A 282,072-nucleotide genomic window follows, 5' to 3' on the forward strand; every position below is an offset into this window, starting at 1 on the left:
CATCCTGGGGTGTAAAGCGGCTTGCAGAGTCCTTGCTCTCTGCCTTCTTTTCCAGGAGCAAGGGGCAGTGGCAGGAAACTGCCATGATGGCCAGCGTGGTTTCAACAGTTCTCTTGCCTGCCTTCCTTCCTTCCTTCCTTCCTTCCCTTCTTTCTTTCTTTCCTTCTTTCTTCCTTTCAATTTTATTTTTAAGTAATCTCGACACCCAGCATCAGGCTTGAACTCACAACCCCGAGATCAAGATTCCCATGCTCCACTGACTGAGCCAGCCAGGCACCCTCAACAGCTTCTTGACAGCTACAGCTGGGTCCCTGTTTCTGAAAGGACCCCACATAAAGTGCAGTGGACTGGGATTCCTGGGTGGCGCAGCGGTTTAGCGCCTGCCTTTGGCCCAGGGCGTGATCCTGGAGACCCGGGATCGAATCCCACGTCGAGCTCCCTGCATGGAGCCTGCTTCTCCCTCTGCCTGTGTCTCTGCCTCTCTCTCTCTGTGTCTCTCATGAATAAATAAATCTTTAAAAAAAAAAAAAGTGCAGTGGACTCCAAGAGAGCAGAGAAAGAAGACCTGGCCCCACAGTCCTTCCCTCTGAAGGTGCTTTGAGGAGATTTCTTCCCACCATGAGAAAGGAAGACAGTGGGCTAAGGGCTACTAGAAGCTGACAATCATCCCACATGGGGGTTCCTATGTATAAACATAAAGCGGGTAACTTCCTGGCCGTCTCCCTCAAGTGACTGCATTTTTGACAACTCTTTGTGCTCCAAGCATTTTTGATCATTGATTTTCAGGCTCGATTCAGAGTTTTTTTTGAACCTTGAGCCTGTTCTGGGAATTTGTGTTTTCTTGTCATTGTTTTTGTTCATTTGGAAAATTAACTTAAAATCATCATAGTAATTTTCAGTCAAATATGTCTGCTTTACTTATTTGGAATATTTTCATGAATTTTTATTTTTTTAAAATTTTTTTAAATTTTATTTATTTATTCATAGAGATGCAGAGAGAGAGAGAGAGAGAGAGAGAGAGAGAGGCAGAGACACAGGCAGAGGGAGAAGCAGGCTCCATGCAGGGAGCCTGACGTGGGACTCGATCCAGGGTCTCCAGGATCACGCCCTGGGCTGCAGGCGGCGCTAAACCGCTGCGCCACCGGGGCTGCCCCCTTTTTTTAATTTTTTAAAAAAGATTTTATTTATTTATTCATGAGAGACACACACACAGAGAGAGGCAGAGACACAGGCAGAGGGAGAAGCAGGCTCCAGGCAGGGAGCCCGACGTGGGACTCAATCCCGGGTCTCCAGGATCACACCCCAGGCTGTAGGCGGCTCTAAACCACTGTGCTACCAGGGCTGCCCTTTTCATGAATTTTTAAATTTTGTATCCAGAGACACCTGGCTGGCTCAGCAGTTGAGCATCTGCCTTTGGCTCAGGGCATGATCCTGGAGTCCTGGGATTGAGTCCCACATCGGGCTCCCTGCAAGGAGCCTACTTCTCCTTCTGCCTTGCCTCCTTCTGCGATTATCTGCCTCTCTCTGTGTGTTTCTCATGAATGAATAAATAAAAATTAAAAAAAAAACATTTTGTATCCAATTTTAAGTTGGCTAGTAGCAAATTGGTTTAAAAATGAACAGACAACCACTGGTTCACACATTAATTTATCCTAGGTTATATTATAACTTTTTACAATTTATCTTAGTAGAACTCTTTTTCTTTTTCTTTTAGTAGGCTATGCACCCAACAGGAGACTTGAACTGACAACCCTGAAATCAAGAGTGGCATGTTCTCTCGACTGAGCCACCCAAGCACCCCAACTCTTTTCAATTTTTTATTTTTATTTTTTTTTATTTATTTATTTTTTAATTTTTATTTATTTATGATAGTCACAGAGAGAGAAAGAGAGAGAGGCAGAGACACAGGCAGAGGGAGAAGCAGGCTCCATGCACCGGGAGCCCGACGTGGGATTCGATCCCGGGTCTCCAGGATCGCGCCCTGGGCCAAAGGCAGGCGCCCAACCGCTGCGCCACCCAGGGATCCCTCTTTTCAATTTTTTAAAAGAAGATTTTATTTATTTATTCATGAGAGACACAGAGAGAGGCAGAGACACAGGCAGAGAGAGAAGCAGGCTCCCTGCCAGGAGCCCTATTGGGAACTCCATCCCAGGACCCTGGGATCATGACCTGAGCCAAAGGCAGCTGCTCAGCTGCTGAGCCACCCAGGCATCCCATTTTTTTCCATTTTTAAAAAACTTTTTATGGGACTCCTGGGTGACTCAGCGGTTGAACATCAGCCTTCTGATCAGGGCGTGATCCTGGAGTCCTGGGATCCAGTCCCACATCCTACTTCTTCCTGTGCTTGTGTCACTGCCTCTCTCTCTGTCTCTCATTAATAAATAAATAAATAAAATTTAAAACTTTTTATTCGGAAATTATTCTACCCCCCCCCCCCAAAAAAAAAGTACGGGGATGTTCCATATATCTTCACTCAGTTTTCCCCAATGGTCACTTCTTGCATAACATCATGTTATTTTGCCTTTCCCAGTCTAAATTTATTTTTGGCTAATGATGTTTACCTATTTAGGTAGAGTTTTCTTATATTTAAACAACATTGATAAGGAAAAAATAAAGCTACTGATAGAGACAAAGATGTGAATGGTCACATTTTTGCTTGGATATTTCTTTCTTTTTTTTTTTTTGCTTGGATATTTCTGATTGAAATATTACAAGTTTGACTATCAATATATCATTGGACTGAGAAATGAAAGATGAGAAATGTTTAGCCAGATTCAGGGTGCTTAACCAGAGTCCACGCCGGGGTTGGGGGGATGAGGGCGGAGTGTGTCCATAAACCTCTTGGAATTTGATGCAAGTCCTTCTGAGTATGTGAGGGTTTCTAGAGAGACCTTCCCATCAGACCCTTGGAAAGGTCACAGACCTGGGGTGCAGATGCGCCCTAAGCAAACCTTCAGGGAACCCTCCACGTCGCTGCAGCTCCCACACTCTCCCACAGGTGGCGCTCTGCCTTTGGGATGACGTCACTGGCTGTTAGGGCAACCAGGGCAGGAAAAGCCACAGAGGCTGTGGTGGAAATAGACTTTCTTGACCAGTTTGTCCTTTCAACTCATTTGGCTTTGCCCATACTACTTCCCCACTCTCTCACACAAGGGAGAGGCGGTGAGAAGACAGGAGCAGCTTCCTCATTATTCCAAAAAGCTGTGGCCCTCGTCAGAAGCTAACCCCTCAGGAGTGGCCGTTTGCAAACGCTAGTTCTAAGACCAGGGGAGCCTGGGATTGCTATTCTACCGATTTGCAATGAAATATTAATGTAGCAAGCTTTTCATTAAGCCAAATTTATGCAATCTAAATATAATCCTTTATTCTGAAACTATGTCCCTGTTTTTGGTTGGGAGAGGGAGGGGGTGTCCTAAAAAGACTAACGGTGCTGGTGCAGCCTATGCTCCTTAAGGTCTCCAGTTGGCCAGATAAACACTGGCCACCCCAGATAGGCCCCCCAGATTCTTTCTGCACTTTCACTGCTTTGGGGGATCCTTTCTGCCAATGGTGGTTTTGGAGGAGTTGGGCAGTGCAGTCCTTGCCATACACCCTCTGGCCCTAGCCTTGCCCCACTCAGGCCCCGGGGCCTGCTGACCTGTGCCAGAGCACCCCCCCTCAACAGCCCCGTTTCTCTTTATTACCTGCCTCTCCATTGTCTGCGATTATCTGCAATAATTAACCAATTACCCTTAAAGACAGTCATACTTTTCCATCAGCAAACATCGATGTTCTTTTCTTGGGTCTTTTAATGAGGCAATATTAAGGAGACACTTATTTACATAAAGCCAAATGGTCCCCTAAAGGAGGAACCTTAAAAGGAGGGTTGGGTTCAACTTTAAAGTTTTAAAATCTTGGGATGTCTGGGTGGCTCAGTTGGCTGAGCTTCTGATTTATGCTCAGGTCATGATCTTGGGGATCTGGGATTGAGCCCCGTGGGGGACTCCCTGCTGAGCAGGGAGTCTCTTGTCCCTCTGCCCCTCCCCTGCTGGTGTGCTCTCTCTCTTTCTCTCTCTCAAAATAAATACATCTTTAAAAAAAGTTTTAAAATCTTAACTGGGGGCTGGAAGCTGGGGCTAATGGTCAAGAAAGGATTTGGGAGGACTTTTTCCCACTTGAAACAAGAAGTGGTGCTTTAAAAGGCAAGATGCCCAGGGGGCCTGGTACAGTGTGGCCTGCCCCCACCCAAGCTAATGAGATCTAAAAGTATCAGTGTGATGAGCTCAGCCCTACAAGTGAAATCATTCAGAAGTCCAGTCCTCCCCTCTGTTCCTGCCTGACCACAGCTTAATCCCCCTATTCCCCCAGCCACCTCTGGGGACCTCCAGAGCTAATCACTTTAGGGAGTTTGATTGAAATGGGCTCCTCACCCTCAGTTGTTCATAAGAGCTTTATCCTGGGCAAAGGCTGACCCAGAATGAAAGGAGTCATCTCCTAAGTCAGGAGACCAGAGGTGCTGGCTGAGGTAGGATCTAGGCTGATAGAGATAACTCTCTTACCGTTGTTAAAGGGGGGCAGGGGCAATTTTATCTCTTCACAAGTGCCCCTCTCTTGATGGTTCAGACCGTACCTGATGGCTATTTGCACTTGACTTGTTGGTGGGTAAAACAATAGCAAGAAGCAGTTTCCTTCAAAGTTAGAAAAAAACAAAAACAAAAACACCTTAAAGTCTGCTCCTGCTGGGTTTATAAAGAGCTGTTTTCTTCCTGAGCTCTATGATGTGGTGGCTCTAATCTGAAATTTCTTTTTAATCATAGCAGGAGTCCCAATTAGCGTGTTGGGTAATCTTTCAAGTAGAACTGGGAGTTCCATGACCATAGAGAGCAGAGGAAATATTATGTGTGAAGACCCCAAGGAGCAGGGCAGAGAAGGCAGAGCTGTCAGGCCTGTGCACGTACATGTGTGGGAATACATGTGTGTCTTTGCATGCTGGCCTCCCACTCACAAGACCAGGTATGTGTACCCCGGGTCTCTTGAATCCCAACACTGGACCAGGACAGAGTGAATGTGAGGAATGTTGCCCTTAGTACAGGTACACCCCTCCCCCTTGCCCCATCCCTGAGCCAGTGTGCAAACACACAGTACTGGTGCACACACCTACCCTTCCACCTGAGGGTACAGGGCAAACCAACTCCATCAGCAGCACAGAGTTTGGGGTGTCCCTCCTCCATCAGTGAGACGGCCGTACCCCTGACTCAGCTGACACCAGGGTGCAGCTCTGACCTGGAACTCTCAGTGACCTACTTTCCTTTGTTGTTGTTTTTGGAAGCGCTGATGTCAATGCAGAATTCAGCAGAGAGGCCAAGTGAGAAAAAAAAGAGAGAAGATGGGGGGGGGAGGAGAAGGGAGAGAATAAAGTGGAGGAGTGGGAAGGGGGGAGCAGTTGCACGGCAGATAGCTCTCACGGTGGCAAGTACCCGTGCTAAACGCATATTATTACATCCCCACGGGGCCTGCCCGATATAGCTGGGATCCGTCTGGGCCCTGCTGCTTTGGGCCAAGTAAACAGGGACAGGGCTTGCTTCAGCTTCCTCTCCCCATCCTGGACACACAAGGGGTGGAAGTGATGCCCAGGCAGGCATGCCCGGATCTGTTTTCCTTCAGGTGCCCAGAGGCGCTGGTTTGCAGACGCCGGGCCACAGTCACCCTGACGCGGGGGACTTGGTGCCGGCTCTGCACTCTTGCTGGTGCTGGAGGAAATTGGCCTTTGGGGACCTGGCAGGCAGTTTCCTCTGTTCGGCTGCTCCTTGGTAACGCACATGACAGAGCTCCGCCAGCCACTGTCTACTCTCACCTCCCATTCTCAGGCGCCCCAGAGAGCTGCTGGGCTGGGGACAGAGTCCTGGACAGCCCGGCGCAGGGCAGCAGAATTGCAGAGGCTTTATTCCCAGGCGCTGCCCCTCCTGGGCCTGAATCTCATCCTTTCCTCGTTTCCTGACTTCCCTATCCTACAGTCAAGGGTGAGCTCCTGGCTGGGGTGACAAAAACTCCTGCCCTTCCCACCCATTTGCAAACCCCAGCTGCTGTCCCACTGCCTCAGCCTGGCTACTGAGCAGAACCCAGGACCCAAGCATCTGGCTACTTCTCCTTCTGTCTCCCTTCCTCGTGACACTTGGGCAACATATCCCTAATGAGAAAATAATTTCAGATCCACATTTTCATGAAGCCTCAGGCTATAAGCCTCACGATTCCCCATACACAACCCATTTCCCCCTTCCAAGTGCTCATCCGTGTGCCCAAGGGAGTCCATTTAGGCGGGGCTGGGGGCCGGGCGGGCCGGGTCAGATCCTCCTGCCGCTGGCTCAAACCCTCGGTTCCCCAGACAAGCTTTGGCTCATGGTTACCGTTGTCCTCTCCTGCTCCATAAACTCATACATTTTTCAGGCAAAGAAGTATACGGAGGAGACAAAGTCCTCATATGCTGAAATTAGCCCCCGAAAAATAGGTTACCTGACAATTACTTGCTTCTAAGTGGAGCATGATCTAGTGGCGGAGACACGCGACGCGCTGCTGGGACTACAGTCTTCCACTCCCAGCACACCGCCTCTTAGCCTCTCGGCCCCCCGCTTCGGAGGAAGGATAATAACTCTGCCCCCTCCGCCCTCCGTGGGCGCCGGCCCGCGTCATGAATCACCGTCGGAAGCGCTTGGAAGGGGCCAGGCTTGGGATGCCGTGTAAATACACAGCATCAGCAGCCACCTCTCGGATCTACATGGAGCTGATTTATTTACTTCCCGCAAAAGAGACAACAATCATCATATTTACACTTCGTGCTGCAGCTTCCTGCCTCTCCCTCCAGCGCCCTTCCCTCTGCCATCCGCTGACAACTCCATCACACGTGTCGCCTTCCAGGGGGAAAAGACCTCCTCTCTCCCAGCATCTCTCCCATTCTGGGGATCACCACCCTTGCCCCCCAGATCACAATCTGCTGCCACAACATGTGCCACCCTACTGTCTGCGTGAGGCCACGGCAGGTGCCCGGAAGGAGGGAGGAATGGGTTCCGTGGGCAAGAGAGTCTTCCTTGGAAGTCAAACACTGCTGATGATTAAGAAGCGGAGCAGAGGTGCGTGCATGAAAGCGGTTTAAATGCTGCATCATTTGGAGAGTGCCCTGGTGCCCATGCCCCTCACCACCGCACAGGGCCACAGACTGGCGGCAGCCCCACTGCGGCAGGTACTCTGTCCCGCTGAGGAGAGGGGACGGGTCACGGCGGGCCTTTCAGCTGTTGCTGCTGGGGGTGACTTTGATTTTTGCCTCCCCTTCTGACTTTTGACAGCTCCCTTCATTTTTAGCAGCATTGAGTGCTTGGTGCTTTCACACAGGCAGAAAAGAATATTAAAAGGAAGGGAAAAAGAAGAAGAGCAAAAGGTTTGAAGGGTTTATATTTGTTCCGAGAATTAGAAAGGCCACTACTCCTCAGACATCCGGGCCTGGCTGGGAGAATCCACAAGGACCAGAATGTTTGACATTCTGTAGCGACAGGGTCCAAGGCGAGAGCTCCTTGGGCACCACCTGCCAGGAGACAGGATAAATGTATCTTCTCTCCTCAGAGCACAGCCCAGGGACTGATTCCCCAATACTGATATGTGAAGGAGATGTCACCAGAGGTCCCCTAAAGAATGATGTCTCTATTTCCATGCTAATCCTGGGCTGCACATAGAAGAAACGTGTCTTCTAGAAAAGCAGGATGGGCCATCCTAGCTCAGAGAAGCATACCCAGCAGTTCTGGTATTCTCTCTGGGAGAAGGCAGGAGCCAGGGTGGGGGCTTGCTGTGGGTGGGCTGGAGGGGCCCAGCATTCCCACCCCTCCTGCGGGGTCAGCCTCCAGACCCCTTACTGGCAGATCTGCGGCTCCTAGAAAACCCACTGGCTCTCACGCTCATCTCCAAAAGAATGTCACTGCCAGGCTTTCCAGCCTATCTCCCTAGTGCTTTGGAGATCAAAAATCCCAAACTCGTTAGCTAAAAACTTTGCTGAGGGAACAATACCCACCAAGGTGCAGGATGTGGTGCCAACTCTTCTCATTAAAGTGTCTTTCAACATGAAAACTCACTGCCAATGACAATGGGCACTTGGCTGCTGCCAGTTCAGAATAAGATGCTGAAGAAAAAGAGGGGGAAACAGCTGTGTACAGGTCAGAACAGATTACATTTATGGCTGGCAGACTGCAGCTGAGAGCTGTTTATGGCATGCTCAGTGCTCCTTTTTTTTTTTTTTTTTTAGGTGATTTTTCAAAAAATGTTCTTCCGGTTGGCAATGTGCCTTTTTTGCATGGGGCATAGGCCTTGTGCTAATGGCCCCGTGTTCCTTCATGCTGTGGCTCAGACATCATTAAGCAATAAAACCCCAGCCATTAAGAATACAACAGCATTGTACCTGACTGTGGAAGAAAGCAGATGCCAGGAGACATTTGGGGGGAGATAAGGGGTGGTACTGAGCTAAGGAGCCTAACAGCACAGCCCCGGCAAAGAGGGATCACAGTTGGTCACAGAATGCAATGGAAATGAGTGACCCCATGGCTCTCCTCACAGTCCCAGCTGAAAGGGCGGGAGAGAACTCAAGATGGCAGAGCAATCGCTGTACAAGTTTCCTAAGGCTGCCGAACACACAAGCACAAACTTGCTTGGTTAAAAACAACAGCAATTTATTCTGTCCAGCCTGGAGGTCAGAAGTCTGAAATCAAGGTGTCAATAGCTTCGCTTCCTTCTGGAGGCTCAGAGGGCGTGTCAGTTCCACGCCTCTCAGTTTCTGGTGGCTCTTGGCAATCCTCGGCGTTCCTTGGCTTGTAGAGGCATAGCTCCAGTCTCTGTCTTCACATCACCTCCTCTGAGTGTCTTGTCTCCTCTTCTAAGGACACTTGTCACTGGATTTCAGGTCCACTCGCATTCAGGATCATCTCACCTAGAGACGCTTAACACATTACATCTGCAAAGACCCTTTTTCCAATAAGGTCCCATTCACAGGTTCCTTTAGACATATCTTTTGGGGAGCTGCCATTTGACCCACTATGACAGGCAAAGCCATCTAGACAACTGCTCCTGGGACAGAGTCTTCTCTTTAGGACTAGTCCATCTCCTACTGGACCCAATGCCTGCCCCTGTGATTATGCTTCTGTAACAAAGCCACTGGGAGTCTGAGCCTTTCCTCAAACCAGGCTACATTTTTTTTCCCTTTTTTTTCAGGCCTCTCTTCTCAAAACCATTTCCCCATCTCAGAGTGCCACTCAGCCCTGAAAACCTTGTCTCTGAGGCAGCTTCTAAGATGGCAGGCCACAGCAGAGCATCTTGTCCACAAGGCATCCCAGGGAACCAGAAGGAAAGTGTTGGACCAAACACTGTAGCCAGGATGCACCTGTTCACCAACTGTCCTCACCTGAAGCTCTGTGTTGCAAGGGCCAAGCACAGGGCTCCTCTCCTACAGGGGCTTTGCAAATGTTTACCAGCCTTTTAATTGAAAAGAAGTGGAAGCTCATTATATTCTAAAGTGACCTATTATGCCATTGGTCGGCTCTAATAATTAGAAAACGTTTCCTTCAGTTGAGTCAAAACTGACCTACCTATAATGCCATCCACACCCACTGTCCCAGATTTGCCTTCAGGAACTCTAGAGATGAAGGTCACCACCGGGCTCTTGGAAGCTGCTTCATTCTAATCAGTTGAGGGGATGAAAATATCTCCCTAGAGGTCACAGGTCATTGGCAGCTGGGCCAGATGGACCAGAGGAATTTCAGTGCTTCCACAAGCATGGGTAGCAACCAGCACTGCAGGATTTGAATTTAAACCATTGTCCGTTAGGTGTTTATGTATATTATTTCTAATCCTCATGACAGGCCTGAAAGGCATGCATTATTATCAACTGTGCTTTGTATGCAAGGAATGAGTTCTGAGGTCAGGTAAGGAGAAGATGTGGGGTTTGAACCCAGATCTGTCTGACCACAGAGCCCTCCCCACCACCTCCCTGCTGCTTGCCCTCCAGCATGAAGGAACAGTCCACTTCCTCTGCCTGGGGGCTGGAAGATAGAGGAAAGGATGAAAGTCCTCCAAGGAGGGTTAGGATGAAGCAGAAACTCCAATTTCCCATCTAAACCAAGCAATAATGTTTTATTTCAATTTCCCTGAACATAGAAAAAAAAAAAAAAGCAGCCATCTTTTTTTTAAAGCACAACTGGTGCTCGAGAAATGTCAAGTATTACATTTTAGCAGACGTGTACAGAACAATCAAAATGTTGAACATCCCCAAACAGATGCAAAACTTCACCAAAGTATCTTGCAGAGGCGCATCACCGAGGTTTGAAAAGAGCAGCTTATATTGCCAGCCCAGCTGACTTTTCTAGAGTATGAGCTCCATAACTCCAAAGACTGGGTCACACAGAAGAGAAAATATAATAATAAATATTATTGTACCAGGCAGCCTGGGTGGCTCGGCAGTTTAGTGCCACCTTCAGCCCAGGGCGTGATCCTGGGGTCCCTGGATCGAGTCCCACGTCGGAATCCCTGTGTGGAACCTGCTTCTCCCTCTGCCTGTGTCTCTGCCTCTCTCTCTCTCTCTCTGTGTCTCTCATGAATAAATAAATAAAATCTTAATTATTATTATACCTTTATGGAATGTTTTATGCTTTCACTTTCCCACAGACCATTGCATTTGATTGTCACTTCTGCCCTATGAGGCGGGGTCGGGGGTAGATGTTACCCTCACTGCAAAGGTAGGGGACACCAGGAGTCTGCCTGGGGCGGGGAACCCCAGAGGAAGGCAGGCTGGTAACCAGGGCACCTCTTTCTCTACTATCCTCTTTGCAGGAGTTGCATGGTCCCCTTGCAAGCTTCAGAGTCCCAGAAAAGATATGACAATTTGGGATCCCACCGAAGAGTTGGGGTGGGAGGAGATGAGAGAGAAAAGAAGATCCAAGGCAAGACCCAGGAAGAGAAGCAGTGGTCACAGAAGCTAGGGCAGGGTCAAGTCACAGACCTGATCGCAGCATCCACCAGGGATAAGGGAGATGAGTGGCAAGCTCCTTCAAGGAGATGGCACTGTAAGTCTTTTGAAATCCAGTGTTCTGCCCACTTGTAAGACCTTTCCCTTGGGACCATGAGGTTGCCCTCAACCATGAGAGATCTCGAAGGCTGGCAGCAATGAGTCCCCTCCAGTGTGTCTGTGGCCAGAAGAGATCTTAGATGCAGGTGCTTTTCTGAGGTCATATTGTCTAATGAATTAAGGTTAACAGCTGAACAGTGAAAGAAAGGCCACTGAACTTTACTCTGCTACCACTTTGCCTCTAAGTAAATACTTTAGGGATTGCTTCACTTAGTCATCAAATGCCAGTGTTTTCACTGAACAAGCTGACAGCAGCCAACAGGCTTTCAGAATATACGAGTGGACCCATACCTTCTTGAGAGGGTCAGACTGGTCTTTGCCTCATGCAAATCCCCAGGACCCAGGAAAGGTAAATAGTCACACTTAAAAAATGCTGTTGACTTAATTATTTCCACCAAGAAGGGCACTGACTCCTGCAGCAAAGGAACCCTAAGCACTGGGCCCCTTTACCTGGTGGCCTAGGAGAGCCTTTCCTGCAGAAGAACTCGCTGTAGCCCACACTTCTATTTTGGGGGGCCACTCTGCTCAGATACATGGAAAAAGGAAGAGTTGAGTTTTACATGGTCATTTTTGTTCCAGTAATGAAAGCCTTGAAATGATCACAAAAGGAAAATAGGAAAATATGCCTCCTAAAAAGAGCTGAGGCAAATTATTATAGCAACTGAATCCTAAAAGGAATTTTCAAGTAAAAATATGGCTCATGTGAAGTTGTTATGGCAACTGACATTTAAAAGTAACTGGATTTGGGCAAGTTTCTTCCTCCACCCTCTCTGCAAAGTCTTGCAGGAACTTCATGCTAAAATTATGCTTTAATTTTAATTAGTCAAATAGGTCATAAATATAGCTTATTCCCAAATCCTTACAATTTCGACCCTGCAAGCAGCTGATCTGCTAATGAGAAAATATTTCTACAAAAACCCACTTACCATTAAAACATCCTATCCAATATTTTTTCTAATACAATTTATCAATTTAAACACATTGCATAATGTGATATTCTGTAGCATTCCATTAAAATGATAAATAGTACTGTGTGTGTTGGGGAGGGGGGGAAAACCAAGAGATTAAACATATTGCAAGTGGTGTAGTAAACGTATTTAAATAACCTGGGCCATACCAAGAAAAGCATACTGCTCTCATCCTCAAACACAGTCTAAACTCAGCCGCAGATTTCTGACTATAAGGGTATTAATAGGACAGAAGAAGGGGGGCAACAAGAAATGACAGGCAACTTCAGAAGAAATAAAATTTCTATTAGGCTTTGTTATAAGATTACATCAAAGCAATTCATATGTTTTAATCTGGGGAGAGAAAAAGCAACTACTTGGGGTTTCTGCCTGGGGGCTGCCTCTGTGTGTTGAACCAGACAGTTTGCATAATGAACAATTTTCATTCAATCAGGATCTCAGCAGAGATAGCTCCCACTCAAAGGTCCTAGGCACTGGCTCATAGTTTCTATTCTCTCAGCTCCCCCTGCTGGAGAAACAACGTTGCACAGGGAGCAAAGGATGCAGGGCGGCGCTCCGGAGCCGCTGCCCTACATTCAGGTCCATGAAGTTAGGAGGGCGGACTTAAACCTCTCCTCGCAGGGCCCAAAGGGCCTCGAGGGAACCTCTGTACCGTGCGGAGGAGCCCCCTCTAACAATGCCTGTAGGAGGAGGGAGGCTCCAGGGCTGTGGCGTGAAAACCTGGCCCTTTGCTACTCTGTACTGATTTAGGCATTTTAGAAACTGCTCTTGACGTTCTGGGCCAAACATCGGGGACACCGAAGTTGCTGGAAGGCAATTTGCTCTGAATGGACTGGTGGACATGGTCGCAGGCTTAAAATAGCACATGTGGTTCTTACAAATCTTTCAAGTCGGCCCGCTGTCCGGGTCTTCGTAAAATAAAATGAAGACGGGGGGGGGAAAAACAACAACGACGACCACAACCCCAACAACCAAAACACAAAGCCTCAACCCAGATGGAATTGCCTTTTCATGCTCAATGGAAAACTTAAAAGCTGAACGAATCGTTTTTGAAAAACTGGCACAGACAACGTAGGCTCGGAGGGAGGAGGGTCCCGGGGGAGCGGGCGGAGCCGCGACCCCAGGCTGCGGCCCAAACCCGGTTATGCGATCTGGGGGGCGGGGGGGGGGGCTTGGGGGGCTTAGAGCGCAGCCCCCCCCCCCCCCCCCCCCCCCCCCGGCCCGCTCCGGCCCGGGCAGCCTGGGGTCGCGGGGAGGGGGAGGGGACGGGGGGGGGGAGCCACGCGAATTCGCGTGACACTGTTTTCGAAAACCTGGGATGATCATTTAAATGTCTAAAATATGCACATGGTAATTCAAAACTAATTACCCTGAGCACATTTGAAACATTTATGCTGTCGTCTGTGGAGCCTGCGGACTGATTGTGCGCCACAGCTCACTCCGCTGTTTCTATAAACTGCTCCAGCGATTTTAACTTCCAGGCTAAATCCGGCAGCCCCAGGCCCTGCCTCCCGCCCCTGGTGGGTGGAGGGACCCCTGCCTGGACTTCCAGGAGGGGAGGCTGAGCCCCGTTCCCGGGAGAGCCCTTCGTCATGGTCTTGTAGTTCCGGCTGCCCAATCACTGCCCTCCTCGCTGTTCCTAATTGTCATTCCCATTATTGAATTTAGGTTAAAATGACCTCTGCCCCACCTAGGCCTTTTCTCCATTTCCCCTTCCTCCACCTCGGCCTGTGGCCTCCGCTTCCGAACTGGCACCAAAAAGTTGCCTTGACATTGGACCTGGCTACTTCTCCATCTGGGGGTGAACAGGAGGACGTCTCCAGGAAGGCGAGTGGGTTGGAAGGTGGCCACATGCACCAACTCTGCTGCGAGCAGGAGTGAAGTGGGCCAACGTGAACCAACAGCAGCCACTGCCAACCTGTCTAGTTGTAGCCGAGGGCATTCGCGTTCACAGGTCACGCGCACGTGCACACACACGCCGTACACCTGCGCACACGCCTCGGACACAGAGCAAGCCCTGCTTACACACTGGATTCATTAGACCTGGGCAGATCCTGAAGCAAATTCATCTACCCATTTTCCAGAATAAAATGAGCTCTCTTCCATTGACTGGGGGCATGAAAACCAGCATGCCGGCTAAGAGACTGCCGAGGGCGGGTGCTGTAGCCGAAATAACTTCGACTTCCCAAGTTTATCCAAGGAGACTGACCTTGGGCCGGGGAGCTGGAATTGGAAGAGGCACAATTCTAAAGTCAAGCAATGAGCGCTGGCTTATACATATGCTCCAGGAAACAGATGAGTGACGGCCAGCTCCCTGTTAGCACTTTGAAGATGCCAGTGGCAGATTTTAGACATTTAGGAATACGAATCTGGGTTAGATTCCCACAGCCGGCTGAAGGTTGATAGAGTGATATTACCGGGTTTAACTAGAGCCATTAAGAGACTTTTCATTATCCCCACACCACCGCCACCAAAGTTATCACATGAGCCACAATGCAAGAGAGAATTTTCATTCCATCAACAAGAGAGGGAGCCAGTCTATCTTTGTCCAGAGAAAATGAGCAGCCCAGCATGAAGCTTGTGAGGAATTGAGTGTACAACACTCCAATAACATCCCCTGCAGGATTTCCTCAGCTCTTTAGTTGGCTAAGCAGAGCAGGCTGCACTGGAGCAATCCTTCCCTGGACCTGGCTCGCCAGAACCCCAGCTCTAGAAGCAACGGGAAGGTCAATTAAAGACAAAGGACACTCGCTGAGACCTGCATTCCACAGGGCTTACGCCTTAAGCTCCAAGAAAATCAAGGTGCACTTTGATGTTCAGCAGTTTCGTTTATTATTTCTCTACAGAAGTCTACCACTCGAACCAAACTCATTTCATTAGCATCTCACCTGTGCCAGGTTCACCTTCCCCTCCTCCCGTGGCTCTGCAGACTGCCAGTCCTTTACCTGGAAGTGTACCTCTCTTCTCCCTGCCAGTCCGGTGTCCTCACCTTTACAATGACAGCTCGCCTCTACCAGACTCTCTTCTCCTCTCCACCACCGTAGACTCAAGTCTGCTCAGTGTTATTTTGCTTGTTTATAAAAAAGTGTGCCTCCATTTTATGGGCCTTCCCATCATGGATTAAAATTTAGAGAGAAAGGACCGTGTCTTCTATTTCCTTTGCATTTCTGGTGGCAACTCAATGGTAGGGTTTTCATGTTAGAGACACCCACGCTAGATATACCGACTGACCTAGGAGTTTTATAGCTGGAGTTGGAAGGCCCATAAGATGACCCAGCACACCCCCGCACGCCAAGCAAAAATTGCGCCCCTCATTCAGATGTTCTCAGCATCCTATCACTTGCCCCAAGCCAGATTTATTGCTCCCGCTGTAAAGTGTATCTTCTCTAAGCCTCACTTAAAAGCTACCACTTGGCAGAAGATCAAGTTACAAGTGCAGGATAGCAGGTGATGGGGAGGGGAGGAGGAGGTGGGGGAATAATTGAAGCTCTGAGAACTACCAGCTCAATATTTAGCCTAACTGGTAATTTGCTGTGACAATGATGCCTGAACAGAACACAACTACTATGCAAGAATGTTGCTCTCCAATTAAGAGGGCTCTGCTTTTCCTAGCCACCCGAGATTTAATCACACACAAAATGAGACTTGGTGGCTCCAGGAGCTAAAGATTCCATTAGAAGGCACGGGCGGCACCGGCTGAGCCGTGCGGGTGGGGAGGCCTGCTAACACCTTCGATTCTCCCTCAGGCCGAGGGCAGAGCAGCTCTGGCCTCTCCCCACCCAAGACCCATCTGACTGACAGGCATCTTCCTTGAAAGCCTGTGCGTGCCTCTACTGCAAATCACCGCACTGCAATCCAACCAGGAAGGCTTGGCGTGGGTTTGATCCTGAAAGAGTAACTTTAATAAAGATTTTCATAAGAATGAAATGGACTATGTCCATGTCCGTGGACTATGGGTCTGCCTCTTAAAGATGGAGAGCAAGACAAAAACAGGGACAAAACCCCCACCCCCACCCTCCAACCACAGGCAGAAAGACAGGAATATTATTAAAATCATTGCTATAAAGAAAGATGTTGCCATCTTCTAAATTGACTGCTGGATTCATAGAATGTGGCTAAGCAAGACAAACAGTTTTCTGCTTAATTAGTGGCTCCTTTGTGGAAGGTTTGCTGCCTGGAGAGAACCCATTTCGGGGAGGAGAGCTCATTTACAGGGATGTACCTTCTAAAGCTATTCAAATTTTAAATAAACAGTGGAGAAGGAAATTGTGGCTTTGGTGGTGGGAGAAGGGGTGCTATGGAGACGGAACAGCTTCTACAAAAGACAGGCTTTGAATTGCAAGCCTAAGTGCTGGGGAGATCAGCTTTCCTAGGCAAACATATAAGCCTCTAAAATTTTAGGCCAACAGAAATGACCTCTGCACCATGGCTGACTGAAGATATAAATAAACTTCAACATGAACAGCAGTGTCAACTGTGAGAGGAGAGATGAGAGTCCAATTGGGGCTTCTTTTTAAAAAGTCCTGGTTGTTCTGACTTCGTTTCCGGGCAGGGCATTCATGAGCACAAAGCTACTGCTCCCTGCCGCGAGCTCCCCTGCTTGACCAGGCACTGGCCTCTGAGCAACCTAACCACCGAAAGGAAGCTGCACCACACGAGTTATATATAGGCTGAGTTATCTACATTTTACAAGCACCAAGCATGTTATCTGAGGCAGCCGTCATTTTTAATGACAGCACAAACTTCCAATTACCAACTGGGTGATACCCTAGGGAGCAGGTACAGTTTTAGAAGAATGGCTCACAACTATTAAAAGTTTACATGGGTGCTCAGTGGTTGAGCATCTGACTCCACAGGGGTCATGATCCTGCAGTCCTGGGATCGAGTCCCACATCAGGTTCCCTGCATAGAGCCTGTTTTCTTTTTTTTTTTTTTTTTTTTTTTTTTTTAAATTTTTATTTATTTATGATAGTCACAGAGAGAGAGAGAGAGAGAGGCAGAGACACAGGCAGAGGGAGAAGCAGGCTCCATGCACCGGGAGCCCGATGTGGGATTCGATCCCGGGTCTCCAGGATCGCGCCCTAGGCCGAAGGCAGGCGCCAAACCGCTGCGCCACCTAGGGATCCCATAGAGCCTGTTTTCCCTCTGCCTCTGTCTCTGCCTCTCTCTTTTTCTCTCTGTGTGTCTCTCATGAATAAATAAAATCTTAAAAAAAATAAAAAGTTTACATGATTACTTCTGAATTGGATATAAGTATTTCTCACAGGGTGGGTGGGATGAAGTTTTTCCACGTGGTCTATAGTCAAGGCTGAAGAAAAGAAGACTGCTTTCTTGAAAATTATACATTTCCTTATACATTTCAGGGATTTATCAACAGCTAAGAGGTAGGGAGTGCAAGGGGACAAGCTTTAAGAGCATGGCAGGGATCCCTGGGTGGCGCAGTGGTTTAGTGCCTGCCTTTGGCCCAGGGCGCGATCCTGGAGACCCGGGATCGAATCCCACATCGGGCTCCCGGTGCATGGAGCCTGCTTCTCCCTCTGCCTCTCTCTTTCTATCTCTGTGTGACTATCATAAATAAAAATTAAAAAAAAAAAGTTTAATTTTATTTTTGTTAAGATATAATTGGCATGTAACATTGTCTTTATTTTAGAGTTACACATACTTTCTAATTGTTATCATAAACTCAGCTTTTTTTTTTTTTTTTTTTTTTTTTTTTTTTTTTTTTTTATAAACTCAGCTTTTGATGGGCAGGAACACTTACCCTTTGTGGCACTGTGAAAAGGTCTGCCTTTTTTTCTTGCTGTGTTAGCTTTTCTGATGACTTTGTACCTTAGTCCAGTGATAACTCCTCTAACCGTGTGTGCCATCCAAGGCTGGCAGGTGATTTGAGCAGGTCCTAGAATCCTCTGGAGCAAAAGCAGGTAGATGAATGTAGGAAGGAGAGGGAGAAAGGAAGTCTCCGAAGCCATAGGTGGCTCTACCCTACCTACCACATGGATGGGGATGGGACAGCAACTCTGAAGAGGCGGAGATCCTCCAGTTTTCTGCTAGTGTGGCAGAAATGGCCTCGAGAATACATTGGACTTGTTTCATAAATCAGTATGTGCCAGTGATTCTCCATCCAAAGCTATTAGTTAATGATTATTAAAGCTTTTAATTATATTTGTGATGGTGGCTTTGTTGTCAAGAAGAGTATGTGGGGCAGCCCCAGTGGCTCAGTGGTTTAGCGCCGCCTTTGGCCCAGGGTGTGATCCTGGAGACCCGGGATGGAGTCCCACGTCAGGCTCCCTGCATGGAGCCTGCTTCTCCCTCTGCCTGTGTCTCTGCCTTTGTGTGTGTGTGTGTGTGTGTGAAATAAAATCTTAAAAATGTATATAACACTTGTCTTCTTTGATTGCCCATTCTACCCTCCTTATACGTGATTTGAAATCAAGATACCTTGTCCCCAAGAACTGTGATCTATCTGGAGCAAGGCTTGGGGCAAAGTAGTAATATCACAAGTCAAATTAAAATTCAGTAAATGAATGGGCGCCTAGCTGGCTCAGTTGAGAGAGTGTGCTACTCTTGATCTCTCAGGGCTGTGTTCAAGCCCCACGTTGGATATAGCGATAACTTGAGATTTAAAAAAAAAAATCAGTAAACGAAGAGATTGCTGGAGACTGGAGTCTTAGGAAAGATTTCACAAAGAATTGAGTGATTTGACATTCGCAAATTGGAGTCTTTCTTTAGATCAGGGCCATCTAATCCACGTAGAATAGCGAGTGCACCATCAGGTAGTGGCCAACAATTCTGGGTCACTGCAGATGAAGCTGTGTAGATGCCATGAGAGGAAGATGGCACCAAAGGGGACGACATTCCTTCTAAGTAATATCTGACTGCTGTGATGGAAGGAGATTTACATTTTAAATTGCCAGATTCCGGACTCTTGCATGGGGCCTGCCCTAAGAGTTTGGGATTTGCCAGTAACTTGAGTACTTAAGACTTGGAACCAACTTCCTGGCCAGTGTTACAGCCTTTCAGTTTTGCCATGCTCTTTTTTTTTTTTTTTTAATTTATTTATTTATTTATGATAGGCACACAGTGAGAGAGAGAGAGGCAGAGACATAGGCAGAGGGAGAAGCAGGCTCCATGCACCGGGAGCCCGATGTGGGATTCGATCCCGGGTCTCCAGGATCGCGCCCTGGGCCAAAGGCAGGCGCCAAACCGCTGCGCCACCCAGGGATCCCAACAAAAATAAAATTAAAAAAAACCTGGAGTTAACCAGCAAGTGAATTAGCTCAATAAACCTATACATCCGTATCACCATATACCAATTAAAATTATGCACATCTATTTTTACTGAAATAGAAAAATGTCCATAAGAAAATTTTACAGAAGTGTGCATAGTATAATCCTTTTTTAAAATTTTTTAAATTTATTTATGATAGTCACACAGAGAGAGAGAGAGAGAGAGAGAGGCAGAGACACAGGCAGAGGGAGAAGCAGGCTCCATGCACTGGGAGCCCGACGTGGGATTCGATCCCGGGTCTCCAGGATCGCGCCCTGGGTCAGAGGCAGGCGCCAAACCGCTGCGCCACCCAGGGATCCCGTATTTTTTTTTTTTTTTAATTTTTATTTATGATAGTCACAGAGAGAGAGAGAGAGAGAGAGGCAGAGACATAGGCAGAGGGAGAAGCAGGCTCCATGCACTGGGAGCCGGATGTGGGATTTGATCCCGGGTCTCCAGGATCGCGCCCTGGGCCAAAGGCAGGCGCTAAACCGCTGCGCCACCCAGGGATCCCCTATGATCCTATTTCAATTAAAACTACATTTATATGCATATATATGCACAGAAAAGTCAGCTCTACAAGTGGTTTGTGGAATTATGGATAATTTTTTATCTGTAGGTTATTTTTCCACAAAAACATGGATTACTTAAGTAATAATCAATGGTCCAAAGAGACCCTAGTTCTTTCCTTTTCAACAGACATTAACAATACTTACCAGCTTAATAACAAATATACTTAGTTGAGGTTTTTTCAACAAAAATAAAACATCTAAAGTCTATCCTTTTTGAGAAAAGCTGATTATTTCCAAGTGTTTATAAAAGCCAGAACACTACCAAGAGTGGATTATGAGACTAAGAGCTAACAAAACACATTTTATGGTGGTGGTGGTGGGGGTGGGGAGTGGGGTAGAAATTGAGATAAGGAAACAATCAATTTACTAGTGGAGTGGTGGCCTTCTAACAAGTGAAAAAGAGTCTCAACAACCTGTTTCGTTTTCTATAAATAACCTTAGAAGGCATATTGCCAAAGAAACACAAGTCAATATAAACCTTTATACACTGGGCTGCCAAACTTCACTTTTAGACAGTATATTAATTATGTAGTCAATAACCATGGGTTTCATTAGTGTATTAAATACCACGATCAATAGTATTTATACTTTTCCAAGACAGGCCACTCTGGGGGGCAAAAAAAGTGGGGGAGGGGGAAAATTTTGACCATGCAGTTTAGAAAGGAACAGCACACCAGAGATTAGCAAGGCTTCATGGAAAGCATAAAACACTGAAAATATGGACAGAAATCAGATTACCCTTTTTTTCCTTGCCTCTTTCACAATGAGATTGGAGGAACTCCAAGAACCATTTAAAATGAAGACAAAATGATTAGATTTTTTCCTAATTGCTTAATGCTGATGTCATGGTATCTGCAAAATAAACATTGATCTTGAAGTGAAAGATGAGAAATAAAACAACACGAACAGCCTTTCGAGGTAAACCAGATCCAAGAGAATTCCAAGAACTGTGGGCCTGAATCTATTTTGGCCATCCTTAGGGATCTCATCTCTTAAAAGCCTAACAGTAGAGCCAATTTCTGAGGTTCCTCTACTGGTGATCTGATTTTTGGTAGAGAAATCTGCTAAATATCCTCCCTTTGGGGAGCAGCCCTCCCCCCAACACCCCTGTAGGTTTGCTGGTTTCATCACGTGGTCACTGAAAACTGGTGACCACCGGACCCGTACAGCTGTGTCGAGGTGTGTCAGGGCGACACTGTGACCTGTGTTCTTCACAGGGCTGAGACGTTGTGAACGGAGGTGATGCAGAGAGTAGTGGGTGTGAGACTGGGTACTGGGCTGAAAGATTACCGCTTCTAACCCTCAATTCGTCAATCCAGAATTGTGCTGAGGACTGTAATTTCCTAGTCAGTGCTTGATAAGCAAGGTCAGACAAGAAAGAGCTTCCATAAAAATGGTTGAGGCCTTAGCCAAAGCAGCTAGTGCAGCCTGATGACCATCTTCAGAGCCTAGAATGTGTCCAAACCATCAGCAGGCCTGAGAAAGACCGGCTGTGTTGTGAGGAACAGGAGTCATCCTGCCTAAAGCTGGCTGCTTCCTCCCGGAAAGAGGACAGGTCATGACGAGAGGGACAGGACACCATAGTGCCTCGGCTCCACCAACGGCCACCATATGCCATACTTGCATGGATTAAAAACCAGGTCCTCCCACTGCAGGCTGACTGCAACATTGCCTGGATGCTTGGGGAGAGATGTGCAGCAAATGCCAAGTGGTGGGTCGCAGCAACCAGAAAGATAATTAATATGATTAGGAACACACAGGGCAAGCATGCTCTTGCTGACTTAAAAGCCTAGTAGCATAATTACTGTTTTCTTACTAGCTCACTGTCTGTACACATTTCAAAGCCTGGTTGGTGTTAGACTGCTGTGTAAACATCAATAAAATCCCAAAGTGCCAGATCATCAGCATTCTTGGTCACAATGGCTTTTTGTTTTTAGTGTTTTTGTTCTTTTAAAGATGCATTTGAGGGTTGCAAACATTAGGATGAATGATCTCTATGACTTGGACTAATCTTTGAGTCTGTAATGAGTTAACATCTCCCCCAAGTGAACATTTATTATGAAGGCTAATTAATTGCTTCCCAGTTACAAGAACCCTTTGCATTCAAAGAAAGTAGAAAGTAGGATTCACACACAGAGAACATTCTGTTTATTTAAACAAAGCAGAGGAAACAAAGGGCTCCTTCCTTCAAAATCCCTTCTATTTAACATAGCTTCAATCAAGAAATGAAACATATAAATGCAAGAAATATGTACAGGTAGAAAAAAATGTGCATTCACCAGCCAAAATGCAACATTAATTGAAACGAAAACTAAAACAATGCTTTGTAGTTGCCCGGATGTCCCTGTGGGACAGCAAGTCAATGCTTATCAGCCTTCCTCAGACGAGACAATTTTGATTAATATCAGACCCATCTGACTTAGTCTATTAAACCCTGAAGGAGGGATATTCTTCAGATATAAAAGATAAGTTTTTTGATTAATAATTCTACCCTATTGCCATCCAAGTATTTACAACTATGTGGCACCTCTAGAAAGAGCGAAACTTTGAATTCTAGAAAGACACACTTACTGAAGTACAGGTTCTGCACGACCAATTTTGGGCTCTCCCTCCTGAGAAGGAACCCAGGTCTCAAGGGTGTCATCACTGGAGAAGCTAGTTACATAATTTATTTCACCGTCTGCAAAGTTAGGGTCAATTACTTGTGACATAATTTCTGATTGAAGATAATGAAATCTTAGTAAAACTGACAAAAGCCTGAAGACAGAGGGAGAGAATGGCACTACACTATCCACCAGCTGACCTGCCAGGTCTGACAGTTTACCCGACAGTCGCCTGAGCACATTTCTCTTTGCCTGTGTCAACAGGTACCAGTGGGCTCCAAGCTGCACTGATGGGAGGAAAGCGCTTTGTCCCCTGTGGAGAGGCCCTCTGCTCCACTGTGTAGCTAACGTGGAAATGTCCCACAGGAGTGGGAAAGAATCGGTTTCATTTCAGCTCTGTTTTTTCAAACTTCTGCCCCATCAGCTCTGGTCTTCTCACATTAGTGCGTTTCTCCTGATGTTCATGATCAGCCTTCTACCATATTCTCTGTAGTCCACGGGCTTCACGTCCATCACAGTGGCCTTAATTCGAGACTCATCCTTTGAGAAGAGAAAAGCAGTTTGTGAATGGAGGAAAGCCTGTGGCATGGAGCAGTGGTGCTAACCCCCTTTGCTTTAGAGGTTTCAATGATCTCAGCGAGAGAAAACACAAAGACATGCTGGATTTAGTGTTTAGTAATTCCAATACAGAAAAAAATCATGAGTGAAAGCCAAGTTCAGAACTTCTGGAGCTGGGAGAGAGGACAGAAGCCTCTCTTCATTCAGCAGAGTCCCCTTTTTGTCCTTCCCTCATGCTCCCAGGTCTCAGAAACCTCAAATCCAAATGGGATGGGCCTTAGCAGGTTTATTTTCTTTGCAGAGGGGGGAAATAGGAGCCCAGAGAAGATAAGTGACTTGCCTAAAAGCCACACAGCTAATTCTGAAAACAAAAGTAGAGGAGGAAGACTTGGTCTGGGTGCCATCCCAGCTCTGTGGGAGACCACCTCTGCACCTCACCTTCCCTGTCCACATCATGAGAGGACTGCATGACCTTTCGAGCTGTCCCCTGCTCCCACCTCAACATGACACTCTAGCACAGACACTTGACTTGACACTACCTCATTCAAGGTCTACAGAAACAAACAAACCTGGCAGGAACTAAGGTTAAAGTGTAATGATAAAACAGAATGAGGAGACCCTAAAACAAGCAGAGAGGTTTTCAGAACTCTCCCTCTTTGCTCATTCATCAGGACTGAACAGTGCCTTTATTTTAGAGGCAGGATGAGGTGATGCCCAGAAAAAGTGCACAGTCTAATTCAGGGGTTCACGCACTGTCATGTATATGTGCTCAGTAATTACGACAAAGTGCCATTTCTAAGAATGGAAAAGAGCAAATCTCTGAAGCTGGGGGCTGGAATCTTAGTTCTGCCATTTGCTGGCATATGCAAAGTACTTATTCTCTACATGCCTCCATGTTTTCAGTGGTAAAATGGGGCTAACAGTCATTCCTCCATATGGGTTACTGCCAGGATCAAGTGAGATAGTAGATGTAAAGGGCATAGAATAGTAACTGGCAGACAGTAAGTGCTCAATAAATGCAGTTACTGTAGGACTATACAATTATATGATGCTATAGGCAACTTGAATAAGTTTTAAGGTTATTTTAACTTTGTTCGGTCTTTGTTTTGTATATGAACCCTAGGGCCTAAACCTCACAGGAGTCCACCAAACATCTGACCATTCTTTGTCACTACACCAACAAAACCCCCAGGTTGTAACCGAAGAACCATGCAGCATTTCCCTCTAGATGCTTGACACTAAACAAAATACTTGACCTCTCTAGGTTCGTTTCCTCAGTGCTGGGAAGATTCAATGAGTAATAAATGCAGGGCGGTAAGCACACTGTAAGCAATTAAGTGACAGCTAACACTGTACTGTTGCTGTGAGTGACAAATAGTAGCTTCCCACTGCTAACCCTTCTGCAACCCAGCAGACCCCACTTACGTTGTAGGTCTCTAGTTTCACCCTGATCCTGAATGTGAAAGATCGGAAGTTGGCATTCTGGAAAACTTCCTCAAATGCTTGCTCGTTCTGCAAAAACAAATGTAGAACTTTAGGCATGGAAGCTACCAGACCATTTGAAAATATCCACTAAGATTCTTTTTTAAAAAGATTTTTATTGGGATCCCTGGGTGGCGCAGCAGTTTGGCGCCTGCCTTTGGCCCAGGGCGCGATCCTGGGGACCTGGGATCGAATCCCACGTCGGGTTCCCGGTGCATGGAGCCTGCTTTTCCCTCTGCCTGTTTCTCTGCCTCTCTCTCTCTCTGTGTGACTATCACAAATAAATAAAAATTAAATAATAAATAAAACATTTAAAAAAAATAAAAAGATTTTTATTTATTCTGAGAGACAGGCAGAGACATAGGCAGAGGAGAAGAGGCTCCCTGTGGGGAGCCTGATGCGGGATTTGATCCCCCGGACTCCAGCGGACTCCGGGATCATAACCTGAGCCAAAGGCAGATGCTCAACCACTAAGCCACCAAGGTGCCCCCCTCCATTAAGACTTTTGAAGGGGCACCTGGCTGGCTCAGTCAGATCATGCAACACTTTTTCTTTTTAAAAATATATATTTTATTTATTCATGAGAGACACAGAGATAGATGCAGAGACACAGGCAGAGGAAGAAGCAGGCCCCTTGTAGGGAGCCCGATGCAGGACTTGATTCCCAGATCTGGAGATTATGCGGAGCTGAAGGCAGATGCTAAACTGTTGAGCCACCTAGGCATCCCAAGCATGCAACTCTTGATCTCGAGATTGTAGGTTTGAGCCCCATGTGGGGTGTAAGATTACTTAAAAATAAAATCTTTAAAAAGGAAAAAAAAGATTTTTGGAAAGTCTTTTGGGGGGTTCCTGGGGGGCTCAGATGGTTAATCGTCTGCCTTTAGCTTGGGTCATGATCCCCGGTTCCTGGGATCAAGCTCTACATTGGCTTCCCTCCCCAGTGGGGAGCCTGCTGCTCCCTCTCCCTCTGCTGTTCCCTTTCTTTCTGCTGCTCCACCTGCTTGTGCACGCACTCTGTCAAACAAATAAACAAACAAATAAATCAATCTTTGAGAGACACAGAGAAGACAGAGACATAGGTAGAGGGAGAAGTAGGCTCCTCACAGGGAACCCAATGCTGGACTCAATCCCGGAACCCCAGGATCACGCCTTGAGTTTTTTTTTTTTTTTTTTTTAATTTATTTATGATAGGCACACACAAAGAGAGAGAGAGAGAGACAGAGACAGAGGCAGAGGGAGAAGCAGGCTCCATGCACCAGGAGCCCGATGTGAGACTCGATCCCAGGTCTCCAGGATCCCGCCCTGGGCCAAAGGCAGGCGCTAAACCGCTGTGCCACCCAGGGATCCCATGCCCTGAGTTTTCAAAGGCAGACTCTCAACTGCTGAGCCACCCAGGCGTCCCAATAAAAAAATAATCTAAAAAAACAAAAAAAAACCCAAAAACAAAAAAACCCACCAAAAAAATTTTTTTAAAACATTTAAAAAAAATTTTTATTTATTTATGATAGTCACACAGAGAGAGAGAGAGAGAGGGAGAGAGAGGCAGAGACATAGGCAGAGGGAGAAGCAGGCTCCATGCACCAGGAGCCCGATGTGGGATTCGATCCCGGGTCTCCAGGATCGCGCCCTGGGCCAAAGGCAGGCGCTAAACCGCTGCACCACCCAGGGATCCCCCCAAAAAACTTTTGAGAAAAATCTCTCTCAAAAATTTATTGTCCCTAGTGGTTTAAATTAGTTGGGAATGACTAATCTACAAATGACATTTCATTACATAAAACTGTTTAGGTAGAATTTTATTTAAAAATGAAAATACTATACCTATTCCCAGTCAAATTCACAGAGACAGAAAGTAGAATGGTTGCTAGGAGAAGGGGAAGGGGTAACGGAGATTTAGTATTTTTTTTTTAATTTTAAAAGATTTTATTTATTTATTCATGAGAAACACACAGAGAGAGAGAGGGAGAGAGAGAGAGAGGCACAGGCACAGGCAGAGGGAGAAGCAGGCTCCATGTAGGGAGCCCAACATGGGACTGGATCCCAGGTCTCCAGGATCACACCCCAGCCTGAGGGTGGCGCTAAACCTCTGAGCCACCTGGGCTGGGCTGCCCGAGATTTAGTACTTAATGAGCATACTGAATTTAGACTTCGAAATAGTTAAAATGGTAAATTTTATGTTATGTATATTTCACCATAATAATAACTTAAACCACAAAACACATTCCTAAACTTTAAAATTCTGTGATGGAATAGATCTGAGGGATCCCTGGGTGGCGCAGCGGTTTGGTGCCTGCCTTTGGCCCAGGGCGCGATCCTGAAGACCCGGGATCGAATCCCACGTCGGGCTACCGGTGCATGGAGCCTGCTTCTCCCTCTGCCTGTGTCTCTGCCTCTCTCTCTCTCTCTCTGTGTGTATCATAAATAAATAAAAATTTATTAAAAGAAAAAAAAAGGAATAGATCTGAGGCTCAGCATCTTCATCATAAATTAAGAACTGAGAGAGGGGTACCTGGCTGACTCAGTAGGGGGAGCATGTGACTCTTGATCTCAGGGTGGTGAGTTTGAGCTCCACGCCAGATATAGAGATTTGCTTAAAAATAAAATCTTGGGATCCCTGGGTGGCTTTTTAAAGATTTTATTTATTCAAGAGAGACACAGAGAGAGGCAGAGACAGGCAGAGGGAGAAGCAGGCTCCCTGTGAGGAGCCTGATGCAGGACTTGATCCCAGGACCCTGGGATCACAACTTGAGCCTAAGGCAGATGCTCAACCACTGAGCCACCCAGAGGTCTCCTTTTTTTACCTTTTTTTTTTTAATATATATTTTAAAATATTTTATTTATGTATTCATAGAGACACAGAGAGAGAGAGAGGCAAAGACACAGGCAGAGGGAGAAGCAGGCTCCATGCAGAGAGCCCGACGTGGGACTCGATCCAGGGTCTCCAGGATCACACCCTGGGCTGCAGGCGGCGCTAAACCGCTGCGCCACCGGGGCTGCCCTACCTTTTTTTTTTTAAAAGTAATCTCTACACCCAGTGTAGGGCTTGAATTCATGACCCCAAAATCAAGAGTCACATATTCCACCAAATGAGCCAGCCAAGTGTCAAACTAATTAAGCTCTTTTATAAGAAAATTAAAAAATCTGGTAGAATTTTTTTAAAAAAATGTATTATTTATTTTAGATAGAAAGAGCATGAGTAGGGGATGGGGTGGGGAGACAGAGGGAGAAGCAGACTCCCCACTGAGCAGGGAGCCTGATGTGGGTCTCGATCCCAGGACACTGGGATCATGACCTGAGCCAAGGCAGATGCTTAGCTGAGTCACCCAGGGGCCCCAGAGACAGTATTTTATATAAATATGCATAAAATAAATTTGTAATAACTTTATATAAAATTAATAGTTCATGTCAGCCAAGTATTGTCTTTTCAAGCCACATGGAACATGAAAATGGCTTTGTTACACAGAACTTTTATGTAAAAGTTACTTCAGATACACCCATAAAGTCCTCTGGGCTTTCAGATGTGTAAATAAAACAATGTGTTAAATCTTAAGAAAATTATACCAGTTGCCATTATTCTTCAAGATTAAAGAAAGCATGAAGCACATACTCCAAGAATACCATGGTTCCTGAAGGAAGAGTTTCTGTATGTCCTCATTCACCAGCAGTAAAAATAGTCAAATGTAGTAAGTTCATAAAAAACCCTGAAAAGCTGCCTTGAGCCTTAAAATCTGATATGAAAATAAAGAACCAGGCAAAACAGATAAAAGATAACCATCATACTTTAAAGTCAATTCCAGTTATTTCTATAAAAGGGCTTGTTGGCATTATTTTCAGAGATCTTGTAATTTTAAAAAGGTGTGTGTGTGTGTGTGTATGTGTGTGTGTGTTTCAGGGTGGGGGAAGCCAAATGGACAAACTGAAGACAACACACCAAATAAACGACAAATGTTTGTTTCTTAGTGGTGTGTGTGTGTTTTTTCCTTAGTTTTTATAAGTTTTCTAACCAATGTGGAGGAAGTAGGGGAAAGATCTATAGGATAGATGCTAATTTGTGTGGCCCAGAAAACACAGCTTTCATTGACCATCTTTCTTTTTTTTTTAATTTTTTAAAATTTTTATTTATTTATGATAGTCACAGAGAGAGAGAGAGAGAGAGAGAGAGAGGCAGAGACATAGGCAGAGGGAGAAGCAGGCTCCATGCACCGGGAGCCCGATGTGGGATTCGATCCCGGGTCTCCAGAATCGCGCGCTGGGCCAAAGGCAGGCGCCAAACCACTGCGCCACCCAGGGATCCCTCATTGACCATCTTTATACATTTTTCTTTTTTTTTTAAATGTTTTTTCCTTCTTTAATTTATTGATGTGGTGAGTTATATTGATTGACTTTTTTTTTTTTTTTAAGATTTTATTTATTTATTCATGATAGACACACAGAGAGGGAAAGAGAGGCAGAGACATAGGCAGAGGGAGAAGCAGGCTCCATGCAGGGAGCCTGATGTGGGACTCAATCCTGGGTCTCCAGGATCCGGCCCTGGGCTGAAGGCGGCACTAAACTGCTGAGCCACCCGGGCTGCCCTTCATACATTTTTCTTTTTTTTTTTTAGTAGGTACTATTCTTTTTTTTTTTTTTTAATTTTTTTTTAAAATTTTATTTATTTATGATAGTCACAGAGAGAGAGAGAGAGAGAGAGAGAGGCAGAGACACAGGCAGAGGGAGAAGCAGGCTCCATGCACCGGGAGCCCGACGTGGGATTCGATCCCGGGTCTCCAGGATTGCGCCCTGGGCCAAAGGCAGGCGCTAAACTGCTGCGCCACCCAGGGATCCCCCTTTATACATTCTTCTTAAACAATTTTACTTATTTGAGAGAGAGTGAGAGAGCTCAAGCATGGGCACAAGCACAGGGAGGGGCAGAGAGGGAAAAGCAGGATCCCCAATGAGCAGGGAGCCCCCCAGAAACCTGAGATCATGCATGACCTCAGCCAAAGGCAGATGCTTAACCAAATGAGCCACCCAGGCGCCCCCATCTTTACACTTTTTATTTGAGTATCTTTCCTACATTTATAATACAATATAATAAATTACATAATTAGTAATTTATTCCCTACATATGTGAAAATACAAATTCATAAAAATGAAATGGATAAAGTTATCTTATGAAAGTTACTTTGTGGGACACCTGGGTGGCTCAGCAGTTGAGTGTCTGCCTTCGGCTCAGGGCGTGATCCTGGAGCACCGGGATGGAGTCCCACATCGGGCTCCCTGCGTGGAGCCTGCTTCTCCCTCTGCCTATGTCTCTGCCTCTCTCTCTCTCTGTCTCTAATGAATAAATAAATAAAATCTTAAAAAAAAAAAAAAAGTTATTTCTTAAGAGAGAAATCTCTGCATCTGAAGAGCCGGAGTAGCAAGTACCTGTATGTGAATTTAAACCAGGATTTGGGCAGCCCCAGTGACGCAGTTTAGTGCCGCCTGCAGCCTGGGGCGTGATCCTGGAGACCGGGGATCGAGTCCCACATCGGGCTCCCTGCATGGAGCCTGCTTCTCCCTCTGCCTGTGTCTCTGCCTCTCTCTCTGTGTGTGTCTCTATGAATAAGTAAATAAAATCTTAAAAAAAACCCACAAGATTTGACTCAACTTTACAGGAAGGTGTTTATTATGTTAAAAGGGCACATCTGTACTTCAGAAGATACCTTCCAGATCTCAAGTGATTGTAGGCACATCAACTTTAGTGTACTAACCGTACAGGAGAAATGAGTGGTTTATACTTGCAAAGTGCTATTTTTAAAGCACTTTTTTTTTTTTAAAGCAGGCTCCACGCCCCAACATGGGGCCTAAACTCACAACCCTGAGATTAAGAGTTGCATGCTCTACCAAGTGAGTCAGCCAGGTGCACCTAAAGCACTTTTCTATACATTACTTGATTACTCATTGTTAGCACACCCAAAGTGGACAAAATTTGACAGAATCAGATGAACCTTCAAATAAGCATCAGACCGAGAAACTATACACAACACCCAAAAGAAATTTTAAAAAATTACAGAGCCAAAAAGGGCGTTATTGGCAACTGTTATAGTAATAATAAAAGATGAGGCCAACCTTCTCTTTTAATTCCCCAAGATAAGCAGTATTTTGTCCAATGATGGCCTCTGCAGACTCCTGGAAACAAGTGACCCACTGATTCTCTTGAAAATCAGCAATATTTACCTAAAAAACACATTATATATTAATTTAGCCAAGAAATAATAAAGGAAGACATACTCAGAAGACTGGAAGATTAATTTTTCCATTCACTAAAATAATCCCCAGGGAAAAACCATTACCACTCTGTATGCCATATTATTCCCAAACAATGTGGAAAGGATCGCAGAGATAAGTTTAAAGTGTACTGCAAAGGCATGATATGCTGTGAATATGTGATTTCAGATCTCAGTTGAGATAACAATCCAACTAAACTTCCTTGCCTCCAGCCATGAGGCCCTTTGGACAAAAGGTTTGAATAAGCCTCCAAAGTGTGAGGGCAGGTTCTCTGCATTTTTAACTACACATCCTAGTGTCCCATAAGACTAGTTCCAGCAACTTTCCCAGCAACAGAAATGAGTGCTCAAGTGTCTCCAACTGGACCACTGTAAAATTAAATGGGGGAGAGTCAGGGAAGAAAGTGGATCACACAGAATCCAGTTGCTAAAGTAAAAGTCTTAGTACAAATAAGAAAGCAAAGTTCTTTTTTTTTTTTTTTTTAATTTATCATTTGATGATCTACATATTTGCTTGGCATACACATGGAGCTTTAGTATCAAAGATTATGATGGAAAAAATGGCGGACAAGAAAATTAAAGACATTCCCATATATGAGAGAATATATCACCCCCTAGAGCTCACACCTACAGTTTGTTTACTCCACAGTGTCATCCTAGAGGCAAAGAGTACAACCCAATAGGGCTGAGGAGGGGAACAATGGGGACAAATGGGTCAGGATCTTGTGAAACCAAGTATGCTGGGATTACTATTTACGAGTTTCATAGAAAGGCTGATAAACCATATAAAACAATTTTCTCCATCATAGTTCAATGAAGTTGTTTATGTTTATTTTCTGTAAAAATATAAAGCTTAAATGTAGAACTTTCTTGTTGAACTAACACTTTAAAGGATAAGTAAAATCCTTTATTTTTTAGCTAAAAAGACCACTAAAAAAAATTTCCTATTACAAGAGTATTCAGTGCAAGGGAAAAAAAAAAAAAAAAGGAAAATGCAGGAGAAACTAGAAATCAACAAGAAATACCCTCTATCAGCAGTCTGGGATTTGTCCTCTCAGTCTGTTTTTTGTGTGTGTACATACTTTAAAACTGCATCAAACATACCATTTAAAATTTGCTATTTCAGTGAATAAATCTGAACATTTATTTAGATCATTTCATTTATTAGATCATTTTCTAACTATAGAAAACTGTCAAATAACTGGCAAATTCTGATGCCTTCATGGTATCCCACACTAAGGTTTTATAGTAAAGGAATCAACTAGTAGAACATTAAGGAAGTTTTTTTTTTTTCATTAAGGAAGTTTAAGTTGTATCAAAGTTTAAAAAATAACAGTAACAAATAACTTCATACAGTTGTAACATCTCTGATGATTCCTTAAAAGAAATTCCCTCCAAATGTTTAATATGCCAGAAAATATAAACATTTTTAAGGATACTGATATATTATTGCTAAATCACCTTCTAGAAAAATGTAAGAATGCCTATTTTCTTATACCTTTATTATCATGTATTATGATTTTTTAAAAAGTATACCCCTCACTTTAAAGGTTTTTTAAAACAGAAACAATTCTCACAATGCAAAAAAGCCACACTCCCACATTAGCATGCAGCTACATTCCTGAGAAGTCAGTTCTACCAAGGCTAAGAGGAACAGATTATCTACAAGAAAAATAACTAAATATAGGCATTGGCTGTATAATTATTGCTCTGCAGAAATGCCATTTCAAATTAATTTATCTTCATAACAGTGAGCAGGAGAGTGTCACCAAATGCTGTAACTGTACTACAAGCACAGCAGCTAAAATCAGCTGGGTGTCGAAATGCAACTTTCTTGTAGGAAAAAGAACTTTTAGCAGAACAGACTGCTCTTCAGTTGAGTGAAAGGCCCCTAACTTGCTGTACTGATAAGAACAAAAAGAAGCTCTTTAGCACTTACTCATCTGGTGACTTCCTACCACAAGCGATCTTGTTTTTGCTATTGTCTCTACAAAGCCTGGCACTTGGTAGGGACTCAAGAAACAACACAATGATTCTCATCTACCCATTCTACTTACTGACAGGATCATGCGGTACTTGAAGCTAGGAAATTCACTGTCACACTTCTCACAGCGGTATAATCCATTCTGTTGATCGATCACTTTCTTATTGCAGTCCTGAGTTGGGCAGGCCTGATACATACAGTTCTCTTTGCGAAGATACACTACTGTCGCCACGGAGCTAAAATAGTCAGCCTTTGGAAGAAAAGAGTGACATGAGACCTGGAAACCAAAGCCTACATTTGAGAGAGGACTTAGAAGCAGCCTAAAGCTTGCCCTTAAAATGTAAGCACTATTTAATCTACAAATCCTTAGGATCACAGTGTCATTAGAGGGTATCATTTATGCTATGGTTTTCGAAATCACTTGTGCTAACTGCAAAACCTATGAAGATAATAAACTAAGTTTTTTTTTTTTTTTTATAAATTTTTATTTATTTATGATAGTCACAGAGAGAGAGAGAGAGAGGCAGAGACACAGGCAGAGGGAGAAGCAGGCTCCATGCACCGGGAGCCCGATGTGGGATTCGATCCCGGGTCTCCAGGATCGCGCCCTGGGCCAAAGGCAGGTGCCAAACCGCTGCGCCACCCAGGGATCCTTAAACTAAGTTCTAAAGCATATTATCCCTTCATAATAAAAGCAAAAAAAATTTTTTTAAAAAGATTTTATTTATTTATTTATTCATTCATTCATTCATTCATTCATTCATTCATGAGAGACACAGAGAGAGGCAGAGACACAGGCAAAGGGAGAAGCAAGCTCCACACAGGGAGCCCAATGCAGGACTCGATCCTGGAACTCCAGGATCATGCCCCGGGCCAAAGGCAGGTGCTAAACTGCTGAGCCACCCAGGGATCATGCAATAAAAGCAAATTCTAAATTAGGCCAAATTAATTCACTAAAATCAGAGAAAGACTATATGAAAAACAAAGACTTCAAAGACAAAGATTTGTTCCTCCCATTCTTCTGATTACCCCAAAGGTAATCAATGGAGGAAATACAGGGTAATGCAGGCAAACCTGGTGTAGCTGTGTCCAACATCCTCCCACATTAAAAACAACAGGAGTGATTTCTGGGGCCCAGATTCACCCTCATCTCTGTCTAGGCCATGGCAGCAAACTTTGTAGAAAGCCAGACGGGAAATTTTTTAGGCTTTGTGAGCCATTCAGTCATGGTCTCTGTGACAGCTACTCAGCTCTGCTGCTGTGATGTAGGAGCATCGTTACACAATGTGCAAACAACCACATGCAGCTGCTGTGACAAGCCTCGGTCTAAGCCATCAAAGTGGCGAGAGCACTGAGAAAGAAATGCAGCAAGGATGGAGTCATGTGCATTTGTGGCTTTATGTGGTCCCTACTTGTTTTTCTTTTTGACTCCCACAGAAAGGATATGGAGTGAATAATTTTGCGGGGGTTGGGGGGCGGTGAGCAGTTCTCTCTGGGGGTACTCCGAATTCAGAGCCAGGTCAGGAACCTCTGGGGCTTCCCAATGTCTCAGACCAAAAAAAAAAAAAAGGGGGGGGGGCAAAACAATACTGTGAATGTTTAAAGAGACTGGGTGAGTCCTCAATCTAGAAAGCTCTAGAGAAAGTATGTCTCGGGGTGCCTGGCCAGCTCAGGCAGTAGAACATGCAACTCTTGATAACTCTTGATCTCAGGGTTGTGAGTTTGAGCCCCACAGTGGGTGCAGAGATTACTTAAAAAAAAAAAAAAAAAAAAAAAAAAGAAAAAGAAAAGAAAGAAAATCTCCTAGGAGATGCCTATAGTTTTTCTGTATTTCCAGGTAAGATCTAGATCCAGATCCAGAATTATGACTTTAAAGTCAGGGTACAGAGATACCCTCGAGTCCTGATTTCTTCTTCTTTTTTTTTAAAGTTTATTTAAGTAATCACTACACCCAATGAAAGGCTTGAACTCACTACCCCAAGATCAAGAGTGACATGCTCTTCCAACTGAGCCAGCCAGGTGCCTCCAGGCCTGATTACTTACTACGTATTTTAGATCTAAGAGGGAAACTAGTGACAAGAGAACCTCAAAAGCAGCTGTTCCTATGACAGAACAACATAGATCTGTCTCATGTTTAATTTTCAAGATGCTATAATGACAGCATTATAAAGTGCCTTTGATGACAATGACGGATAAGGGAGTACAGCAAAATGAGACAGTAAAGAATAAAAACTATAGTATATGACATGAAAATAATAAAAGTAGGAATTATGTTTTGGGGAACATAAAGGAGAAATAAATGACTTAAATACTGAACTGCTGACAGAATACAGGTTTAGATCAAGACGGGAAGAGCGTCATTACATACAAACATTGAAAGGAAGATGTAACTAAAATCAAGTATGAGAGACAATTCCTGTCAGAGAATAGTGGCAAATGCTTGGCCCATGAGATGAGGCTGGTACTGTGCAGCCAGTGAAGGCCCACATGGACTGCCTGATGTCTGACAGAGCCTAATGGTTCTGTGCTCAGTGTTGGCTTTAACCTCAAAAGGCATCTTCTAGGTATGTGGGCATTTTAATTTGCAGGAACAATCAGCAAAAATAAATATGGATCTGAAGTTATTACCACTTCATTAAGATCCCTCTAAGAATTAAACAACTCTCTGTGGGACGCCTGGGTGGCTCAGCGGTTGAGCACCTGCCTTCAGCCCAGGGCGTGATCCTGGAGTCCCAGGATGGAATCCCACATTGGGCTTCCTGCATGGAGCCTGCTTCTCTCTCTGCCTATGTCTCTGTCTCTCTCTCTCTGTGTCTCTCATGAATAAATAAATAAAATAAAAACAAAAACAAAAACAAAAAACCACACAAAAAAACCCCCAACTCTCTGAGTCAGAGTTCTTAACATTTATCTGCCTGAAGATGTCTGAGAGATACAACATAGTCCTATTATAATGTTGGCATGGCTCCCTCAATCTGCCAGTGATTCTTAACCATCACACCATGCTCTGGTCAGAGCTCTGGTTAAGAATCATAGCTCTGGATGAATGTCAGATAGTTGGTCCCAGAAATCAGGCTTGAAAACTCATCCTCCTGCATACTTTACATGCTTTTGTGAAGAAAATTAGGAACTTGGGATACCTTGTCACCATGGCCTAGATTCTCTGATTTAACCTCATACAAAGTTTTCCAGTTGGTGTTGCCTCCTCCTGTCCCTCCACTCTTTAGATCAGAGATGGAAATACCATCTAAGGCTTGTCCTTCCGAGTCAAACCTGAAAAATAAAGAATGACAGGCACTTTATATATTTATTGAATATGCTGCTTGTTTTTAGATGCCAGATACAGGCTACCCACACACCCCCAATCTCCTACTTGGTCCAACTTTCATAGGTTATGGTCACATGGGCTGGAATTAGTATCTTCCTTCTAGTATCTTAAGACAACTGCAGGAAGTGAAAGACCTCTTTTCATCTCAACTGCTTTGATGCCCCCCAGTGGTGAAGACAGTGCCAAAACACAACAGAACCTTTTCTTAAATTAGCAACTGGTATATAATTCTTTAGGCTAGTGATGCCTGTTCCCAGTCAGTAGCTGCATTTTTATCATTACTGACATATAACAGCATAGAGAGTAACAGTCCACTTATAATGAGGTGGCAAAAAAATGTTCCCATGGTAAAAGATCTTATAAGCCTGGGGCCCCTGGGTGGCTTAGTCAATTAAGCATCTGACTTCAGCTCAGGTCATAATTTTAAGGTCCTGGAATTGAGTGCGGCTTCAGGCTCCATGCTCAGTGGGGAGTCTGCTTGCCCTTTTCTCTCCGCCCCTCCCCCTGCCTGTGCTTTATCTCAAATAAAAAATATATATAAAAAAAATCTGGGCAGCTTGGGTGGCTCAGCGGTTTAGTGCCACCTTCGGCCCAGGCCGTGATCCTGGAGATCTGGGATTGAGTCCCACGTCGGGCTCCCTGCACAGAACCTGCTTCTCTCTCTGTCTGTGTCTCTGCCTTTCTCTCTGTGTCTCTCATGAAAAAATAAATAAAATCTTTAAGAAAAAAAAATCTTATAACCCTGATATAGAGTTTAAAGGATTATATAACCCTAAGTAGATATTATCTATCATAGATTCATCTTGTGAGATTTTACCTATGCCAATATTAAAATTAACATTAATCTGGCACCTGGGTAGCTCAGTGGTTGAGCATCTGCCTTTGGCTCAGGTCATGATCCCGGGATCAAGTCCCATGTCAGGCTGTCAGCCTGCTTCTCCCTCTATGTCTCTGCCTCTCTCTGTGTCTCTCATGAATAAATTAAATGAAAAAAAAAATCTGTGCTGCATTATTATTAAGACTGATTATATTTCTTGATCACGTATCAGCTGATATGAAGAAAGTGGCTCAGAAACATACTTGTGGCATGGAAGAGTCAGTCTGAGATTAAAAACATGTCAGTATATCTAAAAGGAGGAAAACTAAAAGCTAACCACACACAAGAAGAACAGGCTTCTTCAAAAGAGACCATCTAAACAGAATGGATGTTGCCCTAAGCTGCAGACAATTGCCTTCACATTCTGTCAGGTAAGCGGCTAAATCTGTCACAGAAGAACAGCAAGGTCCATAAATCTGTTTCACCACTACTAGCTATACCAGTGTAACTCCAAGGAGATATTTGCCACCAAAGATAGCTCATCAGGAATCAACAGAGCAAGGATAGACGCAGCCCTTCTTATAATAAAAAAACTCCACATTGTTATAACCAAGATCTAGTATCTCCAATCCTTGCCTGTGTGAGGTGTGTGCACTGAACTTCTCTTTGATCAATGCCAAGTTATTTTATTCTGGAGACAGTTATGTCTTCTTATGTTGACCAGAATCACTGTTACTGACAAGTAAAATATGAAGACTTTAATGTGGGCATGCACATTAGACTTGCATGCACATGCAAGTCTCTCTGCCTCTCTCTCTGTGTGTGACTATCAGAAATAAATAAAAATTTATAATAAAAAAAAATAAAAATAAAAAATAAAAAAAAAGAGGGAGAGAGGGAGAGAGAGAGAGAGAGAGAGAGATGGGGCGGGAGGGCAGAGACACAAGCAGAGGGAGAAGCAGGCTCCATGCAGGGAGCCTGATATGGGACTCGATCCTGGGTCTCCAGGCACGCCCTCGGCTGAAGGCGGCGCTAAACCACTGAGCCACCCGGGCTGCCCATAAATTATTAAAGCTCAAGCTCGTGAAAGTGTTTTCTCTGACCATATCAATTCTTACAGATCATGTTTCAGTTGAAGTGCTCCTTAAAGGCAGAGTTTTAACACCCAAAAAAGCTAGCTATAGTGAGGAGATTTTAATAGGCTCTCCTCATCCCCTGAGTGCTTGGGGAATAACCATGTAATGCCAACAAAAGCCATTGTTCCCACTGCATTTTATCAGAGTCCAGTAAACATACACTAGAAGATGTGATCAGCACCAACAACTGGACAGAACAAGGAACACAGTCTTCTCCAATACCACGGAAGCCCACAGCTCTAAACCTAGGAAAGGAAGTTACCTCTCTAGCTTACAGTCCTTCAGCACACGGCTGGTATAATCCACCCTCACCTTACTTTGGCAGGATCGAGGTCAGCAGGCAGCCCTTCCATTCTGACTGCCTCCTCTGGAATCTCTGGGTTTGTCATGGGATTGCAGGTTTGTCAGTTTAAGGGCTTTAAAACCATCGTCTCAGAAGGCACAATGCCTTCTGCTCCATTCAGTAACAAAGCCCTCTGCTCTGCAGATAGCTCACATACTGATCATAAGAACCAAAAGAGCCAGCTCTTCTCAAGGCCAGGCTCAAATAACCCCTTTGTTTGGTCCCATAAAACCTACCATCCACGAAGTTTATAGGCCTCCGGGATGTCAGGATTCACAATGATCGTGCTTGAAGACAGTACAGAGAGGCTCCGTCCACCAAAATCAGAAACTCTGGCTCCTTTGATAGCCATCACGGGTTGTCTAGAACCATCAAATCTATCAGCCTGAGTAATAACAAAAACACCCAACAAATACAGTGAACAGGTGTTGCTGGCAGGGAGAACACACTGAACGTTTTTTTTTTTTTTTTTTTTACACACTGAACGTTTTTATAGAAAACAAGGAAAACAGTCAATAACAGAGTAAATGTAATAAATGGTATATGGAATCTAACCAAGATAACCTCGCACATAAGAATCTGCTCAAAGATACAGCAAAACTAATCTAGAGTTAGAGGAAAGATCATTTCACTGTGTAAAACTTAAATCAGCATATTTCACAAAAGTAAATCAAAGAAAGGATTTCAGACATTCCTCGGACAGCTCAATCCTTCTTTAGGAAGGGCCTACACGGCCAAAGCCCCATAACTCTAAGACAAGACAGCCGCCCGGCTCTTCACGTCTCTGCCTTCTGCACATGCTCTGACTGCTCAATGCACATACTTACATCTTCCCCCCACAGAGTAGCGGTCACTACTTTCCCTGACATGTCCATCAAATAGATATTTCTCTTAGAAACTTCTCTGTTGTTAGACTTCACTGTGATTTTGGTGGCTTCTTCATAGCTCTTGCAGATCCCAATTATGTCTAAAGTACAGGCACAATGTGTTAGCAAAAATGGTCAAGGCAGCCATTACAGAATGATCAAAGGTTGAATGGCAAGCACTTAAGTCTTACACTTCTCTTATATGTTGCACACAAAACTAATAATCACAACTTTTTGCTCTCACACGAAGACTTACCTATAAGTGAGTCCTTAGTCTTGCTTTCTAGGTCACCAATCCCTGTGAAGTCAAACTGAACTGTAGGTAAATGATGACCATCTTCACAGGGCATGACAGAAGTCTCATTATTGAAGGTCATCTCATAGTCATTTTTAACAGCTGTGAATTGTTTGTTAGCAATCTTCAGGATGCCTTTAGAGATATAATAGACCTGCAAAAGAGGGAAGCCATGGAATGTGGGGAGTCTACCAGATTAAGAAAAACAAAACTCCTTACCACTACGCAGTTCTTCAATGGATGAGAGTCCCCTCAAATCCTCCCCATACCACTCAACTGTTTCAGTTTTCTTTCTTTCTTTTTTTTTTTTTTAAAGGATTTTATTTATTTATGAGAGACACACAGAGAGAAAGAGATGAGAGGGAGGGAGAGAGGGAGAGAGGGGGAGGGAGAGAGGGATGGAGAGAGGCAGAGACATAGGCAGAGGGAGGAGCAGGCTCCCTGCAGGGAACCCGATGTGGGACTCCATCCAGGGACTCTAGGATCATGCCCCAGGCTGAAGCAGGTGCTAAACCGCTGAGCCACCCAGGGATCCCCTGTTTCAGTTTTCTTTTTTTTTTTTTTTTTTCCTGTTTCAGTTTTCTTTCGTTTCTTTTTTTTTTTTATTTTTTATTTATTTATGATAGTCACACAGAGAGAGAGAGAGAGGCAGAGACATAGGCAGAGGGAGAAGCAGGCTCCATGCACCGGGAGCCCGACGTGGGATTCGATCCCGGTCTCCAGGATCACGCCCTGGGCCAAAGGCAGGCACTAAACCACTGCACCACCCAGGGATCCCTGTTTCAGTTTTCAAGACAACACTACCCTACCTTGTTCATGTCGATGAGGGGAAAGAACTTGTCCACTTGCTCATTGAAAGCAGTAGCTCTGATTTCACCCTGTAGAAGCATGCAAGAATAGGTTTAGAACTGCATTCATTGAGTTTTACCCCTAAAATTAGAGGACACTTTCGTGTCAAAATGACATCTTTAAGGCAATAACACAAGTACAAAAGGCATGTGTGAGAGGGCCACAGACACTCCAGAAACACACATTTTAGAAGTCATATATTCAAGTTATTAAGCACAATGGAACAACCTAGGCTTAACTAGCTGATCCCAGTATGGTACTTTATTAACCTCAAGTTAGAGACCTTAAAAAAAGCAAAACAAAAAAACATAAGAAACCTAGTGATTTTAATATTTTGACAACCAAAATAAAAACAAATTTTAACACTGAGTGACATAAATGCAGACGATAAGGAAGCGTGATGAGCCCAATGATTCACCAGCTGCCCTTATGTTCACACCAGGCAATTACGTCATATTTGGGAATCACTGACAAAATGCTAGAATACGTCATGTTTTCGAGTTGCTTGTGATTTGATTTTCAATTTTACTTTTCCATCAGTCAAAATACTATAGATGGGGGCAGCTGGTTGGCTGGCTCAGTCAGCAGAGTGTGTGACTCTTAATCTTAGGGTTCTAAATTCAAGCCCCACGTTGGGTGTAGAGAGTACTTAAAACAAAAACAACTATAGATGGATAAGAAACTTATAACAAAGGGCTGAAATTTTAGCCAACTGATAGATTAGACCGATAATCTGGTAAAAAAATTAGGTTCTGATATTGATTCTGCCACCATACAGTCAGTATATTTGGAGTATTGGGCCATCTTCCCAAAACAAACAACAAAAACAAACCACCTATGTTTTCTACCCTCTCAGAAGTTTGAACCACTAGGAAATATGCAGCAGCTTAAAAATAATATGTCAAGTACATATTAAGAATTATAAACAGAACAGAGAAACAGCTAACAAGACTGTTGAGATTCTACAACTTGGATTTTTTTGTTTCTTCATCATGGTTTGGTTTTGTTTAAGTGAAGCACAGAGTCTGCACATGCAGAATCCACCTCCCACAAAACCATTCACTTTTCAAGGTGGCTGGTGCATGCCTTCTGCTGTGGCCCAAAGAAACACTTTGCTTATAAGCAGACATCACTTCTTAGGCCTTCAGTTTAGCCTGCAAACAGGTCAGACAGAGTGTCTTTGCTTTCTCTTACTCATGAGGCTGCTCAAACAATTAAAAACTAAATTCTATTGCTATAAATGCTTAGACTTGTGTGACTCTTGATCTTGGGGTCATGAATTCAAGCTCCATGTGGGGTGTAGAGATTACTTAAAAATAAAATCACTAACATTAAGGATTTTAAAGGCACCTGGCTGGCTCCATTGGTACAGTATGTGACCTTTTGTTGTTGTTGTTGTTGTTAAAGATTTTATTTGTTTTAAGAGTTGCATGCTCTAGAGGTGCCCTGGTAGCTCAATCAGTTGAGTGTTGGACTCCTGGTTTTGGCTCAGGTCATGATCTCAGGGCTGTGAGACAGTCAGTGGGGAGCCTGCTTGAGATTCTCTCCCTCCCTTTCTGCCCTCCCACTCCCTGGCTCACACCCTCTTTCTCTCAAATAAATAAACAATTAAAAAAAAATTGCATTCTCTATGGACTGAGCCAGCCAGCCAGGTGCCCTGAATATATGACTGGTGATCATCATGAGTCCAAGCCCCATTTTGGCATGGAGCCTACTTAAAAAGAAAAAATAAATTAAAAAACAGAAAAACATAACATATAATAAACTAAAAGGATTTTATTTAAGAGCTTTAACCCTCTGGGGCACCTGGCAGGCTCAGTTGGTTAAGATCCAACTCTTGACTTCAGCTCAGGTCAGGATCTCAGGGATGTGAGATTGAGCCTGGTGTCAGGCTCCAAGCTGGGAGTGGAGTCTGCTTAAGGTTCTCTCTCTCTCTCTTAAAAAAAAAAAAAAAAACCAAAAAAACTCTCTCTCCCTTTCCCTCTGCCCCTCCCCCTATACCTCCCCTTCTGAAGAAGAAAAAAAAAAAAGACCTTTAACCCTTTGCCCCCAGACAGCATTAAAAGCCTACAGAGGAGGAAAAACAACAATATTCATGTTTATTTTTGGCCTACTGCTGTTTTTCATCACACAGGCTTACACAGAGATGAGCTCTCTTTCTCAGACTACTCGTATTTTCCCACTTGACAACTACTCACACTTTCATCAACTAGTTCTATGGAAAAAAGCTTCCCTTCCCCTCGGGAATTGCTCCAGGTACGGATCTGACTTTTGTTGGTAACTCGAGCACAGATAGTCCACCTAAAAACCAAATAGATTATATTAGTACTCAGGTCTTAACTGGGAAAGATCTAAAAGGTTCCCTATTATCTTCCTATAGCCTTTCTTACCTTATGCATATTCCATTTTTCAACGTAAGCTGTATTTTAATCCAACTGATTAAAACCCCAAGATGACATACAGGTTTGACAGTTTATAGAATAAGCAAGTAATAAAACATATCAGATGATTTAACACTAACTCATTCTCCTGTCAAATTAGCAAATTTATAAACGCTCTCCCTTCTCCAAAAAGCAACACGAAGGCAACAGTATCCCCTTAATGAAAGGTTCTAAGCTAGAAAATGCAGTAATAACAGCAATTATATTTTGCCACTATTTTCAATTATGGGAACTGATCAAACTGGTGTCAAACTTCTGTCCATTCTAGCCCACAATGAATATAAATATGGGACAGTGTTGGTAAGCCACCAAAAGAAAACACACTAAAGCAGTATGACCTCAGACAGAGGCCACTAAAAAAAGGAGGTACAAGATCCAATATCCAGTCCTGGTGCCGATACTGAACGCAAGTGTTGGGCACATTGGTTACCTTACTCATTTTCCCTGCACTGCAAAGAATTGAAGATTAGATAACATATCTAAAAGAATTCTGAAAAGAGAACTGATTTTCAACTGCTAAAATTAACTTTTTTTTTTTTAATTTTTATTTATTTATGATAGTCACAGAGAGAGAGAGAGAGAGAGGCACAGAGACACAGGCAGAGGGAGAAGCAGGCTCCATGCACCGGGAGCCCGATGTGGGATTCGATCCCGGGTCTCCAGGATCACGCCCTGGGCCAAAGGCAGGCACCAAACCGCTGTGCCACCCAGGGATCCCAAAATTAACTTTTAATGGAAAAGAATTATATATATAACTAGTATCTGTTCAGGGTATATTAATATGGTTATACAAACAGTACAGATTCTCTTAGTCAACTAAATCACAGTAACAATTTTTAGACTAAAAGTCACTTATATATCATAGAAGGTGAAATGCCTTCTGAAATACAACAAATATTTATTTTTTCTCATAAGACAATAAATGGATTCTTTAAACATTAAGTATTTTTCAATTAAAATTCTTTCAAAACAAATGAAACTCTATAGGCTATTGTAGATTGTTTTTCTTGCCATTCTTTCATGGTAAGAGAGTCAAAGGTCACCACAATTTGTACCCTCTTTCTCCTTTCAAGGAAAAAAAAAGATGAAATTTATTTTATATATGGTAACCCTGAAGTTCACACATAAATACCTCAAGAGCCCATAATAACCTCTAACATCATATTGTAGGTATATCCTGAGCTTACTCTATGGCGTAACTCACTTGGATTGGTAAGGAGTAAGGCTGGCAATGGGCACCACTTTGACCTGTGTCCCTCCAGAACTACTCGCTAGGCTGGTACCTCCAGGTTTTCCAAATGTCTTTGAGGCACTGTAAGTCTTAGAAGCAGTGAAACCTTTAAAAACAAACACAAAGGAGGATCATCATTATTCTATCTGAATTTTTTTAAAAGATTTTATTTATTTATTAGAGACAGAGAGAGAGAGAGAGAGAGAGAGAGACAGGCAGAGACACAGGCAGAGGGAGAAGCAGGCTCCATGCAGGGAGCCCTATGTGGGACTCGATCCCGGGTCTCCAGGATCACACCATGGGCTGAAGGCAGCGCTATACCACTGAGCCACCAGGGCTGCCCTATTCTATGTAAATTTTAAACAAATGTTGTAATAACTCTCAATTACTGAGATGTCACTGGTGAAATATAAAATGAAAGCAAAACTCTGCCTTTTTAGTAATCAAAGAGATATGGAGATTACATAGAGACCACAGACGCCTGGGTGGCTCAGCAGTTGAGCCGTCTGCCTTCAGCTCAGGGCATGATTTCGAGGTCCTGGGATCAAGTCCCACATCCGCTCCCTGCAGGAACCCTGCTTCTCTCTCTGCCTCTGTGTCTCTGACGAATAAATAAAATCTTAGAAACAAAAGCAAAAAAAAAAAACAAAACAAAAAAACCCAAAAAACAAACAGAGACCAAAACAGGAGGCTAGGAAAGTAACTGTGAATGAAGCCTGGGCACACAGAAGCTTACTACTTTATCTGTTGACTTAAGCTCTGACTGAGGTCAAGATAGTAATTCTGGTGAGTCCAGACACTGTTCTGGCCCATCTTTCTTAGACTGTCCTCTTGTATCAATGGGCAAGATAATGGGTTAGAGAAAGAAAATCAAGCAACCTCCTTGACTGGTAATACTGACAGTAAGTCACTAGTTGCATAAGAAAAAAAAGCAAAAGGAAAGGCTAGGAGGTAAGGCACATAATGGATGAACCATCTGAGGTGAAGGGTCCTACCACAAATATTTTACCTCAAACATCCTCAGAAAAATGTTTTCTTTCTTTTTTTTAAAGATTTTATTTATTCATGAGAGACAGAGAGAGAGAGAGAGAGAGAGAGAGAGAGGCAGAGACACAGGCAGAGGGAGAAGCAGGCTCCATGCAGGGAGCCCGAAGTGGGACTTGATCCTGGGTCTCCAGGATCAGGCCCTGGCTGAAGGCGGTGCTAAACTGTTGAGCCACCCGGGCTGCCCTATATGCAGTTTTTATGAAGTTTCAACCTCCAAACTCAGAAAACAATTCAGTCCAATTACTTCATATCTTCTCTACCAAAGCATTTCTTTAGGATGGAATTTGGCTGGAAATGTAAATCTACCATTATTCAGCATTTCTTTATTGAGTTTCCAAACCTGTAAGACACCATTCTAGGTATTTGCAGTATTTAGTAAAAACTATACAGAGACTGTCCTGGATCTTAACATATTCTATTCTAATTGGGGAGTCAAGAGAAAACTACACATACGACAGTAATAATTGCCTCAAAGTTATGCAAGAAGCACATGAACTTTGAAGAATATATGCATGTGTACATATACCTAATATTATCTATAAGATATAGTTTTTTTTTTTTTTATAAGATATAGTTCTATAACACACATACACACACTTCCCCTCAATATAGTCTTCTTTTCTTTCACCACCCAGTTGATGTGTGTTTAGACAACATTAATTGATTTTTAAAAATAAATGTTAGGGACTCATTGGTGGCTCAGTTGGTTAAGCTTCTGCCTTCGGCTCAGGTCATGATCCCAGAGTCCTGGAATCAAGCCCCTGCAAGCAGGGAGCCCTGCTTCTCCCTCAGCCTCTGCCACTCCCCCTGCTTGTGCTCTCTTGCTTGTTTCTTCTCTTTCTCTTTCAAAAAACAAATTAAAAAAAAAAAGTTAATATAAGCCAAAGATTGACAATTGGGAAAATACATCTGTGGGAGGAGGGAGAGGAATAACATACTACTTGTAGTTCAGCCTAAGGAAGTGACTAATTATTAGATTATTCACCACTTTAGATACTAAATCTATTTCATGACCTCTTTCAACAGTACATAACTTGCAAGTTGTATATATAAATAGATCCACTTATAAAAGGAGATAGAAGATAAGATTGACAGATATTGCAAAGTAGATAAAAACATAAAAAACCAAAGGGGAAAAAGTCCCATGTCCTCAAAGTTTCACAGTAACATTAGTGACGTCTTAACCTTGCTTTTCTTAAAATTTCAGCACTGAAAATTAGTAATTAAGAGTTGAGGGGAGAAGAGGTGGGACATAAGAAGCTGTGACAGAAAAAAGAACCTCTAAAAATAAATCCAACCCAAATCCTCATTTTTAATAGTTCCTCAAGTGAAGGGAAGAAAGTAAACAAAATGATTCCATTACAGTCTCTCAGGACCGTATTGCAAGAGACAGGTAAAGGAAGATTTCTCATCCATGAGACTGAGAAACAGAACCTAGGACCAACATAAATGATACCATCTTCACGTTAAGATAAATACCTATGAGAACCCCGAATGGGAAACTTGGAGAGAGACAAGTGGATTCCAAATAGTTAAAAGGCAAGAACTTAAAGGTATGTAAATTCACAAAGTCAAAAGAGTGTAATAAAATGTAGGATGTGAGAAAGTACCAAATAAATTATTAACAGAGAACAGTATATCATTCTGATGAAAATAGGCATATTAAGTATCTTTAAAAGACTATCTTTAATCATTTCTTCAATCACACACTTTATAGTAAGAACTGGAATTCCCCTCTGCAAGAACCAACTATCATGATCAGGATTTTGAAAAATTCCCTTTAGTCCCAGATTAAATTTCAAAACATTATTCAGAAGCCTGATACATATATCTAGCACATGTCTTCATGTGGCCATTTACCCATTGCTGAGCTCCCATTCTGTTGCTGGGGCTTGTTGGCTGGTGGATTGGCTGCTGAGACTGGAGAAGGAACTGCCTGCTGCTGCCCATGTCCTGAGGACCAAAAGAAAAACAATTTTAGTGCAAATAATTCAGGCTAAAAGATTTAAACTTAAGTAGAAGAAATACTCTGAGAAAATGTAAATTTTTTATTTTGTTAGACTCTCATGGGTCAGAATTCATGCTGGGGTATTCAACTACATGCAGTCCATTTGCTAAGAGTTCACATCTGTTTTCATTATATAAAAGGTTGGCTCCATTTACCTTTCACCTGCTTATAATTGAGTTTTCGGATTTTTAAAAAAGATTTTTAAAAATTATTTATTTATTCATGAGAGATAGATAGAGAGGCAGAGACACAGGCAGAGGGAGAAGCAGGCTCCATGCAGAGAGCCCCATGTGGGACTCGATTCCAGGACCCCAGGATCACGCCCCAAGAAGGCAGATGCACTTAACCACTGAGCAACCTTGGCGTCCCAATAGCTTTCAGTTTTAATGAGGTTCTCCCCTAAAGTCTTGCCCATTTCTCCTGCATGAACCTGAAGTCAAGTCACTGGCTGAATCTGTGACATCATCACTATTTCCATAGCAACAGATCGATGCCATCAACATAATTGTGTTCAAGGTAGGATCTATCAGAAGAAAAAGCTGGGTGGTAAGAAAAGCCTAAAAGCAGTTCAATTGTCTCTGAAGTGCTCCTGCTTCAAAGGAAAAGGAGACATTCAGAAAGGATTCTACCCTTTCCTTCCCAAACAAAGCAACCTTATTTTGCAACTGACAGTTGATGGAAAATAAGAGTTGAAAGAGCCTTAGGTACCGTGAAGTGCTAGTGAACTGTCACAGCAGGAAGAGATGAGATGGAGTTCAGAAGCAGGTGTGTCAAGGAAACAGAAAGATTAAAAGGAAAGGAGGGGAAAGGAACAGGTCTCTCAAGCGGAAAATAAGAAATCCCACACCATGAGACTATTTATTTGCCCCTCACCCTTTCTACAAATGTTTATGAGTTGAAGAATGTTAAAACTGCAAAATATACCCAATTAAAAATAATTGATTTATGGAATTTGATTTTGCCTTTGTGAGGGGCACTGAAAGCAGAAGTCAACCTAATCCAGGCTGCTCACCAAGAGTACCTGCAGCACAGAGTACAGCTCAAAAAGATTTCCTAGAAAGTCCTAGCAACAAAATGGCGAGGACTGATGAAAGGGCTCCCTGCCTGCCTTTTCCAATCACTAGGCTTATTCCTGCTGGGTTTCCCAAAGCCCTCACTCAACTGGGCCTACTAAACACTGACTTCATTTCCTTCTACCAATATTACTCTTAACTAGTACAACAAAATGAGAGTTATTATCTGTGACATTAGAGTAAAATAAACAGCATAAAATTAAAAAGGTTAAAACAGAATTGCTTATTCTTTAGTTCTTCCTATGGAGGGAAAACTGAGAACCTGTTTTCTTTAATCTCCATCACTAATTTCACCAATCCCCCCCACCCACCTTTCCTCTGGTCACCATCAGTTTATTCTCTAGAGTTCAGAGTCTCTTTCTTTGCTTCTTTCTCTTTCTTTGCTCATTTGCTTTCTTCCTTAAATTCCACATATGAATGAAATCATATGGTATTTGTCTGATTCATTTATTTCACTTAGCATAATGCTCTCTGACTCCATCCATGTTGCTGCAAATGGCAAGATTTTTTTTTAATTTTTTATTTTTATTTTTATTTATTTATGATAGTCACAGAGAGAGACAGAGGCGCAGAGACACAGGCAGAGGGAGAAGCAGGCTCCATGCACCGAGAGCCCGATGTGGGATTCAATCCCGGGTCTCCAGGATCGCGCCCTGGGCCAAAGGCAGGCGCCAAACCGCTGCGCCACCCAGGGATCCCCAAATGGCAAGATTTTAATCATCTTTTTAAGGCTGAATGATACTACAATGTATATATTTACCACATTTTCTTTATCCATTCATCTATCAGTGGACACTTGGACTATTTCCATAATTTGGCTATTGTAAATAATGTTGCAATAAACACAAGGGTGCATGTATTCTTTTAAATTCATGTTTTTGCATTTTGGGGGTAAATACTCAATAGTGCTATTACTAGATCCTAAGGTTGTTCCATTTTTAACTTTTTGAGGAACCTCCATACTGTTCTCTACAGTGGCTGCACCAGTTTGCATTCCTACCAACAGGGCAAGAGGGATCCGTTACTCCTCATCCTCAACAAAACTTGTTTCTTGTGTTGTTGGTTTTAGCTATTCTGACAGGTATGATGTGACATCTCATTGTAGTTTTGAGTTGCATTTCCCTGATGATGAGTGATGTTGGGCATCTTTCATTGTGTCTGTAGGCCATCTGTTTATTTTCTTTGGAGAACTGTCTGTTTATATCTCTGCCCATTTTTTTTATTTTTTTTTTTAATTTTTTATTTTTATTTATGATAGGCACACAGAGAGAGAGAGAGAGAGAGGCAGAGACACAGGCAGAGGGAGAAGCAGGCTCCATGCACCGGGAGCCCGACGTGGGATTCGATCCCGGGTCTCCAGGATCATGCCCTGGGCCAAAGGCAGGCGCCAAACCGCTGCACCACCCAGGGATCCCCTCTCTGCCCATTTTTAAATTGGGTTATTTGGTTTTTGGGTATTGAGTTGTATCCATTCTTTATATATTGTGGATATTAAGTCTTTATCAGACATGGCATTTATAAATATCTTCTCTCGTTCTGTAGGTTGACTTTTAGTTTTGTTGGCTGTTTCCTTTGTTGTGCATAAGCTTTTTATTTTAATGTAGTCCCAATAGTTTATTTTTACTCCAGAAACACATGTAAGAAAGATGTTGCTATGGACAATGTCAAAGAAATTATTGCCTATGTTCTCCTAGGATTTTTATGGTTTAGGTCTCATATTTAGGTATTTAATCAATTTTTTTAAAGGATATATATTTTTGAATTTTATTTAATTATTCATGAGAGACATACACAGAGAGAGAGAGAGAGAGAGAGAGAGAGAGAGAGGCAGCGACACAGGCAGAGGGAGAAGCAGGCTCCATGCAGGGAGCCCAACATGGGACTCAATCCCAGGTCTCCAGGATCCTGCCCTGGGCTGAAGGTGGCGCTCAACCGCTGAGCCACCTGGGCTGCCCATCTTTAATCAATTTTGAGTTTATTTTTGGGTATGGTGTAAAAGAGCGGTTCAGTTTCATTCCTTTACATGGAGCTGTCCAGTTTTCCCAACACGATTTGTTGAAGAGACTGTCTTTTTCCCATTATATATTCTTTCCTCCTTTGTTAAAGATTAATTGATCATGTAATTGTGGGTTTATTCCTGGGTTTTCTATTCCGTTGCATTGACCTATGTGTCTATTTCTGTGCCAGTAGTATACTGCTTTGATTACTATGATTTAATACAACTTAAAGTTGGGATGCCTGGGTGACTCCTTGGTTGGGTGTCTGCCCTCAGCTCAGGGCGTGGTCCCAGAGTCCCAGGATTGAGTCCCAGGATGATTTCATTCCCATGAGATCATGACCCGAGCCAAAACCAAGAGTCACTCAACCGACTGAGCCACCCACGTGCACCATGCAACAGATTTTTTTTTTTTTAATTTTTATTTATTTATGATAGTCACACACACAGAGAGAGAGAGAGAGAGAGAGAGAGGGGCAGAGACACAGGCAGAGGGAGAAGCAGGCTCCATGCACCGGGAGCCCGACGTGGGATTCGATCCTGGGTCTCCAGGATTGCGCCCTGGGCCAAAGGCAGGCGCCAAACCGCTGCGCCACCCAGGGATCCCTGCAACAGATTTCTATACATTGATTTTGTATCCTGCAACTTCAATGAATTCATGTATCAGTTGTAGCATCTTTAGGATTTTCTATATATAGTATCATGTCATTGGCAAATAGTGGAAGTTTTACTTCTTCCTTACCAATTTGGATGCCTTTTCTTTTTGTTGTGAGAGACTTTATTTACAGAGAAAAAAGAATCTAGATTATTGATAATGAGTTTTTGGATTTACTTTTCAGCTTTCCCATCATCTCTGAATTTACAACGTGTCATATGAAATTGCATGGGAAAACTGCTCTTCTTTGACAAAGTACCTAGTGATGGAACATTTTGCAATTTTATTTATTTATCTAGGTTTGTACGGGGAAATTCTTTTTTTTTTTTTTTTAAGATTTTATTTGTTTATCCATGAGAGACACACAGAGAGAGGCAGAGACATAGGCAGAGGGAGAAGCAGGCTCCCTGTGGGTAGCCTGATGTGGGACTCGATCCCAGGACCCTGGGATCATGACCTGAGCCAGAGGTAGATGCTCAACCACTGAGCCACCCAGGTACCCCAGGAAATCTTTTTCTAAAAAAAAAAAAGATTTTATTTACTTGAGAGAGTAAGAGAGAGCATTAAGCAGGGGAGAGGGAGTGCTCGCTTCGGCAGCACATATACTAAAATTGGAAAGCAGGGGAGAGGGGCAAAGGAAGAGGGAGAAGCAGACTTCCTGCTGAGGAGAGAACCCAATGTGGGGTTCGATCCTAGGATCCTGGAATCATGAGCTGAGCCGAAAGCAGATGCTTAATCGACTGAGCCACCCAGGTGCCCAGCATTTTGAAATTTTAAAGAAAACCTTTTCCTAAACCATTAGGAAAACTGAGTTGTTTAGTGAACAGTATTAGGGCTAAATAACTGGAAAAAATAAAACTATTCTTACTTGCTTCATGAAATATATTCAAAAGAATCAAAAGATTTGAACATTTAAAGATGGGATCCCTGGGTGGCTCAGCAGTTTAGCGCCGCCTTTGGCCCAGGGCATGATCCTGGAGTCCCGGGATCAAGTCCCAGGATCGAGTCCCACGTCGGGCTCCCTGCATGGAGCCTGCTTCTCCCTCTGCCTGTGTCTCTGCCTCTCTCTCTCTGTGTCTCTCATGAATAAATAATAAAATCTTAAAAAAAAATTTTAATAGAAAAATAAACATTTAAAGATGGAGCCATACAAATAAATCCCACTCCATCCTAGTTCCACTGTCTCAAACATATAAAGTCTCGTCCTTGTTATCATGCCTGCTTCTTCAAGTATCTTGCTGAGTAGGACATGGTCATGGGATGATGCTGATCTCTTAACATTTAATTTATATAAAAACGTAACTAACCTTTATGAGGTACCTAGGGTAATCAAATTACAGTGACAGAAAATAGAATAGTGGTTACTAGAAACTGGCCAGGAGTAGGGGATTGAGAGCTGTAGTTTATTTTTATTTATTTTTATTTTTTTTGAGAGCTGTAGTTTAATGAGTAGAGTTGAGTTTGAGATAATGATTGAAAAAGTTATGTAGGGATCCCTGGGTGGCGCAGCGGTTTAGCGCCTGCCTTTGGCCCAGGGTGCGATCCTGGAGACCCGGGATCGAATCCCACATCGGGCTCCCGGTGCATGGAGCCTGCTTCTCCCTCTGCCTGTGTCTCTGCCTCTCTCTCTCTCTCTCTGTGTGACTATCATAAATAAATAAAAATTAAAAAAAAAAAAAAAAGAAAGAAAAAGTTATGTACAGGTGCCAGGATGACTCTGTCAGCAGAGCACACAACACTTGATCTTAGGGTTGTGAGTTCAGGTCCTACACTAGGTGGAGAGATTACTCATAAATAAATAAAACCTTAGGGCAGCCCGGGTAGGTCAGTGGTTTAGCGCCAATTTCAGCCCAGGGTGTGATCCTGGAGTCACGGGATCGAATCCCACATCAGGTTCCCTGCATAGAGCCTGCTTCTCCCTCTGCCTGTGTCTCTGCCTCTCTCTTTCTCTCTCTCATGAATAAATAAATAAAATCCTAAAAAAATAAAACAAAATCTTAAAAAAAAAAGATTAAAAGAAGTTCTGGAGATGGATGTGAGACAGTTGTACAACAACGTGAATGTAATTAATGCGACCACACTACACACTTAAAAATGATTAAGATGAATTTTTAATTAAAAACAACACTAACAAAATACTGTTGAATATTTTACAACTAAACTAGGGTAATGGCTGCTGAAGAAATATCTATAGAGTATTAGGAGGGGGTCAGCTGGTCTTTGTTCAGAAACTCCATGCTGAACACATAAAAATCCTAATTATTCATGTTTAAATGCCTGCCAGTCTACATTTAGGTTAAAAAAATTATATACAGGGCAGCCCGGGTGGCTCAGCGGTTAGCACCTGCCTTCAGCCGGGGAAGTGATCCTGGAGTCCCAGGATCGAGTCCCACATCAGGCTCCCTGCATGGAGCCTGCTTCTCCCTCTGCCTGTGTCTCTGCCTCTCTCTGTGTTTCTCATGAATAAATAAGATAAAATCTTTAAAAAAAATTATATGTATATTCCATTTGCAGTAGCTAAAAATCTATCAGATCTTTTCTCTCCCAGGATGTCTGGGTCGCTCAGTGGTTGAGGGTCTGCCTTTGGCTCAGGTTCTGATCCCAGGGTCCTGGGATCGAGTCCCACATCAGGCTCCCCCAGCAGGGAGCCTGCTTCTCCCTCTGCCTATATCTCTGTCTCTCTATCTCTCATGAACAAATAAATTAAATCTTAAAAACAAAATTGGAATCTTTTGATTTGAGACAAGTGTAATTAACTGCTAACTATTTGAAGTAAAATCTGGTTTGCTGTGAGAATAAGAATTGAAGCCCAAGTCCCTGCTCCACAATAGTTTTCTGGTGAGGACAAGAAACTTGGATTGAAAGTTTATTCCTTAAGAATCAGGCATTGTTTATTTACCAAAAAATAAAAAATAAAAAAAATAAAAAATAAAGAAAGAGAGAGAGAGAGAGAAAGAAAAAAAATCGGGGTGAGGGAGATGACAAGTTTTACACAAAAGTACTACAACAGTAACTCTTTTTGGTAAAAAGTATAATAGATATCTTGTATATCTTTTCACAGGTACTAAATCTGAAGCCACATAGAACTATGGTGCACAAGAAGCTAGAGCAGTTATGTTAGCACAACAAAGTATATGTATTTCTTCCTTTTTTTTTTTTTAAGATTTTATTTATTTATTCATAAGAGACACAGAGACAGAGAGAGAGGCAGAGACACAGGGGAGAAGCAGGCTCCATGCAGGGAGCCCGAAATGGGACTTGATTCAGGGACCCCAGGATCAGGCCCTAGGCTGAAGGCAGACGCTTAACCACAGAGCCACCCGGGCTGCCCTTTCTTCCTTTTATTTTTTTTCTTCTTTTAAAATAAGCTCATCTAGACCTGATGTGGGGCTCAAACTCAGGCCCTCAAAATCAAGAGTTGCATTTTCTACCAACTGAGCCAGCCAGGCACCCCAAAACATACTTCTTTAAAAAAATTGGCAGTATGTAATTTTTTAATACTAAGGTAGATTAGAAAGGAAATAGGTAAAAATAATTCTATGGGAGCTAAATAGTATGGCTAATTTGAACTTGCTGAGAGTTTGATTACCAGAGGAGAGAGTAAAGAATGGACAGCATGGGATTCATCAGGAATCAAACCCACAGGTAATCAATCCCAAAGCCAAACTGCATGTCCTCGATATAATCTAATAGGTAATCTATGTGTTATAATTTCTTATCAGTACATAATATAATGGTACAGTCTATTACAACCACTGAATTCTCAGACTTGATGAAGCACAGTATACTTAACAAGAAACCAACAAATAATAGCTACCAATCTTTGAGTGTTTACTATGCGCCAGGTATAAGGTTAAATGTATTATTCCATTTAATCTTCAGGCCTAGGACAAAGATGGTATTATTATGTTCATTCAACAGATGAGGAAACTGGGTTAAAGAGGCCAAGTAACTTGCCCAAAGTCACACACAGCTAGCAGGAGGCAGAACCTAACCTTAACCAGGTTTGTCTAACTAGACCCATCCACTTTGCCACCATCTAGTTAATCTTTAATTGTAAGCAACCAATTCTGGCAGACAAAACTCTAGTTACATAGAACATAACTAAGAACCATAATACCTAGTGATCATTCACTTATTAGAGTAATCTTTAACTCTGTGTTGGATCACACTTGCAAATCTGGCACAGGAGACAAGAGCATCTGAAACCAAATGGATGACAAAAGTCCTAGGGCATTCTAAATAGGAACAACTCCCTTTCAGTTTGTTTGTTTCTTTCTTTATTAAAATATTTTATTTATTCATTCATGTCAGACAGAGAGTGAGAGGCAGAGACACAGGCAGAGGGAGAAGTAGGCTGCATGCAGGGAGCCCGACGCGGGATTTGCTCCCAGGACCCTGGGACCACGACCCGAGCCAAAGGCAGAGGCTCAACCACTGAGCCACCCAGGTGTCCCAACTGCCTTTCAATGTAATGCACTGCAACACAGCTACTGACCACAAAACCTGAAATTAGTTTATGGCTAAATGAAAATCTTTCTAAAAACTGAAATTATACCCCAAAGCAGCAATGTAGGCAATCAACTAATGCTAATCTTCTGTTTTGTGCCACCTGCAAATGAAATCATTCTAGTAAGATGAATCAAGTTCATAATTCTTAGACTCTTTTGCTCTATGATAGCTTCCTATCACTGTCCTGAACCAGGGGGAAATAGGACATTTAAAAAGCAGACTCTTGGGTGTCCGGGTGGCTCAATGGTTGAGCAGCTGCCTTCCACTCAAGTCATGATCCCAGAGTCCTGGGATCCCCTGCTCAGCGGGGAGCCTGCTTCTCCCTCTTCCTGCTACTCCCTCTGCTTGTGTTCTCCCTCTCTCTGTCAAATAAATAAATCTTAAAAAAAAAAAAAAAAAAAAAAGCAGACTGTTAGGGTACCTGGGTGGCTCAGCCTGGTTGAATGTGACTCTTGGTTTCAGCTAGGGTTATGATATCAGGTTGGTGAGATGGAGCCCTGCATTGGGCTCCCCACTCAGCGGGGAGTCTGCTTCCCTTCTCCTTCTGTCACTCCCCCCACCTCCCATCATGCTCTCTCTCAAATAAATAAATCTTAAAAAGAAAAAAAGGAGACTCTAACTCTGCAGGTTACTTGCATTCACACCTATCATTTCTTTTTTTTTTTTTTTTTTTTTTTTATTGATATGGCATTTATTTTATTTTTTTTTTTTTTTTTTTTTTTTTTTTGCAATTTATTTATTTTTTTTTTTATTGGTGTTCAATTTACTAACATACAGAATAATACCCAGTGCCCGTCACCCATTCACTCCCACCCCCCGCCCTCCTCCCCTTCTACCACCCCTAGTTCGTTTCCCAGAGTTAGCAGTCTTTACGTTCTGTCTCCCTTTCTGATATTTCCCACACATTTCTTCTCCCTTCCCTTATATTCCCTTTCACTATTATTTATATTCCCCAAATGAATGAGAACATATAATGTTTGTCCTTCTCCGACTGACTTACTTCACTCAGCATAATACCCTCCAGTTCCATCCACGTTGAAGCAAATGGTGGGTATTTGTCATTTCTAATATCATTTCTATTATCATTATAATGGTGAGGCCGGCTCAGTCAGTGGAGCAAGCTTAGAGCATGGACTCTGGATCTCAGGATTGTGACCCATATAAGAGTATAGAGATTGCTTTAAAAAAGGCGGGGGGGGGGGGGGGGGGAGAGGGGGGTGTGCCACACACTTCTGGGTGGTTCAGTTGGTTAAGTGGCTGCCTTTAGTAGCTGCGGTCATGATCTCAGGGTCCTAAGATGGAGCCCCACGTCAGGCTCCTGGCTCAGTGGGGAGTCAGATTCTGACTTTCTCTCTACTGTTCTCCCTGCTTGTGCTCTCTCTTGCTCACAGGCACTCTCAAATAAATAAATAAAATCTTAAAAATATATATATATATATATAATGGCAACTGAACCAGCTGAGAAAAATCAGCTAAAAGACCATGGAGTATACAGAGTAACAAGAACTCAATTTCTATTAGCAAGTACTTTCTTAACAACTGCAAAAAAATAAAAATCCAATCATAATCAGGCTGAAAAAAATTCCAATACCTCTTAATAATGAGTAATACCTATTCCTAAATATTGCATAAAAAATTTAAATCTAAGTAAAATATTGTTAGAAATAGTATTGGTACATAGCAATGATAGACATATTGACAAAAATATATACTGGTAGATACAGAAAATCATCCAATTCAGTCATATGAAACATGGAATGTGTTTGAAGTTTTATTCCTCACATTTGGAAAATTCTGTAAGTATCTGTATTTAATGTGGTACTAGTGCCAAACAATTTCAACTGCACATTTTGGAATTCCTCTGCTCATTTCCTGGATGGGTTTAGTCAATTAATTTTACCATTCACCGGATATGCCATGCTTGCCACGCTGCAGGTTCTGGGTTAAGTGCTGGGAGGATACAAATCTAACTCTACTTCTCACTAATAACAGTTTCCTTGCCTTCACAATAGACAATCAGAAACCATTTCTGTGAAATACACCATAAGTTAATAGTCACTGTAACAAAGCTATTTCCATGATGGCCCAAGTAACAAAGTGTTATTGATCTGGTTACAATGAAACTTAATAGCAAATAATCCTGAACAGTAAAATCTTCTCTCATACCTCTACACTTTAACAGACCCTGAAGAAATGGAAGAGCAAGTGGAATGCAGTATTGAGACAAAGGAGTTTTTTCCCTTGTTCCATAGTTCTGACCCCAAGCGGTAATTATCTTTCAAAGCTTTCAACTCCATCTTTATCTCAAATATTCTGTACCTGAAACACAAAATGTCTCAAGTAACCACTCAATCAAATATGACATAAAAAAACATTAGAAATCTGGCCAAAGTTGATAAAGTTGGGCACAATTATCTCTCCCTCAACTGTACTGTGTCCAAAGATTTCACAGATATGCTAACCACTGCTTTGTCCTGATAGCTGAGAAGATAACCAATGTGCTCATTTAAAAAAAAAATTACTACTGCAGAACAAATGTAATATTCCAATGTAAGATTTTAGAACTTTACCTAAATAGGCCCCAGATCTTCCTCTCCAATTTAAAGCACCAAGTTACTATGTTTTGTGTAGGTAAATATTAAACTCTAGACGGTTCCATTTCTGGAAGAAGAATGATGATCAATCTTCCCACTTCTAAAAACCATGTAGAATAATGAGAATGAAAACTCACTCTATACACAAACATCCCACAGAGACTACATCTTTAGTGAATTGAGGAGGGCAGAGAAAACTCACAAATTTCAAATTATGTGAAAAGTGAAGCTCAAAACACCACAAACCAAGAAACTAATTCTAAGACAGAAGCCTCATAGGTGATTTAAATATAAAAATGAAATTTATATATATATAAATATATATAATATATATTTATATTTTTATATTTTAATATAAAATATTTAAAATTTTATATTTAAATATAAAAATGAAATTGTTAAGTACTAGAATAAAAGGTGAATGCCTTAATAACTTTAGAGTAAGGAAGACATTTCTAACAATGGCTCAAAACTCCAAAGTTAAAAAAAAAAAAGACTGGAAAATTCAACTTCATAAAAAACAGCAACAACAAAAAAATTGCTGCATAGCAAAAAGCCACCATAAGCAAAGTAAAAGCCTTCATAACCTAGAGACAAAGGACTAATCTCCCTACTCTTTAAAGAACTCTCAAAAACGGAGAAGAAAAAGACAGCCCAAAATAAAAATGGAGAATACAACAATCAGTTCAGAGAATAAAAAGCCCTCAAATATTTAAAAGGATGCTCACCTTGCTCAGAACACAAACAGTACACTGAGATCTGTTTTCATCTAAGAGATTGGTAAAAATTCAGAAGATTAATAACTTACTCTATTGGCACAGCTGTGAAAAAACCAGTACTTTCATTCACTGCTGATGGGAATGCAGATGTTACCATGCTACAGAGGGCAATCCAACCATATCCAACTACCACCAATACATCTATCCATTGATCTAGCAATCTCACTTCTGACCATCAAACCCACTCTGCCCATATACCTGCATATGTATAAAATTATTCATTGCTGTACTGTTTTGATTGCTACAGCAAACAACCCAAGGGTCATCAACACAAGGCTAGTTAAATTATGGAAGAGTCACACAACAAAACACTCTATAACTGATTTTGGTTTTGTTTATTTTTTATTTTTTTAAAGATTTTATTTATTTACTCATGAGAGTCACAGAGAGAGGCAGAGACACAGGCAGAGGGAGAAGCAGGCTCCATGTAGGAGCCCCATGCGGGGTCCCCGGACCAGGATCATGCCCCTGAGCCGAAGGCAGATGCCCAACCACTGAGCCACCCAGGTGTCCCTGTTTTTGTTTATTTAAATAAGGAAGATCTCTCTCTCTCTATATATATACATATATATATGTGTGTGTGTGTGTCTGCCTCTCTCTGTGTCTCTATGAATAAATAAAGTCTTTAAAAAAAAACATTCCTTTTTTTAAAAGATTTTATTTATTCAAGAGAGACACAGAGAGAGGCAGAGACATAGGCAGAGGGAGAGGCAGGCTCCTCGCTGGGAGCCCAACATGGGACTCAATCCCCCGACCTGGGATCACAACCTGAGCCTAAGGCAGTCGACGCTCAACTGCTGAGCTACCCAGGCCTCCCAAGTCTCCTTTGTTGAAGCAACTCACCTGCTGTGCTGGGGACAGCCAAGTCACTTATCATCTTCACCTTCATTTTTTCTCATGCTTAAAACAACTGATCTCTACAAATAGTTCCTTCTATTTCTAACATTCTGTGAGTGTGCTGACTACTGTGTGAGGGTTCAGGCCTGAGCTTCTCAAACTTTCCTTTCCATGGATTCCACTGGGGCAGATGGCTAGAACTGAGTCCCAGATAGGAAAATGAAGACAGGATGCAATTTGCGGGATCCCTGGGTGGCGCAGCGGTTTGGCGCCTGCCTTTGGCCCAGGGCACGATCCTGGAGACCCGGGATCGAATCCCACGTCAGGCTCCCGGTGCATGGAGCCTGCTTCTCCCTCTGCCTGTGTCTCTGCGCCTGTCTCTCTCTCTCTGTGACTATCATAAATAAATAAAAATTAAAAAAAAAAAAAAAAAAGGATGCAATTTGCCTCTAGCACAAAAATTACTGGGATCCAATCTATTTATTCTTAGGCAAAAACCTGACTAATAAATTTTGATTAATGATAAACTGAAAAATTATGATGGTAAGTTTATTTATTTATTTATTTATTTATTTATTTTATTTATTTTATTTATTTGTGATAGTCACACAGAGAGAGAGAGAGAATGAGGCAGAGACATAGGCAGAGGGAGAAGCAGGCTCCATGCACCGGGAGCCCGACGTGGGATTTGATCCCGGGTCTCCAGGATCGCGCCCTGGGCCAAAGGCAGGCGCCAAACCGCTGCGCCACCCAGGGATCCCCTGATGGTAAGTTTAAATTAAGACAGTGAATTAGTGTCCTTCAGTAGAAACCACCTAAGCACTTACCTACTCTCCTTCCTTCCTTCCTTCCTTCCTTCCTTCCTTCCTTCCTTCCTTCCTTCCTTCCTTCCTTCCTTTCTTTCTCTCTCTCTCTCTCTCTCTCTCTTTCTTTCTTTTCTTTCTTTCAAGATCTTATTTATTTATTCATGAGAGACACAGGAAGAAAGAGAGAGAAAGACAGGCAGAGACATAGGCAGAGGGAGAAGAAGGCTCCATGCACCGGGAGCCTGACGTGGGATTCGATCCCAGGTCTCCAGGATTGCGCTCTGGGCCGAAGGCAGGAGCCAAACCGCTGCGCCACCCAGGGATCCCCTAAAGGTAGTTTTTTTTTTTTTTTTAATTTTTATTTATTTATGATAGTCACACACACAGAGAGAGAGAGGCAGAGACACAGGCAGAGGGAGAAGCAGGCTCCATGCACCGGGAGCCTGACGTGGGATTCGATCCCGGGTCTCCAGGATCACACAGAGTTTAATTTTAACTGGAACAGTTACTTCTCTAAGCCAAAAAACCCCAAAAACATCTATTTAATTTCCTATTGTGAAATCAATTGGGAAATATAAAGAAAATATATGGTGGACAACGTTAAGTAAGTAAAATCATATATACAACTTTTGGCATCTTTATACTGAACTGAAAAGTCATTTTTAATCTTTTTTTTTTTTTTAATTTTTATTTATTTATGATAGTCACAGAGAGAGAGAGAGAGAGAGGCAGACACACAGGCAGAGGGAGAAGCAGGCTCCATGCACCGGGAGCCCGAAGTGGGATTCGATCCCGGGTCTCCAGGATCGCGCCCTGGGCCAAAGGCAGGCGCTAAACCGCTGCGCCACCCAGGGATCCCCATTTTTAATCTTTTAAAGATGTCATATTTATAGTTAAAATAGCTAGTATAAGGTATTGATTTAGGGACACCTGGGTGGCTCAGCGGTTTAGAGCCTGCCTTTGGCCCAGGGTGTGATCCTGGAGTCCTGGGATCAAGTCCCACATCGGGCTTCCTGCAGGAAGCCTGCTCCTCCCTCTGCCTATGCCTCTGCTTCTCTCTGTGTGTGTCTTTCATGAATAAATAAATAAAATATTAAAAATATATAAAGTACTGATTTAATAAATTATGTAAACTCTTAAAATTATTCAATACCTTTCCTTAAAGATATGTATTATTCATAAATTGTGTCAGAAATTCTTTTCTTTTTAATTTTTTTTTTAAATTTTATTTATTTATGATAGTCACAGAGAGAGAGAGAGAGAGGCAGAGACACAGACAGAGGGAGAAGCAGGCTCCATGCACCGGGAGCCCGATGTGGGACTCGATCCCGGGTCTCCAGGATCGCGCCCTGGGCCAAAGGCAGGCGCCAAACCACTGCGCCACCCAGGGATCCCAGGAATTCTTTTCTAAATATTCATATTGACCATCATCTTTTCAGATTTAGTTACAAAAAATTAACTGGTAGGGATGCCTGGGTGGTTCAGCGGTTGAGTGTCTGCTTTTGGCTTAGGGCATGATCCCAGAGTCCCGGGATCGAGTCCTGCATCGGGCTCCCTACATGGAACCTGCTTTTCCCTCTGCCTATATCTCTGCCTCTCTCTCTCTCTGTCTCTCATGAATGAATAAATAAAATCTTAAAAAAAAATTAACTGATAGTGAAAAACAATCCAATTTAAAAATGGGCAGAAGACATGAAACGATGTTCAATATCACTCATCATCCAGGAAACACAAATCATAACTATAATGAGATATCACCTCACACCTGTCAAAATGGCTAAAATAAAAAAACACAACAAACAAGTGTTGGCAAGGATGTAGAGAAAAAGGAACCGTCGTGCACAGTTGGTGGGAATGCAAACTGGTGCAGCCACAGTGGAAAAGAGTACAGAAGTTCCTCAAAAAAATTAACTACCAAAAAAAAAAAAAAAAAAATTAACTACCAGGACGCATCCAGGGAAAGGAGAGCCAGGAGGTAACCAAAGCCATATGATGTCAGTAGTTTGTTCATCTGCCCATGCCAAATAGATCATGTGGAAGGCCCATGCCAAATGGATCATGTGGAAGGTGACTGGAACAGCAATACAAAAAAACAGCCAAAGTGAGAGTGACCAGGCTTATTTTGGATCCCCACTTATTAAACCATTTTAATAAGTGAAAAACCTACTTCGTTCATGATGCTCTTTAACAATACACTGTTGGAGATATTGTGCTTCTCAAAGATCTGTCTCATGAATAAAAAGCACATGAAACATGAATGGGCCAAGACCATATTCAAAGTTGGATAAGTCATAGGTCCAGTGACCAGAAAACCCCGTGCAAGAACCTATGTGGAAGGCCCAGTCAGCTTGGAAACCACTTTCCAAAAATATGGAAGAACTCAATAGCTCTTTTGCACAGTAAGGAGAACTAGAAGAAGGAGCCAAAGGGAAAGAAGTAAAGTTTACTTTATTGAAAAAGAAATTTTTCTAAGTTTCATTACAAAATGTCCAATTTCTAAAAAAAAAAAAAAAAAAAAAAAAAAAAAAACAAAACAAAATGTCCAATTTCTCTTCTGGTGTTTATGGAATAGCTAAAAGTAAATAAAGCAAAGTCTTTCTTAAAAATTTTCACAGAAGCTTAAAGTCATGTTCTAAATTTCTTATTCATTGGACATATTTTCCTCTTAGGGTAAGTGTGCCTAGCAATCCCCTGCATTGTTCTATAAGCTCACTGTTTTAGAAGGTGTAGTTTTTTTTTCATTCAAAGGAATCTTGAATTTCTCTTAGAATCTTTATTTGGGGAGGAGAAAAACCTTTTGCTATCATAAAACAGAAAGACACATTAAGTGAATATTTATTTTTGATGGTATATATTTGAAATTAATTTTTTTCTTTGATTTAACCAATTACAAATGGAAATATTGGGGACAGATATCAGACTAAAGTCTGCATTAATACAAATGTTGACACACAGAAAATAAAATTTGAAAATTAGAAAAAAAAGTATACCATATGATCCATAATTCCACTATTGGTATTTACCCCAAGAACATGAAAATACTAATTTGAAAAGATATATGCATCCCTATGCTTATTATAGCATTATTTACAATAGCCAAATTATGGAAGCAGCCCAAGCATCCACTGATAGATGAATGGATAAAGAAGATGTGGCATTATTCAGCCACACACACACACACACACACACACATTTTGCCATTTGCAACAACATAGATGGAGTTCAAAAATATAATGCTAAGTGAAATAAGCCTGAGAAAGACAAATATCACATGATGTCACTCATGTGGAATTTAAGAAACAAAACAAATGAATAAACAAAAAATGGGACAAACCGAAGAACAGATGGTAACCAGAGGGGAGGTGAGTGGGCAGATGGGTGAAATAGGTGATGGGAATTAAGAGTACACTTATCAATATTGTGCAGAACTGCTAAATCACTATATTGTACACCTGAAACTAATAAAATACTATATGTTAACTATACAGGAATTAAAATTTTATTATTTATTTATAAAGTGTACACAAAACTCTTTGACTTTTAAAACTATGTATAGGACAAGATGGAGTAAGAGACCAGGTTTATCCTCACACCTAAAACAAGCAAAAAAGAAGACAAAATATATGAAACAAATGCTTTTCAGGATATTGGACATTAAGCATTGAAGGATATTGACCCTGAGACACAGGAAACAAACAAGGTGAGTGAGAATGTGCCAGCTTACTGCCTTGAGAGTTTCCAGATTGAGACACAGATAGTGGGCCTGGAATTGAGATGGAGCTAAGAGTCTGGGGAGATATCAAGACATCTTATCTTGAGTTCTCAGGTCAGAGTACCAGAGAACGGAGAGCTGCAGAGAGAGAGAGCGTGACCTCCAGAGATCTGTAAAGGTTCCCCTTAAATAGTTAGCTGAGTACTGGTTGGCTGTGTGTGCGCAGAAACTGAGGCCAGTGAAGAAACATCTGAGAGGACCAGAGGGAATGCTGGCAGTGCTTTATATTGAGCTAGAAACAGTACCTGTTTCTAACAGCAGAATAGAAAACTTCAATTCATGGAGAATTGCATAGGATATTCTGACAGGCTATGTTTCTCTACTATGAATAACTAGACAAGGAATAAATGCCCCTCTCTGATCCCATCTAAAAAAAATTTTTTTTTTAAAGATTTTATTTATTTATCCATGAGATACAGAGAGAGAGAGGCAGAGGGAGGAGCAGGTTCCTCGCAGGAAGCCTGATGCAGGATTGGGACTCAATCCTGAACCTGGGACCACACCCTAAGCCGAAGGCAGATGCTCAACCGCTGAGCCACCCAGACTTTCCTCCATCTAACAAATCTTAAAAGCACTAACTCCCAAAATCAAACTGATTCCCAGTAACTTAATTGAATCCCTGAAAAAAAGCTCAAGAATTATTATAGTAGGTACCTAACAAGAATCAAAACTTGTGGCATCCAATCAAATATTACCAGGAACGCAAAGCAGCAGGAAAACACATTTGATAATGAGGAAGGAAAAAAAAAATCAACTGATAAAAACAGACCAAGAACTGATAAAGAAATGTTGGAATTAGCAGACAAGAACATTAAAAAACAGAGAAAATCCAAAACAAAGAAAGTTATAATTATATTCTGTATATCCCAAAAGTTAAGTAGAGACATAGAGAATATAACAAAGATCCAAACTGAGCTTCTAAAGATGAAAATTACAACGACAGAGAAAAAGAACATACCAGATAGGACTAATAGCAGATGAGACAAGATTAGTGAACTCGAATGCCCAGCAATAGAAACTATCCAAAATGAAACAGAAAAAGAAGAAAAACAAAAACCCCAGCATCAGGCAGCCCCCGTGGCTTAGCGGTTTAGCGCCGCCTTCAGTCCAGGGCCTGATCCTAGAGACCCGGGATCGAGTCCCACATCGGGCTCCCTGCATGGAGCCTGCTTCTTCCTCTGCCTCACTCTCCTGTGTCTCAAATAAATAAGTAAAATCTTAGAAAAATAAAATTAAAAAAAAAAAAAAACCCCAGCATCAATAAACTATGAGACAACTTCAAGCAGCTTATATATGTAATTGGAGGCGCAAAGGATATTTAAGAAATAATGGCCAAAATTTTTCCAAATTTGATGAAAACTATACGCACAGATCCAAGAAGCTCAATGAACACCAAGACACAAAGAAAATGACTTCAAGGTACATCACAATCAAATTGCTCAAAACTAATGATACAAAATTGTAAAGTGGTCAGAGAAAAAGTCATGGTAAAAACAGGACAAAAATAGGGATGGTCACAGATTTCTCTTAGGGTAACATGCAAGCAAAAGGACATCTTCAAAATACAGAGAAGAAAAAAGTGCCTGGGTGGCTCAGTCAGTTAAGTGGCCAGGTATTAAGTGCCAACTTTTGATTTCAGCTCTGGTCATGATCTGAGGGTCCTGGGACTGAGCCCCTGTGTTGGGGTCCCCACTCAGCCAGGAGTTTGCTTCAGGATTCTCTTTCTCTCTCTGTCCCCCACCTCTAAAATAGATAAATCGAAAAGAAATAAAAGAAAAGAAAGAAAACTACTTGGAATTCTGTGCCTAGCAAAAATCTCTTTCAGAGTCAAAGGCGAAATATTTTTCAGACCTTACAAAAGCTGAAAGAATTCATCCCTTGCATATCTCCACTACAAGAAATGCTAGGGACGCCTGGGTGGCTCAGCGGTTGAGCGTCTGCCTTTGGCTCAGGACGTGATCCCGGAGTTGCAGGATCGAGTCCCGCATCGGGCTCCTGCACAGAGCCTGCTTCTCCCTCTGCCTGTGTCTCTCATGAATAAATAAAATAAAATCTTTTTAAAGAAAACCAGAAACGGCAACTATATAAGTGAATACCTAAGATTTTAAGTAAGTCTCTTTAAAAGATAACTATTTAAACAAAGATAATTACAATATACTATGAGACTTATAAATGGTAAAATGTGTGACATCCATAGTACAAAGACTGGGAAGAGAGAAAAAGAAGTAAGATTCTCATACTATTAAGTGAAGTGTTGTAGCATCACTCAAAGGTAGACCTTAATAAGTTAGAGTGCACACTATAAACCTTAAACCAACCACTAGAATAGCAAAATACAGGCAATAGTTCTTAAGTCCACAAAAGAAATAAAAGGGATCACACAAAATATTCAATCCAAAAGAAGGCAGAGGGGAAAAAGGGAGAAAAAAGCTCAGATGGGACAAATAAAAAACAAATAGCAAGATCATATACTTAAACCTAATCATATCTATAATTATATTAAATGTAAATGGTCTAGACACCCCAGTTAAAAGGAAGAAATTATCAAATTGGATAAAAGAGCAAGACCCACCTATATACTGCTTACAAGAAATACAGTTAATATAAAGACATAAATAGGTGAAAAGTTAAAGGATGAAAAAAGATAAACCACACTAATACTAACTAAAAGAAAAATGAAATGGTTATATATTTTTCAAACTTGATTCTCTAGGATTATTATCAAAAATGAAGTGGTTACATTAATAGCAGACAAAGATTTCAGAGCATAGAATTTTGTCAATGATAAAGTCATTTCATAATGATAAAGTAGTCAGTTCATAAAGAGAACATTAACAATCCTAAATGTTTAATGCACTAAATAACAGAGCTTCAGGATACACGAAGCAAACCTAATACCTAGAGGAAAAAATCCATAATTATAGTCCTTCTCAATAACATAGAACAAGTCAATAGAAAATCAGTACTTGAACAATACTATAAACTAACTTGAACTGACTTTTTTTATTGATAGGACACTGTGCCCAACAAAAGAATACACATTCTTCTTAAGTACATAGAAAACTGACCAAGAGAGATCACACCTTAGGACAATAAAATAACAGGTTAGGTCACACAATGTATATTTACCCATATTCAAACTAAATTACATATCAGTAACAGCTCTCTGGAAAATTTCTAAATATTTGAAACCAAATACACTTAAAAAGTAACATAATATCAAAGAAGAAATTAAAAGGGAGCCTGTTGCGGGACTCAATTCCAGGACTCCAGGATCACACCCTGGGCCAAAGGCAGGCGCTAAACAGCTGAGCCACCCAGGCGTCCCAAAAGCTGCTTTTGATCATAGAGATGTAACAAAAAAGCAGGTGGCCACTGTTGTTGCACTTATTTAATAAAAATAAAAGATAAATTAAAATAAAAGTTAGGCCCCAGAGACATAACAAAGAATAAATGTGGTCTCTACCTTCCCGGAGTTTACTCATGGCCTGGCAATAAACACAGAAATTATTCTAAAAACTACTGGTGTATTGAGTGCTATCAAAAAAGTACAGATTATATGGTTTACATTTTTTATTGTATTACTTAAGGGCAGCCCAGGTGGCTCAGGGGTTTAGTGCTGCCCTCAGACCAGGGTGTGATCCTGGAGACCCGGGATTGAGTCCCATGTTGGGCTCCTTGCATGGAACCTGCTTCTCCCTCTGCCTGTATCTCTGCCTCTACCCCTCTCTGTGTCTCTCATGAATAAATAAATAAAATCTTAAAAAAAAAAATTTATTTTTAAGTAATCTCTATACCCAACATGGGGCTCAAACTCACAAACCGCTGCCTGTTCTGACTGAGCTAGCTAGGTGCCCTTGCTTTACATTTTTTAAAAACAAAAATGAAAAAATAAAAAACCAAAAATGTATATTTAAGAAAGTACATTTCTCATTAATATTACTTCTATCATTTGCCTTCCCCCCCCCAAGTTTTATTTATTTAAGTAATCCCTACCCCCAACGTGGGACTCAAATACACAACCCCAAGAATCAAGAGTCACACACTCCTCTGACTGAGCCAGCCAGGTGCCCCTATGTATTTATTTTTAATCTATTGTAAGTGGGATCTTTTTCCAGTACAGTTTCTAATTTTTCCTCCTTTCCTAATGCGAGATTGTGATATTGTGATCTAAGTATTTTTTGGCCTTTATCCATGGTTCCTGGCACAGAACTCTTAAAACCCTTGTAATTTCTTAAGTGTTAAGAGGAAGAAGGGTAGCCTACTTATAAGAAGCCCATTTCAACCACACCTGAGTGTCAGTGAGAAGACTTCTGGAAAGCCCCTAAGACTGGGGATGGTTGCTAGGGGAACCAACCATGTGATTAGAGTTAGAACTTTCAGCATCCATCCCCTACCTCTGAGGGGAAAAGGACTGGAGGATGAACCAATGGCCAATGACCAACGATTTAATCCATCATGCCTAGCTAAAGAGGTCTCCATAAAAACGGAAAACGACAGGGTTTGGGAGCTTCTGTTGGTGAAGATGTGGAACTTCTGGTAGGATGGTGCACCCTGAGAGAGTACAGAAACTGCACTCCTTCCCACACACCTTGCCCAGTGTACCTCTTCTACCTGGTTGTTCGCTTGAGTTCTGTGAGACACTCTAGTCCTTTAATCTAATCGAACCTGAGGAGGGGGTTGTGGAAACCTCCAATCCATAGCTAATTGGTCAGAAGCACAGGTAATTACCTAGACTTTTGACTAGAATCTGAACTGGGGTTTGGGGGTGGTAGAGGGGTATGGAGGTAGCTTTGTGGAACTCAGTGTTTACCTGTGGAATCTGATGCTAATTTTAAGCATACAGTATTTTTTTTTTAAGATTTTATTTATTTATTCATGAGAGACACACACACAGAGAGAGAGAGAGAGAGAGAGAGAGAGAGAGACATAGGCATAGAGAGAAGCAGGCTCCATGCAGGGAGCCCAACGTGGGACTCGATCCCGGGTCTCCAGGATCACGCCCTGGGCCCAAGGCAGGCGCTCAACCACTGAGCCACCCAGGCGTCCCTAGGCATACAGTATTAGAACTAAACTGAACTGTAGGACAACCAGCCAGTGTCCACAGAGAATTAGAGAACTGCTTGGTATGGGACAAACACCACACTTCTGGTGACAGACAAGCCAGAAATATGAAAGAAGTTTTGTGTAGAGAAAAACAGAGGAGAGGGTCAGCCTTTGAAGTCCTAGCATCATTTCTTTAACTTGGAAAAACCTAAAAGAATAACCCAGTTCCTAAACCCCCAAATCACTAGTTTTAGTACGACCAAGAAATCAAACTGAACCCTAAATGTACAATTCTGGATCTATAAAGAAGTATTCAACTGAGAGCTACAACCTATAAAAAAGCATTTTACCTTCATTATAGGGCACAGGATTGCCAATCTTTAATCCAACTGCTTCGGCTGATTTCAAAATGTTTAACTCCATCAAAATAACTACTCTCCTATGAAGGCAAAGAAATAGAAACAAGTTAGAAAAAAATCAATTTAGAAGCCCTTCAAATGACAAGCTACTTAAAAAGCTTTTCCTAATAATCATTTTGATAAAACTATTTCCATTTGTCAACAGGTTTTCATTACTGAATAACCAGAGAAATAGATGATATCAATTCCCATGTAAATATTTTCCTTAATCTTTCACTGCATCATTATCAAGGCTTTTTATGATTGCAAGGTTTTCATTTTCCATCTAGTCCTTTAGTTAAAATGCAGTGTCCTTACCACAAACAATATCTTCAAGGAGCAAATGACATGATCAGAATTTAGATTATTAAACACAATAAAATGAGGCACAACAAAAGATGATCTGTTTTCAGAAACATACACTTACCTCAACAATTACCTTTTCCCAGTGAAAATCGTTACAACTGTAGCCATTTTTAAATGATTATTATCTAAGAATCTACAGGCTTTCATCTACTTTTAACTCTTATTAAAACCTTTCAATAACTCTCAAGAACCTTAAGCCAAAAATAAAATCTTTCATAGATGGCCTACAAGGCTCTGTGTGATCTAGCCTTGCCAATCTCTTTAGCCCATCTCATACCACTTCCTTGAGATGCTCTGCTCTCCAGCCATTCTGACTGCTTTCAGTTCTCAGTATATGCCATGCTCTCTCCTGCCACAAAGCCTTTGTATATGCTGCTTGCTGAATATGAGGGCCTGCTCTCATTCCGCTCAGCTAGTACTTGTTTTTTGCTTTCATCTCAAACATCACTTCAAGAGACTCTGCCTTCATCTTTAGTTCAGATTACGTTTCTGTTACACTTTTTTTTTACTGCCATGACTTTTTTCTTTCACATTACTTCTCTCAGGTTTAATTAATGTATATTAACACAGAATTATGAACATAGAATTTATGTTCAATTATTCACTTATATAAATTTTATATACTCATAATTTCATTATTATCAGTCTCTCCTACTAGACAGAACTTTCAACAAGAGCAGGTGGCCTCCAGGTATCCACAGTTGTTGCTTAATACATACTTGAATGAGAATGTCATGACCATGTGTGTATTTGAAAAAGAACTGAAACATGAAGAAGAAATCTGAGGGAAACACAGTGGAGGCAGGGAGACCAAAGGAAGAGAACCGATGGTGGCCTCTACCAGAGTCATGGCAATGGAGATAAAAAGTAGATGGTTTTAAAGCAATATATATGTTTTTTAGGATTTCATTTATTTATTTTAGAGAGAAAAATGTGTGAGCAGGGGGAGGGGCAGAGGGAGAGAGAATCTCCAGCTGACTCCATGCTAAGCACTGAGCCTGATTCGGGGCCGATCCCACAACCCCAAGACTATGATTCAAGACAAAACCAAAAGTCAGACATTCAACCAACTAAGCCACCGAGGAACCCTCTAGCACAATATTTAAGCAATAACAAACCGAATTTCACCATGTTGTGGTTTTCAAATGGTCTGATTGCTATAACCTGGATTTTTATATACAATTGATGAGTTTCTGCTACCTTTATCAGGCTTTCATATCAAAGTTATATTACTTAAGGGCACCTGGGTGGATCGGTAGGTTAAAGTGTCTGCCTTTGACTCAGGGTCAATGATCTCAGGGCCCTGGGATTGAGCCCCATGTTGTGCTCTCTGCTTGCAGGGAGACTGCTTTTCCCTTTCCTCCCTGCTTGTATTCTCTCTCGATATCTCTCTCTCTCAAATAAATAAATAAAATCCTAAAAACAAAACAAACAAACAACAAAACAAAACAAAACAAAAAACCAAGCAAAAACCCCAGAGTTATATTACTTCAATAAAATAAGCTCAAAACTATCTATTTCTGACAATTAGACATAGATTCCCTACAAAAACTATCTGATAGAAATTTAGTGGTAGATATTTAATTATCTTCCAAAATTATCCAAATTACTCCAGGCTTATCAATCATTTAGCACTGGCTTAATACCAAAACTTGAGAGAAAATATGCTCAAAAAATTTAATTTTATCTTATATATTTACATAAAACATTAGCAAAAAAAAAATTAGCAAGATGAATCCAGCAGCATATCAAAGGAACATACTGCTTTTATCTACTTACAAAAAACACAGATAACAGGGACACATTACAACTTCACAGAGACACAATCAGCAAAATCCAGACTGTGGGAAACTACATGAGGCTAAAGGACAAATGACTTGGCTTCTCTAACAAATAAACAGTAAGGTTTTATTTTTTTATTTATTTTTTAAAAGATTTTATTTATTTATTCATGAGAGACACAAAGAGAGAGAGAGACAGACACAGGCAGAGGGAGAAGCAGGCTCCGTGCAGGAGCATGATGTGGGACTTGATCCCGGGTCTCCAGGACCACACTCCGTGCAGAAGGTGGTGCTAAACTACTGAGCCACCCAGGCGTCCCACTAACTGGAATTTAGATAAAAACTTGAAACTACACAAATGAACAAACAAACTCTAAGGGAGAAAAAAAATATAGTGGAGGAACCTACATATACAAAGAGACTTAAAAGGCATCAACCTACTACAGTGTCTACTTTGGATCCTGATTCAGATAAAATTATTCTCTCTCACATTCACACACACACACACACACACACACACACACACACACACGAATAGTTGGAAACAGAACACTGACAGGGTATTTAATATTTCAGGCTCAGTGGTTGAGCATCTGCCTTCGGCTCAGGGTGTGATCCTGGAGTTCCGGGATCGAGTCCCACTTCAGACTCCTTGTGGAGAGCCTGCTTCTCCCTCTGCCTATGTCTCTGTCTCTCTCATGAATAAATAAAATCTTAAAAAAAAAAAAATTAACAAATAAAATGGTACTTTTAAAAAAAGTTATCTTTTGGGTACCTGGCTGGCTCAGTTGGTAAAGCATATGACTCTTGATCTCAGGGCTGTGAATTCAAGCATGGAGATTACTTTAGAAAGATGAGTAACATTGGGACACCTGGGTGGCTCAACAGTTGAGCATCTGCCTTTGGCTCAGGGCATGATCCCAGGGTCCAGGGATTGAGTCCTCCATCGGGCTCCCAGCAGGGAGTCTGCTTCTTCCTCTGCCTAGGTCTCTGGCTCTGTGTATCTCTCATGAATAAATAAATAAAATCTTGCTGAGTGAAGTAAGTCAGTCGGAGAAGGACAAACATTATATGTTCTCATTCATTTGGGGAATATAAATAATAGTGAAAGGGAATATAAGGGAAGGGAGAAGAAATGTGTGGGAAATATCAGAAAGGGAGACAACGTAAAGACTGCTAACTCTGGGAAACAAACTAGGGGTGGTAGAAGGGGAGGAGGGCGGGGGGTGGGAGTGAATGGGTGACGGGCACTGGGGGTTATTCTGTATGTTAGTAAATTGAACACCAATAAAAAATAAATTAAAAAAAAAGAAAAAAAAAGAATCAAACACACAAATAAAAAAAGATACTAAAAAAAAAAAAGAATATAGAATGAAAGGAACCCTGTACACGTTTGTGGGAATGTAAACTGCTATAATTACTATGAAAAACAATATGTACATTTCTCAATAAAAATAGAACTGCAAAAAATAAATAAATAAATAAATAAATAAATAAATAAATAAAATCTTAAAAAAAATTAATCATAAAATTACCATATGGCCCACAATTCCACTCCTAGATATATACGATGGAAAATGTCCACACAAAAACTTACACCAACATGTCCACAGCATTATTCTTAATAGTAAAAAGGTAGAAACCCAAATGTCCAAACAAACGAATAAACAAAATGTGACATATTCATGCAACAGAATATTACTTGGCCATACAAAAGAATGAAGTACTGGTACATGCCATAGCATGGATAAACCTTGAAAATCTTATGCTATGTTAAAGGGGCTAGTCACAAGGGACCACAAATTTTATGACTTCATTTATATGTAATGTCTAGAATAAGCAATCTGGAGAGACAGAAAATAGATTAGTGGTTGAAAGAATGAGGAGGGCAGCCTGGGTAGCTCAGCGGTTTAGTGCCACCTTCAGCCCAGGGCCTGATCCTGGGGACCTGGGATCGAGTCCTATGTCGGGCTCCCTGTATGGAGCCTGCTTCTCCCTCTGCCTGTGTCTCTGCCTCTCTATCTCTCTGTTTCTAATGAGTAAATAAATAAAATCTTTAAAAAAGAAAGAAAGAATGAGGAGTTTGGGGGTGATAGCTAAATGGTACAAGATTTTGGGGGTGATGAAATATTCTAAAATTAATTGTGGTAATGATTACACAACTCTATCAATATATTAAAAATTATTTTACACTTAATTTTTTTAAAAAGATTTATTTTTTTTTAAATTTTTATTTATTTATGATAGAGAGAGAGAGAAGCAGAGACACAGGCAGAGGGAGAAGCAGGCTCCATGCACCGGGAGCCCGATGTGGGACTCGATCCCGGGTCTCCAGGATCGCGCCCTGGGCCAAAGGCAGGCGCCAAACCGCTGCGCCACCCAGGGATCCCTAAAAAAGATTTAATTTATTTATCCATGAGAGACACAGAGAGAGAGGCAGAGACACAGGCAGAGGGAGAAGAAGGCTCCATGCAGGGAGCTCAATGTGGGTCAAAGGCAGTGCTAAACCACTGACTGAGGGATCCCTGGGTGGCACAGCGGTTTGGTGCCTGCCTTTGGCCCAGGGCGCGATCCTGGAGACCCGGGATCGAGTCCCACGTCAGGCTCCCAGTGCATGGAGCCTGCTTCTCCCTCTGCCTGTGTCTCTGCCTCTCTCTCTCTCTCTCTCTCTCTCTCTCTCTCTGTGACTATCATAATAAATAAATAAATAAATAAATAAATAAATAAATAAATAAATAATAAATAAATAATAAAAAAATAAAATAAAATAAAATAAAATAAAATAAAATAAAATAAAATAAAATAAAATAAACCACTGACTGAGCCACCCGGGCTGCCCTACACTTAATTTTTTACAAAAGATTTTATTTATTCACTTGAGAGAGAGAACAAGCAGGGGGAAGCAGACTCCTCACTGAGCAGAGAGCTAAATGCAGGGCTTGATCCCAGGACCTAGAAATCATGACCCAAGTTGAAGGTAGACACTTAACATCTGAGCCACCTAAGCGTCCCCCATTTTACACTAAATGGATAAATTATAGCAGTATGTGAGTTATATCTCAAAGCTGTTACAAAAACAAAAACTATGGCACTGACCATTATCAACAATAGCCAAACTATGGAGTCTAAATGTCCATCAACTGATGAATGGATAAAGAAGGTGTGGTATATACACAAAGGATTATTACTTAGCCATCAAAAAGGATGAAATCTTGCCATTTGCAATGAGATACATGGACCTAGTATATATTTTGCTAAATGAAATGTCGGTCAGAGATAGAAAATACTGTACAATCTCACTCATACATGGAATTTAGGAAACAAAACTGATGAGCATATGGGAAAGAAAAAAGAGAGATGGAAGCAAACCATAAAAGACTCTTAAGTAGAGAGAACAAACAGGGTTGAAGGAGAGAAGTGGGTGGGAGATGGGCATGAAGGAGGACACTGGTTATGATGATAATACACTGGGTATTAAAGTGATGAATCACTAAATTCTGCTCCTGAAACCAATATTATACTACATGTTAACAACTAGAATTAATTTGAGAGAAAGTAAGATAGTGAGTGAGAGCATGAGCAGGGGGAAAGGGCAAAGGGAAAGAAGTAGCCTCCCCACTGGGCAGGGAGGCTGATGTGGGGCTCCATCCCAGGACCCGGGTTGAAGATAAGATGCTTAACTGATTGAGGCACCAAGGTGCCCCATGCTAGCTAACTAGATTTTAAATAAAATTTTGAAATAAAAAAAGAAATACTAAACGAATTTTGTGAGGTTGCTAAAACAATGTGAATATATACAGGGGCACCTGGGTGGCTCAGCTGGTTAGGCCTCTGACTCTTGATTTCTGCTCAGGTCAACCTCAGGGTCTTGAGATGGAGATCCACAACAGGCTCTGCCCTTAGTAGGACTCTGCGTGAGATTCTCTCTCTGCCCTGAGTGTGCTCGCTCTCTCAAATAAGTGTCTTAAAAAAAAAAAAACAAACCCAAAATCCAATATGAATATATTCAAATTTATTTTATTTCTATGTATCAGCAATAAAAGATTAGAAAATGAAATTTAAAAATGAGAAATGGAAAACAAAAAACACAAAAACTATCGCACCGACAGATCAATGGAAATGACAGCAAACTCAGAAAGATTCAGATAAATGGAACAACAATCTCTACTTTTTTGCCACCAACCATCAATTCTCCATACAACTATGAGAATAACCTTTTAAAAACTTAGATCATACCGATACTCCTCAGCTCAAAACCCTATGGCTTTCCAACACCCTTGAAAAACAATCTAAACTCCTTACTGGGACCTATAAACCCCCTATGATATGGGCTATACATCTGGAAAATATTTAGCTAAATTCCTCCTTTGTACCCTATTTTTTAAAAAACTAGATAAACTAGTCTACTTTAAAAATCCACAGAAGGGGATGCCTGGGTGGTTCAGCCAGTTGGGCGTCTGACTTGTTTTTGGCTCAGGCTCATGGGATTGAACCCTGTCTGCACACTATGCTCTGCAGGGAGTCGGCTTGAGATTCTCTCTTACTCTGTCCCTTCCTCTCCCCATGCCCCCACCCCCAACTGCTGTTAGTGCATGTGCTCTCTTTCAAATAAATAAATCTTAGGATCCCTGGGTGGCGCAGCGGTTTAGCGCCTGCCTTTGGCCCGGGGCGCGATCCTGGAGACCCGGGATCGAATCCCACGTCAGGCTCCTGGCATGGAGCCTGCTTCTCCCTCTGCCTGTGTCTCTGCCTCTCTCTCTCTCTGTGACTATCATAAATAAATAAAAATATTAAAAAAAAAAAAAAAACAAATAAATAAATCTTAAAAAAAAATTCCACAGAAGGATTAAAGAACTAAAAAATATATTTTAAAAAAGATTTATGTATTTGAGAGAGAGAGAAAAAGAGAGAGAGAGAGAGAGAGAGAGAGAGTACCCAAGTGCGAGGATGAGCAGAGTGAGTGGAGAATCTCAAGCTGGCTCCAAGCCCAGCACAAAGCTCCAAGGCAGGGTTTCATCTCATGACTTAAGCCAAAACCAACAGTCGGACACTCAATGAACTGAGCCACCAAGACACCCCTAAAAAATAATTTTATCACCCAGTCAGGAAGTTTCCTAAGCAAGACAAAATTCAGAAGTCATAAAGGAAAAAAACTAATAAATTTGATTAGTACATAATAAAAAGTAATCCAGAAAAGAACTACAGAGGGGTGCCTGGATGGCTCAGTTGGTTAAGCATCTGCCTTCAGCTCAGGTCATGATCCTGGGGTCCTTGGATTGAGCCCCATGTTGGACTCTGCTCAGTATGGAGCCTGCTTCTTCCCCTCCCTCTGTGTGAGCTCTCTCTCTCAAATAAATAAATAAAATATTTAAAAAAAACCCTCCAAAACCACAGAGTCAATGAATATATGAAAACATACTTTACTTCAATAGGGAAATATAAATTAAAATATTAAATATTGGGATGCCTGGGTGGCTCAGCAGTTAAGTGTCTGCCTTCGGCCCAGGGCATGATCCTGGAGTCCCAGAATCAAGTCCCACACCGGGCTTCCTGTAGGGAGCCTGGTTTTCCCTCTGCCTGTGTCTCTGCCTCTCTCTCTCTCTATCAATCTGTGTGTCTCTCATGAATAAATAAAATATTTAAAATATATATTAACAATATTGACAACAATTATTTGTAAAAATTAGTAGTATCCAGTATGTTGACAAGGTTAAGGGAAATTTTTTTTTTTTTTTTTGGTTTTGTTTGTTTTTTTTTAAAGTAACAGCTTTTTGAGATATCGGTCACATACCATTCCACTTCCTGACCCCTGGGGAACCATGAATCTAATTTGTTTCCTTGGATTTGCTTATTCAGAAACAAGCACTCTTACAAAGTTAATGAGTATATTAACTGGTATATTTTCTATAAGACATGTCCTTTGAGCCCCACTATAGTAATTCAAGCAATCTGCTCTTCAGAAATAATAGCACGAGCACATACAGATAAATGTACAAGGATGAATGCTGAAGCCCTGTTTGGAATAAGCCTAAATAACCATAAAAAAAGTAAGGGGTAAATAAACTTGGATGTACATATATAGGTTCTCAACAGAAGTAGGAAATACAAGACATGCCATCATTTGGAGGTGGTGCAATAAAACAAAGCCCACGGGAGTGGAATTCTATCCCTGATCAGAGAATAAAGCCTAAGTTTTTGCACTCGACCCCACCAAAGCTCTCCACCCTCTTCCATAACCGTACCTTAAAGGACAGAAAAATGGATAGAAAGCACCGCTCAAGCACTCAAAGGTATAGCTTGGAATGGAAGATAACACGTCCCATGTGGGAAGGTTGGCAAGGAGATGTACCTAGCTTAAAATATGTCAGAGCAAATATGAAGTCTGACAGAACTATCCACATTAAGCATGAACAAGATAAAAAGAAATGACATATCAACAATGCAACTTATAAAAGTATATAAAAATAAAAGGAATATAGAAAGCAGAGACAAAGAATCCGATCTAGAAGAAAGCATATGGAAGAAAGGGAATAATACTTTCCAAGAGGGGTTTGAGAAATAAGACTAAGAATTAATAAAATAAAACTCAAAAGATTAGATAAAACAAGAGATTGAGAAGAAACGATAGCTTGAGAAGACAAAAATAGAACAAAAGTAATACCATTATATATCTAACACTTAAACATTATAAACCAAGAAACAGCAAGGAGAAAGCTAAAAACTGAACTATTATGTTGGAAAATCTTGATTAATGTATGCATTAGAAAAAAGACTAAAGCAAACTGAAGACACAAAGGGAGGATAGTTATCCACAATACAAGTAAAAACTAAAGCTCAAATGAAATAGAAAACAGCCTTAAGGAATAGAATTTGAGATTGAAAGGCATATCATGCACCAGAAAAAAATTACGCTAAGAACAATTGACATTAAGATATATCCTGGTTAAAAAAAAAAAAAAAGATATATCCTGGTTGGTTAAGTCACTGAAATTGACTGAAACATAACCAAAGAATTTTTCCATTTAATCCACAGAACCTATTCAAGTTTTATCAGCTGTCTAAATGATGTCCTTAATAGCAAAAGGATCCAGTCCAGGATCACTTGTTGTATTCAATTACCAAATCTCTTAAGTCTCCTTCAATCTGAAAGTCTCTCAGTGTACACAACTTTTTTCTTTCATGCTTGAGATCTGAAAATCAGAGGTCACTGGGACACCTGGGTGGCTCAATCAGTCAAGCATCTGACTCTTGATTTTAGCTCAGGTTGTGATCTAAGGGGCCAGGGATCGAGCCCCGCAATGGGTTCCATGCTCCGTGGGGAGTCTGCTCCTTCTCTCTCTGCCCATTCCCTGGCTTGTACTCTCTCAAATAAGTAAATAAATCTTAAAAAAAAAAAAAAAATCAGAGGTTATTTATTTTGTAGAATGTCCCTTAATTTAACTGAGGTTTCCTCATGATTACAGATTATGCATCTTTTCTTTTTTTTAAAGATTTTATTTATTTATTCATGAGAGACACAGAGGGAGATGCAGAGACATAGACAGAGGGAGAAGCAGGTTCTTGGCAGGGAGCTCTGCGAGACTCCATCCCCAGACCCTGGGATCACAACTTGAGCCAAAGGCAGATGCTCAACCACTGAGCTACCCAGGCGTCCCACAGATTATGCATCTTTGGCAAAAGCATAATATTAGTGATGCTGTGTTCTCATTGCATCCTATCAGGTAATACACAAATTCTATTTGTAATTCTATTTGTCCCATTACTGGTAATGTTAACTTTGATCATTGGAATAAGGGGCTGTCTGCCAGGTTCCTCCACTACAAAGTTGCCTCTGCTTCTTTTTACAATTAGTAATTACGTTGTGAATAACTTGTTACTCAGCAAACTTTCATCGACTTGTTTCAGCATCTGTGGTAGACTGAATGACCCCCCCCAAAAGCTATCCACTTCCTAATCCCTGGAGCCTGTGAATGGGACAAGGAACTTGGTAAATGTGATGAAGTTCAGGATTGAAACGGCAAGATTACCCTGGATCCTCTGCTGGGCCCTAAAAGCAACCACATTTATCTCCATAAGAGGGGGGCATATCTGATACAGACAGGAGGCGACAGATAAAACAAAGACCTGGAGGTGAGACTGAACTACAGCAGTGAACAGCCAAGGGATGCTAACAACCACCAGAGGCTGGAAGAGGGAAAGAAGGATCTCAGTCCAGTGAAACTGATTTCAACTTTTGACCTCCAGGCAAATAATTTCTGCTATGTTAATTTGTTAGAGCAGCCATGGCACCCACTGATGTTTCCTGCGTAAACTAACACTGTGCTGGTTACCAAGGGGGATTTTCTAATTCCATCATTCCTTCCACATTTGTCGGATGGCACTCTATTTTAAGAAAAACTTTTCTCTTCCTCCATCTATTCCTTTTTTGGGTATGGACTTATGAACTCCTATTTTATTTAATAGGTTATAATCTGTTCCCATTTTTATTGTGATTTTAAATTGCCTTAGATTTGACAAGTCTAAGATTCTGCAAGCCAGTTTCTCTGTCCTTTTGACAGGGTCCCACCTCCCTTTGAGCTCTTCCTTACCATCTGACACATTAAGATATCCCAGGCTCATCTTGTCGTTTCCAAGCCTGTACAAGCCATCCTCCAAGGAGCCCTAGTTCCTTTTAGGGTGAAGTGGCATTCAGAAATGAAGATCTGGTGCTAAGTGGGCTCACAGCTTTTGGGGTATTGCTGCTCCAAAACCCTCTCTATAGACAGATCTAGGGAACACACACACACACTATATATATAATTATATATACACATAATATATATTATATATACACACTCATATACCAACCAGATCTGAACAGCTGCCCTTTTTTTTTTTTCATAAACAGATATCTTTCCAAAGAAGACATACAGCTAGCCAACAGGTACATGAAAAGATACCCTGAATCAGGGAAATGGAAGCCAAAACCACAATGAAATATCACTTCATATTTGTTAGAATGGCTATTATCCAAAAGACTAGAAATAGCAAATGCTGGTGAGGATATGGAGAAAAAGGAACTCTTGTGCACCGTTGGGAATGTTAAGTTGGTGTAGCCACTATGGAAAACAGTATGGAGATTCCTCAAAAAATTAAAAATCAAACTACCATAAGATCCAGCAACTCCACTTCTGGGTATTCATCCAAAGAAAATAAAAGCACTAACTCAAAAACATATACATATATACCCCCATGTTCACTGTAGCACTACTTACAAGAGTTAATATATGGAAACAACCTAAGTGTCTACTACTAGGTAAATGGATAAAGGAATTGTCACACACACACACACACACACACACACACACACACACACAAATACACATAGAATATTATTCATCCATAAAAAGGAATTGAATCTTGCCATTTGCAAAAACATGGATGGACTTCCAGGGCATTATGCTAAGTCAGACAGAGAAAAGCAATTAATGTATGGTCTCTCTTATATGTGGAAATAAATAATAAGCCTGTAGATACAGAAAACAAACAGATTGGTGATTGTTAGAGGCAAAAAGTAGGAGGCAGGAGAAATGGGAGAACTGTTTTAGTATTTAGTTTAAATAAAGTGAGTTAAAATAATAAGGTAAAATAAATTTATTTCTTCCTTTCTTTTCTCCTTTCCTTTCCTTTCCATGGCCAGTATGGAGCCCAACATGGGGATCAAACTCACAACCCTAAAATGAAGACCTGAGTTGATATTAAGAGTCAGACACCCAACCAAGTGAGCCACCCAGGCACCCCAAAAAATCTAATTTTAAAACCCTAAATGTAAAAATAAATAAAATAAAAAAATAAAACCCTAAATGTTTATATCTTTATCTATCTATCTATCAAAAACCTTGAGTTCGGGGATCCCTGGGTGGCGCAGCGGTTTGGCGCCTGCCTTTGGCCCAGGGTGCGATCCTGGAGACCCGGGATCGAATCCCACATCGGGCTCCCGGTGCATGGAGCCTGCTTCTCCCTCTGCCTGTGTCTCTGCCTCTCTCTCTCTCACTGTGTGCCTATCATAAAAAAAAAAAAAAAAAAAAAAAAAACCTTGAGTTCACTCTGAAACCTTCAATTCTAATCCGGAATCACTGATTTCTCCCTTGAGTAGCTCCCATAACTTTCAACATATTAGATCAATTCCCCTCATAGGTAACCAAACTCCTATCACTACCTGCCACTGCTACACACATGGACACTCCTCTGAATGCTCAAATTCCAAACCTGGTTCTGAGACCACTACCATCCTATTACAAACAAGCACCCTCCCCCCCTTCCCCAGAAACGTGCTGTTGTCCCAGATCCCCACACTCCCAGATGCCGTCATTCCTTCCTTAGGATCCAGCAACCACACAGACTCTTACCTCATCTTACTGAGGCTTTGACAACCCATTCTGGGCTGCAACCACCCTCTCCTCATGTATGTTCACCTTACCTGCTTATGTTCCATCCCTAAGTCCAGTCCATGATACCTTCCTCCCTTTGGGCTAACACCTGGTTCTAGGCCATCACCACCACCACCACTATCCCTTCCTTGTAAACACCTACCTTGCCTGGCCCCACCTAATGACTTTGGACTGAATTATTCAGGAAAGGAGAGAGCAGGGGCTGCCCGGGTGGCTCACCGGTTTAGCACTGCCTTCGGCCCCAGGGCCTGATCCTGGAAACCCAGGATTGAGTCCTGCATCAGGCTCCCTGTGTGGAGCCCGCTTCTCCCTCTACCTGTGTTTGTGTCTCTCTCTGTGTCTCTCATTAATAAATAAAATCTTTATTTAAAAAAAAAAAAGGGAGGAAGAGAGCAACAATATTTATATTGTCATTTCAGTATCAAAATTATTTCTATCAATTATGATAAATACCACTGTGATATATCTGGAATGATGTTCACTAACTCATAATATGGTTATTTCTGGGTTGTATGAATTTTAGACAATTTTTTTCCTTCTTTGTACCTTTTATTTCACTGCTTGAATCAATTATTTTGTGTGTCATTTTTTTTGTTGTTGTGTGTCATTTTTATTAAAATAACAGTAGTCTCTAAAAATTTGAATACACAAAGATAGAGCTACAAATATATTCTAAGAAGCACTGGTGAAAAATTTTAAATAGTGAAATGCTGTATAATATTAAATGTTAACTAAATTATGGTAATTCTATATAATGACATACAAAATAATACAAGGCAGAGGTTTATCTAGGGACATGTAAAAATGACCACTATTAAAAAAAATTATAAACCCATATTATGAGGTTTTTTTAAAGAAAATTACAAATTTATAAGTACTTAATGTTCACAGAAAAATTCTAGAAGGATTACAACAAAATTTTTAAGAATAGTTATTTTAGGCAGTGGAATTAGTTATTATGTATATGTGAACTTGATTTATTCATTTTTTTAAAGTAGGCTCCACACCCAGTGTGGGGCTAGAACTCATAATCCCAAGATCAAGAGCCACCGGCTCTACCAACTAAGCGAACCCCTATTCGTGTGAGTTTTAAAATATAGGTATATATTACTTGTATAATAAAAGTTGTTTTACAAAACAGTGACAAGAACATAAAATTCTATCGGATGAAGATCCTACTACATGATATACAGAACTAAGTAACTGTCAACCTAGAATTCTATACCTTGTCTCATTTAACTGAGAATGAAACAGACATTTTTAGATGACAGATTTTTATCATCCACAAACTTTCCCTATAAGAGCTGCTAAAAGATATTCTTCAGGAAGATGAGAACTGAACTAAAAAGGAAGGAGTGTGATGAAGGAGGCAAAGAGAAGCCAGCAAACTACAGGGAAGTCTAAGTAACAGCTGCCTACATAGAGAATATACTAATTCAAAGAAATAAAAAACAAAGTTGAGCTATAACACTGAACATAGAACGTTTTGAGACCTTTGCTTGAGAGGACGGTAAAAATAGACCTATCTTAGAATTTCTGTTAATTCGCATATGGGTTATTTTTTTTTTTTTAAGATTTTATTTATTCATGAGAGACAGAGAGAGAGAGAGAGGCTGAGACACAGGCAGAGGAAGAAACAGGCTTCATGAAAGGAGCCTGATGCGGAACTCGATCCCAGAACCCTGGGATCACGCCCTGAGCCACAGGCAGACTCTCAACCACTGTGCCACATAGGTGTCCCATATAGATTGTTTTAAATGTAAGAACACCCGTAAACAAACAAACAAAACCACAGCACAAGTAGAATGTATTTCAAACCAGTAGAGGGGAAAAAAATTAAGGAAAAACTCAATCAATTTAAGGCAAGAAAAATATAAAGCAAAAACATGGTAAAAACACAAAAGTTAGAAAAAAAATCAATAATAAATTAAGCAGAATAAACTCCCCAATTAAATCTCAAATTGATTTCTAAAATCATGTGCTGTTTATAAAAGACATCCAAGGTTAAGAACAGAGAAGCTGAAAGTTAAAAGAAGGACAACCATGTAGCAAACAAAGCAAAAGTTATTTGGAAACCTATAGATGACACTGTAACATACACTGACATACCCTTATTAAGATGGAAATGCTTGCTATATTTGTTTCTTATGTGTTCTGTGATCGAAAATAAAAAACTTAAAAGCCTCTCCCCAACAAAAAAGGTCCTATTTTAGCAACAGTTACCCAGGAGTAACAGTTACCCAGGAGCTCACCACTGCACTTCTAGCGGCAGAGCAGGTCAGTACTCAGCATACTATATTGGCTGAATAAAGTATTTATGATGAAAGAGTCAAGACTGCAAAAAAAGGGCAGTGTTACATAATTAATTACATCATTTTTGCTTTTCTTTTTTTTTTGCTTTTCTTTTTTTTTTTTTTTTAAAGATTTCTTTATTTATTCATGAGACAGAGACAGAGAGAGAGAGTCAGAGACACAGGCAAAGGAAGAAACAGGCTCCCTGCAGGAAGCCTGACATGGAACCTATCCCAGGACTCCAGGACCACGCCCCGGGCCAAAGGCAAGCACCAAACTGCTGAGCCACCCAGAGACCCCCAGTAACCCCTTTTCATTAAAAGATACTTCAAAAGAGAATCCTAAAAACAGTGCTTCTGAAGAGATGAAAAATAAAAGTTCTGTATTCTGTTTTAATCTCCTGCTTTGAAATTTCCAATTTGTTTCCAAATTTCTCTTCCTTTGGTGCCATGTTTTAGTCACCTAAGGTTCAGATCTCAATAGCTGTAAACTCTTAGCTGAAAACTTATCATTGTCTTTTCATTCCTAAATGAATTGTGGCATTCTCTGCTGAAAGAAAAATTAGTCCCCATTCTACAACACAATAATACCAAAGAAAACCCCCCACAATAAAGAAAAACACCACATACCTTCCATCTTTCAGAGTGTTAACAATAAATCGATTAATCTGGCAAATACAGTTGCTAGACAATTGTTCTTCCTCAACGAGAGGGTTCAACTGTGTTGCCAACATGAAAGCTGAAAAGCACAGAGATTATTTCAGTCCCCACAACATCTCAATCATGACAGTCTGAAAGCTCATCACACCTAGACTAGTAAAGGAAAACAATTATTTTGAACAGGTTTCTAAAATTAAAACCACTCGGATTCTGCATAGTGAAAAACAGTATAATTTACTGTGCTTTAAACATCTGCTGGTACTTTGAAATGTATTTCTTCAAGTGTTCAAAATAATTTTTTCCATCATTCAGGTTTCATGACAAAGACTAAGAAGTCTTTTCTATGTTCTTCACCTTGTGACTAGAGATAGCAAGCATCTATTCTGCAAATTCTTTCTCCCTTGTAAGGTTTCCAACGCAGAAATAAAACCCAAAAAAGGCAAGTATAGGACAGCTAACCCATTATATTCATTAAATGTCAATATCATCCTGAGGGAAATTAATCAAAGAAAACAGAGCACCAGTTAGAGAAAATTAATTAAGCCAAGTGGCAGCTTTCCACTAGATCCAGTCTATTGTTAGAATGCTCTCTGCCAGCCATAATTCTGTCTGAATGAAGTACATGGCTAAGCAAATGTACGCTTCTGAAATGCCCCCAAATTATTGTAATCAGAGTGCTGGGTGTGCTTTTATCATTTAAATGCAAATTCCTAGATTTATACATCATACTTACAGGATAGAGTGTTCAATCCATCACTCATAAGCAGTCGATAACGGGGTGGACTATTCCCCGTAGTAATGGGACGGATGTTCTAGGATAGAAAATTTGATTCATTAGCCAGGTTGTCTCCCCAGTCCCCAGGGATAAGTAAACTTAAGTGGCAGGAGAGTGGGTTCGTCTTTAGTTCAACAAACACTGAACTGCTTGCCCATTCTCTTGACACCTAAATCCAAGCAAAAGAAAATTACATTTGATGATTTTCCTTCCAGCCTCTACTAACATTATTAAACACAACATAGATGAGAATAAAATATACTCTTCTGCTATCTCTCCCCAACTCAAATTTGACTGAATTTGAATTAATTTTTAAAAAAGATATGACTATGCACCTAATATGTGCAAGGTGTTATGCAGAAAACATACTAAAAATACAAAATGGAAAAAAAGAATCCTTGCCCTGAAGGGGCTTACAAATGAGGTGGAGACAGAGGCAAAGAGACATAGACAATTATGCACATGACACAGGGGTACAGACAAGACATTTACCACACCTTGAAGGAAATCAGAGGCAGCTCTCCAAAGGAAGTGAAATATATAAACAGAGCTTTAAGATGAACAGCAGCCAGTTTGGGAGTAACAGGGAGATCATCAGGGCTACTGACTCAGAATTTGCAGGGATGATCCAGGATACTGCTTCCATGCATTTTTAAAATTCCCACTAAAATCTGAGAACTCCTTAAATGAATGAGTTTTTTTTTTTTAAGATTTTATTTATTTATTCATGAGAGACACAGAGAGGACACACACACACACACACACACACACATACAGAGAGAGAAAGAAAGAGAGAGAGAGAGAGAGAGACAGGCAGAGACACACGCAGACGGAGAAATAGGCTCCATGCAGGGAGCTTGATGCGGGACTTGATCCCAGGACTCCAGGATCACGCCTTGAGCCAAAGGCAGATGCTCAACTGCTGAGCCACCCAGGCGTCCCTGAATGACAGGGTAATGAAAAATTTTAAGCAGATATGTTCACTGCAGGCCCACATAAGGCAGATTTGAGCAGAATATATCTCAGGGCAGGAAGAAAAGTAAGGAGCAGTAGTAATGACGGGTAGCACCACAGCATCCATCAATTATGGAAAGAACAGAAAGGCAAAGCCTCAAATCTGAACCCCCAAAGTCTAACCCTAGCTAGCATAGTATTAAAAAAGAAAGAAAGGAAAAAAAAAAAAGGCCTGGTTCCTCTCTTAGGGTTACAATAAGATTGGCCTATTTGGGGGGATGATGGAGAGAATTTCCTAAAGTGGACAAATCTGTATGTGCTTAATCAAATGTCATTTGTAATTACATAAAAAGTTTAAAAAATGTTTGATATAAAACATTCATAGGTACTCACAATGACTTGGAGGATGGGTTTTATGGATGTTTCTCCCTGTTGCATTATGGCCTGAAAGAGTAAAAACAGAATGAGATATACATTAAAATCATGACCAAAATATGACATATTCTTACAGTTTGGTATTTTGAATAAACCACAATTAACATTATTTTTTTAAATTTTTATTTATTTATGATAGTCACAGAGAGAGAGAGAGAGAGAGGCAGAGACACAGGCAGAGGGAGAAGCAGGCTCCATGCACCAGGAGCCCGATGTGGGACTCGATCCCGGGTCTCCAGGATCGCGCCCTGGGCCAAAGGCAGGCGCCAAACTGCTGTGCCACCCAGGGATCCCCTTCTTTTTTTTTTTTTTTTCATAGTTAACATTATTAAAGAGACTTTTTGGAGCTTATCATTTGAAAATCCAGTTTAAGTTTTATCACTATGGACAAATAATAAAATCATAAAAGTGGGATACATGCTTACCACAAGGATACACCTCCTACATCCAAAATACAGGCATCACATACATACTCATTGAGAACAGTACATTAATCTGATTATAGTGCCCATTAATAGATAAATACTAAATATGGAAAAAAATAAAAAACAACTAAATATGGTAATCCTTAAAACAGAATATTATGCAGCCTTAAAAAGATGTTTATGTAACACTGGTGTCTAATGAGTAGGGGCCACAGGTGTGAGGCAGACCTCATCCTGAATCCTCTTTTTATATCTTTTGAAAACCTTATGACTCTTACTAGCAATTATGAAAATAATTTTAAAAAGGGTACTAGGTGACTCAGTTGGTTAAGCATCTGACTCTTGATTTTGGTTCAGGTCATGATTTCAGGGTTGTGAGATGGAACTCTGTGTCAGGCTCTGCATTAGGTATAGAGCCTGCTTAAAATTCTCTCTCCTTTTTCCTCTCCCTCTGCACTCCCCCCCCCACCCCCAATAATATCTGAAAAAAAAAAAAAAACAAAAAAACCACAGAACATCAATCAGGCTTTTAGTTTGTTTTAAAAAGCCATCATTTAAAGGTAACCATCAGGGGGCGCCTGGGTGGAACAGCTGGTTAAGTGTCTGGCTCTCGGTTTCAGCTCGTCATGATCTCAGGGTCTTGGGATCAGGCCCAGCCTTGGGCTCTTTGCTCAGCAGAGTCTGCTTAGGTTTCTCTCTCCCTCTGCCCTTCTTCCCCACTCTCTGGCATGTGTGCTCTCCTCTCTCAAATAAATAATTAAAGGTGACCACCAGAAAAACTAACAGCAGTGAAGACTGGTTCTCTGGCCTCTGCTTTTGCCCATGCTGAAATAAATGGTACCACATTAGCTCTTCTGCCACCAACTAAAAAACTGGACAAAAATATACGAATTATTTTCAAATACCGGACAACAGGTAGAGTAAGACTGTGGTCACTGAAATGAGGGGAACCTTACAATCATCCTGGCTTTCTGTACAGAGGCACTTCTGGACCACAGTATGGACAAAGGAACCCAAGAAGAATGTGGGGGCCCTGCTGAGCACAGGTAGGAGTTCAGGGAGGTGAGTTAGCTGGATTTCATGGATGCAGAGTACCAGAGATGAGGGTGCTACACAGAGAAAGAGCTTCAATAACCTACACGGGATTTCTCTTGAGTCTCTGGCTGAATTCTAAGCTGTGCATACACAGAATGAGATTCCACAAGGCTAGGCCAAAAGTAAGTATTAGACAGTTTGAAATGAAAAATCAGTGGAGTTCCTACAGGCTAGAATACAGTTGAGTTCTAACCAGCCAGAGGGCAGAAAACTCAATAAACATCTGCATTTAGGAGAAACCCCAGAAAGGCCATGCTTTAGAAACAGGACAAAACTAGACCAAAGTAAAAGCTATTCTAGACCCATTCCAGTCTCTGTGGGATCAGCTGATTTGCAAGTAAATTAACAGTCTGTCAAAACTCAATATTCGTTTTTAAGATTTATTTGAGAGAGAGAGAGAGAGAGCATGCATGTGCATGCACAACTGGGAGGGGCACAGGGAGAGGGAGAGATCCTCAAGCAGATTCCAAGCTGAGTGTGGAGCTCAATACAGGGCTCGATCTCATGAAACTGAGACCATGACCTGAGCTGAAACCAAGAGTTGCACTACACAGCCAACTACACCACCCAGGTGCCCTATAACTCAATAGTCTTTAAAGAAATTTAAAAATATTCTATATAACAGTATGGGAAGTAGGCAAAAAGTACTTCTGTTGCACACTGGATTATCGGCTGTCACCCCAAGGAAAAGCACTTATGAAGTTGTTTGTGAGTTGAACGAACTGCTTTTTTCCCACAGAATATCATTTTTACTTGAAAGGCCAACTGACAAACCCCTTATTTAAACCTCGGAATTTAGTAAATATTTTCTCAAAAATAAAGTGAACCTGTTTTCAAGGAAAATGATAGTTACTGTCAATCATGAAAGGGTTTTCTAACGAAAATCAGAACTTTTGAAAACTTCTATCCATTAGCAATAAACTTTACAGCTTATCAATGCTTGCAAACTTTTCTGACTAAATTACCGTGGTCAATAAGCATGAATTTTTGTTGTGTAATGAAATCCATCAATATTTGGATGATCTAAATAATGCAATGAACCATATTTTCCAAATGACCCATGCATGATATTATAACGCATTAGCAAAAGATCCATTCAAAATGCAAGATAGACCAGTTTAAAAAAAATTATTTTTTTTTAAATTATTTTATTTTATTTATTTATGATAGGCACACAGTGAGAGAGAGAGGCAGAGACATAGGCAGAGGGAGAAGCAGGCTCCATGCACTGGGAGCCCGACGTGGGATTCGATCCCGGGTCTCCAGGATCACGCCCTGGGCCAAAGGCAGGCGCTAAACCGCTGCGCCACCCAGGGATCCCTAAAAAAAAATTATTAATTTAGAGGGAGGGAGAGAGCTTGTGCACATGCAAGAAAGCAGGAGCAGGGGGAGGGGCAGAAGGAGAGGCAGAAGCAGACTCCCTCCTGAGCAGGAAGCCAACTGGGGGCTAGATCCCTGGGATCATCACCTGAGCTGAAGGCAGATGCTTAACCGACTGAGACATCCAGGTGCCCCAAGATAGACCAATTCTATATTCCAATTAACCTTTAAGAAACTACCATTTGTTGAATTTTGATGTAGTATTAGAGAAAACCTTTTTCTCTTCACAGCCATTTCTTACACCACATGTGTGGGTTTTCCACATGAAGCAATTCTCTGCAGACAACAAGTGGGTGTCCTACAAGTTAATTCAACTCTGACACTATGTAGAGTTAGTACAGACCCCACCAGTTAGGGGCTCAGTCCCACAAGACTATCCCTTGCTTACTTCAGACACCAACCTCAAGCAGCAGGTCCTCAGGATGCCGACACTTCTGCCTAACTTGCCTACAAACTGGGGGTTCCTATGACCCCCTGCTCAGGCTCAAAGAACTTAGGAAAACACTTTACTGGTTTATCATAATAGATATTATAAAGGATACAAATGAACAACCAGAGGAAGAGGTACATCAGACAAGGTCTGGGAGGGTCTTAAGCATAGGAATTTCTGTCCCTGCATGGAGTTTGGGGTGTGTGATCCTCCTGGCATGTAGATGCATTCACCAACCTGGAAGCTCTCTGATCCCTCCTATTTAGGAGTTTTTTGAAGGTCTCATTACATAGGCATGATGATTAAATCACTGGCCACTGGTGACTAGATCAATGTATCCTGACTCTCTCGGGGGACAGTGGCAGGGCAGAGGGGAGTGTAGGGTTGAGTTCCAACCTTTTTTTTTTCTCTTAAGATTTATTTATTTATTTGAGAGAGAGAGTACACAGAGTGGGAAGGGCAGAGGGAGAGAGAATTTCAAGCCGACTCAGCACTGAGTGCAGAGCCCCACCTGGGGCTCGATCCCAGGACCCTGAGATCATGACCAGAGTCGAAACCAACAGTTGGATGCTTAACTGACTATGCCACCCAGGAGCCCCAAGACCAAATATATGTAATATACAATATCACAACGATCAAAAAAGAAGCCCGAAATATTTAAAATCTCTCCCTTTTTCCAACTACATACCTGAGGCTGGATTTCCTTCATATAGATCACCTCTCCCCAAAAATATCAATATACTGAATGCAGAAGCTGATATGAAAATCTAGCTGTCATATCTTCTAAAGCCAGATACTAAAGCAATGTGCAAAGATGTAAAACAATATCAATTTTCTACTTGTTTTGAAATACATAGCTGTTTCTCACAAAAAATGTTATTTACGCTAGCAGTTTATTATTATCTTAAATGAACAAATAATTTTAGAATATCTCAGTTATAATTTCAAATATGGTAAGGTAGCTATCTCACAAAAACAAAAGCTCTTGGGGGTAAGAGGGGCAACGATTTTTTAATTTTTTATTTATTTATGATAGTGAGAGAGAGAGAGAGAGAGAGAGGCAGAGACATAGGCAGAGGGAGAAGCAGGCTCCATGCACCGGGAGCCCGGGAGCCCGACGTGGGACTCGATCCCGGGTCTCCAGGATCGCGCCCTGGGCCAAAGGCAGGCGCTAAACCACTGCGCCACCCAGGGATCCCTTAAGAGTATTCTAAGATCAGGGTGCCTGGGTGGCTAGTCAGAAAAATGTCCCACTCTTTGGTTCAGGTCATGATCTCAGGGTTGTGAGATTGGGCCTGTGTCAGGCTGCACATTGGGCAGAGTCGGCTTAACACTCTCTCCCTCTGCTCCTATCCTGCTCGAACACAGGCTCACACATGAGGGCGCTCTCTCTCTCTAAATAAAACCTTGGCAGCCTGTGTGGCTCAGCAGTTTAGGACTGCCTTCAGCCCAGGGTCTGATCCTGGAGACCTGGGATGGAGTCCCACGTCGGGCTCCTTGCATGGAGCCTGCTTCTCCCTCTGCCTATGTCTCTGCTTCTCTCTCTTTCTCTCTCTCTGTCTCTCATAAATAAATAAAAAAAATCTTTAAATAAATAAAACCTTTAAATAAAGAGTATTCTAAGATCAAAACATTTGATAATGAGCATAGCATAACATAAATTTATCTAATTGCTATGTTGTACACCTGAAACTAAGATGTTGTGTATCCACCATACATAATAGAGAATCACCACAATTTAGACTAAATATTTGTCTCTCCTCCTCCACTAAGGTGCCCTGTGAACAATAAACTAAAAAACTCATCTGTTGAAAAAGAAATAACAAGAGAAATTAGAAAGTATTATTAACAGAATGAAAATGAAAATACAATCTATCTAAATTTATGGGATTCACTAGAGCAATGCTTAGAGGAAAAATTATAGCTTTAAATGCTTAGAGAAGAAAAAAGGCCCCAAATCAATTATCCATAAGAAGCCAGAAAAAGAATAAACTAAATTCAAGCATGTAGAAGGAAGGAATGATAAAAAGAGCAAAAATCAAGAAAATAGAAAATGGATAAACAAGAGGAAAAAAGCAACTGAACCAAAAGTTGGTTCTTTGAAGATTAATAAAATTGATAAACCTCCAGCTAGTCTGATGAAGAAGAAAATATTCTCAATATCAGAAGTGTAAAATGCGAAATAAATGAAAATTAGTAACAACTTTATGAAACAACTTAAATGGTTAAGTCCCATTTGGCAAATACCCAAATGGGTAATTATCAACACTGACATAAAAACTGACACAAAAAAATACAGAGAATCTAAATAGTACTACATCCACTAAAGAAACTGAATTTATAATTTAAAATATTCCAACAAATATAACACTAGGTCCAGATGGCTTTACTGGTAAATTTTATAAACATGTAAAGACAAAAAACAAACAAAACAATCTTGCACAAACTATGTCAAGAAACAGAAGAGAACATTTTCCAACTCATTTTATGTTAGGTTTACCTGATAGAAAAAACAAAGTCATTCTAAGAAAAAATACAAACCTATATACCACTCATGAATGTAGATGCAAAATACCACTATACATTCACTAGAACAATTAAACTTAAAAAGACTGACAAAACTAAGTGTTGGCAAAGGTATGGAGCAACTAGAATTCTCACAATCACTTTGGAAAATAGTTCAACAATTTCTTACATTCACTTAACATATAAACCAGCAAGTACACTCTTAGGTATTTATCCCAGAGCAAAGAAAATATTATTTCCACAAAAAGACTATACATAAGTGTTCATAGCATCTTCATTCATAAAATCCAAAAAATGAAAATAACCCAAATGTTTAACAACAACAGGTAAATTAAACAAATAGTGTTTATTCCCACAACGGAATACTACTCAGCAATAAAAGGTGCAAACTACTGAAACATAGATAAATCTCAAAAAACATTTTGCTGAGACAAAGAAGCCAGATACAAGTTCACATGAAGTTTTAGAATAGTCAAAACTAACCTATAGAGATTAAAAACCAGAAATTAAAACTCTGGTTTATCTAGGTTGTAGGCAAGGAATAGGGAAAGAGCAGGGAGATTGGAGTGGTATATACATTTGCCAAAGCTCATCAAACTGCACACAACTTGATGAGTTTTTACCATATATACTTGTTATATACATTACAGCTTTCATTAAGTGTAAATCACATTGAGTTTCAATAAAGACGATTTTTTTTTTAGTTTCTAAAGAACAGAACTGGGGCAGGGTGGGGCAAAAGGTCAGTAATTTCATAAAACACCTTTCTGCTCTATTTGATTTTAAAACCACATGCACGTATTAATTTATTATTCTTTTTAATTTGTGTCATCACAAAGTGAATTTAAGATTCACATCTTAAATGATAACATTAGATTAGATTAGATTAACATGATATGTACAATTTAGACAAAATTGCCTTAAATTTTCTAAATTAACATTGCCTATAAAAATATAAAGTAACCCAATTAAAAAATGGGCAAGACTTTAGAACATTTTTCCAAAGACCTGCAGATGGCCAACAAAACAAATAGGATCCTCAATATCACTAATCATTATGGAACTGCAAATCAAAACCATAACCAACTGGCTATCATCAAAAAGACAAAAAATACAAAGTGTTGGCAAAGATGAGGATGAAAGAGAACCCTTGTATACTACTGTTGGTGGGAAATATAAATTGGTGCAGACAATATGGAAAACAGTATGGAGGCTCCTCAAAAAAACTAAATATCAGATAAAGAAGCAACCTAGGTGTCTCTAAAGAGATAAATGGATGAAGAAACACACACGAATATTACTCAACCATAAAAAAGAATGATTTTGCCATTTGTGACAACACAGACCTAGACAGTATTATGCCAAATAAAATAAACCCGATAGAGAAGACAACTGTATGATTTCATGTTGAATCTATAAAACAAAACAGAAACAGACTCACAGATACAAGAAACACTATTGGTTACAAAAGTGGGAGTGACTGGGGGGGTGCCGGCAAAATGGTTGAAGGGTAGTATGAGGTTCAGCCTTCCAGATATAAAATCAATGGGTTATGGAGATGTAAAGCACAACACAGAGAATTTAGTCAGTAACAATGTAATAACTTTGTGTGGTTAGTGATAGTAACCAGATTTATCATGGGGATCATTTCCTAGTATATAAAAATACCAAAATACTATGCTAAACATCTGAAACTAATAGAATACTGTATGTCAATTAAAAAATAAAAATAAATAAAAAAATAAAAAATAAAAAACAACAGAATGAAATAGTTAAGGGCACATGCAAATCTTCACCCCACTGACAAATTATTTAACTTCTTTGCACTTTAATTTCTTCATCTGTGAGATGCAGGTAATTCAGGGTTACTGTAAGTACTATTATAAATAAAGTATCTGGCACACTGGAAATGGCAGAAATATTAGTCCCCTCTCCTTTCTTTCTATTACCCAATAAATTTAGATACAAATTCTATTTATTCTATTTACAATACTTCCATGCATAATCTCTTTTATATTAGCTTTTATCCCAAATGCCTCTACTATTTGTGTTAGTTGCTTACCCTTTCAGCCTGTGTCTTTCGAACTAAATTAATACTACTTGCTTTAGCTGATAATCAGAGTTGGCAAAAATTTTCTTTGTCATTTATGAACAAAACTTAAGTGATACTTGACCTAACACTGCAGAGATGCTTCCAAAATTTTGAATATAGCAAAAACTGATCAAATTTTTTTTGTTTGTTTTATGATAGTCACACAGAGAGAGAGAGAGGCAGAGACACAGGCAGAGGGAGAAGCAGGCTCCATGCACCGGGAGCCCGACGTGGGATTCGATCCCAGGTCTCCAGGATCACGCCCTGGGCCAAAGAAAGGCGCCAAACCGCTGTGCCACCCAGGGATCCCCTGATCAAATTATTAACACTATAATCATTCTTTTTAAAAGTGAAAGATGATTCTTAATTTATCTCAAAAGCCCAAGGTAGAGGCACCTGAGTTGTTAGTTCAGCCACTAACTCTTGATTTCAGCTCAGGTTATTTCAGGGTCCTGGGATCTAGCCCTGCACCATTGGGGCTCCCAGCTGAGTGGGGAGTCTGCTTGTCTCCCTCTCTTTCTGCCCCTCCCCACCGAAAATAAATAAATCTTTAAAAAAAAGGCACAAGGTAGCAGGTGTAAGTAAATGAGAACTATAATTTGCAATCAGTTCTCAGGTTTAATTATTCCTAATTTATTCAAATAGTCACTCCACTCTGCCAACTATTCTTGCTCATTCATCTCGGTCCATTTCTTTTCACTGCCTCATACACACCTAGCTAACATTTACTGAATAACCTAAAACTTGCCAGCACTGCTCCAGGTATTTTGGAGACTATTTTGTGGAAGAAAAAAAAAAGATGTAATTTTAGGCCTCAAAGAGTTTATAATTCAGTGAGGAAGACAGAAAGTAACTGATATTAGTCAAATAAAAAATTACATCTGATGGGCAGCCCCGGTGGCTCAGCGGTTTAGCGCTGCCTTCAGCCCAGGGCCTGATCCTCGAGACCCAGGATCAAGTCCCACGTCAGGCTTCCTGCATGGGGCCTGCTTCTCCCTCTGCCTCTCTCTCTCTCTCTCTGTCTCTCATGAATAAATAAGTATTTTTTAAAAATTACATCTACAATTATTAATAAGAGGTAACATATACTGAGCATTTACTGTGTACCAGGCATGGACTAAGCGCTTTAAATAGCTCACCTAATCCTCCCCCTAACATTAGGCAGTAGGTACTAGGCATCATTACCCTCATTTTAAGAGAAAAGGTAAAGTTTAGTATCTTACCCAAAGTTGCACAGGTAGTAAGTGAAGAAGCAGGAATTAGGGTCTCAAAATAAAGAGAATTAGGCTAGTAAGTCAAGGAAGGCTTCTCTTTTTTTTTTTTTTTTTTTTTTTTTTAAATTTTTTTTTTTAATTTTTATTTATTTATGATAGTCACAGAGAGAGAGAGAGAGAGAGAGACAGAGACACAGGCAGAGGGAGAAGCAGGCTCCATGCACCGGGAGCCCGATGTGGGATTCGATCCCGGGTCCCCAGGATCACGCCCTGGGCCAAAGGCAGGCGCCAAACCGCTGCGCCACCCAGGGATCCCAAGGAAGGCTTCTCTGAAGAAGTGAGCTGAGATTTGAAGATTGTTAGCCAGGGAGGGGAGAGTGAAGAGCCACACAGGCAGATGGAAAAGAACGTGCAAGAGTAAGGAATATACCAGGAATTTTTTTTTTTTTTTTTAATTTATGATAGTCACACACAGAGAGAGAGAGAGAGAGAGAGAGAGAGGCAGAGACACAGGCAGAGGGAGAAGCAGGCTCCATGTACCGGGAGCCCGACGTGGGATTTGATCCCGGGTCTCCAGGATCGCGCCCTGGGCCAAAGGCAGGCATCAAACCGCTGCACCACCCAGGGATCCCTATACCAGGAATTAAAAAAAGAGAGAGAGACACACACACAAAGAAATGGAAAGACATTCATTCCATGCTCACAGGTTTTGAGGAATAAATATTGTTAAATTGTCTCTACCACCCAAATTAATCTACACATTTAATGCAATCCCTATCAAAATACCAACATTTTTCACAGAACTAGAATAATCCTAACATTTATAAGGAACAACAAAAGACCTCAAATAGCCAAAGCAATCTTGAAAAAGAAAAACAAAACCGGAGGCATCACAATTCCAGACTTCAGGTTATATTACAAAGCCACAGTAATCAAAACAGTATGGTGTTGGCACACAGATCAGTAGAACAAAACAGAAAACCCAGAAATAAGCCCAATTATATGATTAATCTTCAACAAAGGAGGAAAAGAATACACAATGGGAAAAAGTCTCTTCAAGAAATGGTGTTGGGAAAAGAATGAAACTGGACCACTTTCTTTCACCATACACAAACATAAACTCAAAATGGATTAAAGACCTAAATGTGAGACCTAAACCATAAAAATCCTAGAAAAATCCTAGAAGACAGCGCAGGTAATTTCTCTGACACCAGCAGTAGCGACATCTTTCTAGATATGTCTCCTGTGGCAAGGAAAATAAAAGCAAAAATAAACTGCTGGACTACATCAAAATAAAAAGTTTCTGGGATGCCTGGGTGGCTCAGTGGTTGAGCATCTATCTGCCTTTGGCTCAGGGCGTGATTCCAGAGTCCCAGGATCGCGTCCCACACTGGGCTTCCTGCATGGAGCTTGCTTCTCCCTCTGCCTATGTCTTTGCCTCTCTGTGTGTCTCTCTCATGAATAAATAAATAAAATCCTTAAAATATAAAAAATAAAAAGCTTCTGCACAGCTAAGGAAACAAACTAAAAGACAACCTACTGAATGAGAAGACAAATGACATATCTGATGAGGGCTAAGTATCCAAAATATATGAAGAACTGCTACAACTCAACACCCAAACACAATTCAATTTAAAAAATGGGCAGAGGACATGGACAGACATTTCTCCAAAGAAGACATACAAATGGCCAACACATGAAAAAATGTTCAATACCACTCATCATCAGGGAAATGCAACTCAAAACTACAATGAGATACCACCTTATGCCTTTTAGAATGGTTAAAATCAACACAAGAAACAAGTGTTGACAAGGACGACGTGAAAAAGGAATCCTTGTGTACTGCTAGTGGGAATGGAAACTGGTGCAAAAATAGTATTGGGGTTCCTCAAAAAAATAAAAGTAGAACTACTTTGGATTCACTAATTGCACTGCTGAGTACTCAAAATTTATGAAAACACTAATTCAAAAGGATCCATGTATCCCATGTTTATTGCAGCATTATTTACAATACCCAAATTATGGAAGCAGCCCACGTGTCCATTGATAGATGAATGGATAAAGATGGTTGCACATATACAATATAACTTTTTAAAAAAGATTTATTAATTCATGAGAGAGGCAGAGACACAGGCAGAGTGTGCTGGGGAGCAGGCTCCCCATGGGGAGCCCGATGTGGGACTTGATCCCAGGACCCCAGAATCACCCCCCTAGCCAAAAGCTATCTCAACCACTGACCCACCCATGTGCCTGAATATTTTTTTTTAATTTAAAGATTTTATTTATTTATTCATCAAAGACACACACACAGAGAAGCAGAGACATAGTCAGAGGAAGAAGCAGGCTCTCTGCAGGGAACCCAATGTGGAACTTGATCTGGGGACCCTGGGATCATGACCTGAGCCAAAGGCATAGGCTCAACCACTGAGCCACCCAGGCATCCCTATGCAATAGAATATTATTTGGCCATGCAAAAGAATGAAATCTTCCCATTTCCAACAACATAAATGGAGCTAGAAAGTATAATCCAAAGCAAAATAAGTCAAAGAGACAAATCCCATGATTTCATACATATATGGAATTTAAGAAACAAATGAGCAAAGGAAAAAAAGGAAGACAGAGACAAACCAAGAAACAGACTCTTAACTATAGAGAACAAACTGATGGTTACTAGAGGGAAGGTGAGTAGGGGGAGGGGAGAAACAGCTGAAGGGGTTTAAAGAGTACAATTTTCATCATGAGCAATGAGTAATGTATAGAATTGCTGAATTACTATATTGTACACCTGAAACTAACAGAACACTATACATTAGCTAAACCAAAATTAAAAATTAAAAAATTAAAGAACAAAAACAAAAGGAAGAGAGAACAAATGAGAGTATGTGATGGAATTGGTGTGTTTGGCGGGGGGAGAGGCGGAGTCCGTAGTCCAGGCAAGGAATGATGGAGCTAGAGTAGAAGAAGAGAAGCAGATGGATTTAAGAAATATGTGTGGAGTTAAAACACTGGACTTGGTGATGGACTGGACATCTAAGGTGATGGAAGTTTGCAGTTAGCATGATTCCACAATTACTGGCGAGCATATCTTAATGGATAATGGTGCCATTCATCCAGATAGGGAACACCAAGAGGCCCAAATAGTAAAATAACAGATTTGCTTTGGGACATGTTAAATTTAAAATGCCTTTAAGGGGGCGCCTGGGTGGCTCAGTTTGTTAAGCATCTGCCTTTGGCTCAGGTCATGATGATGATGGGTCCTGGGGTCCAGCTCTGTGAGGCTCCCTGCTCAGTGGGGAGTCTGCTTCTCTCTCTCCCCCCCCGCCCGCCGTTCACGCTGTCTCTCTCTCTCAAATAAATAAATAAAATCTTAAAAAAAAAAAAAAAGCCGGGCAGCCCGGGTGGCTCATAGCTTTAGCTTTCGGCCCAGGGCGTGATCCCAGAGTCCCGGGATGGAGTCCCGTGTCGGGCTCCCTGCATGGAGCCTGCTTTTCCCTCTGCCTGTGTCTCTACCTCTGTGTGTGTGTGTGTGTCTCTCGTGAATGAATAAATAAAACCTTTTTAAAAAAAATAAAATAAAAAATGCCTTTGAGGTATCAGGCAGGCAGACACACTATAGAGGTTTATTTTTCAGAGTAAAGGCGGCTCCGGACAAAGAAATTTACGAGCAACTGACATACGGTTGGTAATGAGACTGTGTTGGTCAAAGAGGGCCCAGAACATAACCTTGAGTAACCAAAAACGTACAACGAGGGACCTGCAATAAGACGAGGAAGACGAGCCAAACCAAGCCATAGAAGCCCAGAGAAGGGAGTGTTATCAGAAAGACGAAATGCTCAACACACCCAAACACTGCTGAGAACTCTGGTAGAGTTAAAAACGGAAAAGCGTCTGTTGGATTTAACGACTTGGAAGCACCGTTAACTTCAGCCCGGGTTCCTTCGACCGTGATCGAGGGAACGACGGACCGGGGTCTGTTAACGGGAGGTGAGCTGAAAACAGACAACTCTAGAGAAGTTTGGCTGTGGATGGGGGACAGGGAGGAGACAGCGTGGCCGGAGGAGGGAGACGCGGGACCATCGAGTTAATTTTGCTTCCTTCTCTTAAGTAGAAAAAACATGGGCATGTTTCAAAGACGACAGTAGAAATTCTCGGAGACGGTGATGATTCTGGGGAGTCACTCGACGGTCTCCCCCACCCCTTTTATCTTCTCCCGCGTTCTCTCCCCATCGCCTCCAGCCCCCCTTCTCCCTTTCCCACCCCCACAACCCCAGGGTCCCCAGCCACCCCGGCCTGCCGGTCCGCAGGCGTCTCCTCACCGCAATGGCCCCCTCGCTCAGGTGGCCCACCATGACTCCGCCGCGCAAACTCCCGCGCTCCAGCTCGTCAGCAGACCCCACTTCCCTCCTGGGGCCCCGCGCGCTCCAAAGCTATTGGGCCAAGGAGCTGCAGGCACCACCCCCGCCTACTGACATGCGCAAGGCACGGGGGCGGGCTTAGTGGCGGGGCAGCCGCCCCATTGGCCGAGGCGCTGCGAGCAGCCACGTGACACGCGGGAGCCCAGGCTGAGGCCCTAGTCACCCGACGGCTGCGCCAGGGGGCGGGGCCGGGGCGTGGGTCGCGCCAAGGATGACGCTAGCTCTTGCTCTGGGCCCTCGGTCTAGTCCCGGAAGCTTTCCGAGACGCGTCTCGGAAAAAAAACTTGGCTCGGCCTTTGGCTGACAGGCCTACTGGTCGCCCAGAAGAGAGAGCTGTTCCCTGATGACTGTGCTGCCAACGGTAGTCAAAGCACCAACCTGATTACTTCAGCAACCGAAACGCCGAGCTCCCCCCGTTGCTAAACCCCGAGCTTGGCCCATCGGGGCTTTTCCTAAGGTAAATAGGATCCGATCGCCGCCCTCGGGAGAAAGCGTAGTCTGTCGAGGGAGTTACCGCAGTGAGTAGCCTTAACTCAATGTAGACATGATATGGGCCTCAGAGGAGACATAAAGTGTTCCGTGCTCGCAGATGGAAAATCAGGGAAGGCTTCCTGGAGGAGGTGCTATTTGAAGTGGGTCTTGAAGGGGGTGTGTGCAGATTTGCCGAGTGGACGCTTAAGTGAGGATAGGGATGCTACCAGAAGGATGGCATGGCCTATGCAACAACTAGAGAGGCAAATAGCCTGGCAAGTTGGGGATAGCTTTAAGTAGCTCAGAATAATAGGGTACAGAAGAAGACGTGAGACTTGGGCCTTAGAAAATGAGCCCAGGGGTCGAATAGTGAAGGATTTGTACAGGGCTTCCCCAAAAGCTTGGAGGAGCTTTAAGTCAGAGGACCTACATCTGTCTCAATGTGGAAGATGAATTGAATGATCTGGGGATTGAAAGAAAAAACAGCTGTGTAAGAGATACATTTGTTAATTAAGTAGTAGGTGGAGAGAGAGAAAAATCTGTGATGTCTGACTTGAACAGCTTGGGAAGATGGAGGTCTGAGGCAAGCATGGTGCGTGGAACAAACTAGGCCTTCAGTAAATATTTCTGAATAAAAGGATTTTCGGTGAATAGGTGTGAGACAAAATAGATCCTCAGCATGTAAACTATGGAAAAAGACCACAAGAATTGATTTTGTTGCTTCATGTTTGCTGGAGTGAAAGGTTGATTTTTTTTTTTCCCCTAGAATTGTGCATTTGTAGAAATCTGAATTCCTTATTTTCTTATTTATTTTATAGACCTAAAGTAAAATGGATCTGCCTGTGGATGAGTGGAAATCATATGTATTTCAGAAGTGGTCTTTGCTCCCGAAGTCCATTCAGGACACAATTGCTACGGCAGACGCTTTAAGGGATATCTTTCTTCACTCTTCTTCGCTTCTTCAGTGAGTGAAAGCTTTAACGGGGGAAATTTTGATCTAGAAAATGTTCTCTTTTATCATATGCTCTTAAATTCTATCTCGTTTTCATGGAACGATTAAGTTCAGATTTTTATATTTTGGAGCATTCAGCAGTTCTTGCTGTTTCCAGTTTTTCCTAAGCTACTATTACAGAGCAGGCAAGAATGCTAATAGTTTTTTTTGGTGTCAGTGTTATGTTTCAATAATCAATGCTTTGCTCTAGAAACTAGGCTGTGAACTTTGCCATTTCCCAAAAGATATAGTGGGCATTTACTAGCTACACATAGAAAGTTATAAGTGCTCAAATTGAGAAAGGACTTTAGGGGGAAAAAAAAAAAGAGAAAGGACTTTAGAAGTCATGTAGTCTAACCCCAGTATTTTTCACTCTCTTGACTACCCTCTGTAGTAAGTAATACTATTTTATATCACAACCTAGTATGTACAACCATATATAGAAAATTAAAGCAAGAGTTTCCCAAAACTTCAGTGAATTTTTATTGGCCACCTGTTGTGCCAGCCACTGTGCTAGATGCTTAATGAACAAAAAATACATCAGTGAGGGGTGCCTGGCTGGCTCAGGAGGTAGAACATATGACTCTTGATCTAAGGGTCGTGAGGTTAAGCCCCACATTGGGCAGTAGAGCTTACTTGAGAGGAAGGAAGGAAAGAAAGAAAATACATTAGTGAATAGAAAATAGGCACAGATACTTATCCTTGAGGAGCTTAATTCTGGCAAAGAGGGATAGACATTAAACATAAATAAGCAAAGTATATAGTATACAAAGGTGCTAAGTGCAAAATAGAAAAAAATAAAAATAGAACAAGGTAAGGGAAATAGTGCCAGGAGTGAGAATACAGATTATAGTATTAAATAGTGTGATTAGATATGGTCTCATTGAGAAGGTGGAAGTTTCAGGGCACTTGGATGGCTCAGTCGGTTAAGTGTCCAACTCTTGATTTCTGTTCAGGTCATGATCTCAGGATTGTGAGATCAAGCCCCACCTTGGGCTCCAGGCTGAGCATGGAGCCTATTTAAGATTCTCTTCTCCCTAGGGCAGCCCAGGTGGCTCAGCGGTTTAGCCTTCAGCCCAGGGCCTGATCCTAGAGACCTGGGATCCCTGCATGGAGCCTGCTTCTCCCTCTGCCTGTGTCTCTGCCTCTCTCTCTCTCTCTGTGTGTCTCTCATGAATAAATAAATAAAATCTTAAAAAAAAAAATTCTCTTCTCCCTCTGGCCCTCCCCATTTGCGCATTCTCATGCTCTCTTAAAAAAATAAAAAAGTGGAAATGAGCAGTCTTGGAGATACAGGAGATAACAAATTAGATAGATATCTGAGAGAAGAGTACTCCAGACATAGATCCCAGGTTGGGAGTATGTCTGGCATGTTCAAGCAACAGCAAGAAGGCTAGTGTGAGTGAACAGAATAAGCCAGGGGAAGAAGAGCAGGAAATAACATCAGAGAAGTAATAGGACATGCATGGGGATTGGTGGGTAGCAGGTGATGCAAGTCATGTTGACCCTCCTAAGTGCCTTGCCTTTTTATTCTGAGTAGGAAATTATTTTAGGGTGTTGTAGGCAAACTTCTATTTTTTTTTTTTAAAGAATTTATTTGTTTTTATTTATGAGAGAGAACAGAGCGAGAGAAAGAGCACGACCTGGAGGTTGTGGCAGAGGGAGAAGCAGCCTCCTCACTGGGCAGGGAGCCCAATGCGGGGCTCATTCCCAGAGCCCTGGGATCATGACCTGAGCCAAAGGCAGACTCTTAACTGACTGAGCCACCCCGGCGCCCTGGTAGACAGACTTCTAGAACTGATGCCCCTTCCCCCACCAGCACTCCCAAGTTAGTTGACCTTGAGATACAATTATCTGAATGGGCTAGCCTAATCAGGTGAAATCTTTAAAAGCAGAACTTTTTTTTCCAGCTGGTAGCACAAAGTAACTTCAAGCCACAAGATGTGAATGTGCTTGTGCTTGAAAATGAGGGGGTGGGGGAAAGAAAAAAGAAAATGAGGGGGGACCACATGCTAAGGAATGCAGGGAGTCTCTACAAGCTAAGAGTAGTTCCTGGCTAATAGCCAGCAAGAAAGTGAGGACATCAGACCTACAACTGCAAGGAACTGGTTTCTGCCAATAACCTGAATGATCTTAGAAGTGGATTCTTTCCCAGGTCTTCCATATCAGAGGTCACCTTGATTTCAGCCTAGCGAGACCCTACTCAAGAGAAATCAGCCAGGTTCTGCACTTCTGATCTGTAGACTGTGAGGATAATAAATGGTTGTAAACTGCTGAAGTTGTGGTAGCTTGTTACATTACAGAAGAAAACCGATTCACAGGGTTTTGAGAGAATGATCTGATTATATTTTAGAGTAGGGATCAGCAAACTACAGCCTGCAGTGTAAATCCATCCCATCACCTGATTTTCTTTTATTATTTTTTAAAGATTTTGTTTATTCGACACAGAGAATACACATGCACATAAGCAGGGGAAGCGGCAGGCAAAGGGAGAGGGAGGTAGAGGGAGAAGAAGCAGGTTCCCCACTAAGCAGAGAGCCTGATGCAGGGCTGGGGGCTGGGGGCTTGGGGCTTGGGGCTTGGGGCTTGGGGCTTGGGGCTTGAGGCCTGAGGCCTGAGGCCTGAGGCCTGATCACAGGACCCTGAGATCACGTACTGAGACAAGGCAGATGCTTAACCACCGAACCACCCAGGCGCCCCCTGCTGCCTGATTTTATACAGCGTCAGCTAAGAATGGTTTTTACAGATAAGCCTTTACAGTTGATTTGATGTTAGGTAACACTGGATTTGAGCCCCAGTTAAGCAAAATCCATTAGAAAATAAAAAAGAGAGGTGCCTAGGTGGTTCAGCCGGTTAAGCATCCACCTCTTGGTTTCAGCTCAGGTCGTTATCTCAGGGTCCTGGGATACAGCCCTGGGTGGAGCTCGGTGCTACAGGAAGTCAGCCTGAGATTCTATTCCTCTCCCTCTGCCGCCCCACGCCCCCCAGTTCTCTCTCTCTCTTTTTAAGATTTTATTTATTTTTTCATGAGAGACATAGAGCAAGGCAGAGACAGAGGCAGAGGGAGAAGCAGGCTCCATGCAGAGAGCCCGATGTGGGACTTGATCCCAGAACCCCAGAATCACGACCTGAGCCAAAGGCAGATGCTCAACCATGGAGCCACCAAAGCATCCCTCTCTTTCTCTCTTCAGTAAATAAATCTCTAAAAATGTAAAGTAAAAAAAAATTTTTTTTAATTATTTTTTTTATTTATTCACGAGAGACACACAAAGAGAGACGGAGACACAGGCAGAGAGAGAAGCAGGCTCCACGCAGGGAGCCTGATGTGGGACTTGATCCCGGGACTCCAGGATCACGCCCTGGGTTGAAGGTGGTGCTAAACCACTGAGCCACCGGGGCTGCCCAGTAAAAATAAAAATTGAAAAAATTCCATTCTCATTAGTAGACCTGTATTACATGGGGCACCTGACCTGCTCAGTCAGAGACCATGGGACTCTTAATCTCAGGGTCATGAGTTCAAGCCCCAAGTTGGGTGGAGACATTGCTTTAAAAATTTTTTTTTAATTTTTTTTTAAAGATTTTATTTATTCCTGAGAGAGAGAGAGAGAGAGAGAGAGGCAGAGACATAGGCATAGGCAAAGGGAGAAACAGGCATCCTGCAAATAGCCCAATGTGGGACTTGATCTCAGATCCCGGGATCACGCCCTGAGCTGAAGGCAGATGCTCAATTGCTGAGCCACCCAGGTGTCCCAAAAATTTTTTTTTTAGAAAATAGACCTGCATTACAAAAAAATTATACACAGTTATTAGTTTTTAATTATACCAAAAATTTTATAGAAATTTGTCTTCTCTTTTGTTATGGAAATACCTCTGTATTAGCTTTGATTTTCCTCTTGGCCCCCAAAATCCTAAATATTTATTCTCTGACTTTCCACAGAAAAAGTTGGCTGACTTCTGTTTCAGGGTATCACTCTGACTACAGTGTTGAGAGTAGGCTATGGGAGAAGAAAGGGTGAATTAGAGAAATCTGTTGAGAAGCTCTTGCATTAAGCCAGGTGAGAGATGAGGTGATGATAATTTAGACCAGGGTAAGGATGATGAGAAGTGGTTGGAAGATGAGATGTGGTGTGTTCGAGAATGAGCAAAGTAAAAAGTGGCTCTGAGGATATAGGCCTAAGAAGGATGAAATTTCCCCTGGAAGGACTGCAGATGAAGCTATTTTGGGAAAGATCAGGGGTTCTTAGATCAGGGGTTTGAGATGTCTAGTAAACATCCAAGTGGAGGTAAGTGAGCATGGCATTTAGGAGAGAGCACTGGGCTAGAGATGGAAATTTGAGAGTCATACATGAGATTTCAAGCCACAGACTGGGTAAGTTCACCACAGAAGAGAATGTAGATGCTTATACTTCATATGATGTACTTTGGTATTTTCCTCTATTTATCTCATTTAAAAAATACTAATTAGGAGTGTCTGGGTGGTTCAGTCAGTTAAGCAACCAACTCTTGATTTCGGCTTGGGTGGTTACCTCAGGGTCATAGGATCGAGCCCCATTTGGGGCTCTGTGCTTGGCAGGGAGTCTGCTTGGGACTCTGTCCCTCTCCGTTTGCCCCACCCCATGAGTGCACTCTCTCTCTTTAAAATAAATCTTTAAAAATCAGGGAGCGCCTGGATGGTGCAGTCAGTTAAGCAACCAACTCTTGGTTTCAGCTCCAGTCATGATCTCAGGGTCCTGGGATCTAGCCCCATATCAGGCTCCCTGCTCAGCAGGGAGTCTGCTTTTCTCTCTGCCCCTCCCCTCCACTAGTGCTCTCTCATTCTCTCTCTCAAATAAAAAAATAAAATCTTGGGATGCCTGAGTGGCTCAGCTGTTGAGTGCCTGCCTTCAGTTCAGGGTGTGATCCCAGAGTCCTGGGATCCAGTCCCACATCGGGCTCCTTGCATGGAGCCTGCTTCTCCCTCTGCCTGTGTCTCTGCCTCTCCCTCTCTGTGTCTTTCATGAATAAATAAAATCTTAAAGGCTATCTCCTTCGGCCCCCCTAAGATAAATAAAATCTTTATAAAAAATAATACTAATTAGGATCCACCAAATTGATTTTTTTTAAAGATTTTATTTATTTATTCACAAGAGACACAGAGAGGGGATCCCTGGGTGGCTCAGCGGTTTAGCGCCTGCCTTTGGCCCAGGGCGCGATCCTGGGGTCCCGGGATCGAGTCCCACATCGGGCTCCCGGCATGGAGCCTGCTTTTCCCTCCTCCTGTGTCTCTGTCTCAGTCTCTGTCTCTCTCTCTGTCTATCATAAATAAATAAATAAATCTTAAAAAAAAAATCTCTCTTTCTGAGAGAGACACAGAGAGGCAGAGACATAAGCAGAGGGAGAAGCAGGCTCCTCACAGGGAGCCCAATGTGGGACTCAATCCCTGGACCCTGGGATCACACTCTGAGCTGAAGGCAGACACTCAACCGCTGAGTACCCAGGAGCCCCTCAGTAAGTTGATTTCATGACCTACTCAGTTGTGACCTACGTTTTGAAAAACAATGACTAAAGCTCTATGTGTGGATTCCCTTTTCAGAATTTCCAATGATAGATACCTATTGATGAAAATAGTAATAGTAATAGAGTTATCCCAAGGTAATTTGATATGGCTAACAGCAAGATGTCATAATCCATAAGAATCATTTGAACTTTTGGTGCATTGAAAGGAATGTAAAAATTGAGAGGATTTGCCTAACCATTTAATATTGGAGCTCCTCCAGACTCCAGCCTAGGTTCTCTTTCCTTTCCACTCTGTATTCTCAACTGATATAGTCTCATTCACGCCATCACATCAGTTACCTCCTATATGCTGATTACCCTTAAAATTATGTCAGAGAAATTATATGTCCAGCCCTCACCTCTCTTCTGGGACTCAAATCTCTAAATCCAGCTGACTACTTAAGGTCTCAAAGATAGTTAAAATTCAACATATCCAAAATCAAACTCTTGGTCCCTTCCAGTGGTTCCTATCTTAGTGAATTGCATTGCCTTATTTCTGTTCCTAAAGCTAGAAACCTATGAACCATTCTATATTTAAAAATTAAGGGATCCCTGGGTGGTGCAGCGGTTTGGCGCCTGCCTTTGGCCCAGGGCGCGATCCTGGAGACCCGGGATCGAATCCCACGTCGGGCTCCCGGTGCATGGAGCCTGCTTCTCCCTCTGCCTGTGTCTCTGCCTCTCTCTCTCTCTCTCTCTGTGTGTGTAACTATCATAAATAAAATAAAATAAAATAAAATAAAATAAAATAAAATAAAATAAAATAAAATAAATAAAAATTAATTCATGGGGGGTTGCCTGGCTGGCTTAGTTAGTGGAACGTGCAACTCTTGATCCTGGGATCATGAGTTCAAGCCCCATGTTGGGTGTAGAGATGGCTAAAAAAATAAAAAATTTAAAACTAATAAAATTAAGAAATAAAAAACAATAATAACAACTCGTCATAGAGGGTACCCTATCTATATCAGAGTGTCTTCTGTGATCTTGTAATAAGTTATACCACCGTCTCTTCAGTTGCTACCCAGAAACTACTTAGAGTCATGCCTGAGTTTTCCTCTTCCTCACACCCCATATTAAATCCATTCCCAAATTTTGTCCATTAGATTTCTTTCAAATTTGGCAAGTTGAACTTCTGCTTTTGGGTAGGATATACTAAATCACAGCAGACCATACTCCTACTATAAAGAGAGAAAGAGATTGTGATCACTGTATTTTTAAAGATACCAGAGAGCAACAAGATCTAGATGGACTAAAATTTCAGAGAAGAAAGGCTCCTTCCTAGCTGATCACTAGTGATTTTCTTTCCTGAGAGTGAAACCTGAGGATCAGGTAAGCCCTAAGAAGAGGAAGTATCCTGGGGGAAACTGAACCAGAAGATATTTTGGCAATTGTGTGAGGCTGATGTGATGGATTAGAAACTAAAGGAGGCCCAAACTCAAGACCCAAGGAGTCAGTTTGCCTCAGGGGTCATTTACTGAATTCTCAGGCAGTTCAGAAGGCTGACCAAAAAGGTAGAATAAAAATCTTAAAACAATGGTGACCAATAAAATCCCACTAGAGAAAAGGGGCTTGGAACAAATGATCTCCCTGTTAAAACATTTGGCAGATTTTGAACATCTGTGGTATGGTAGGTTAAAAATCTAAGCTCAAAATGTCCTGAGATGAAGGATTTTAGGCATGAGGATACAGAGACCTTTCAGGCTCTCAGCCAAAAGCTTAGGAATGCCAAACCCAAGGAACAGGAAGAAACCAATGATGTACTGAGTTTTAATAAAAACGGTGGCCCAGGGGCACCTGGCTAGCTCAGTCAGTAGAGCATGCAACTCTTGATCTCAGGGTTGTGAATTTAAGCCCCACGTTGGGTGCAGAGATTACTTAAAAAAAAAAAAAAAAAAAAGAAGAAGGAAGGAAGGAAGGAGAGAGAGAGAGAGAGAGAGAAAGAAAGAAAGAAAGAAAGAAAGAAAGAAAGAAAGAAAGAAAGAAAGAAAGAAAGAGAAAGAAAGAATTGTAGCCCAACCCTGATTCAACTCAATTCTCGATTAGGTGAAGGTTGGCCAGCCCTTCATCCTATCTGCCTAACGCAGGAAAGGGGGCATTTCTACAGTGGCACATGTCATCTAGCATTATTATGCCTTCTATGCAGTCAGGAATACAGTAAAAGATTACTAGACATGTGGGGCACCTGGCTGGCTCAGTCAGAAGAATTTATGACTCTTGATGTCAGGGTCATGAGTTCCAGCCCTGTGTTGGGGGTAGAGATTACAGTAAAAAAAATTTAATAAAAATTCAGTGTTATACTATATGTTGGCAAATGGAACTTCAATAAAAAAAATAATAAATAAAAAAAATTTTTTAATAAAAATTCAAAATGAGGGGTACCTGGATGGCTCAGTGGTTGAGCATCTGCCTTCGGCTCAGGTTGTGATCCTGGGATCCTGGAACTTAGTCCCGCATTGGGCGCTCCCTGCAGGGAGCCTGCTTTTCCCTCTGCCTGTCTCTACCTGTCTGTCTCTCAGGAATAAATAAATAAAATCTTTTTAAAAATTCAAAATGAAAAATAATAAAATACCTTCAAAAATGAATGCCAAATAAAGGTCTTTTCAGACCCCCCCCCCAAAAAAAAATCTGAGAGACCATCAGCAGATCAGAGCCTCAAGAAATACTGAAGGAAATTCCACAGGTTAAAGAAAAATCATTCCAGATAGAAGCATGCAATTGCAGAAAAGAATGAAAGGTACCAGGCAAGATAAATATGTGATTAAATAGGGTTTTTTTTAAAGATTTTATTTATTTATTCATGAGAGACATGAAGAAAGAGGCAGAGAAGAGGCTCCATGCAGAAAGCCTGATATGGGACTTGATCCCGGAACCCTGGGATCACGCCCTGAGCCGAAGGCAAACACCTAACCACTGAGCCACCCAGGTGTCCCTTGACTAAATAGTTTTAAAATCATAATTTAAAACTGATAATGGGCAGCCCGGGTGGCTCAGCGGTTTAGCGCCGCCTTCAGCCCAGAGTGTGATCCTGGAGACCAAGGATCAAGTCCCACGTCGGGCTCGCTGCATGGAGCCTGCTTCTCCCTCTGCCTATGTCTCTGCCTCTCTCTCTCTCTCTGTCTCTCATGAATAAGTAAATAAAATCTTTACAAAAACAAAAATAAAAAAAATAAAACAATGATAGTAATAACGTTTTGTGGGATTTAGAACATTTAGAAGTGAGTGAGACATGATAGTAGTACAAATGGGAACTTGGGCAAATAGAGGTAAATCGTTTTAAGGTTCTTATATATAGTTTGGGAAATGGAAAAAGTACTAACTGCAGATGGTAAATAAATCAGGGATTCATTTTGTTAATACCCAGGATAACTATGAAACATAATTTACAATTTTATAATAAAATCAAATTAATTCTCCTCCTTTTCCTATGTGGTAGGCGTATATATTTGAGTCCTAATTCCTAGAACTTGTAAATATGTTAGGTTACATGGTAGAGAGAAATTAAGTTTGCAGATGGAATTAAGGTCGCCAATGAGCTAATTTTAAGATAGGCAGAGCAGCCTGAATTATCCCTGTTAGCCCAGTGTAATCACAAGAATCGTTAAAAGTGGAGAAAGGAAGCAAAAGTGTCAGAGGTAGACAGAACCAGTGAAAGAATTGTCAGAGATGCAGCATTGTCAGTTTTGAAGGTAGAGACAGGGAGCCACAAGCCAAAGAATGTGGGCAACCTCTAGAAACTGGAAAAAGTGAGAAAACTGATTTCTCCCCTGATGCCTCTGGAAAGCAACACATCTCTACCAACACCTTGATTTTAGCCCATTGAGCTCATGTCAGAACTGTAAGATAATACACTTTTGTTTGTTGTAAGCCACTAATTTTGTGGGGTTTTGTTACAGCAATGACAAAAAAAAACAGTACACTCCCTTGACTTCCCTAATCCAAATGACTAGCCAGTACAACACTGCAGCCAGCCAGCTGCCTACTGCCCGGGCCTCTTACACCCCACTCCCGTTCTCAGCATTCAGGCCTTCTGTTGGTCCTTGATGTGCGTTCTGCTTCTTGCCACGTGGCCTCTATTCTTTGTATTTCTTCTGCCTGAAATGCTTCTCCTGGCTTCTGTCTCTTCCTCCACACCCCAATTAAGTTCTGCTTATCTTTCAGGGTCAGCCAGATCTTTTCCTCATTCCTGAGAAAGATTCCACTAGGGTACAAAAGAGGCTGGGAAAGCTGTTCCAAAAATACAGGACACTACTGGGTTCTTTCTATTCGGTACAGGGAGGCAGTGCCGCTCCAGTACTAAGGTAAAGCTGCCACTTCTTTCAGACACAGCAGGAAAAAGGCATTCTCCACACAGGGACAGAGCCAGGAGCATGAGGAAGGACAGGGGGCCCTAAGGCTTCTCTATCCCAACATCATCAGAGAAACGTTAGGTTAGAAAGGCACAGCCCACCCTTCCTTCCCTTCAAAGACCAGGGTGGGGCCTGGAAGTAATGGTCCTTCTTCACTGTTGGCCTGTTTGCCTTTTCCCAGTTGAGGTGGGGAGTGGAAATGGGGAGGGACGTCCTGTCAGAAATCCTCAAGGTTTAGCTCTGTAGAATCTAAGAGGTCCAGCCCATGCTCACTGGGGGAAGTGTGCTTGTCTGTATCTTGCCATTCCTCACTTAACTCGTGAATTTCCAGCTCTTCTTCATCCTCTTCCATGAGGCTGAGTCGGGTCAGCCGGTTGCCCAAACCAGGACCTTCTGAAGGGTTGAGGAGTCCCTGAGTCCCAGCTGGGTCATCTTCATTTTTTTATACATTTACAACTCTATATAGCTCTCCTTTTTATATTTGTATAATCATTTCCTTACTGTCTATCTTTACTACTTAAACTCCACAAGGGCAAAGTTTTCTGTGTCTTGTAGACGAGCCGTGCTGTGTCAAAAACAAAAAAACAAAACCCAGGTATTTCATAAATACTGATCAAATGACGGTTGGGAGGGATCCCTGGGTGGCGCGGTTTGGCGCCTGCCTTTGGCCCAGGGCGCGATCCTGGAGACCCGGGATCGAATCCCACGTCGGGCTCCCGGTGGATGGAGCCTGCTTCTCCCTCTGCCTGTGTCTCTGCCTCTCTCTCTCTCTCTGACTATCATAAATAAATAAATTTTTTAAAAAATGACGGTTGGGAAATACGTATAAAGCTCTTCACCAACTGACACATATTAATGCTCAATATGACACACAAACGAGAGCTTCATGTATTTGCAGATACATAAACGCATACCTTTCAAGTTCAATGTTAACATCTTTATCTTTGTGCCAGAACTATCAACAGTGCCTCACGTAGCGGGCACTCAGATTTTAATTGAATGAAATAATGAGCGCAGTGTTGAGCCTTGGCGATTTGGGTACTAACTAGGTATAGTTAGGGGAATAATTGGGTTTTGGGTGGGTTTTTGTTTTTGCTTGTTAGTTTTCTTTTTTACAAATGTTCACAAGATAGAAACACATTCTCATATTTGAAATGATATTTAATGAAGTTTAACAGAAAAGTTTACTTTACCCTTTACTTCTCATTCAGTTCTACAGAAATAACCACCGTTTACTGGAGTTTTCTGGTTCTTTTTTTGTATTTTTAGACAATTGTAGATGAATATATACATATCTGTTTCTTTATTCTGTTAGATCATATCATGTCCTTTGTTCTAGGATATTTTCTCCAATGTCACACATTGATCTTTCTGGCAACTTTCTGTGATACTGCTTGTATAGTTATGCCGCAGCATAGTTATTCTTTCCCTGTTAGGGACAATTATATTATCTCCAGGTTGTTGTATTTTTACTGTTACAAACAATGCAGCAGTGAACAACCTTTTTATGTTTTATTTTTATTTATTTCTGTTTTTGTTTTTTAAAGATTTTATTTATTAGTGAGAGACACACACAGAGAGAGAGAGAGAGAGAGAGAGAGAGAGAGACATAGGCAGAGGGAGAAGCAGTCTCCATGCAGGGAGCCTGATGTGGGAATCGATCCCGTGACTCAGGATCACGCCCTGGGCCAAAGGCAGATACTCAACCACTGAGCCACCCAGGAGTCCCCTTTTTTATGTTTTAAGATAAATTCTTAGAGGAGGAATGATTGCATCCACTTGTTACGAGCATTTTAAAATTTAATAAATATTGACAAATTGTCTTCCAAAAAGACTTCACCAGTTTACCATGAACAACGTATGAAAATCACTTCCTGGAGTACCTGGGTAGCTCAGTTGGTTAAGTGCCTGCCTTTGGCTCAGGTCACGATCCCAGGGCCCTGGATGGAACCCTGCATCAGGCTCCCTGCTCAGCGGGGAGTCTACTTCTCCCACTCCCTCTGCCTGCAACTCCCCCTGCGTGTGCTCTGTCAAATAAATAAAAATAAATAAAATCTTAAAAAAAAAATCACTTCCCTATGATCCTTGCCAACACTGAAAGTAATGGTGCTTAATTTTGCCAAACTTTAGGACATAAATGTCTTATGGTTTGATTTTTCTGATTCCTAGTGAAGGAATGCATCATTTCTGATTTCACAACCCATCTATATTTCTACTGTTCATTTGTGTCCTTTGCCCATTTTTCTTTTGGATTATCTTTCTCTTAAGAATTTATAAGAGATCTTAAGAAATCTGGTCATATAATTCTTTGCTAATATGTAACTAGCTTTTCTTCTGGTCTATCATTTATCTTTATTTTACTTGCAGTGTTTCGCATTGTATATAAATTGTGTGTTTTAGTTTTTATACAGATATATGTCATTTTTTATGGTTTCTGAGTTAGTCTTAGGATGGTCTACTCCAATATTATAAAAATATTCTTTATTTTCATCTAACTTTTTTTTGTAGTTTTGTGTTTTAGTTTTCACTCTCAAATCTATCTGGAATTTATTTTTGTATATGATGTGAGGGGGTATTCTAACTTTTTTCCAGATAATTTTTCCTCAGCATTTATTGAATAATCCAATCTTTCCTTAGTGCTTCAAAATACCATATTTATTAAAAAATAAATTCACTGGGCAGCCCCAGTGGCTTAGCAGTTTGACACCGCCTTCAACCGGGGGTGTGATCCTGGGGACCTGGGATCGAGTCCACGTCAGGCTCTCTGCGTGGAGCCTGCTTCTCCCTCTGCCTGTGTCTCTGCCTCTCTCTCTCTGTGTCTGTCATGAATAAATAAAATCTTAAAAAAAAAATTTAAATTCACACTTACTTATAAATTTGTTTCTGGACTCTATTTCTATGCCAAAACCAAAGGGTTTTTACTGTGACTTTATAGTATCATATTAGAATTCTGTCAATTTCAAGTGACAGAAACCTAGCTCAAATTAGGAAGTTCATGCACAGTGAAACTAGGATAGCCAAAGTAGATCTGTTTTTAAGCAGCATGTATCCAAGGCCTCAGATGTCATTAAACTCAGCATCTCTTCATCTCTAGGACAAACTCTACACCTGATGGGCATAATAAACATTAGTAGCCTTGGACACATCCTGAACCACAAAAAAAAACTACAAGAAAAGAGGCCATTTTTCCTGAGAATTTTGGCAGAAAAGGTCTGGATTGGACTTCACAATCAACCTAATTTGGACTGCCTGGTGCATCCTTTCAACCAAAGGTTTGGGGCCTTTCTGATTGACCAGGCCTATAGCATGTGCTCAACCCTGTTGCTCCATTGGAGTCTTCCTTACTTCAACTAAAAGAAATGGTCTTCCAACTGGGATTTTACTACCACAAATAGAGGGCAGGAGCACTAAAAAATATGGCAGTTTAGTATAGATGTGGCTTTCTTTTTTCTTTTTTTCTTTTTTTTTTTTCTTTTTTTACATTTTATTTATTTATTCATGAGAGACACAGAGACACAGGCAGAGGGAGAAGCAGGCTCCATGCAGGGAGCCTGATGTGGGACTCAATCCTGGGTCTCCAGGATCACGCCCTGGGCCGAAGGCAGACACTAAACCACTGAGCCACCCAGGGATCCTCTAGATGTGGCTTTCCAATTAGGCCAAGTTCCAATACCCACATATACTCATTATTTTTCAAGAATATTTTGACTATTTTCTGTACATTTCCCCCTTTTAACATTAGTTGACTTGTCAAATTCCATAAAAAATGTTGGGCTTTTGATGGGGATTATGTTGGATTTATAGATTCATTGAGGGAAACTTGTCATCTTTACAATATTAAATTTCCTCATCGGGGGTGCCTGGGTGGCTCAGCGGTTGAGCATCTGCCTTTGGCTCAGATCATGATCTGAGTCCCACATTGGGCTCCCCATGGGGAGCCTGCTTCTCCCTCTGGCTGTGTCTCTGCCTCTCTCTGTGTGTCTCTCATGAACAGATAAATAAAATCTTAAAAAATTTTTTTTTTCTCATCCAGGGTATGTCTTGCCATTTGTTTAGGGGTTCTTTTATATATTTTTTTTCTTTTCTTTTATATCCTTAAGTAAAGTTTATTGTTTTCTTTGTGTAAGTCTTGCACACTTCTTAGATTTATTCTTACTTATTGTACGTTTTTGTTAATATTGTGAATAAGACTTTTTTCTCCCCCAATTACATTCTCTAACTGATGATTGGTAGTATAAATAAAAGCTAGAAATTTTTTTATGTCTTGTAATTGGCCACCTAACTGTATTTTCACATATTTTATTGTTTTAATGCCTATTCACTTGGAATTTTTAGGTAAGTAGCTATATCTGCAAATAGTAATCGTCCTTTCCAATATTTTTACCCCTTATTTTATCTTATAATTATCATAGCATTAGTTAGACCTCCAGTGCAATATTGAATAGTAACAGCCATTTAGGACATTTACCATAGATTCATAGTTTATACCCTTTTCCAGTTTAAGGAAAGTTGTCTATATTCTATCATAAATAGGAGTTGAGGGACGCCTGGGTGGCTCAGCGGTTGAGTGCCTGCCTTTGGTCCAGGGTGTGATCCTGGAGACCTGGGATGGAGTCCCACATAGGGCTCCCTGCATGGAGTCTGCTTCTCCCTCTGCCTGGAGTTGAATTTCATCAGATAGTTTTTTTTTTTTTTTAATTTTTATTTATTTATGATAGTCACACAGAGAGAGAAAGAGAGAGGCAGAGACACAGAGGGAGAAGCAGGCTCCATGCACTGGGAGCCCGACGTGGGATTCAATCCCGGGTCTCCAGGATCGCGCCCTGGGCCAAAGGCAGGCGCCACACCACAGCGCCACCCAGGGATCCCCATCAGATAGTTTTTTGATATATTTTGGGTGGAGTAGTCATTTTCTTTTTCTCCTTTAATCTGTTGCCATAGGATTTACACTAGTAGATTAACTGAACTTGAAAATGTTTTGGAGGGGATCCCTGGGTGGCTCAGTGGTTTGGCGCCTGCCTTCGGCCCAGGGCGTGATCCTGGAGACCTAGGATCGAGTCCTACATCAGGCTTCCTGCATGGAGCCTGCTTCTCCCTCTGCCTGTGCTCTGCGTCTCTCTCTATCTCTCTCTCTGTCTGTGTCTCTCATGAATAAATAAATAAAATCTTTAAAAAAAAGAAAGAAAATGTTTTGGAGATAAACTTTTTTACATTCATGCACTTTTTATTTTTTTATTTTTTATTTTTATTTTTTTCATGCACTTTTTAAATCATTCTTTTACCACAAGGCTTGATTCAATTTGCTAATATTATTTTTAATTTTATGTCCATGTTCATTAATTATATTAGTTTACATGTTCCTTGTGTGTGTGTGTATGTGTGTGCTCTGTCAACTCTTGGTATCTGGGTTATGGTGGCTTCGTAGCATGAATTGAAGAGCTTCCCATTTTTTCCTTTGCTCTGAAATAGTTCATATAATGTAGGGATCATTTGATTCTTTTTTTTTTTAATATTTTATTCATTATTTATTTATTTAAGTCACAGACAGAGAGAGAGAGAGGCAGAGACACAGGCAGAGAGAGAAGCAGGCTCCATGCACCAGGAGCCCGATGTGGGATTCGATCCCGGGTCTCCAGGATCGCGCCCTGGGCCAAAGGCAGGCGCCAAACCGCTGCGCCACCCAGGGATCCCGGATCATTTGATTCTTAAAGGCTAGTGGAAGAATCCTGTAAAACTATGTAGACTAGGTGCTTATTAAATGGAAAATAATTTTTAGTTGAATTTTTTATCAGAATAATATACACAGTGCAAGAAGTCAAAAAGTCCTTCAAAGCTTATAAAGAAAAACAGCAACCCTTTGTCTTATTCTTCCCCATTCCTACAGAGGATGCTACTTTAACTGTTTTCTCTGGTATTTAATTTCATTTCTAAATAGTATGCTAATACTGTTATTTTTTGAATTTTTAGCTTTAGGTATCAAATTTTGCTCTCCTAACTCTAAACCACATATATATCCTTTGTTTTTGTCTCATCTTCATAACTGTATTATAGTTTGTAGTGTAATATGACCAATAAAATATAATATTTGTTAAACAAATATCTATGTAAATACTACTCATTGGACCAAGAAATAGAGTTGGAATTACATTTCTCTCTTTTTTTTTTTTTTAAGATTGTATTTATTTATTCATGATAGACACAAAGGGGGCGGGGGCAGAGGCAGAGGAAGAAGCAGGCTCCATACTGGGAGCCCAGTGCGGGACTCGATCCCGGGACTCCAGGATCACACCCTGGGCTGAAGGGGGCGCTAAACTGCTGAGCCACCTGGACTGCCCATATTTCTTCTTGTATAACTCTTGTTTTCCCTGGAGTTAATAATTACCTCCATTTAAATTTTTTCCATGTATCTCTCACTGCTTCATCCCCAAACTGCTTTACTTAGAACAAGTTAACTCTGAAGACTTGTTTGTAAAACCATTCAATCATAATCTAAACTGACCAAAATATTTAAATATCTAATTTCTATATGCATGCCTATTAAAAAACAGTATGAATTGGGCCTTTAAAGTTTAAAAACAGATATACTTTTCTTTCTTGCTGGTTTACAATCTTTGAGGAATGTTTTCCCAAAATAGGTAACTTTTATCAATATCAAAGACCTTTTGAGGTGATGACCCTCCCCTACAGTTGATAATAGTGCAGTTTCCTAGGAAATCTGAAATAGACTCACTATCTACATAGTTTGTTTTGATTTTGTACTGATTCAACTAACATACCTTGTTGTGCCAGAAAGCAAAGAAGCACTCAAAGACCAATGGATTTATATTAAAAAAAAAAGAACATAAGAACCAACCTGAAGAGGTTCCCACTGGCCAAATTTAGGACAAATGGAGCATCAAAAGGTATTATAATAATAGTTTCTAACATTGAATTCTTTTAAGTCTGTAGTGATACTCAAAGACAAAATAAAGAAGGAAGGATTTGTCTTTACAGAAGAATGCCAGTTAATAAATTTAGAAATAATGATAGAACTAAAAAATCACCATCTTCTAACCCAGGATAATAACTGATTCTGGCAATGATTATTAGTGGATGTTCAAGGCACTAGAAGAAAGACTACTGGAATAAGTTATTCACATGGCCTCAAAGTACAGCCCATATATTACTTGTTAAGTACAAGGGGAAATGTATCTTTACATTGGAGAGATCCACAGTTACCACTTTGACCAAGCGACCAAAATTAGCATCACCAGTAGTGGGAACTGCTTGACATTATGTCTCCTGACTTGAAGCAATAAGAAGTATACAAATTTAATTATGTACTAATGTCCTTGACAAGAATTGTTTAATCTGAATCTAATCATGAGGAAGCAATGAGACAAAGCTATAGAATAGAACATTTCCTGGCCTTAAGTCTTTGAAACAGTCAGTCATGAAAAACAAAAAAATTGTAAGATTATCTCAAAAGAGACTGAAGAGAAATAACAACTAAATGTAGTACATTAAAACTTTGATCCAAAAAAAAATAAAATAAAATAAAAATAAAAATAAAACTTTGATTCTTGGGGCCCCTGAGTGGCTCAGTCAATTGAGCTACTGACTATTGATTTCAGCTCAGGCCTTGATCTCAGCACAGTTTGGTGGTCCTCCCTCTAGTCCTCCCCCTGCCTGCTCTCTTTCTCTCTAAAATAGATAAATAAAATCTTAAAAAAAAAAAAAAAAAAACTTTGATCGTAGATCTGGTTGAGACAAAGGAAGAACATAAAAGATGTTTTAGGAATAAGAAAATTTTATTTATTTATTTTTTATTTATTTATTTTTTTAAAGATTATTTATGATAGACATAGAGAGAGAGAGAGGTAGAGACACAGGAGGAGGGAGAAGCAGGCCCATGCCAGGAGCCTGACATGGGACTCGATCCCGGGACTCCAGGATCGTGCCCTGGGCCAAAGGCAGACGCTAAACCGCTGAGCCACCCAAGGATCCCCTATTTATTTATTTTTTAAAGATTGTATTTATTTATTCACGAGAGACAGAGCGAGAGGCAGAGACATAGGCACCTCGAGGGAGAAGCAGGCTCCATGCAGGGAGCCTTATGTGGGACTCGATCCTGGGACTCCAGGATCACACCCTGGGCCAAAGGCAGGCGCTAAACCGCTGAGCCACCCAGGGATACCCCCCTCAATCAGGAAATTTTAAATTTAAATATTTGAATTAGTGTTAATTTTTTTAGGTGTGATAATGATAGTGTGTGATATCAAGTTATAAAATGTCCTTATTCTTGGGCAGCCCCAGTGGCCCAGCAGTTTAGTGCCACCTTCGGCCCGGGGTGTGATCCTGGGAACCCGGGATCAAGTCCCACATCGGGCTCCCTGCGTGGAGCCTGCTTCTCCCTCTGCCTAGGTCTCTGCCTCTCTCTCTCTGTGTCTGTCGTGAATAAATAAATAAAATCTTTAAAAAAAATAAAATGTCCTTATTCTTAGTAGAGGCCTGCTAAAATGCTAGAGGTGAACTTTCATGATGATTATACTTACCTTAAAATGGTTCAAGAGAAAATATGTATATATGGATGTATGGGAGTTAATAAGCTATTGAGAAACAATAGGTCCATTCTCAGTCCCCTGTACTCTGTGCTAAGGCAAGAACTTGATGCTTTGCCAGTTGACTCCATGTAAGGAGGCTTTACTCTGTAGGGGTCTAGAGAGAAAAAAGATTGGAAGAGGAAGAGACTTGTTTTTCTGTCTGCTCCCTAATTAGAATCCACATGGAAAGAATGATTTGGACCTTTACCTTATACTGTTTACAAATGCTAACTCAAAATAGCCCAAGGATCTAAACTTCAGTTCTAAAACTATAAACTTTTTAGAAGAAAATTTAAAGCAACAGCTTATGACATCAGCTGACAGTATTTTCTTGGGTATAACACTGAAGACACTGCAACAAAAGGAAAGATAGACAAATTGGACTTCGTGAAAATTAAAACACTTTGTACATAAAAAGACAATATCAACAGAGTAAAAAGGCAACCCACAGAGAAGCACCTGGCTGACTCAGTCAGTAAAGCATGTGACTCTTGATCGTGGGGTTGTAAGTTCGAGCCCCACATTAGGCAGAGAGATTACTTAAAAAAATAAAAAAGAGGGAATCCCTGGGTAGCGCGGCGGTTTGGCGCCTGCCTTTGGCCCAGGACGCGATCCTGGAGACCCGGGATCGAATCCCACGTCGGGCTCCCGGTGCATGGAGCCTGCTTCTCTCTCTGCCTGTGTCTCTGCCTCTCTCTCTCTCTCTCTCTGATGACTATCATAAATAAATAAAAAAATTTAAAAAAATAAATAAATAAAAAATAAAAAAGATTTTTTTAAAAAAGGCAACCCACAGAATGGGAGAAGACATTGGTAAATCACACATCTGATAAGGGATTAATAGCTGGAATAAATAGAGAACTCTTAGACTCAACAAGAGAACAAACAACCTGATTTAAAAACGGGCAAAAGGGACACCTGTGTGGCTCAGGTGGGTAAAGTGTCTAACTTCTGCTCAGGTCCTAGATCAAGCCCTGAGTTGGGCACCCTGCTCAGCTGGTAGTCTGCTTCTCCCTCTTCTGACCCACCCCCTGCTTGTGTTCTCACTCTCAAATGAATAAATGAGAGTCCCTTTTTTAAAAATGGGACTTTTTTAAAAAATGGGCAAAGAACTAGAGTAGACATTTCTCCAAAGAGGATATATAAATGGTCAACAATATGAAAAGGTGCTCTTAACGTCACCAATCACCAGGGAATCACCAAGGAAATGCAAATCAAAACTACAATGAGATAGCACCTCACATTCATTAGGATGGCTACTAGAGAAAAAAAAAAAAAAAAAAAAAAAAACAGAAAATAGCACACATCGGAGACAATGTGGAGAAACTAGAGCCCTTGTACACTGATGGTGAGAACGTAAAGTGGTATAGTCATTATAGAGAATGTTATAATTCCTCAAAAAATTAAAACTAAAATTACTGTATGATCCAGCAATCTGACTTATGTATTTATACCCCAAAGAATTGAAAATAGAACTTAAAAGATATTTGCATGCCAATGTTCATGGCAGTATTTTTCATAGCCGAAAATGGAAACAACCCAAATGTCCATCCACAGATGAATGGATAAACAAAATATATAATACAATAGACTATTATTCATCCATAAGAGGAGATGAAATTCTGGTATATGCTACAACAAGGATGAGTCTTGGGAATAGTATGCTAAGTGAAATAAACCAGGCATAAAAGGAAAGGAATTATATGATTCCACTTATCTGAAGTACCTAGAGCAGACAAATTCATAGAGACAGAACATAGAATAGAGGTCACCAGGGGCTAGGGAGGGGGAAGAATGGGGAGTTATCTTTTAATGAGTACAGAGTTTCAGTTTGGGATGGTGGCAAAGTTCTAGAAATAGATGGTGGTGATGATTGCACAATGTTGTGAATGTACCTAATGCCCTGAACTGTACACTCAAAAATGGCTAAAATGTAAATGTCAAAAATATGTAAATTTTGACAAAAGAACAAAAATGTGTATTTTACCACCATAAAAAATTAATTAGAAAAATTGTTTTATCTCACCTCCTCAAATTTTTTATCATACTATTCCAGAAGAAAATTTTAAATTAAAAAAAAAAAGAGCATCCATTTGCTTTTCAAAACTTTGAATCAGGGATGCCTGGGTGGTTCAACAGTTCAGCGCCTGCCTTCAGCCCAGGGTGTGATCCTGGAGTCCTGGGATCGAGTTCCACATCAGGCTCCCGGCATGGAGCCTGCTTCTCCCTCTGCCTGTGTCTCTGCCTCTCTCTGTGTCTCCCATGAATAAGTAAATAAAATCTTAAAAAACAACAACTTTGAATCAATTACAGAATTAACTTGGTGTCTAAAGAAAAGAATGAATTATTGCAGCTTAGTTCTTTTTTTTTTTTTTTTTTTTTTTTTTTGCAGCTTAGTTCTTAATTGCACTAAAGAACAATTATACAACATTGAATTTATCATCGTTTTTGGAGTAAGATAAAGAATATCCATTGTAAGGCAAGAGGAGTTTTGCTGTTATTATTCACCACAATCTTTTTGTTTGGACTAGGATTTTCAGGGTTAACCTAATTTGAAACAACAACAACAACAACAACAAAAAACAGAAAAAAGAACGATCTCTATAATGTACCAGACACACATGGGGTATAGTCCTATAATGTTTTGGACTAGAATAAATTTAGAACAGCAAGCACACTTTTTTGTTTCTTTGTTTAAGATTATATTCATTTATTTTAGTGCAAGCACAGGGAGGAGCAGAGGGAGAGGGACAATTAGACTCTGTGTTGAGTGCAGAGCCCGACACTGGGCTGGATCCCAGGACCCTGAGATTGTGACCTGAGCCAAAATTAAGAATTGGGGAGTAGGGATCCCTGGGTGGCGCAGCGGTTTGGCGCCTGCCTTTGGCCCAGGGCACGATCCTGGAAACCCGGGATCGAATCCCACGTCGGGCTCCCCGTGCAGGAGCTTGCTTCTCCCTCTGCCTATGTCTCTGCCTCTCTCTCTCTCTGTGTGTGACTATCATAAAAAAAAAAAAAAAAGAATTGGGGAGTAAACTGAGCCACCCAGGTGTTCCAAATGTACCTTTTAAGCTAAATAAAATCTTTTCTAATTTTCCTTTTTGTGTTAGCTGAGTTTTTTCTGTATTATATTTAAATATTAATAAAATATCTGATATTAACTCATTACATAGTAATGTTTTATGAAATTTCAATATATACATGTACAGTTGCATCATACTGAATCACTAGTGTAAAAGATATTATTATGGGTCTTTGTAAACAAAAATTTGAAAGATACTTTTCTAAACATTGTAATTTTGATTTTGATTTCTTTGACCCAAGAGTTGCTTGAGAGAATTTTTAGTTTTCATGTTATACATATTTTACTTTATTGTTTTACAGTCAAAGAGAGAATCTAGGGTATTTTTTTTTTTAAGATTTTATTTATCCATTCATGAGAGACACAGAGAGAGAGAGAGAGAGAGAGAGAGGCAGAGACACAGGCAGAGGGAGAAGCAGGCCCCATGCAGGGAGCCTGATGTGGGACTCCATCCCAGGACTCCAGGATCATGCCCTGGGCTGAAGCTGGTGCTAAACCGTTGAGCCACCCAGGCTGCCCAGAACCTAGGGTATTCTATGCTATTTCTCCTTGTTAGAAGAAAGGTATATTCTCACTGCTAGTGTATGTATTTGTGTGTTAGATCAACTTTGTGTATTTCTGTATTAGATCATTTGTGTATATATGTATTAAACTTTGTGTTTTTATGTATTTATGTATTAGATGAACTTTGTTAATTTTATAGAGCATTTGTATACTTCTTTTATTAGCTTTTCAAATTGAAATAATTTCAGAATTAGTTGCAAAAATAGTACCAAGAATTGCTGTGTGATATCCTTTGTTAAAAATAACAAAAAATTGTGCAGCCCGGGTGGCTCAGTGGTTTGGCGCCACCTTGGGCTCAGGGCCTGATCCTGGGGACCCGGGTTCAAGTCCCGAGTCGGGCTCCCTGCATGGAGCCTGTTTCTCCCTCTACCTGTGTCTCTGCCTCTCTCTCTCTGTTATACATATTATATAGTGTCTCTGTGTCTCTCATGAATGAATGAATGGATAAAATCTTAAAAAAAAAAAAAAGTTAACCAAGTAAATTTTAAAAATCAAATTGACTTCAACTTCCCATCTAGCAAGTAGATAGAGAAGAACTGGAAAAAAGGAAATCGTTAGCAAAGAATCCATTGTTCTAGGCAAAGTCACCCTCCTAAGGGGAACAGAGAGGGTCTATCAGTAAATTTCCTAGTGCTGACAGGGAGATTCCCATATTCTGGAGTCTTGAAACTGCACTCAGCTTAGTTATTAAGTCTTGGTTTACTGACTTGAGGCCATAACCTCAGTGATGCCATTTTGGGCCTCTGATTTATTTTCAACATCTTTTTTCAGTTTCCCCAAATGTTTCATTTTATTATATTTACTTTATGATTCATTCTCATTTTCACCCTTCCCTTCTTGCCCCACTCTCCCCCACCCCCACTTTCCTCCCTCTGTCAGCCGTTCATTCAAGTATTTTCAACATAGTTTAGGTGGAGAATACTCTTGAACAAAGACTCCATGTATTGTGTTATTCCCACACCCAAGCCTTTTTATGATGTATTATTGAAGGTTCACTGGCTGGTAATTATAAAACAAAAAATCAGCATTCTGTCCTCTAAGTAGAAATTCCAGTCTCTCTGTCGCTGAGACCAATGGGGAGGGTTCATTCCCCATTGACATGACATGATCCAGAGAGCCTCATGTCCCAGTGTTTTGTGGGTCTTCCCTCCCATTTCAAGTTCAGTGGCTAGGAGTTTCCCTTGAAATAACAAATTTGTGCTTTTTTTGTTTGTTTCTTCATGAAGGCCTGAGGATGAGATGTTTTTGAACAATCTCTCTAGAGGTTACTTTGTGGGAAAGGACCCTAATGCTCCCCCTTTCTACAGAGAAGAAGGAAACAAAAAATTTCAGAAGAAGGATTATGTGGGAGCCACAGTGCTGTACTCTAAGGTAAGGCAACCCCATCTCGGCAGGAGGGGCTATGTTAACAATTTAGCAGTGCATATTTCTTCAGAAGATAGAACCTTCTTGCTGAATTCTGTAGCCAGTGGTTGCTTTATTATTTGTGAATTGAATCTGAAAAAGAAAACTGGTAGAATTCTGCTGTTGGTTATGTGCCAAAACCATGGGTAGTTTGTAAGTATGTCTTTAAATTCCGCCCAGAAACTTCTATTCTCAAATTCCCTCAGACTCCTTGTAGCACTCTAGGCTTATTGGACCCCTGGCTCAGCCTTGCCCATGTCTGTCAGCTGCCATTTACTTGTGTGCCATTTTTATCTGATGACTGATGAGGCTCTTGGGTTGGTAGTCCCAATTTAGAGAGCAGCTGGATTTTTGGTTAGTCACAATGTTATTTTACAACCAGTATGACTTAGATTAAGTTTGAAAGGAAAATAAACTCAATTGCCACAGCCTATTTGAACTCTTTTGAAGGTTGTCAACAGATACAGAAATACCTAGGAGATATTGTGGCTTTGGTCCCAGACTACTGCAGTAAAGCAATCAAATGAATTTTTTGGTTTTTCAGTATGCATAACAGTTGTTTATACCACACCATTATCTGTTAAGTGTGCAATAGCATTCTATATAAAAAAAACAATGTACAGGGCAGCCTGGGGGGCTCAGTGGTTTAGCACCGCCTTCCGCCAGGGCGTAATCCTGGAGACCTGGGATCAAGTCCCACATCAGGCTCCCTGCGTGGAGCCTGCTTCTCCCTCAGCCTGTGTCTCTGCCTCTCTCTCTCTCTTTCTCTCTCTCTGTCTCTCATGAAAAAATAAATAAAATCTTTAAAAAAAATGTACATACCTTAATTTAAAAATACTTTATTGCTTTTAGCAAGTCATCACTGATCACAGCTCACCATAACAAATATAATAATGATGAACAGTTTGAAATATTGCAAGAATTAATAAAATGTGACACAGAGACACAATGTGAGCAACTGCTGTTACGTGATGCTGATAGACTTGTTCAATGCAGGCTTGCCACAAACCTTTAATTCATTGTAAAAAATAAAAATTAAAAAAATTAAAAAGCCATGTCTGTGAAGCACATAAAACAAAGTATTGCCTGTATTTAAAATTACACAAAGGGGGCACCTAGGTGGCTCGGTTGAGCATCCGCCTTTGGCTCAGGTCATGATCTCGAAGTCCTGTGATTGAGTCCTGAATCTGGCTCCCTGCTCAGTGAGGAGTCTGCTTCTCCCTCTCCCTCTGCCCTTCACCCCCCTGCTAATGCTTGCACTCTCTCTCTCTCTCTCTCAAATAAATAAATCTTTAAAAACAATCACACTAAGCATCACTGAACTAGGTTTTGATGAAAAAGAGTGGTTTTTAACAATCTGCTGCTCTGATTTTCCTGCTTCCATGGTTCAAACTGAAACAAGATCCCTGAGAGACTTCCTTCCATAATATTTAAGAGATAAATATATGCCTAGAGGAAGAATGTGCCAATGTCCTGCACGAGGTCTGTGATCTTGTGTATTGAAAGAATGAGTGTGAATTTGAAGGGTACCCCTACTCTGAATCTGTAACAGGGCTAAACTTAATGCTTGGAATGAGTTTTCCAAAACTATCAGACTTGTACAACAGCCTTGGTTAACTGATAAAGGCAGGGGTTGTAATGTTATGACATTATGCATTTAGTTGAATAATGTAAACATTAGTGAATGCTGATGAATAAAGTCTCATTAGATGTAATGATACACTAATAAATGGCTTAATAGTTCTTTTTCATAGCTAATCTCTTCAGCTCTATGCATGTACATCAGAAATGTGATCACATGGAAAGCTCAAGGAAAACAAGTAAAAAAACGAAATCAGACAAAAAATTAAGGTTTGCTCTGGATGTGGTGGGAGATGAGCCTTCCTATTTCATGAAGTTAGTATTTTTGGTGATTATGGTACTTCGTGATTTTCTACAAAGCGGCTATTTTCTTTTTAAAAATAATATTTGTTGTTTTTATCTGATTATAAAAGTACTACATTTTGTAATTTACTTGGAAAATAGAAGCATAAGGAGTAAAAAAAAAAAAATCACATAGTCAATGATAGGCACTGTTAACATTTTTACTTATATCCATCCAGATGCTTTTTCCTCTGAAAATATGTTTTGCTTTGACAAAATTGGGATAATGCTACACTTACTGTTTTGTAATCTGCTTTTTTCCCCTCAACAATTTATTATGACCATTTTCTCGTGTTATTAAATTTTCCACTAGTACATAATTTTTTACGGCTAGCTTATTGTTCCATTACAAAGAACTATACTTGATTTAACATCTCCTAATGTTGGCAGATTGCTTGGTACTGTAAAGCTACAAAGGAGTGTCTTTCTTTTTTTTTTTTTTTTTTTAATTTTTAATTTATTTTATGATAGTCACAGAGAGAGAGGCAGAGACATAGGCAGAGGGAGAAGCAGGCTCCATGCACCGGGAGCCCGATGTGGGATTCGATCCCGGGTCTCCAGGATCGTGCCCTGGGCCAAAGGCAGGCGCCAAACCACTGCGCCACCCAGGGATCCCCAAAGGAGTGTCTTTCTATGTAAATATTTTTACACATCTGATTGTTTTCTTTTTTTTTTTTTATTTTTATTTTTATTTTTTTTTATTTATGACAGTCACACACACACACAGAGAGGCAGAGACACAGGCAGAGGGAGAAGCAGGCTCCATGCACTGGGAGCCCGACGTGGGATTCAATCCCGGGTCTCCAGGATCGCGCCCTAGGCCAAAGGCAGGCACCAAACCGCTGTGCTACCCAGGGATCCCATCTGATTGTTTTCTTAGGATAAATTCCCAGAAGAACAATTGCTGGGTCCCTCTGCCCCAGGCCGGTGACTGTAGGAAGACATCCAGGAAGCAAAGAAATCTGCCGCCAGGGCAGGGAGAGGGGAATCGTGGGGACCTCTGCAATCCTACTCCTCCATTGGAGGGCCCACCATCCCCTCTTTGAATATCGTCTATGCACAGCCCCACCCCATCCACCACCACCACCTGCAGCTGCTTTCAGAAACCCAAGGCTTTGAGGATGCCCCCACCCCCACCTCTACCTCCAGCCTTGAGATTGAGAAAGGAATTGGAAGGGCATGGATGGGGTAAAATCCTGCCCTCTACTCCGTTCATCCCCTCAGCCCATCCTGTCCACTGAGCCTTCCCAATGGAAACAGGCCAGCAATCATCTCAGTTCCTGAGGACTTTCTGTCTAACCACCTGGACTATAAAAGACAAACCAGAGGCTTCTCCAAGTGGGACTGGGCTTCAGAAAGCCCTTCTGAGAGGAGCCAAATACCTCAGATGGCTAAGGGAGTGGCCTGGCCTCAGTCTGCTCAACTAAATCACCAGTTCCAAGACAGCAGGGAATAATAAAGATAAAAATAATATAATAACAACAACAACAAAATGTATTTCTTTAAGGCTTTTGGTACTTGATACTGAATTGTTTTCTAGAAAAGAACTAGTTAACAGGGATACCTGGGTGGCACAGCGGTTTGGCGCCTGCCTTTGGCCCAGGGCGTGATCCTGGAGACCCGGGATCGAATCCCACGTCGGGCTCCCGGTGCATGGAGCCTGCTTCTCCCTCTGCCTATGTCTCTGCCTCTCTCTCTCTCTGTGTGACTATCATAAATAAATTTAAAAAATCAAAAAAAAAAAAACTAGTTAACAACCTTTCTAGTAAAGCAAGGGAACATTCATTTTTCTATATCCTAAGCAATACTAGTTATTAAGATTTTATTATTTTATCTATTTCTTTTTGAATAGGAAATATGTTTACATAGTTTGAACTCGAAAGGTATAAGAGTATATATACAATACAGTCTATTTCTTCTGTCCCCTAGCCACCTTTTACCCAACACCAGAAGCTAGCACTGTTAAGTATATCTTTCCAGGGGCACCTGGGTGTTTCAACCCAGTTTGGTTAAGTGTCCAACTCTTGATTTCAACTCAGGTTGTGATCTCAGGGTTGTGGGATCAAGCCCTCCCTTGGGCTCTGTGCTCAGTGCTCAGCACTGAGTCTGCTGCAGATTCTCTCTCCCTCTGCACCTCCCTCTGATCACGCTCTCTCTAAAGAAATAAATCTTTTTAAAAAATGTATCTTGGGACACCTGGATGGCTCAGTTGGTTAAGCGTCATAATTTGCTTAGGTCATAATCCTGGGGTCCTGGGATCGAGCCTCATGTTAGACTCCCTATTCAGTGGGAGTCTCCTTCCTCCTCATACTCCTGCTCTCTCTCTCTCAAATAAATAAAATCTTTTTAAAAAATGTATCTTTCCTGGGGATCCCTGGATGGCTCAGCAGTTTAGCACCTGCCTTCGACCCAGGACTTGATCCTGGAGTCCCGGGATCAAGTCCCACATCGGGTTCCCTGCATGGAGCCTGCTTCTCCCTCTGCCTCTCTCTGTCTCTCTCATGAATAAATAAATAAAATCTTAAAAAAAATTTTTTTAATGTATCTTTCCAGAGGTACTTTGGCATATGTAAATAAATACAAATTCTCTCTCATTCCTGCACACACATACACTCTGTATGTAAATAACAGTCTATATACACTGTTCAGACCCATGCTTTCTTCACTTTATAGTATCTAGAAGATCATTCTATATCAGTACATTAAGAGCTTCCTTATTCTTTTTTTTATAGGTATGTGATATTCCATAATATGGATGTATAGTAATTTATAGTATAGTAATTTATTTAACCAGTGTCCTATAGATCAATATATATTTGATCTAAGTTGTTTCCTATCTTTTGCTCCAAACAACTCTGTGTTGAAGGGCACCTGAGTAGCTCAGTTGGTTAAGTGTCTGCCTTCAGCTCAGGTAATGATCTCAAGGGTCCTGGGATCAAGCCCCGTGTTGGGCTCTCTGCTCAATGGGAAGTCTGCTTCTCCACTCTGTGTGCTCACTTGCTCTCTCTCTCTCAAATACATAAAATCTTAAAAAAAAAAAACTCCATGTTGAGAAATTGTGCATATGTTATTTTGCACATATCTCTAGGGTAAGTGCTTATTATCTGTAGGATAAATTCCTAGAAGAGGAATTGCTGGTGTAATGGAGATATAAATGATACAGATGTAAATGAACTATATATATATTGCTAACTTGCCCTTCATTATCATGAGACCAAATTATACTCCCACTAGCTACCTATGAAAATGCCCCCTTACCCACTCCTTTGACAACTCACTGTGCTGTCAGTTGCATTTATCTTTGCCCGTCTGATAGGTGAAAAATGGCATCTCAGTAGAGTTGGATTTTTTTCCAGTTTATCAGATGAAAACTTTTTTTATTGTGGTAAAATATACATTACATAAAATGTTCCATTTTAACCATTTTTAAGTCTACAGTGCAGTGGCATTAAGTACATTCACAGTGCTGTGCAGCCATCACCATTAAACATTTCCAGAACATTCTCACCAACCAAAACAAACTCTGTGCCCATTAAACAAACAGTAACTCACCATACCTCCCTCCCCCTCACCCCAGACAACCTCTGTTCTACTTTCTATCTCTGTGATACTGCCAATTCCAAGTACCTCATGTAAGTGAATTTGTTCTTTTCTTTCTGGCTTATTTCCCTTACCATAATGTTTTCAAGATCCAGTAGAGTTTTAATTTGCATTTTGCTGATTACGAATGAGGTTGAGCATTTTTTCATATGTTTATGAGCCATTTTTATTTCCCATTAGAACTATCTATTCCTGTCATTTGCTTATTTTCCTATTGAATTATTGGTCATCATTTTATTGATCTGTAGGATCTAATCATAAAGTAAAGAAATGAGCCCTTTGCTTGTGCTATGAATTGTAGATACTTTGTTGCTTTTATTGGTTTTTGCTGTAAAGAACAGTTTTATATAGTCAAATTTATTAACCTTTCATGACCTCTGGGTTTTGTGTCATAGTTAGAAAGGGATTCTTTGGGGTGCCTGGGTGGCTCAGATAGTTAAGCATCTGCCTTCGGCTCAGGTCAGGGTCCTAGGGTCCTGGGGTCCTGGGATCGAACCCCGTATCGGGCTTCCTGCTCAGTGGGGAGTTGCTTCTCCCTCTCCCTCTGCCCGTCCGCCTTGCTCATGCTCTCTATAAATAAATAAATAAATAAATAAATAAATAAATAAATAAATATCTTTTAAAAAGGTGGGGAGATTCTTCACTCTAGCATCACTTTAATTTATTCCTACAATTCCTTCTAGTGCTCTAAGAGTTTCATTTTTTACATTAGTATTTTTATCCAGGGACACCTGGGTGGCTCAGCGGTTAAGCGTCTGCCTTTGGTTCAGGGTGTGATCCTGGGGTCTTGGAATCAAGTCCTACATTGGGCTCCCTGCCTGTGTCTCTGCTGCTCTCTGTCTCTCATGAATAAATAAATAAAATCTTAAAAAAAAAAGAAAGATTTTGACCCATTTGGAATTTATTCTGATGAAAGGTTTATCATAATTAGAGGGCCAACTTGCTACCTATTTGTCACAGTACTTTTATTGAATAATCCCAATCTTTTGTCCAGTGATTTGAGATGCTGCTTTTCTAATAGTTATTAATCTTTGCCAATCTGGTGATAGGAAAAAGGGAAATCTTGTGTGCCTTTGTTTTCATATATTTTGCTATCTGCAAATGAATTAACTATTTGTTTTCTAAGAAATAAATATCATTAGTGTTTCTTCTTTTGTGAATTTTTATTTGTGCCACTCACTCTTGTTATGTGCACATTTGTGCTTCTAATGTTTTCCTCCATTTTCATTTATAGTTCACTTGGTTTGCACAAAGATCCAGTAACTTTCACAATTTCATTCCATCTTTCATAGGAGAGCTCTTATTATCTGGGGAAAAAAAAAAAAACTTTAAAAATGTGAGTTTTCAGGGGCACCTAAGTGGCTCAGTTGCTTAAGCATCTGTCTTCAGCTCAGGTCATGATCCTGGAGTCTGCGGATAAAGCCCCACTTTGGCAGGCTCTATGCTCAGCATTGAGTCTGCTCCCTCTCTCTGCCCCTCCCCACTCATGTGCTTGCTTGCTCCCTCTCTCCCCCTCTCTCCCAAATAAATAAATAATATCTTTTAAAAATAATAAAAAAATAAAAATGCTAGTTTTCAGAGCTCCTAGCTGCCTGGCTGGCTCAGCAGGTAGAGCATGAGACTCTTGATCTCAAGAGTTCAAGCCCATGTTGGGGGTAGAGGTTATGTTTTAAAATGCTAGTTTTCATTTATATCTTTAACCGGTTTGTTGTTTTGCAGGGAATATCACATTCAAGGCCTCACACTGTAGACATTTCACTGTGTTATGCCAATCGCTCTGCAGCCCTCTTCTACCTGGATCAGTATGAAGTGAGTATTAGGATGTCTGGTGTGATTGGAGAGGATCTGTAGGGGGTTCACTGGAAGACTAGACCTTCATCTCTGCTCCTACCTAAGAGCACTCAAACTGGACCGTGCTGCAGTTGGTTGAATTGGAAGAAAATTGGTATCCTCCCAAATTTATTCTTCTGATTCATTTTTCTCTTTCTCCTTTCATTTTACCTATCACAGGTGATTGCGTGGGGTAGTATTGGTTGACAAGAGTCATGGCACATGGCACAGGGCCATGGACTATATCCAGTGGGTCAGCGGTTCTTAGTGTGGAGATTAGCTGTGAGATATGTTGCTAATAATACTTCAGGTTACAAGTGTTTGCAAACTGTTTACTTGTTTGTTTGTTTCTTAATAAGTAGAGCATGTTCAAGATTATCCCTGCAGTAATACAGCTCACCTTCAATACGCATTTTGAATGGGCTAGTAAAAGTTGCACTGAAACACCTGTGTATGCTTATGAGGGAGTGGTCTCTCTTCTCCTTCCCTAATTGAGGTCTAAAGACAAACCTCAATGTCATTTTGATACGTCCATTTTGGAATTCCACAGGAACTTTTAAAATATACCCTAGAGTTAAGAACTATTTGAATAATCACAAGTTCACACTTACTGCCCTTGGAACCAAAAGAGACAAGCCAAGAGGGTGCACCTGGGTGGCTCAGTTGGTTGGGTGTCCGACTCTTGATTTCAGCTCAGGTCATGATCTCAGGGTCCTGAGATTGAGCCTCACATCAGGATTTTCACTGGATCGTGCAGCCTACTTAAGATTCTTTTTCCCTTTCCCTTTTCCCTCCCCACACTCACTCTTACCCTCTCTCTCTCTCTCTCTCTAAAAATAAAATAAAATAAAGTAAAAGAAAAGAAGCAAGAATTTAACTGTTGGCCCTAAGCAAAAAAGTCGTAGATAATTGAGAACAACAGTTGGAAGAACTTGTGAAATATTTAACCCTTTATAACTTTCCTATATTGGTTATTTCTATTTCCCTTAATTATGATACATTAAATAGATACATTGTTCCAGATACTCTTTTTAGCAGCTTAGATATATTACCTTATTTCTTTTTTTTATATTACCTTATTTCATCCTTAAAGCAACCCTGTGAAGTATCCCTGTTTTTCAGATAAGAATACTAAGACACTGAGAAATTTAGCTGCTGCACAAGGTCATACAGCTACTAAGGCAATCAATAGTGGAACTCAGATCCTTCTAAGCCTACCCTGTTAATCACTGCAATTCTTCTATCTGTAAGACTTTTTTCCCCTCAAAACAGGAATATTTAATAAGACAAACACAGTATCTTCAGCAAGTATTACTTAATCACTCAAAAGATCAGAAAGTAGAATATGATTTAAAGAAATAATAATAAAAATTGCTCCATTTTTAATCATCATTAATTTTCCTGTAGATTTTTGTTGAAATTTTCAGTAGACATTGAAGAGTCAGGACCAAGGATCATTTGAGGATTTCTTTTCTGTTTTCAGATGTGTCTTAAAGATATCACGAGAGCACAGATGCATGGGTATCCAGAAAGATTGCAACCCAAGGTGATGTTGCGTAAGACCGAATGTCTGGTAACCCTGGGGAGACTGCAGGAGGCAGGCCAGACCATCAGGGATCTTGAAAGTAACTTTGCCGCCAAACCAACCCTAGCAGCTGCCCAGTTTCAAATTCTGCAGAGAAACCTCTGTCGTCTGAAAAGAAAGGTACAAGAGAAGGGGAATCTCACAGAAACCTACACAACAACTGTAACCAAAACCTTTGAGGATATGGACCTAAGGGAAGAGAATGAACAGATTTCCAGTGCGTCGTCATCTGTCAGCCTATGCATAGACCCCTTAAAAGGCCGCTATCTGATTGCTACAAAAGATATTCTCCCGGGAGAGCTCTTGGTGAAGGAGGATGCTTTTGTGAGTGTCCTTAACCCAGGAGAAATGCCACCAGGACTACATCATGGCCTAGAGAACAAATGGGATACCAGAATTACCAATGGGGACCTCTACTGTCACCGATGTTTGAAGCATACTCTGGCCACGGTTCCCTGTGATGGATGCAGCTATGCGAAATATTGCAGCAATGAGTGTATGCAGCAGGCCTGGGATCTTTACCATCAAATAGAGTGTTCTCTAGGGGGACTGCTGCTCACGCTGGGTATCTTTTGCCACATTGCCCTGAGGTCGACTCTTTTAGCTAGATTTGAGGATGCAAGCAAAGTCATAAGGAAGCTTTATAGTGAGATCAGTAACAAGGACATGTGTTCACCTGAGAGCGAGAATCTGGTACAAATACTCAATTATGACCTAGGAGAGGAGGGTGAGAGACATGGCAAAACAGTTAAGATCCCAGTTCCAGGATGTGATATTAACGGGAAATACGAAAATAACTATAATGCTGTCTTCAATCTCTTGGCCCATACTGAAAACCATAGCCCAGAATACAAATTCCTCTGTGCTCTAAGTGTCTCTGCACTGTGCAGGCAGCTCGAAGCAGCCGATTCCAAGAAGCCAGAAACAGCAGCACCTCCTGCCTTGTATTCGGAGTTGAATATCTGGGGAGTAGCCATGTTGAAGCACATGTTACAGCTGCAGTGTAATGCTCAGGCAATAACCACCATCCAGGAAACAGGTAAACCCGAGGGAAGCTTTGTTTGCCTTACAGTGTTGTTCCTGGCATAGCTAATATTTGGGGACAAAGAACTATGAGCAAAAACAGTAGTGATGGTCTAATGGGGAAAGGCAGCTAGCTATCTTTTGTTACCGTGATTATGCTCTTGAGTAGCTATGTGACCTTCACAAATTCTTTGATCCTACTCTGCCTCAGTTTTCTCATCTCAAAAATGACTAGTTGAATCCCACCTAACTTCACTGAGTTGTGACGATGATGTGTGTTTGTAAATATACTTTAAGGGACACCTGGGTGGCTCAGCGGTTGAGCATTTGCCTTCAGCTCAGGGAGGATTCCGGGAGCTCAGGATCGAGTCTTGCATCAGGCTCCCCACAGGGAGCCTGCTTCTCCCTCTGTCCATATCTCTGCCTCTTTCTGAGTGTCTCTCATGAATAAATAAATAAAATCTTTAAAAAATAATATTATAAATAAATAAACTTCAAAATTAAATCCTATTACTGAGGGGTTTTTTATGTGAATGAGAACTGAAATACTAAAGACTGGAGAAAGAAGAGGGATCTGCAGTTAAGTTACAGTATCAAAATCTTATTCATATGACGCAGCTACTCTGTCTCTTGTCTTTCCAATTGACAGATTTCCCCCATTCTTCTAAGTTTCCAAGAGAGCAGTTTGGCCAAGGACAGCTTTTCACACAGTACTACCATGAACTGTTGGCCAGCCTGTTTGCGCTGTTCTTTGGTCAGTGGCCAACAGCCTAGGGGCCATCTCTAGACACAGACCGGCCTCTCCCTGCTTGCCTGAACCAAGTCCTATAAATGAAGGTAGATGGAGATGTTGGATGTGCCCAGCATCATGAGTGACGTTGTACTGACAACAGACACTATTAGAAAAATGATGTTTCTAGTTTTTCTACTGTATGCTCTCCATTTTAGCAGATAATATCTTTCAGTTCAATTAGGTCATTATACTTTTCCCAATTTTCTAACTCTATTGAGGGGAAGAATTAGTATTACCTAAACCTAAGATTTATAGACAGACTGATATAAATGTGGCTTTAATAAATTCTATACATGCTTAGTTAGCACTTTTGATTTTTTTTTAAAGATTTATTTATTTATTTATTCAGAGAAGAGCGAAAGAGAGGCAGAGACACAGGCAGAGAGAGAAGCAGGCTCCATGCAGGGAGCCCGACGTGGGACTCGATCCCGGGTCTCCAGGATCACACCCTGGGCTGCAGACGGTGCTAAACCGCTGCGCCACCAGGGCTGCCCAGCACTTTTGATTATCTCACATTAGGTAGTCTGGAATTTTGTCAACCTTTTAAATGTATATTTTTATCTTTAATTTTAATGCAGCTCCCAAGTTATATGATGTGTAGGCATTTCACTAGAGGTGTTTTGGAGGAAGACTATCTTCCCCATCCTGAAGCACATGGAACACCCAAAAATAGCACTGGCTTCATCCTGTAATGCTAGGAAATACCATTACAATCTAGTCTCTGTTTTTTTTTTTCTCTGCTTTCATTTGCTTCTTTGAGCCATTGCTACCTTCTAAAATACATCTGTTGAGTGTTTTTCCAGAATTATGTTTTCGCTTGGATACTACTAGCATTTTAAAAAATATTATTTTCATTTAGTTTTGTTTTTGTGAATATAAAAAAATAGTATATGGGGCTTCCAGATTAAATGGCAAGAAGTTACCAACTCCTGATTTTATAGTGTCTTGCCCCTAAAGTACTTAATAGGACAGACAAAAAAAGATACAAATGTCAGAAGCTCTGAAAACTGTAGAAACTATTGTTCAGGTAAACACAGCAGGCTGAATCCCTGAGACAGAATGGCCAAGTCACAGGGACCAAAGGAGTCTTCCATCCACTTTCCTTCAGGGGCCTACCCCTAACTGTCAAAGAATCTTAGCCTAAATGTTTTTGCTTCATGTGCATGACATTTCATCATAGTTAGGTTTTTTATTTGGATAGCAGGTTTCAGGTAAAATTCTTAATTTTTTAAAAAGATTTTATTTGTTTATTCATGAAAAACACAGAGGCAGAGACACAGGCAGAGGGAGAAGCAGGCTCCATGCAGGGAACCTGACATGGGACTTGATCCCGGGACTCCAGGATCACACCCCAGGCCGAAGGCAGGCACCAAACCACTGAGCCACCCAGGGATACCAAATTTTTTCTATATTTTTAAAATTAAAAACACTGATTCACACAGTAACATTATTTTAGTAAATTTTAAATGGATTGGGGGCACCTGGGTAGCTCAGTCAGTTGAGTGTCCAACTCTTGACTTCAGTGCAGCTCATGATCTCAGGGTCGTAAGATCAGAGCCCCAAGTTGGGCTCCACGCTCAGCGCAAATCTGTTGAGATTCTTCTCTCCATCTCTCCCCCTGCTCTCTCTTGCTCATGCGTGCATGCAAGCACTATCTCTCTATAAAAATAAATAAACCTTTAAAATGGTTTATTGTATTCCTTTCCCAATATTCTAGAGAAGAAAAATTTTTTAAAACCAGTTCACTGAGCAAGAAGATGATAAAAATGATAAAGTGAACCTGCAAGTAATTATAAATGGGCTACACTCTAAAATAATTTTTAAGAATGGGTAAAAAAAATTAAGTCCAGCTATATTCTGCTTACAAAAGTAACACCTATAACAAAATAACACATTAATTAGTATTAATATGAAACAGAACCCAAGGTATCTAGTAAAAAGAAGGAATTTTATTTTTATAAAGGAGACTTTCCACATTGGTTTTTTTTTTTTTATTTTGTTTTAAAGATTTTATGTATTTATTCATGAGATACACAGAGAGAGAGGCAGAGACATAGGAGAGGGAAAAGCAGGCTCTCTGTGGGGAGCCCAGTGTAGGGCTCAATCCCAGGACCTCAGGATCACGTCCTGAGCCAAAGGCAGATGCTCAAGCACTGAGCAACCCAGGTGCCCCAGACACTTTCCGCATTGAAATACATCATCAACCTTAGGTCTCAGAAACATAGAGATTGGGATGCCTGGGTGCTCAGCTATTGAGCATCTGCCTTCGGCTCAGGGCGTGATGGCAGGGTTCTGGGATCAAGTGCCACATCGGGCTCCCTACATAGAGCCTGCTTCTCCCTCTGCCTGGGTCTCTGCCTCTCTGTGTGTGTGTGTCTCTCTCATGAATAAATAAATAAAATCTTTTAAAAAAAAGGAACATAGAGCTTGTGACTATAAAACAAAAATTAAGTATACAAGGAGAAACTGGTAAAAACTCCATAGTTGTGAGAAACTTTAATATGCCACTATGACTTTGATCAAATATATTAAAAATAAGGATATACAAGCCAAGATAACTAATATACTAGGGGATTCAGTACATATATCTATCAAAACTGGTATCCATTAGACCAGGGTCATATGACTGGTCTGGGAGCAAATGGCCAAGAAAGAATTCCTGAGACGTTTTCAGTGCAAAAAGGTGTTTTTATTAAAGCATGGAACAGCACCCATGGGCAGAAAGAACTGCACTGGAATTGTGAGGAGTGATTGATTTTATACTTTTAAGTTGGGAGATGGGGTGTAGAGATAAAGGAAGTTTTCTAAAGGATTTTCATGTGTTAAGGAAAACTTAGAGGATCCTGGAGGTCTGTCAAGCTAAGGTTATTTTTTGCCTCTAGCAAAGCATTACGTTAAGGCAGTTGTGAACTGCTTGAGGATTGTCATACTCTGCCTGTCTCAACTATTTGTCATTGAGCTGCAAGTTCTAAGGAAATTTAATTTTATCTATATTTCTTTTGCCTTTGTAGCACAAAAGCAGCCATTGACAATGCACAAATGCATGAGTATGACTGGGTTCCAATAAACTTTATTATGGACTCTGAAATTTGATTTCTTATAATTTTCACATCGTGAGCATTATTCATTTTTTTTCAGCCACTTCAAAATGTGAACACAGGCTCCTGGGTGGCTCGATTGGTTAAGTGTCTGCCTTTGGCTCAGGTCATGATCCCAGGGTCCTGGGGTTGAGCCCTGCATCCCTGCTCAGTGGGGAGCCTGCTTCTCCCTCTGCCACTCTTCCCCCTGGCTTGCTCACTCTCTCTCTCTCTCTCTCTCTAATAAATAAATAAAATATTCTTTTAAATGTGAACACAGGTCTTAGAGCACAGTCTGTACAAAAACAGGCAGCAGGTAGGATTCAGCACATAGGTTACAGTTTACAGACTCCTGATGTAGACAGAGATTTGGCAAATCTAATTACGGTGTATATTTAGAAAAAAGAAGAAAAGCCCACAATATTGGGAACAATGAAGGGGATATAGACAATAATATAAATTAATTTAAAAATTTTAAGCAGGGATCCCTGGGTGGCGCAGCGGTTTGGCGCCTGCCTTTGGCCCAGGGCGTGATCCTGGAGACCGGGGATCGAATCCCACGTCGGGCTCCCGGTGCATGGAGCCTGCTTCTCCCTCTGCCTGTGTCTCTGCCTCTCTCTCTCTCTCTCTCTCTGTGACTATCATAAGTAATAAATAAAAAAAATTAATAAATAAAAATTTTAAGCAAATACTTAATATAATTTTAGACTATTAAATTTGAAAACATGCAGTAGAAAACTTTGTAGAAAATCTAAATTTCCTACATTTTCTCAGGAGAACACTTGAAAAATCCAGTGACTGTGGAAGAAATTGAAAAAGATTATCAAAGTATTTCCATGAAAACAAGCCAGACCCAGTCTTTTCTGTATAGTTCTTCAAAACTTCTAAGGACCATATTCAGCCACAATTTAAAAAAATAAAGCAAAGAAAGAATATCTTTCAAGAAACAGATCATTTTTATACAATATAAAGTGTTCCAGGGTATGGGAGAACCTGGAGTCCTTTCCTACTCATTCTAGAAAGCCAAGGATATTCTCACTTGTGAGTATCTCTGAAGGAACCCTGAAAGAATCACTCCCATATCACATCCAGCAGTTTATTGAATGAATGCTCATAGATGACCAAGAAGGGTTTCATCCAGAAATGCAAACATATGTTAATTTGGAGGGATATACAAGAAGGTTTGGGTAAATGCAGAGACAAGCCGTAATCTCAGATGGAAAAACTGAAAACTAAAAACAACGGTTCCCCCACATTCACCAAATTAGTGTAATGTGGTTTTACATAAAATCACTATTGGATTTTTCTTGGAATTTGACAGTGATTGTAAAGTTCATCCTGAATAAGTGGTGAGAATAGCCATTTTGCAGAAGAATACTGAATTCTTGACCTCGGTCCCAGAGGAACCGAGGTCCTTCAGAGGAAGCCAAGGCTGGTGCCCACCCACACCCTCCTAACACCCTCCATTTCAGAGCTCATCCTGTAAGACCAGGTGGTGCTCACCAAGACTAAGATCAGTAGTACCATTCTGAAGGTCCCTAGTGTAAATGTCCAACCTTCCCACTGGCTTGTTGGCAAAGGCCCTGGCCAGTGTCAACACTGGGAGTCTCATCTATAACGAAGGGGCTGGTGGAACCATCCCAGCAACTGGGGCCATATCCACAGGAGGTCCTGCTCCCACCACCATTGCTGCCCTGTGTGAGGAGATGGAAGCAAAGAAGAATCAGAGGAGCCCAATGATGATGTTCACTTTGGTCTTTTTTGACTACACCTCTTCTATAACCTGTTCAGTAAAAAAGCTGAACTCCATAATAATAATAATAAAAGTATTTTGAAAGATTTTATTTATTTAGAGTGTGCACGCATGCACACGTGGTGGGGAGGAGCAGAGGGAGGGAGAGACAGAAAGAGAAATCTCAAGTAGACTACTGCCTAGCTGTAGAACTGGAGGCAGGGCTGATCTCCACCCTGAGATCAGGAACTGAGCCAAAAATCAAGAGTCGGTGGCTTAACCAACAGCCACCCAAGTGCTCCAATAATAATAATAATAATAAACAGAAGAGTACCAACAGAAGTGTCTTGGTACCATCAGATTTCATATCAACATTAAGCTACAGTAATTAAAAACAGTGGTACTGATGTGATAGCCCCCTAAAAGTATTAAATTCTCCAAATCATTAAAGAGTGAACTGTAAACTGTAAAATATTAAACTGTAAAATATCTAGAAAAAGGTAAGTGAACACTTACATGGTCTTAGGGTGAGAGCTTTGTAAAGCATAGAATATCCAATTTAGTTAATTAAAAGATAGATTTAACTTTAAGACCAAATATCAAAAATGCTATAATCAGTAAAAAAAAAAAAAAAAAAAAAAAAGAGAATGTGGGTAAAAGAGATCCTTGAAGGATCCTCCCCAATCAATACGGGACTGGGAAGCCATAGATCTGGGTTTGCACTCCACTGACTCTAACCACTAACCCTCTGTAAGAATCAGATTACTTAACCTTTCCGTGTGTCTCACTTAGTATACTTTTTTTTTTTGTATACTTTTTAAAAAATTCCAATGGAGTTAACAGTGTTCTATTAGTTTCAGGTGTACAATATTTTCTCCATTCCCTTCCTCACCTCCCCTCGCCCCCACCCACCTCCCCTCTGGTAGCCATCAGTTTGTTCTCCATAGTTAAGAATCTGTTTCTTGGGATCCCTGGGTGGCGCAGCGGTTTGGCGCCTGCCTTTGGCCCAGGGCGCGATCCTGGAGACCCGGGATCGAGTCCCACATCGGGCTCCCGGTGCATGGAGCCTGCTTCTCCCTCTGCCTGTCTCTCTTTCTCTCCCTCTCTCTGTGACTATCATAAATAAATAAAAAAAAAAAAAAAAAAAAAAAAAGAATCTGTTTCTTGAGGGGGCACCTGAGTGGCTCAGTGGCTGAGCATCTGCCTTTGGCTTGGGTCATGGTCCTGGGATCGAGTCCTGCATCAGGCTTCCAGCAGGGAGCCTGCCTCTCCCTGTGTATCTTTCATGAATAAATAAATAAAACCTTTTTTTTTTTTTAGATTTTATTTATTTATTCATGAGAGACACAGAGAGAAAGAGAGAGAGAGGCAGAGACACAGGCAGAGAGAGAAGCAAGCTCCATGCAGGGAGCCCAATGTGGGACTCGATCCCACAACTCCAGAATCATGCCCTGGGCTGAAGGCAGATGCTCAACCGCTGAGCCACCCAGGCAACCCTAAATAAAATCTTAAAAAAAAAAAACTGTTTCTTGGTGTGTCTCTTTTTCTTTGCTCATTTATTTCTTAAATTCCACATATGAGTGAAATCATATGGTGTTTGTCTCTCTCTGACAAGCTTATTTTGTTTGCCATTATATTCTCTTGCTCCATTCTTTTTAAGGCTAAATAATACTGCATTGTGTATATATACCACATCTTCTTTATCCATTCATCTATCAGTGGACATTTGGGCTGTTTCCATGGTTTGGCTGTTGTAAATAATGCTGCAGTGAACACAGGGGTGCATAGTTAATGTTTTCATATAAAGAAATATGAAATTCCATATTAAGGAATTACTATGGGTAAATACCCAGTAGGGTGATTACTGGATCAGAAGGTGGTTCTATTTTTAGTTTTTTGAGGAACCTCCCAACTGTCTTCCACGGTGGCTGCACCAGTTTGCATTCCTACCAACAGTGCATGAGGGTTCCTTTTTCTCCACATCCTCGCCAACATTATTCCTGCTGGTCTTTTTATTATAGCCATTCTGACAGGTATGAGGTTTTGATTTGCATTTCCCTGATAATGAGTGATGTTGAGCATCTTTTCATGTGTTTGTTGGCCATTTGTATGTCTTCTTTGGAGAAATGTCTGTTCTGCTTATTTATTAATTGCATTATTTGGTTTTTAGGTGTTGAATTGTATCAGTTCTTCATATATATTTTGAATACTGACCTTTATCAGACATGTCATTTACAGATATCTTCTCCCATTTAAGAAGGTTGGCTATTTACTTTGCTGTACAAAAGCTTTTTATTTTGAGGTAGTCCCAATAGTTTATTTTTGTTTTTGTTTCCCTTGCCTCAGGAGACATGTCTAGAAAGATGTTGCTACCACCAAAGTCAGAGAAATGTCACTCAGTATGTCCATATGGATAATGAAAGGACTGGATGAACCTCCAGGCTTCTGGAGAAAATTGTTTGCAAAGATTACCTGAACAATTTCACCCACCCCTGTATGTTTGCCCTTTTGCAACTTTACTTGCTTTTTCTCCCCAATCAAGAAATAAAGTCTGTTTCCTTTGCCCCTGAATCTGGGCCAGCCCTGTGACTGACTTTGACCCGTGGAATGCAGTGGAAGTGACCTTATGTGACTTTTGAGTCTAAGTTTTGAGAGGCCTTGTAGCTTCCATGTCATTTTCTTGGAATGATGACGTGTGGCCATATGAACAAGTCTAGGTTAGCCTTCCTTTTGTTTTTAGCCTTGCCTTCATGAGGGTAAAAGACCATGTGCCCGATGAATGCAATCATATGAATAATTCCGGGCAAGACCAGCAGAAAACATGTGTAATTGAACAATGGGCAGATTTGCTGGCACAGAGCATTGTAAGCAAATGAAATAGTTATTTTGTTTGTTTTTAAAGATTTATTTATTCACCGTAGAGAAAGCGGGGCGGGCACACAAGTAGGGGGAGGAACAGAGGGAAAGAATCACAAGCAGACTCCCCACTACTCATGGCTTAATCTCACACCCCAAAATAGTGACCTGAGCCAAAATCTAGAGTCGGAAGCCCAATTGGCTGAGCCACGTAGGAGCCTCTGTATAAACATTTTTTTTAAGATTTTATTTATTTATTCATGACAGACAGAGAGAGGCAGAGACACAGGCAGAGGGAGAAGCAGGCTCCCTGCAGGGAGCCTGACGTGGGACTCGATCCTGGGTCTCCAGGATCACACCCCGGGCTGAAGGCAGCGCTAAACTGCTGGGCCACCAGGGCTGCCCTATATGAACATTTTTAAAGCGTTTGATACCTGGAGGACATTTGTAAAATTGCCCTCCAGGGAAGTTGCACTAGTTATACACCCACCAGCAATGTTCACTTTCAGGTTTGAATCCAATCTGATTTTGATTTAGTCTGCTCATATTTCTAATCTTATTAAATCCCTTTTTATTATTTCTTTGGAGTTCCAAAACCTCCCAGTTAATGTTCCTATGGAATTTGATTAGCAGGTCTTTCATTAGCAGCACAGAAGGATTCAAGCATTAACTAGGATAAAAAAAAAAAAAAAAAAGCATTAACTAGGATAGACTTTGACCAAAACCTATGAAAATGTATGGTATTATCTTTGCATAAATCCTATTTAATCAGAGTCCCTCAGACACCTGTCTTTGTTTTTTGTTTTTTTTTTAAGATTTTGTTTATTTATTCATGAGAGACACACAGAGAGAGAGGCAGAGACACAGGCAGAGGGAGAAGCAGGCTCCATGCAAGGAGCCCGATGTGGGACTCGATCCTGGGTCCCCAGGATCACACCCCGGGCAGAAGGCGACGCTAAACCGCTGAGCCACCCAGGCTGCCCAGACACCTGTCTTTGATACTAATCTTAAGGCACAGAACTGGCCATTGATGATATTCTAGACTGTGGTATGTGTGGTTCTATCTCAGAGGGAATGGCAGGTTTGAGATGTATCTGGAGTCATTACAAGGCTTAATGAGATTCCACATAGGTTCAGATCAATTCAGTGCCCTTTGCTTTCACTCTTCAACAACCAAGGAATCTACCTCCAGTTTGTGTCCTTGATTATTTGTATGACATACACACAAATTTCTTACATCATAAAGTATCTACCAGAATAAGTATATTCTGAAAGTATTGTGATTGAATTTTTTTTCTGTACTTGAATCTCATTTTTAAATTTTTTTTTAAGATTTATTTATTTAGGAAAGCCTGGGTGACTCAGGTGGCTCAGCGGTTTAGTGCCGCCTTCAGTCCACGTGTGGGCTGGAGTCCTGGAGTCCTGGGATCGAGTCCCACATCAGGCTCCCTGCGTGGAGCCTGCTTCTCCCTCTGCCTGTGTCTCTGCGTCTCTCTCTCTCTTTCTCTCTGTGTCTCTCATGAATAAATAAATAAAATCTTAGGGGAAAAAAGATTTATTTATTTATTTGTTTATTTGAGAGAGAGAAAGACATGAAGGAAGAAGCAGAGCAGACTCCGCTGAGTTTGGAGCCCAAGAAGGCCCAGTCTCACGACCCCAAGATCATGACCTGAGCTGAAATCAAGAGTCAGACACTTAACCACTTAGGACTCCCAGGTGCCCCCCTTGAATCCATTTTAAATGCACTAGGGGGTATTGCCAAAGTACACTTTTAGTAAAATAATCACTCCCTCTTTGTTTGTGTTTTTGCTTTATACACAAAATGTCACATATTAAATTTGATTGGTAAGGTCCTTATATATTCTCACTTTCCATTATCTCTGTTAACAGATGACTAATGCAAAATATTGGATAATTTTTAAGTCAATACTTAATTTTTAGAAATAATTGGAGAGAAACTCAACTCTGACATAAATATTCACCCCACTCAGTTCCTGGGCCTACTTATGTTAGAGAATAATCTATAAATAATTCACGAAGCTGACATTACTCACTGTATTGTGATAATTTTTCTGGGAAACTTTTAGCAAATGTTTTAATATAGCTTTCCAGTTATCAGTAGTTGGGAATGCAAGTCAACTTCTTAATTATGCAGAGGCTGATTATTCAGACTACAAACTGTTCATGCCCTGTACTGCTCCTTCCTGCTGCCTACCTTTTAGCATTTTCACTGCTCATTAGCACATATACCAGAAGGTAGGCATTGGACAGGGGAAAAAGGAGGAGAGGCTAAAATCTGCTGAATACCTAAGTGAGGCTCTGATGAAAGATTTCAGTACAATTTGCAGGGCTGTTGACTAAAATTGAGTCATTTGGATTCCCTGTGAATTTTATTTACTTGTCCTATTCTTGTCCTCCATAGCAACAGATAATAGAATTGTCTGCAGAGAGATGACATTATTCCTGTATTTAATGTTTTCCTTTCTAGAACATTTTCACATGGTGGTTCATGATACTTTCTTTATTCATTACATTTGTAGACTACTTCATTTCTTTGGTGGTTGGTGTGTTGAGATTCCTGGCATACACAGTGATATCACAATTAGCTGAACATTTTTCATTTATCCAGAAAACTGAAAGTTTCCCTTTGAAGTACCAGCATCTTTCATATTTCAACCAGTTTTGTTGAAAATATACAATTTCCTCATGTTTACACCAAGGCTACTAAACACACTTTAAGCCTTTCTGGATGCCCAAGGTTATCTATCTTGTGCACGCATTATTCCTGAGATATGTATGGTTATTACAAAACCCAGTAGATATGCCATCAGTCTAGGAACCTCCAGTTAAGGGAAATGTTACAGTGTAAAGCTTGAGTGATACTAGTCTTTTTTGTTTCCCCTGAGGCTGTTACTCTTATACAAGTTTTCTACTTCCCTCTCCTGTCTGTCACCCTGTCTCTTCTGCCATTGTCAGAAAACCTGCCTCTTACTAGTTCTCTGTTTCCGGACTGCTGTGGGCTGAGAAACTGGAAAACCAAGCCAGTTATAACTGTGGCTAAAATAAGAGCAAATAAGACTGCATGAGAGTATAAGGAACTCACATAACAAATATAAGCGTGAGAGTGTTGTGGTAGAAATAGCCTCACTGGGATCCCTGGGTGGCGCAGCGGTTTAGCGCCTGCCTTTGGCCCAGGGCGCGATCCTGGAGACCCAGGATCGAATCCCATGTCAGGCTCCCGGTGCATGGAGCCTGCTTCTCCCTCTGCCTGTGTCTCTGCCTCTCTCTCTCTCTCTCTCTCTCTCTCTCTGTGTGTGTGACTATCATAAATAAATAAAAAATTAAAAAAAAAAAAAAAAAAGAAATAGCCTCACTGTTTAGAGGCCTTTCTCTTCCTTCCTAATTTTCAATCATGTAAATTGCTGGTTAATAGTGTTTCAAAGAAGAGATTGTTTGGGACATGAGACTATCTTGAATAGAACTTCTCCAGAGAGGCTTGTCCATCCCCCATCCCCCCACCACCACCACCACCAAGGATTTTATTTATTTTTGAGAGAGAGCGCACAAATGGGGCAAGGGCAGAGGAGGAGGGAGAAGCAGAATCGTGGGATCAAGACCTGAGCCAAAGGCAGATACTTAACTGACTGAACCACCCAAGCGCCCCCAGAAAGGTTTTTTTCAATGAGAACTAAATGCTGGCAGTTTTCCCACAAAGTTGGGACAGACTGCAGAATGAACAGGTAAGCATAAGGAATATGATTTTTAAAAATATATTGTAAACCTGTTTATTTTGGTATACTAATTAGATTACTTGTTCTATTGAATAGCCAGTTAAACAAAAGCAGATTCAACTATAGAAGTCTTTGGGAAATAACCTCAGCAGGTATTCTGGTTTCTATGTCCTGGTGAACATTATGAAACTGTCTGTCTGGAAGGCTCCCGACCGATAGTTCCTTTTTTATTTTTATTTTGTTTTATAAATTCTAATCTTTGGATTTTTTCTGATATTGAGATACAATGGTTGGATTCCAGGATTCCAGTGGACTTTTCATGTGTTCATTCGCTTTGCTTCCTGGGGACAAGCGTTTGCTGTGAGTCATGTTCCATTTGATGTGTATTGAATCCGGCTGTGGAGCTCTGACTCAGATGGGCTTCAGGCCCAGGTGCCCAGCTCATCTTCTGAGGAATGGATGGTAAGGCCAAGATGAATGTCCTGACACATTTTTCCTTTTTCCTCTAGCACTTTCAGGATCTAAAGAAAACAACGTTTGCAACAGCAGGCAGATCCGCCTTGCCACAGGCATCTTCCCCGTGGTCAGCCTCCTGAACCATTCCTGCAGCCCCAATACCAGTGTGTCCTTCAGTAGCACCGTCGCCACCATCCGGGCATCACAGCAGATTGGGAAAGGGCAAGAGATCCTCCACTGCTATGGTGAGCCCTCCCTCCTCATTACTGTCCTCACTTCTGTGGCAGGAAAGGACAGGGCAGATGAGTATGAGCAAACCCCTGGACAGGTGAAGGCAGTGCATACTTAGGCCAGAAAAAGAGGCCTCCTGGCCTCCTTCCTTGGCCCTGTTCTGTTTAAACTATCCAGTATCTTCCTGCTCAAATCCATAAACTTCCTATTCCAAAAACCGGACTAAGAATAACTTTGGGGTTTTTTTTTCCTTCCTGTCCTTGCAACTCAGAAGCTTATGTCTACGTCTATTGCCACAAATGTTTGAGTAAAAGTACTTGTCACATGATGAAGAATTGCCTCCGCTAAGCTGAAGTTTTAGAAGTAGTGCTCGACTCTCTCGTGTCTTCAGTATTGACCAAGTGTGGTCTCTCTGCAGGGCCTCACTACAGCAGGATGGGTGTTGCTGACAGGCAGCAGAAACTGAGGTCTCAGTATTTCTTTGATTGTGGCTGCCCAGCATGTCAGAAGGAGAAGCACAGAGCCGTTGCCAGGCCCCGGTGGGAGGCATTCTGCTGTAACCAGTGCGGAGCACTCCTACAGGTGAATCTCTCTTCTCCCTTCTATTTTCCACTGGGGCAGGAGGCCAGTCACCCAGCCCAAAGGCCATAAATCTTCAGGAGAGACAGCAACAGGCTCTTCCCCTTCAGTGCATCTTGCCCACACAGAGGTTATCCCTCCATGGGGAACCATAGGAAAGGCTAGATTTAGTCATCTGTCTCCTGAAAATAATAGGAAATCCCACCTAAACTGGTCGGGGTAGGGGCAGTAGTAAGAAAGACTGAGAATTTATTTGCTCAAGTAAATCACTAAAAAAGATCCCAGGACAGGGATCTCTGGGTGGCTTAGAGGTTTAGCGCCTGCCTTTGGCCCAGGGTGCGATCCTGGAGTCCCAAGATCGACTCCCACATCAGGCTCCCTGCATGGAGCCTGCTTCTCCCTCTACCTATGTCTCTGCCCCCACCCCCCCGCCCCGCCCCGTGTCTCTCATGAATCAATCAATCAACCAATCAGTCAATCTTTGGGGAAAAAAAAAAAAACATCCCAGGACAGGGGTACTTCAGGTAACAACTTGATCTGGGGCTCAGATAATGTCACCAAGACCCAGTTTCTCTCTGCCTCCCTCAGCTCCACTTTCTCTGTTAGCCCAGTCCTCAGACTTCCTTCTGGTGGTGGCAAGATAGCTGCCTATAGCTCCAGCCTCACAGCCCCTGGGCCAGGAGGATAAAGACAGGCATTCCTCCAACAGCAGTCTGGGCAAAAATTGGACTGCATTTCATTGATCTGATACCTGTGGCTGGTGGAAACTCCAGGCTCACTCCAGACTCACTCCAGCCTGTTGGCCCAGAAGAATGGGTCTGATGTAAACCACATGCTTACTTGCTCAGTGACTAGCACTGACTATGGGAGGGTAGGAGAGGATCCTCAGGAGAAATCATATTGCTATTGCCAAATGAGGGGGTAGATACTGGCAAGTGGGGCCCCTAGGTGGCTTAGTTGGTTAAGCATCCAACTCTTGATTTTGGCTCGGGTCATAATCTCAGGTCATGAGATCGAGCCCCATGTCAGGCTTCATGCTGGGCATGGAGCCTGTTTAAGATTCTCTCTCTTGGGACACCTGGATGGCTCAGTGGTTGAGTGTCTGCCTTTGGCTCAGGGCATGATCCCGGTCCAGGGATCGAGTCCCACATCGGGCTCCCTGTGAGGAGCCTGCTTCTCCCTCTGTCTGTCTCTGCTTCTCTCTGTGTCTCTCAGGAATAAATAAATAAAATCTTTAAAAAAAAAAATTCTCTCTCTCCCTCTGCCCCTCCCTAAAATAAATAAATAAATACATACATACATACATACATACATACATACATACATACATACAGCAAAAGTGCATCTCAAAGATTTTCTCCTCTGCCAGAGGATACAGTATTCTTAGGGGAACTATAAGTGTAGAGCTGGTTGTGTTGGAAAGCTGAAGTTATAAACTCAAGGTCAAATGTGGGGAGGGCTCACCTGGCATCTCTTCCTATTGGTTTTCTTATGGCTTTTGCCTTTTTTTTTTTTTTTTTTAAGGTTTTACTTATTTTAGAAAGCACAAGTAGGAAGGGTTGAAGAAGAGGGCGATAATTTCCAGCAGACTTCATGCTGAGCACAGAGCTTGATACAGGGCTCCGTCCCATGACCTTGAGATCAAAACCTGAGCCAAAACTGAGAGTTGGACTTGCTTAACTGACTATGCCACCCAGTTGCCCCTGGCTTTTGCTTTTTTTGGAAGTTCTTGGAACTTAATGGAAGTATAATTGATACAGAATGTCACATTAATTTTAGGTGACTCAACAGAGTTGATAATAATAGGGTGATTCAACAACTCTATGCTCTTAGGGCTTTTTTCATAACCACTAGAAATATGTCTGTCATCCAAAGGTCCAGACCCAAAGAGACACAAGAGAGGGGTATAGAGACAGAAAGAAACTGTGACCTATACCAATTTAATTTTGGTTGCAAGAAATTAAATCTTGGGACACCTGGGTAGCTCAGCAGTTGAGCATCTGCCTTTGGCTCACAGCGTGATCGCAGGGTGCTGCGGTTAATTAAAATTAATTTTTAATTTAAAAAAATTAAATCTCGGGGATCCCTGGGTGGCTCAGTGATTTGGCACCTGCCTTTGGCCCGAGGCACGGTCCTGAGTCCCAGGATCGAGTCCACACCGGACTTCCGGCATGGAGCCTGCTTCTCCCTCCTCCTGTGTCTCTGCCTCTCTCTCTCTCTCTCTCTCTCTCTCTCTCTCTATCATGAATAAATAAATAAATAAATCTTAAAAAAAATTTAAATCTCGGGCAGCCCAGGTGGCTCAGTGGATCCCCTGGGGACCTGGGATTGAGTCCCCCGTCAGGCTCCCTGCATGGAGCCTACTTCTGCCTCTGCCTGTGTCTCTGCCTCTCTCTCTCTCTGTGTCTCTCATGAATAAATAAATAAAATCTTAAAAAAAAAAAAATCTCAGGGTGGGATCATTTCCTGCTTTCATTAGAGTTGCTACCATCAAACCCAATTGAATCAGGCTTTGGTTATGGTGCATTGTTACAGGCATCTCTTTGGCCCATAGGGAGTGACCCTCTAATGTAAAACACACACGGTGTTGCTAAGTGACTCTGGTGTAGGAGTAAAGACAAACCTGATTTTCACAGGGAGGTGACATCCTGAGCTGTGGCAGCATGTCCTGTACGGAATCGGTCAGCAGGGATCACCTCACCTCTCAGTTACAGGACCTCCAGCAGCAGGTTGGGATTGCCCAGGAGCTTCTCAGAAGTGGTAAACTAGGTGAGACTGGCCCCCTACTTTGGTTCTCCAGCCCCTTCCTTTTTACTTATTCTGGGATACTCAGTGCTGATTGAAGAGTTCCGTTTACTTATCCCCATGGCATCCACAAGATGGCTATGCAGGCCACTGAGACCAAACTCTAACTAGTGAGTTTTTTTTTTGTTTGTTTGTTTGTTTGTTTTTTTTGTTTTTGTTTTTTTGTTTTTTTTTTTTTTAACTAGTGAGTTTGTGTGGTATCCTTGAAAAGGACCAGATGATTTAAGCTGTTGTTCTCTCACGCACTGGAGAGCTCAGTTGAAGTACCCGTGATGACTAAAGGCTTATCTCTAACATCCATGATCTTAGTGCATATCCAGAAGTTCAGTGTCATTTCTTTTAATTGCAGGGCCTAATGACCTAATTTCCTAGCAAGGTTTCTCTGCTCTCATCAGAATCTCATCTCTTCCAGAGAGCAGTGGAACATAGACAGGAGTATCCTGCTTTTTTCAGAGAGAGTCGTGTAACTCCACGTTCTCACAAACTCCACCTTAGACCTTGATGTCATGTGATTTACCCTACTTTGTGAAAATTGACCTTTAGCTTAGACTTCTGAGTCAAGAGAGATAATGATCATAAGTGGAGTATGGGCCACTCAAAGTTGGAAACCTAGAGTCAATGTGGAGAGGCCTCACCTAGCACCTTCTATTGAAAGAAAATGTAAGAGAACAACAGCTTTATGGGAACAAACATGGGTTCTCCACAGCAGAGCACAAACTGGGGTGTCCACATTCAGCCCAGTCAATGTGGAATTTAAGAGTTGGGTTCTCGTTTCTAGCACTGGGTTTATGTAGTAATGAGGCCACCTTCTTTTGAATTGATAGAGCAAGCTGTTCAGCTGTTGCTGGAGTGCCGGCATGATGCTGAGAGCTTCCTGTCAGCAGAACACAGCATGGTAGGAGAAATCGAGGATTCCCTGGCCCAGACCTACGCTGCCTTAGGTATGGCATGTGTCTTCATTTTCTGCTCTGAAGACCAAGTTTGCCTTGTGCATTTGATCATAACCCCAGCCTCATCTGGTCGGTCACCTCTTAAGTCTTTTAACTGAAGCTGTTCTCTCCTTCCACTGAGCTTTCCTCATCTTGAAAACATTCATCCACAGTTGACTGTGGTTCTTTTCTGGAACCAGATTTTTCTTTCTTTGCAGGGGACTGGCAAAAGTCAGCTACCCATCTACAGAAGAGTCTCCGAGTGGTTGAGGTTCGCCATGGGCCATCCAGTGTTGAAGTGGGCCATGAGCTCTTCAAACTAGCCCAACTCTTTTTCAATGGGTAAGTCTTTCTCTTGTTTCCTAACACTCTCCAGGCCACACACTGTCTTCTACTGGGCTCTTCTGTGCATTATTTTTCTCCAATGATGCTTTTAAGCATGTGGAAACTTCTTTATTTCCCCTTTATGAGAGATCCTTTCCTTCTGTTTCATTGACAAACTCAAAGCTTTAGAATTTCCTCCTGGGAGATATGGGGAAAGCTCTTAACACAGAAGGACATTCCTAGGGAGAAGTTGCCACACAGCCCTACCACCCGCATCACAGCAGCTCTCCACGGCCCTCTGCTTCCTCACGCCTCCCTCACCACCCTCATTCTCAGCACCTTCAACTCCAGGGGTTCTTCCTTCCCCCATCCAGTTCCTTTTAAAGCAGTCATTTTCAACCAGGAGTAATTTCCCCCCCGGAGGATATTTGGCAATGTCTGGAGACCTTTTTGGTTGTCATGATTCAGGGTGGAGGCCAGAGATGCTGTTAAACATCCTGCAATGCACAGGACAGCGCCCCCCACACACAGCTAAGAATGACCCAGCCCAAAATGTCAGTAGTGTCAAGGCAGAGAAACCCTGCTTTGAAGATTTAAAAGAAAGACCAGTAGGATTGATATCATCCATGTTTGCACCTGAGGTCATTGGGAGGCCCTATTTCTAGATGGAACACTTCCTTCCAGCCTTGATAAAGCTGCCATTGGTGCACTTTGGCGTGAGGCAGTATTTGAAACTTGATGCTAAGGTTATGAATTGTTTGTGGACCTGAGACTGAAGACATAGAGGTTGTGCATTTGGTCAGAGAAAGGGAACAGGGCTGCAGAGTCAGGTCCTGGGTGGACATGGTTACCTGAAGGTGAAGACTCCTGAGTAAACCGCAGGATAATCCCAGATGAACACTTTGAGAATTACCTGTTTCTCCAGACCTTAGAATCTTTATTCTTTCTCTCCTGTTTTCAAATTCTGCCTTACAGTGTGTTTGTGAAAGTATCTAACCTATCTAGACTGTGAGATCCTAGAGGACAAACTGATCTTATATAATCTTGTATTCTTCACAGGGTCAGACTAGGCCCTTGATTAATGTTTGCTTGACTGAATGAGTGGATTCACCCCTTTTACCTCCTTCGGTTCAGGTTTGCAATCCCAGAAGCACTGAACACAGTCGAGAGGGCAGAAAAGGTTCTGATGGTACACTATGGCCCTTGCAATGACGAGATCCAGGAGCTACAGAAGATGAAATCTTGTTTATTGAACTCGCCGCCCATCCCATTGGGGCCTTCATTGTAGGATCCCTGGGTTTTCTTCAGATAGTTAACTACCCTCCCGTAAAAACTCCCAGTTCCCAGAAAAGACTTAAAACTAGTGACTAGAGAGCCTAAACCCGCTAAAAGGTTTTTTTTAGCTGATCTACAGACATCTGGATGTTAGCCTGGGGTTTTGGCTAGACTCCATTTCACTAAATGATAGTCTGTTTTCCTGGAACATTCCTACGGTTTCTAGTAGTAATGAAATGTTGTGTACCACTCCAATGGGAACTCATGCTGTTAGTAGTTGTGTTGTAATTGAAAAATAAGTATAAAGCAAGAAATCACCAAGGCTCCTTTACCTTTAGAGACACCATTTCATTTACGGTATCTAGCTTTCTTGACTCCATTGTTAAAAGTGGTACTTGTGTAAATTGTGAATAGAGAAATAAGTATGGAGCCACTTTATTGTTGAGCAATCTCTTCCTGGGATGACAACTCTAAATTTGTCTTCTATCAGGTTTCCACTCCTTATTATCTGCCTCTCATTCTGTCCTCTGGGCAGACTCGCTGACCAAACACTAATAGAATCAAGCTTATAGTAATGACATGCGGACCTCCTTTCTCAGTTCTGTGTATCAGCAATCCTGAAAAGAGACTCCCTTCTACCAGACCTCCCCAAGCTGGCAAATGAACCATAACCTGCTTGAGTCCTGAGCCATGTTGGCGGAGACTTCAGTAGATGCTGGAGGGTATGGCCATTGCTGCTTGTGGTTTCAAACTCCAGCAAAAAAGGCCGGGGTGATAGCTCTTTTTGCCTGGATGTGAACCAATAGTTGAGATCTCCATCCTGGCCAGAGGCAGGGAGACTCTGTACTGAAATCTCGGTTGCTGTATGACCATCCATGACCAAGTGGTTCCAATGAGTTAGCAGAAAGGAATGTCAGGTCCACACGGCTTTGAGATCTTGCCCACCTGCCCTCGGCATGCCCAGGAAGTGCCCGTCACTTGCCTCAGCATTAGAAGCAGGAAATGAAGAGCACTGAAGATGTCTGGCAGGAGCTTTTCAAGAAGCCAGGTGTTTAGAGTACAGTTTACATTCAAACATGTGAATGAGGGTCAGGCAAAATCTCATTTGTCCTTCTTTCTACTAATTCACCGTGGCAAGTCAGTGCCCAGTGAGGTTTTTTCTTGTGCAGAGTTAAATTTTTCTTCTTGAAAATTTAGTTGTGAGGATAGTTCTATATTCTGTTCCAAGCACTTGTCATGTTTCGTGTTCCTAAAAAAGGGTCTTGTTATAGTCTATAAAATAGGCATGCTCCCTTAAGAAGAATGTGCTTAGAGTTTTCACGTCAGGTCCCATGTTAGGTGTACTTTGGAGCTTTCCTTCAATGCTTTATAAGACATTTCCTCAAGTTACAAATTACTCTCTTATCTGTCGTGTGTTATCCTATGTTGTCAGGTGACATTAGCTTAAATGGGGGATATCTGTGCTTGCATTAAAACCTAAAGCTTTGCGGGGAGGGCAGCTAGGGGCACAGTCGGTTGAGCAGCTGACTCTCGATTTCAGCTTGGGACATGGTCTCAGAGTCATGCAATCAGGGCCTATGTCGGGCTCCATGCTCAGCATGAGTCTGCTTGAGATTCTCTCTCCCTCTCCCTTTGCTCCTCCTGCTTGTGCTCACTCCCCCTCTCTCTCTCCCTCAAATAAAATAAATCTTAAAAAAAATAAAAGCCTAAAGTTTGATTTATTTAAAAGCATACCCTACTGATGGTGGGGGCAGGAGATACCCTCTTGGGAGTATTAGTGGTCCTAGTACATACTCTCAGAGCAGAGAATCAATTCCTGAGTTATTACAATGAGGATAACTAAAAGTTCTTATAAATAGGGACTTTCTGGGACGCCTGGGTGGCTCAGCGGTTGAGCGTCTGCCTTCAGCTCAGGGCTGTGATCCTGGTCCTGGGATCGAGTCCCACATCAGGCTCCCTGCGAGGAGCCTGCTTCTCCCTCTGCCTGTGTCTCTGCCTCTCTCTCTCTGTCTCTCATGAAAAAATAAATAAAATCTTAAAAAAAAAAAATAGGGACTTTCTGCAGAGTTTAGATATACCCAGACTATAAGTAAAGAACCAGCAAATCACTAAAGGACTCTTTAACTTCATATTAAACTTAACATAGCTCAAAACAGGAGGAGGAACAGGGCAACAAATGTTAAGGATAAAGCACTTTTATTGCAAAGTATACACTGAAACCATTGTAGGGGCAGCCTTCATGTAATATGTCATCTGCCATCCGTTGAGGGTTTTGTTCTTCTAGGGTATTGGAACATTAAAAACCGGAGCATTAAATGCCCCTGGGGTCCAGGATTTTGCCTATGAAGAGAAGGGCCCCTGTGTCTGTGTCTCTCAGCACAAAGATGAAAGGTCGGTTCAGGTGATAATCCAGAGGAAAGGTGAGGCGGGTAGGCTGGAGCCCCGGGCTGGGGGTGGTGCCTGCCCCATCCTCGTTCCACTCGAAGCCAGCTCGATGTTCCACTTGGGTAAGTTTAATAGGTTTGCCTGTGATCTTGCTGAAGTCTGGTGAATCAAACAAGGATTGCAGTTCTGCAGAAATTGAGAGAGATTGCCATTAAAACCCTGCCTTACCCAACACCCTGTGGAAGAATAGAGTCCTGGTGCCTAAATCCTGATTCTCAAGAAGGCAGGCAAGCTGGGAGTAGAACACCACTTGGCCCCTCCGTAAGGTATGTAGACCTCTGGGCTGGGTAGGGGTTAAGGGACTTGCCAAGAGCACACAGCAAGTGAGGTTAAGATTAGAGACCAGCTCAACAGACCTGTCTTGAGAGGTAGTGTTCTGTTGCAAGATATATGCTTATGGGGCTGAGGAATGTGCCTGATAAGAGAAGCAGTTCAGTTTTTCCCTCCAGGACTACTAGAATTAAGGAATCATCCGTGGCCTCCCCACAAGGCCAGAGAATCCTCCTCGAGTTCTGCTTAGCAAGGCAGAAAGCTCAAAGGCTCAACCCAACCCACCCCCCAAGAAAAAGTACTGTGGTCTTGCGGACATACTCATTTCCTGCAGGGACTTCGTGACTTCGCCTTCATAACTCAGCTTCAGCTTGGGGATGGTCAGGACTGCTTGAATTGTCTTCAGCTCTCGGTCTATGTCATGAATGAACTCAGAGGTGAGGCTCTCTTCTATCATGGTCAAGTTCTGGGTTACTTTCAGAGGCAGGAAAAAGATGATACTCATGCTGCCGGTCAAGGGCAGCTGGGCAATCTGAAACAGCAGGGAGGGAGCATGTGAGTTAGACACACACTCCAAGCTACCTTCTCCCCTCCTACAGTGAGTCCCTGGCCATGCTTTCCTCAACCTCTATTTAACAACTGTCCCTCTTGGCCATTGCCTTCTAGCAGCAAGAGATCTACTGAGGTTTCTTCAAAAAAGTAGGTTTTTGTCTTTTCTTACCTCAGCCTAATGCCAACTGAAGTTAGGTGCTGAAAGAATTTTCTCTTGTAGTTCTGAGGAGCTAGAATTGAATTTCAGGTCTGTATTTTCTCCCAAAGATTGTCTGCCAATATTTACTGATCATCCATTCTGTACAGAGCCTTGAACTACAAGTGGGAGTGTTGAACGGAGCAACATAGAAGCAGTAATAAAGGGCAGCCCTGGTGGTGCAGCGGTTTAGCACCGCCTGCAGCCCAGGGCATGATCCTGGAGACCCTGGATCAAGTCCCACATCAGGCTCTCTGTATGATGCCTGCTTCTCCCTCTGCCTGCTTCTCCCTCTGCCTGTGTCTCTGCCTCTCTCTCTCTCTCTCTCTGTCTCTCATGAATAAATAAATAAAATCTTAAATAAATAATAAATAAAAAGATTTTATTTAAAAAAAAAAAGCAGTAATAAAGGGGCGCCTGGGGGGCTCAGCAGTTGAACGTCTGCCTTTGGCTCAGAGCGTGATCCTGGGATCCGGGATTCAGTCCCATATTAGGCTGCCTGCAGAAAGCCTGCTTCTTCTCTGCTTGTATCTCTGCCTCTCTCTCTCTCATGAATAAATCAATATATTTTTTTAAAGAGCAGAGGTTCTTAACCTAAGGTCCATGGGACAAACTGCATCAGGAGTCCTAACAGCCCCTGAAACCATATGCAGAAATGTGTGTGCATATATAGCATTTCTCTCAAGTGGTTTTTTTTTTTCTCTCAAGTGTTTTAGGCATTTCATCAGATTCTCAAGGAAAAAGGCTTAAAAACTACTGACTTCGAATTAAAAGTGTCAGGTATATGTGAAAAACTTAGAATGCCAGCAATTTGGAGTATGTGGCAGTTTTTTAAGTTTGGTTTTGAATTCTAGAAATAAAAAGTTCCCCCCCAAAGAAAGAAAAAAAAAAGGAGAGACAGAGGAAGAAGGGGGAAAAAGACAAGAAAATACCAATACGTGAGTTGCCCAGTCTTGGCCCATTTCACATTATCTGTTAATCCTTACAATAAACCTTAAAAGGATAAGTTTCAATACCTATTTTTCTTCATTCTAAGAAAAAAGGTTCAGAGAAGCTATTGGCTTGCTGAAGCCACGTAGCAGGTAGAATTTAGACAGCTGTTCCATCCCAAAGGGCATCCTATTTCTACTCTGCTATTCTTCCTGTCTCTGTCCCCCCCCCCCACCACCACCACTCACCCGGCCCCTACAGACCTTACAGCTGAGATCAGAGTCCAAGCCATAGCGTAAGATGGCCTTAGGGTCTGACATCATGGGGACTTTCACAGTCCTCTCCTCATCCAAGTGGAAATCCTCGAGGGAAGTCTTTCTGGAGTCAAACTTTGTTACCCACTGCCCTGGAATGAAACAAATGGAGTGCCCTGAGCCCGAGGAGACCAGACAGGCATTGGGACCGTGCCAGGAGACCAAAGCCTATTGTTGAAAGCTGCCTAGCTAAAGGAATCTTAGAGACCCCAACACATCCGGGAATAGCTCTGTCTCAGAATGTGTGGGCTGAACCACAAAATGTCTAAGGCCTGAATACCTTCCATATATAGACTCGAGAGGAGATACTCAGGAGGAATTATTGATTTGAACATCTGAATCATAGAAGTCCTGATAGCCTGGGAGGGAAGTCAACTGGTGTCTCCTGAAGTGAGCTGTCTGGGGGACAGCATCAAAGGAGGTCAGAGCTGCAAGGGACCCAAATATCACCCCTCTCACATCTGGAAAAGCACTGAAGTTAAGAGAGGTGGAGGTATTGGTCGGTGCTCACACGGTGAGGTGATACCCAACCTCCCTTCGCTTAATGTGAGTTTTGATACACTGGCCTGGGTAATGGCTTCTCTCACTTTCTGGAGATCAGTGCTTCAGATAGGGGTTTTCTCAGGGTCAGGGGTCCACTGTTACTGCTTGATAGACTGTTATAAAGCATTTTAAGGAGAGGTTGCCCCAAATCCCACCCAAGTCTTATCTGAATGGGGCCAGGCCTACATAGCCTGTGGAGTAGTCTTGGGCACATCACCACAGCAGAATGCTGTTAGACAACTAACAATGGTTTGTTGAATACTTGTCCCCCTGAGCACCGCGCTCGTATTGGTGTGAGGACAGGAGACAACAGAAACAGCCTCTGGAGTAAGTGTGTCATCCGTGTCAGAGGTGGGGGAACAGGCCTGGGAAAGGCTGTGAAGCCTATGCAGGGTTCTATAGCCAGGAAAGGCCCAGCTGGGCTTTGACCCTCATCTGACTCCAGCCAGACTCTCACAGTGCCCACCCCAAACAGGCCCACGAGGGGAAGCCATTTCTTCTCTCTGCTAGTCTTTGTTCAGGGCCTCTTATACTCTGTAGACACACACAGCCTGTTCGCCTGGGATTTGATGACAAGTGCAGAGCCCTTGAGCAAGCGCATTTCCCAGCTCGTCCTCTGGCTTCGCTTCTGAGTTACTGCTGAGTTGTGTCTTTGCCAGCCCCCTTCCCCATCCTCTCTGACACCTACCATCCACCCTGAACCAAAAGAGAAGTGAAACCCTCACCCTTGAAGTAAGCCACACCAAGAAGGAGAATGCTGATTCCACTGGGTATTTCCCGTGTGGATCTAGCAATTTTCCCTTTCATCTGGGCCTGCACCCAGTTGTTAACCTCCTGAAGGTCCAGGCGAGGGTTGCCGGTCAGGATTCTGGGCCTGGTGCTATAGGACTTCTCCAGTGGTGCAACAAAGCTGGATTTTATCCGCAGCTCTGGGGAGAGAGAGGTGGAACAGAGGTTAGCGTGCTCTGGGAGTGAAAGCGAAGCAGCATCCGCCCTTTGAGAGCATGCCAGGCTTAGGTTTTGGTTTGCCACTTAGCAGGCCCTGACTTCCTGCCTAGTGACTTCCCATGACTTGCCAAGACGTCATGCCAGCCTTCCCGGGCGCTGGACAGGAAACAATGTACTTCACTCATGGCCATTTATCTTCAGGTTACCACCCTACCTCGGCCCTCTCCCTGTCTCCCTCAGTCTACTTCCTCTTTCTGATCCTCTCGGAGCCCATGGGGCCCCTTCCTGCCCACCAGGGCCAGGCGCAGCCTGAGCAAAAAGAGACCCCCCCTTGTTGGGGCGCCTGGGTGGCTCAGTGGTTGAGCGTCTGCCTTTGGCTCAGATCGTGATCCTGGGGTCCTAAGATCGAGTCCTGCATTGGGCTCCCCACGGGGATCATGCTTCTGCCTATGTCTCTGCCTCTCTCTGTGTGTCTCATGAATAAATAAATGAAAATCTTAAAGAAAGAAAGAAAGAAAGAAGAAAGAAAGAAAAAAGAGGGACGCCTGGATGGCTCAGCGGGTTGAGCGTCTGCCTTCGGCTTGGGCCCTGATCCCGGGATCCTGGATCAAGTCCTGCATCGGGTTCCTTGTGGGGAGCCTGCTTCTGTCTCTGCCTCTCTGTGTGTGTGTCTCTCTCATGAATAAATAAAATTAAAAAAAAAAAAAAGAAAGAAAGAAAAGAAAAAAGAATCCCCCTGTGGAGCATGGAGAGTCCCAGGCCAGGTGACTCACTCCTCTCAAAGACAATCCGGGAAGCACTCTTGAAGTTCTTCTCCGGGGCAGTGACAGAGGCAAGGAGCTCCTTATAGGTGCTGTGGATGTCTGGGTTGCTGATCAGGTCGTAGTAGAGAGCCCGGTGAATGGTGGATTCTGTCCGCTGTTCCGCTCCTGCCAAACAAGGGTGGGAGCCTCAGTAACTGGCCACCAGGGCCCAGGTCGGGGCGGCTCCCGGGACAGGACAGGGTTGCCCTGCCCTCAGTCACTGTTCATCCTGGAGACATGCTAGGTGGGCAAGAAATTTGAAGGCAATGGAAGAAAAACAGATTCCTCAAGCAGGCTAAGGGCATTGGGCCTAGGGAGACCGACAAGGGCAGGCGTGAAGGGTACGAGCCCTGCACTTCTGCCATCACGGCTTTTACCAGAATATTTTCCAGTTGCCTGTTTATTAGTCCCCTCCACCTCCCGTGACCTCAGCTGGGACCTGAGCGAGGGAGAGGCCAGGCCTGCTAGGCCAGAGCTAGCCGAATGGCTGGCACCCAGAAGCCCGTGTAAGGAGTGAACATTGAAGTCATCCCGTCAATAAGTGGTCCTGAGGCCATGGTCCAAGTCAGCAGGTGCTCAGTGCCCCCCGTGGAGCGAGACAGGGGTTGTAGGTTCACGCAGGGGACCCTGGGGGGGATGTTCTCTCAGCACCTCTTTGCTTCTCCATAAGGGGAAGGGCCTCTAGGGCTCAGAAGCGTGTTGGTGCAGAGGCCACGGGCCGCTCCAGGACCCCGGGGCCCTCTGCTCAGAGGACTCACCCAGCGAGAGCGCAGAGAGTGCGGTGGCCACGCTGAGTGGTGACAGCAGCACATTGGCAGCAGGGCTGAAGCTGGACCTTACACGGTACAGGTCATAGCCGAAGTTGGAGATGGCTGCTGCCAGCTTATTCACGGGGACCCTGAAGAAGGGGTCCTCCTCCTCCACGGGCACCCCTGTCGCGTCGGGAGCTGGAGAGTCCTGGATTGGAGTACACGAGCTGTCAGACTTGAGCCATGCGTGACCGATCTCGTTGCTTTGAGTGGGATCGTCAGTCTGGCCCCTTAGAGACATCCTGCCCGAACACCCTATGTGTGGCCTTATGTTGGAAGGAGAGTGGGCTTCCTGATTACGCAGGAGTTCTCGACTGGGGACAGGCAGCCCCAAATGGAAATGAGCTAACCGGGGTCAAACACTAATGACCTGTGAGCCTCAGGCCTGTGACATTCTTAGAAAAGAGCCCCTTGCAAGGAACCCAGCTCTCAGACCAGAGCAAGCTGCCTGTCTGTTCCCCTTCCTTACTGCTCCCAGGTCTCCACCTGACCTGGCTGTGATCCCCTCACCACCACCCTGTCTTCCGTGGCCCTGATCACATATCATCTCCTCCACCGCAACTTTTCCCCAATCACTGCAATCTGAAGGCGCTTTTTGGTTTTCTGAGCCTTTTACAGGGTCAACTACCACATACATGTTAATCAGCTACCATGTACCGGGCTCTGCGCTAGTTCTTTTCATTTGAGTTACTTCATTTCATGCTTGTTGATATATTTGATACCTCAAAAGCCTGAGTTCTTTGAAGGCAAGAAATGAGTCTTATATTTCCACCCATCCCCAGCGCCTACAGAGCAGGTATTCAGTAGGTAAAAAGTAAGTGACTAGCCACAATGGCCTTGCAAGGGTAGTTTTGGTTTTTCTTTAAAGATTTATTTATATTGGGCGCCTGGGTGGCTCAGTAGGTTACGTGTCTGCCTTCAGCTCAGGTCATAATCTCAGGGGTCCTGGGATGGAGCCCCAAATCATGTTCCCTGCTCATTAGGGGCCCTGCTTCTCCCTCTCCCTCTGCCCCTCTCCTTTCCCTTCAATGTGTGCAAAAAATCAATAAAATCTTGATTTGAGAAAGAGAGAAGGAGTATACGTGTTCATTTAAGCAGGGGAAGAGGCAGATGGAAAAAATTTTCCAAGCAGACTCCCTGCTGAGCAGGGAGCCCTGACATGAAGCTTGATCCTAGGACCCCGAGATCATGACCTCACCTGAAGTCAGATGCTTAACCAAGTGAGCCACCTGGATACCCCAGGATAGGTATTTTTAATCCCATTTTATAGGTAAGAAAGAGACTCAGGTAAAAGAGACTTGTCTAAGGTAACAAAGCTAAGTGAGAGGTAGAGCCAGAATTCAAACTCAGAACTCACAACAAAGACCAGGGCTCCAGCCAGCATGCCCAGACTGCCCTGGCCCCTCACTGTCACTTAGCGTAAGCTTCTCAGCATCTGCCTCTGCAGTCTGATGATGCTTCCTCTGGGTAGGAAAGAAGGAACAAGTATCCAGGACCACGCCCAGTGAGACCCACAAGTAACAGAAGGTAATGAGAAAAGGTCTTCACTGAAGGGACCTCCTGGGCTTGTTACACTCTTCCTTCAATTTTCACCTTTTAGGGTCTTATTTTTGTCTCCACCATGTTCTCTGAAAGGAAAAGCAAGATGCTTTCTGTTTGTTTTGCTGAAGGAGAAGTCAAGGCCCTATCTGTGCAGCAAGGCCAAACCTGGGCGCCTGCCCCATCTCCATGCTGCCTGCTGAGGGACTGCCGGCACCCCATTTCACCCCACCCCTGACCTCCCTGACCTCCTGGGGGCCGCCTGCATCGTTCTGGCAGCTGCTGTGCCCCAGGAGGGCTCCGGTCCAGAGGAGTAGCACGAGGGCCTGCATCCTGGGACCTGCAAGAAAGCAAGAGGCGGCGAGCTGTCTCCCTTGCCACTGCCCCGCTCTGCCGGCCACCCTGGCTGGGGAGCAGATTGGCAGGTCTGGGCACCTCGCCTCTGAACTCCCCAGGCTGGAAGTGGACCCTCAATTTTACAGTCCCTCCCTCTCAGCACATCGCAGCCCCTCCACCTGCCTCGTGGCCTACGGGCCCAGGGTGAACTTGTGCTTTCATCCCGCTGTGTGTGTCAGGGACCTTTGGACCTAAAGCTCCAGGGCTGCGGAGATCCAGCAGTGGACTCCTCTGTGCAGATGTGTGCACAGCAAGGCTTTTCCCTAGAGGCACCTGACTAGCTCATTACATAGGATTTGTAATGGGACAAATGGGACAGAACCTAGTTCCCATACATAGAATCACAGAATACAGAGAATGGAGGCAGCTGGTCCAGCTCCTTGCTATCCCCAGGAGATTCTCAGACTCTCTTCTTGAATTGCTCTAGCCTAGAACCTGTGGCCTCATAAGGGACCCATTCCCTTCTCAGATAGTTCTCTATGGAGAGTTCTTCTGTCCTGGGAAGGAGACGGGGTCTAGGGTGAGACAGCCGGGTTTTAAATCTCAATTCTGTGTCTTAATAGCTCTCTAAGTCATAATGTCTTCTCCTGTGAAATTGAAACCAAATAGTTCTTACCTATTGTAATACGGATTACAATTGAACAGTACAGAGGCAGGGGAGCTCTCCAGAGATCCCAGGTCCTCTTCCCCCGACCAGCTCAAAAATAGCTCTTACATTGGCACCTGGGTGGCTCAGTGGTTGAGCATCTGCCTTCGGCTCAGGGCGGGATCCCGGGATCCTGGGATTGAGTCCTACATCAGGCTCCCCACGGGGAACCTGCTTCTCCCTCTGCCTGTGTCTCTGCCTCTCTATCTCTCATGAATAAATAAAATCTTAAAAAAAAAATAGCTCTTACACCCTCAGAGCTTTCTATGCTTCAGGTTAAACAACCCCAGATCCCTTCACCTCCCCAGCAGTGGCCTCCTCTGACCAGCTCTCTGGCCCCTGGACCACAAGGGAGAAGGGAAATCTGGGTCCAGGGCTCTAGGTATGCCACCTTCCCTCAGCCTCCTGGCACTTGCTACATCCATGAACTCACCCCCTGGAGTGGGAGGGGATGAAGGCAGCTAGAGGGGTTTCACAGGTGGGATCTTCCAAGAGGTCTTCTGTTTAAAAAGTGGGACAAAGTCTCAGCAACTAGGACCTCTGGTTGGCCCATGTCCTCCCTCCATCCATACTGCTCTGTCAACAATTGATAATCCACCTCCCCTACCCCTCACCTCCCCTACACCTACACACACACACACCCAGGCCGAGGGTCTCCAGCATTTTCATTGTCATCCTTTTATATACCTGCAAAAAACCTTCCCCACACGCAGCACACATACTTTCCTGACTTCTCAGAACAAATAGGAAAGTTGGGAGTGCGGTGTGTGATTTTTGGCCGAAGTCCTTAGAATCAAGACAGATAATCCACCGGAAAACACTGTAGAGATGAAAGGCAACAAAAGAAGAGACCGCCTCCAGAGCTTGCTCAGCTTATGGCTAGACAGCCAGGGGTAACTAGCCCAGCTTTCTTCCCAAACCTGGATCTGGAGCTTGTGTCCTAGAATGAGCCCCCCAGACTCCTCGTTCTCAGCCAGCTGCTCTCCTGCACAGTTGCCCTGGGTGCTCAGGGAGAAATCTTCCATTAAGGCAGCAGGAAGAGCTGTCTGCAGTACCAGATAGAGACCTTTAACACCACAGAGGCCGCCAGCTGCTCTCCCCACCCCAGAGCTGGCAGGAATCTTCTTGCCTGAGCCTCAGCAGACTGGTTTATCAGAGACCAAAAATTCCGTGAGATTTATAGGCGGCAAGGCTACAGGAAAAGCCGTTAGCTCTAGTGCCTCTGGCCAGGGTAGGGACCCGAGATAGGAGGGACGCAGGGGTCAGCCTGGCAGAGTGTTTAAGGGAACTAAGGGCACAGTTCAAATGCGCTTGAAGGTAAGGTCAAACCTTCTCTGTAGGAATCCCATCCCTATAGTCAGCCCCAGCCCCAGATTGTAGGATCACTGTCCCCATGTGGGTGCACTGAGGACTGAATATAAGGTGAGGGACCCCGGCAGTGGAAGGCACATGGGACCACAGCTAGCCCAGAGCCAATTGCTGGGACTTGTAGTACTAATTGCACCTCTGAGTCCTCCACCTCAAACCCTGGGGATGAGGGAAGTGGAGAGATTATGGAGGGCCCCATAAAAGGTCACTGAGAGGGCAGAGAGTAAGAGTCTGCATGGGGTTGGAGGTCCCTCTGAGCCCACTCAACGCCCTGTCTGAGGTGATTGTTTGTGGCCTGAGGGCAGGCAGCCGCCGCCTGGCCAGGGGCACGGGGACAATGATACCATCCTGTCCAAAGGGCAGTATCCAAGCCAGACTCCTGTCCTACCAGGAAGGGGAGGATATGGGGAGGAGGTAGATATTCTCCCTGTTGGGCCAAGGTCGGGCCTTCCTTTCTGCCACATTTACCCAAATCAAGAAACACAAGGAACTGGGATTTTGTGACCTTGCCTTCCAGCTGAGAGGATATATTTGAGCCAGTACATGTGTTTCAGATTAAATCCAGTTGTGAGACAAACACCATCCCTCCTCCTCCTCCCAGCACCACACAGCCTAAAGCCACATGGCAGTGGACCTCCTGGGCAGTGCAGGGAAGGGCACCACCCTCTCCCCTGGCTTCGGGAGAAAGGTTCCGAGGGGTCCCCTCCAGGCCCACTCCACCCATGGTGACCCCAACAGTCTCCAGGCAGTGTTCCTTCTGAAGTCTTGGAACGTGAGTGAGTTGGACCAGGGCACCCATGAGTTTCACCTCCACCCCACCTCCCAGGAGATCCAGCCCTAGAAGAACTCCCGGGCCCCCTTCCCCTCCTACCCTGAGCTAGGGGCTGAACTTCTGGTGGACAGGCATGGGCCAGACAGTGACAGGGTTTCTGGAAAGCCTCTGCTGGCTGTGGCTTACCCCAGGGAGCGGAAAGGATGCGGGCAGCTGTTCTCTCCAGCAGAGGCCGCCGAGCCCCCAAGCCCCAAACACTGGCTGAACTAAATAGCAGTCATTGTTTGCAAGATGCCAAAGCCCCATTGGTCTCCCAGCTTTCACTAACAACTAATTTGGCCACCGAAAAGGGCTGAATGCTGGTTGGAAGGACCCAGCTGTCCTTCCTCCCAGTCTTCTGCAGAGCTCAACAGGCCAGGGGTTGGCTTGGGAATCAGCACCAGTTGATTTTGAAAAAGCAGCAAGGAGCTGAGCCCCAGCCAAGGCTGGACTGCAGGACAGCCGCCTCCCGACTGTCCCATGGAAGCCCAGCTTTAGGACAGTCTCCTTCCCTCGGGGCTGGGGGGTCCTCCTCCCCTAGGTGCTGCTCAGACCTGGCCCAGCAGCTGCGCTCCCTGCTCCTTCCCACCACCTCCCTCCTCCACTGCTACCCACCCACTTCATTCAAAAGCCTTTCCAGCCTCTTCCCCTAGTGGTGCAGTGGGGTTTGGGGAAAACTGGGCCCTGGCCTTCTGAGCCCCAACTCCCTCTGCCCAGTCTCATCCTCTCACCCTGGTGCCCAAGTTGCAGGAGCTACTGTCTCCCCACCTCCTCTCCCTGCACCCCTCTCGTCCTCTCCCAGGAGTGCTCCCAGGAGAGCCTCTCCAGACACTCTCACCAGACTGGGAGCTGCTTTACCTGTGGGTGTGCTGCAGCTCTGCGCCAGCCTAGGTCTGCAGGCTGAGGGGCTCCAGCAAGCACCAGAGCTTTTGCTGCGCCTCCCAATCCAGAGGCCAGCAAGCTTCAGATTACAGCTACTCCTCTCTTAAAGCGGCCTGCACTCAATTCGGATCCTGTGATTGCATCATTGCCCGATGTTGACTTTAACCCACTGCCACCCTTCCACCCCACACCCCCAACACACACAAATTCACACACCCTGGCTCCTCCACCAGACCTTCCTTCAGGACCCGGGCCTTCCTCCTGCCTGTGGTCGCACCCCCATGGGGCACCCTGGCCAACTTGGGTGGGAGACAGGACTGAGGAAGAGTCTTCCAGAGGAGGCCTGGAAGGCAAGTCAGAGCAGAGCAAACCCCAGGCCTGTGCTGGGACTCTCAATTTTTCCTGGTCCTTTGCTCTGACACTAACCAGGATTTGGGTCGAGACAACTCTCCCAGTCCTCCGTTTGTTTCATTAGCTGAAAAATGGAGGGATGGAACTGGGATGTTGATTTGCTTGTTCAGCCCTGGAATTATGTGATTTCTGAAAATCAGAAAGGCCAGTGGAAAAAATATCTGACCACAGGAAGAATTGAGCTATGCTATAACCATTAGTCCTGAGGGGAGGCCAAGTGTGTGCGTGGCACCGCCTAGGCAAAATAGAGGTCACCTAGACAGGACAATACTGAGGCTCTGCTCAGCTGGGATGCTTAGGATCATGCAGTGTGGTTGTGAATAGAAAATACTGACATGGGAGGGGTGTCTGGGCAGCTCAGATGGTTTAGCATCTGCCTTTGCCTCAGGTCATGATCTCCGGATCCTGGGATGGAGCCCCATGTCTGCTCAGTGGGGAGTCTGCTTCTCCCTCTCCCTCTGCCTCTCCCCCTCCTCATGCTTTCTCTCTCTCTCACTCTCTTTCTCTTTCTCTCAAATAAATAAAATCTTTAAAAGAAAAAAGTGTTGGGATACCTGAGTGGCTCAGTGGTTGAGCGTCTGTCTTCAGCTCAGGTCCTGATTCCAGTGTCCTGGAATCGAGTCCTGCATCAGGCTCCCTGCATGGAGCCTGCTTCTCCCTCTGCCTGTGTCTCTGCCTCTCTCTGTGTGTCTCTCATGAATAAACAAATAAAATCATAAATAAACAAACAAATAAAATACTGACAGTGTATTAGACAGTGTAACAAAATGAACAAAATGCTTTCTAGACAGGTAGGAGTGCTGGCCGAAAGCCCAATGGTCAGAGGAGAGCTCAGAGAAGGGATAGAGAGTGCTCTGGGATACTTAGTTGAATGAAGAGAAAATTCAAACATCATCTCATATGAAGCTCCAGGAAGCAGAGCTAGAGCCCCTGGGTAGACCTTTACAGTGGGCAAAGTTCAGCTTCATGTAAGAAAAAAAAATGTATCAACAGTCAGAGTTCAATCCTTTCAACAAAAAAATGGAGTAACTCTCTGCAAAGCACTAGCAGTAGCTAGGTTTGCAGAGGAGGAGGAAGATAAAGATGAATAAGACTCAGTGTCATGCAGAAATTTACTGACTAATCACAGGCTGGTATGAGAACAGAGCATTCCACTGTCATGTGACACATCCTATCATAGCAGTCTCTATAGCCACGCTGTCCAACACAATAACCACTAGCCATGTGGCCACAGAGCACTTGAAATGTGGCTAGTCTGAGTTGCTATAAGTGTAAAATACACAACAGACTTTGGATATTTGATATGAAAAAATAATGTAAAATATCTCAATAATTTTTATGTTGGTTATATATATTGGGTTAAATAAAATACATTATTAAAATTAATATCACTTTTTAAATGTGACTACTAGAAAATCTTAAATCACATATGTAGTTTGCATTGTATATCTATTGGACAACATTGTTTTGTAGGGTATTGTGGCAATGTGGTCGGAATATACGTACCTAAACTGAATCTTGAAGGGTGAATTTTTTTTTTAGACAAGACATCAAAAGAAGCACAAATTATAAAAGATTGATAAATTTGACAGTAAAGTTAAAATTTTATTTTCAGGGGGGCCTGGAGTGACTTAGTTGGGTAAGCATCTGCCTTCGGCTCAGGTCATGATCCTGGGGTCCTGGGATCAAGTCCCACATCAGGCTCTCAGCTTAGTGGGGAGTCTGCTTCTCCCTCTGCCTCTGCCTGCTGCTCCCCCTGCTTGTGCCGTCAAATAAATAAATAAATATATACATACATACATACAATATTTAAAACAAAACAACAACCAAAAAAAACCCCACTTATTTTCAGGGAAAGATACCATAAAACAAAATGAAAACAAAAGTTTCACACTGAGATAAAATATTTGTTACACAGAGGTAACTGACAAAAAAGATTATGAATGGTAATATAGAAAACACTATAAATTAGTACAAAAAATAAAAACTCAACAGAAACATAGACCCAGGTAATTCACAGGAGAAGAATCCTAAGTGGCCAATAAGCTTCTGAAGAAGATGTTTTATCCTCACCATTCATCAGGGGAATGCAAATTAAAATCATAATTTGGGGGCATCTGGATGGCTCAGCCAGTTAAGCAGCTGCCTTCCACTCACTTCGTGATCCCGGGATCCTGGGATCCAGCCCGGTGTCAGGCTCCCTGCTGGGTGGGGAGCCTTCTTCTCCCTCTCCTCTCTCTTCCCTCTCCTCTCTCTTCTTCTGTCCACCCACCGCCCCCCATCTCATGCTCTCTCTCAAATAAATAAAATCTTTAAAAAGTAAAATAAAAAATAAAACCACAATATGATGAGCGTATTTCTCAATCATCAGATGGGCAAAATCTAAACATCTGACAAAGATCAAGTGTTGGTGAGGATGTGGACAACCAGGAACTCTCCTGCCCTGCTGGTGAGAATGTGGGAATGTAAACTGATAGAACCACTTTGAAGAAGAATCTGGCATCATATGGCAAAGCTGAGCTTAACAATATGTGGCAGCCCTGGCAGGTTAAAGATGGGTAAACCCAAACCCACAACTCAGCAATTCTACTCCTAAGCATGTGTGCTGGAAAAATTCCATATATGTGCACAAAGTATGCTTGTACAAGAACATTATCGCAGCACTGTTTGCAGTGGAACAACAACAAAGAAAAAAGTAGAAGCTCCTCGCATGTCCATCAACAGCAAACTGGATAGAGGTGGAAAAGTCTTACAGCCCTGAGAAATAATGAAGGGAAGCCACTTATATCAACAATCTGCTGAGCAACGGCATTATGCAATTGATTATACCTTTTTGTTTGCTCCAATTACTTCATGAACTTAGGAAGAAAGATTCATCTCAGGGCACCTGGGTAGCCCAGTCCATTAAGTGTCTGTCTTTGGCCCAGGTCATGATCCCAGGGTCCCAAGATCGAGTCCCAGGTGGTATTCCCTGCTCAGTAGGGAGTCTGCTTTTCCCTCCTCCTGATTTTGTGCTCTCTCTCTCTCTCTCTCTCTCCCTCTCCCTCTCAAATAAATAAATAAAATCTTTAACAAGAAAGAAAGAAAGAAAGAAAGAAAGAAAGAAAGAAAGAAAGAAAGAAAGAAAGAAAAAAAGAAAAAAAGGGCAGCCCTTGTGGCACAGCGGTTTAGCACTGCCTGCAGCCCGGGGTGTGATCCTGGAGACCTGGGATCGAGTCCCACGTTGGGCTCCCTACATGGAGGCTGCTTCTCCCTCTGCCTGTGTCTCTGCCTTTTTCTGTGTGTCTTTCTGTGTGTCTCTAATGAAGAAATAAATAAAATCTTAAAAAAAAAAACATTAAAAAGAAAGAAAAGAAAAAAAGAAGGAAGAAAGAAAGGCTCATGTCTCCTCCGATTGCCATGAAAGGTATCCTGCTCCTGTCAAAGGAGAAGGCCTCCACTGTGTTCTCCATGGCTTTGCCCTGCGGTAGCCCTTCTCCTGCATAATGCATGTATCCCTCTCGGAGGGTCATCCCACAGCCTTCGAACATCCTCTGTCACTCTCCTCTTTAGTGACACTTCCTCTAGGCCACATCCCCTAAAGCTACTGCCCATTTCTCGGTTCTCCCTCACAGCCATGAGGGAAAGAGCTATTTATTCTTGTGTCTGTCCTGTCTTGGCTCCATTCCCTCCTCAGCTTCAGTCTGTGCCCATCTCTCCTTTGAAACAGCTGTTGCCAAGTTTGTGGGTGACCTTCATGTTGACCACCGAAAGGACATCTCTTCCCTCGGCAGCAGGCGGTGGAGCAAACTGTTCCTCCTTCTTGAAACTCTGCCTCTCCATTCCCGCCCCCAGAACCTCACATGCCGTGTCTTTTCTGTCTCCTTTGCTCACTTGATCCCAGGGCTCCTTTTTCTCTCCATCTCCATCTCCTCCTAGGTTACTTCCACCAGTTCCATGACTTTTTTTTTTGATTTTTTTTTTCAGTTCCATGACTTTAAATGCATCTGTGTGCTCCCAAATACACACTTCCAGTCCTTTTTTTTTTTTAAGATTTTTTTTATTTATTCATGAAAGACACAGAGAGAGAGAGGCAGAGGGAGAAACAGGCTCTATACAGGAAGCCCGATATGGGACTCGATCTTGGGACTCCGGAACTCTGGGACTCCAGGACCATACCCTGAAGCGAAGGCAGACACTCAACTGCTGAGCCACCCAGGCGTCCCACACTCTTCCAGTCCTGATCAAGATATCCAAAAGCCTATCTGACAAATCCATATGGGTGCCCAGTAGGTAGGATGAACATATAATGTTATCATCCAAACATTCCTCAGAACAAAAGTAGAACCAGAGACATAACTTGAAGTGTCCCAGGTAGGCTATATTCATCTACATTAGTGTGGTATTTTCTTTCTTTCTTTCTTTCTTTCTTTCTTTCTTTCTTTCTTTCTTTCTTTCTTTCGTGTGGTATTTCAATAATGACATGTTCAAAATAGAAATCTCCAGTTGTGGGGCACCTGGGTGGCTCAGTGGTTGTCTGTCTTTGGCTCAGGTCATGATCCTAGGGTCCTGGGATCAAGTCCTGCATCAGGCTTCCTGTAGGGAGCCTGGTTCTCCCTCTGTCTGTGTCTCTGCCTCTCTCTGTGTCTCTCCTGCAAAAAGTCTTTAAAAGAAAGAAAGAAATCTCCAGGGAATCCCTGGGTGGCTCAGCAGTTTAGTGCCTGCCTTTGGCACAGGGTGTGATCCTGGAGTCCCGGGATCGGGTCCCACATCGGGCTCCCTGCATGGAGCCTGCTTCTCCCTCTGCCTGTGTCTCTGCCTCTCTCTCTGTCTGTGTCTCTCGTGAATAAATAAATAAAACCTAAAAAAAAAAAAAAGAAAGAAATCTCCAGTCCCAAAATCTGTCCCTCACTCTGATTCCATCTCAGTAAAACCCATTTTCTCAGGGTGCCTGGGCAGCTCAGTCTGTTGCGCCTCTGCCCTCGGCTCCAATCATGGTCTCAGGGTCCTGGGATCGAGCACTCCGGGCTCAAGCACCATTGGACTCTCCACTCGGTGGCAAGTCTGCTTCTCCCTCTCCTTCTGTGATCTCTCTCGCTCTTGTTCTCTCTCAAATAAAATTTTTTTAAAAAATTGGTTTTCAAAAGAAAAATCCAGGAATCTGAACCATGAACCCCACCATCCTTGAGCCTTTCCTTTCCCTCACATCTTGTACAAACTAGGCACAAATTCCATAGCACTGCTTGCAAAATATTTCTGCATTCTGACCACTTTCCTTGATTCTACAGCCAACACCATCTATGTCTCTTTCCTGCTAACCTATGCTTGTCTCTCTACATTCTGTTCTCCACACACAGCCAAGTGAGCCTTCTAGGGTTGACATCAGACCATGGCACCCCTCAATTATTATTTTTTAAAGATTTTATTTATTTATTCATGAGAGACACAGAGAGAGAGAGAGAGGCAGAGACACAGGCAGAGGGAGAAGTAGGCGCCATGCAGGGAGCCTGACATGGGACTTGGTCCCGGGACCCTAGGATCACACCCTGGGCTGAAGGCAGCGCTAAACTGCTGAGCCACCTGGGCTGCCTGGCACCCCTCAATTAAAAGCTTTCCACGGTGAATGGATTATTGCCATCCACAACCCAGATGAATGTCACAAATGTGAGGTTAAACAAAAGAAGCCAGACCCAAGAGAGCAGGCTGTATGATTCCTTTACATAAAGTTCAAAACCAGAAAAAATTAATCTGTTATTAGAAGTCAGGAGGTGAGTACTAACTGTGTGTTTCCTGATGTGGGTGCTGGTTGCATAGGGGTATTTGGTTCATGAGAAATTTCATTAAGTTCAGGTACAGTTATTTGCGGGGGGGCGGAGGGGAAGCTCAGGTACAGTTATGACTTGTGTACTTGGCACACTATATTTCATCAGAAAGTGTTAACTTTTTATTGTCTAGACTGCTCTACCTCCAGATTTAGGCTCTGGGGGGTAGGGATCTTGTCTGCTTGCCCACTGCCCATCCCCAGAGCCTGAAGCACTGCTGGACACACAGGCTCTGATGAGGACTTGCAGGGGGATGCAGGTGACATAGCCAGATCAGCAGCAGGGAGACCTAGGAGGTCACCTAGGGAGAGCCTAAGGAGTGACGACTTGATCCACGGCGACCCCTGGAATGGAGAGGAGAGAGCTGAGAAAGATTTAGAAGGTGAAATTAAGTTGGTGGCTTCCCAATTTAACTATCCAATTACTTCTTACTCCTAAGATAAAAACAACAGTCTTTACAGTGGCCCTAAAGCACTAGTACATGTTCCCCTCTGACTCACTCCTACCCCTCCCCTCTAGCTCCACGGACCCCCTGCTCATCCTGAACCTTCTAATTTTTTTTTTTTTTTTTTTATGATAGTCACAGAGAGAGAGAGAGAGAGGCAGAGACACAGGTTGAGGGAGAAGCGGGCTCCATGCACCAGGAGCCCGACGTGGGATTTGATCCCGGGTCTCCAGGATCGCGCCCTGGGCCAAAGGCAAGCGCCAAACTGCTGCGCCACCCAGGGATCCCCATCCTGAACCTTCTGAGCATGCTTCCACCCAGGAACTCTGCCCTGGTTATTTATATCATGCCTGCCTTCACCTGCCTCAAGTCTCTGCTCCCGTACCACCTTCTCAGGGAGGCCTTCCCTGCTCTATTTCTCACCACGGCTCTAACCAACCACCCTCTGCCTCATCATCGATTTCACCTGTCTCCCCACATTGCTGGTTTGTAGGAAGCCAGAGTCCACCCTGGGCACTTGCTCTTGACCACTGCACTTCGGGGCTTCAGGTGGCCACGGCCACAGGGACACCCTGTACCCACAGATAAGGGCCCACGCACGTGGCCCTGCATACCACCCACGGCCCCGGGCCAAGGTGGGCCCAACTGTTTCCCCCAGATCCTCAGGCATGACAGCGTCCAGCTGGAACCAGTGCTCCCTGCAGCCTGTCCCTGGCTGACGGGCGCCTGCCCCTGCCAGAAGGACTGACATGTAATTAGAAACTCCACAAGCTCCCTAATTGCCAGTTTTCTCCAAACTGGGAGGCCAGCGCTATTCTGAGCCACCCTTGTTAATGGCTGCTTGAGGCCTCTGGAGAGAGTGGAGCCCGGCTGGCATGGAGCTGGCCGCAGAGAGGGCTGGCAAGGTCAGAGGGGACTGCGCCGGGGAAGAGCTGGCGGGTGGCCAGGGGACAAACGTGGCAGAGAGGGCCGCCTGCTGTGTGCTGTCAGGGCCCAGCGTGAGGCTCAGTGCCGCCAGGGCCCTCCTGCCTCCCTCAGCCCCCTTGCTCCAGCCCATGCCCAGCAGAGTGACATCAAAACAGCCAGGGTCATTCATTCTTTATTCAGGTGGCATAAAAATCACTACAAAAACTTTACAAAAGAGCCTTAGGGAGTTAACTATTCCCCACACACACACCTCCCACCTGAGACACCTGGGCAGAGGAAGAAGAGGAGAGACAGGGAAGAAGAGTCCTGGCAATGCTGGTATCTCCAAGGAGCAGTGGGGAGGCTGAAGTGACAGGGTGTGGGGGGCGGGTTGGGGGATGGGGGCTGGAGGGCCTCCAGCAAGTGTGGCAGAAGCAGTTTGTGGAATTCTAGGCCCCGCCCATAGAGCAGGCCCAGGCTCCACACCCCCAGGGCCTACTGTCCTCTCCCCAGCCAAGGTATTCCATCCCTCCTGCCCCCCTGCCCCCCCAACACCCCCCCCCCCCCCCGTAAACAAACGTGGAAGTGCCACAGCCAACACGGGAACTACCTTCCTGACAAAAGTGGATCTCCAGCTTCTCCAGCTGCCCTTCTGCCCAAGTCCCCCAAAGGACAGCCTCTGAGTCGCTTTTGGAAGAAGAGATGTGGGATGAAGGCCCTTGATTACCTGAGGTCCGCCCCGTCCTGTGGCCCCCCCAACCCCAAAATCCCTGAGAGGAGGAGACTTGAGAGAGTGGCTCCCTCTGGGCTCCCAGACTCCCCACCCAGGTCCCTGCCCTCCTCCCACAATGCTGTCTGGAAAGAGTCACAAGAGTTGAGAGGTTGCTCCAGCAGGGACTCGGGATGCTGGCGGCTGGCCTCTCACTTGGGGCTATGAAGTTGGGGGTAATCCTCCTCTGAGGGAGGCGCAAGTTTCAAGTCAGGCCCGAAGGGCTTGTCTCCGCGGGGAAAGGCTTTCCGGTTCTGGAAGTAGTCCCTGTCATCGGGGGAATCCTGCTGCTCCTTGCGCTCCCATGGCGCACTAGGGTTGGGGTTCTTCACACTGCCCACAAACAGGGGCAGGCTTGTTGTGTCCTCGAGGATGAAGAAGAGGAAGGGGCGGTTGACGCTGAAGGAGGAGAGAGACATTCGGGACATGGCCGTGCCCGTGGCCGCGGCCGCCTCCACACCAGCCTCACTGAGCTCCAGAGCAGACTGGTGCTGCACGCTGGTCACCACCAGGCGCTGGTCGGAGATCCCGCGCAGGTCTGGGGCCTGGAACAGCTCCTGCAGGCCTGCCCAGGGCAAGAGACTGCCGGTCAGAGCTGCCTTCTGCCCCGCAGGCTGCCGGGACCTGCCTGGGACGGTGGCTAGCATTCTGGCCGGGAACACCTCCAACCCACAGATCCTTGGGGAACTCTCACTTAACCTCCAGTTATTAGCTTAAAGGTCACTTCCTCCAAGGAGACTTTCTGGATCCCCTGCCCCAAGGTCCGGCCGGGTGCCCTTCTCCAATGAACTGGAGAGAAGCCCTCTGACTCATCACCTAAGCTGTATAGTAAGTACCTGATTCCGCATCTGCCTGAGCCCCTTGTACCTAGTACAGTGCCCCTTGCAGGACAGCCAGCAAGGCTCACGTGCCACCCAGGCTCTCTACCCAAGATTCTTCACAATGTTCAGTCTTGGATGGAGCAGATCCTCATTCCCTGGGCCACCCCAGCCCATCCCGGGACGGAGGATCTGGGGGGTCCTAGGAAGCCCTCACCTCCCAAAGCCCCAGAGAAGGCCAGGACACAAGGCTGCTCTGACTCGGACCTACTGCCAGCTGGGGCTTTGTTCCTCACTTGCTCTGCCTAGCCTGGCCTAGGGGACTGTCCTTACCCAAGCCTCACCCTTCCTTACCCAGCCGGCTGAGGGTGGCCACCAAGTCCAGCTGGTAGTTCAGGTGCAGCTTAGGCAGCCGGACCTTGGTGGGTTTCTCTCGCAGTAAGGGCTGGTGCAGGATGTCCCAGCTCAGGTTGGCCAGCACCTGGGACACGTTCCACTCAAAGTGGGTGGGCATAATGACCACAAAGCTCATGTTGTTCTTAAAGGGGAAATGAGCCACCTACAGAGAAAGAAAGGAGACAGCGGTGAGGGCCAGAAGGTGCCCATACCAGCTGGGGTCTGGGCCAGCATAGGCTTCTGAGACAGATGGAGCAGGAGTTCCAGTCCATTGTTCTCAGGTGTGTGTTCAGCCTCCCTGAGCCTCCACTTCCTCACCTGTGAAGTGGAGTAACACTGCCTGCCCACATTGTAGGTTGACATGTGAGAGAGAGAAAAAAAAGAGAGAGACCCTTTTAAAGCTTCTAGTGGAGTATCAGCACATGGGCAGTGCTCAATAAAGGGGGGACTTTCCCTCTCTTCGTCTGTAACCAGCTCTGCCTCTCAGTGTCTCCATGTGTACAATGGACTGGGTTGTTCGTTTTCAAACCACCCTAGGTCCTACAGAGGAGCCACTGCAACAGGTGGTTCTCCCCCCCACACCTTCACCTAGGGTGTATATGATACTGTGATCTGAGGTAAGATGTCATGTGAATGGGGTTTCTGCAGCTACTTGAGTATGAGAAGCACTGGGCATGATGATCCCTGGCAAGTGAGACTTCTTAGTCTCTAGGCAGAGCAGCCAGGGAGCAGGAACCTTAGGGGTGGCGGGGGTGGTGGGGAACACCACATCTGGCTGTCTGGGTCAGCCTGCAGAGTGTGTGAGGAAGAGGAGGGCAGAGGCCAGGGACAGAGAGGATGGGTGAAGAAAGAGTGGGCAGGACACAGCCTGGAGGGCAGGAGCAGCACAAAGAGAACAGGTGGGGAGGTGAACAAGACAGTCTGCCCGTCGGGGTGAAAGCGAGAGAAGCTGGACGCTGCTCCAAGGGTCTGCCTTGCCCCCACAGCCCCTCTCAGGAGTCGCTGAGGCCTGTGGCATGCTGCCTTGGGAAACTAACCAACATTGCCATCTCTGCCACAGTGGATGGGCCCAGGGGTCCATGCTCAAGCCAAGAGGACCACATTTAGGCTAGAAGCAAGGGAGGCCTCACCTGAGACCGCTTGGCATAGTTCTCTATCCAATCAGAATGTTCCAGCAGGTTACTGACAAATCCATTGCAACCAGATCCTCCCTTCCAAGGAGCACTGTGACAGTCAGATCACATCTCCCAGGCTCGAGGATGCTGAGGCCTGAGTGGCTCTGTAGCTGTTGGGTGGCTCCTTTGCAGCCTGACCAACCCATGGGCCCTTGTAATAAACCCCTCTGACCAAAAATCATCTGGTTCTCCACTTGAGGCCCCTCCTCATAGACTGCTCCCTGACCACTTTATCTAAAATACCTTCCCCAGGGATCCCTGGGTGGCACAGCGGTTTAGTGCCTGCCTTTGGCCCAGGGCGTGATCCTCGAGACCCGGGATCAAATCCCACGTCGGGCTCCCGGTGCATGGAGCCTGCTTTTCCCTCTGCCTGTGTCTCTGCCTCTCTCTCTCTCTCTCTCTCTCTCTCTCTCTGTGACTATCATAAATAAAAAAAATTAAAAAAAGAACTTCTTTAAAAAAATAAATAAATAAAATAAAATACCTTCCCCTGTCACTAATTGATCACTTTATTTTTTTCCTTCATCGCAGTTATACTATGTGAAATTATTCCATGATTTATGTCTGTCCGTGTACTGTGTGTGTCTTTCCTCCTGAGAGCAGGGACTTGGTCTCCCTTGTGCTAGTGTGTTCTGGTGGCAAATGCCTAATATAGTTTTGTCAAATTCTTGAACTTCAAAGAGCCTGGAACCTCAGTCCCTCTGGATCAGGGCATAATGTGACATTCCAGAGCCACCTGTCTCAGGGACAAGACTGCAAGGGAGGTGGGGCACACCCCCCTCCACCCCTGTACCTGTCCCACAGCCTGCCCCCCCTGCCCCACCTCCCAGCAGCCAGGCCCAGCCTGGGCAGTCAAGGGTGACCTGTATCTCAGGCTGCTCCAGCAGGAACCAGCGCAGGGGGTACGTGCGGGCGTGCATCATGTCCACTGGCACCGTGAACTGCTCGTTCAGGTGGAAACTGTCTCTCTGGGTGAGGCTTGGATCAAACTTGCTCCTCCAGAAACCTATATCCAGCAGAGGGCAGGGGTCACGTAGACTGGGACAGGGGTGGGTTCCACACCACTAGTCTCTTCTCCATCCCACCCAGAACCCATTCAAGGGACAAAAAGTAGAAGTCAAAAGCCCAAGGGGCACTGTGCCAGTTGATTCCCAGTTGATCTGAGGTTTCTTCCCTGCAGCATTTTTGAAATCTGGGCTTGCATTCTTCCTATGTCCTGTCATGCTCCCAGGAGCACCCCCAACCCCACCCTCAATCCTTTCAGACTCAGTTTCCTCCTAGGGTTCTCTCATCCAGTTCCTGAGGCCCCTCACTGGCACACCATTACCTGTTTCCTACCCTCCCCCAAGCCACAACCTAGAAAGCTCCCTGCCTCCTGACCCAGCCCTGAGGAGAAAGAGAGACCCTCAGAACAAAGGTTTTGCAGCCCAGCTCAGCCTACAAGGCAGGAATAGGGGCCACAGGGGTAGAGGGCCAGAGAAGAGGGGGAACGCACCCTGGAAGTGGATGGCATTGAGCAGAAGCAACACTGTGTCATCTGGCAGCTCTGAGAGGAAATCCTCAATCTTCCCCTCTGTGGCCTCCTTCACCCATTGGTTGATGTTTAGCAGATCATCCCCTTTCCTTCCGGTCAGGCTCATGGGCTTGGCACCAAAGAGCTGTTCTGATTGTTTCAGGAAGTCCTCTTTGATGGGAAATCCTACACAGAAAAGGCCACGAGCTGTTCCTAAGGGCTTGAGCTCCAGAGCCACCAATGCTCTGACTGGCTGCCTAAGGCCAAACCCATCTCCATCACTCCTGTCCACTCCAGGGCACAACCTAGGGAGCTCCAAGCCACCAGCACCTACCTTTCTGCAGGTACATTCTAGCAGCCAATCGGAATGCCCCAGGGCCCAGGTCCTGGCAAAGGCGGCTCAGCAGGTGGGGGAGGCAGGGCCCAGAGTCTGCATGCAGCACCTGCTCTAACCTCCGCAGCGTCTGGTTCTGAGCACCTGGAGGGGACCACATGGGCTTTGGCCCAGGCCAGTGGCACTTTCCCACCCCTACTGGCCACTCCAGGCTCTGTTAAATCCCCATCGTGAGCATGGCCACGACACCACACATTCTCCCCCCGTATCCACTAAACTGATTGGGGTGACAATACTCCCCAAGTTCTACTTTTGTCTCTGCTGCTGGCAATCTGGGTCACCTCACTCGATCCAAGTCGTATTCCCTCTCTGGACCTCGGTTTCCCACAATGAGAGTCTCCAGTCCGGTGGAGACATTGTAGTTATCAAAGGCTTATGTAAAAATCACCAGAAGCGGGATCCCTGGGTGGCGCAGCGGTTTGGCCCCTGCCTTTGGCCCAGGGCGCGATCCTGGAGACCCGGGATCGAGTCCCACATCAGGCTCCCGGTGCATGGAGCCTGCTTCTCCCTCTGCCTGTGTCTCTGCCTCTCTCTCTCTCTCTCTCTCTCTGACTATCATAAATAAATAAAAATTAAAAAAAAAAAAAATCACCAGAAGCATATCCTTAGGCCCAATCCCTGGGAATCTGATTCACAGAGACTGGAGGTGTACCTAGGAATCTGCATTTTTACCAAACATCCAAGTGACTCTGATGCAGGAGGCACCCACTAGTAAACTCTGGAGTAGTGAGTTCCCACTGGCCTCCAGCTCTGCTGGTCTGGACAGGTGATGCCACAGTACCTAGTGCCAGGTGAGACAGTGCCAGGGCCACACTCAGAGGCGACAGGATTAGGTTGGGGCTGGTGGACCTTTGGGCCACCAGGGAGAACAGGTCTGTGGTGAAGGCCATCATGGCCTGGGCCAATCTGCGGGTCTGCTCTGGGGTTGGGGCTCCCCTGCAGTCTCTTGGGGCCTTCTTCAGGCCAATATGGCCACTGGACTCCTACAGACAGATCAGGGGTCAAGAGGGTCAAGGAGTCCGCTCTGTGTTGAAGATCCCTTCCACAGCCCCCTTGCCCAAGAATAGTCCTGGCAAGAGAGGGACAGTCACATGGACAATGACAGTACAAGGACCTGGTCCTTTCCTCTGGCCCCTCCCACCCTCTGAGTCGTGGCCCCGCTGATTGGCCCTCCTCCCTCGGACCCCGCCCACTCTTCCCCAGCCCCACCTGGTTGTACCTGGTTGCCCAACTTGAGGAGGGTGAGCGGGGGCAGCTTCTCTTGGGTCTGCCCGCCCATTAGCTGAAGAAGGGAGGAAGCAAATGGAGCGTGACCCTTCCCACGGGTCGGCCCACTCCCTGCGCCAACCACAGGTTAGGCCCGCGGGGCTTTCCTCCCCCTCCTGCCTCTCACTCCCGAGTACCTGCTGGTCCAAGGGCTCCATGGCGCTGGCAGGAGGGAACTGTCGAGAAAAGGATGAGGGGAAGAGAGGGAGCTCTTCAGAGCCAAACGCTCCCTTGACTCAGCCCCCTCCCCCCCAGGGAGGCCCAGGCTCACCACCGCGCCGGAGCCTTGGAGGCAGGACAGGCTGATCACCAGGAGCCCCCGGAGCAGCGCCATGTTCCTGTGCGGGGACAGGCAGCCTGCGTCCCCGTCCCCACCGACCCCACTCCCGGGGGCCCACCCACACGCTGCCTGGGAGGGCAGGTCAATCCAGCCACCACCGCCAGCACTCCCAACACCCACGAGCCCTGTTTCTCATCTCCGTGGGGCGGGATATCCCCCTGAATCCTTTTCAGCCCTTTTGAATTTTCCAGTTTTCCACATGTCATGCACTGAAAATGTTTTGGTTCATAGGGGAAATAATCAAAATGAAAGAAGTCCTCATTCTTCGAGGCCTGGCATTGTGAGTCCAACATCGATTGGAATCCAGACTCTGCCTCTTCCCAGAGGCCCTCAGATAGCTCCCTGGGCTTTGCCTTTTCTTGTAAAATGGTAGCAAAAGTCCCTACCTCCTCCCACGGTATACTGTGAGGACCAAAATGAGACAGTCTTTGTGAACCCTGGTTACGCTGCCTGGCACTCAGTGGTATGGCTGTTGTCAGCCTAGCCCAAGGCCCCTCTTCTGGGAAGCCTGCCCTGAAGCCTCCTGTGTCCTAGGGCTCCTTACCCAGAGCTCCTACCCAACCTGCTGCCCAATGGCCCACCTTTTCTTGGTCTGGTCTTGACCACAAGGGTAGACAGGCCTGTGAATCCCTGAGGTCTCGGCAGGTTTGGTGGGATGGGCCGGAGAGCCTTGTTGTTGACCTAGCCACAGAGCCCAATGAATGGTTCTGGATAGAGCCACCTTTGGACTTACGGGAAACATAGGCCTTGTGCCCGACTCTGTCCAGGTCGGCTCCGGGAAGCCCAGCCAGCAGGTGGGGATGGGCAGGTCTTAGTCTGGCCTCAGAGCAGGTCCCATACACTCCAACCCCGCCCCCATCTCAGGGCCAGTCCTTCCAGGGGATCCTCTATCACCCCTGGCCCCACCTCCATCACACACAAGGACCCTTGGCCAGGGCCCTAATCTCTAATGGGGGTTTTGAATCCTCCTGACAAGAAAAGACCTCCAGTTTTTCAAGTCCCAGAGAGACTCCTGCCAGAACCCCCACCTTGGCTCCTCATCACCCCAGGAGGCTGGGAAATGAGAGGCCTTCTGAATAAATTCACCCCAGACCCCTTCAGCCGGGTGGGCAGCTCTTACCTCCTATCTGGCCCAAAGAGCAGGCCAAGCCACCCCTCCCCTCGTACCTCTGTAGGCTCCTTGCTGCTGCACACAATGTCCCTCTGGCCCCACTGTGGTGCTCCCCACACTTTGCTCAGGCTCCAGCCAGCCCATCTGAGCCCTCCCCTCCCACCAGGACCTTTGCTCTCAGCCAACCCCTGTTCAGATTGTTCAGATTTCTCTTCTGGTAAATATTGACCAGCACATCCGGTTAAACATTGATACTGGGGCCGGAAACCCCATTCCCACCAGGGCATCTAATCCTGAGATAGCCACCTGGAGCCCTGTGGATTTGGGTCCCACCCACGCCTGGAGAAAGGAGATTCGGGAAAGTTAAGGAAGATGTCCTCATCTGTACGACAGATCCAGGAAGGACAGGGGCCTTCCAGCAACCCCATGAGGTGGGGGGGGTTTATCTCTACTTTACTGGAGTCAGAGAGGGTAGGTGACGTGCCCAAGGACAGAGCTAGGCTCGAGTCACATCCAGCTTCTCACTTCCAATGTTCTTTCCTCTCCCCTATCATGAGGGGGAGGAAGGGGAAGCTGTAGGAGCTTACGTGGGGAGCTCAAGATGCCCATCCTCAAACCTTACAAGCCAGGATCCTGACTGGCTGCCTTTTAGACTGGATCTAGAAGGAGTGGGGAGAGGAGAGAGGGTCACAGTACCAGGCAGCATCCTCCCTCAGCAGGAGCAATGCCTCCTTAACATCCCGCCAGGGCTGAGCCTCCTCTGAGGGGGGCTGCATGATCCAGAAGCCCTGTACCCTGTGGTGCCCAAAAGCAGCGATCAGGCTGTCTCCCACTCTCCTGCCCTACGTCTCACTCTGTCTTCACTGCCCTGGAAGCTACTGAGTCTCGATTCTTCCCCACCCTGATGCCATCGTCGAGAAAAGCATCACTCAGGTCCATGGCTCTTCCAAAGGATTTATTGGTCATATTTACATCTATTGCAAATAATGAGGAGGCAGTAGGGGCACAGGCTCAGATCTCATCTCTGCTCCAGAATGTGAGGGTCCTGGGATGCCTGGGTCTTCCCATTTCCTGGGAGACCTGAGATGCAGAGATTATTCTCACCCCTTCTCTCGGGGTGTTGGACCATAAGAGTTCTGGGCTCAGGGGCTGCCTCCTCAGTTCAAGGCACAAACACTGTGGTGAGGGGTGGGCAGGCGAGGCAGGGGGTCACTCCTGGCAGGCACCAGCTGGACCAGACCATCTTCCCTCCCCTGGTCCTGCCCTCTTTCTTTGCCTACTGGTCCCACACTGGGCAGAGCCTGGCTGGGTGGACACTTAAACCCCAGCCCAAGGCCCTTAACTCCCGGACCACGGCCAGCCCTCTTTAGAGGCTGAGGTCCAAGCACCATCAGTGTCCTGGACTGGAACAGCTTCCCTGTCCTTGTGAGACAAGGGCACAGAAATTTCGGCGGTGGGGGGTGGCGGGTGTCCCTGGCTGGACAGGGCCAGGCTCCCCTCCTCTTCTCAGAGTTTCCCTGTCCCTATGTGGACCCAGAGGGCAGAGCTAGGGAGAAGAGGGGGTGATGCTTCCCAGTGTTCTCTCTCTCCTGCTTCCTGCTGACCAAGGGCCGCATCTCCCCCAGCCATGAAGATCCTTTCAGGCAGCCCTGTGGCTCTGGAAGTTCGGGAACCTGGACCCCGGCCTCACCCTTGCTCGTAGGTCATGTGGGCGCTCAGGATGTAGGGCCTGAGGCTTGCCCAGAGGGAGCTGCTGGGAACACAAGGGTGAGGGATGGACTCCTGGGGGATGTCTGCCGCCCCTCGTTGGCCAGCCCTGCTCCAGCCTACGCCAGGAGGCGGATGACTCCGTTGTCTGAGCCCAGCAAGAGGTGGCGTTTGGTGGGCAGCAAGGCCAGGCTGGTGAGCGTGCCTCGGAAGTTCTCAGAGCTGAGCTTGGTGGTGGCCTGGGAGGGTGGCTCAAGTAGGGAGCAGACGCCGATCTTGTTGGCCACGGTGCCCGTGACCACCTCGCTACCATATAGGTCGAAGGTATGGATGGGGTCAGATGCTGACTTGTAGTGGTGCATAGGCTTCTGTTCCAGCTCTTTCCACACGGTCAGGGAGTGGTCAGAGGAGGAACTGACCAGGACACTGCCCTCCACCGCCTGCCCAGGGAGAAGAGAGTTTTAGCAGGGCCTGGGCCCTCCCGTGTGCCTTACGAGCTCCCAGGGTCTTCTATTTTCTTGCCCAGTACCTTCCAGGAAGATAGAGGATCCTGGGCAGGGGACCAGTTGCCCCCTCCCACCACATTATATATTAGTGTTGGTTAATGCAACTATGTTAAAGTGCCTTTAACCTAGACATCACTGTAATCTGAGCACTTACTATATATCTAGACATTGTGTTGGGCATGCCATATTACCACATTTAATTTTCGTGACAACTCACTCTATGACGTAAATGCTGTTGTTATTCCCATTTTCCCATTTGACAGAGAAAAAACCTGAGGCTCAGAAAAGTTAAGTAATCCTACCAAGGTCACAGAGCAGTAAGTGGCACTACCAGGATTAACACCCAGGCTGACCCCAAAGCCCTCCTGACACTTCCGTGGAAGGTCTGAATTTAAAGGTATCCAAACCCCAGGCTCCCCTAGGGTCCTGGACAGAGTTGGGGACAGTCAGCCCTTAGCAGTGGTAGTACATGTCCCCTGGCTGCAGCCAGGATAGGGAGGGAGTGCCCTGTCCTTCCCTCCTGTCTGTCCCTGAGCAGTTCCTTGAGGTCTGTGACTGAGAATGGGCGGTGGTAGGGGCAGGATCCCCATGCCGGGATGTCCCTGCCCCCACCAGGGGAGCCCAGCATGGGGCATGGACTCTGCTCAGTGGTCTGGGGGCAGTAAACAGCCTCCCAGCTCAGCTTTATTTAACCTGAACTGGGTCATGGACAGGGCCTGACCCCTGATCCTCCAAGCAAGGCAAATATGGACAAGGGTTACTCATTAGAGCATCCCCAGGGAGCAGCAGGGTCAGCTTGCCCCCTGGTTCCTGCCCCCATGGCCTGTCTGCCTCCAGGGCTGCTACAGTGCAGCCAGCTCTAACCCTCTCCGCCCGTGAGCCCTGGGGCACATACAAAAGGGAGATCATCTTAAATGGAGCCTGTCCTGGGTGGGCCCTAGGAGGACCTGGGGTAGGAGCTGGCCTGGGCAGTGAGGAGGGGAAGGGGACCTGGCCAGTCACCTTAATCTGCAGGATGTCCCCTTCATGGGCCGGCCAGCCACGCAGAACCAGGCCGGTACGGGTGTCCAGGAGCACCATGAAGCCCGAGGAGAAGCCAGCCACAACACTACGGCCACTGGGGCTGACGGCCAGGGAGCGGACAAGCCCAGGGTTCAGCCCGCCGCCGAGGCGGAACTCATGCTGCAGGCAGAGGGAGATAAGTTATGTGCTGCCACCCATTCCAACCTATTTCTCCCCCCCAAGTCCATGCAGCTTAAAGGCCTGATCCTCTATTCCACCACCTCTCCATCAAGCAGAGGGGTCCCCTTCATTTCAGATCAGAGTCCCACCCCCCAGGATTTGCTGCTATGGGTGACTTGTCTCCAAAGAGAACTACACCCCTAGCCTTCTCTCTTCAGAGTCTCTCCTCCCTGCTAGGCATCCAGGCGAGGGCACAGGGAACCAGTCGCCCCTGACCTGTAGGCCAGGCTTCCTGCAGTCCACAAAGCGCAGGGTCGAGTCAGAGCTGGCCATGGTGATGCTGGTATGGGGGGCAGGCATGACAGCCACAGCAGTCAGGGGCACCCGGCTGTCCCATGGCTCCATCATGCGAAGGGTCTTCCCTGGGAAGGAAAGGCACAGTGTGTCTGGGGTCCCAATACCTGATGGAAGAGCCCCAATTCTTCCTATCTCCCTGACCTACCCTGTATATATGCCTCTCATATCCCAGAGGACCTCAAAAAATGCTAAAGATGTTTTTTACTCTCCTGCCTTCCTGTTTCCGTGGCCAGGCCAGGCTCCTGTCCCTAAAGTGACCTCTTCACAGGGCGCCTCCTGACCAAATGCCACCTCTCCTTAGTCTACCTCAATGCTACTCCATCCCCTCCCCCTTTAAAAACCTTATTAGCCTTATTTGTCCCCACCACGATGCCAAAAAATCATCAAGCAACCTTTTGTCAAACTTGATCGACACACTACACATTAAGCCAAACTCCTATGTACATCATCCTCTAAACCAGCTCTGATTCCCATTTTACAGATGGGAAAATGAACGCTTCCAACAGCAAAGTGACTTGTGCAAGGTCACTTAGCAAATAAGCTGGCAGCACCAATTCCAACTCAGGGCTAATGGATTCCAACTCAGGGCTAAGGGATTCCAACTCAGGTCTAACTGCTCCTCTGTGCAGCCTCACGGAAATGCCACACACTGTATACCATCACATCCCAACTGCCCAACCCTGGGCCCCCATACCCAGAGGCCTGGCAGGGCGCAGGCTGGCAGCAACAGAACAGGCCTCACCTGGGCCCGCTCACCTGTGAAGGGGTCCCAGACGTGCACCGCCCCGTCACAGCTCACCACATACTGTGGGGCCTCAAGCTGGCCCACAAAGAAGACACTCTTGCGGTGCTGGGCATAGACGAGGCGTGGAGCTGTCTCACTGGTGCCATCCCCAGAGTTATAGAGAGGCCAGAGGCGCACAGTGCGGTCCTTGCTGCCACTCAGGAAGAAGTCCTCATTGCTCAGGGGTGCCACACACTTGACAGCTCCTGAGTGGCCTGGGAAGCTCTGCAGGCGGATCTGATGGAAGTGAAAGTGGGCATCCTGCTGGCTCACACCAATCTCGTACTGCCAATATGCTAGCCAGTTGCCACTCAGCCCATGGGCACTCCGTGGCAGCTCCCGCTTCAGCGCGTTGTCCTCCTCACTGTCGAGGCCTCCACTGCCCACACCAGGGATGGGGCCCAGCAAGCTGGGGCTCTCAGGCTGAGAGTCATCAGGAATCTGGATGCGGTTCCCGACCAGAACACTCCCAAAGGTCCCCGAGTGGCCATCATCCTGGGGGCAGCTCCCACTCTGGAGGTCCCACTCGAGGCCGCTGCTGGGTACAGTGGGCTCCACGCTGGCAGGATTGCGACTGCTTGGACTGATGCTCTCCAAATACAGCCCTGCCAGCTCCCCAACCAGCTCGTGGTTGGGGATGATTTTCTGGATGATGTCACCTGGATGGGAGTGGGAGAGGTCCTAAGATTAGGGAGGATGGCAGGCAGCTGCCGCCATCCTGCCAAGGCTGAGAACCAAACCACAGAAGACAGGGCAGGTCTGGCTGTGCAACTCTGGGCAAGTAACTCTTCATCGCCGAGCTTGTTTCTTCCCCAGAAAAACGTAGATTCATTCACATGAGTATCCTCTATATGTGCTGGGTGCCATGCAGAGCATCAGAAATAGGATGGCGAGAAAGACAGCTGGTGCTCTCCCTCCCAGGGCTCAGATTTCAGTGGAGGAATGAATGATAACATATCTGACCACAGGGCTGCTCATCCTATTCAGGGACATGACACACGTACTCCCTCGGCAGTGCCAGGCCTGAGCGGGAGGCTATGTAAATGGTGGGCCGCTTATTCCTCTCAGCAGCTCCTGGAGATGTCAGTACACCAGCCTGATGCCTCTGCCTTCCCCAAGGATACTTTTTTTTTTTTTTTTAATTTTTTTTAATTTATTTTTCCCCAAGGATACTTTAGACCAAGCTCCTGTGCCCCTTGCTGGCTAATGCTCAGGCCCTGTTTATATGTCATCGTGAGAGTCTGAGGTTTCCAGGCCAAATCCCTTTGCTCTGACCCAGAACACTGTGCTGAACACCCACTACTGGCTCTGGGGGCAAGGGGAGCACAGAGCCCTCCCAGGGGAAGAAACACAGCCACGAAGGCTTTGCAAGGGGATGTCATGGGGTAGTACCCAACAGGCAGGAGAAGGGCACGTAGATTGTGTACGCCATCTCCAGGGTGAACACCTTCTGCAGCTCGTCCAGCAGGGTGGGGTCCACTAGCCGCTGCTGCCCATCGGAGAAGGCTACCTCTGGCAGCTGGCCCTCACTGCGGCCCCCAGGATCCAGCTTCAGATCCTGTGGGCAGGGAATCCCAGAGAGTCAGCCAAGTTCACAGCCCTGGCCCGCCCAACCCAGCCAGGTAAGGGAAGTAGGTCTGCCTGCCTGGTGCCGAAGCTCATGCAGCTGAGAGAAGACTTGAAAGAAGGTGGCCACAGGCTCGCTCAGGTGCTGCTGGACCATCTCCTGTCCAATGCGCAGGCATATGAGGGCGATGAGGCTGATGGTTTTCATACATAGGACAGTCCGGGCCTGGGCCCCACTCGGGAACCTGGAAAGATAGTACATGAGCTCTATCACCTCCCCCGTCACTCTGCAGGACTTGCCCAGAATCCATCAAAAGCTTTAAATGAGAAGAGCTACAAGACCAATTGGTCCCAACCAGATAAGAAAACTGAGGCACAGAAGGAAGGCGTGGTTTGCTCAGGGTCACACAGCTGGATCAGAACCAGGACTCCTGACACCTAGTCCAGTCTCACTCCCCAGCTTCCCAGCCCCTCCTGGGGAGTCCCCTCAGCTGGGCCACTCCCAGCCCAGGGGTAGGGCAGCAGCCTACCCAGTGACGAGGGAAGTGAGGAAGCTGAGCACAGGCAGTAAGACCTCGTGGCTGATTCGGGGCAGGATGTCCATGAGGGTGGTGTCTGAGAGGTACACGATGATCTTCTGGGTCAGAGTCACTGCCGCCAGCAGTCCTGCCTCCTTACGGCTGTTCAGTCGACTGGGGCCTGAGGTGCTACCTGGGGCCACCTAGGACCACAGAGTAGATGAGGGCCAGGCTGACCATGAACCCCCTGAAACCCCCAGATTTCCCAGATCTGCCCTTAAGCTTCTTGGCTTCCCCTGAGGCTGCCAAATCAGTGACTGACCAGGTAGCTGATGTAGGGCAGGTACTGGTAGGTGAGGACAGGCTCCCCGTACAGATGAGCGATGTGGAGGAGGCAGCTGAGCACAGGCCCCGACACTATATCACCCAGTATCGGTCTCTTCTGGTAGATGTTGCCAGCACTCAGCGGGGGGCTCTCACCACTGCTCACCATGAACTGCTGCCGAGTGGGCCCTGCCAGGGAAGAACCAGCAACCTTGAGTAGCTAGTGGCAGACAGGAGGAAGGTCAGTCTTCCAGGAACTATGGTAGCAACTCCAGCCTGAGGGTTGCCCCCGTGCCCTACCCAAGGAAGAAAGGAGCTTGCACAGACTGGGACCCAGGATCTGGCAGGGAGGTGGAAGTGGCAAGGATCCCCTACGGGGAGTTGAAAATGGACAGAGGGTCTGGGATGAAGCCCCATCTCCATCACTGACCACAGGCCTTACCAACATAACAAGATGTCAGCAAGCGGAGCAGGTTCCGGGCCACGTAGCGAGAGGCCACTGTGGGGCCAAGCTTGGCAGACAGCCAGCGGACCATCTTGCAGGCTGTATCTGCAAGACGGGAGCAGGCCCTGAGCTTATCAGATAATGGTGGCTTGCCGCCTCCTCCCACCCCACCCCACCCCACCCCAATACACCCCTCCTAGCCAATTCTGGCTGCAAACCTGCCAACTGGCCCAGCCAAAGCCAGGTGCCTCATATCAGCACCCTCTATTTCAGAGTGGCAGAGGTGGCCTGTGGCTTTGGGACTGTCCCGGGTGACCCTGACTTTGGGGCTGCTCCAGGATCCTCTCCTTGGGCACAACTTGCAGAAAGGTTATGCTTTCAGGGAATCTTCTCAAGCTGCTCAATGAGGCCTGGCCTAGCCAGGCCCTGGTTCCCTCCCCTTATAGCCTGTGTTCCCGCTTCTTCCCTTCTCTCTCCCTGTCTAAGCATGCTAGCCTTTCACTGATTCTTTAATGGAACCATAATAGCCACATAGCCTCATACATGCTGTTCCCTTTGCCTGCTATGCTCTTCCCACTGTAGACCCTACCATTTTTGCCTTGCTACCTCCTATTTATGACCTCAACTGGCCCTACTTTCTTTTTTTTCTAAAGATTTTACTTATTTATTTGAGAGAGCAAGCATAAGTGGCGGGGGGAGGAGCAGAAGGAGAGGGAGAAGCAGACTCCCTGCTGAGCAGGGAGCCCAATGCAGGCCAATCCCAGTACCCTGGGATCATGACATGAGTGGAAGGCAGATGCTTAACTGACTGAGCCACCCAGGTGCCCCTGGCTCTACTTTCATGGAAGTCTTCCCTGACCACTAAAAACTAGATCTAAGCTGTATTTATATTCCCTTGTAGCACCCAGCTCACATTTAAGTAAGACTGTCTACAATGTGGCATCTCCTCCAACTGAAGGTGAGCTCCAGGAGGGTAGGTGCATATCTGTGCTGCATGTGAATCTGCTAGATTCACACCCTGGTACAGACTAGGTACTCAGAAATGCTGAATGAAAACCAGAGTAAAGAAAAGTTAATACCTACTCTTCTCAAACTATTCTAAAAATAGAAGAGTAAGGAAAATATCTAAATTAATTCTATGAAGCAGTATTATTCTGACACCAAAACCAGATAAAGACACTAAGAGAACTACAGGCCATTATCTCTGATGAATATAGATGCAAAAATTCTCAACAAAATACTAGCAGACTAAATCCAACAACACATTAAGAAAATCATTCACCATGATCAAGTGGGATTTATTCCTGGGATGCAAGGGTGGTTCAATATTTGCAAATCAACCAACATGATACATCACATCAGTAAGAGAAAGGATAAAAACCATATCATCATTTCAACGGATGCAGAGAAAGTATTTGACAAAGCACAATATCCATTCATGATAAAAATCCTCAACAAAGTAGACCAACAGGGAACATACCTCAACATAATAAAGGCCTTATATGAAAAACCAACAGCAAACATCATCCCCAGTGGGGACAAACTGGGAACTTTCCCCCTAAGGTCAGGAACAAAACAAAGATGTCTAGTATCACCCCTGAAAGTCTTAACCACAGCAATTAGACAACAAAAAGAAATAAAAGGCATCCAAATTAGTAAGGAAGAAGTAAGACTTTCACTGTTTGCAGATGACATGATACTGTACATAGAAAACTGTAAAGACTGCACAAAAAAAACTACTAGCACTAATAAATGAATTCGGTAGAGTCACAGGATACAAAATCAATGTACAGAAATTTGTTGCATTTCTATATGCTAATAATGAAGCAATAGGGATCCCTGTGTGGCTCAGCAGTTTAGCACCTGCCTTTGGCCCAGGACACGATCCTAGAGTCCCGGGATCGAGTCCTCCATCGGGATCCCGGCATGGAGCCTGCTTCTCCCTCAGCCTGTGTCTCTGCCTCTCTCTCTCTCTCTATGTCTATCATGAATGAATAAATAAAATCTTTAAATAATAATAATAATAATAATAATAATAATAATAATGAAGCAATAGAAAGTGAAATTAAGAAAACAATCCCATCTATAATTGCACCAAAAATAATAAAATGTTTAGGAATAAATTTAACCAAAGAGGTAGAAGGCCTATACTTCGAAAAATATGAAACACTGATGAAAAAAATTGAAGATTTCCAAAGAAATGGAAAGGCATTCCATGTTCATGGATTGGAAGAACAGATATTGTTAAAATGTCTAAACTACTCAAAGCAGTCTACACATTTAATGCAATCTCTATCAAAATACCAACAGCAGTTTTCTTTTTTTTTTCCAATAGCAGTTTTCACAGAACTAGAACAATCCTTTTTTTTTTTTTTCATAATTTTATTTTTTAAAAATTTATTTAGTTGAGAGAGAGCGCACAAGCAGTGGGGAGGGGTAGAGGGAGAAGTAGACTCCCCACTGAGGAGGGAGCCTGATACAGAACTTGATCCCAGGACCCTGGGATCATGACCTGAGCCAAAGGCAGATGCATCATAATCAATTGAGCCACCCAGGTGCCCTAGAACAAACAATCCTAAAATTTGTATGGATACTATACTTGATCTTAGCCAAAAAGCTGAAAAGTGATTAAAATTTGTATGGAACCACCAAAGACCCTAAATAGCTAAAGCAATCTTGAAAAAGAAAAGCAAAACTGGAGGTATCACAATTCTAGACTTCAACTTACATTACAAAGCCACAGTAATCAAAACAGTATGGTACTGGCACACAAATCAATGGAACAAAATACAAAACCCAGAAATAAACTCACAATTTCAATTAATCTTTGAAAAGGAGAAAAAGAAATACTATACCAATGGGAAAAAGTCCCTCCAACAAATGGCATTGGAAAAATTGGACAGCTACATACAAAAGAATCAAACTGGGGGCACTTGCATGGCTCAGTCAGTTAAGTGTCCGACTTGATTTCAGCGGAGGTCTTGATCTCAGGGTCTTGAGTTCAAGCCCCACATTGGGTTCCACACAGGACATGGAGGCTACTTAAAAAAAGAAAAATCAAACTGGCCCACCTTCTTACACTATACACAAAAATAAAATAGTGAGAAAAAAATTAAACCCAAAATGGGATTAAAGACTTAAATTTGAGACCTGAAACCATAAAAATCCTAGAAAAAAGGACAGGTAGTAATTTATCTGACATCAGCCATAGCAACATCTTTCCAGACATATCTCCTGAAACAAGGGAAACAAAAGCAAAAATAAATTATTGATACTACATTAAAATAAAAAGCTGCACAGCTAAGGAAACAATCAACGAAACTAAAAGGGAACCTAAAGAATGGGAGAACATGTTTACAAATAACATATCTGATAAGGGCTTAGTATCCAAAATATATAAAGAACTGTTCCAACTCAACATCGAAAATACAAATAATCCCATTTAAAAATGGGTAGAAGACATGAGGAAACGTTTCTCCAAAAAAGACATCCAGATGGCCAACAGACACATGAAAAGATGCTAAACATCACTCATCATCAGGGAAATGCAAATCAAAACTCCAATATCATCTCACACCTGTCAGAATGACTGAAATCAATAACACAAGAACAGTGTTGGCGAGGATGTGGAGAAAAAGGAACCCTTATACACTGTTGATGGTAATGTAAACTGTTGCGGTCACTATAGAAGACAGTTGGGAAGTTATCAAAAAGTTAAAAATAGGAGTACCTGGCTCAGTTGGTTCAGCATCTGCCTTCAGCTCAGGTCATAATCTCAGGGTCCTGGGATCAAGCCCTGCATCAGGATCCCTGCTCAGGAGGGTGTCTGCTTCTCCCTCCTCCCCTCCTCCTGCTCATTCTCTTTCTCTCTCTCTAGTAAATCTTAAAAAGAAAATGTTAAAAATAGAACTACCCTGTGATGCAATAATTGCACTACTGGTATTTACCCCCAAAATACAAAAACACAAATTCAAAGGGATACATGCACCCCTATGCTTTTTGCAGCATTACTTATAATAGCCAAACTATGGGAGCAGCCCAAGTGTCCACTGATGGATGAATGGATAAAGAAGATGTGGTGTATATACAATGGAATAGTATTCAGCCATAAAAAAGAATCATATCTTGCCATTTGCAAAGACATGAATGGAGCTAGAGTATTGTGCTAAATGAAATAGAGATAAATATGATTTCATAGTCATCTGTGGAATTTAAGAAACCAAACAAAAGAGCATGAGGTGCCGGGGGGGGGCGGTGCAGCCGGTTGAGTTCCCAACTCTTAGTTTCAGCTCAAGTCATTATCTCAGAGTTGTGACATCAGACTCCATGCTCAGTGCTTAGTCTGCTTAAGACTCTCTCACTCTCCCTCTGCCCCTCCCTACCATGCATGCATGCTCACATGTGCTCTCTCTCAAATAAACCTAAAAACAAAAAAAGAAAGAAAAGAGCAAAATAAAAGGAGAGAGACAAACCAAAAAACAAACTCAACTCTAAAGAACAAACTGATGGTGACCAGAGGGGAGCTGGGTGGGGGATGGGTGAAATAGGTGATGGGGATTAAGGAGGGCACTTGTTGTGGGGAGCACTGAGGAATGTATAGAATTGTTGAATTACTGTGTACATGAAACTAATAAAACACTGTATGTTAAATATACTGGAATTAAAAAAACAAAAACAACCCACAGCATGCCTGGCTGGCTCAGTCAGAAGAACATGTGACTCTTGGGATGCCTGAGTGGCTCAGCAGTTGAGTGTCTGCTTTCAGCCCAGTGTGTGATTGTGGAGTCATGGGATCGAGTTCCACATCAGGCTCCCTGCATGGAGCCTGCTTCTCTCTCTGCCTCTCTCTCTTTCTGTGTCTCTCATGAATAAATAAATAAAATATTTAAAAAAAAGACATGTGACTCTTGATCTCAGGATCATGTGTTTGAGCCTCATGTTGGGTGTAAAGATTACTTAAATAAATCACCAGAGGACTGTTTAACCAGCACCTTAAGGCCTGAGAACTCACCAAGGAGGATCTTCTGTTCTTTGCCCTCCGACTGCTCAGTGAGCGGCTCCTCCTCTTCTTCCCCATCTGTCTCGCCACTGCGGGCCACGACTGTATCCATGGACAGCACGGTGTCAGAGAGAGTGAGTTCAGATGCCCTGGTGATCTCATCTTGCTCCCCATCTCCCTCCTCCTCCTCCAGCACCACGCAGCCTTCCTCGTCCTCCTCTTCCTCCTCGGAGCCCTCGCTCTGCTTCAGGTCCTGGCTGCTGTCGCCCGATCTGAGGCCACCCTCCTCTGTGGCCCGCTCCTCACCCAGGGAGGTCTCGCTGGTGCTGCTCTTGTCACTCAGCCGACCCAGGCTCACAGCCTCAGCTTCCCGGGGCTGTGGGGACTCAGCCACATAGAGCCCAGCTTGGAAGTCCTCAGTCTCAGGGAGGTAGGCCTGGTCATGGAAGCTGACACCAGACGTGTAGTCTGGAAGCCCCAGGCCCGAGGAGGCAGCAGGCTCACCATCCATCTGAATTTCCTCCCTGAAAGCACAGGAGCTGGGCCTGGCCCCTGGGAGTTCACTGTCCTCATCCTCGGTGGCACCCACCAGGCCCTTGCTTTCCTCCTGGGAGGCCTCCACACCAGCCAGCACCTGTAGGACGTGGGGCAGCAGGTGGATGAGAAAGGCCTGCAGGCCCAGCCGCACCATTAGCTGGGCCACAAAGCAGTCAGTATACAAGTAGAAGCGGCCATGTAACCTGCAGGGGCTCTCATACGCACCGATGAGAGGCTTCAGCAGGTACTTGTTAGCATTTTTGGGGCCTAGTGCCTTAGCAACAGGTTCAAACAGGTACCAGGCTGTGTACACGGCCGTGTGCTCCTCAGACATGAGCGACAGCACGAAAGGCAGCAGGATCTCCAAGCCCTCTGGGGTGATGTCACTCAGCACTGCACCCAGTTGCTGCCACAGAGCGAACACCAGCTCCCGCCCCTGAGCCTCATCCTCCACCCGCCTTGCCTGATACAGGAGGATGAACTTGTGTAGTGCTGGGAAGTACGGGGGGAAAGGGACCACAGAGCTGAAGGGGCTCAGGAGCTGGGCTGGGCAGGGAGGGGGCAACCCCTGGGAGACAGGCCTGTACTCAAAGAGTGGGGCCAGCTTGCCCTTCCCTGCCCCCACAGGGCCTTCGGGGCCACTCAGCTGCAGCAGTATGTCCAGCACGGGCTGCAGAGACACAGGGACCTCCTTGGGGTGGCGTGTGCAGAGCCTCCGAACAGCCTCAAAGCGTACCCACAGTGGTGCATCAGGCTGCAGCGTTCGGACCCTGGTGGCAAACACCATTTCTGCCAATAGAATACCCAGCGCCTGCATGTCCCGATGGAAGAGTTCCCGCAGCTGCACGGGTGGCTGGACCTGGGGCTGCTCGAGCACCTCCAACTGGCTCCCTAGGCCTTTGGTCAGGAAGTTGCCTAGTTTCTCTAGCCCTTCCAGAGGCTGCACAGGATTGAAGCCCTCGGGAAGAAGAATCTTCCCCTCCTCCCCTTCCCCGGGGTCTGCGCCAGCAGGTTTGTTCCTGCGTCCTGGTCGAGAGGCCGAGGCCACTGAGAAAGACAGGAGGCCTGGGGGCACCTGACTGGAGGAGGAGGAGCCCAGCTGGTCACCTGCTTTCCCCGAGAGGGAGATGGAATCCAGAGCTTCCGTGGCCTGTTCTAAGTCATCTTCCCCTGCCACGAGCCTGTCCCTGGCCCAGCCAGCCTCACAGGGAGTGGCTTCCAAAACCAGCCTACCCATCCCATTTGTGAGCTGTCCAGGTAAGTCCTCCCGGCCTATGCTCTCCTGAATGGTCTGGAACAACACTCTGGGGATGAGCGGAGGCTCAGGGGAAAGGGCAGGAGCCCCAGCCAGCCGTTGGGGGTGTGGCTGATCAAAGAGCTGTACCACGCCATAGCTGGTCAGGTGTGTGTGGGCATCCACCAGGTGCAGACACACATTCTTTTCTTTCACAGCCTCCTTGCCCTGGAGTTTGTAGCCAAATGTGAGGTCAATCCAATGGTGCAGGTCCTGGGACACCTCTGGGCTCTCCAACAGCGCCCGGTGGGCAGACACAAACTCCTGGCTGGAGCCACACCAGGCTGGCACGTCCAGGTCAGGCATGTCAGGGTGGATGGAGCAGAAGATAGAGGGGTCAGTATAGAATTCGGGAATGCACTCGTCAGGTGTCCAGTTCTGCATACGCTCCATGCTGGCGGGATACTCATGGGGCTCCCACTGTGCCCGCACGTGTCCACAGAGCACCGACCGGGGTGTCCGCCGAGCCTTGTACACGTAATATGTGATGTCAGAGAGCACATCTGAGATGTGGTGAGGAACGTGAGGTGGCTCCCCACCGCCTGTACCACCTGCTACAAACGCCTGCCGCGTCATCTCATAGGTGAAGTCCAGCTGCTTATCCCCCTTGTTGAGGCGGAACTTGGACTTGCGTAGGTCTCGAAAGCGCCCATGGGGTGTGGTGAAGTCCACCACCCAGGGCAACACTGGGTGGTAATTGGGATCCCCCTGCCGCCGACCTGCCAACCTATTTAGCTGCATGAGGTAGTGGAAGTTGCTGATACGGCCATGGACCCAATCTAGCACGAGGCCACGAAGTTCCTCCTGGCAGCTGGGACATCCAGGTCTCCCCCCTCCCTCCTCTCCAGGTCCACTGCCTGGCCCATCCCTTGCCACAGGGATCTCCTCACTCTCGTCCTCCTTGGGCCTTTCGTAAGCACTCAGGTCCAGCCGGAGCTCACTGCAAAGCTTCTCATCTACAGCGATGTGGTGCAAAGTCAGGGCCCCGCAGGCCAGTCCCTGGCGGTGACAGGCATCCATTGCCCTCAGCACACGGAAGAGGATGAAGAGCACCTTGGCCTGGCTGTTGGTTAGCTTGGCAGGGCTGAAAGTGACCACATCATGCAGGGAGAACTGTACATAAGGGTGCACCACGTATAGCATCTCTGGAGACTCCAGCAGGGCCTCAGCTTGCAAAAGACTGGGACAGGCCAGGCTGCCCCGAAGAGGACAGGGACCATCTCTTGCATAGGATGGGCACTGGGTAAATTCACCCACCGACAGGAAGGGACAACCATAGACCCTCTGCAGGGCCTGTCGTACCAAGTCCAGCGCAGGGACAGCTGAAGGGGCAGGACTATGACTATAGGGCTGCCCATAAGTACGATAAGCATGGCGCCACAGGTTGCGATAATTCTGGGCAGCCACATCCTGCATGAAGCGAGTGAGGGTCTCAGGGCTGGTGGACCCCTCCTCAGAAGGCAAGCCGCCGCCCAGGGGGTAGGACAGCCTCCGTTTCCGCAGACCGTGCACCTCCACGCGCGTCCAGCCGGGGGGCAGCTTCTGCACGGAGCGTTGCAGAAGAGTCCTCACTTCCGCCTCGTTCAGGCCCTCTGCCCGGGGGCAGGGTCCGAGGGGCACCCGGCGCTCGCGGAGGCTGGCCAGCCAGCGCGCAGGCACTAGGGCCACCACGTAGGTGCCCCCCGGGGCCGGAGCCAGCTGCCGGGCATCGATGTTCAGGTCCCTCTCCACGCTCTGCAGCAGCTCCTCCATGTCGGGGCTTGGGGGCGGGGACCAGCAGGCGGCCCCGCGAGTGAGAGAGACTTCCCGCCCCCGGCTCCCCAGGGCCACCCCCTCCCGGCCGCCTGGGGGCAGCGCGGGGCTAAGCCCGGCCATGGCCCTGCCCGCGACGGCTTCCGGGGTTCCAGGCCCGGCGGGCAGCGGATGGGCAAGGGACCGGGGCTGCGGGAGAGGCGGCAGCGGTGGGTCGGGGAGGGCGGGAGAGGAGCTCTTACCGCTCCGCAGGGGCCTGCGCTCCGGGCGCAGCCGAGCAGGGGCCGCGGGGCGCCGGAGTCGGGCTCTGCCGTGACCGGTCAGCTGACGCGGCTCACGTGATCGCCCCGGCACGGAAACAACCGCACGTGGCTCGGCTGGGCGGGCGGGACCGCGCCTCCCGCCGGCGCCACCGCCTGGCCGACCTCGGTGCCCTTCCTCCCGGTGCTCTGCTCGGGTCAGGTGGCGGCTAGGTTTCCTTGCGGAGCAGGGGCAGGGATGCTGAAAGGCCACGAGGTTTCCCCCTCCCTCGCCGGCTTCCTCCTGCACGCACCAGAACGCGGATTTAAGGAGGATTTTTCCGGAGATCCCAGCCTTTAGCGGGCTGATCCCCCCCTCCCCTCTGGTTTTATAGATAAAAAGCCGCCAGCAGAGCTAGGGCTTTTGGCCTTAAGCCCCTTCAGCGCCTCCAAGCTGCCTACCAAGTGAAGGACCTTTTAGTTTTCCAACACATTTCATCAATAACATTCCATCTGGCTTTTACAACACCCCCTGAAGCAGAAAAGACAGTCAATATGGTTTATATTTTAGGGGTAATACCCAAGAGCCACCAAAGAGGCTTGCCCAAGTGGCTGGTGTGCAAACTTTCTGCCCTAGAGTCCTCCCTCCACACCTCCCCAGCTCTGTGCCTCCAGCCCTCTTGGGGCTTTCTCTCTCTTTTCTTTCAAATTCTGGGCGATCTGAGAGGGAGAGAAGTGTCCCATGCCCAGACGCTTGTAGTTCATAGGAGGAAACGTTCCCCGAAGACTTCCTGTTGAAGATCTGTGTCTGAGGTGCCAGAGCCTGCTGCTGTGGTCAGAGCCTTGCAGTGCCTACCTTGGCTGGGGGGAGGGTGCAAAATAGGGAGCAGAAACCAGACAGCTAGCACCAAAACTACATGACTTCTTCTAGGGTTCTCGGTTCTGACTCATTTGCAGGGCAAATAGAACATCGTAAAGCCTCTGGCTGTTTTGGGGAGTCTCTCCTAGAAAGCGATTTTGTCTTATATAGGAGTTTGGTGTAGTGATGTGGGGGAATCCATAAAGACACTTAAGAAACACTAAAGTCCTAAAGTCTTTAGGAAACAGAGGAAACAAATGGCTAGCTGTGATTGGATTCCATCTGTATCTTCTTTCTTGAAGAAGCAGCGGGAAATTTATTAAAAAAAAAAAAAGAAGAAGAAGAAGAAGAAGAAGAAGAAGCAGCAGCAGCAGCAGCAGCGGGAGCCCATGATGTGCTTGGTCACATGGCCTTGGGCAGTAATAACTTAGAACCATCATTCTTGGAGCACTGATTAGGAGCCAGGCATCCCACTAAGCACTTTGCTGTTTTGTTTAATCCTCACCACAACCCTTTTAAGAAGATATTTTTATAACTGTTTAAAATGAGGAAGCTGACTTCCTTAGGTAACCTGCTCAAGGTCACATAAATAAGAAGTGGTAGAGCCAAGATTTAAACTTAGACTATTTCATTCTAAAACTAATGTTCACCGTACTCCTCGGCCATGCAGTATTATTTTTTCACCTGAGAAATTAGGAGTCCCTTGACAATCTCCAACCCCAACTTTGGTCTGAGTACCCGCAGACAGAGAACTGGTTTTGATAATGGGTAGTGTCTGCTGCTTAGTACCACTAAACTTGGGTTCATCTGGTCTTTGGTCTGTTTACCTAGACTGAGCAGGCACTACTTTTTCTCCCTGCAAGTTGATGTGTGCTCTGCCCTCTAGTAGTTTCAGCTTGTACTACAACAATGACCTTGAGTGTAACTAACCTTAACTTATGGTTCTTCCCTTGAATAGGATGTCTTTACAATGCTGGACACGGACACCTTCCCCAATTCGAGGCCAAACTTTTTTTTTTTTTTAAGATTTTATTTATTTATTCATGAGAAATACACAGGAAGAGATGCAGAGACACAGACAGAGGGAGAAACAGGTTCCATGCAGGGAGCCTGATGTGGCACTGTATCCAGGATCCAGGGATCACTCCCTGAGCCGAAGGCAGACGCTCAACTGCTGAGCCACCCAGGCATCCCCAAGGCCAAACTTTATGATGTACTTTTGATTCAGTAGTCTGGGGGGAGACCCAGGAATCTGATTTTTTTTTTTTTTTAAGATTTTGTTTATTTATTTGTGAGAGACACACACACAGAGAGGCAGAGACACAGGCAGAGGGAGACACAGGCTCCTCGCAGGGAGCTCAATGCGGGACTGGATCCCTGGACCCAGGATCACGCCCTGAGCCAAAGGCAGATGCTCAACTGCTGGCCACGCAGGGGTCCCAGGAATCTGAATTTTTAACAAGCACCCCAGTTAAATCTAATGTAGGCCACATCTTGGTATAATACTCTGTAACAGCTCAATTCCCAAATTTCCCCCAGAATCCCAACCCAACCACCATTGGGCTTTGGGGAATCCAGGACCAAATTAACCACTCCCTTTCGCCAACCTCAATATTGAGTTTCCTGGCTTGGATAGTCAGGGAGGGAAGCTGCAGCTGCCCAGGCAGTCAGCCCATGCTGAGTGAGGTTAGTTCTTGCTGATCTGGCAGAGAGCAAAGTGAAGGAAGCTAACATTTAGTGCACCGACTGTGGGCCAGTGGGCCAGACACTGTGCTAGGTGTTTTCAAATATAATCCTTTTTTAATCCCTATAATAAACCGCGAATTTATTATTCACTCTTTTGCAGATGAGGAAATGGAGGTGAAGAGATGTTGAGTATCTTCAAGTTCACAGCTGGTAAGATCTGGAATTTGAATCCAAGTTTGTCTAATTCAGTAGTTCTCAGCTGGGGGAGATTTTGGCCCCCAAGGGACATCTGGTAATGTCCAGGGACACTGGTGGTTGTCATAACTTCAGGGTAGGGGTGTTACTAATTTCATCTAGTGGGCCAGGGATGCTGCTAAATATTCTACAAATAACACCCCCCACAATAAGAAATTATCAGCCAAATGTCAATAGTGCTGAGATTGAGAAACCCTGGACTCAAAGCCACTTTTGCCCTGTGGGGTGGGAGGGTGAAAGGAGGGGGAGTTAGCCAAACAAAATGGCGATGGGCCTACCCCAAAAGCCTTGGGTAAGAAGGGGATGGGAATTCCAAGATAAGGATAATGGATAATGGGGGCAGCTGGTGAGGTTTCTCTTTCTTCCAAGCTTGGCCAAGGCCCTGCTCAGTTTCTCCCAGCCTTGCCAAGTCAGTCCTGGGACTTCACACAAGCTTGTCCTGTAATGACCCTGACTCCCAGCTCAGGGCTGGGGTAAAATATTACCTTCCTGCAGGACTTTCCAGTCAAAGCCCTTGGTTCCTGGGATCAGCGCATTCCACCTGTAGCCCCTGGGAAGCTCCACATTAGCACCCTTACTGTGGAGGGTGAGTGTAAATAAAGAGCCTGGTGGCATCTAAGTTAGAAGTGGACCGAATGGGCTAAGCCAAGGGAGTCCACTTAGGTGGTCCCTGGCTGGGAAGAAATAAGCCAACATGAGGAGGGAGTAGGGGGGCAAATGGCCTGGGGAGCAGGGTTCTGACCCCAGGAGGCTTGCTTTCCACAGACATTTCTCTTCTCCTGGTTTGGTTTGCTGCTTCACTGGACCTTCCCCAGCATCCATTCCTGGAGCACTCACAAACCCAGCCAGCCAAGGTTCTGGACTTCCCCAATACAGGCCCCCTTCTAGACCTGAGAAGGTGGGTCTGAGCTGACAGGAAATAACTCTTGTTCCAAGCTCAGAATCTCTGAAAAACCAGCAGATTGAAGGGGGGGAGGGGGGTTGAGGGAGGGAGACAGTCTTGGAGTGAAAGAGGAAAGTACAAGCAGGTCCCCCATATTTGGGGTTCCATCTCCTTTCTTCCCTCACAACCAATGAGGGTTGGGGCGGAGGCGTTGGGGTGGGTGGGGGGAATAGGGGGATGGAGGAGGGCAGGCCTGGAGGAGGATGTGGTAACAGCTGATTCGTCCCCTGAGGTCACACTTTCCAACAATCAGCTGTTACCGAGGTAGGAGGCAGGAAGTTTCCTTAAAGGCACAATGTTCAGAACACAGGCCGAGAATTCGGGAGCTCCTAGGAACCAGGGCGGTTACTTCGTGGAGCCCGTATTTAATACAGAGGAACTATCTCACTCCCCAGGCTCATCCTTCCGGCTCAGTTACCCTCACACTCAATCGGGGGCCTATGGAAGAATCATGGATCCGTGTCTACACGTTCGTCTTTAGGGGAGCGGGGGCGGGGGATGATAAATTGCTATGGGTCCCAGACTTGCCCCTTTAAATAAGCGGTTCGGCAGCTTTTGCCAAGTCATTGGGTTCCTCTCCGTTTTGCCCATTCCCCTCCCCCACTAGGCACTGATTGGCCCTTGGAGAAGGGGCGGCCTCCTCATTGGTCTCTACCTTTGCAATCCCTTCTAAGTAGGCCTGAGTCTGAGAAAGGCTTCTGGGAGGCGGGACAGAATGGGGGTATTAGGCGGAGGTTGGGGTTCTTACCAGTTGACACTTTGGCATGACCCATCCCCTAGTTTCCGTCCACAAGTCTTGCTTCTACCCTCAGGTGAAGACTGTACTATGAATCTTGTTAGGAGGTTGCTGCTTGAGAGAATCTGTCTACGACTGGGACGAGACATACTCTACGAGAAAAGTCTCCTGGTTAGAAAAGCCTCCACCCGCCAGGAGAGGAGGACTAGATCCCTCTAGTGAAAGCTAGCACTAGGCAAGGGGGGGCAGTTCTCCCCTCCCCCAAAGCCTACAGGAGTCCTCATCCAATGGAAGAGCCTGCTGCCCTGGAAGCTGATTGCCACCGTCAGTTCTTCCCGCTCCTGCTGCTTCGCCTGCGCCAGCTTTCTCTAGAGAGCCATCGCCTCAGTGCGCAGAAGCCAGCGGATCCGTTTTGGGGTAGTGTGAAAGCAGCACTCACGGCTCCCAAAAGGAGGGGCTGTAGCCCTTTAAGGACTTCGCCGGGATGGATTCAGAAATGAGTTTAAAAATGCCAACTCACAGAGCGCGCTGGATTCTGGGAACGAAGTGTCAGACCGAGAACTACATTGACCAGTGTGCACTGCAAACACACGCGCCTTCACTTCCTTCTGCTCTTTAGGACTCTGGTTTGACGTAGCGCTCTTCAAAGCAAGAGGCCTTAGGCGGAGGGCTCAGCCACACCCTTTCACGTATTGGCGAGCTCCTGAGCTGGTGGGCGTGGCCTAGCGCAGCTCCGCCGGGCAAGGGGGTGGCCTCCTTGCCAATCAGAGCTAAGACAGCCGGAGAGGCGGGACCTGGGCGAAGCGCTGGCGCCCCCAAGTGGGTGTGGTCACGCTGCCCAACAGTGGGCGGTGATTGGCTCTGGGCGGTGCAATCGCGGCTTGTGCGTCACGACGCCGCCAGCTGATCGGAGACTGGAGCCGGTGTGTGCTGGGCGCAGGGAAGACACAGCGCCGCCGGCCGTGGGGGATGGACGCACTGATTTGCTCCCTTACCCTCAGCAACCCCCCGCACCCAGGACCAGGTGGGTGTGAGCTGGGGTCCCGGCCGCACTGGAGGGAACCATGCAAACGGGGTAATGGGGGGAAGTAGGGTCCTGGTGGCCACACCCTGCCCTTCCGGGGGAGGGGTGAGGGGGCGGCGGGGGCAGGGAAGCTCTTGGGGTGAGGGGTCTGGACTGGCTGGAGTAGTGTGGCAGGAGGTTTCAAGAGAGTCCGGGATGACAGTCGTGGCGGAGGGTTTGGCGGAGTGACTAGGCGCTAGACGAGGGGCTAGAGGGCTGGGGTCAGCTAACCTCGGCGCCCCCTGGTCAGAGGATACGGGAACTAGCTTCCCAGCTTGAGGAGGGTTTGGACCGGGCGGGTAGCGGGGAGGTAGTTTTCCTCGACTGGCAGGCAGTTGATCAGGCCCAGTTGAGAGCCCTGGCAGGGAAGGGGTCTCTGGGCGGGCCGGCCCCTCCTCTCGTTCTCTCCAGGGGATGTTATGTAAGGGGGGAGGGGAGAGGAGTAGGGGGCGGCGGTGCGGGGGCCTTATGCAACCCAAAGGTTAGGGTTTCACCGCGGTTGGTGGGGGAAGCGGGCTGGAGGAGGACCTGGAAACTCTAACCCCCCCTCCCCAGCCTAACTGGCCGTCTTGGGCCCAGAGAAGGTCACCTCTGCACCTCCCCCCAGCATGTCCGGTTGTGGGGCCCCTAGCCCAGGCCTGGCCCTGACCGCCTGGGAAGCCGGCTGGCTGGGTGGGGCGCCTGGGTTAGTCATCACTGGGCTCCCTCTCTCCCCACCTCTCGGCCAACTCTTGGCCCCTCCCTATGGCCTCTCGCTAGGCTCGCCCCCACCTCCCTCCGGCCCTAGTTCCAGCCTCCAACTCATTTGGCCTGTCATCCTGGCTGTCAGACTGGGCTAGGAATTGTCAGGGTGCCAAAGGGTTGATGGAGCAGCTGGTCAGAGGGTCAGTGCCCTGGGCCCACCCCGCCCTGCAGCCAAGGGCACCTGCTTGGCACAGACTCTGAGCAGCCGTTGAGTCCTATGGGCTGAACAGAGCTGGCTCAGACAGAGGAGAGTGGGAAGGAGTTGGACTGGTCACCTGGGGGAAGGAAGATACCACAAAGTTCATGTCTCCCAAGAGGGTTTTTGTAATTTGAAAACCTTCCACCCCCACCGTAATCTTTCTTACCCTCTGAGTATAGAAGTCTCAAGACAAGACTGCCTCGGCCTCTCAGTGGCATGGGCCATGCCCTTGGACTGAGTGTCAGCAGAGACCCGTCCTCCCCAGCTCTGGCCCTCAAGACTGCCACGCCCCCAGCCCCCTCCCTAGGCCATGCTGCAGGGCCCGGCTTTTCCTGCTGATTCATGCGTTGGAACTGTGGGGGCGGGGCTTGGAACTTGGAACAAAGTTCAGACACGGAGGGGCCGGCAGACAGCCTGGAATTCATACCAGATGTACCCGGAATGCGCAAGCGGAATGCCTGGCATTTAAGAGTCTTGGGGAAGCTGCCCGTCCACCCTGCCCATACCTCCCTCCCCTCCAGCCTTTGGTCCCCTGTCCTCTTCTCACAGTCCCTGGAGCCTCTGCTGACCTTCCAAACTCTAGACCTCTTCCCTTCCTCACTCTTCGCCAGATGTAGGCCCCCCAAACTCTTCAGCTGAACTCCCTGGGAACAGATCAGTTGGGCTGATCACTGAACTCACATTTCTGGATCTAAGGTACAACTTCTCACCTGGTACCTGGGCAACTGGTGGAGTGTGTCCAGGTTTCTAAGTCCTGCCCTCTCTGAATGCTGAAGAGGCTGGGCCCTCCATGGATAGCTGGGGCAAGGAGGGGTGAGAGCAGGCATGAGTCTCTACAGCCTTCAGTTCTGGAAGGAGGTGAAAGGAAGTCTGCTTAGAGCTGCCTCTTGCTTCTTACTGAAGTTAACCACTCCTGTGGGCCCAGGTCAGAGCAAGAAGCCTTTGTTACAGGTTGAGCATCTGTTGGAGCTGGATTTTGATGGCCAGTGGGACAGTGTCCCTGTAACATGGCCCTGCTCAGATCCTTCCCATTTTTCTTCCCTTTCCTTTTAGGAGCCTGTCCCTCCCACACCCTCATCTGGCTGAGCCGCAGTAGTTCTTCAGTGGCAAGCTTTATGTCCTGACCCAGCTAAAGCTGCCAGTTGAAGAACTGTTGCCCTCTGCCCCTGGCTTCAAGGAGGAGGAGGAAGAGGAGAAGGAGCTGCTTTCCCCTTCATCTGGAAGGTGACAGAACTGGGGCTGGGAAGGTCTGAACAGCGGGAGTAATAATGCCATTTGGAAAAGGAAACCTTGTTCAGAGCCTTCAGCCAGACTGACCCAGCAAGAGAGAACAATTTTAGATTAGAGACTCTGGTTGGATGGGGGAATAGATGACTGTGATCACTCAAGGTTAGTTGGTCTACATTGATGTGACATGGCGAAGATAACAGGAGCAAAGAAAACTGTCTACCCCTTTACCCAGATGTCTTTCTTGGTCCTCCTCCTTTGTCTCCTTTTCTTCCCTACTGCCTTTCCAGGGAGGTCCTAAGTAAATTTATTCTTCAGGGAAAAGATCATACTGAAACTCCCATCTGAGTAGTCATCTCCATGCTCTTACTTTTCCCTTTATTTTCTTATACTGGCTTAGACTCTGGATTCAGGGATAATCACCTATATGTTGGACTCTTAGACCTCTTGTCTCAGCTTCTCCACCTGTGAGATGGGAAATCACATACGTATGCAGAAGGGAATCAGAAGCCTACTTCTGCAGACTACTCAGAGCCTGGGCTCTCCTCTCCCTGTGGGTAGGAACAAAACTTAAGCTGTTGCTCCTCCCCCCATCCCTGAACACACTAACCCAAGGAGGGTAGTGGGGGAGAGTTAGAGGGAGGGGCTCAGTCTCTACAGTGATGTCTCATCATGCAAAGGTGGCCCCTGGCTTCCTCTACCACCCAAAACAGAACTGCAGCCACTGATGGGGTTCCAACTACTGTTCCTCCGTTTCTTCCCTCACTTTACTTTCTAGGATAGTTTGTGCAGGCAGGAAATTCTCTCCAGCAACCAGGAGAGGTGGGTTGTGGGGTGTGACCCCCTTTGTTGCATCAAGCAGTGTAAACCTACCACCCCCAGCTCCTGATGCAGTCTAACTCTTGTGGCTCAGGCTCTGGTGTAGTTCAACCATGGCCCAGTCTCCCTGCCTGAAGGTGGCCAAATTCAGAAGCTGCAGGAAGCTATCCTGTAGTGGGACAAGAGGCGTTGAGGTAGCTGGGTTTTATTCTCTATCTATGAGAAACAGATTTAGGAGAGTAGATCATTGAACCCACCCTTCTGCAGCCTGAGCTGGACGTGTGTGGGACTGTGGTGGAGGGGGTGGGTAGACTGAGTCTACTCATAGTCTGCAACAAAGATTGCTCTGTCCCTGGACATTGCTTCCATCCTTTTTTCCCCTCCCCGCTTCACTGGCCACAGTGTCTCCCTCCAGCCCTGGGTATGTGGCTCTGCCATCCTCACCCATCATGAAGCAAAGATGAGGAAGAGCAGCCTGGGAACGCAGGCAGGCAGAAGACCAGTGAAGGACCAGGCCTGGAGAACACAGGGCCCTGTCTGGGCACCCCACAGAGGGGACCCATAAAGGCCAGGAGCACTCCAGGAGGGAGGACAGCCAGCCTCCATCAAGGACAAGCTCCCAGCCTTCTGCTTCATTCACTATTTCTCTCCAGTGTTACTTACTGCCTCCCTCAGAGATATGAGACTGTATTAAAGTGTCCTGTGGCTTCATCCACCTACTACTACCTTCCTACCCTGTAGTTTTTGTTTTTGTTTTTGTTTTGTTTTGTTTTTTTACCCTGTAGTTTTTATATAAAGCAGCCTCAAGGAGCAAGAACCAGCTGTGAAAGGACATACACAGGAAATGCATAGAAGAAATTCAAATGGATAAAACCATGAAAAACAATGTGTTTCATTAGGTAATTAAAGAAAGAAAAATATAGCTGAAAGCATTTTTTCCTTAGCAAATTATATTTTTTTAAAAGAAAAGCCCAGTATTGGCAAAGAAGTACTAAAATAAGACTCCTATACATTGCATATCGGCATGCAAATTGTTATGGCCTTCCTGGATGTCAGTTTGGTAATATGTCTCAAACACTCTAATAAAAGTTTCCATCGCCTTTGACCTAGTAATTCTACATTTGAGGACTTATCCTAAGAAAATAATTAACAATTTAGTTACAAGATGGTCATCCCAGTATTGCAATAGAGAAAATGAGAAGCAACTGTCTGAGAATTCATTTCTTTTCTGCTGTAATGAAAATTTGCAATGGGGGATTGCTTAAGTAAATCATTGTATATCCATCCAGATGGTGGAGTACTGCATAGCCATTAAAAGTCATGCAGAAAAACATTTGACTGGAAAGAAAAATGCTCTTTGAATATTAAAAAGTTTATTAAAATAGTGTGTTATGTGATCTCAATTTTGGTTTTTAAAATATGGGTGTATTGGGACGCCTGGGTGGCTTAGTGGTTGAGTGTCTGCCTTTGGCTCAGTTCGTGATCCTGGGATCGAGTCCCACTTTGGGCTCCCCATAGGGAGCCTGCTTCTCCCTCTGCCTAAGTCTCTGCGTCTCTCTCCCTGTGTCTCTCATGATAAATAAATCTTCAAAAAAAAAAAATAGGTATATTGTATACATAAATGAAAAAGACAAAATGTTAATAATAGTGGTTATCTTTGGACAGTGGAACAGAGTCATTGTGATTTTCCTCTGACTTTTCTGTAACTTTAAAACTTTCTACATTGTATGGTTTTCATATAATAAAATTTAAAATAATCAGTGTAAATTTTTTTCAAAAGCTGGGAGAAGTGAGTGTGGAGGAATGAAGGGGATGCTCCTCGCCCCTTGGACATAATGGGGTTTTGGTGAAGAAAAGGGGTGGTGAGAATGTGGAAAACTTCATTCTCCAGGAGTAGCTGGAATCTGCCCTCTCCATGTACGGGAAACAGCTCTCTGAATTGCTGGCTTTCAGCCAGCTAAAGAGGTGTGGAGTGGAGTAAGGAAAACAGTAAAAACCTGTCACTCTTCAGGAGATGGAAGGGGAGGGGGCATATTTTCCTCTCCAGGCTGAAAGGTTCTAGAATCCTATCAGTCTTTGTTTTTCTCTTTGATTCTGCCCCAACCTTGAGGCAACCCTGTGTGACCTCTCCTTATGCCTCAGATTGGAAGAGTGAATTCTATTCACCTAACTTGTACCTAGCCCTGGGGGGAGGGGTGCTTTTCAAGTCTTAGGTCCTGAGAGGTTTCCTTTTGCCTCTCCTTTCTAACAGCAAGGCTGTAGGGAACCCAGAAGCGGTTGGGGGGAGGAGTCCCCAGTGGATCGCTTCTGCAAAATGGGAGCTGTTGTTCCGTTTGAAGGTACTGTGTAAGGGAACAGGACTGTTGTAAGTATAGGGTTGCTATGATGTGTTAGAGGTCTAGAAACCTCAGGAGGTGGAAAGGGTGGCTCCAAGGAAGTGAGATGCCCCCACAGCTGAGACTCGGGGATGGTGCGGGGCAGAGCGGTGGCTACGTTTAAGAGGGAGTGGCTGTGCGCTGGCCTCTACCCTCGGGTCGGTGAGTGTGCCGTGGGAGGGACGACCAGCAGGTGAGAGGTTAGCTAGGGAGAGGAGGTGAAAGACAATGGGGCGGGGGCTGTGCGAGCGTCAGGTGAGATTAGTGACCTATTTTTGGAACTCCGAGGGGTTTGGGACACGTGGCGTTGGGGAAGACCCCTATAGACATCCCGGAAGTCCCCCTGAGCTCTATTGCAAGGCTCGGTCCCCGGGGGAAGGCCCTCGGGTTGGAAGCCCCCAACCCTCCAACCCCCGCTAGGGCAGGACGCGATCGGATGCGGTGGCTCCGGGGCGTGGCCCCACGGCTGCTCCAATCACCACCTAGCCGAGTGATGTGGGCGTGGTCGGACCCTGGAAAAGTTACAGGGGATTCCGCAGGCGTAGTGGGCTGGGGAAGCCGAGGACCGGTTCTTGTCGCGAGGTCTGTTCGCAGTCCTCGCAGCAGTCCTCGCAGCTGGCATTGGATGAGTCCGGGCTGAGAGCGCAGGGGTCCAAGAAACTGAACCGGACCTAGCCCGCCCACCAGGCCATGGATCCCTGGGGGCTCCTCGTGACCAGCGTCTCCTTCGCCGCCTTCCGGGGGCTGCACTGGGCGCTGCAGCTGCTGCCCACGCCGGGATCTGCTGCCCAGGACCGTTGGAAGTGGCGGAACATCTGTGTCTCCCTGGTGCACAGCCTGCTCACAGGGGTCGGGGCGCTGCTCGGGTGCGGAGTATAGAGATTTGGGAGGCACCTGGGTGAGGGTGAGGGGTGGAAAGCTGAGATTAAGAGACCCGGCGGGCCTCTTCACAATGGAAGTGTCCGACACTGGGTGCGGTGTGTGAATGGGCGGGTGAGCGTGCACAGCGGGAGAATGGGGTCTGAGTCTGCATGATGCTGACCATGGCCCCCCATCTCCTACAGGCTGTTGCTGTATCCTCAGATGGCTGCCGACCCGATTCACGGCCACCCGCCCTGGGCCCTGGTGCTGGTGGCTGTGTCGGTGGGTAAGTCTGCAGGGAAGGCCAGGCCGGTTAGTCGGGGAGCAACCTTCCAATGGTGATTCCAGGTCGCCTTTCCTCTCTCCATAGGGGTCCAATGTTTCTGGCAGCTTTGGTTATTTTAAAGACCTAGGAAAAGGTGGGGATGAAGATTCCTCTCCAGGAGGTACAACTTGGGAGAAGCCTAATGCCCCTCCCCTCCTCATGCCACTCCCATAGGTTATTTCTTGGCGGATGGACTTGACATGCTGTGGAACGAGACCTTGGGCCAGGCCTGGGAACTTATTTGTCATCATTTGGTGGTGAGCCTCAGGGAAAGGTGACACAGGAAGGGTGGTATGCTGGGGCTGGGTCCTCAATCTCTCTTCAGGTTTCTGTCCAATGACTTCCTAGAGTCTCTGACCCCTGTTGGCACCTGCCCTCCCCAACCTTGGACTGGCTTGAGGGGCAGCAGATTGACTGCTAGCCACAGCTAGACTCTGAGCACTGCCTAAGTGGCTTGGATTCGCTCACGTGTCCCATCTGATTGCAGAAATGTTGCATATGGAGCTTTTCTGAGGAGCCCCAGTATAGGGAATGGGAATGGGGCACAAAAGCCCAGGAATGGAAGGGGGGGGAGTACTGCGCAGATGCTGCTGCCGCACCAGGGGAGACAGCCACTGGGTCATGGCTCCTCCCATCCAATGGAAGGGTTAAGGCCATTCAGGCTCCAACATAAGGTAAGTTTAAGGGCAGATTTTTGACACGGTGCCACAAAAATGCTTGGGAGCCCCTGTCTTAAGGCCTGGGATATTGGTACATAATGGGCGGGAGGTCATAGAAGGTCCTCTGACCTCTGACCCCGGTTCCCCAGGTAGTGAGCTGCCTCAGCACTGCCATTCTGTCCAGCCACTATGTGGGCCTCTCTGTGGTGTCTCTGCTCCTGGAGTTGAACTCTGCCTGCCTGCACCTACGAAAATTGTTGCTGCTTTCTCACCAGGCCCCATCCCTGGCCTTCAGTGTGGCCAGCTGGGCCACTCTGGCCACCCTGGCCCTCTTCCGCCTAGTGCCTCTGGGGTGGATGAGTATATGGCTGATCCGACAGCAACACCAAGTGCCCCCTCCTCTGGTCATCCTTGGTGGAACTGGGCTGGTCACTGTGGGTGCCATAAGCATTGCACTGGGTATCCGTATTTTGGTCAGTGATGTCCTGCGGTCTCGGCCCCACTCACCCATCCCTGGGCACAAGGAAACCAGAGGCACAAGGGGATGTTGTGATGGTGAGCTTGTCACCAGGGAGGATTCCACTCTCAGCCTGCAAGACTAGAGAGAGGCCAAGGCTCCCCTTCTGCCAGTCCTGAGGGAGGCAGGGCCAGGAAAAGGAGATTGTGGTCTACAGTGCACAGTCCCTCAAAGGGTTAAGGACTGGACTGAATTTTCAGTATCTCAGCCCCTCTTTCCAAGTAACCCACTCCCTTCCCCTCCCATTCCTAGAATTGGAGAAGTGCTGATGTTCTTGGATGGGTGGGAAACTGGGCTATTGTTCAGTGAATTCCATCATCAGATGACTGCTTCTTCCAGCAAACTAGCTCAAGAGGGATAGCCAGTGCTACCAGTAAGGGGTGACAGGAGGCGTGAAGTTAAATGAAACTGCTAATGGCATCCTTTACCTTAAACACAGGAACAGATGAAGAAAGGTGAAGTCCTATTAGGACCAGAGAGATCTGATGGGGAGGGGGTGGGTTCAGAGGGAAGAGAGGCCTCACCGATGACCAAATTCTAGCAGTGGGAGGAGGCCATAACAGGTGCTATCTGTAGCCAGTAGGGATGGACATAATAGTTGCCAAGAAACAGAAGAACTGGACCACTACAATTGCTGCTGATATTTCTGGTTCTCAAAGCCATACTACTGTGTTTATACTACTGCCTTTTACATTTTTTAAAAGTCCGATATCTGCCTTTTAAAATTTCTTACTGTCTTTCAAAGAAAATGCAGATTCTTAAAGGAATGAACTAGGTCTGCCTTCTTAGAACAATATTGAAGTCCAGAGCCATAACAGGAACTCAAACATTCATTCTGGGTGCCAAGTGTAGCGTTTTCCATTGGCCTTTTGTGGAAGAAGGAAGGCAGAGACCGAGGTAGATGAGGGAAGGCTTCCACTTGGCGGCAGAAGGATTAAGGAATATCTGACTCTCTTCTGGGATTCATTTGCAAGCTCTCCATCTCCTTTCTCCCTTGCCACTTTTTTTTTTTTTTTCGAGGGGTGGGGCAGTGGGAGAGAATCTTAAGCAGGCTCCATGCCCCACACTGAGATTGTGACCTGAGCCGAAATTGAGAGCCAGATGCTCAACTGACTAGCCACCCAGGTGCCCTGCTCCCCAAAGACTTCTGCTTTTTTTTTTTTTTTTTTTGGTCCCCTATATCACAAAATCTCTCCTTCAGGCAGAACAGCCAAGTTATGGGAAATGTAAAGCAGATTAAGATTACTATTCTAAACAATGGACAGAAGGAGATAACCCTTATTACCCACAGAAAAGATAGAGGAGCAAAAGCAAGAAACAGGAAGAGTAAAACAAACAAACAAAAAAATTCTGCCCAAAAGCTGAGCTAGAGAAAGACAAATCGGATGATGGGAACAGGTATACATAGATTGAGGGATGGATAGAAAGAAAGAGAAGGTCACCTGAATAGAAGAGACAAAGCTGAAGAGAGCTGGAGAGCAAGACATGGAACCTTTGGTAGAGATGTTGAGAAAGTCTGTCATGGATGCTGACAGGAACTAAAGTCACAGAACTGGTAAAATGGTCATAAACAAAGAGAATAAGAAAACTAGAAATAAAAGCTGACAGGAAGGGACCCCAAGGGGGCAAGGCACAGATGGTCTAGGCAGAGAAACAGTGAGTGACAAGGAGGAACGTCCAGACTCAGGAGAGATGTAGGTAAGAGGGGCATTTAGAGAAGTTGGCAGAGAGAAAAGAGAGGGAGAAATAGAGATGAGGGGACTTAGAGGAGCTGAGGAGCAGGACAGGGAGGGGAGGAGGCACTCAATGGAAAGATTCACTGACAGAAAAAGAAAGTAGAAACTATGTTGAGTTGGAGACAGGCAGGAAGACAAAGGACAAACAGCTACAGTGCAAAACACAAAGACAGAGACTGACAGGAACTGATAGGCAGAGACTGGTAGGAAAATCAAGAGAAGTCAGAATCAGGGATGTAAATTGAGATAGAAGAATAGGAAAAGGGACTGAGGAGAACCACAGAGGGGGAAACAAGTTGGGGGGAGGCGCAAATGATTAAATAAGCATCCAAAGGAAGGGGGCACCTGGCTGGCTCAGTCATAGAGCATGTGTGATCTCAGGGTTGTGAGTTTGAGCCCCACGTTGGGTGTAGAGATTACTTTAAAAATCTGAAAACAAAACAAAAACAGACCCCAAACAGATAAAAACATACAAAAGAAGGAACAAAGAAAAGGAAGAAACAGATGAAGAGAGGAAGATAGAGGGAAAAAATGAGGGAGGAATTGTGAGAGGTGCCCATCATAGAGTCAAAGTACAAAGGGAAGAGTAACAAATAGAGACTGACAAGAAGTTGCCACAGCATAGGCAAGAAATAAGAGCAGAGATAACACATGTAATCAGACAAAAGCCAGAGGCAAAGGTATAGAAGTTGAGATAGAGAAACAAAGTAGAATTCCATCACAGTGTTTGTCCTTAGTAGAAATAGTATCTTCAAAACTCAATTTGCCATCTTAGCAGAATGTCCTGATGACCAAAAAAACATTGTCTTGAGTTTTCAAAGAAAGAGAAATATGTCAAATCCATCGTAGAAATTTGTTCCCTAGGGGCGCCTGGGTGGCTCAGTCAGTTGAGCGTCTGCCTTCAGCTGGGGTCATGATTTCAGGGTCCTGGGATGGAGTCCGAGTAGGGCTCCCCACTTAGCAGGGAGTCTGCTTCTCCCTCTACCCCTACCACTACCCCTGGCCTTCCACTGCTTGTGTGCACTTGCTTTCTCTCTCTCAAATAAAAATCTTTCAAATAAATAAATAAAATTTAAAAAGATTTTATTTATTTGATAGAGAGAGAGCACAAGCAGGGGGAGCCCAGGCAGAGTAAGATGGAGAAGGAGGCTCCCATTAACCAACTGAGCCACCCAGGTGCTCCTATAAATGAAATCTTTTTTTTTTTTTTAAGATTTTATTTATTTATTCATGAGAGTACAGAGAGAGAGAGAGGCGGAGACACAGGCAGAGGGAGAAGCAGGCTCCATGCAGGGAGCCTGACGTGGGACTCGATCCCGGGACTCCAGGATCACGCCCCGGGCCAAAGGCAGGCGCTAAACTGCTGAGCCACCCAGGGATTCCCCCCCCCCCCTTTTTTTTTTAAGGAATCTGTTCCCTAAGTATATGTTGAGGTCAGTGGTCAATATTGATTCATTCCAAGCCCTGCATGTTTTCTTTCACCACTGTCATAAATTCATAGTTCCAGTGAGTACACCTGCAGATAATAGTTGATAGTGGGATCCCTGGGTGGCGCAGCGGTTTGGCACCTGCCTTTGGCCCAGGGCGCGATCCTGGAGACCCGGGATCGAATCCCACGCCGGGCTCCCGGTGCATGGAGCCTGCTTCTCCCTCTGCCTGTGTCTCTGCCTCTCTCTCTCTCTCTCTCTGTGTGACTATCATAAATAAATAAAAATTTAACAAAAAGATAATAGTTGATAGTATCTGGGAGTGATGTCAAGACCTTGCTATTATGGAAATATTGCTGTTTCTGTGGGTTAACTAGTAAAACTTGTACAGTAAAACTTGCTCCTGGTGGAGATAGGATGTTAAGTGAACACCTGAAGAATTTGGAATCACAAATTTTCATCATGGTAACCTAGTGAAACTTCAGAGAGGCAAGACTGAATTATGATTACAATTGAATAAGGAAGGGCAGGCAGCCCCAGTGGCGCAGCGGTTTAGCACCACCTGCAGCCCCGGGTGTGATCCTGGAGGCCCAGGATCGAGTCCCATGTCGGGCTCCCTGCCTGGAGCCTGCTTCTCCCTCTGCCTGTGTCTCTGTCTCTGCCTCTCTCTCTCTCTCTCTCTCTCTCTCTGAATAAATTTTTTAAAAAATCTTAAAAAAAAACAATTGAATAAGGAGATATCTCATTGAGTAGGCCATTATAGATGGTGTGGACCAGATATAGATGATGGATCTTAGAGAGGCATGGTCAGTGCCTAGAAAAGAGAAGCTCAAAGATGCAGAGTTTAGCAAATGCTACATTTGGTGTAATGAAGTGGGTCACGGTGGCAGTGATCTATCAGACCTCACCATGGCCTACTGAAGTGGTCCTCAAGACTGGCTCCATGCCTACTGAGCTACTGGGTGATGAATTGTCTTCTGCCATAGGAGAGTGGCTTTCCTGGATGGAGGACATTGGTATTTTATGGTCTTGAAACACTATCCTGATCACAAACTAATAAATTGCTATGCAAATAATGGCATCAGTCTTTTGTGAATGTGGTCTCTTTGAGTCCCTTCTTCTTGGCTCTAGTGGTCTGATTTATAATGAAATGCTGGATTGTGGAAGCTCTGCCTTGGGAAGATCTCTTCTTGGCACCAACTTTTTGACCTAAAAGCCCTAAAGTGTTCAAAGATCCTCCATTATCAAAAAGCAAACCCAATTTATTCAGTAGAATGGGCTTAGAGCAAGTGAATGGATTCAGACAATTTAGAGTGATTTTCAATGCCAGAGTTTGAAACCAAAAGAATCTTTTAGCCAAGTTAATCCTGAGTTAACAAGAAAATTAAACAGAAATCTCCATAACTGAGTTGTCAAGGCTTTATTTTATGTAAAATATAGATTTGTCAGGCTGAAAATTAGGAGCCTCATTCAGCAGGAAATTACATAAGGGAATAAGGGAAGTTATTCTTTACAGAGCTGCTCTTGATCCTGGGCCGAGGGTTCGAGTCCTGCATCGGGCTCCCTGTGAGGAGACTGCTTCTCCTTCTGCCTGTGTCTCTGCCTCTCTGTGTCATTCGTGAATAAATAAATAAAATTTAAAAAAAAAGAGCTGCTCTTGTATTGAAATGTTTAGCATCACAAACTTAAAGTCAAAGCATCTAAATAAATAAATAAATAAAGTCAAAGCATCCCAAGCTGAATGTTTGTTGTGCTCCTACCATATCAGTCACCTTTTATACTTTATCCTATTTAACCCCACCTAATAGAGACTAATCCCATTATTTAGTTGAGAAAACTGACATTCAGAGAGATTAGATAATATGCTCAGGATTACCCAGCTAGTTAGTGACAGGATCTGGACTCAACCTTTTTTTTTTTTATCCATTGCATCACTTGTGGCCAACTATTTTTGCCTGCCTAGCAGTGTACAGATTTTCCTTTGAGAACCACCCCTCTCTCACTCCCCTGTCAATGGGCATGTGACCTAGGGCTAGCCAATCAAAACACCATATCCTCTTCCCTCCTCCCCCCCCAAATGAGTTCATGACAGGTAAGCAAAGCTTATGAGCCTCAGCACCTTGACTTCTGCTAGAACTTTTGGCTAGGATACACTATATGTGCTGACATTGCTAAGCCAGGGAGGATGTAAGAGGGCTTCCCTGAGCATGAAGCCAGCACAGAAAGAGGGGTCACAGATGGAGATTTCTATCATCTGGCTCTCTAGATCAGTCTCTGCCTGAAGCCAGAACTTTGCCTGGACAATTCAGTTACATGAGCCAAAACATTCCTGATTTGCATAAGAGTATGGGTTGAGGTTTTTTTCCCACGTAGACGGTGAGTCTTTGTTCATGCATCACCTGTAAGCCTATCCAGTCTTATTATTTCATTTTGCAGATAATTGAAACTGAGCAAAGTTAAGTAACTTATCCAAGCACTCCCGGCTAATTTGTGGGATGGCCAGAATTAGAATCCAGGTCTTTGCTTTGGTTCAGGGCTCTTCCTTCTACACTACATCATCTTTCTTTATAGAAAGGCTAAGGAGTAGAGAAACTTCAAAGTCAAAAGATAGGAACTACCTGACAACTGGTCAATCAAGTCAGATAAATTGCCACTGAAGTGGGATTTCTTTCCTTTTCTTATTCTTTTTTTTTTTTAAGATTTTTAAAAAGATTTTATTTATTTATTCATGAGAGACACAGAGAGAGTGAGAGAGAGGCAGAGGGAGAAGCAGGCTCCATGCAGGGAGCCCGACATGGGACTCGATCCCAGGTCTCCGGGATCAGGCCCTGGACTGAAGGCAGTGCTAAACCGCTGAGCCACCAGGGATGCCCCTTTTTTTAAGATTATAAAGTCAGGATTTCTAAGTCAGGATGCTTCAGTTTGAAAGCCAGACTTATATTGATTGATTTCGATGCTTTTCAGGAATGCAGAAACTGCAGGACAGAGGTCCATTATCAGCTTTCCCCTAAGAACAAGAATACCACCTAACTCCATGTTGTGAGCATATTCTTTCCCTACCTCTAATCTGGTGGGAAACAAATATTCACTTGCTACATCTTCTGCAGGAGCTGGACACAGTAGTGATTCTCAGACCGAGTGAGCTCTTTCAATGGAAGTAAGGGTGTGAGCTGAATGGCCTTTAGGAATAGAAGAATGGGGGGATCCCTGGGTGGCGCAGTGGTTTGGCGCCTGCCTTTGGCCCAGGGCGCGATCCTGGAGACCCGGGATCGAATCCCACGTCGGGCTCCCGGTGCATGGAGCCTGCTTCTCCCTCTGCCTGTGTCTCTGCCTCTCTCTCTCTGTGTGACTATCATAAAGAAAGAAAGAAAAAAAAAAAAGGAATAGAAGAATGGGGGCATCTGGGTGGCTTAGCAGTTGAGGCGTCTTCAGCTCAGGACATGATCCCAGGGTCTGGGGATCAAGTCCCACATGGGCTCTGCAATGTCAGGATCCCTGCAAAGGGCTCCCTGCCTACCACCACCCAACCCCAAAAACACTCTGGGGTAGTATTGGACATTCCAGGGATAATAAGTGATTTCTTGGGCTTAAACTTTGCTCCTCTCATTCTGGCCTCTCTGTGCCCTTGAAAGGACTCATTTGAAAATAATAAATAAATAAATAAATAAATAAATACATACATACATACATACATACATACTCATTTGGGGGCACCTGAGTGGCACAATGGTTGAGCATCTGCCTTTCCCTCAGGTTGTGATTGAGTCCCGCATCAAACTCTCTGCAGGAAACCTGCTTCTCCCTCTGCCTGTATCTCTGCCTCTCTCTCTCTCTCTCTGTTTCTGTCTCTCATGAATAAGTAAATGAAAGAAAGAAAGAAAAAAGAAAGAAAGAAAGAAAGAAAGAAAGAAAGAAAGAAAGAAAGAAAAAGAAAAGAAAAGAAAAGAAAAGAAAAGAAAAGAAAAAAGAAAAGAAAAGAAAAGAAAAAGAAAGAAGAAAGGATTCCTTTGCCTCCTTGAACTTCACTAATTGGCATTGCTAATCCTGGGGGCTGAGAACCTGGCACAGTGTTTGCCCTGGATCCCAGGTCGGGGCATGGTTAAGGAAGGACTGAGAAGCCTGAAGAACTGGAAGGCCACAGAGTCCTAGAACAGCACTGCGACTCTGCTGGTTACTTGTTCCCCTCCACAGTTTGTCTGAACATTATCTGCTTCAACCTCCTGCCCTTTCTTCCTTAAGCCCAGCTCTTCCCCAAATCCAAAGGTGGAAACCCTGACAGCAGGCAAGGGTGAGGGGCTGGGGAGATCAGGGGATGGGGGCAGGGAAACAGGGGGCATTGCCTGGGTAGGGGACTTACAACAGCACTTCCTTGACAGACATATATTGAATTTTAGAAATTCATATGAACTTTGCATTCTGCTTCAAAGTCTCTTCCTATGTTTTCATATAAAATACCAGGACCCCCGGATCATGCCCTAAGCAGAAGGCAGATGGCCATCCACTAAGCCACCCAAGTATCCCTTGATTATTTTTTGTCTTTTTTTTTTTTTTTTGTCCCTTGATTTAAAATTTTTTTTACAGGGGCGCCTAGGTGGCTCAGTTGGTGAAGTGTCAGACTCCTGATTTTGGCTCAGGTCATGATCTCAGGGTCATGAGATCGAGCCCCATATCAGTCTCCATGCTGGGCATGGAGCCTGCTGGAGATTCTCTCTCTTCCTCTTCCTCTACCCTTCCTTCCCCCAACTCTCTTTCACGTGTGTGCATGCACACTCTCTCTCTAAAAAATAAATAGTCTTTTTTTTTTAAAGATTTTATTTATTTATTCATGAGAGAGAGAGAGAGAGAGAGAAACAGAGACACAGGCAGAGACAGAAGCAGGCTCCATGCAGGGAACCTGATGCAGGACTCCATCCCCGGACTTCAGAATCACGCCGTGGGCCAAAGGCAGGTGCTAAACCGCTGAGCCACCCAGGAATCCCCAATAAATAACTCTTTAAAAAATAAATAAAATAAGTATTTTTTACAAAATGTCAAGTGAGATTGTCAGTTTTACCATCCAGGAAGATGTGCCATTTTATTCTGTAGCTCCAGGGATCCCTGGGTGGCGCAGCGGTTTGGCGCCTGCCTTTGGCCCAGGGCGCGATCCTGGAGACCTTGGATCGAGTCCCACATCGGGCTCTTGGTGCATGGAGCCTGCTTCTCCCTCTGCCTATGTCCCTGCCTCTCTCTCTCTCTGTGACTGTCATAAATAAATAAAAATGTTCAAAAAAAATTTATTCTGTAGCTCCAACTATCACTGGCACACTTCATTTTTCTTTATTTCTCCTTTCAACAAGTATTTATAAAGTTTTTATACTGTTGAATAAACAAGCCAAATCCCTGGTTATGGGAAACCTGCAACCAGGATTTTGTCAAGGTGGGAAATTGGAAAAGAAGAGTCATCCAGAGGAAGGAAGCTAGAGGTAAGAAATACAGAAACGGATCATCCAGAACAGAGAAAAACCAGTGATGTATAGAGGATGGGATTGTTGTATTCTGAGTTAGCTTGTCCAGAAGCTAACTCAGGATCTTTCTTCCCAAACCTGCAGCCTTTCTAGGATTCTCCCAGTCTGTGCATAGCACTGCCATCAGCTCACTGTGTAAGTCAGGAATTTAGAATCATCCTCAAGCATATCACCCCACCTCGCACCCCATACTCACATATCTGATTAATCATCCAGTCTCAGTGGATTCCACATCCATTCATTCCTTTCTATCTCTGCTTTCCCACTCTGGTCAAAGTCATCGTCATCTTATTTTATATTTTATTTATTTATTCATGAGAGACACAGAGTGGGGGGGAGGGGGGCAGAGGCACAGGCAGAGGGAGAAGCAGACTCTATGCAGGGAGCCAGACACAGGACTTGATCCCGGGTCTCCAGGATCAGGCCCTGGGCCGGAGGCGGCACTAAACTGCTGAGCCCCACAGGGATCCCATAGTCATTGTCATCTTTAGTTCGGGTGACATGATGATGATTTCATGACTATTCTCTATGTAGCGGCCTGTCTGTGGTTGTTAAAATGCAAACCGGATCATGTCCTTCCCTTGCTTGATACCATCCAGGTGCTCCTCCTTCTTTTTAAGATAAAGGCATGACTCATGATGTGACTTATAGTATTCTGCATGATCTCTCCTTGTCTACTCTCCAGACTCATGGTGCTTTGTGTTTCACTGTTTCACTCTTTCTTTCTCAGGACCTTGCACAGGTAATGGCCAATGCCTAGTAGGCTTCCCATCATCCCCTGCTCTCCTCTTTCTGGCTCCCCTTCTCCTACCCCACACTTTGAATCTTATACACTCTCACTTTTCTTTTTCTTTTCTACATTCTCACTTTTCAGTGCTTATTTCCACTATGTCTTTTCCCAAAGAGATATCCATGACCCTCCCCCCTATAATTAGGTGAAATCTCTGTACTTTTCATTGGAAGCACTTACTTTAAATTTAGTTGAAGAACCATGGGCACATGGGTGACTCAGTGGTTGAGCACCTGCCTTTGGCTCAGGGTGTGATCCCAGGATCCTGGGATGGAGTCCCACATTGGGCTCCCTGCAGGGAGCCTACTTCTCCCTCTGCCTATGTCTCTGCCTCTCTCTGTGTGTCTCTCATGAATAAATAAAATGTTTTTAAAATTTAGAAAAGAACCAATTATGCACATTTGAGGAAAGCCTCTAACATGGTATATATGGTAAAAGAAAAAGAAAAACGGGGAAAACACACAGAAAGCAGAGACTATGCAGGGAGAATAAAACTTCAGGAAAGCTCTTATGGTTTCCCTCAAAGATACCAGGGAATATATTGTAACCATGAAATAAGAACATACTGGGGGAGGGGGGAAGCATTCAGAGAAAACCAAAAATAATACTTTGAAATTAAATGTAGTAATGGAAATGAAAAATTCATAGAAGAGTTAGAAGATAAAGTTGAGCAAATCTTCCATAATTAGGACAGAAAAAGATGAGACCATCACGGGACTAGTCCAGGAGACCCCACATCAAAATAATGGGAAGGGGTGCCTGGCTGGATCAGGCAGTAGAGCATGCTACTTTTGATCTCAGGATTATGAGTTCAAGCCCCATGTTAAGCATAGAGTTTACTTAAAATATAATAATGGGAGTCCCAGAAAGAGAGAACTAAGAAAAAAGAGAAAGAAATTCATTAGTAAAGTAATGAAAGAAGATTCCTCAAAACCAAAGAACATGACTTACAGTCACTATATATTGAAAGATCTGTGGAATTCCAGGACCAGGGAAAGAAACTAGATTTACATCAAGCAACATCAAAAGTAAGTTTCAGGGCATTGAGATTAATGTTTTAGAGAGGAGGGAAAGTTATATACAAACACTGGGAATAAAAATGACTTTGGACTTCTAAATAGCACACTGAAAGCTAAAAGGTAATGGAGGGCAGCCCTGGTGGCGCAGCAGTTCAGTGCCACCTGCAGCCCACGGCGTGAGATCGAGTCCCACGTTAGGCTCTCTGCATGGAGCCTGCTTCTCCCTCTGTGTCTCTGCCTCTCTCTCTCTCTGCATCTCTATGAATAAATAAATAATTTTTTTAAATAAAAGGTAATGGAGTGATGTCACCAAAAATTTGAAGGAAAATTATTTCAAACTAGAATTTGATACCCAGCCAAACTACCAAGCAAGTGTGAAGGTTTAATTTAATTTAATTTCCATGCACCCTTCTCAGAAAGCTATTAGAGGATACACCAAAAAGAGGGAGTTAAACAAGAATGAGGAACACACAGATGAAGAAAACAGGAGAATCAAGATAAAAGAGAAGAAATGTCTTACCAGAATGATGATGAATGGGGATCCTGGGAAGAGAGCTGTACAATAAGCAAGAAGAGAAGGAAACAGGTACATACTACAGCAGGTCATAAAGCTCTGGAAGATACTTTTTTTATGGGGGGGCGGTAGGTGAAACCGATAGTCTACCTTATATGTCTGCATATTTGAGAAGACATTTAAAGTCTTTTTTTTTTTTTTTTTTTTTTGAGAAGACATTTAAAGTCTAATGAGGAGCCAGGGCAGTAGTTGCCAAAGAATCTATAGAAAACTGAGCAGATGGGATCCCTGGGTGGCGCAGCGGTTTAGCGCCTGCCTTTGGCCCAGGGCGCGATCCTGGAAACCCGGGATCGAGTCCCACGTCAAGCTCCCGGTGCATGGAGCCTGCTTCTCCCTCTGCCTATCATAAATAAATAAAAATTTATAAAAAAAAGAAAAAAGAAAAAAAAGAAAGAAAACTGAGCAGATGCTTCTGTTAGTTATAGACAAAATGAACTGTTGCTTAAGAAAGGAAATGCAATCATAGTGTACTACATGAATGAGGGGTAAATCTGTGCATATGATTTGTATAATAGACATAATAAAGTTTTTTTGTTTGGTTTTTCAGGTTTTTTGTTGGTTGTGGGTTTTTTTTGTTTGTTTGTTTACATTAAAACCTCATACAGGGGGATCCCTGGGTGGCGCAGCGGGTTGGCGCCTGCCTTTGGCCCAGGGCGTGATCCTGGAGACCGGGGATCGAATCCCACGTCAGGCTCCCGGTGCATGGAGTCTGCTTCTCCCTCTGCCTATGTCTCTGCCTCTCTCTCTCTCTCTGTGTGACTATCATAAAAAAAAAAAAAAAAAAAAACCTCATACAGGGACACCTTGGTGGCTTAGCGGTTGGACAACTGCCTTTGGGTCAGGGTGTGATCCTGGAATCTCCAGATCGAGTCCCGCATCTGGCTCTCTGCATGGAGCCTGCTTCTCTCTCTGCCTCTCTGTGTCTCTCTTGAATAAATAAATACAATCTTTTTTTTTAAACGATTTTATTTATTTACTAGAGACAGAGAGAGAGAGAGAGAGACAGGCAGAGGGAGAAGCAGGCTCCATGCAGGGAGCCTGAGGTGGGACTCGATCCTGGGTCTCCAGGATCACACCTTGGGCTGAAGGTGGCGCTAAACTGCTGAGCCACCCAGGCTGCCCGAAATAAATAAAATCTTAAAAAAATAAACAAAAAACCCTCATATAAATTACTCATTATAGATAACACAAATGGTAGCTGGAGGTGGATGCACTAAACAGGGGACAGGAGAGGTGATAACTTAGGGGGAAGATTCAAGGGAAGTGTAGATTCTCCTCTACACCCTGGATCCTTAGCAAGAGGGAAATGTCTATCCAAGAGGTCAGGCTTGGCACAGTCCTCTGTTCCTGAGGAGTCAGGAAATAAAGGAGTATCTATCTCAGAGGCTGGGTACTCAGTCCAGTACTGCTCCCACAGGAGCTGGGGAGGGAACCTTGGGTTGTGGCTGCTAGAGCCAGATTGCTTGGATTTCAATCCCAGACCTGCCATTTATTAGCTACGTGGACTTGGGCAAGTTACCTGATTTTTCTGTGCCCCAGTATCCTCATCTGCACAATGGAATGACAATGATAGGATTATCATGAGAATTAAATTAATTAACATATGTAATGTGCTTAGAAAAACACCTAACACAGAGTATAAGGGCTAGCTGTTTTTACTGCATGCACAATTACATTAACATTGCTTATTAATCTTGACAAAATTGTTATATAACCAGATTGGGAGAATGGGGTAGTGGAAAAGATATACATATATATGGCAGGTTAGGGAGAGAGTTGGACCTCCATTTTCAAATAACCTCTAAAAGCAAAAGATCCAAAATAGTAATACAGGAGAACCTGTCGGGCTCATTCAGCACAGCATGTGACACTCTCAGGATCCTGAGTTTGAGCCCCATGTTGGTCGTGGAGCCTATTAAAAAAAAAAAAAAAAAGTAGCATTACACACTTATTTAGAGATATAAAAATAAACACCAAAAAGATTAGCTAAAATTGATGAAAGTGGTTTTCTTTGGGGAGGGAAAAAATGAGCAGAGGGAACATAGGCAGCTGTTATTTGTAACAAATTCTATGAGACTATATAACTTTGTAAAAACTGAAACTAAATACATTAACTGTATAACTAGCTATTTAATATCCCCTCTAGAATACAAGCTCCCAGCAGGCATAGCCTTGGTCTGATGGTCTGTCTTCTGTATCCTGCCATGACCCAGAAATCATGACCTGAGCTGAAACCGATGCTCACCTGATTAAGTGACCCAGGCACCCCTCTGCCAGTTCTATGAATCTTTTTTTTTTCTTTTTTTTTTTTAAGATTTTATTTATTCATTCATGAAAGACACACACAGACAGAGAGGCAGAGACACAGGCAGAGGGTGAAGCAGGCTCCATGCAGGGAGCCCAATGTGGAACTCAATCCCAGGACTCGGGGATCACACCCTGAGCCAAAGGTAGATGCTCAACCATGAGCCACCCAGACATCCCCGGTTCTATTATTCTAATCTACCTTCCTCCTTATCTCAATTTCTCTTAACCTTCTTGCTATAGTCCAAATTCTTGTTTTTCTGTTCTGCCTAAATTTTCAAATGAATGGTTGATTCCCATTGCCTCCGTTGTTTAATGAACCTCTTTGGCAACCAGGAAACTTACTGTCCCACTATTTTTCTGAAGCTACTCTCCTCGGTCAGAGAATTCTTTCTTGTCAAGATTGTGTCCTCTCTCAGTCTTCCTCTACTTCTTGGATCATCTAACACAGTAGAGAGCTTCCTTTTCTTAAAGCTCTTCCTTCCTGTGGGCCTCTCCCAACCTTTCCAGCTATTACTTTCCTGGCTTTTTATGGTATCCTCCTGTTCCAGACTGTGTCTCCAGACTTCCTCATCTGTCTGTCATTCTTTTTTTTTTTTTTTTTTAAGATTTTATTTATTATTTGATGGAGAGGTGGGGTAGAGCACAAGCAGAGGGAGCAACAGGCAGAGAGAGGGAGAAACAGACTCCCTGCTGAGCAACAAGCCCTATCAGGGCTCCATCCCAGGATCCTGTGATCATGACCTGAGCCTAAGGCAGACACTTAACCAACTGAGTCACCCAGGCACCCCTCTGTCATTCTTTTTATGGCTTTAGTGTCAGCTTTGGTCTGTTGATTGAATATTTAGCCTGAGCTCCTAGACTCAACACTTACATACTTCTAGCCAGGGGACTTCTTCATTTATATGGCTCACAGTCACCTCCAAGTTCAGGTTTTTCTTAAGATTTTATTTGAGAGAACACTTGTTGAGGGGGGTGGATAAAGGAAGAGGGAAAAGCAGAATCCCTGCTGAGCAAGACTCAATCCCATGAGCCTGAGATCATGACCTGAGCCAAAGGCAGATGCCCAACCAACTGAGCCACCCAGGCACCTCTCCAAGTCCAGTTTTAAACTCTATAAACAATGAGGAGACTGGTTTGGCTGTAATGAATGGTCCATAATAACAGCAGGTAATATGTTCTGTTCAGATCTGTTCTTGGATTTGTCACTTTGCTACTCAACTGAACTTCATCAGACTAACTCGGACTATATTTGACCAGTTAAGAGACCTTAAGAGAAGTTCTTAACTCTAAGTCTGAAAGTTTCTTCACTTGTAAGTTTTTCCATTTACAAAAATGTTTTCCAGCTTTAAAAGAAAAAGCTTGGAAAACATTGGCAAATAGATCAAATCGCTGGCAAAAAAAAGTCAAAATGCTGCCAAAGCTCTGGAATTCAAGACTAACTACAGCTTAGGCCAAATCTTCCCATCCAACATTATGCTTCTTATCATGACCACAAGAGATGATATAGCAGTATGGTTAAGAACATAGCTCCAGGGGATCCCTGGGTGGCTCAGTGGTTTAGCGCCTGCCTTTGGCCCAGGGCGTGATCCTGGAGTCCTGGGATCGAATCCCGCGTCAGGCTCCCGGCATGGGGCCTGCTTCTCCCTCTGCCTGTGTCTCTGCCTCTCTCTCTCTCTCTCTCTCTATGTCTATCATGAATAAATAAATAAATAAATAAATCTTTGAAAAAAAATGTAAAACTTAAAAAAAAAAAAAAGAACATAAGCTCCAGGGACACCTAGCTGGCTCAGTTGGTAGAATATATAACTATTAATCTCAGGGTCATGAGTTCAAGCCCCATATGGGGGGGCAGAGTTTGCTAAACAAACAAACAAACAAAAACTGCATAAATTCTAGATCCAGTACCTTATGGTGAGATGAAGTCTCTATTATTCACTCTGTGGGGTAAAGGTCTTGAGCAAGGGGCTTCTTTGACCTTCAGTTTCTTCATCTATAAATAGGGCTAATAACAGCAACTACTATGTTGGATTATTGTGACCATTAAATGAACTAATGTATATAAAGTTGTTAGAACCTGACACATATTTTATGTAATTAACCATGTGACCCAAGGCAGATGACTCAATCATTCTGAGCTTGGCCCTCTTATCAGTAAAATAGGGATATTAACTATCTGTATGGTTGTTTTGAGGATTAAATTAGCTTATTGATTTATTAATTTTTTATTTTGAAATAATTTTAGACTCAGATGAAAATTGCAAAAACGGCACAGAGAGCATAAGGATAAAAGATAGAGGGCAGCCCCGGTGGCCCAGAGGTTTGGCGCCACCTTTGGCCCAGGGTGTGATCCTGGGGCCCCAGGATTGAGTCCCGTCGTGCTCCCTGCGCAGAGCCTGCTTCTCCCTCTGCCTGTGTCTCTGCCTCTCTCTCTCTCTCTCTGTCATGAATAAATAAATAAATCTTAAAAAAAAAAAAGATATATGTCAGTGGAATAAAAAGTGTCAAGAAACAAATGGTCAACTGATTTTTTTTTTTTTTTTGGTCAACAGATTTTTGACAAAAGGGCCAAAACAATTCAAAGGGGAAAAGTAGTCTTTTTAATAAATGGTGCTAAAACAATAGATGCAAAAGAATGCATTTAGACCCCTGTCTCACACCACACACAAAAACTAACTGAATGCGAATCATAGAACATGCAAGAGCTAAAACTATAAAACTCTTAGAAGAAAACATAGGTGCATGCCTGGGTAGCTCAGCAGTTGAGAGTCTGCCTTCCACTCAGGGTGTGATCCCGGGGTCCTAGGATCAAGTCCTGAGTTGGGCTCCCCACAGAGAACCTGCTTCTCCCTCTCTTTATGTCTCTGCTTCCCTCTCTGTGTCTCTCATGAATAAATAAATCAATCTTAAAAAAACAAAACGAAATATAGGAGTATATTTTTGTGAGTGGAGATTAGAAAATAATTTCTAGGATTTGTCACCAAAATCATAAGCGATAGAAGATTTGGTAGATGGAGCTTTTTATCCAAAATAAAAACCTTTTGTTCTTCAAAGAATACCATCAAGAAAATGAAAAGATAACCCTAAGAATGAAAGAAAAATTTTGCATATCAGGTAAATGACAGGGACTTGTATCTAGGATATAGAACTTCCAGAACTCAATAATAAAAAGATAATCCAATTTTAATATAGGCAAAGGATCTGAATAGACATCTCTCCAAAGAACATTATATATATATGTATATATGTGTATATACATATATGCATATGGATGTGTATGTGTGTGTATTTTGAGGATGAACCTTAAAAGCACACTAAGTAAAAGAAGCCAGTCACAAAATATCACTATTCTATGATACTAATTATAAGAAATATCTAGATCAGGCAAAACTATAGAGTCAGAAAGTAGATTAGTGGTTGCCTAGGGCTGAGGAATAGGAGGAAATGGGCAGTGAATACTAATGGGTACAAGGTTTCTTTTTGTGATGATGAGAATGTTCTGGAACTAAATAGTAATGATAATTGCATGACTCTATAAATATGATAAAAATCATTGGATTGTATAGCTTAAACTGGTGAACTTTATAAAATGCAAATTATATCTCAATAATGCTGTCTAGAAAAAGTACAGGCGCACTTGGCTGACTCAGTCAGTGGAGAGCAGGACTCTTGATTTTGGGGTTGTGAATTTGAGCTCCACTGACTGTAGAGATTACTTAAACATTTATTCATGAGATACACACACAGAGAGAGGCAGAGACACAGGCAGAGGGAGAAGCAGGCTCCATGCAGGAAGCCCAATATGGGACTCAATCCCAGGACTCTGGGATTGCACCCTGAGCCAAAGGCAGACACTCAACCACTGAGCCACCCAGGCATCCTGATATTGGTGCTTTTAACAAAACTATAGACTATGCTAGGATATTACCAGGGTTTATTTTTTATTTTTTTACAGAATATTTATATTTTTGTTTATTTAAATATTTTTTTAATTTATGATAGTCACACACAGAGAGAGAGAGAGAGAGAGGCAGAGACACAGGCAGAGGGAGAAGCAGGTTCCATGCACCAGGAGCCCGACGTGGGATTCGATCCCAGGTCTCCAGGATCGCGTCCTGGGCCAAAGGCAGGCGCCAAACCACTGCACCACCCAGGGATCCCCTATTACCAGGGTTTAGAACAATACCTAGCACAAGTTCACAGAAGTGAAACTTATACAAATTGAAGAACTTCATGACAATGACGAACATAATAATGATGATGGTGGAATTTCTACTGCTGCCAGGCTGATTGGCTGTTTTCAGAGCATGCCATATTGGTTCTTCTTTCTAAACTCCCAACTCTAGCAGTTCCCACCACCTGGGGTTCCTTTTTCCTTCCACTTTCTTTATCCCTGATGGGATAAATCCTCCACATCCACCCATTTCCATCAAATCTTTACTAATGCTCCTCTCCTTTCTGTGACCTGTGTGAACCTCCACACCAGCCAGCCCTTGCCTGAACTCCCCTTTGCATTTTTCTCTAATTATTTCACTTTTGAGTCCTAAATTCTCAACTAGATTGAGAGGGTGTGTGGGTTATAATTCCTCTGCATCCTCCACAATAAACTGTGTGAATTCAAACAAACTTACCTGTTGACTAAGATTTAAAGTTGTTGGGATGGAATAAGACATAGAAAGTGGAACAAGGATGGCAGGATATCAGCGCAATTCAGGCAGCAAGACATAGGCAGAGCCTCAAAGAAACGAGAAGCATTTATAAGGTGTCCACTATATACTCCATAATGTAATCACTGCCAGAGAGAAGAGGAATGGAGAGGGAGAGGTAAGGACACCGAGCAATTCTGTTCCCTACGGCTTCTTTATTTTTCTAAGTTCATTTTCTATTTTTTAAAAAAGATTTTATTTATTTATTCATGAGACACACACACACAGAGGCAGAGAGAGAAATCAGGCTCCATTCAGGGATCCTGATGTGGGACTCGATTCCGGGTCTCCAGGATCACACCCTGGGCCAAAGGCGGCGCTAAACCGCTGAGCCATCCGAGTTGCCCTAGGTTCATATTCTAACCCTTTGACTTCACAGCCAGGGTTAAATGCCCTACCCCAAATTCTCATCACATTGCATTGTAAGATTTTGGGTTACTTTTTTTTTTTTTTTAAGATTTTATTTATTTAATCATGAAAGACAGAGACAGAGAGAGGCAGAGACACAGGCAGAGGGAGAAGCAGGCTCCATGCAGGGAGTCTGACGAGGGACACGAACCCGGGTCTCCAGGATCACGCCCTGGGCTGAAAGGCAGCGCTAAACAGCTGAGCCACCCGGGCTGCCTAGATTTTGGGTTACTTGACCTCCCCGCCTCTCCATGAGCTCCAGGAGCTTGGCTTTTTCCCCTGCTGCAATTCCAATCCCTAATACATACTGAACACTCAGAAAATGATGGCTTGATGAATGAATGTATGAACGAAGAAAAGGACTGATGGACTCGGAGCTCCCAGACCTCAAGTCTACATTTGTGAACGCAGACACAGTGTAATGTGCAGATTTTAACAAATTTGTTTTTCAAAAATAGGGTCTTTGCCTGATAGGACATCAGTTGCTGACTGGAAGGCGAGGTCCCTTTACTCCAGGTCTCTAAGGCAGCCTGAAAAAAGCGGGAGGCGGGGCTAGCGCCTACCGGACTCCACCCTCTTGCGTTCTAAGCTTTCCGCCTATGGACCCGCCCCCTCTGGCCCCGTCGGCGCTTGTACACGTATTCTAATTGGTGAGCTCTCTAATCCGTCTGAGCACACGGGCGCCTATTGGGTCAACTGCTGAACAAGAGTTGCGTACTTCCCGGCGTTGGGAACGCGCGACAGACGTAGGAGTGCCGCCATTGCGCTGCGAAGAAAGCGGCCGTCTGTGTGAGGGCCTGTGGGGGTGCGTGGTGGGCTTCAAGGGCTGGGCCGCGGGAGGCGTGTGGGGTCGGGCTGGACGGCCGGGACGTCGGGATGGGCGGGACTGGACGTACTCTGAGCACAGCGGGACTGCAGACCGCGGTGTCGGCGCGTTCCTGCTGGGCTCGAGCGCCGCTTCTCGTTACATTTTTTCTTTCTCTGTCCCCCAGACTCTCCGGGAATGGCTGGAGTATTTCCTTACCGAGGGCCGGGTAACCCGGTGCCCGGCCCTCTAGCCCCATTGCCGGACTACATGTCGGAGGAGAAGCTGCAAGAGAAAGGTGAAGAACGCGTGCGGGAGGGCGCCTGTGGGCCCGGCGGCTTAGGGCGGCTGTGCGCGTGCGCGCAGCGGGTTTGCCTCCTTAACTCGTTTTGGCAAGTGTCAGAGCATTAGGTGTCAACTCACCTTTGGCTCCTTTTGTCATCTAATTAAGTGTGCAGAGGTGTCTGTTATTTGCAGGCAGTGAAAAAAAAAAAAACCAAAACAAAACTTAAGAATCTGTAAAAAAAAAAAAAAGTCAGACAATCATAAATGTGATAAAGGAAAATAAAGCACAGTGAGATAAGAGACTTGGCAAAGAGTGCTCCTGTTCTACGCCCACCCCTAACTCCTATATCCTGACAGGGGCTTACCCTGTGGCAAGACATGGGACTGATTCAACTAAGAGTGTGCAGTTATTTAAACTGAGGTGTCGGGATCCCTGGGTGGGCGCAGCGGTTTGGCGCCTGCCTTTGGCCCAGGGCACGATCCTGGAGACCCGGGATCGAATCCCACGTCTGCCTCCCGGTGCATGGAGCCTGCTTGTCCCTCTGCCTATGTCTCTGCCTCTTTCTCTCTCTCTCTCTCTCTCTCTCTGTGACTATCATAAATAAAAAATAAAAATAAATAAATAAAAAATAAATAAATAAACTGAGGTGTCTTTGTAGCCCGAAAATGGCAGCAATTACAGGCCAAGCGCTATGCGGAAAAGCGAAAGTTTGGATTTGTGGATGCTCAGAAAGAAGACATGCCCCCAGAACACGTTAGGAAGATCATTCGAGACCATGGAGACATGACCAACAGGAAGTTTCGCCATGACAAAAGGGTTTACTTGGGGTAAGGAACCTCTTGGAATTCTTTCATTCCCAACTTTGGTCCCTTTTCCTTATCCTTGTCCCATAGGTTGCAGTCCTGGATAGCTGCTCTGTCATTTTGGGACAGGAATCCTCTATGACAGCCCATCTCGGTGGTTATAAAAAAAGAGAGAGAGAGAGAAAAAAAAAGAACTAGGATTCTGTGATAACTTTCAGATCTTTAGTTATTCTCTTGATTGCCCTGAGTTTTTTTCTTGACCTGACATTAATTTGTCCTGTTGGAGCTATAAGATGCCCCTGTCTTTGAATGGGTTGAAACCCATAATAGGACACTACATTCTTGTTGCCTTTAACTTAGCAGTGACTAGTCCTGAGGTTCAGGATATTTAATTCGTGAGGCTTCTATGCTCTTTTCTGTGGCCCCAAGCTGAGTGAATACATGTATAAGTGCCTTAGTAAATCTCTTTTCCATTTGGACAGGAAAACGTTAGCCACTTAATAAACTGTTGTAATATTGTCGTTAAGAAGAAAAACAAAGGGACACCTGAGTGGCTCAGTTGGGCGTCTGCCTTCGGCTCAGGTCATGATTCCGGGGTCCTGGGATGGAACCCCACATTGGGCTTCCGGCTCAGCGGGGGGCCTGCTTGTGCTGTCTCTCATGTTCTATCTCAAATAAATCTTTAAAAAAGGAGCCATAGATGTTTGTTTATAAAAAATATTATTTTGAAAGCTGCGGTAGGTGCTAGGGATATAGCAATGAATAGGCAGTAATGGCCTTTCTGGATCTTACAGTCTAATGGCCTGACAGATGTGGGAAAGATGGGTATAATGATGAGTATTTTATGATGAATATTTCATTATTACTTATAGGAAGATAGTATAGAATGTGTAATAGCTCAAAAGCTGTCTTTAGAGGGACAGTTGTTGATACAGAGGGACAGAAACCCAATATTGGAACTGTGCAGTTTAAGAGGAAGACTGGCACAATTGCAGAGGGAGAGACAGGATTCCTGTATGCTAAGTTTGGACTGTAAGGCAGACTTTTCTGTGGAATGTGGTACTATGACACCATGTGGCTTCTCTGCATGGCACAGGTAACAACAGCTTTGTCATTTATAATCTTCTCTCTCCCTAATGTTGCAGTGCCCTGAAATACATGCCCCATGCAGTCCTCAAACTGCTGGAGAACATGCCTATGCCTTGGGAGCAGATTCGGGATGTACCTGTGCTGTACCACATCACTGGAGCCATTTCTTTTGTCAATGAGATTCCCTGGGTCATTGAGCCTGTCTACATCTCCCAGTGGGGGTGAGAAGGGCTAGAATATGGTTGTTGTTGATGGTGGGGGGGCTGGTTGGGGGCAGTGGGTAGAAACCATAGTGTGAAATTGCTGGCTTTTAGGTCAATGTGGATTATGATGCGTCGAGAAAAAAGAGACAGAAGGCATTTCAAGAGGATGCGTTTCCCCCCTTTTGATGATGAGGAGCCACCTTTGGACTATGCTGACAATATCTTGGATGTTGAACCACTGGAGGCCATTCAGCTAGAGCTGGACCCTGAAGAGGATGCTCCTGTGTTGGACTGGTTTTATGACCACCAGCCATTGAGGGATAGTCGGAAGTGAGTGATGGTTGGAGTTATCACTCCTGTGAAAGTTTTGGAAGTCCAGGAGTCCTGGGTGAGCAATAGACAGAATGGCTTGGCTACCTGACATAGGCCTGTCTTTTTTCCCTAGGTACGTGAATGGTTCCACTTACCAGCGCTGGCAGTTCACACTGCCCATGATGTCCACTCTATACCGCTTGGCCAATCAGCTCCTGACAGACTTGGTAGATGATAACTACTTCTATCTCTTTGATCTGAAAGCCTTCTTCACGTCCAAGGCACTCAATATGGCCATTCCTGGAGGCCCCAAATTTGAACCTCTTGTTCGAGACATCAACCTCCAGTAAGTTGGAGATACTAGGGATTATAGGCACCTCGGATTGAGTAAAATCTAATCTTGATCCTTGAGATGCCATTGTAGTTTCCAAACTCCCCAACTAGTCTGCTCATCCTTGATAATGTATCCTAGGGATGAAGACTGGAATGAATTCAACGATATTAACAAGATCATCATCCGGCAGCCTATCCGCACTGAATACAAGATTGCTTTTCCCTATCTGTACAACAACCTTCCACACCATGTCCACCTTACCTGGTGAGAGCTAGAGCAAAGGGGGAGAGGGGGGAGAGGATATTGGGCCAGGGCAGGAGAACCTGAGTTTATTACTCTTCCTTTATTTTAGGTACCACACTCCTAATGTTGTGTTCATCAAAACTGAGGATCCTGATCTCCCAGCTTTCTACTTTGATCCTTTGATCAACCCAATTTCTCACAGGCACTCTGTCAAGGTAAGACCTTAGTTCTTTTTTCTTTTTTTTTTAAGATTTTATTTATTCATGAGAGAGAGAGAGAGAGAGAGAGAGAGAGAGGCAGAAACACAGGCAGAGGGAGAAGCAGGCTTCATGCAGGGAGCCTGATATGGGACTCCATCCCAGGTCTCCAGGTTCAGGCCCTGGGCTGAAGGCGGCGCTAAACCACTGAGTCACCCGGGCTACCAAGATCTTAGTTCTTTGAAGAGAAATTTGCTGACTGTAGCTGAAGTGTTACTAAATAAAAATTGAACTACCTATTTAGTGTTCCCTTTGAGCTTTAATATGTCAGTAAAGTGCTTGGTTTAAACTAAGTTATTTGTATAATCTGGGTTTTTGTGATTGGGACTTTCCATATAGTATGTTCAGGGCTGTTTGCATTATGAATTTTTTCCAATCCTTTTATTAGATATATTTATTAGTTCACATACCGTACAACTCACCCATTTAAAGTTTATAATTCAGTGGTATTTAGTTTATTCACAGAGTAGTTTAGCTATATCCACAGACAATTTTCCAACCTTTTCATCATCCCAGAAATTCCCATACCATTAGCAGTCGCTGTTTCCCTCCCCTAGTCAACTCCTAGTCTTTCTGTAGATTTGCCTCTTCTGGAGGTTTCATATAAATGGGATCTTTCAGTATGTGGTCTTTTGTGATTGGCCTTTTTTTTTTTTTAAGAGTTTATTTATTTATTCATGAGAGACAGAAAGGCAGAGACATGGGCAGAGATCTAGGCAGGCTCCCCACGGGAACCTGATATAGGACTCGATCCCAGCACTCTGGGATCACGCCCAGAGCCAAAAGCAGACACGTCCCTCTGATTGGTTTGAAATAATGTTTTTGATGTTTACCCATGTTCTATAGTGTTCTTAACAGACCTCCCTACTCTAGCTTAGTTTTTGTGTTTACTTAACATATTGGGGCTCCTTTGGGAGGCCTTTGGTGGTGAGCCCGTTAGGGTGTGATGCTTGCTTTCTGCTTGGCCCTAGCTTGTTCTCTACTCCCTTGGCCCTTTTTGCCCTGGCCCTTTAGGGCTTCTCTTGTCTGGCAGCCCAGTTTCCATGGTAGATGGCACCACTGTGCTCAGCCCCAGATAATTTCCCTCTCATCCCAGTTCTCTGTTCAGTTCAGTGGGAGCTGAACCCTTGGGGGTTGTTCTTTCAGAGCCAGGAACCATTACCTGATGATGACGAGGAGTTTGAACTCCCAGAGTTTGTGGAGCCCTTCCTGAAGGACACACCCCTTTACACAGACAATACAGCCAATGGCATTGCCCTGCTCTGGGCCCCAAGGCCCTTCAACCTACGCTCTGGTCGTACCCGCCGGGCCCTGGACATCCCCCTTGTCAAGAACTGGTAAGACTAATACCTGGGGAGATGATAGTAGATGTATAGGAGAAAAGAATTCCAACTGGGTTGACATTCAGTCTTTACCAGAGGGATTAGAAGGAGAAATGGGCTAGCTCTGGTTGGCTAATTTTCTCAGGTATCGGGAGCATTGTCCTGCTGGGCAACCTGTGAAAGTGAGGGTCTCCTACCAGAAACTTCTTAAGTACTATGTGCTGAATGCCCTGAAGCACCGGCCCCCTAAAGCCCAAAAGAAGAGGTAAGGTGCCTGAGGGTCATTGCTCAGACTTCTTTTGTTCCAAATTTAACCAAGAAGCTAATTCTTACTTTTCCACTTATTCCCACCCCAGGTACCTGTTTCGTTCCTTCAAAGCTACGAAATTCTTTCAGTCCACAAAGCTGGACTGGGTAGAGGTGGGGCTTCAGGTTTGCCGCCAGGGCTACAACATGCTCAACCTTCTTATTCACCGAAAAAACCTCAACTATCTGCATCTGGATTATAACTTCAATCTTAAGCCTGTCAAGACCCTCACTACCAAGGTGTCTGCATTGTACTTTAAGGGTCTTCTGGGCTTGAGGGATGGACTGGTTTTGCTCTGTCCTCTGAGGAAGGCATACATCCAGTTGGGACCATTACTGATCAATGTTTTTTTGTTTGTTTGTTTGTTTGTTTGTTTTTTCTATTCTTGGCACCTTCTCCAGGAAAGAAAGAAATCTCGTTTTGGAAATGCTTTCCATCTGTGTCGAGAAGTTCTGCGTTTAACCAAGTTGGTGGTGGACAGTCATGTGCAGTATCGCTTGGGCAATGTGGATGCCTTCCAGGTGAGGCCAAGTATCCCTGATCCCTGCCCTAGGTAGGGAAGCTGAATGAAGCCTAAGCTGATCATGGAGCTGGCTCTAGCTTAAAGCCTGATGGAGTCATTGTGTTGCAGCTGGCAGATGGGTTGCAGTATATCTTTGCCCATGTGGGGCAACTGACGGGCATGTACCGGTACAAATACAAGCTGATGCGGCAGATTCGCATGTGCAAGGACCTGAAGCATCTCATCTATTACCGCTTCAATACGGTTGGACCCTGCCCTCATACTCTCACTTTCTTCATCCAATTTGTTCATTTGTTCATTCTTTCATTCATTCATTCATTCATTGTGTTTGGAAGGCAGAGGGAGAGGAAAAGAATCTTAACTAGGTCCACACTGAGTGTGAGGCCTGATATGGGGCTCAATCTCATGACCCCGAGTCTCAGATCCATTTTAATTTTTATGTCTAGTGAGCGTTCCTTCCGGGGACCAATTTAGAGAAAGGTTCTGAGCGTTTCATTACTTGCCCTCACCTTATTAATTGTAACACTTTCCATTGAAGCCTGCCTTTAAATAGAGAATCCCAGTTACTGGTTTCTGTGTTAGAATTTCTCATTTATTCCATTTTTGATGTTGAGGTCCCAGAGTTTTGCCTCTTTGCCCCTCTGTTGCCTGAGATGTGTTCCTCTTGACCCCATCTGTGTGTGCAATTTTTTCTTGCTCTCTAAATCAATTGCTAACCTAAGTTCTTTATTACTGCTTGGGACCACAGGGCCCTGTAGGAAAGGGCCCTGGCTGTGGCTTCTGGGCTGCTGGCTGGCGAGTCTGGCTGTTTTTCATGCGTGGCATCACCCCTTTGCTGGAGCGGTGGCTGGGCAACCTCCTGGCCCGACAGTTTGAAGGTGAGTGGTTTTCTCTGTGTCCAGTTTGTTTTATCACTTCACAGGTAGATCTTACGTTCCCATTCTATCCCTTCCTGCTGGATTGCCTGTAGGTCCCATTCTCTAGTGATTCTGACCTACTGTTGTGTTTCTTGGTTTCTCTTTGGGGCCTTGAAGCTATCTTGCATTTGAAGGATGGAAATTTCTCAGAAGCGTAGTTGTGAATGTCTGAAATAGTTTGTCATTTTTGCATGTGCTAGGCATATGGACACTTTTTTTTTAATTTTTAAGACTTCATTAATTTATTCATGAGAGACAGAGAGAGGCAGAGACACAGGCAGAGGGAGAAGCAGGCTCCGTGTAGGGAGCCTGATGTGGGACTCGATCCTGGGTCTCTAGGATCACACCCTGGGCTGAAGGCAGGTGCTAAACCGCTGAGCCACCCAGGGATCCCCTGGACACTATTTATGCTTGTTGATTTCAGTGTAACCATGATTAATAGGAAGCATGGTAGTAGAGGCTTACTGAAAGCCATGAATCTTGCTTTTAATCAGTTTCATTTTGGGCAGCCCCAGTGGCGCAGCGGCTTAGCGTAGTCTGCAGCCCGGGGTGTGATCCTGGAGACCCGGGATCGAGTCCCATGTCAGGCTCCCTGTGTGGAGCCTGCTTCTCTCTCTGCCTGTGTCTCTGCCTTTCTCTCTTTCTCTGTCTCTGAATAAATAAATTTTAAAAACTCTTATAAAAAAATTTCATTTCTAGGCCGACACTCCAAGGGGGTGGCAAAGACTGTAACAAAGCAGCGAGTGGAATCGCATTTTGACCTGGAGCTTCGGGCAGCTGTGATGCATGACATTCTGGACATGATGCCTGAGGGAATCAAACAGAACAAGGCCCGGACGATCCTGCAGCACCTCAGTGAAGCCTGGCGCTGCTGGAAGGCCAATATTCCCTGGAAGGTAGGTGTTGCCCCACTCCAAGAAGGCATGGACATCATCTCTCTGGGGTTAGGATTATCACTCCTGGACTCCCTTTGGGAGCTATGTGACTGCTATCACATTCTCATTGTGCCTTTTGTACTTGCAGGTACCTGGGCTGCCAACACCCATAGAGAATATGATCCTTCGATATGTGAAGGCCAAGGCTGATTGGTGGACCAACACTGCCCACTATAACCGAGAACGAATCCGCCGTGGAGCCACTGTGGACAAGACTGTTTGCAAAAAGAACCTGGGGCGCCTCACTCGGCTCTATCTCAAGGCAGAACAGGAGCGACAGCACAACTACCTGAAGGTCGTGCAGCTTAGGCTGGGCTAGGCATGGGGAGTGGGCAGAGGGAAGATTGCAGGTTGGACTATGTCTTATTCTGTAGGGATTAGGCTACAGTGGTTGATTATCATGTCTTTTGCAGGATGGGCCATACATCACAGCAGAGGAAGCGGTGGCAGTGTATACCACCACTGTGCATTGGTTGGAGAGCCGGAGGTTTTCACCCATCCCATTTCCCCCACTCTCCTACAAGCATGACACCAAATTGCTCATCTTGGCCTTGGAGCGGCTCAAGGAAGCTTACAGGTGAGGAGTACAGTAGGAGGATTCCCTTGGGAAGGTGAAAGTAGGAAGACAGCATCACACTTAGTGTCCAAAGGAAGAAGGTTTAGCCTTAGGCCTTTCTGGGTTTGGCTTCCTCTTGGTTTTCCCATTCATCTTTCCTGTTTCTTTGTCAGTGTGAAGTCTCGGTTAAACCAGTCTCAGAGGGAAGAGCTAGGTCTGATCGAGCAAGCCTATGACAATCCCCATGAGGCACTGTCACGCATCAAGCGTCACCTCCTCACACAGAGAGCCTTTAAAGAAGTGAGTAAAATGCTCCTCCCTCCCCCTAGTTTTCTGTTGGCTATGCTATTCACGTATGGCACCAGGTAGCAGGTTGCTTCAGGTATTGGTGGATCTGAGTAAGTTTCCCTGTCCCACAGGTGGGCATTGAGTTCATGGATCTTTATAGCCACCTGGTGCCAGTATATGATGTAGAGCCACTGGAGAAGATCACTGATGCCTACCTGGACCAGTACCTTTGGTATGAAGCTGACAAGCGCCGCCTTTTCCCACCCTGGATCAAGCCTGCCGACACAGAACCACCTCCTCTGCTTGTTTACAAGTGGTGCCAAGGTAAAGTTTTTCTTGCTTTGCCCTTTGGAACTGAGGTGAATTGGGTTGATTTAATTCTGCATCGAAATTCTCATCCAGGTAGTATAATTAGCTTACTCTTGTTGCATAGTGCCAAGGAAATAACGTTGATGTTAAACTGAGCAAAGCTGACACTCCTAGCAGTCCTGATGAATGAGTGGAATATTAGTGGGATGAGGTTGTGGACTGCAGGTACTAGTCTTGGAAGGGAATTTCTAACCTGGAGATCTCTCTTGCCTACTCAGGCATCAATAATCTGCAAGATGTGTGGGAGACAAGTGAGGGCGAGTGCAATGTCATGCTGGAATCACGCTTTGAGAAGATGTATGAAAAGATTGACTTGACCCTGCTTAATAGGCTGCTGCGACTCATTGTAGACCACAACATAGCTGACTACATGACAGCCAAGAACAATGTCGTCATCAACTATAAGGTGTGTCTTGGAGGCAAGGTATCAAGGAATTGGAGGGGGTGTGTCTGGGTGAGGAAGGATTTGCCGAAAGGAAGACCAAACAGGATGGGCCCCAGAGAGGCCTGGGACATGGCTATGAGTTAAGAATTATTCAGAGTTCTCAATTTTTCATTCTAGGACATGAACCATACAAATTCCTACGGGATCATTAGAGGCCTGCAATTTGCCTCATTCATTGTGCAGTACTATGGTTTGGTGATGGATTTGCTGGTGTTGGGACTGCACCGGGCCAGTGAGATGGCTGGGCCCCCTCAGATGCCAAATGACTTTCTCAGTTTCCAGGACATAGCCACTGAGGCTGCCCACCCCATCCGTCTCTTCTGCAGATACATCGATCGCATCCATATTTTTTTCAGGTGAGGGCTTGCCTGGATTCTTATCCTGGCAGGGCGTTGAGGCATGTCCCCAGCCTCTGGACTCAGCTATCGTACGTTAGTTGACTTGTTGCTGGCTTGGGCTCTAAAACCGAAAGAAGGTCCTAGGAGTAGGGTGGGAGTTGGAGGTGGGCTTTATCTATGGAGTTGTAGGTCTTGTGAGTTCCCAGTTTATTTGGATCTCAGCAATGCATCTTGCTTGGTGTAGGTTCACAGCAGATGAGGCTCGGGACTTGATCCAGCGTTACCTGACAGAGCATCCTGACCCGAACAATGAAAATATCGTTGGCTATAATAACAAGAAGTGCTGGCCCCGAGATGCGCGCATGCGCCTCATGAAACATGATGTCAACTTGTGAGTCTTAAATGGGGGCTGTAGGAAGCTGTGGGAGCTGGAAGGTTACCAGCCTGAGGGACGCAGAGCATAGAGGGGATTTATGAAGTTGTATCCTGGACGGGAGGAGCATACTCTCCTAGGGTATTGTGAGTCTGGCAGTCTGAGGGAAGTTCCCTTCAAGTCCCGGGAGACTGAAGTGACCATATGTTCTCTGTGAGCAGGGGTCGGGCAGTGTTCTGGGACATCAAGAACCGTCTGCCACGGTCAGTGACTACAGTTCAGTGGGAGAACAGTTTCGTGTCTGTGTACAGTAAGGATAACCCCAACCTGCTGTTCAACATGTGTGGCTTTGAGTGCCGCATCCTACCTAAATGCCGCACCAGCTATGAGGAATTCACCCACAAGGATGGGGTGTGGAACCTGCAGAATGAGGTACAGTCTGGGAAGGGGGCTAGGAGCAGCAGTATCATCCCTGTTCCTCTGGGGTACATGGGGGTGAGGACACCATCATAACTTTTCGTTATCAGTTAATTTGAGCCTTATTGAATAGGTAGAGTTTAGTTTGGGGTGGGGGGGTGTCAGAGTTGGTCCTTGCTTCTGTGGCAGTATCAGACATAAATTTCACCTTGACCATGTGGTTTAGGTTACTAAAGAGCGGACAGCTCAGTGTTTCCTGCGTGTGGATGATGAGTCAATGCAGCGCTTCCACAACCGTGTGCGTCAAATTCTGATGGCCTCTGGCTCTACTACCTTCACCAAGGTATATAAGGCAGTCAACCCCAACCTCCCTCATGTCTTCTATCTCCTATGCCTTTCAGCTCTTCTCTTGATTTGCTCTTGTTTTTTCCCAGGCTTGCTCAGTGTACTAGTTTCCATACCTTATGGTATAGAAGCTTATAACGTCAAAACAGTTCAGGTACTTTCTGAGAATACTCTGTTGGGAATGTGCAGTGTAGTTCTATGTAATTGTGGTGATTCTAAGGTAAGAATAGAAGTTGAATTTTTAACCTGAACAAAAGTTTTCAGTTTTTGCATTTTCCTGGAGTTTATTATTTATTTATATAGCTCATCTTTGACCAATAACACTGTGCATATTAAAAAGCAAGTATGACTAGCTATCTCAGTGATTATTTTTCCCTTCAGTTACTTCCAAAGGCCCAGCTGAAGGCAACTGGAATTGAGAAAGAATAATCTGGGGATTTGTTAACTGTATACTTAAGTGTCTGCAAGGTTTAAAAAGTCACCTTACTCTTCCTGCTGTCTTTCCATGCTTCCATAGTGGTGCATATAATGTCTTGGCTGATGCTTTCAAGTGTCTCAGTAATGCAAAAAGAGAAGGAAATGTCAGGTTCTTATTAGGCTGTGCCCCAAACAATGCTTGTGTTAAGGATACATTTTCTTTTTTTTTTTTTTTTAAGTTTTATGTTTTTAAGTAATCTCTACACCCAACATGCGGCTCAAACTTACAACCCCAAAATCAAGAATCACATGCTTTTCTGACGAGCCTTCCAGGTGCCCATTATCTTAGTATTTCTTACTTAAAATTTCTCACTTCCCGGGGGTGGAGAATGGTACAAGAGAAAAGTTTATCTTTTGGGGTTGGTTTATTCCCTCTAAGGATCAAATAAGAATTATATAATTCATTCATCCTATTGGTGTTTGTTGGTAAACTACTGTGTTCAAGGCTGTGCACATACTACGTGTAAGATAGAGTCTCTGCCTTTGTTGAGCTGGCCTAACCTAGGTGAAGAGACGGATCCATGGACAAGAACTAGGATGTAGTGTTCATAGAGGCTGTGGTATTTGGGAATCTATGAGGAGACTCAGGTTAATGACCCTAGCCCAGTCTGGGAGAGGGTGATGAAAGGCTTCCTGAAAAAAGTGAGGTGATGAGGCAGGTGAAGGCATTTCTTCAGCCCTGGAGAGGTAACTAGCATGATACAAAATTCACGGTTTTATTCGAGTACAGTTGTGGAGTTGGAACTGATAAGAGATGGAGATTGGATAGATGAGCTAGAGCCAGACAATGGAGGCCATTGCATGTCTTGTTAACAGTCCTGTGAGGGTGTTAGGTGTGCAAGTGACTTTTCCAGATTTCTTTTTTTTTTTTTTTAATTAAAAAAAAATTTATTTTTTATTTTTTATTTATGATAGTCACAGAGAGAGAGAGAGAGGCAGAGACACAGGCAGAGGGAGAAGCAGGCTCCATGCACTGGGAGCCCGATGTGGGATTCGATCCCGGGTCTCCAGGATCGCGCCCTGGGCCAAAGGCAGGCGCCAAACCGCTGCGCCACCCAGGGATCCCGACTTTTCCAGATTTCTGTTACATGATTCACTCTTGCAGCTGTGGAGAGGATGGATTTAGAGGAATCGGATGGGAGATCAGGTTTGGGGACTTTTTTTTTTTTTTTTTTTTTTTAAGATTTTCTTCATTTATTCATGAGAGACAGAGAGGCAGAGACATAGGCATCCCAGGTTTGGGGACTTCTGAAGTCCCAATGACAGTGGTGGGAGCAGTGAGACAGGAGCAGATTTGATAAGTAGTTAGGTAAAATCAGCAAAGCCTCATTTTGGTGGGAAAGGGAAAGAACAGTTTCTGGCGTGGCTGACTAGCTGGCTATTGGCACTACCAACTGGAAGAGTACAGGAGGAAGAGCAGGTTTAGGAGAGAAGGTAAATGGATTTAGTGTAGGATGTAACAAGGTTAAGGTTCCTGAGAACATCCAGATGGAGGTGTTTGGCAGGCATTTATTATATCCTATTTTTTTTTATTCCATGATAAATATGGGGGGGGGTGTATGTGTGTGTGTCCCCTTAGTAATGTTTCTTAAATTCGTGGTCTCTTAGATTTGCTGAAAAATACTTCGAGCTTGAAGCTTTTGAGGGAGAAATGAAATGAGAAAGTGAGAGCAGTCAGGGGTAACTTCGAGGCTCCTATAGGATGATCAAGTGGAGCTTGGCGTCTGAAGCTTGGAGAAGATACCTGGTTTGAAGATGTAGGTGTAGCAGTCTGTCAGCGTGGAGGTGGTTTAAAGCTCCAGAGTGAGCAAGATTACCCAGGTCAAGTGTAAGGAATGAGAAGAGCAGAGGGATGAATTTGGAACCATACGAAACAGCAGCATGGCCAGGCTGGGAGAGTGCCGGGTTCTCAAAGCCAAGGACGTCAGGAATTGGGGTGGGCATTTAACAGTGTCAGTTGCCTAAGAGTGTTTTAGTTAGATAAGGCCTGAAAGGTATCCATTGGATTTGGCAGTCAGGACGTCATTAGTGACCTTAGCAAGAGCTGTTTCAGAAATAGTGGGGATAGAAGCCAGATTGCAGTGGGTGAGGCTTTATGGGAAGTGAGAGAGTGGAGACAGCAAGGACTGGCAACTTGCCAGAGCTGGAGTAAGAGGAAGGAGGAAATTAGATGCCACCTAGAGGGAGTTATAAGTCAAGGCAGTATTTTTAAATGGGATTGACTTGATGTTCCCATCATGATGGAGCCAGGAGCCGTTGAAGGTGCAGCAGACCTTTGTGGTAAGTGATGGAGCAATGTTCCCAGGAGTTGACTGTGGGGATACAGTAAAGGGCAAGCAGAGGGAACATCCTCTGGACCTAAAAGAAAAGAGGTCTGGATAGATGTGAATGTAAAGTTGAGTGGAAAATTATAAGTCTTGAATTTTTCAGCTTTGCTGAACTTGCACAGTGGTGAGGGTTTGGTATGATTGTTGAAGAAACTGTGTGCTCCAGGTGGATTTCAAGAAAATGAGGACAACTCTGAGTGTGATTTCTTTCCAGAAGCACTCAGCTGTTTAGTGACAGGATAGACACTGTATACTTGAAAAGAATCTATATTCTGCTGTTGGGTAGAGTGTTTTATAAATGTCAGATTCAGTGGATTGAATGATTGTGTTGTTTGAGTCTTTCTATATCCTTAATGATTTTCTTGTCTACTTTTATTACTGAGTGAAGAGTCTTAGAAATTTCCAATTACACTTGTGGATTTATTTATTTCCTCTTTTGCGTCCATCTTTTTTGTTTTTTGGGGGGTTTTGTTTTTAGGAGGGGTTGTTCAGAGACACAGTTACTTTTTTAAAGATATCCAAGCTTTGGGATGTGTGGGTGGCTCAATCACTTAAGGGTCTGACTTCAGCTTAAGTCATGATCTCAGGGTTTAAGCTTTTAGCATAAAGCCACATGACATTTTAAAAAAAAATTATATATATTTTTGAGCATGGAAGAATTTCTGAAGTTCAGAAATCTGGAATCTTAAAATATTTAGCCACACAAAATTACCCACATCACAGTTAGGTTGTAATTATATAAAGGCAGGATGTTTTGTTGAACACAACTGAAACTTGGGCAAAATGCAGTTGGCTTGCAGATGGAAAACCAAGGATTTGTCCAAGATATAGCAGGCTTGGGGAAGGGGGTGCCATTTTGTTGATATCAAAATGCAAACTGACAAACGTTTCGTCCATGGAACAGTGAGCCTATATACACTAAGGGATGATTAAGGGAGCGCGCGCCAGTTGGAATGCTAGGTCATGTACCTGAAGAGATTACTAGAGTTAGAACTGTATTTTATAACTGGTATACACAAAGACGCTCTATACATATGACCAACTCTGATAACCCCTGAAAGGAATATGTATTGTTTGTGTCTCTGGACATAATTACATGATTTTATTGAGTTTTCTGCGTCAATAGGACCACCATCTCTTTTTGCCTTATATGCCTTGAAGCCCTGTAGTTAGGTATGTAATATATTTAGGATTATTGTTATGGTTCCATGCCCATGGAACATGGAGCCCAATGCAAGGTTTGAACTCAGTGACTCTGAGATCAAGACCTGTGTTCTGACATCAAGAGTTGGATGCTTAACCAACTGAGCTACCCAGGTGCCCCATAGAATTATTTTATTTCCTTAATTGTTTCTCATCATTATGAAATCTACTTCTTTATTCATAATATTCTGTCTTGAAGTCTTTGATAGAACTATTAATATAGTTGGATTAAAAAATTTTTTTAAGATTTTATTTATTCATCAGAGAGACAGAGAGACAGAGACATAGGTAGAGGGAGAAGGGACTTGATTCTCAGACGCCAGGATCATGACCTGAGCCAAACGCAGACGCTTAACAACTCAGCTACCCAGGCGCCCCTGTAGTTGGGTTTAAATCTGCCATCATATTCTTCATTTCTCATTCTGCTTTTTTCTTCTGCTATATTTTGGATTAAGGAGCTGGTGGGTTTTTTGGTTTTGTTTTTAAAGATTTTATTTATTCATGAGAGAGACAGAGAGGAAGATAGAGACATAGGCAGAGGGAGAAGAAGCAGGCTCCTTGAGGGGAGCCCAATGTGGGACTCAATCGTGGGACTCCAGGATCACGCCCTGAGCCAAAGGCAGGCACTCAACCGCTGAGCCACCCAGGCATCCCAGTGTTTTTGTTTTTTTAAGGTTTTATTTTTTAAAGTAATCTCTGCACCCAGCATAGGGTTTGAATTTACAACCCTGAGAGTTGCATGCTCCATCAACTGAGCCAGACAGGTACCATAGGTGGGTTTTTTGTTTTGTTTGATTTAGTTTCACTTTTTGTTTAGTGTTTTGTTGTTTGGTTTGGTTCTCTGCACATCTCTAACTTAACCGCAGTCTATTGTGTGACCATTAGTTTACTACTAAAATTGCATTACATATAGTACAAGAACATTACATTATATTTTCATTTTTCCCCTCGTTCTTTATAGTTGTCGTATGTTTTAACTATATTATATTATAACAGTACTTTGTCACTAATTTTTCCTCTAGACAGTTTTATGTTTTATAGAAATTACAAAATGAGCAAAAGTATCTTTTACATTTTACTTATAAAATTTTTCTGGTATTCTCTGTTACTTTATGTAGATCCAGATTTCCATCTGGTATTGTTCTCGTTCTGCTTAAAGAATTTCCTTTAAATTTTCTTGTAGTGGGCAGCCCGGTGGCTCAGCAGTTTAGCGCCGCCTTCATCCCAGGGCATGATCCTGGAGTCAGGCTCCCTACCTGGAGCCTGCTTCTCCCTCTGCCTATGTCTCTGTGCCTCTCTCTCTCTCTCTCTCTCTCCCTCTCCCTCTCCCTCTCCCTCTCTCCCTCCCTCCCTCCCTCCTTCTCTTTCTCTCTCTCATAAATAAAATCTTTAAAAAAATTTTTTTTGTAGTAGATGTGTGCTGGCAGTGAATATACTCTGCTTTTGTCTGAAAAAGTGTTTAATTTGCCTTCATTTCCATTAATGTGAACTGTTACTTTCTTTGTAGTTTTACAATGTTACTATTTTTTTTATTTCCATCAATTTTTTTTTTTTTTAATTTCAGATGCTATAATTTTTATCTCTAGAAAATTCCATCTGGGTGTTTCATATCTTCTTTTCTCTCCTTTATGTTCATATTTTTCTTTATATACTCAAGCATAATTTTAAGATTTTAAGGGGACACAGTGGCTCAGCAGTTGAGCGTCTGCCTTCAGCTCAGGGCGTGATCCCTGGGTCCAGTGTGAGTCCCACATTGGGCTCCCTGCCGAGGAGCCTGCTTCTCCCTCTCTGCCTATGTCTCTGCCTCTCTCTGTCTTTCCTGAATAAGTAAATAAATAACATCTTAAAAAAAATTTTTTTAGGTAGATGTTCTAAGGTCCTTGTTTACTAATTGTGTTATTGCTAGGTCTGTTTCTTTTGACTGAATTTTCTTCTGGTTATGGGTAATTCATTTTTATTTTTTTGCATGAATGGTAATTTTTTTACATGGTAGAAATTTTTTTCCATGGTTTATAGGTTTTGTTACGTCTTATTAAAGAGTATTGAGTTGGGGATCCCCGGGTGGCGCAGCGGTTTGGCGCCTGCCTTTGCCCCAGGGCGTTATCCTGGAGACCCGGGATCGAGTCCCACATCGGGCTCCCGGTGCATGGAGCCTGCTTCTCCCTCTGCCTGTGTCTCTGCCTCTCTCTCTCTGTATCTGTCATAAATAAAAAAAAATATTTATTAAAAAAAAAAAAAAAAAAGAGTATTGAGTTGTGTTACTGTGTGCAGTTCAGTAACTTGTAGTTTAGTTTGATCCTTTTTAAGGCTTGCTTTTAAGCATGGTTATGGCAAACTTATAGCACCCTTTGTTCTCAGGCTAAGGTATCTCCACTGCGAGGTTGGTAACTTTTCGGGGGACTCTACCCAATTCCCAAGTATTACAAGGTCTCTGCTCTGGCAGGTGTGAACACAAACTTGCCAGCCTTATGTGACCTGTGGCACTAGTTCAGCTTTCTGATCTGTGGGTGTTCCTATATGCAGATTGGTACTCAGCAAAAAGCTTGAGGGAATCCCTTCATGGATCTCCAGAAATTTCTTTCTGAGACCTTGCTTCTCCTTGGTATTTCTACCCCACAAATTGTAGCTGCCCTGGCCTCCTGAATTCAAATCTCTGTCTCTTCAGTTCAGTGAGACTGTTGGGCTCTGTTTCCATTACCCCTCCATGTGTATGGTACGGCTGGGAAACGGCTAGTAGGCAGGAAGCTGAAGCAGTTGTGAAACTCACCTCATTTGTTTCCTTTTTCTCAAGGGTCATGGACTGTGTTGCCTGTTTGTCAGTTGTCTGAAGATACTGTTTAACGTATTTTGTTTAGTTTTGTAGTTCACACTATATATATATATATATATATATATATATATATATATATATATATATAGTTCCCACTATAAATAGTGGGAAGGCAATTCCTGTGCCCCTGTTTTCATTCCCTCTATTAATTAATATTTTTTTCATTTTTCTTTCTTTGCCCACCCCAGATTATTTACTGTATTTGCTCTGATTATAACTGTTTATATTGCCTCAATTGATTTTTTGAGGTGAAATTCATGCTTTTAAAATGTACAATTCAGTGGTTTTCAGTGTATTCATAAAATTATGCGACTATTGCCACTAATTCTAGAACATCTTCATCACCTCAAAAAGAAACCCTATACCCATTAACAGTCATACACACACACACACCCCATTGCTCCCCTCACATCTAGCTCCTGGCAGCCACGAGTACTTTCCATCTATGAATTTCCCTATTCTGGACATTTCGTATAAATGGAATCATGCAATATGTGACATTCTGGGCTGGTTTCTTTTTTCTTTTCTTTCTTTTTTTAATTTTTTTAATTTATTATTTATTTATTTATTTTTATTTTAGAGACTAGAGGTTTGTTTTTTTTTTTTAAGATTTTATTTATTTATTCATGAGAGACACAGATAGACAGAGAGGCAGAGACACAGGCAGAGGGAGAAGCAGGCTCCATGCATGGAGCCCGACATGGGACTCGATCCCGGGACTCCAGGATTACGCCCTGGGCCGAAGGCAGCACTAAACCGCTGAGCCACCCAGGGATCCCTCTTTCTTTTTTTAAAAGATTTATTTATTTTTTAGAGAGAGAGAGAGAGAGAAAACGTACAAGTAAGGGGAGGGGCAGTGGGAGGGGGAGAGAATCTTTAAGCAGACTCCCTTCTGAGCATGGATCCTGATACAGGGCTGGATCCCAGGACCATGAAGTCATGGCCTGAGCTGAAACCAAGAATCAGATGTTTAAGGGACTGTACCACCCACACACATCTATCTAGTTTCTTTCACCTAACATGTTTTCAAGATTCATCTGATTTATATACTTTCATGATGACATTGAGCTCAGTGGAACATCAAGTGTTCCTTGAGAACTATAGAGAATATAATTAACTGGATTAAGTAGTCCCTACTACCTCCCCCCTCCCATGGCTCACCTATAATATACTTTCTCCCCACTTTTTTCAGATTGTGAATAAGTGGAACACAGCTCTTATAGGCCTTATGACGTACTTTCGAGAGGCTGTGGTGAACACCCAGGAGCTCCTGGACTTGCTAGTGAAGTGTGAGAACAAGATCCAGACACGTATCAAGATTGGCCTCAACTCCAAGATGCCCAGTCGGTTCCCTCCCGTTGTGTTCTATACCCCTAAGGAATTGGGTGGACTTGGCATGCTCTCAATGGGACATGTGCTCATTCCCCAGTCTGACCTCAGGTAGGTTGACCTTGGTTGAAAATCTTGCTATGAGCACCTGGCTGGCTTAGTTGGAAGAGTATGTGACTCTTTATCTCAGGGTTGTGAGTTTGAGGCCCATGTAGAGATGACTTAAATAAACTTAAAAAAAAAAAAGAAAGAAAGAAAGAAAAAAATATCTTGCTAGACCTTGAGGGAAGGAGACGTTTCTTTATTTTTGGGTTTTATTTATTTTTTATAATCTTGATTGTCCCCCAAACAGGTGGTCCAAGCAGACAGATGTAGGTATCACACACTTTCGTTCAGGAATGAGCCATGAAGAAGACCAGCTGATTCCCAACTTGTACCGCTACATACAGCCATGGGAGAGCGAGTTCATTGATTCTCAGCGAGTGTGGGCTGAGTATGCACTGAAGAGACAAGAGGCCATTGCTCAGAACAGGTACACATCCAGGAAGGAATAACTGTCCTGTCAGGAGTATGGAGGGATGATCTTTCAGCCCTGTGTGGAGGTCAGGAGCAGAGCTTACCATATTTTTATGGATATAGGACATAGGTTCTAACATCTGACCTGTTTATCCTTGGCCAGGGAGGAATGCTAAATAAACTGTGTGTGAATACATTTGACTTAAATCTTTTTTCTTTGACAGACGACTGACCTTAGAAGATCTAGAAGATTCATGGGATCGTGGCATTCCTCGAATCAACACCCTCTTCCAGAAGGACCGGCACACATTGGCTTATGATAAGGGCTGGCGTGTTCGAACTGACTTTAAGCAGTATCAGGTATGTGGAGGGCATAGAGAGATTTTCCCTGAATTAAAAGAATCCATGGCCATGCCAGGGATTGGGGGGCAGTAGGCACCCAGAAGCTTGATGGTTCCTGCCTTGCCATCTAGGTTTTGAAGCAGAACCCTTTCTGGTGGACACACCAGCGGCATGATGGGAAGCTCTGGAACCTGAACAACTACCGTACGGACATGATCCAGGCCCTGGGTGGTGTAGAAGGCATTCTAGAACACACACTCTTCAAGGGCACTTACTTCCCTACCTGGGAGGGGCTTTTCTGGTGAGGATTGTCTTCTCTTCTTACAGTAACCTGTCACAACCCTCTGAGCTCATCACTTGTGTGTTTTTTGTGTTCTCCTCTGGTGTTCACCATCTTTGGGAGATGGCAGGGCATCACTTCACTTAGCTTCTTCTTCATAGGGAAAAGGCCAGTGGTTTTGAGGAGTCTATGAAGTGGAAGAAGCTAACTAATGCTCAGCGATCAGGATTGAACCAGATTCCTAATCGTAGGTTCACCCTCTGGTGGTCCCCAACCATCAACCGGGCCAATGTGAGTGTGACTGCTAGACCTGGGAAGATGGGAAGCTAAAAACAAGTGTTTCTGCTTCTTTATTTATGCCCTGAGAACCAAAGTCCCTTGATCTCTGGTGTCCCTCTCTCTTTCCTATCAGGTGTATGTAGGCTTTCAGGTGCAGCTGGACCTGACAGGTATCTTCATGCATGGCAAGATTCCCACACTGAAGATCTCTCTTATCCAGATCTTCCGAGCTCACTTATGGCAGAAGATCCACGAGAGCATTGTGATGGACTTGTGTCAGGTGGGCCAGAATTGGGTGCGGAGGGGGCCACCAGAAGTCAGGTCAACTTCCTCTTGGGTATGGGAAATCCACCTTGGAAGCCCTGAGAATGCAACTTGCATTCTGGCGCCAGGTGCCACGTTATCTGAAACTCTACCAGCCCTCATTCCTAGTGGGCTTCCATAAGCAGTCATAACCTTTCTATCTTTGCTTCCAGGTGTTTGATCAGGAACTGGATGCACTAGAAATTGAGACAGTACAAAAGGAGACCATTCACCCTCGGAAGTCCTATAAGATGAATTCTTCCTGTGCAGATATCCTGCTCTTTGCCTCCTATAAGTGGAATGTCTCCCGGCCCTCGTTGCTGGCAGACTCCAAGTAAGTGTTTTATATTCGAGCCATAGGCATCCAGGGAGCTTGATTTTACTGGTCTTCTAGCAGTGCTACTTTAGGAATTATCCCTGCCTGCCTTTCTTGCTAACTTGGATCCATTGCCATCCCTTGATCCTGTCAACATATAAGGTCTGCTGATTCTCTCGGTGAGGGGCTTGCTGATCTGGAACAGGCAAAGGGACTGGGAATTTTGAGATTTAGATGTAGCGATTGAGAGTTGATGTGGTTCTGGGACATTGGTTGTATTGGTAGCTTCTTGGAAGCATGGATTCCTGACGTCTCTCCACCTTCAGGGATGTGATGGATAGTACCACTACTCAGAAGTATTGGATTGATATCCAGTTGCGCTGGGGGGACTATGATTCCCATGACATTGAACGCTATGCCCGGGCCAAGTTCTTGGACTACACCACAGACAACATGAGTATCTACCCTTCACCCACTGGTGTGCTCATTGCCATTGACCTGGCCTATAACCTGCACAGGTAATTTGGTGCTCAGAAGCATATATGTATTTTCTATTAGTTCAGTACTTCCTAAATTTTATTTTATGAGTAAACTATGGCCAATATACAGTTTAAACTCTGAGCTCAAGAGTTCCGTGCCCTTGAGTGCCAGCCAGGCATCTCAGTCGGCCCTATACTTTAATATACGTGTGTTTTTTGGTTTACCTAAAGGGCGGCCCTTTCTTTTTCTAGGTCATTGATTTTTTTCTTCCTTGCCTCTGTATACATGAGCAGACACTTGTCTGCCTGGCCAACAGTCTTCTTTCTCTGTTGAGTTCCAGTTTGCCTTTTTCCTGTGGCTGCCACCCAAGTCTTTACTTTTCTCATCTCTTCTATTCTCATAGTGCCTATGGAAACTGGTTCCCGGGCAGCAAGCCTCTCATACAGCAGGCCATGGCCAAAATCATGAAGGCAAACCCTGCCTTGTATGTGTTACGTGAACGGATCCGCAAGGGGCTGCAGCTCTATTCATCTGAGCCCACTGAGCCCTATCTGTCCTCTCAGAATTATGGGGAGCTCTTCTCCAACCAGATTATCTGGTTTGTGGATGATACTAATGTCTACAGAGTGACTATCCATAAGGTGAGAATTAGAAGCAGTATAGGAATGTGGGGCTCTATATATGCCTATCGGAGGTGCTAAGGCAAATGTATATGGTGTAAAGGCAGGATGGTATTGTCTAGGCTGTGCTAACTGATGTAATCATTGTTTAGACCTTTGAAGGGAACTTGACGACCAAACCCATCAATGGGGCCATCTTCATCTTCAATCCACGCACAGGGCAGCTGTTCCTCAAGATAATCCACACATCCGTGTGGGCTGGACAGAAGCGTTTGGGGCAGGTGAGCCGGTTAAAGGATAGAGCAGCTGTAGAACCTTTTTCTTAAAAAAAAAAAAAAAAAAAAAAAAGAACCTTTTTCTACCCCCTTTTCTACCTTCTACTACCCCTTTTTCTTTTGGGGGAGGGAGTTGTGTGTGTGTGAGAGACAGCTAGTGGAGGGGGGGCATCCTTCTGTTTCTCTCTGAGAGGTAAGGGTATCTCACTTGAACCTTTTCCCTGAATTCTTTAACTTGGGAAGTATCTTCTGTTGGAGGCCAAGCAATGTGTGAGGTCTTTTCATTACCTACATTTGGTCTCTGTTTCTTGACTCTATTCTTTTAAAAACAAAAACAAAACTATTCATGAGGGGACACACAGAAGCAGAGACACAGGCAGAGGGAGAAGCAGGCTCCCTGCAGAAGCTCAATGTGGAACCTGATCCCGGGACCCCAGGATCATGCCCTGAGTCAAAGGCAGACACTCAACTGCTGAGCCATCCAGGCCCCCCCAACTCTCCTTTATCTTTAACCTATCTTGAATAAGACTGCCAAAAGTCATCTTTTTATAGATTTTTACTTATTTATTTATGAGAGAGAGAGAGAATCAGAGATATAAGCAGAAAGAGGAGCAGACTCCATGCAGGGAGCCTGATGTGGGACTTGATCCCATGACTCCAGGATCATGCCCTGGGCCAAAGGCAGATACTCAACTGCTGAGCCACCCGAGTGTCCCAAAAATCATCTTTTTAAAGAGAACAAATGTTCTTAAAACATTACTTTTACCACATTTTTAGCTCTAAGCCTTTGGTAGCCCTTCTTGCTGGATTAACTCTTCTTTGGCTTCCTAGACACATGATATCTGGGTGGGCTATAACTTCTTCAACCAGTTTCTCTTCCTTTCAAACCTACTTCCTGGGCACCTGGGTGGCTTAGTTGTTGAATGTCTGCCTTCAGCTGCCATCCCAGGTTCCTGGGATCAAGCCCTGCGTCAAGCTCCCTGCTCAGCAGAGAGGTTGCTTCTCTTTCTGCACTCCCCCCGCACCATGCTGTCTCTTGCATATGTGTGCACTTTCTCTCTCTCAAGCAAATTAATTAATTAAAAACAAAAAACCCCAGCCTGTTTTCTCTTGCAACCAATCCAGGATCCTATTTTCCCCAAACTCTGATGTTCATTTCCGCTTCTGTGGCTTTGCTTATATGTTTTCTTTCTAGAATGAACTCTCCTGTTTACTCCGTTAATCATAGTCTTACTCATCCCTTAAGACCGATTTCTTTGTGCATTGGGACACCTGGGTAGCTTGGTTGGTTTAGCATCCAGCTCTTGATTTTGGCTCGGGTCATGGGATTGAGCCCCCATGTTAGGTTCTGTGCTCAACTTGGAGTCTGTTTGAGAGTCTCTCCTCCTTTTGCCCCTTGCCCCAGTGGTGTGCTTTGTCGCTTGCTCTTTAAATAAAGTTTTCCTGTTTCTTTGTGCAGCTGTTTATGACCTTTAGTCTTAATTTGTTTTGTCCCTGACATATGTAATCAAATAGCAGTTTGTGGTACAGCTTGATTGAGTTTTATTTGACCAACTAGGTTGAAAAACCCTTTAGGGCAAGGCAGTTTGACATTTTGCATCTCTAAAGTACCCAACATTCAATAGCAGTGTGCAGCAGAAACCTGGGTTGATTATTTCAAGACTAGGATCTTTGTTCACTTTGACCTGGGATAGTAGAAATTCAATTTCCATTTCATCCCCTCTTGCTTTTTTTAGCTGGCTAAGTGGAAGACAGCTGAGGAAGTGGCTGCCCTGATCCGATCTCTGCCTGTAGAGGAGCAGCCCAAGCAGATCATTGTTACTAGGAAGGGCATGCTGGACCCATTGGAGGTGAGAGGTGGATGAGGTAGAAGAAAGAAGGGCTGAGACCTGCAGGCTCTTTTTTAAATTTTGGACTTGATATCCTATTTCAGGTGCACTTGCTGGACTTCCCCAATATTGTGATCAAAGGATCAGAGCTCCAACTACCTTTCCAGGCTTGTCTCAAGGTGGAAAAGTTTGGAGACCTCATCCTTAAAGCCACTGAACCCCAGATGGTTCTCTTTAATCTCTATGATGACTGGCTCAAGACTATCTCATCTTACACGGTATGAAATCCCCTAACAAAGAGGGTCACTCTAAGAGAGGTGGTTTTGGGGCCACGAGACAATCCTGTGCCTTCCTTACCTTTTACTCAGGTTCCCTAATGAGGCCATTTTCACATCTTTAACCTGTGGATAACAATTCTATGCTCTGCATGTAAAGTTGACTGGGAGAGTGGTTGAAATCCATTCCTGGGTTCCCTGAAAGGAAATCAAGGAAGGACATCTAGTGGCTGACCTCCCCCCCCTCCGCTGCCATACCTTTTCTCAGGCTTTCTCCCGTCTCATCCTGATTTTGCGTGCTCTTCATGTTAACAATGACCGAGCAAAGGTGATCCTGAAGCCAGACAAGACTACCATTACAGAACCACACCACATCTGGCCCACTCTGACTGACGAGGAGTGGATCAAGGTGGAGGTGCAGCTCAAAGATCTTATCTTGGCCGACTATGGCAAGAAAAACAAGTGAGCAGTGGTGGTGGGGAGACAGATGGAAAATCCTAAAAGGGTGAAATGAATCTTTTAGTATATGGTTTCTGGGGTTTTGGGAAACATGTGGGTTCAGAGATTTTTCAAGGTATTGTCCTAAAGATGCCTATAGAAAAGAGGTAGGCAGTGTCTTCAAATAATGCAGAAAATGTCTGTTTTAGGGCTTTAGTCTGATTCTAGGACATTTTCCCATGTTGCCATTTTGAGCAGGGCATTTCTTTACTGTCCATACATTACAGGAAGTTTTAATATCCCAGATCCCCAGGTACCACTGCTAATAGCACAGACACACCTCTTCTTCCCTTTCCCTGTCATTGTGGCAACCAAAAATAAAAGTGTCCATAGATTTCCAGATAACCCTAGGGTGACAGACAATATTAGCTGTAATTGAGAACGAGTTCTAAAGGTTTCTATTTTTAAGAATTGTCCTAGAAACCAGGGCACTTTTTATCAAAGAAAGGAGGAAGGTATGGCTACTGAGCAGGTTTGAGCATGGCTGAAAGCTGTACATGCACAGAGCCATCCTGGGCTGTGATAAATCTTAGCAGTATCAGTACATCTCCACCTCATACTTCTTTTACAAGTGCCACTTGAGATGTGTCTGGGGTAAGGGCATTGGGTCCCCTGTCCTACCAAGTTACATTCTGTCACTTGGACAAAATTGACCAAGGGGAGGGATCTTGTGGTATTATCCTTGCTTTCCCCACAGCGTCAATGTGGCATCACTGACACAGTCAGAAATTCGAGACATCATCTTGGGTATGGAGATCTCGGCACCATCACAGCAGCGGCAGCAGATAGCAGAGATTGAGAAGCAGACCAAGGAACAGTCACAGCTGACAGCAACGCAGACTCGCACTGTCAACAAGCATGGCGATGAGATCATTACTTCTACCACCAGCAACTATGAGACCCAGACTTTCTCGTCTAAGACTGAATGGAGGGTTAGGTACTCTAAGGAATGAGAGGGATAGGGATGGCAAAACCTATTGATGCTACCTGACATTGTAGGCCTCAGAAGTGCTGACATTCCCCACCGTTTTTAGGGCCATCTCTGCTGCCAACCTTCACCTAAGGACCAATCATATCTACGTGTCCTCTGATGACATCAAGGAGACCGGTTATACCTATATCCTTCCTAAGAATGTGCTTAAGAAGTTTATTTGCATATCTGACCTTCGGGCCCAAGTGAGTAAGTGTGTTTAATTAGGCCATAATGTGTGCCTAACATTTTATGTGCCTAAAGCTCACCTAAGATTGCCTAGAACTTGAGGTGCTGGTTTCAGGATTTATGCATGAATAAGTATATAAGAATAGCTGAAACAGCAAGAAGGATTTTGGCTCCCACCAAATATTAAAACGTTATAAAGCTGTGGCAATTAAGAAAATGGTGTATTGGCCCACAATTGATTGGAAGACGATAGCGTATAGTCAGAAACAGATTCATGTGGCTATGATAAATGTGTAACAGGTCTGTAGGATTAAGGATGTGTTAATGATACTGAAACAATCAGAACCCTGCCTCACAACACTTAAAAAATAAAATGCACATAAAGATGTGCATGTAAAACAAAACACTAAGCTGTAGAGTATTAGAAGAAAATAGCTAATTACCTTAGTTTTGGGGTGGTCTTCTTAAGACACAAAACATTAAATTATAATCAATAACTTGTGTGAGACAAAGACATACTAAAAACAGTGCTCGCTTCGGCAGCACATATACTAAAATTGGAATGATCAGGAGAAGATTAGCATGGCCCCTGCGCAAGAATGACACGTAAACTTGTGAAGCGTTCCATATTAAAAAAAAAAAAAAAAAAGACATACCAAAAACAGGAAGAAAATATTTGCATAATTCTAAGATAAGATGGGTAGAACCTAGAATAGGGAATTTGCAGAAGTTCATTAAAAAAAAAAAAAGATAGGGACACCTGGGTGGGTCAACGGTTGGGTGTCTGCCTTTGGCTCAAGGCATGATCCCAGATTCTGGGATGGAGTCCCACATCCGGCTCCTTGCATGGAGCCTACCTCTCCCTCTGCCTGGATCTCTGCCTCTCTTTCTCATGAATAAATAAATAAAATCTTTAAATAAATAAAGATAGGCAGAATAGGCAAAGAACTGGAAGGTAGTTTAGAAAAGGAACTGCAGGGCAGCTTGGGTGGCTCAGCGATTTAGAGCCTGCTTTCAGCCCAGAGCATGATCTTAGGGACCTGGGATTGAGTCCCACGTTGGGCTCCCTGCATGGAGCCTGCTTCTCCCTCTGCCTCTCTCTCTGTGTCTGTGTCTGTCTCATGAATAAATAGATAAAATCTGTTTATTATTTATTCTCATGAATAAATAAAATCTTTAAAAAGAAAAGGAACTATAGATGGGAAATACAATTGGGAAAAGAGGCTTAGCTTTATGGGTAATCAGATAATTCATACTGTATAAAACACCCAATTTGTGGTCTCGGGTTGGTGAATTTGAAAAGATTGTTAATATTCTCTGTGCATGATTTTATAGGAACACAGATCCTTCTACTTTGTTGATGGCAGTGTAAAGTTTAAAATACCACCTAGTGGTGGATTTAAAGATGTGTTCAGCTTGTGAAAATTCAGGAACCATGTGTTGGTATGCTTATTTATTTATGGACTCTATACTTAATCAACTGAGGAGGGGCTCCTGGGTGGCTCAGTCGGTTAAGCGTCTGCCTTGGGTCATGATCACAGGGTCCTGGCATCAAGCTCCACATTGGGTTCTCTGCTCAGTGGGGAACTTCTGTCTCCCTCTGTCACTCCCTTTCTTAGGCTCTCTTGCTCACTCTCTCTCAAATTAAAAAAAATCAACCAGGGAATGTGAGCAATGCAGATTCCTGGACCCCACTCAAGATTCTGATGTGGGAAGTCAGAGATGAGGTCCATGTTCAGCAATTTTTTTTTTAAGATTTTATTTATTTATTCATGAGAGACAGAGAGAGAGGCAGAGACCCAGGCAGAGGGAGAAGCAGGCTCCACGCAGGGAGCCCGACATGGGACTTCATCCTGGGTCTCCAGGATCATGCCCTGGGCCGAAGGCGGCACTAAACCGCTGAGCCACCCGGGCTGCCCATGTTTAGCATTTTGAAAAAGCACGGCAGGTGATTCTGATGCAAGAGATTCTGACCACATTCTGGCCTATTCTTTGTGAGGAAGGGAATTGAAACACAGGGCTGGCAGCCCAGAGATAGAGTGGTACTAAGAATCCTTTTGGTTCTTAACCCTCTTGTTTCCAGATTGCAGGATACCTGTATGGAGTGAGTCCACCAGATAACCCCCAGGTGAAGGAGATCCGCTGCATTGTGATGGTACCACAGTGGGGCACTCACCAAACCGTGCACCTGCCTGGCCAGCTGCCCCAGCACGAGTACCTCAAGGTCAGCAGGGGTGTGGGAGAATGGGGGCTTTCTTCTGCTGAAATGGGGGGAGGAAGGCAGCCATGTTAATTTTCATGGAGGTGATTCTTGTCTGCAGATGGGGATGGGGCTCCAGATAGTTTTCACCTCTCTTGCCTATAGGAGATGGAACCCTTAGGATGGATCCACACTCAGCCCAACGAGTCCCCCCAGCTATCACCCCAAGATGTCACCACTCATGCTAAGATCATGGCTGATAACCCATCCTGGGATGGTGAGAAGACCATTATCATCACCTGCAGGTAGCTTTGGGCCTCCTTGGTTGGAAGTATGGTGGGGCAGGCATGGCAGTACAGGGCCTAGAATGGTGGCCTGAGCAGACTCTGTCTTCATCTTCTTTCAGCTTCACACCAGGCTCCTGCACATTGACAGCCTATAAGCTGACCCCCAGTGGCTATGAATGGGGTCGCCAGAACACAGATAAGGGCAACAATCCCAAGGGCTATCTACCCTCACATTACGAGAGGGTCCAGATGCTGCTGTCAGATCGCTTCCTTGGCTTTTTTATGGTCCCTGCCCAGTCCTCATGGAACTACAATTTTATGGGTAAGTTGAGGAGCACAGGGAATTGGGACTGGGGTTAGGCCATCACCCTTGGCACTTGGGCCTTGGTTCCAAGATGGCCCAAGGGCCCAGGCTGGGTGAGGCAGGTGCATCTGCTTAACACTGGCCCTTTCTTCTAACCCTAGGTGTCCGGCATGATCCCAACATGAAGTATGAGCTGCAGCTGGCAAATCCTAAAGAGTTCTACCACGAGGTGCACAGACCTTCCCACTTCCTCAACTTCGCTCTCTTGCAAGAGGGTGAGGTCTACTCTGCGGACCGAGAAGACCTCTATGCCTAGTTGTTTCCTCACCTCCCCCTTCTTCACACTCCCCAAGACTGGAGCCTTTTACAAAACCCCAAAAAGAAGCTGGTGACATTCAGCAGCTTGGTTCCTTTTCTCCCTGTTTGTGCTTCTTGTAATTGATCTCTCGTGGCATGTAGTCCTGAGCAAAATGTAATAATAAATTTTGTATAAATAGGAGTTTTTGAGGTTGTTTTTTTCCTCCTGAGCTCAAATTCTGGGTGTAGGGATGGCAGGAGGCTGGCCTTGTTCACAGCAAGATGCTGGCCTTGGTCTTTTTTAAAAAAAAATTTTTTTTTTTATTTTTTTTTATTCATGAGCAATAGAGAGAGACACAGGGAGAGGCAGGCTCCATGCAGGAAGCCTGACATGGGACTCGATCCCAGGTCTTGAGGATCACACCCTGGGCTGCAGGCAGCCATGTTAAACCCCTGTGCCACCGAGGCTGTGGCCTCGGTCTTAAAGTGGCATGAGGCCCCTCCCTACTCGGGGGCTGTGGATCAAGAAACTTGTAGATTCAAGGAATAGAGGTGGGGTTGGGTTTTAACACCCTTACTGCCTTGATCACGTCTGCCTACTTCCCTTAAAAATATTTGCAAACTATCACTCTTTTCAGCCTCCTTTGGAGCAGTTGCTGCCATTTTCTGAGTCTAGAAGCTTGTGAATTTTTCCCGACAGCTGTGGTGCCCAGCATAGCCCCTTAGGCTTTGTGTCACTGGTGGTTGGGAAAACAGGCACTTGGCTGGACAGATGGCTGTCCCTGGCAGAGGCCTGACAGCCCTCCTACCTCTCACCTCTTGCCTGTGGTGTTTGGCAGCCAAGTTGGGCCTCATGACTCCAGAGACAGGGGTGGAGCCTGGATTGCGCGCTGTGGGGAGGGATTGACAAAAGTGACCACTTAGAGCCGTGAACCTCAACCTCTTGGACGCCTGGCTGGAAGTCGGCAGCCTTGCTTCCTGTGACCTTGGGGCTCAAACAGGACAGAGCCCAGGGGGCCCAGTGCACAACCGCCTTCAAGCCTTTACCTTTTTTCTTCATTGCTCCTCCTCTGTCGCTTCTTCCCCGCCCCCCACTGCCCGAAACTGCTTCCTGGGCCGGAACTGTTTGGCTTTTTCCTGCCCCAATTAGGGCTGTGGGTGGGGGTAGGGAGGTTGGCGTGGCCTTTAACTTTCTGGGGACATGGAGCCCAGGAAGGCGGTACCTGGGGTGCACAGCTGCGGGCCTCGGGTGGCCGCGGGGTCAGGGACGGCGGCGGAGCTCGTGTACCATCTAGCGGGGGCCCTGGGCACGGAGCTGAAGGAGCTGGCGCGCCGCTTCGGGCCGGAGGCGGCGGCCGGGCTGGTGCCGCTGGTGGTGCGGGCGCTGGAGCTCCTGGAAAAGGCCGCCGTAGGGCCGGACCCAGACTCAGTGAGTCGCCGCCCTTTCCCCTGGCCACCCGCAGGGCTGGCGGGAGCCTCGGCCTCACAGCCTGGACTCCCCAGCTGCAGGTGTCAGCGCAGCAGGCCGAAGTGGAGCTGCGGCGGCTGCGGGAGGAGAACGAGCGCCTCCGCAGAGAGCTGCGCTCCGGCCCACAGGGTGAGTGCGGGCACCGCCAGGGGGCGGGGCGGGCGGCTCCGGGCCTCCTCCCCAGGCCGCTGCTAAGAACGCCCCTTCCTCAGAGGAGCGGGCTCTCCTGAGGCAGCTCAAGGAGGTGACCGACCGCCAGCGGGACGAGCTCCGGGCGCACAACCGAGATCTGCTCCAACGCAGCCAGGAGACCGAGGCGGTGAGGGCGGGGCGGGGCGGGGCGGGGCGATGGGCGTGAGCGGGGCTCTCCACCCAGCCCACCGACGCCCCGCCTACCTCCTCTTTGACTCCGCCCCCAGCTGCAGGAGCAGCTGCAGCGCCTCCTGCTGGTGAACGCGGAGCTGCGCCACAAGCTGGCAGCGGTGCAGACCCAGCTGCGCTCCGCGAGGGACCGCGAGGGAGAGCGGGAGCTACCGCACCAGGGGGCGGTGGAGCCGGCGCGGGACCGTGCCGGGGGGGCCGGGGACGCACAGAGGCGGGGGTCCGAGCGGGCAACCGCCGACGCTGGAGCTCCGGGGACCCCTGAGGACCAGGTGAGTGCCCATGGCAGTCCTCACAGGTCTGGCACTTGGGCACTCGGGCTGGGTTTGTCGTCCTGCCTAGCGGGTCCATCAGGAAGTTGGTAGGTGGGGGATCCCTGGGTGGCTCAGCGGTTTAGCGCCTGCCTTTGGCCCAGGGCGCGATCCTGGAGTCCCGGGATCGAGTCCCACGTCGGGCTCCCGGCATGGAGCCTGCTTCTCCCTCCTCCTGTGTCTCTATCATAATATCATAAATAAATAAATCTTAAAAAAAAAAAAAAAAGAAGTTGGTAGGTGGCACACGAGTGCGCGTCTCCAGCCGGTCCCTGCTCCCACGCTGGCCAGAGCACCGGGCTGTCGTCATCTGTCGCAGCTCCCTTACCTCCCCAAGTCTCCCGGCCAGTCGCTCCCTCTAGCATTCCTGTGATGGCCCGGGGAAAGGGGGGCGCCGGCAGAGGCACCCCTCTGACCCAGCCTGTCCCTCTGCAGGCGGCTGCCCTGCAGCAGCCAGGGCGCCCTTCCGAGGCAGGACAGTGCAGCTTCAGTCGAGAGGAGCTCGAGCAGATCCTTCAGGAGCGGAATGAGCTCAAAGCCAACGTGTTCCTGCTGAAGGAGGAGTTGGCCTACTTCCAGCGGTGAGGGCGGTAGGCAGGGGCTGGGAAGCTCAGGGGCTCCACTCACACTTGTCCTGGGCCTCACATCACCAGCTCCGTTCCTTAGTTCACTGATCTACCCATCATGATATATGGCAGGTGCTGTGCTGGACACTGGGAAGACATGAGTCACACAGCCCCTGCCTTCCTGGAACTTCTTCCAAATGGGGTAGGAGGTAGTAAAAAACACAGCAGCTGTGAAAGATTCCTAGGGGCATCACCTAAGCTAAGTCTGAGGGATGTCAGCAAGGCAGAACATTTCAGAAAAGGAGAATGTCAGGCACAGGTACTTGGGATGAAACCTACTGCTGGCATTCCTGCTGCTTACTCTGCCTCTTTTCCTCCTCGGGTAGGGAGCTACTCACAGATCACCGGGTCCCTGGGCTTCTCCTTGAAGCCATGAAGGTGGCTGTCAAGAAGCAGCGGAAGAAGATCAAGGCCAAGATGTTAGGGATCCCAGAGGAAGCAGAGAGCAGGTAAGTCCCTGCCTCCATTCCCACTGAGCCAACCCCTTCTCACTCTTTCCGCTGAGCCTGATGCTTCAGCCTGGTCATGCTCTAACCCATCTTAATCACCCCTTGGGCCTACCACCTTAGCTTCATAAATTCCTGAGCCTGTCACCTAGCCTAGTCCCTTCTTAAACCTGCTTACCTGGCCTGGTCACCCCTGCACCTGCTGTCCAGCCTGTCCTGCTGAGCCTACCACTCTGGCCTGGTCACTCCCTGAGCCTGCCACTCTGGCCTGGTCACCCCCCCCCCCCCGAGCCTGCTGTCCAGCCTGCACCCTTCTCTCTGGATTGCACTGTTCCCACTTGCCATGCTCACTATACATTCTGCTGAAAAAATCTGGTAACACTGCTTTTCCACATTAATTTTTCACTTTCCTGTCTTGGCTGGATCTGTTTGTTTTCAAAGGGTTAAGACTTTAATTATAGCCATGTCAGAGCCTGCTCTGAGGCTATAAAATAAAAGCCTCAAGATGTCCTTCATCTCCCTAGCACCTCCTTCTCTCCAGCCTTGGGGGTCCCATAGTCACTCTATCATCCCTTGGCTGTTCCTGGGTACTATGCAGAGGTCTGAACATAGTTAGATTCCTGTTGTCCCCAGGGCCTTGATGAACAATCCCCACATCTCCTCTCTTCTCTTCTCTTCTCTGCCTCAGTGAAGATGAAGACAGCTCATGGCTCCTGCCGTCTGGCAATAAGGGGGCCCACCCTCCACCCACTGAATCCAGAATCCAGCGTTTGTATGTTGGGGGAAGAGGAAGGGTGAGGGAGGGGCCCCATCTTTGTTCTTTTCCCCTTTCCTGTTCCACTGACATCTTGCTGTCCTGAGCTATAATCATGCCACTCCCTCCATTGGCCCTGGCTCCTTGGCCTCCTCAATACCTCATGCTGCCCTTTCTTCCTATTGTATCCCCTTTTCTCACCACTCCCTGCCCTGAGCCCATATCCTTGACCTCTCTGGCATCCAAGTTCAAAGTACCTCTTGGTTCTCTCCCTGCCAGCTTTGGCCTGTCCTATCAGGGTGAAACAGAGGCCCCTGAAGCCCAGACCAGCACGGTGCCCAGTGAGCTAAGGGGAGAAGAGGAGGCTCTACAGGAACTCCATATGCGGCCTGTGGGCAGCTCTACAGTCCTCAATTCCTGACTGGCTCTGCTCTGCACTTGATGAACAGCTTTCTCTGGGGGTCTCAGCAGCCCCAGAGACCTGACTTTGGAATCTGGCTATGGGTGGATGTGTGGCCTCAAATGAAGACAGGGCTCCTTCCTTCTCAGCCTTCCCCAGGCTCTTTCCCAGTTCTGGCCTGAGCCAGGGCATGATGAAGAGCTCAGCCTTCCCTGTATCTCTGTGCCAAGCCTCAGGGGCCAGATAAAAGTGCTTCCTCTTGGAATCTCAGTTTTCTTATCCATAAAATAGAGCTACCTACCTCCCAAGGGTGTGTGAGCATGGCCTGAGCTAATATAATAAAGTAGCTGCCCATGATACCCAGAAACTGTCCCATGTCTGTGTGTTACTGGTCTGCTCCTACCTGGATCTGCCAGGACCAAGGGCAGGCTGAGGTTTCCTCACAGGGTCTTGTTGGTTGTTAGTGGGTGGGGAGCTTCTCCTGCTAGGGCCTCACTTGGGTAATATGACCTAATGGAAAGACGTGGCTCCCACTCTCACCCTGTACTTTTGCCTGTCCCCAGTATCCTGGGACATCTTCCTGCCCCCTCCAGACTGAGACCAGCCCCTACAGCCCCCACTCTGCCTTCACCACAGCTTTCCTTTTCATCTGGTGTCTGGTCTTCCCAGCACCCACCTACCCGCCCTTTTAGGGAGGTGCCGCATGGCAGCCCGCCCCCTTCACACTGGTTTCCTCAGGAAAGGCCTTGGAAGGAAGCAGGGAGGGGGGATGGGAGCCGTGGGGGCCAGACTAACAGGAGCCCTCTCGCTGGACTGGCCGCCATGGGACTGAGGCTGCTCCCACTGTTGCTGCTCTGGACACAGGGGACCCAAGGGTCCAAGCTGGACCCCAATGGACAACATGTCTGCATGGCCAGCAGGTGGGTCTTTGTGGGAATCTGATGTGAGGGTGGTGGGTGAACTGGTGTTGAGGCATTGCATGGAAGAAGGACATGAGGGAAGAGGTCATGGGGCTGAAGGGAAGGGGGCTTGGGGACAGCCTGGAGGGTGGTGGGTAGTCCAGGCAGAAAGTGGGAGGGCCCGGGAAGGAAAGGGAAGGGATTAGGGACACCAGGGCTGTGACTCTCGGCTAGACCTGCCTGATGGGGCTGAGGCAGCCTCCCACATCTCAGCCAGAGACAGTGATCTACCTACAGAGCCAGTCTGTCCCCCAGCTGACCCCTCTCTGTCCCACAGCCCCTCTGCTGAGCTCCAGTGCTGCCCAGGCTGGAGGCAGAAAGATCAAGAATGCACTATCCGTGAGTAGCCAGAACGGATACGGATCCCCACCCGAGAAGAAAAGAGGACATAGCCCAGTGACCCTTTCTTCCTCCCGTCCTGGGGCCTATTTCCCCTCCTGAGACCTAGAGCTAGAGTCCATCCTGACACACACACACCCCCAGCCCTGAGGGAATGGCTCTTGAGGGGGCAGAGGACTGGGAGCCAGTGAGAGGGGCAGAGTGTTCACCTGTTGGGCCATGCCACTGTCTTTTCCACCTGGGTGGGATGTTTTTCAGCCATATGTGAGGGGCCAGATGCCTGCCAGGAAGATGAAGTATGTGTGAAACCGGGCCTCTGTCGATGCAAACCTGGATTCTTCGGGGCCCAATGCAACTCCCGTGAGTCCTGAGTTTCACCTGGAGGATGATGTTGCTAGGCAGAACCTGGGAGCCAGGGAGGCAAAGCGGGTAGAAATGTGATCTCAGAACAGCAGGGCCAGAATCCCTCCAAGCTTCACTGAGGAAATTGAGGCCCAGAGTCCGGAAGTGAGGCATTGCCCGAAGATGGCCTGAGTCATCTGGTTTTTGCCCATATCCACAAAGCCCTCCCCAGGATTTCAGTTTTGTGACTTTCAGGTCATGTTCAACTTCTCAAAAAAGATACTGGTGATCCTTGTTTTTTTTTTTTTTAATTTTTTTATTTATTTATGATAGTCACAGAGAGAGAAAGAGAGAGAGGCAGAGACATAGGCAGAGGATGAAGCTGGCTCCATGCACCGGGAGCCCGATGTGGGATTCGATCCCGGGTCTCCAGGATCGCGCCCTGGGCCAAAGGCAGGCTCCAAACCTCTGCGCCACCCAGGGATCCCTGGTGATCCTTGTTAATTGCAAAATGGACACATTCTCAGGCTCCGGCTCCCTCAGGTGCACTTTATACATGCCTGGAGGGTGGAAGGAGACCCCTCTCTGGTACAAAAAGGGGCATGGGAAAGGATTTGGTGGGCAGGGTGGCCAGAGAGCAGGAATCAGGGCTGAAAGGGGACACTAGGGGCCTATGTGGCTTCCCTTGTGAACCTCACGGTCAGCATCCAGGCCGGGGTGGACACTCGGGATGCTCAGTTCACCCCCAGTGGGGTGGGTTGGGGATGGGGGAGGGAGGATGGGCATGAAGGCGAGGAAGGGGCATGGATGAAACCCTACTTCTGTGTGACTCTGGGCAGAGCTTCTCCCACTCAGCCACTTGAAGAGTATGAAGTAGGAAGCTGGGCTGCTGCAAAGGGTTTTTGTAGTTTGGAGTCTGAGGCAGGAAGTGGGCTGTGCCCCAGGAGGTTAGGTTGCCAGATGTTCAAGGGGCCGTCTGAGGCTCTTGGGGGTGGGCCTGGCGCCCCCCTTTCTTGTGAGCCCACCGACCTCCTTCCCCACCTCACCCCACCCCCGCAGGCTGCCCGGGCCAGTACTGGGGCCCCGACTGCCGTGAGATCTGTGCCTGCCACCCCCATGGCCAGTGCGAGCCGGCCACGGGCGTGTGTCACTGCCAAGCGGACCGCTGGGGCGGCCGTTGCGAGTTCGCGTGCACCTGCGGCCCCCACGGGCGCTGCGACCCCGCGACGGGCGCGTGCCGCTGCGAGCCCGGCTGGTGGTCGCCCACCTGCCGCCGTCCGTGCCAGTGCAACCCTGCGGCGGCGCGCTGCGATCAGACCGACGGCTCCTGCCGCTGCGAGCCGGGCTGGTGGGGCCGCCGCTGCAGCTTCCGCTGCGCCTGCCACGGCTCGCCGTGCGCGCAGGAGAGCGGCCGCTGCGCCTGCCGGCCCGGCTGGTGGGGCCCCGAGTGCCGGCTGCCGTGCGAGTGCGTGCGTGGCCGCTGCAGCGCCGCCTCCGGCCAGTGCGCCTGCCCGCCCGGCTACCGCGGCGCCCGCTGCGAGCTGCCCTGCCGCGCCGGCAGCTACGGGCCTCACTGCCGCGACAGGTGAGCGGGGATGCGGTGGGGGAGGGGAGGGGAGGCTATGGGGACGGGCGGCGGGGGCGGGGGCGCAGGGAGGGCGGGGCGCGGCGCTCTACGCAGGGACTGACGCGGACGGGACGAAAGCGGGGAAAGACCCGGGATGCTCTAGGGTCAGCCCCGCCCAGCCCTTCGTCCGGTCACTGTGATCAGACGGTAGTAGTGCCAGCAGCTGTACTTAGATAAAAGATGAACCCCGTGACAGACGATGGCAGGGTCCCTTTACAACTTAGTACCTTGCAGACTTTGGCCGCCCCACCCACAATAAAAAATCCGTTTTCGGGGCGTCTGCAGGCTCAGTAGGTAGAGCTTGCAGCTTCTGATCGCGAGGGTTGTGAGTTCCAGCCCTGCGTGGGGCGTTGGGCACGGCGTTTACTTAAAAACAACTGAAAACAACACAACATGGGACTCCCGGGTGGCTCAGTGGTTGAGCGTCTGCCTTTGGCTCAGGACATGATCCCAGATTCCTGGGATCGAGTCCCACGTCGGGCTTCTTGCATGCAGCCTCCTTCTCTTCCCTCTGCCTATGTCTCTGCCTCTCTTTCTGTGTCTCTCATGGATAAATAAATAAAATCTGAGAAAAAAAAAAAAAAAGGAAAAGTTCCTAGCAGAGGAGATCCTAAGAGTTTTTGTCACAAAGAAAAAAAACCATTTTCCCCCTTTTTTGTACCTGTATGAGATGAGGGATGTTAACTAAAGTTACCGTGGTAATCATTTCACAATATATGTAAGTCAAGTCATTATGCTGTACACTTAAAGTTACACAGTGCACTATGGCAGTTACATCCCAAAAAAAACCTGGAGAAAACTTTTCTTTTTAAAGATTTTATGTATTTATTGAGAGAGTGAACAAGGGCTGGAGCCAAGGGGAGGAGCAGAGAGAGAAGGAAAACCAGACTCCCAGCTGAGCTGGGAGCCCAACAGGGGGCTTAATCCCAGGACCCTGGGTTCATGACCTGAGCTGAAGGCAGACGCTTAACCAACTAAGCCACCCAGGTGCCCTGAAAACATTTTTTAAACATAAGAGAAACTTGAAATTATAGTGTTGGAAACAGGCGTGTTTTAAATTTTTTTAAGATTTTATTTATTTATTCATGAGAATACACACAGAGAGAGAGAGGCAGAGACACAGGCAGAGGGAGAAGCAGGCTCCCCATGGGAGCCTGACTTGAGACTGGATCCTGGGTCTCCAAGATCACGCCCTGGGCTGAAGGTGGCGCTAAACCACTGAGGCACCTGAGCTGCCCGCATGTTTTAATTTTTAAGCATTTTCATGTTATGGGATAGGAGATACACTGAGTCCCAATCATGCTAGACCTCAGAGATAGCATGGATAGGAGGGTTGAGAGGAGAAAAAGGGTAAGAGGGAACACTGAAGAGAAGGTTGGCCAAGCTAACTTGGCTGTTCTGGGTGGATTGGGAGCTCTTGGTGACCCTGGAACCCTGGGAAGGCTGGGTCCTGGAATGGGAAGTTAGAAGGAGAGGGCTGGAATCCTACAGAAATTATCTGTCCAGGCTTATTGTTGTACAATACGGGGAAACTGAGGCTCAAACCTGCCTGAGTGCCTCAAACCTGGATGTTCTCCAATGTCCCTGGAGGCCTGGGTGGATACTTCTTCCATCCACTCTACAGTGCTTGCATGAACTCCTTCTCTCCCCAGCTGTGGCCACTGCAAGCAGAAGGAGCCATGCTCTGCAGACACAGGCAGCTGTGAGTCCTGCGAGCCAGGCTGGAATGGGACCCAGTGCCATCAGCCCTGCCCACCTGGCACCTTTGGCGAGAACTGCCGGCAGCAGTGCCCCCACTGCCAGCGTGGGGAGGCCTGTCAGCCAGACACTGGGCACTGCTGGCGTTGTGATCCTGGGTGGCTGGGGCCCAGGTGAGAGGGCTGGCTTTGTCAGGGTGGGGTGCACCTTCCTTCAGGATCCTCATTCCAGCTACACCCTCTGGAATAGCTGGCCCCTCCCCCAACACACACATTCACAGCCTTGGGGGCCTGGCTCCTGGTGAAGACTGAGGGGAGAGACATGGTGCTGATGAGGCTTCTTCCCCACTTGGGTGTCCTACTCTCTTCTCCCTCTAGGGATCTGTAGTCTGCCAATCTTAGTTTTGGCCCCGGTTTAAGGCCCTGTTTACACCTGAGCTTCACTGCTGAGGTGTAGACAGTTGGGGCCCTGAGTCCAGAAGCATGGAGGAAGTTGGGTAGGACCCTTCTGGGGGGGCTCTGCCCTGCCAGGCCTGGCCTGGCCTGCCGAAAACCGAGTCTCACCTCACCTCAGGTGTGAAGACCCCTGCCCGATTGGCACCTTTGGGGAGGGCTGTAGCTCTACCTGCCCCACCTGTGTTCAGGGGTCCTGTGATGCTGTGACTGGGGAGTGTGTCTGCAACACTGGCTACTGGGGACCCAGGTGAGGACTGGGGCCCTGACAGGGAGATGGGGCCTGGGTAAGGCCTCTGTCCAGTCTGTTTCCTGAATTTCTCTTCCTGGGCTTCTCCACCTCCCAGATACCCACCCAGCATACTCATAACTGTGAAGTTATTCCTTCTATTGTGAGGTCTGCACCTTCCAAAGTAGGGTCAGAGTGATGCTTAATCTAAAAGGCCTGGCTTCCTAACTAGGTGGGGGAAGTTATTTAGGGGAAGGACTCCAGCTCCATTGTTGTTTCTCTGAGGTCTTTAGGTGGTCAAACATAATCAAGGTCAATGTCTCCAACGTCAGGTTTCCTATCTCTAGGACAGAATGGAAGAGACCTCATTTTATGGAGGAGAGGACTGAAGCCCAGAGTATGGGGCAAAGCTGGTCTCAGACCTCCAGACCTGGAAGACTTTTCTCTGGATGCCATAGGCATCTTGCTTATTTCACGTTAATGCTAGATATGCTTGGGATAAGGATCATGAGAGGTGGATCTTGCCCGAAGAGTATACTCTGGGGGACTGGGGGCCAAGGGGCAGCTTGTGGGTGGGCTCTCCGGATGATGGGCTTAGGGGCTAGGGGATTCTCCCTAACACTGCCAGGGATACTAAGAATGTGGCTCAGTGGTCAGAGGAGTCTGGTTGAGCATCATCCAGGGGAGTCTGTATGGCAGGGGGTGGGGATCAGGGCCCAGAAATTTACCTTCTCCTGGCCCCTGCCCACCTCTATCTCCTCTCACTGAGCCTTCAGCCTGTATCTCTTGTCACCACATAGCTGCAACACTTCATGCCCATCTGGCTTCTATGGCAACAACTGTTCTATTCCTTGTGAATGCCCAGAGGGACCCTGCAATTCTGTCTCTGGGACCTGCCAGCTGGGTAAGGTGGAAAGGAGGGTGCAGGGTGTAGTAACCAGGGCCCTTTATATGGCTTCAGGGATATATCATTTGCCAGGGAGGCTGGGTTCACTTTGGAGACATTCCCTATGCCTGAAATATGTATGGGTGCTTTGGGGAACCCCTGAAGGTATGACAGCCCCTGCCTCCTGAGAAATCAGGCTAGATCCAGGAAATGAGCAAATAACTGTCATGCCTGATAGAGGGGATGTGTATTAGGAGCGACAATAGGGAGCAAGGGCTTGTGGAACAGGCCAGGGACCATCAGCAGGGAGGGTACCTTGGGGAGAGGGCCTCTGGGCTGAGTCCAGCCTACATCTCTCAGAAAAAGGGGAGGGCCCTACAGGGAAGGGCCTGGGGAAGATTCTGGGGAGGAGGTAACTTAGAGCTGGAGATGAGACCTGTTGTATGGAAGACAGAAGGCCCTGAATATTTGTCCATCCCCCACTCTCCCTAGGGCCTCATGGTCAGGATGCCACCCTCATCGCAGGCATCCTTGTGCCTCTGCTGCTGCTCCTCCTGGGCATCATCTTCTGTGCCTGCTGCTGCTGGGCTGCCCGGTTGGACCCCAAGGACAGGTGAACTCTGGCTTGTCCCTTCCCCACCCCCAGCTCAGGCCACAGGATGGGGGCAGGCTGGCATCCAGGTTCCTTTTAGGGGTGGGGAAGGGCTGGTCTCATCATACACTTAAGTCAGAGGTAATGAGGTAGTTGGCAGTGGCCGTGACCTGGAGACACCAAGTCAGCTGCCTGCCTTCCTTGGAAGCCTTCCATAGGCGAGTTTCCACCTTGCATGAGCGTGAGCAGTGGGCACTGGGTGCCAAGCTGGTGAAACTCAAACCTGTAGCACATGGCTGAGGGTATATTAACAGGGGCCAGAGGAGGAAGGTGTGGGAGGGAGGCAGAAGTAGCAGGGCAGCTCTGGGCAGAGAGGGGAAGAGACCAGGCCTCCAACCCCCCATCTCCCGAAAGGAGGGTGATGTAAAAGTCTGAGCAGTGGTTTAGCAGAGATGGTGGCTTTCTGAGAAAAGGAGATAATAGGAAGGATTAGAGCGGCCTGTGGGGGTATGGGGGCCTGCTGCAGGAGAATATTGCTTCCATGGAGCTTTGTTCCTTTACAAAATCTCTTCACATTTCTTGGTTCCTTGGAGATCTGCAGCAGCTAGGAGGTTTGGTTCCAAGCAGGAGTATGGGGACAGGAGGATTAGCATTTTCAATTCACAGAGGAGGATGTGGAGGCCTGAGGTGACCCTGCCTGACCCTGGCACATCACAGAGCCCATGCTGTTTTTTTGGATTCTCTCTGTGGTGCTCTCTTATTAGTTCATGCACTAATCCTTGAGCATCCTCCTCTGTGCTATGGGATATTCACAGATGACAGACCTACTAGCCCCTCCCTGGGGCACGGAGCCTGGGGGTGGGGGTAAGGACAGGCTTCTTGGAGGTGGTGGCCCTTCCAGAAATGTAGCTGCACTGGGACTCAGTGGTGGGTAATAACACAAAGCTGCATCTTGGGGAACCCCATCTTTGGTGCCTGGCATTCCAAAGAAAGGTCTGATAGATAGGAGGTGTCCCCACTTGACAAATGAGGAAACTGAGGCCCAGAGAGGTGAAGCCTGGACCAGACTGGCTACCCAGGTCTATTTGAATTTTTTTTTTTAAGATTTTATTTATTTATTCATGAGAGACACACACAGAGAAAGGCAGAGACACAGGCAGAGGGAGAAGCAGTCTCCATGCAAGGAGCCCGATGCGGGACTTGATCCTGGGTCTCTAGGATCATGCCCTGGGCCAAAGGCAGGCACTACACCGCTGAGCCACCCAGGGATCCCCTCTATTTGAATTTTGAATTCAATTCAGTGCCCTCTGTGCCAGGCCTAAATCTCACACTCAATAGTTTGGATTTTACTCTGTAGTCAAAGGGAAGCACAGAAGTAGGCAGTCACTCTGTCACACTGCCTCTCTCACATTAACCCCAGGACCGGGAGGGTCCTGGTCCTGCTAGTGGTCACCTGTACTGACTACCCCATGTGCCCTCAGGCCAGCAAGTGACAGAGCTGCTATGTCCAGGATGAAGCTGCAGGTCTGGGGAGCACTGAGCAGCCTTGGCTCGGCGTTGCCCTGTGGTTCCTTTGGCAGCCACAAGCTTCCCTGGGTGACAGGTCAGTGTGGACGCTGCAGGTCCGGGGCTGGGACGGGGCAGGGTCTTCCACGGAGCCCCACGTCTGACCTGGAGCCCTCTGCAGTCTCACACCACGACCCGGAGATCCCCTTCAACCACAGCTTCATTGAGCCGCCCTCTGCAGGCTGGGCCTCAGACGACTCCTTCTCTTCTGATCCTGAGTCTGGAGAGGACGAGAGCCCTGCCTACTGCATGCCACCCCAAGAAGGTAGCCCTCCAGTAGCCCGCTCGTCCCAAGCAGCCCTGCCCACTACCATTTCTTTATTCATTCAGCAAATGTGTATCAAGTGCACATTCCAGTGCAGGTTAAATTCCCAGCTGTGGGATATGAGAAGGAACAAGACAGACTTCTGTCCTCGCCAAGCTTGGTGTCTGGTGGGTGGTCATCAGGCATGTGTAGGATGGAGTGATATAGGGTTTGATGGGGAACATACAAATCAGGGCTCATCATTCAGCCATGTCAGGGGTGGTTAGGGTCAGGGAAGATGTCTCAATGCTCGTGATTTTGGAGTTGAGTCTAGCAGAATCAGTAGGAGTTAGTTAACCAAGTGACAGTTAAGGAGGGGTGGGAATGGTGGTGTTCCAGGAAGAAGAAACAATGCACGCAGAAGCCCAAAGGTGAGAGGGACAAGACTGTGTGGCACTGAAAGAGTTTTCAGCTTGATTACAGTGTGGTATTAGTTCAAAGTGGGAAGGAGTGGTGAGAAAAGTGTGTACAAGGAGTAGTGTCTATGCGAATAGGCCCTTTCCCTGCCTCTGTACCCTCACCTTCTTCCTTGCCCTATGGATGAGGCTTCCCAGAAGATGCTAAACTGAGTAAACAGGATGAATCGGGGTGGCCAGCCCAGCTCTGGCCAAGTCCTTCTGTCTCCTCTGCCAGGGATGGTCACTGTGGCCCACGGAGAGTTTCCAGAGGCCAGCCTGCCTGAAGGTCCCGTCCCTCCTCCTGAGGACGCCTCCACACCATTTCCCATCCCGCGGACTTCCAGCCTAGCACGGGCCAAGCGGCCATCAGTCTCCTTTGCCGAAGGCACGAAGTTTGCACCACAGAGTCGCCGAAGCTCAGGGGAGATCTCCAGTCCTCTCCGAAAGCCCAAGCGGCTCCCCCGGGGGGCCCAGCTGGGTCCTGAAAGCCAGGAGGCTGAGGAGTCCATGGGCTCAGAGAAAGCAGAAATGGATGAGACCCTTCCTGGTGCTGCCAGCCCCAGGGATTCAGCCACTGGCCGCCGCCGCCTCCCCACGCTTGGTGGCTGGACAGTGGCTGAGCGAGTGGAAGCCATTGAGGGCAGTGTCCTGGAGGGCTCAGGCTCCGTGACCACGATCTATATGTTGGCAGGGACACCCCAGTTATCTGAGGGACCTGTCCGGTCTGTTCTCCGACGTTTTGGTAGCTTCCAGAAAGGCCAGGCAGAGCCCAAGGTCAAGAGTGCCATTCCTAAGCCTCCACGCCGGGCCCTTAGTCGAAATAAGGGCAGCCCCGGGCTGGCCTCTGGCTCTGCCATTCAGAGTCCCAGCTTAGCCCCGAATGATGAGCTCACTAGGCCCTTGGAGTCTGCTGGAACTGGGCCAGAGGAAGTGGCCAGGGGGCTAGGGGATGGCAGCAAGAGCTCAGGGAGGGCCCAGGAGCTGGCCCCTGAGGGTGGCTCCCTAGAGCAGGATCCCCAGAAGCTGGCGGATGAGGAAGGGCAGGAGGAACCCCAGTATGAGAATGTTGCACCCATCTCTGGGCCACCAGCACCCTGAGAACCTAAATTTGGGGAGTGGGAAGTATATGGATGGAGGGTAGGCATCTGAACTGCCCCTGGATCAGATCGTGTTTTGCTGGAAAAATATCTCAGGGCCAGGAAAGACATACTGGAGCCTCTGCCCTTTGATAGGGAACTGTCAGAGTGGAGGCCAGTTGGCTCTGGGCCCTGGCAGTGCTCTGGGAGAGGTCTGGGAGGCCTGGGCAGAGACCCCACAGGGCAGGGTCAGGAAGGGGAAAAAGGTGACTGCAGGGACTTTTTCTCTGTTGTTCTGGACTCTTTGGGCTCAAAGCCTATTCTTTTCTTCATTGGCAAAACATTTTTCTGAAATGGGAAACAACCTAAATGTTTGATGATAAAAGATCGGTTAAAGAAAGATTGCTTATGATAGGTTCCTAAACAGCCACGAAAAATCATATTGTGTAAGAGTGTTTAATACGGGAAATATGGGAGACTGTTAAAAAAAAAATATGGGAGACTGTTTATGCTATCATGGGAAGTGTAAAAAATAAGATTTCTTTTTATAAATTTCATTTCTTTTTGTTTCAGGCTCCATGTTTAGAATCTTATTTTGTGTGTATTTTGTAATTTACGGACTTTTTTTTTTTTTTTTTAAGATGTATGTGCATAAAAAAGATTTGAGGGAGGGACGCCTGGGTGGCTCAGCAGTTTAGCACCTGCCTTTGGCCCAGGGCGTGATCCTGGAGTCCTGGGGTCGAGTCCCATGTCGGGCTCCCTGCATGGAGCCTACTTCTCCCTCTGCCTGTGTCTCTGTGCCTCTGTGTGTGTGTCTCATGAAAAAATAAGTAAAATATTAAAAAAAAAAAAAAAGATTTGAGGGAAAGGCATCAAATGGTATTTTTTCTTCTGGGAGATGAGATTGTGGCTGATATTTTCTTCTTAAACTTTTGTATTGTTTTAAAATTTTCTTTAGTGAGGTCAGCATTCTTTTTACTTTTCTCACTAGATTTAATAAAACAAATTTAAAAAACAATGTTCTTTGCTAATAATAAGAAAGTACTAACATTATAGACATGTATAAAGTAAAAAAGAGATTTCCTCTTTCCCCAGGGGAGCCTGAGGGACAGGGGAGGGACCATTGTCACTGAATGCCTTTTGGTCTTGCTCTGAATTATTTTCTCACATGTTGAATTACCTAGTCAGGACAGAAACAGCAGCTTCCTCTTCTATCCCAGTGCTCAGAGTCTTGTGAACACTTTATATCCTTCCTTTCAGATGTTTTTCTGGGCACATGAAAACAAAAGATCATATCATTGTACAACTTGCTTTTTTACTTAATATATCCTGGATGTCTTTTGATGTTCAGTAAATATAAAACTACCTCTTTTTATAAAAAATGGCTGCATGGAATGTCATCATGTAGAAATAACACAGGTTATTTAAACCTATCCCTTACCCATGGAGATTTGGGTTGTTCCTAATCATTTTGATACAATAAATGATGCAGTGTACAATTCTGTCCATATTTCTTTTTGCACTTGTGCAAGTTTTTCTGTAGAAGAGATTCCTAGAAGTGGAATTGCTGGGTAATAGGATAAAACATTAAATATTTGGGTACTTTGGGCAGCCCAGGTGGCTAAGCTGTTTAGCGGTTTAGCGCTGCCTTCAGCCCAGGGTGTGATCCTGGAGACCCCTGTCCCACGTTGGGCTCCCTGCATGGAGCCTGCTTCTCCCTCTGCCTGTGTCTATCATGAATGGATAAATAAAATCTTAAAAAAAAAAAAAGATTTGGGTACTTCAAATTGCCCTTCAAAAAAGTTACATGGTTTGGTATTCTCACAAATGAGGGCAAGATAGATTTCCCCACACCCAGTCTTATAGGATGAAATGGTATTTCATTATTTTAGTACAAGAAAAATAATCAGTATGCTAAAGTTTCTTAAAAAGTTAAAATCTGGGGATCCCTGGGTGGCGCAGCGGTTTGGCGCCTGCCTTTGGCCCAGGGCGCGATCCTGCAGAACCGAGATCGAGTCCCATGTCGGGCTCCCGGTGCATGGAGCCTGCTTCTCCCTCTGCCTGTGTCTCCGCCTCTCTCTCTGTGACTATCATAAATAAATAAAAATTAAAAAAAAAAAAAAGTTAAAATCTTTGTGCCGATAAAATGCTTTTTTGCTTTTAACCATCAAAAATTATACCATTAGGGATCCCTGCGTGGCGCAGCGGTTTGGCGCCTGCCTTTGGTCCAGGGCGCGATCCTGGAGACCCGGAATCGAATCCCACGTCGGGCTCCCGGTGCATGGAGCCTGCTTCTCCCTCTGCCTATGTCTCTGCCTCTCTTTCTCTCTCTGTGACTATCATAAATAAATAAAACTTAAAAAAAATTATACCATTAAAATGGGAATTTCTATAATGATTCTAAGGTTGAGCTTCTTTTTATATCTTTAATAATTATTTGTGTTTTTTTTTCCTATGAGTTATCTGGTTATATTCTTTCCCCAATTTCCAATTGAGGTGTTCATATTTTCCTCATTGATTTATAAGTGCCTATGTATATCAAGGATATTAATTCTTTCCCTATTTGTGACTGGTCGTCTAATGCTGTTTGTTTTCTTTCTTTCTCTATATAAATTTAAATTTTTGATTTAGACAATATTTTTCTTTTTGACTTTTGAGTTTGTTTGTTTGTTTGTTTTAAAGACTATGTATTTGGATCCCTGGGTGGCTCAGTGGTTTAGTGCCTGCCTTCAGCCCAGGGCGTGATCCTGGAGTCCCAGGATCAAGTCCCAGGATCGAGTCCCACGTCGGGCTCCTTGCATGGAGCCTGCTTCTTCTACCTGTGTCTCTGCCTCTCTGTGTGTGTGTGTCTCTCATGAATAAATAAACAAAATCTTAAAAAAAAAAAAAAGACTTTGAAAGAGAGAGCTCAAGGTGGGGGGGGGGGACAGAGGGAAATGGAGAAGCGGACTCCCCGCTGAGCAGGGAGCCTGATAAGGGGCTCAATTCTAGGACCTTGAGATCATGACCTTAGCCAAAGGCAGATGCTTAACAACTGAGCCCCCCAGGCACCTCTTGACTTCTGAGTTTCATGTCCTGCTTAGTAGAAAGGTCTTCTCTACCCTAAAACTAATGAAATAATCATCTGCATTTTCTTCTGCTCATTTAGTGTTTTTTTCTTTTGATTTGCCAGCAGTGCTGGTGCCCTTACCAAAAAGACTGAAAAAAGAACCAAACCCAGAATTTCACTCAAATAGCCATGTATTCAAATCTCAGTTTTGATATACTTGTTTTGTCACTTTGAAATGGTATGGAAAACTTCAGTTTTTTCATCTGGGGACTTTGGAATGGGGATCCTGGCCATCTTCCAGTTATTGTGGGGATTAAAGGACACAAACTATGTAAAGCACCTAGCAAATTTTTAGTTCTCAATAAAGGGTAATTGCCATCATCCTTCCAACTTTGAATCCTTTGTCCCTAGAAGCTGACACCTCCCACCCTTTTTCATTTGTTCATGTGTTCACTCAACAAGCTCCATATTATGCATCTGCTTTGTGCTTCTGTGTTAAGGGCTGGTAAACTGTTGAGTAAGACATACTTCTTGCCCCCAAATATTTGTTCATAGTCAGTGGCAAAAGGGAGAGACAAATAAATGAATAGTTATAAAACAGTGCAATCATTGGACTAAGGTAGTGGAGAATATTTTGGGGAGTAGTTAGGGAAGGCTTCCTGAAGGAAGTGCTGTCCCAAGAAGGGTCTATGTTTGAGGGCCAGAGGTAAGAGAACAGCATGTGCAGGAACCAAAGGTAATTCCATGTGACTGGAGCACCTGGCAGGTCAACCACCCTCTAGGCAGAGGAAAAGACTGGTGGGGAGGAGCCTGTGCCGGTTAGAGTTAGGACAGAGAACTTGAACTTTATCCTATAGGACAAACGGTAGAGAGATTCTGAAGAATTTAGCAGAGGTCAGATTTACTAAGGTCAGATTTATCTTTCCCACAGCTCACTGGGATGGGGTTGGGTAAAGAAATGTATTTGAGGGGCGGAGACTGGAGGTTAGATGAACAGTGATTGCAGTCCTAGGGACATAGATGGACAAATTAGATAAATATTTAGGAGATATGGCTGTATTGGTGGGTTGTGGGTGGGGTGAGGGAGAGGGAGAATAAGAACAGGTATCCAGGGATCCCTGGGTGGCGCAGCGGTTTGGCGCCTGCCTTTGGCCCAGGGCGCGATCCTGGAGACCCGGGATCGAATCCCACGTCGGGCTCCCGGTGCATGGAGCCTGCTTCTCCCTCTGCCTATGTCTCTGCCTCTCTCTCTCTCTCTCTCTGTGTGTGACTATCATAAATAAATAAAAATTAAAAAAAAAAAAAAGAACAGGTATCCAATAAATATTTGTTGAAAAGATGGTTCATGGTATCTAACTTTGGTAGGTAGTAGTGCTATTATCTGAGAAAGAATGAGAGGGACAGTTTTGGGGATAGAAAGCGAAAAATTTTTTTTTAAAGATTTGAGAGAGAGCCGGCGCATGCCCACATGCATGGGGGAGGAGGGGAAGAGGGACAGAATCTCAAGCCATTCCTCATTGAGCAGGGAGCCCCAGGCCGGCTGGATCCCAGGACCCATGAGATCACCACTGGAACCTACACCAAGAGTTGGAGGCTTAACCAACTGAGCCACCCAAGGGTCTGGAAAGTGAATCATTTTATTTATTAAAATATTTATTTATTCATGAGAGACACAGAGAGAGGCAGTGACATAGGCAGAGGGAGAAGCAGGCTCCTTGCAGGGAGCCTGATGGCGGGACTCCATTCCAGATCCCTGGATCACAACCTGAGCCGAGGCAGGCGCCTAACCGCTGAGCCACGAAGGCGTCCCAAAAGTGAATTATTTTAGAACTATATTTGAAACAGTTCAGAGATGTGTGTGGAACAGCTGCCTGGAGATGTCCCTCAGGCAAGTGGCTGTAAGGAGGAAGGGCAATACTGGTTTTAGCGAGTGGCAGGCAGTCTCAAGTGAGTAGGTGAGGTTCCGCGGGGTCGGTAACCGGATGGGTAACCACTAGGATTGCCCCGGGGCCCACGGCGCCCACAGCGCCCACAGCGCGGGGCGGGGTGTGAGCAAGATGGCTCTCCGTGGGTTCCCGACGGCAGGGGGCGCACTCGGATTCGGGGACGTGAAACCAGAGACTGCTGAGGCCCCTAAAGCGTGCCAGGGAGACCTAGCTGACTCGCGGGGTAGACCCAGGGTCCTCTGAGATCGGGCTAGCGACTCCGATCAGGGACATGCCGCCGGGCTGCCCATGCCCAGTGTCCGGTGCTCGGGCTCCATCCCCTGCCCTAGCGGTCCTCCAGACTGCAAGTCCCGAGCCCTCCCGACTCCACGCGCCTCCCGGAGGCGCTGCCCGCTGCGTCACCGAGCAGAGAGGGCCCCTGAAGTTGACGTCCAGGAATGGGACGGGAGGGGGAGTGGAGGTGGTGCAGGACAATGGAGATGGGACGGTCAACTTTGCGTGGGGATCCCCCAGGGGACCAAAGGCAGCGGGAACCGGGGAGGGGGGCAGCCTGGACAGGAGAGGACCGTCCTAGGGTGCAGACAGGTTCCGAACTCCCACCTAGGGATCCCCGACATCTTCCAGGGGCCAGGCAAACGGCCCCCCGAGAGAGGTCTGTGAATCCGGAGAGCAGGCAAGAGGCACACCACGCCGAGACAGGGGTCCGGGGATCCGGGATGTGCAGACAGCGCCTGGATGGAGGACACTTGGGGGCAGGCGAGCGAGGAATCAGAACACAAAGCCCGAGGCCGCCGGGGATGGCAGCGTTGTGCGGCGGAGGCGGCGGGAGCGGAACGACCCACTCAGAGCACAGAGCTGAGGACCACAGAAGCAGGACGGCGCAGAACCGAGTGCAAGAGCCCAGCTGGCTGTGCGAGGGAGACCGGCATGCAGTCCGGGGGTACCGGAACGTCGG

General features: G+C 45.0%; 9 protein-coding genes, 4 long non-coding RNA genes, 1 other non-coding gene and 1 pseudogene across 31 annotated transcripts; 8 read left to right on the forward strand and 7 right to left on the reverse strand.

The window, feature by feature from the left end:
• Positions 1-22,063: 22,063 nt before the first annotated feature.
• Positions 22,064-100,980, reverse strand: RPA1 (replication protein A1). Its single transcript, XM_072779078.1, has 17 exons — positions 100,813-100,980; positions 87,293-87,343; positions 85,904-85,982; positions 85,141-85,249; positions 69,595-69,683; positions 47,027-47,119; positions 44,093-44,225; positions 42,646-42,748; positions 40,408-40,476; positions 39,560-39,752; positions 39,265-39,404; positions 38,674-38,822; positions 35,954-36,086; positions 32,887-33,063; positions 30,672-30,779; positions 24,525-24,611; positions 22,064-23,081 (listed from the first exon to the last, which is right to left on the reverse strand). The coding sequence occupies exons 1-17, from the start codon at positions 100,843-100,845 to the stop codon at positions 22,977-22,979; spliced, it is 1,851 nt and encodes a 616-aa protein (XP_072635179.1). The 5' UTR covers positions 100,846-100,980; the 3' UTR covers positions 22,064-22,976.
• LOC140605608 (small ribosomal subunit protein uS17m pseudogene) lies at positions 62,458-62,829 on the forward strand (annotated as a pseudogene).
• Positions 100,981-101,073: 93 nt separating the features above from the next.
• SMYD4 (SET and MYND domain containing 4) lies at positions 101,074-156,336 on the forward strand. Of its 5 annotated transcripts, none has more exons than XM_072779072.1 (12): positions 101,074-101,368; positions 102,201-102,346; positions 115,346-115,523; positions 125,706-125,850; positions 133,126-133,215; positions 134,720-135,860; positions 148,543-148,734; positions 149,139-149,302; positions 151,936-152,068; positions 152,929-153,045; positions 153,252-153,375; positions 154,492-156,336. In XM_072779072.1, the coding sequence occupies exons 3-12, from the start codon at positions 115,363-115,365 to the stop codon at positions 154,643-154,645; spliced, it is 2,421 nt and encodes an 806-aa protein (XP_072635173.1). In that variant the 5' UTR covers positions 101,074-101,368; positions 102,201-102,346; positions 115,346-115,362; the 3' UTR covers positions 154,646-156,336. The 5 variants fall into 5 exon arrangements, with proteins under 5 accessions (XP_072635173.1, XP_072635177.1, XP_072635176.1 ...); XM_072779076.1 differs by lacking the exon at positions 115,346-115,523 and adding an exon at positions 119,041-119,153 and having other exon boundaries at positions 101,075-101,368; XM_072779075.1 differs by lacking the exon at positions 115,346-115,523 and having other exon boundaries at positions 101,075-101,429.
• Positions 156,337-156,811: 475 nt separating this feature from the next.
• On the reverse strand, positions 156,812-168,214 carry SERPINF1 (serpin family F member 1). 2 transcript variants are annotated; one of them, XM_072779079.1, is made up of 8 exons: positions 168,061-168,214; positions 164,230-164,321; positions 162,392-162,590; positions 161,604-161,759; positions 160,608-160,811; positions 159,289-159,431; positions 157,669-157,879; positions 156,812-157,203 (listed from the first exon to the last, which is right to left on the reverse strand). In XM_072779079.1, exons 2-8 carry the CDS (start codon positions 164,311-164,313, stop codon positions 156,944-156,946), a joined length of 1,257 nt encoding a protein of 418 aa, XP_072635180.1. In that variant the 5' UTR covers positions 164,314-164,321; positions 168,061-168,214; the 3' UTR covers positions 156,812-156,943. The 2 variants fall into 2 exon arrangements, with proteins under 2 accessions (XP_072635180.1, XP_072635181.1); XM_072779080.1 differs by lacking the exon at positions 168,061-168,214 and adding an exon at positions 167,350-167,403.
• A 7,610-nt stretch (positions 168,215-175,824) lies between these two features.
• Positions 175,825-183,629, reverse strand: SERPINF2 (serpin family F member 2). Of its 3 annotated transcripts, XM_072779069.1 has the most exons (11): positions 183,486-183,627; positions 182,900-182,999; positions 182,250-182,316; positions 182,116-182,154; positions 181,932-181,994; positions 181,494-181,695; positions 180,653-180,796; positions 180,301-180,504; positions 179,669-179,811; positions 177,589-177,793; positions 175,825-176,981 (listed from the first exon to the last, which is right to left on the reverse strand). In XM_072779069.1, exons 1-11 carry the CDS (start codon positions 183,571-183,573, stop codon positions 176,569-176,571), a joined length of 1,668 nt encoding a protein of 555 aa, XP_072635170.1. In that variant the 5' UTR covers positions 183,574-183,627; the 3' UTR covers positions 175,825-176,568. The 3 variants fall into 3 exon arrangements, with proteins under 3 accessions (XP_072635170.1, XP_072635171.1, XP_072635172.1); XM_072779070.1 differs by lacking the exon at positions 182,900-182,999 and having other exon boundaries at positions 183,486-183,629; XM_072779071.1 differs by lacking the exons at positions 182,900-182,999; positions 183,486-183,627 and adding an exon at positions 183,439-183,460.
• Positions 183,630-184,367: 738 nt separating this feature from the next.
• Positions 184,368-199,754, reverse strand: WDR81 (WD repeat domain 81). Of its 5 annotated transcripts, XM_072779067.1 has the most exons (11): positions 199,643-199,754; positions 195,830-196,451; positions 190,816-190,923; positions 190,372-190,562; positions 190,062-190,252; positions 189,611-189,776; positions 189,358-189,523; positions 187,938-188,624; positions 187,101-187,246; positions 186,645-186,824; positions 184,368-185,576 (listed from the first exon to the last, which is right to left on the reverse strand). In XM_072779067.1, the coding sequence occupies exons 2-11, from the start codon at positions 196,326-196,328 to the stop codon at positions 185,256-185,258; spliced, it is 2,655 nt and encodes an 884-aa protein (XP_072635168.1). In that variant the 5' UTR covers positions 196,329-196,451; positions 199,643-199,754; the 3' UTR covers positions 184,368-185,255. The 5 variants fall into 5 exon arrangements, 4 of the variants coding, with proteins under 4 accessions (XP_072635168.1, XP_072635166.1, XP_072635169.1 ...); XR_012008539.1 differs by lacking the exon at positions 199,643-199,754 and having other exon boundaries at positions 187,924-188,624; positions 195,830-199,614; XM_072779065.1 differs by lacking the exon at positions 199,643-199,754 and having other exon boundaries at positions 195,830-199,621.
• Positions 199,755-201,526: 1,772 nt separating this feature from the next.
• LOC140606138 (uncharacterized) lies at positions 201,527-205,072 on the reverse strand. 2 transcript variants are annotated; one of them, XR_012008544.1, is made up of 4 exons: positions 204,639-205,072; positions 204,131-204,270; positions 202,106-203,385; positions 201,527-201,945 (listed from the first exon to the last, which is right to left on the reverse strand). It is a non-coding gene; the product is annotated as an uncharacterized lncRNA (long non-coding RNA). The 2 variants fall into 2 exon arrangements; XR_012008543.1 differs by having other exon boundaries at positions 201,527-203,385; positions 204,639-205,066.
• LOC140606136 (uncharacterized) lies at positions 203,581-209,927 on the forward strand. The gene is made up of 2 exons (XR_012008541.1): positions 203,581-205,142; positions 207,178-209,927. It is a non-coding gene; the product is annotated as an uncharacterized lncRNA (long non-coding RNA).
• Positions 209,928-210,515: 588 nt separating this feature from the next.
• On the forward strand, positions 210,516-215,933 carry TLCD2 (TLC domain containing 2). The gene is made up of 4 exons (XM_072779091.1): positions 210,516-211,411; positions 211,610-211,692; positions 211,906-211,988; positions 212,540-215,933. Exons 1-4 carry the CDS (start codon positions 211,236-211,238, stop codon positions 212,990-212,992), a joined length of 795 nt encoding a protein of 264 aa, XP_072635192.1. The 5' UTR covers positions 210,516-211,235; the 3' UTR covers positions 212,993-215,933.
• A 9,663-nt stretch (positions 215,934-225,596) lies between these two features.
• LOC140606137 (uncharacterized) lies at positions 225,597-231,993 on the reverse strand. The gene is made up of 3 exons (XR_012008542.1): positions 231,843-231,993; positions 230,893-231,053; positions 225,597-225,869 (listed from the first exon to the last, which is right to left on the reverse strand). It is a non-coding gene; the product is annotated as an uncharacterized lncRNA (long non-coding RNA).
• Positions 231,994-232,029: 36 nt separating this feature from the next.
• On the forward strand, positions 232,030-261,470 carry PRPF8 (pre-mRNA processing factor 8). Of its 2 annotated transcripts, XM_072779081.1 has the most exons (43): positions 232,030-232,180; positions 232,368-232,478; positions 233,125-233,293; positions 234,415-234,579; positions 234,673-234,891; positions 235,007-235,219; positions 235,346-235,471; positions 235,560-235,665; positions 236,854-237,044; positions 237,175-237,294; positions 237,386-237,575; positions 237,738-237,857; positions 237,968-238,102; positions 238,608-238,737; positions 239,476-239,672; positions 239,800-240,006; positions 240,125-240,288; positions 240,441-240,567; positions 240,687-240,879; positions 241,143-241,330; positions 241,487-241,725; positions 241,952-242,098; positions 242,302-242,512; positions 242,724-242,840; positions 250,872-251,119; positions 251,361-251,540; positions 251,749-251,884; positions 251,998-252,167; positions 252,308-252,437; positions 252,559-252,705; positions 252,902-253,062; positions 253,371-253,562; positions 253,928-254,165; positions 254,297-254,425; positions 256,156-256,269; positions 256,353-256,526; positions 256,792-256,985; positions 257,719-257,958; positions 258,056-258,197; positions 260,264-260,404; positions 260,546-260,685; positions 260,787-260,989; positions 261,133-261,470. In XM_072779081.1, exons 2-43 carry the CDS (start codon positions 232,379-232,381, stop codon positions 261,285-261,287), a joined length of 7,008 nt encoding a protein of 2,335 aa, XP_072635182.1. In that variant the 5' UTR covers positions 232,030-232,180; positions 232,368-232,378; the 3' UTR covers positions 261,288-261,470. The 2 variants fall into 2 exon arrangements, with proteins under 2 accessions (XP_072635182.1, XP_072635185.1); XM_072779084.1 differs by lacking the exon at positions 237,968-238,102.
• On the forward strand, positions 258,708-258,814 carry LOC140607601 (U6 spliceosomal RNA). Its single transcript, XR_012009568.1, has one exon. It is a non-coding gene; the product is annotated as a U6 spliceosomal RNA (small nuclear RNA).
• A 718-nt stretch (positions 261,471-262,188) lies between the features above and the next one.
• RILP (Rab interacting lysosomal protein) lies at positions 262,189-266,021 on the forward strand. 3 transcript variants are annotated; one of them, XM_072779088.1, is made up of 8 exons: positions 262,202-262,697; positions 262,772-262,865; positions 262,949-263,055; positions 263,156-263,389; positions 263,864-264,009; positions 264,381-264,503; positions 265,189-265,272; positions 265,534-266,021. In XM_072779088.1, exons 1-8 carry the CDS (start codon positions 262,470-262,472, stop codon positions 265,673-265,675), a joined length of 1,158 nt encoding a protein of 385 aa, XP_072635189.1. In that variant the 5' UTR covers positions 262,202-262,469; the 3' UTR covers positions 265,676-266,021. The 3 variants fall into 3 exon arrangements, with proteins under 3 accessions (XP_072635191.1, XP_072635190.1, XP_072635189.1); XM_072779090.1 differs by lacking the exon at positions 265,534-266,021 and having other exon boundaries at positions 262,189-262,697; positions 265,134-265,270; XM_072779089.1 differs by lacking the exon at positions 265,189-265,272 and having other exon boundaries at positions 262,192-262,697.
• Positions 266,022-266,158: 137 nt separating this feature from the next.
• Positions 266,159-277,621, forward strand: SCARF1 (scavenger receptor class F member 1). 3 transcript variants are annotated; one of them, XM_072779085.1, is made up of 11 exons: positions 266,159-266,574; positions 266,891-266,952; positions 267,211-267,312; positions 268,354-268,879; positions 270,574-270,792; positions 271,193-271,321; positions 272,101-272,204; positions 272,679-272,799; positions 274,260-274,381; positions 274,466-274,609; positions 275,282-277,621. In XM_072779085.1, exons 1-11 carry the CDS (start codon positions 266,168-266,170, stop codon positions 276,142-276,144), a joined length of 2,799 nt encoding a protein of 932 aa, XP_072635186.1. In that variant the 5' UTR covers positions 266,159-266,167; the 3' UTR covers positions 276,145-277,621. The 3 variants fall into 3 exon arrangements, with proteins under 3 accessions (XP_072635186.1, XP_072635187.1, XP_072635188.1); XM_072779086.1 differs by having other exon boundaries at positions 274,526-274,609; XM_072779087.1 differs by having other exon boundaries at positions 274,503-274,609; positions 275,282-275,548.
• Positions 266,459-268,457, reverse strand: LOC140606139 (uncharacterized). Its single transcript, XR_012008545.1, has 2 exons — positions 268,114-268,457; positions 266,459-267,854 (listed from the first exon to the last, which is right to left on the reverse strand). It is a non-coding gene; the product is annotated as an uncharacterized lncRNA (long non-coding RNA).
• Positions 277,622-282,072: the final 4,451 nt, after the last annotated feature.

This window comes from Canis lupus, chromosome 16 (genome assembly GCF_048164855.1).
Source record: "Canis lupus baileyi chromosome 16, mCanLup2.hap1, whole genome shotgun sequence".
In the NCBI taxonomy this organism is placed as follows: domain Eukaryota; kingdom Metazoa; phylum Chordata; class Mammalia; order Carnivora; family Canidae; genus Canis; species Canis lupus.

Coding starts and splice junctions, on each gene's coding strand:
- RPA1 (XM_072779078.1), bottom strand. CDS start 100,845: ATGGTGGGCCACCTGAGCGAGGGGGCCATTGCG. Junction 39,753..40,407: donor CCCTCATCGACATGAACAAG/GTAGGGTAGTGT, acceptor CCTCTTTTGCAG/GTCTATTATATCTCTAAAGG. Junction 24,612..30,671: donor TTGGGGAATTAAAAGAGAAG/GTTGGCCTCATC, acceptor TTGTTTTTGCAG/AACGAGCAAGCATTTGAGGA.
- SMYD4 (XM_072779072.1), top strand. CDS start 115,363: ATGGGCATAATAAACATTAGTAGCCTTGGACACATCCTGAACCACAAA. Junction 152,069..152,928: donor TCTCAGAAGTGGTAAACTAG/GTGAGACTGGCC, acceptor TTGAATTGATAG/AGCAAGCTGTTCAGCTGTTG. Junction 153,046..153,251: donor CCAGACCTACGCTGCCTTAG/GTATGGCATGTG, acceptor CTTTCTTTGCAG/GGGACTGGCAAAAGTCAGCT.
- PRPF8 (XM_072779081.1), top strand. CDS start 232,379: ATGGCTGGAGTATTTCCTTACCGAGGGCCGGGTAACCCGGTGCCCGGC. Junction 242,099..242,301: donor ATGAAACATGATGTCAACTT/GTGAGTCTTAAA, acceptor CTCTGTGAGCAG/GGGTCGGGCAGTGTTCTGGG. Junction 260,405..260,545: donor CCCAGCACGAGTACCTCAAG/GTCAGCAGGGGT, acceptor TCTTGCCTATAG/GAGATGGAACCCTTAGGATG.
- SERPINF2 (XM_072779069.1), bottom strand. CDS start 183,573: ATGGGCTGGCTGGAGCCTGAGCAAAGTGTGGGGAGCACCACAGTGGGG. Junction 182,317..182,899: donor CAAGACCAGACCAAGAAAAG/GTGGGCCATTGG, acceptor GTCCCCGCACAG/GAACATGGCGCTGCTCCGGG. Junction 181,995..182,115: donor TGGAGCCCTTGGACCAGCAG/GTACTCGGGAGT, acceptor TCCCTTCTTCAG/CTAATGGGCGGGCAGACCCA.
- WDR81 (XM_072779065.1), bottom strand. CDS start 199,523: ATGGCCGGGCTTAGCCCCGCGCTGCCCCCAGGCGGCCGGGAGGGGGTG. Junction 190,924..195,829: donor AGAACAGAAGATCCTCCTTG/GTGAGTTCTCAG, acceptor CCCGTCTTGCAG/ATACAGCCTGCAAGATGGTC. Junction 188,625..189,357: donor GCCCTTCTCCTGCCTGTTGG/GTACTACCCCAT, acceptor ACTCCCATCCAG/GTGACATCATCCAGAAAATC.
- TLCD2 (XM_072779091.1), top strand. CDS start 211,236: ATGGATCCCTGGGGGCTCCTCGTGACCAGCGTCTCCTTCGCCGCCTTC. Junction 211,412..211,609: donor GGGGTCGGGGCGCTGCTCGG/GTGCGGAGTATA, acceptor CATCTCCTACAG/GCTGTTGCTGTATCCTCAGA. Junction 211,693..211,905: donor GCTGGTGGCTGTGTCGGTGG/GTAAGTCTGCAG, acceptor CCACTCCCATAG/GTTATTTCTTGGCGGATGGA.
- SERPINF1 (XM_072779079.1), bottom strand. CDS start 164,313: ATGCAGGCCCTCGTGCTACTCCTCTGGACCGGAGCCCTCCTGGGGCAC. Junction 159,432..160,607: donor TGGTGTGGCTTACTTCAAGG/GTGAGGGTTTCA, acceptor GTTTCATTCCAG/GGCAGTGGGTAACAAAGTTT. Junction 157,204..157,668: donor GAAGTCCCTGCAGGAAATGA/GTATGTCCGCAA, acceptor CAATTTCTGCAG/AACTGCAATCCTTGTTTGAT.
- RILP (XM_072779088.1), top strand. CDS start 262,470: ATGGAGCCCAGGAAGGCGGTACCTGGGGTGCACAGCTGCGGGCCTCGG. Junction 262,698..262,771: donor TAGGGCCGGACCCAGACTCA/GTGAGTCGCCGC, acceptor TGGACTCCCCAG/CTGCAGGTGTCAGCGCAGCA. Junction 264,504..265,188: donor CCAGAGGAAGCAGAGAGCAG/GTAAGTCCCTGC, acceptor TCTCTGCCTCAG/TGAAGATGAAGACAGCTCAT.
- SCARF1 (XM_072779085.1), top strand. CDS start 266,168: ATGGAAAGACGTGGCTCCCACTCTCACCCTGTACTTTTGCCTGTCCCC. Junction 270,793..271,192: donor CCTGGGTGGCTGGGGCCCAG/GTGAGAGGGCTG, acceptor ACCTCACCTCAG/GTGTGAAGACCCCTGCCCGA. Junction 274,382..274,465: donor CAAGCTTCCCTGGGTGACAG/GTCAGTGTGGAC, acceptor AGCCCTCTGCAG/TCTCACACCACGACCCGGAG.